Here is a 284,725-nt window from a genome sequence, read left to right as displayed (position 1 = left end):
AGTGTATCAGGATCCTGCCAGGAGTGTATGGGGTTTTCACAGTGTATCAGTGTCCTGCCAGGTATGTATGGGGTTTTCACAGTGTATCAGGATCCTGCCAGGTGAGTATGGGGTTTCACAGTGTATCAGGGACCTGCCAGGTGTGTATGGGGTTTTCACAGTGTATCAGGAACCTGCCAGGTGTGTATGGTGTTTTCACAGTGTATCAGGATCCTGCCAGGTGTGTATGGGGTTTCACAGTGTATCAAAATCCTGCCAGGTGTGTATGGGGGTTTGACAGTGGATCAGGATCCTGCCAGGTGCATATGGGGTTTTCAGTGTATCAGGGTCCTGCGAGGTGTGTATGGGGTTTTCACAGTGCATCAGGATCCTGCCTGATGAGTCTGGGGTTTCACAGTGTATCAGGATCCTGCCAGGTGTGTATGGGGTATCACAGTGTATCAGGATCCTGCCAGGAGGGTATGGGGTTTTCACAGTGTATCAGGGTACTGCCAGGTGTCCATGGGGTTTTCACAGTTTATCAGCGTACTGCCTGGTGTGCATGGCTTTTCACAGTGTATCAGGATCCAGCCAGGTGTGCATGGGGTTTCACAGTGGATCAGGATCCTGCCAGTTGTGTATGGGGTTTTCACAGTGTATCAGGATCCTGCCAGGTGTGTATGGGGATTCACAGTGGATCAGGATCCTGCCAGGTGTGTATGGGGTTTCACAGTGTATCAGGATCCTGCCAGGTGTGTATGGGGTTTCACAGTGTATCAGGATCCTGCCAGGTGTGTATGGGGATTCACAGTGTATCAGGTTCCTGCCAGGTGTGTATGGGGATTCACAGTGTATCAGGATCCTGCCAGGTGCGTATGGGGTTTCACAGTGTATCAGGATCCTGCCAGGAGTGTATGGGGTTTCACAGTGTATCAGGATCCTGCCAGGTGTGTATGGGGTTTCACAGTGTATCAGGATCCTGCCAGATGTGAATGGGGTTTCACTGTGCATCAGGATCCTGCCAGATGTGAATGGGGTTCCACTGTGCATCAGTAACCTGCCAGGTGTGTACGGGGATTTCACAGTGTATCAGGCTCCTGCCGGGTGTGTATGGGGGTTTCACAGTGTATCAGGATCCTGCCAGGTGTGTATGGGGTTTGACAGTGTATCAGGATCATACCAGGTGTGAATGAGGGTTTCACAGTGCATCAGGAACCTGCCAGGTGTGTACGGGGATTTCACTGTGTATCAGGGTCCTGCCAGCTGTGTATGGGTTTTTCACACTGTAACAGGATCCTGCCAGGTGTGAATGGGGTTTTCACAGTGTATCAGGGTCCTGCCAGGTGTGCATGGGGTTTTCGCAGTGTATCAGGATCCTGCCAGGTGTGTATGGGGTTTTCACAGTGTATCAGGGTCCTGCCAGGTGTGTATGGTGTTTTCACAGTGTATCGGGATCCTTCCTGGTGTGTATGCGGTTTCACAGTGTATCAGGGTCCTTACAGGTTTGTATGGGGTTTTCACAGTGTATCAGGATCATGCCAGGTGTGTACGGGGATTCACAGTGTATCAGCGTCCTGCCAGGTGTGCATGGGGTTTTCACAGTGTATCAGGATCCTGCCAGGTGAGTATGGGGTTTCACAGTGTCTCAGGGACCTGCCAGGTGTGTATGGGGTTTTCACAGTGTATCAGGAACCTGCCAGGTGTGTTCGGGGATTCACAGTGTATCAGAGTCCTGCCAGGTGTGTATGGTGTTTTCACAGTGTATCAGGATCCTGCCAGGTGTCTATGGGGTTTCACAGTGTATCAAGATCCTGCCAGGTGTGTATGGGGGTTTGACTGTGGATCAGGATACTGCCAGGTGCATATGGGGTTTTCACAGTGTATCAGGGTCCTGCCAGGTGTGTATGGGGTTTTCACAGTGCATCAGGATCCTGCCTGATGTGTCTGGGGTTTCACAGTGTATCAGGATCCTGCCAGGTGTGTATGGGGTATCACAGTGTATCAGGATCCTGCCAGGAGGGTATGGGTCTTTCACAGTTTATCAGGGTACTGCCAGGTGTGTATGGGGTTTTCACAGTTTATCAGCGTACTGCCAGGTGTGCATGGCGTTTTCACATTGGATCAGGATCCTGCCAGGTGTGCATTGGGGTTTCACAGTGTATCAGGATCCTGCCAGTTCTGTATGGGGTTTCACAATGTATCAGGATCCTGCCAGGTGTGTATGGGGTTTCACAGTGTATCAGGATCCAGCCAGGTGTGTATGGGTTTTCACAGTGTATCAGGATCCTGCCAGATGTGAATGGGGTTTCACTGTGCATCAGGATCCTGCCAGATGTGAATGGGGTTCCACTGTGCATCAGGAACCTGCCAGGTGTGTACGGGGTTTTCACAGTGTATCAGGCTCCTGCCGGGTGTGTATGGGGGTTTCACAGTGAATCAGGATCCTGCCTGGTGTGTATGGGATTTCACAGTATATCAGGATCCTGCCAGATGTGTATGGGGTTTTCAGAGTTTTTCAGGATCCTGCCAGGTGTGTATGGGGGTTTCACAGTTTATCAGCATCTTGCCAGGTGTGTATGGGGTTTTCACAGTGGATCAGGATCCTGCCAGGTGTGTATGGGGTGTTCACTTTGTATCAGGATCCTGTCAAGTGTTTATGCGGTTTTCACAGTGGATCAGGATCCTGCCAGGTGTGTATGGGGTTTTCACAGTGGATCAGGATCCTGCCAGGTGTGTATGGGGTTTTCACAGTGTATCAGGATGCTGCCACGTGTGCATGGGTTTTCACAGTTTATCAGGATCCTGCCTGGTGTGCATGGGGTTTCACAGTGTATCAGGATCCTGCCAGGTGTTTATGGGGTTTCACAGTGGATCAGGTTCTTGCCAGTTGTGTATGGGGTTTTCACAGTGTATCAGGATCCTGCCAGGTGTGTATGGGGATTCACAGTGGATCAGGATACTGCCAGGTTTGTATGGGGTTTCACAGTGTATCAGGATCCTGCCAGGAGTGTATGGGGTTTTCACAGTGTATCAGTGTCCTGCCAGGTATGTATGGGGTTTTCACAGTGTATCAGGTTCCTGCCAGGAGGGTATGGGGATTACACAGTGTATCAGGGTCCTGTCAGGTGTGTATGGGGTTTTCACAGTTTATCAGCGTCCTGCCAGGTGTGTATGGCGTTTTCACAGTGGATCAGGATCCTGCCAGGTGTGCATGGGGGTTTCACAGTGTATCAGGATCCTGCCAGGTGTGTGTGGTGTTTCACAGTGTATCAGGATCCTGCCAGGTGTGTATGGGGTTTCACAGTGTATCAGGAACCTGCCAGGTGTGTATGGGGTTTCACAGTGTATCAGGATCCTGCCAGATGTGAATGGGGTTTCACTGTGCATCAGGATCCTGCCAGATGTGAATGGGGTCCCACTGTGCATCAGGAACCTGCCAGGTGTGTACGGGGATTTCAGTGTATCAGGCTCCTGCCGGTTGTGTATGGGGGTTTCACAGTGTATCAGGATCCTGCCAGGTGTGTATGGGGTTTCACAGTGTATCAGGATCATACCAGGTGTGTATGAGGGTTTCACAGTGCATCAGGAACCTGCCAGGTGTGTACGGGGATTTCACTGTGTATCAGGGTCCTGCCAGCTGTGTATGGGTTTTTCACACTGTAACAGGATCCTGCCAGGTGTGAATGGGGTTTTCACAGTGTATCAGGGTCCTGCCAGGTGCGCATGGGGTTTTCGCAGTGTATCAGGATCCTGCCAGGTGTGCATGGGGTTTTCACAGTGTATCAGGGTCCTGCCAGGTGTGTATGGTGTTTTCACAGTGTATCGGGATCCTGCGTGGTGTGTATGCGGTTTCACAGTGTATCAGGGTCCTTCCAGGTTTGTATGGGGTTTTCACAGTGTATCAGGATCATGCCAGGTGTGTACGGGGATTCACAGTGTATCAGGGTCCTGCCAGGAGTGCATGGGGTTTTCACAGTGTATCAGGATCCTGCCAGGTGAGTATGGGGTTTCACAGTGTATCAGGGACCTGCCAGGTGTGTATGGGGTTTTCACAGTGTATCAGGAACCTGCCAGGTGTGTATGGTGTTTTCACAGTGTATCAGGATCCTGCCAGGTGTGTATGGGGTTTTCACAGTGCATCAGGATCCTGCCTGATGTGTCTGAGGTTTCACAGTGTATCAGGATCCTGCCAGGTGTGTATGGGGTATCACAGTGTATCAGGATCCTGCCAGGAGGGTATGGGGGTTTCACAGTGTATCAGGATCCTGCCAGGTGTGTATGGGGTTTCACAGTGTATCAGGATCCTGCCAGGTGTGTATGGGGTTTCACAGTGTATCAGGATCCTGCCAGGTGTGTATGGGGTTTCACAGTGTATCAGGATCCTGCCAGATGTGAATGGGGTTTCACTGTGCATCAGGATCCTGCCAGATGTGAATGGGGTTCCACTGTGCATCAGGAACCTGCCAGGTGTGTACGGGGTTTTCACAGTGTATCAGGCTCCTGCCGGGTGTGTATGGGGGTTTCACAGTGAATCAGGATCCTGCCTGGTGTGTAAGGGATTTCACAGTATATCAGGATCCTGCCAGATTTGTTTGGGGTTTTCAGAGTTTTTCAGGATCCTGCCAGGTGTGTATGGGGGTTTCACAGTTTATCAGCATCTTGCCAGGTGTGTATGGGGTTTTCACAGTGGATCAGGATCCTGCCAGGTGTGTATGGGGTTTTCACAGTGTATCAGGATCCTGCCAAGTGTGCATGGGGATTTCACTGTGTATCAGGATCCTGTCAAGTGTGTATGGGGTTTTTACAGTGGATCAGGATCCTGCCAGGTGTGTATGGGGTTTTCAAAGTGGATCAGGATCCTGCCAGGTGTGTATGGGGTTTTCACAGTGTATCAGGATGCTGCCACGTGTGTATGGGTTTTCACAGTGTATCAGAATCCTGCCAGGTGTGCATGGGGGTTTCACAGTGTATCAGAATCCTGCCAGGTGTGTATGGGGGTTTCACAGTGTGTCAGGATCCTGACAGGTGTGAATTGGGTTTTCACTGTTTGTCAGGGTCCTGCCAGGTGTGTATGGGGGTTTCACAGTGTATCAGGATCCTGCCAGGAGTGAGTGGGGTTTCACAGTGTATCAAAATCCTGCCAGGTGTGTATTGGGTGTTCACAGTGGATCAGGATCCTGCCAGGTGTGAAGGCGGTTTCACTGTGTATCAGGATCCTGCCATGTGTATATGGGGGTTTCACAGTGTATCAGGATCCTGCCAGGTGTGTATGGGGTGTTGACAGTGGATCTGGATCCTACCAGGTTTGAGGGGGGTTTCACTGTGTATCAAGATCCTGCCAGGTGTGAGGGGGGTTTCACTGTGTATCAGGATCCTGCCAGATGTGAGGGGGGTTTCACTGTGTATCAGGATCCTGCCAGGTGTGAGGGGGGTTTCACTGTGTATCAGGCTCCTGCCAGGTGTGTATGGGTGTTTCACAGTGGATCAGGTTCCTGCCAGGTGTGAATTGGGTTTTCACAGTTTATCAGCATCTTGCCAGGTGTTTATGGGGGTTTCACAGTGTATCAGGATCCTGCCAGGTGTGAGTGGGGTTTCACAGTGTATCAGGATCCTTCCAGATGTGTATGGGGTGTTCACAGTGGATCAGGATCCTGCCAGGTGTGAGGGGGGTTTCACTGTGTATCAGGATCCTGCCAGGTGTATATGGGGGTTTCACAGTGTATCAGGATCCTGCCAGGTGTGTATGGGGTGTTCACAGTGGATCTGGATCCTGCCAGGTTTGAGGGGGGTTTCACTGTGTATCAAGATCCTGCCAGGTGTGAGGGGGGTTTCACTGTGTATCAGGATCCTGCCAGATGTGAGGGGGGTTTCACTGTGTATCAGGATCCTGCCAGGTGTGAGGGGGGTTTCACTGTGTATCAGGTTCCTGCCAGGTGTGTATGGGGGTTTCACAGTGTATCAGGATCCTGCCAGGTGTGAGGGGGGTTTCACTGTGTATCAGGATCCTGCCAGGGGTGTATGCGGGTTTCACAGTGTATGGAGTGTTGCCTTTGGTTTGGAGTGTTGCCTTTGGGTTTGGAGTGTTGCCTTTGTGTTTGGAGTGTTGCCTTTGGCTCTGGAGTGTTGCCTTTGGGTTTGTAGTGTTGCCTTTGGCTCTGGAGTGTTGCCTTTGGGTTTGTAGTGTTTCCTTTGGGTTTGGAGTGTTGCCTTTGGGTTTGGAGTGTTGCCTTTGGGTTTGGAGTGTTGCCTTTGGGTTTGGAGTGTTGCCTTTGGGTTTGGAGTTTTGCCTTTGGGTTTGGAGTGTTGCCTTTGGCAACCTGACCTTGTAACTAAAATCCCTCATCACTGGAACCATTCTGGTAAATCTCCTCTGCACCCTCTCAAGGACCCTCACCTCCTTCCTAAAGTGTGGTGACCAGAACTGGACATAATCCTCCAGTTAGGGCCTAACCAGAGTTGTATAAAGGTTCAGCATAATTTCCCTGCTTTTGCACTCAATGCCTCTAATTATGAAACCCAAGATCCCAATCCCACCTGTTTTACTAACCACTCTCTCAATATGTCCTGCCACCTTCAATAATCGATGCACATGTACCTCCAGGTCCTTGTGTTCCTGCGCACTCTTTAGTACAGAGCCATTAGATTGAAGCATAAAATTACGATGAGATATTTGTAGATGAAGTGAATGGAGAAAACTGTGGCAAATGGGAGATCTGCTACTTTGCACATAAAAAGGATCGAACAGGGAAGTTCACAAACAGTGCAAAGAGATTTCTCTCTCTCCGTGTCTCTCTCTCTCTCTGTCTCTCCTCCTCCTTCTCTCTAACGAAAACAACCTCAATTCCCTCAGCCTTTCCTCGTTAGACCCTCCCTCCATACCAGGAAACATCCTAGTAAATCTCCTCTGCACCCTTTCCAAAGCTTCCACATCCTTCCTATAATGCGGTGACCAGAACTGCACGCAATACTCCAGGGTCGGTCTCACCAGAGGTTTGGACAGCTGCAGCATGACCTCGTGGCTCCGAAACTCGATCCCCAAACCAATAAAATCTAACACACCGTATGCCTTCTTAACAGCCCTATTAACCTGGGTAGCAACCTTCAGGGATTTAAGCACCTGGACACCAAGATCTCTCTGTTCGTCTACACTACCAAGAATCTTCCCATTTGCCCAGTACTCTGCATTCCTGTTACTCCTTCCAAAGTGAATCACCTCGCACTTTTCCGCATTTAGCTCCATTTGCCATTTCTCAGCCCAGCTCTGCAGCCTATCTATGTCTCTCTGTACCCTACAACACCCTTCGGCACTATCCACAACTCCACCGACTTTAGTGTCATCCGCAAATTTACTAACCCACCCTTCTACACCCTCTTCCAGGTCATTTCTAAAAATGACAAACAGCAGTGGCCCCAAAACAGATCCTTGAGGTACACCACTAGTAACTAAACTCCAGGATGAACATTTGCCATCAACCACCACCCTCTGTCTTCTTTCAGCTGGCCAATTTCTGATCCAAAGCTCTAAATCACCTTCAACCCCATACTTCCGTATTTTCTGCAATAGCCTACCGTGGGGAACCTTATCAAACGCCTTACTGAAATCCATATACACCACATCCACTGCTTTACCCTCATCCACCTGTTTGGTCACCTTCTCGAAAAACTCAATAAGGTTTGTGAGGCACGACCTACCCGTCACAAAACCGTGCTGACTATCGTTAATGAACTTATTCTTTTCAAGATGATTACAAATCCTGTCTCTTATAACCTTTTCCAACAATTTACCCACAACCGAAGTAAGGCTCACAGGTCTATAATTACCAGGGCTGTCTCTGCTCCCCTTCTTGAACAAGGGGACAACATTTGCTATCCTCCAGTCTTCCGGCACTATTCCTGTCGACAATGACGACATAAAGATAGAGGACAAAGGCTCTGCAATCTCCTCCCTGGCTTCGCAGAGAATCCGAGGATAAGTCCCATCTGGCCCAGGGGACTTATCTATTTTCACACTTTCCAAAATTGATAACACCTCCTCCTTGTGAACCTCAATCCCATCTAGCCTAGTAGCCTGAATTTCAGTATTCTCCTCGACAACATTTCCTTTCTCTACTGTAAATACTGAAGCAAAATATTCATTTAACGCTTCCCCTACCTCCTCTGATTCCACACACAACTTCCCACGACTATCCTTGATTGGCCCTAATCTAACTCCAGTCATTCTTTTATTCCTGATGTACCTATAGAAAGCCTTAGGGTTTTCCCTGATCCTATCCGCCAATGACCTTTCGTGTCCTCTCCTTGCTCTTCTTAGCTCTCCCTTTAGATCCTTCCTGGCTGGCTTGTAACTCTCAAGCGCCCGAACTGAGCCTTCACGTTTCATCCTGACATAAGCCTTCTTCTTCTTGACAAGCGCTTCAACTTCTTTAGTAAACCATGGCTCCCTCGCTCGACAACTACCTCCCTGCCTCACATTTACATACTTATCAAGGACACGCAGTCGCTGCTCCTTGAATATGCTCCACATTTCGATTGTTCCCATCCCCTGCAGTTTCCTTCCCCATCCTACGCATCCTAAATCTTGCCTGATCGCATCATAATTTCCTTTCCCCCAGTTATAATTTTTGCCCTGCGGTATATACCTGTCGCTGCCCATCGCTAAGGTAAACCTAACCGAATTGTAATCACGATCACCAAAGTGCTCACCAACATCTAAATCTAACACCTGGCCGGGTTCATTACCCAGTACCAAATCCAATGTGGCATCGCCCCTGGTTGGCCTGTCTACATACTGTGTCAGAAAACCCTCCTGCACACACTGGACAAAAACTGACCCATCTAAAGTACTCGAACTATAGTATTTCCAGTCAATATTTGGAAAGTTAAAGTTCCCCATAACAACTACTCTGTTACTCTCGCCCCTGTCGAGAATCATCTTCGTTATCCTTTCCTCTACATCTCTGGAACTATTTGGAGGTCGATAAAAGACTCCCAACAGGGTGACCTCACCTCTCCTATTTCTAACCTCGGCCCATACTACCTCAGTAGACGAGTCCTCAAACGTCCTTTCTGTCGCTGTAATACTCTCCTTGATTAACAATGCCACAGCCCCCGCCCCCCCACCCCCACCCCTCTTTTACCATCTTCTCTGTTCTTACTGAAACATCTAAATCCCAGCATCCATTCCTTCCCCTGCTCTACCCATGTCTCCGAAATGGCCTCCACATCGAGATCCCAGGTACCAACCCATGCTGCAAGCTCACCCACCTTATTCCGGATGCTCCCGGCATTGAAATAGACACACTTTAAACCAGTTTCTTGCTTACCAGTGCCCTCTTGCGTCCTTGTAACCTTATCCCTGACCTCACTACTCTCAACATCCTGTACACTGGCATTACAGTTTCGGTTCCCATTCCCCTGCTGATTTAGTTTAAACCCCCCGAAGAGCACTACCAAATCTCCCCCCCAGGATATTGGTACCCCTCTGGTTCAGGTGAAGACCATCCTGTTTGTAGAGGTCCCACCAACCCCAGAAAGAGACCCAATTTTACAGGAAACCAAAACCCTCCCTCCTGCACCATCCCTGCAGCCACGTGTTCAACTCCTCTCTCTCCCTATTCCTTGCTTCGCTAGCACGTGGCACGGGCAACAACCCAGAGATAACAACTCTGTTTGTTCTCACTATAAGCTTCCACCCTAGCTCCCAGAATTTCTGTCTCAAATCCCCATCTCTCTTCCTACCAATGTCGTTGGTGCCAATGTGGACCACGTCTTGAGGCTGCTCCCCCTCCCCCCTGAGGATCCCAAAAACAAGATCCGAAACATCACGAACCCTGGCACCTGGGATGCAACATACCAACCGTGAGTCTCTCTCGTTCTCACAGAACCTCCTATCTGTTCCCCTAACTATGGAGTCCCCAATGACTAATGCTCTGCTCCTCTTCCCCCTTCCCTTCTGAGCAACAGGGACAGACTCTGTGAAAGAGACCTGTACCCCATTGCTTACTCCTGGTAAGTCGTCCCCCGCAACAGTATCCAAAACGGTATACCTGTTGTTGAGGGAAACGGCCACAGGGGATCCCTGCACTGCCTGCTGGTTCCCACTCCTTCCCCTGACGGTAACCCATCTACCTACTTCTTTTACCTGAGGTGTAACTCCCTCTTCATAACTCCTCTCAATAACCCCCTCCGCCTTCCGAATGATCCGAAGTTCATCCAGCTCCAGCTCCAGTTCCCAAAAGCGGTTCTCGAGGAGCTGGAGTTGGGTGCACTTCCCGCAGATGCAGTCAGCAGGGACACTCTTGGCGACCCTTACCTCCCACATTCTGCAGGAGGAACATACAACTGCCTTAACTTCCTGTCCCTCTATTCTAAATTCCCAACAAATCTAGTGAAAAAGCAAAAAAAAATGTCAAAACTTGTTAGGATAGCAATCCAACGGACAGAACTTCTTAAATAAAAAGCTAACCTTATCAAAACAAGAGTCCTTTTTTTTGGTTACAGGAGGAGGGAGGGTGGGAGACACCACATGTGTACTGTCTCGGGTACAGCCACCACCGAAATATATAGTTTTTACTTACCCAGCAGTCCCCTGGTCCTCCGAAAACAAAAGGGAATTAACTTTTAAACTTCCACTGAAATTGACTTCCCAGCTGCAAGCTCGCACTCGCACCTTCGCGACTGTCAAAGCTGCAGTCACCAAAACTAAAAGCCTTAAGGGTTGCCTCAGCTTGAGGGTTGCCTTAGTTTCAGGGTCTGCATTAGTTTGAGGGTCTGCATTAGTTTGAGCGTTGCCACATTTTAAGGGTTGCCTTAGATTGAGGCGTTGCCTTAGATTGAGGCGCTGCCTCAGTTTGAGGCGTTACCTCAGTTTGAGGCGTTGACTAAGTTTGAGGCGTTGCCTTAGTCTTTAGGCTGCCTTAGTTTGAGGTGTTGCATTAGTTTGAGGTGTTGCCTTAGTTTGAGGGCTTCCTTAGTTTGAGGGTTCCCTTAGTTTGAGGGTTGCCTTTGTTTGAGGGGTTGCCTTTGTTTGAGGGGTTGCCTTTGTTGAGGGTTGCCTTAGTTTGAGCGTTGCCTTAGTTTGAGCGTTGCCTTAGTTTGAGGGTTGCCTTAGTTTGAGGGTTGCGTTAGTTTGAGGGTTGCCTTAGTTTGAGGATTTGCCTTCGTTTATGGGTTGCCTTAGTTTCAGGTGTTGCATTAGTTTGAGGGTTGTCTTAAATTGAGAGTTGCCTTGTATTGACTGCTGCCTCAGTCTGAGGTTTGCCTTAGATTGAGGATTGCCTTAGTTTGAGATATTGCTTAGTTTGATGGGAGCCTCTGTTTGAGGTGTTGGCCGATTTTGAGATGTTGCCTTAGTTTGAGGTGTTGCCTTAGTTTGAGGTGTTGACTTAGTTTGAGGTATTGCATTAGTTTGAGGTATTGCATTAGTTTGAGGTATGGCATTAGCTGGAGGGTTGCCTTAGTTTGATGTGTTGCCTTAGTTTGATGAGTTGCCTTAGTTTGATGTGTTGCCTTAATTTGAGGTGTTGCCTTTATTTGACGGCTGCCTTAGTTTGAGGTGTTGCCTTAGTTTGAGGTGTTGCCTTAGTTTGAGGTGTTGCCTTTGTTTGAGGGTTGCCTTTGATTGAGGGTTTCCTTTGATTGAGGGTTTCCTTTGATTGAGGGTTGCCTTAGTTTGAGGGTTGCCTTAGTTTGAGGGTTGCCTTAGTTTGAGGTTTTGCCTTCGTTTGAGGTTTTGCCTTAGTTTGAGGTGTTGCCTTAGTTTCAGGTTTTGCCTTAGTTTGAGGTTTTGCCTTAGTTTGAGGTGTTGCATTAGTTTGAGGTGTTGCCTTAGTTTGAGGTGTTGTCTTAGTTTGAGGTGTTGCCTTCGTTTGAGGTGTTGCCTTCGTTTGAGATGTTGCCTTCGTTTGAGGTGTTGCATTTGTTTGACGGTTGCCTTAGTTTGAGGTGTTGCATTAGTTTGAGGTATTGCATTAGTTTGAGGTGTTGCATTAGTTGGAGGGTTGCCTTAGTTTGATGTGTTGCCTTAGTTTGATGTGTTGCCTTAGTTTGATTTGTTGCCTTAGTTTGATGTGTTGCCTTAATTTGAGGTGTTGCCTTTATTTGACGGCTGCCTTAGATTGAGGTGTTGCCTTAGTTTGAGGTGTTGCCTTAGTTTGAGGTGTTGCCTTAGTTTGAGGTGTTGTCTTTGTTTGAGGGTTGCCTTTGATTGAGGGGTTATTTTGATTGAGGGTTTCCTTTGATTGAGGGCTGCCTTAGTTTGAGGGTTGCCTTAGTTTGAGGTTTTGCCTTAGTTTGAGGTTTAAGGTTTTGCCTTAGTTTGAGGTGTTGCTTTAGTTTGAGGTGTTGCATTAGTTTGATGGTTCCCTTAGTTTGACTGTTGCCTTAGTTTGAGGTGTTGCCTTAGTTTGACTGTTGTCTAAGTTAGAGGTCTTTCCTTAGTTTGAGATGTTGCCTTAGTTTGAGGTGTTGCCTTAGTTTGAGGTGTTGTCTTCGTTTGAGGTGTTGCCTTAGTTTGAGGTGTTGCATTAGTTTGATGGTTCCCTTAGTTTGACTGTTGCCTTAGTTTGAGATGTTGCCTTAGTTTGAGGTGTTGCCTTAGTTTGAGGTGTTGTCTTCGTTTGAGGTGTTGCCTTAGTTTGAGGTGTTGCATTCCTTTGAGGTGTTGCAATTGTTTGAAGGCTGCCATAGTTTGAGGTGTTGCCTTAGTTTGAGTTTTTGCCTCAGTTTGAGGTGTTGCCTCAGATTGAGGGTTTCCTTCGTTTGTGGTGCTGCCTTAGTTTTAGGTGTTGCCTTCGTTTGTGGTGCTGCCTTAGTTTGAGGTGCTGCCTTCGTTTGAGGTGCTGACTTAGTTTGAGGTGCTGCCTTAGTATGAGGTGCTGCCTTGGTTTGAAGTGCTGCCTTACTTTGAGGTGCTCCCTTAGTTTGAGGGGCTGCCTTAGTTTGAGGGGCTGCCTTAGTTTGAGGGATGCCTTAGTTTGAGGCGTTGCCTTAGATTGAGGGCTCCCTCAGTTTGTGGTTTTGCCTCAGTTTGAGGTGTTGCATTTGTTTGACGGTTGCCTTCGTTAGAGGTGTTGCCTTAGTTTGAGGTGTTGCCTTAGTTTGAGGTGTTGCCTCAGTTTGAGTTGTTGCCTTAGTTTGAGGTGTTGCCTTAGTTTGTGTTGTTGCCTTCGTTTGAGTTGTTGCCTTAGTTTGAGGAATTGCCTTCGTTTATGGGTTGCCTTAGTATCAGATTTTGCATTCGTTTGAGGGTTGTCTTAAATTGAGAGTTACCTTGTATTGACTGCTGCCTCAGTCTGAGGTTTGACTTAGAATGACGATTGCCTTAGTTTGAGATATTGCTTAGTCTGATGGTAGCCTTTGTTTGAGGTGTTGCATTAGTTTTAGGTGTTGCCTTAGTTTGAGATATTGCTTAGTTTGATGGGAGCCTTTGTTTGAGGTGTTGGCCTATTTTGAGGTGTTGCCTTAGTTTGCGGTGTTGCCTTAGTTTGAGGTGTTGCCTTAGTTTGAGGTGTTGACTTAGTTTGAGGTGTTGCATTAGTTTGAGGTATTGCATTAGTTTGAGGGATGGCATTAGCTGGAGGGTTGCCTTAGTTTGATGTGTTGCCTTAGTTTGATGAGTTGCCTTAGTTTGATGTGTTGCCTTAATTTGAGGTGTTGCCTTTATTTGACGGCTGCCTTAGTTTGAGGTGTTGCCTTAGTTTGAGGTGTTGCCTTAGTTTGAGGTGTTGCCTTTGTTTGAGGGTTGCCTTTGATTGAGGGTTTCCTTTGATTGAGGGTTTCCTTTGATTGAGGGTTGCCTTAGTTTGAGGCTTGCCTTAGTTTGAGGGTTGCCTTAGTTTGAGGTTTTGCCTTCGTTTGAGGTTTTGCCTTAGTTTGAGGTGTTGCCTTAGTTTCAGGTTTTGCATTAGTTTGAGGTTTTGCCTTAGTTTGAGGTGTTGCATTAGTTTGAGGTGTTGCCTTAGTTTGAGGTGTTGTCATAGTTTGAGGTGTTCCCTTCGTTTGAGGTGTTGCCTTCGTTTGAGGTGTTGCATTTGTTTGACGGTTGCCTTAGTTTGAGGTGTTGCCTTAGTTTGACTGCAGCCTAAGTTTGAGGTGTTGCATTAGCTTGAGGTATTGCATTAGTTTGAGGTGTTGCATTAGTTGGAGGGTTGCCTTAGTTTGATGTGTTGCCTTAGTTTGATGTGTTGCCTTAGTTTGATTTGTTGCCTTAGTTTGATGTGTTGCCTTAATTTGAGGTGTTGCCTTTATTTGACGGCTGCCTTAGATTGAGGTGTTGCCTTAGTTTGAGGTGTTGCCTTAGTTTGAGGTGTTGTCTTTGTTTGAGGGTTGCCTTTGATTGAGGGGTTATTTTGATTGAGGGTTTCCTTTGATTGAGGGTTGCCTTAGTTTGAGGGTTGCCTTAGTTTGAGGTTTTGCCTTAGTTTGAGGTTTAGCCTTAGTTTGAGGTTTTGCCTTAGTTTGAGGTTTAAGGTTTTGCCTTAGTTTGAGGTGTTGCTTTAGTTTGAGGTGTTGCATTAGTTTGATGGTTCCCTTAGTTTGACTGTTGCCTTAGTTTGAGGTGTTGCCTTAGTTTGACTGTTGTCTAAGTTTGAGGTCTTTCCTTAGTTTGAGATGTTGCCTTAGTTTGAGGTGTTGCCTTAGTTTGAGGTGTTGTCTTCGTTTGAGGTGTTGCCTTAGTTTGAGGTGTTGCATTCCTTTGAGGTGTTGCAATTGTTTGAAGGCTGCCTTAGTTTGAGGTGCTGCCTTAGTTTGAGTTTTTGCCACAGTTTGAGGTGTTGCCTCAGATTGAGGGTTCCCTTCGTTTGTGGTGCTGCCTTAGTTTTAGGTGTTGCCTTCGTTTGTGGTGCTGCCTTAGTTTGTGGTGCTGCCTTCGTTTGAGGTGCTGACTTAGTTTGAGGTGCTGCCTTAGTATGAGATGCTGCCTTGGTTTGAAGTGCTGCCTTACTTTGAGGTGCTGCCTTAGTTTGAGGGGCTGCCTTAGTTTGAGGTGCTGCCTTAGTTTGAGGGGCTGCCTTAGTTTGAGGGATGCCTTAGTTTGAGGCGTTGCCTTACATTGAGGGCTCCCTCAGTTCGTGGTTTTGCCTCAGCTTGAGGTGTTGCATTTGTTTGACGGTTGCCTTAGTTAGAGGTGTTGCCTTAGTTTGAGGCGTTGCCTTAGTTTGAGGTGTTGCCTCAGTTTGAGTTGTTGCCTTAGTTTGAGTTGTTGCCTTAGTTTGTGTTGTTGCCTTCGTTTGAGTTGTTGCCTTAGTTTGAGTTGTTGCCTTAGTTTGAGGTGCTGCCTTAGTTTGAGGCGCTGCCTTAGTTTGAGGGTTGCCTTAGTTTGAGGGTTGCCTTAGTTTGAGGGTTGTCTTAGTTTGAGGTGTTGCCTTCGTTTGACGGGCTGCCTTAGTTTGAAGGTTGACATAGTTTGAGGTGTTGCTTTAGTTTGAGTTGCAGCCTTCGTTAGTGGGTTCCCGCAGTTTGTGGGTTCACTTAGTTTGAGGGTTCACTTATTTTGAGAAGTTGCCTTAGTTTGAGGTGTTGCGTTAGTTTAAGGGGTTGCATCTGTTTGAGGGGTTGCCTTAGTTTCAGGTGTTGCATTAGTTTGAGTCTTGCCTTAGATTGAGGATTGCCTTCGTTTGAGGTGTTGCGTTGGTTTAAGGGGCTGCATATGTTTGAGGGGCTGCATATGTTTGAGGGGTTGCCTCAGTTTGAAGGGTTGCCTTAGTTTGAGGGGTTGCCTTAGTTTGAGGTGTTGCATTAGTTTGAGGGTTCCCTTAGTTTGAGGTGTTGCCTCAGTTTGAGGTGTTGCCTTAGTTTGAGGTGTTGCCTGAGTTTGACGTGATGCCATAGTTTGAGGTGTTGCCTGAGTTTGAGTTTTTGCCTCAGTTTGAGGTGTTGCCTCAGATTGAGGGTTCCCTTCGTTTGTGGTGCTGCCTTAGTTTGAGGTGTTGCCTTCGTTTGAGGTGCTGCCTCAGTTTGAGGTGCTGCCTTCGTTTGAGGTGCTGACTTAGTTTGAGGTGCTGCCTCAGTATGAGGTGCTGCCTTAGTTTGAAGTGCTGCCTTACTTTGAGGTGCTGCCTTAGTTTGAGGGTCTGCCTTAGTTTGAGGGGCTGCCTTAGTTTGAGGGGTAGCCTTAGTTTGAGGTGTTGCATTAGTTTGATGGTTCCCTTAGTTTGACTGTTGCCTTAGTTTGAGATGTTGCCTTAGTTTGAGGTGTTGCCTTAGTTTGAGGTGTTGTCTTCGTTTGAGGTGTTGCCTTAGTTTGAGGTGTTGCATTCCTTTGAGGTGTTGCAATTGTTTGAAGGCTGCCATAGTTTGAGGTGTTGCCTTAGTTTGAGTTTTTGCCTCAGTTTGAGGTGTTGCCTCAGATTGAGGGTTTCCTTCGTTTGTGGTGCTGCCTTAGTTTTAGGTGTTGCCTTCGTTTGTGGTGCTGCCTTAGTTTGAGGTGCTGCCTTCGTTTGAGGTGCTGACTTAGTTTGAGGTGCTGCCTTAGTATGAGGTGCTGCCTTGGTTTGAAGTGCTGCCTTACTTTGAGGTGCTCCCTTAGTTTGAGGGGCTGCCTTAGTTTGAGGGGCTGCCTTAGTTTGAGGGATGCCTTAGTTTGAGGCGTTGCCTTAGATTGAGGGCTCCCTCAGTTTGTGGTTTTGCCTCAGTTTGAGGTGTTGCATTTGTTTGACGGTTGCCTTCGTTAGAGGTGTTGCCTTAGTTTGAGGTGTTGCCTTAGTTTGAGGTGTTGCCTCAGTTTGAGTTGTTGCCTTAGTTTGAGGTGTTGCCTTAGTTTGTGTTGTTGCCTTCGTTTGAGTTGTTGCCTTAGTTTGAGGAATTGCCTTCGTTTATGGGTTGCCTTAGTATCAGATTTTGCATTCGTTTGAGGGTTGTCTTAAATTGAGAGTTACCTTGTATTGACTGCTGCCTCAGTCTGAGGTTTGACTTAGAATGACGATTGCCTTAGTTTGAGATATTGCTTAGTCTGATGGTAGCCTTTGTTTGAGGTGTTGCATTAGTTTTAGGTGTTGCCTTAGTTTGAGATATTGCTTAGTTTGATGGGAGCCTTTGTTTGAGGTGTTGGCCTATTTTGAGGTGTTGCCTTAGTTTGCGGTGTTGCCTTAGTTTGAGGTGTTGCCTTAGTTTGAGGTGTTGACTTAGTTTGAGGTGTTGCATTAGTTTGAGGTATTGCATTAGTTTGAGGGATGGCATTAGCTGGAGGGTTGCCTTAGTTTGATGTGTTGCCTTAGTTTGATGAGTTGCCTTAGTTTGATGTGTTGCCTTAATTTGAGGTGTTGCCTTTATTTGACGGCTGCCTTAGTTTGAGGTGTTGCCTTAGTTTGAGGTGTTGCCTTAGTTTGAGGTGTTGCCTTTGTTTGAGGGTTGCCTTTGATTGAGGGTTTCCTTTGATTGAGGGTTTCCTTTGATTGAGGGTTGCCTTAGTTTGAGGCTTGCCTTAGTTTGAGGGTTGCCTTAGTTTGAGGTTTTGCCTTCGTTTGAGGTTTTGCCTTAGTTTGAGGTGTTGCCTTAGTTTCAGGTTTTGCATTAGTTTGAGGTTTTGCCTTAGTTTGAGGTGTTGCATTAGTTTGAGGTGTTGCCTTAGTTTGAGGTGTTGTCATAGTTTGAGGTGTTCCCTTCGTTTGAGGTGTTGCCTTCGTTTGAGGTGTTGCATTTGTTTGACGGTTGCCTTAGTTTGAGGTGTTGCCTTAGTTTGACTGCAGCCTAAGTTTGAGGTGTTGCATTAGCTTGAGGTATTGCATTAGTTTGAGGTGTTGCATTAGTTGGAGGGTTGCCTTAGTTTGATGTGTTGCCTTAGTTTGATGTGTTGCCTTAGTTTGATTTGTTGCCTTAGTTTGATGTGTTGCCTTAATTTGAGGTGTTGCCTTTATTTGACGGCTGCCTTAGATTGAGGTGTTGCCTTAGTTTGAGGTGTTGCCTTAGTTTGAGGTGTTGTCTTTGTTTGAGGGTTGCCTTTGATTGAGGGGTTATTTTGATTGAGGGTTTCCTTTGATTGAGGGTTGCCTTAGTTTGAGGTGTTGCCTTAGTTTCAGGTTTTGCATTAGTTTGAGGTTTTGCCTTAGTTTGAGGTGTTGCATTAGTTTGAGGTGTTGCCTTAGTTTGAGGTGTTGTCATAGTTTGAGGTGTTCCCTTCGTTTGAGGTGTTGCCTTCGTTTGAGGTGTTGCATTTGTTTGACGGTTGCCTTAGTTTGAGGTGTTGCCTTAGTTTGACTGCAGCCTAAGTTTGAGGTGTTGCATTAGCTTGAGGTATTGCATTAGTTTGAGGTGTTGCATTAGTTGGAGGGTTGCCTTAGTTTGATGTGTTGCCTTAGTTTGATGTGTTGCCTTAGTTTGATTTGTTGCCTTAGTTTGATGTGTTGCCTTAATTTGAGGTGTTGCCTTTATTTGACGGCTGCCTTAGATTGAGGTGTTGCCTTAGTTTGAGGTGTTGCCTTAGTTTGAGGTGTTGTCTTTGTTTGAGGGTTGCCTTTGATTGAGGGGTTATTTTGATTGAGGGTTTCCTTTGATTGAGGGTTGCCTTAGTTTGAGGGTTGCCTTAGTTTGAGGTTTTGCCTTAGTTTGAGGTTTAGCCTTAGTTTGAGGTTTTGCCTTAGTTTGAGGTTTAAGGTTTTGCCTTAGTTTGAGGTGTTGCTTTAGTTTGAGGTGTTGCATTAGTTTGATGGTTCCCTTAGTTTGACTGTTGCCTTAGTTTGAGGTGTTGCCTTAGTTTGACTGTTGTCTAAGTTTGAGGTCTTTCCTTAGTTTGAGATGTTGCCTTAGTTTGAGGTGTTGCCTTAGTTTGAGGTGTTGTCTTCGTTTGAGGTGTTGCCTTAGTTTGAGGTGTTGCATTCCTTTGAGGTGTTGCAATTGTTTGAAGGCTGCCTTAGTTTGAGGTGCTGCCTTAGTTTGAGTTTTTGCCACAGTTTGAGGTGTTGCCTCAGATTGAGGGTTCCCTTCGTTTGTGGTGCTGCCTTAGTTTTAGGTGTTGCCTTCGTTTGTGGTGCTGCCTTAGTTTGTGGTGCTGCCTTCGTTTGAGGTGCTGACTTAGTTTGAGGTGCTGCCTTAGTATGAGATGCTGCCTTGGTTTGAAGTGCTGCCTTACTTTGAGGTGCTGCCTTAGTTTGAGGGGCTGCCTTAGTTTGAGGTGCTGCCTTAGTTTGAGGGGCTGCCTTAGTTTGAGGGATGCCTTAGTTTGAGGCGTTGCCTTACATTGAGGGCTCCCTCAGTTCGTGGTTTTGCCTCAGCTTGAGGTGTTGCATTTGTTTGACGGTTGCCTTAGTTAGAGGTGTTGCCTTAGTTTGAGGCGTTGCCTTAGTTTGAGGTGTTGCCTCAGTTTGAGTTGTTGCCTTAGTTTGAGTTGTTGCCTTAGTTTGTGTTGTTGCCTTCGTTTGAGTTGTTGCCTTAGTTTGAGTTGTTGCCTTAGTTTGAGGTGCTGCCTTAGTTTGAGGCGCTGCCTTAGTTTGAGGGTTGCCTTAGTTTGAGGGTTGCCTTAGTTTGAGGGTTGTCTTAGTTTGAGGTGTTGCCTTCGTTTGACGGGCTGCCTTAGTTTGAAGGTTGACATAGTTTGAGGTGTTGCTTTAGTTTGAGTTGCAGCCTTCGTTAGTGGGTTCCCGCAGTTTGTGGGTTCACTTAGTTTGAGGGTTCACTTATTTTGAGAAGTTGCCTTAGTTTGAGGTGTTGCGTTAGTTTAAGGGGTTGCATCTGTTTGAGGGGTTGCCTTAGTTTCAGGTGTTGCATTAGTTTGAGTCTTGCCTTAGATTGAGGATTGCCTTCGTTTGAGGTGTTGCGTTGGTTTAAGGGGCTGCATATGTTTGAGGGGCTGCATATGTTTGAGGGGTTGCCTCAGTTTGAAGGGTTGCCTTAGTTTGAGGGGTTGCCTTAGTTTGAGGTGTTGCATTAGTTTGAGGGTTCCCTTAGTTTGAGGTGTTGCCTCAGTTTGAGGTGTTGCCTTAGTTTGAGGTGTTGCCTGAGTTTGACGTGATGCCATAGTTTGAGGTGTTGCCTGAGTTTGAGTTTTTGCCTCAGTTTGAGGTGTTGCCTCAGATTGAGGGTTCCCTTCGTTTGTGGTGCTGCCTTAGTTTGAGGTGTTGCCTTCGTTTGAGGTGCTGCCTCAGTTTGAGGTGCTGCCTTCGTTTGAGGTGCTGACTTAGTTTGAGGTGCTGCCTCAGTATGAGGTGCTGCCTTAGTTTGAAGTGCTGCCTTACTTTGAGGTGCTGCCTTAGTTTGAGGGTCTGCCTTAGTTTGAGGGGCTGCCTTAGTTTGAGGGGTAGCCTTAGTTTGAGGGGCTGCCTTAGTTTGAGGGGCTGCCTTAGTTTGAGGGGCTGCCTTAGTTTGAGGGATGCCTTAGTTTGAGGCGTTGCCTTCGATTGAGGGATCCCTTAGTTTGTGGTTTTGCCTCAGTTTGAGGTGTTGCATTTGTTTGACGGTTGCCTTAGTTTGAGGTGTTGCCTTAGTTTGAGGTGTTGCCTGAGTTTGACGTGATGCCTTAGTTTGAGGTGTTGCCTTAGTTTGAGTTTTTGCCTCAGTTTGAGGTGTTGCCTCAGATTGAGGGTTCCCTTCGTTTGTGGTGCTGCCTTAGTTTGAGGTGTTGCCTTCGTTTGAGGTGCTGCCTCAGTTTGAGGTGCTGCCTTCGTTTGAGGTGCTGACTTAGTTTGAGGTGCTGCCTCAGTATGAGGTGCTGCCTTGGTTTGAAGTGCTGCCTTACTTTGAGGTGCTGCCTTAGTTTGAGGGTCTGCCTTAGTTTGAGGGGCTGCCTTAGTTTGAGGGGTAGCCTTAGTTTGAGGGGCTGCCTTAGTTTGAGGGGCTGCCTTAGTTTGAGGGGCTGCCGTAGTTTGAGGGATGCCTTAGTTTGAGGCGTTGCCTTCGATTGAGGGCTCCCTTAGTTTGTGGTTTTGCCTCAGTTTGAGGTGTTGCATTTGTTTGACGGTTGCCTTAGTTTGAGGTGTTGCCTTAGTTTGAGGTGTTGCCTTGGTTTGAGGTGTTGCCTCAGTTTGAGTTGTTGCCTTAGTTTGAGTTGTTGCCTTAGTTTGTGTTGTTGCCTTCGTTTGAGTTGTTGCCTTAGTTTGAGTTGTTGCCTTAGTTTGAGGAGCTGCCTTAGTTTGAGTTGTTGCCTTAGTTTGAGGTGCTGCCTTAGTTTGAGGTGTTGCCTTAGTTTGAGGTGTTGCCTTAGTTTGAGTTGTTGCATTAGTTTGAGGTGTTGCATTAGTTTGAGGTGTTGCATTAGTTTGAGGTGTTGCCTTAGTGTGAGAGTTGCCTTAGTTTGAGAGTTGCCTTTGTTTGAGGTGTTGCCTTAGTTTGAGGTGTTGCCTTAGTTTGAGGGTTGCATTAGTTTGACGGCTGCCTCAGCTTGAGGTGTTGCCTTATTTTGAGGTGTTGCCTTAGTTTGAGGTGTTGCATTATTTTGATGTGTTGCATTATTTTGATGTGTAGCCTTAGTTTGAGGGGCTGCCTTAGTTTGAGGGGCTGCCTTAGTTTGAGGGGCTGCCTTAGTTTGAGGGGCGCCTTAGTTTGAGGGGCCGCCTTAGTTTGAGGGGCCGCCTTAGTTTGAGGTGTTGCCTGAATATGAGGTGCTGCCTTTGATTGACGGTTTCCTTAGTTTGAGGTGTTTCATTAGTTTGAGGTGTTGCATTCGTTTGAGGTGTTGCATTATTTGAGGTGTTGCATTAGTTTGAGGTGTTGCATTGGTTTGATGGGTTGCATTAGTTTGAGGTGTTGCATGAGTTTGAGATGTTGCATTAGTTTGAGGTGTTGCATTAGATTGAGGTGCTGCATTAGTTTGAGGTGTTGCAGTAGTTTGAGGTGTTGCATTAGTTTGAGGTGTTGCATTAGTTTGAGGTGTTGCATTAGTTTGAGTTGCAGCCTTCGTTAGTGGGTTGCCTTTGTTTGAGGTTTCCCTCAGTTTGAGGGTTCCCTGAGTTTGAGGTGTTGCCTTAGTTTGAGGTGTTGCCTGAGTTTAAGGAGCTGCATCTGTTTGAGGGGCTGCCTTAGTTTCAGGTGTTACATTAGTTTGAGGTGTTGCCTTAGTTTGAGGTGTTGCATTGGTTTGAGGTGTTGCCTTCGTTTGAGGTGTTGCCTTAGTTTGAGGGGCCGCCTTAGTTTGAGGGGCCGCCTTAGTTTGAGGTGTTGCCTGAGTATGAGGTGTTGCCTTTGATTGACGGTTTCCTTAGTTTGAGGTGTTGCATTAGTTTGAGGTGTTGCAGTAGTTTGAGGTGTTGCATTAGTTTGAGGTGTTGCATTAGTTTGAGGTGTTGCTTTAGTTTGAGTTGCAGCCTTCGTTAGTGGGTTGCCTTTGTTTGAGGGTTCCCTTTGTTTGAGGGTTCCCTTAGTTTGAGGGTTCCCTTAGTTTGAGATGTTGCATTAGTTTGAGGTGTTGCCTTAGTTTAAGGGGCTGCATCTGTTTGAGGGGTTGCCGGAGTTTCAGGTGTTGCCTTAGTTTGAGGTGTTGCCTTAGTTTGAGGTGTTGCCTTAGTTTGAGGGTTCCATTAGTTTGACGGTTGCCTCAGTTTGAGGTGTTGCCTTACTTTGAGGTGTTGCCTCAGTTTGAGGTGTTGCCTTAGTTTAATGTGTTGCCTTAGTTTGAGGTGTTCCATTATTTTGATGTGTTGCATTATTTTGATGTGTTGCCTTAGTTTGAGGGGCTGCCTTAGTTTGAGGGGCTGCCTTAGTTTGAGGGGCTGCCTTAGTTTGAGGAGCCGCCTTCGTTTGTGGGGCCGCCTTAGTTTGAGGTGTTGCCTGAGTATGAGGTGTAGCCTTTGATTGACGGTTTCCTTAGTTTGAGATGTTTCATTAGTTTGAGGTGTTGCATTAGTTTGAGGTGTTGCATTAGTTTGAGGTGTTGCATGAGTTTGAGGTGTTGCATTAGTTTGAGGTGTTGCATTAGTTTGAGGGGTTGTTTAGTTTGAGTTGCAGCCTTCGTTCGTGGGTTACCTTTGTTTGAGGGTTCCCTTAGTTTGAGGGTTCCCTTAGAGAGAGGTGTTGCCTGAGTTTGAGGTGTTGCCTTAGTTTAAGGGGCTGCATCTGTATGAGGGGTTGCCTTAGTTTCAGGTGTTGCCTTATTTTGAGGTGTTGCCATAGTTTGAGGTGTTGCCTTAGTTTGAGGTGTTGCCTTAGTTTGAGGGGCCGCCTGAGTTTGTGGGGCCGCCTTAGTTTGAGGTGTTGCCTGAGTATGAGGTGCTGCCTTTGATTGACGGTTTCCTTAGTTTGAGGTGTTTCATCAGTTTGAGGTGTTGCATTAGTTTGAGGTGTTGCACTAGTTTGAGGTGTTGCATTAGTTTGAGGTGTTGCCTTTGATTGACGGTTTCCTTAGTTTGAGGTGTTTCATTAGTTTGAGGTGTTGCATTAGTTTGAGGTGTTGCATTAGTTTGAGGTGTTGCATTAGTTTGAGGTGTTGCATTGGTTTGATGTGTTGCATTAGTTTGAGGTGTTGCATGAGTTTGAGATGTTGCATTAGTTTGAGGTGTTGCATTAGATTGAGGTGTTGCATTAGTTTGAGGTGTTGCAGTAGTTTGAGGTGTTGCATTAGTTTGAGGTGTTACATTAGTTTGAGGTGTTGCATTAGTTTGAGGTGTTGCATTAGTTTGAGTTGCAGCCTTCGTTAGTGGGTTGCCTTTGTTTGAGGTTTCCCTCAGTTTGAGGGTTCCCTTAGTTTGACGTGTTGCATGAGTTTGAGATGTTGCATTAGTTTGAGGTGTTGCATTAGATTGAGGTGTTGCATTAGATTGAGGTGTTGCATTAGTTTGAGGTGTTGCAGTAGTTTGAGGTGTTTCATTAGTTTGAGGTGTTGCATTCGTTTGAGGTGTTGCATTAGTTTGAGGTGTTGCATTAGTTTGAGGTGTTGCCTTTGATTGACGGTTTCCTTAGTTTGAGGTGTTTCATTAGTTTGAGGTGTTGCATTAGTTTGAGGTGTTGCATTAGTTTAAGGTGTTGCATTAGTTTGAGGTTTTGCATTGGTTTGATGGGTTGCATTAGTTTGAGGTGTTGCATGAGTTTGAGATGTTGCATTAGTTTGAGATGTTGCATTAGATTGAGGTGCTGCATTAGTTTGAGGTGTTGCAGTAGTTTGAGGTGTTGCATTAGTTTGAGGTGTTGCATTAGTTTGAGGTGTTGCATGAGTTTGAGGTATTGCATTAGTTTGAGTTGCAGCCTTCGTTAGTGGGTTGCCTTTGTTTGAGGTTTCCCTCAGTTTGAGGGTTCCCTGAGTTTGAGGTATTGCCTTAGTTTGAGGTGTTGCCTTAGTTTAAGGGGCTGCATCTGTTTGAGGGGCTGCCTTAGTTTCAGGTGTTACATTAGTTTGAGGTGTTGCCTTAGTTTGAGGTGTTGCATTGGTTTGAGGTGTTGCCTTCGTTTAAGGGGCTGCATCTGTTTGAGGGGTTGCCGGAGTTTCAGGTGTTGCCTTAGTTTGAGGTGTTGCCTTAATTTGAGGTGTTGCCTGAGTTTGAGGGTTCCATTAGTTTGACGGTTGCCTCAGTTTGAGGTGTTGCCTTACTTTGAGGTGTTGCCTTAGTTTGAGGTGTTGCCTTAGTTTAAGGTGTTGCATTAGTTTGAGGTGTTGCATTATTTTGATGTGTTGCATTATTTTGATGTGTTGCCTTAGTTTGAGGGGCTGCCTTAGTTTGAGGGGCTGCCTTAGTTTGAGGGGCTGCCTTAGTTTGAGGGGCCGCCTTCGTTTGAGGGGCCGCCTTAGTTTGAGGTGTTGCCTGAGTCTGAGCTGTAGCCTTTGATTGACGGTTTCCTTAGTTTGAGGTGTTTCATTAGTTTGAGGTGTTGCATTAGTTTGAGGTGTTGCATTAGTTTGAGGTGTTGCATTAGTTTGAGGTGTTGCATTAGTTTGAGGTCTTGCATTAGTTTGAGGTGTTGCATGAGTTTGAGGTGTTGCATTAGTTTGAGGTGTTGCATTAGTTTGAGGGGTTGTTTAGTTTGAGTTGCTAACTTCGTTCGTGGGTTACCTTTGTTTGAGGGTTCCCTTAGTTTGAGGGTTCCCTTAGAGAGTGGTGTTGCCTGAGTTTGAGGTGTTGCCTTAGTTTAATGGGCTGCATCTGTTTGAGGGGTTGCCTTAGTTTCAGGTGTTGCCTTAGTTTGAGGTGTTGCCTTAGTTTGAGGTGTTGCATTGGTTTGAGGTGTTGCCTTAGTTTGAGGTGTTGCCTTAGTTTGAGGGGCAGCCTTAGTTTGAGGGGCCGCCTTAGTTTGAGGTGTTGCCTGAGTATGAGGTGTTGCCTTTGATTGACGGTTTCCTTAGTTTGAGGTGTTGCATTAGTTTGAGGAGTTGCATTAGTTTGAGGTGTTGCATTAGTTTGAAGTGTTGCTTTAGTTTGAGTTGCAGCCTTCGTTAGTGGGTTTCCTTTGTTTGAGGGTTCCCTTAGTTTGAGGGTTCCCTTAGTTTGAGGGTTCCCTTAGTTTGAGGTGTTGCATTAGTTTGAGGTGTTACCTTAGTTTAAGGGGCTGCATCCGTTTGAGGGGTTGCCTTAGTTTCAGGTGTTGCCTTATTTTGAGGTGTTGCCATAGTTTGAGGTGTTGCCTTAGTTTGAGGTGTTGCCTTAGTTTGAGGTGTTGCCTTAGTTTGAGGGGCCGCCTTAGTTTGTGGGTTCGCCTTAGTTTGAGGTGTTGCCTGAGTATGAGGTGCTGCCTTTGATTGACGGTTTCCTTAGTTTGAGGTGTTTCATTAGTTTGAGGTGTTGCATTAGTTTGAGGTGTAGCACTAGTTTGAGGTGTTGCATTAGTTTGAGGTGTTGCCTTTGATTGACGGTTTCCTTAGTTTGAGGTGTTTCATTAGTTTGAGGTGTTGCATTAGTTTGAGGTGTTGCATTAGTTTGAGGTGTTGCATTGGTTTGATGTGTTGCATTAGTTTGAGGTGTTGCATGAGTTTGAGATGTTGCATTAGTTTGAGGTGTTGCATTAGATTGAGGTGTTGCATCAGTTTGAGGTGTTGCAGTAGTTTGAGGTTTTGCAGTAGTTTGAGGTGTTGCATTAGTTTGAGGTGTTGCATTAGTTTGAAGTGTTGCTTTAGTTTGAGTTGCAGCCTTCGTTAGTGGGTTTCCTTTGTTTGAGGGTTCCCTTAGTTTGAGGGTTCCCTTAGTTTGAGGGTTCCCTTAGTTTGAGGTGTTGCATTAGTTTGAGGTGTTGCCTTAGTTTAAGGGGCTGCATCAGTTTGAGGGGTTGCCTTAGTTTCAGGTGTTGCCTTATTTTGAGGTGTTGCCATAGTTTGAGGTGTTGCCTTAGTGTAAGGTGTTGCCTTAGTTTGAGGGGCCGCCTTAGTTTGTGGGGCCGCCTTAGTTTGAGCTGTTGCCTGAGTATGATGTGCTGCCTTTGATTGACGGTTTCCTTAGTTTGAGGTGTTTCATTAGTTTGAGTTGTTGCATTAGTTTGAGGTGTTGCACCAGTTTGAGGTGTTGCATTAGTTTGAGGTGTTGCCTTTGATTGACGGTTTCCTTAGTTTGAGGTGTTTCATTAGTTTGAGGTGTTGCATTAGTTTGAGGTGTTGCATTAGTTTGAGGTGTTGCATTAGTTTGAGGTGTTGCATTGGTTTGATGTGTTGCATTAGTTTGAGGTGTTGCATGAGTTTGAGATGTTGCATTAGTTTGAGGTGTTGCATTAGATTGAGGTGTTGCATTAGTTTGAGGTGTTGCATTAGTTTGAGGTGTTACATTAGTTTGAGGTGTTGCATTAGTTTGAGGTGTTGCATTCGTTTGAGTTGCAGCCTTCGTTAGTGGGTTGCCTTTGTTTGAGGTTTCCCTCAGTTTGAGGGTTCCCTTACTTTGAGGTGTTGCCTTAGTTTGAGGTGTTGCCTTAGTTTAAGGGGCTGCATCTGTTTGAGGGGCTGCCTTAGTTTCAGGTGTTACATTAGTTTGAGGTGTTGCCTTAGTTTGAGGTGTTGCATTGGTTTGAGGTGTTGCCTTAGTTTGAGGTGTTGCCTTAGTTTGAGGGGCCGCCTTAGTTTGAGGGGCCGCCTTAGTTTGAGGTGTTGCCTGAGTATGAGGTGTTGCCTTTGATTGACGGTTTCCTTAGTTTGAGGTGTTGCATTAGTTTGAGGTGTTGCATTAGTTTGAGGTGTTGCATTAGTTCGAGGTGTTGCATTAGTTTGAGGTGCTGCTTTAGTTTGAGTTGCAGCCTTCGTTAGTGGGTTGCCTTTGTTTGAGGGTTCCCTTAGTTTGAGGTTTCCCTTAGTTTGAGGGTTCCCTTAGTTTGAGGTGTTGCATTAGTTTGAGGTGTTGCCTTAGTTTAAGGGGCTGCATCTGTATGAGGGGTTGCCGTAGTTTCAGGTGTTGCCTTAGTTTGAGGTGTTGCCTTAGTTTGAGGTGTTGCCTTAGTTTGAGGGTTCCATTAGTTTGACGGTTGCCTCAGTTTGAGGTGTTGCCTTACTTTGAGGTGTTGCCTCAGTTTGAGGTGTTGCCTTAGTTTAATGTGTTGCCTTAGTTTGAGGTGTTGCATTATTTTGATGTGTTGCATTATTTTGATGTGTTGCCTTAGTTTGAGGGGCTGCCTTAGTTTGAGGGGCTGCCTTAGTTTGAGGGTTCCCTTAGTTTGAGGGTTCCCTTAGTTTGAGGTGTTGCATGAGTTTGAGGTGTTGCCTTAGTTTAAGGGGCTGCATCAGTTTGAGGGGTTGCCTTAGTTTCAGGTGTTGCCTTATTTTGAGGTGTTGCCATAGTTTGAGGTGTTGCCTTAGCTTAAGGTGTTGCCTTAGTTTGAGGGGCCGCCTTAGTTTGTGGGGCCGCCTTAGTTTGAGGTGTTGCCTGAGTATGATGTGCTGCCTTTGATTGACGGTTTCCTTAGTTTGAGGTGTTTCATTAGTTTGAGTTGTTGCATTAGTTTGAGGTGTTGCACCAGTTTGAGGTGTTGCATTAGTTTGAGGTGTTGCCTTTGATTGACGGTTTCCTTAGTTTGAGGTGTTTCTTTAGTTTGAGGTGTTGCATTAGTTTGAGGTGTTGCATTAGTTTGAGGTGTTGCATTAGTTTGAGGTGTTGCATTGGTTTGATGTGTTGCATTAGTTTGAGGTGTTGCATGAGTTTGAGATGTTGCATTAGTTTGAGGTGTTGCATTAGATTGAGGTGTTGCATTAGTTTGAGGTGTTGCAGTAGTTTGAGGTGTTGCATTAGTTTGAGGTGTTACATTAGTTTGAGGTGCTGCTTTAGTTTGAGTTGCAGCCTTCGTTAGTGGGTAGCCTTTGTTTGAGGGTTCCCTTAGTTTGAGGTTTCCCTTAGTTTGAGGGTTCCCTTAGTTTGAGGTGTTGCATTAGTTTGAGGTGTTGCCTTAGTTTAAGGGGCTGCATCTGTATGAGGGGTTGCCGTAGTTTCAGGTGTTGCCTTAGTTTGAGGTGTTGCCTTAGTTTGAGGTGTTGCCTTAGTTTGAGGGTTCCATTAGTTTGACGGTTGCCTCAGTTTGAGGTGTTGCCTTACTTTGAGGTGTTGCCTTAGTTTGAGGTGTTGCCTTAGTTTAAGGTGTTGCCTTAGTTTGAGGTGTTGCATTATTTTGATGTGTTGCATTAGTTTGAGGTGCAGCATGAGTTTGAGGTGTTGCATTAGATTGAGGTGCTGCATTAGTTTGAGGTGTTGCATTAGATTGAGGTGCTGCATTAGTTTGAGGAGCCGCCTTCGTTTGAGGGGCCGCCTTAGTTTGAGGTGTTGCCTTTGATTGACGGTTTCCTTAGTTTGAGGTGTTTCATTAGTTTGAGGTGTTGCATTAGTTTGAGGTGTTGCATTAGTTTGCGGTGTTGCATTAGTTTGAGGTGCAGCATGAGTTTGAGGTGTTGCATTAGATTGAGGTGCTGCATTAGTTTGAGGTGTTGCAGTAGTTTGAGGTGTTGCATTAGATTGAGGTGTTGCATTAGTTTGAGTTGCAGCCTTCGTTAGTGGGTTGCCTTTGTTTGAGGTTTCCCTCAGTTTGAGGGTTCCCTGAGTTTGAGGTGTTGCCTTAGTTTGAGGGGCTGCCTTAGTTTCAGGTGCTACATTAGTTTGAGGTGTTGCCTTAGTTTGAGGTGTTGCCTTCGTTTGAGGTGTTGCCTTAGTTTGAGGGGCCGCCTTAGTTTGAGGGGCCGCCTTAGTTTGAGGTGTTGCCTGAGTATGAGGTGTTGCCTTTGATTGACGGTTTCCTTAGTTTGAGGTGTTGCATTAGTTTGAGGTGTTGCAGTAGTTTGAGGTGTTGCATTAGTTTGAGGTGTTGCATTAGTTTGAGGTGTTGCTTTAGTTTGAGTTGCAGCCTTCGTTAGTGGGTTGCCTTTGTTTGAGGGTTCCCTTTGTTTGAGGGTTCCCTTAGTTTGAGGGTTCCCTTAGTTTGAGGTATTGCATTAGTTTGAGGTGTTGCCTTAGTTTAAGGGGCTGCATCTGTTTGAGGGGTTGCCGGAGTTTCAGGTGTTGCCTTAGTTTGAGGTGTTGCCTTAATTTGAGGTGTTGCCTGAGTTTGAGGGTTCCATTAGTTTGACGGTTGCCTCAGTTTGAGGTGTTGCCTTACTTTGAGGTGTTGCCTTAGTTTGAGGTGTTGCCTTAGTTTAAGGTGTTGCATTAGTTTGAGGTGTTGCATTATTTTGATGTGTTGCATTATTTTGATGTGTTGCCTTAGTTTGAGGGGCTGCCTTAGTTTGAGGGGCTGCCTTAGTTTGAGGGGCTGCCTTAGTTTGAGGGGCCGCCTTCGTCTGAGGGGCCGCCTTAGTTTGAGGTGTTGCCTGAGTATGAGCTGTAGCCTTTGATTGACGGTTTCCTTAGTTTGAGGTGTTTCATCAGTTTGAGGTGTTGCATTAGTTTGAGGTGTTGCATTAGTTTGAGGTGTTGCATTAGTTTGAGGTGTTGCATTAGTTTGAGGTCTTGCATTAGTTTGAGGTGTTGCATGAGTTTGAGGTGTTGCATTAGTTTGAGGTGTTGCATTAGTTTGAGGGGTTGTTTAGTTTGAGTTGCAGCCTTCGTTAGTGGGTTACCTTTGTTTGAGGGTTCCCTTAGTTTGAGGGTTCCCTTAGAGAGAGGTGTTGCCTGAGTTTGAGGTGTTGCCTCAGTTTATGGGGCTGCATCTGTTTGAGGGGTTGCCTTAGCTTCAGGTGTTGCCTTAGTTTGAGGTGTTGCCTTAGTTTGAGGTGTTGCATTGGTTTGAGGTGTTGCCTTAGTTTGAGGTGTTGCCTTAGTTTGAGGGGCCGCCTTAGTTTGAGGGGCCGCCTTAGTTTGAGGTGTTGCAAGAGTATGAGGTGTTGCCTTTGATTGACGGTTTCCTTAGTTTGAGGTGTTGCATTAGTTTGAGGTGTTGCATTAGTTTGAGGAGTTGCATTAGTTTGAGGTGTTGCATTAGTTTGAAGTGTTGCTTTAGTTTGAGTTGCTGCCTTCGTTAGTGGGTTTCCTTTGTTTGAGGGTTCCCTTAGTTTGAGGGTTCCCTTAGTTTGAGGGTTCAATTAGTTTGAGGTGTTGCATTAGTTTGAGGTGTTGCCTTAGTTTAAGGGGCTGCATCTGTTTGAGGGGTTGCCTTAGTTTCAGGTGTCGCCTTATTTTGAGGTGTTGCCATAGTTTGAGGTGTTGCCTTAGTTTGAGGTGTTGCCTTAGTTTGAGGGGCTGCCTTAGTTTGTGGAGCCGCTTTAGTTTGAGGTGTTGCATGAGCATGAGGTGCTGCCTTTCATTGACGGTTTCCTTAGTTTGAGGTGTTTCATTAGTTTGAGGTGTTGCATTAGTTTGAGGTGTTGCATTAGTTTGAGGTGTTGCCTTTGATTGACGGTTTCCTTAGTTTGAGGTGTTTCATTAGTTTGAGGTGTTGCATTAGTTTGAGGTGTTGCATTAGTTTGAGGTGTTGCATTGGTTTGGTGTGTTGCATTAGTTTGAGGTGTTGCATGAGTTTGAGATGTTGCATTAGTTTGAGGTGTTGCATTAGATTGAGGTGTTGCATTAGTTTGAGGTTTTGCAGTAGTTTGAGGTGTTGCAGTAGTTTGAGGTGTTGCATTAGTTTGAGGTGTTGCATTAGTTTGAGAAGTTGCATTAGTTTGAGGTGTTGCATTAGTTTGAAGTGTTGCTTTAGTTTGAGTTGCAGCCTTCGTTAGTGGGTTTCCTTTGTTTGAGGGTTCCCTTAGTTTGAGGGTTCCCTTAGTTTGAGGTGTTGCATTAGTTTGAGGTGTTGCCTTAGTTTAAGGGGCTGCATCTGTATGAGGGGTTGCCGTAGTTTCAGGTGTTGCCTTCGTTTGAGGTGTTGCCTTAGTTTGAGGTGTTGCCTTAGTTTGAGGGTTCCATTAGTTTGACGGTTGCCTCAGTTTGAGGTGTTGCCTTACTTTGAGGTGTTGCCTTAGTTTGAGGTGTTGCCTTAGTTTAAGGTGTTGCCTTAGTTTGAGGTGTTGCATTATTTTGATGTGTTGCATTATTTTTATGTGTTGCCTTAGTTTGAGGGGCTGCTTTAGTTTGAGGGGCTGCCTTAGTTTGAGGGGCTGCCTTAGTTTGAGGGGCCGCCTTCGTTTGAGGGGCCGCCTTAGTTTGAGGTGTTGCCTGAGTATGAGCTGTAGCCTTTGATTGACAGTTTCCTTAGTTTGAGGTGTTTCATTAGTTTGAGGTGTTGCATTAGTTTGAGGTGTTGCATTAGTTTGAGGTGTTGCATTAGTTTGAGGTGTTGCATTAGTTTGAGGTGTTGCATTAGTTTGAGGTGTTGCAGTAGTTTGAGGTGTTGCATTAGTTTGAGGTGTTACATTAGTTTGAGGTGTTGCATTAGTTTGAGGTGTGCATTAGTTTGAGTTGCAGCCTTCGTTCGTGGGTTGCCTTTGTTTGAGGTTTCCCTCAGTTTGAGGTTTCCCTTAGTTTGATGTGTTGCCTTAGTTTGAGGTGTTGCCTCAGTTTAAGGGGCTGCATCTGTTTGAGGGGCTGCCTTTGTTTCAGGTGTTACATTAGTTTGAGGTGTTGCCTTAGTTTGAGGTGTTGCATTGGTTTGAGGTGTTGCCTTTGATTGACGGTTTCCTTAGTTTGAGGTGTTGCATTAGTTTGAGGTGTTGCATTAGTTTGAGGTGCTGCTTTAGTTTGAGTTTCAGCCTTCGTTAGTGGGTTGCCTTAGTTTGAGGGTTCCCTCAGTTTGAGGGTTCCCTTAGTTTGAGGGTTCCCTTAGTTTGAGGTGTTGCATTAGTTTGAGGTGTTGCCTTAGTTTAAGGGGCTGCATCTGTTTGAGGGGTTGCCTTAGTTTCAGGTGTTGCCTTATTTTGAGGTGTTGCCATAGTTTGAGGTGTTGCCTTAGTTTGAGGTGTTGCCTTATTTTGAAGTGTTGCTTTAGTTTGAGTTGCAGCCTTCGTTAGTGGGTTTCCTTTGTTTGAGGGTTCCCTTAGTTTGAGGGTTCCCTTAGTTTGAGGTGTTGCATTAGTTTGAGGTGTTGCCTTAGTTTAAGGGGCTGCATCTGTATGAGGGGTTGCCGTAGTTTCAGGTGTTGCCTTCGTTTGAGGTGTTGCCTTAGTTTGAGGTGTTGCCTTAGTTTGAGGGTTCCATTAGTTTGACGGTTGCCTCAGTTTGAGGTGTTGCCTTACTTTGAGGTGTTGCCTTAGTTTGAGGTGTTGCCTTAGTTTAAGGTGTTGCCTTAGTTTGAGGTGTTGCATTATTTTGATGTGTTGCATTATTTTTATGTGTTGCCTTAGTTTGAGGGGCTGCTTTAGTTTGAGGGGCTGCCTTAGTTTGAGGGGCTGCCTTAGTTTGAGGGGCCGCCTTCGTTTGAGGGGCCGCCTTAGTTTGAGGTGTTGCCTGAGTATGAGCTGTAGCCTTTGATTGACAGTTTCCTTAGTTTGAGGTGTTTCATTAGTTTGAGGTGTTGCATTAGTTTGAGGTGTTGCATTAGTTTGAGGTGTTGCATTAGTTTGAGGTGTTGCATTAGTTTGAGGTGTTGCATTAGTTTGAGGTGTTGCAGTAGTTTGAGGTGTTGCATTAGTTTGAGGTGTTACATTAGTTTGAGGTGTTGCATTAGTTTGAGGTGTTGCATTAGTTTGAGTTGCAGCCTTCGTTCGTGGGTTGCCTTTGTTTGAGGTTTCCCTCAGTTTGAGGTTTCCCTTAGTTTGATGTGTTGCCTTAGTTTGAGGTGTTGCCTTAGTTTAAGGGGCTGCATCTGTTTGAGGGGCTGCCTTTGTTTCAGGTGTTACATTAGTTTGAGGTGTTGACTTAGTTTGAGGTGTTGCATTGGTTTGAGGTGTTGCCTTTGATTGACGGTTTCCTTAGTTTGAGGTGTTGCATTAGTTTGAGGTGTTGCATTAGTTTGAGGTGCGGCTTTAGTTTGAGTTTCAGCCTTCGTTAGTGGGTTGCCTTAGTTTGAGGGTTCCCTCAGTTTGAGGGTTCCCTTAGTTTGAGGGTTCCCTTAGTTTGAGGTGTTGCATTAGTTTGAGGTGTTGCCTTAGTTTAAGGGGCTGCATCTGTTTGAGGGGTTGCCTTAGTTTCAGGTGTTGCCTTATTTTGAGGTGTTGCCATAGTTTGAGGTGTTGCCTTAGTTTGAGGTGTTGCCTTATTTTGAGGGGCCGCCTTAGTTTGTGGGGCCGCCTTAGTTTGAGGTGTTGCCTGAGTATGAGGTGCTGCCTTTGATTGACGGTTTCCTTAGTTTGAGGTGTTTCATTAGTTTGAGGTGTTGCATTAGTTTGTTTATTGCATTAGTTTGAGGTGTTGCATTAGTTTGAGGTGTTGCCTTAGTTTAAGGGGCTGCATCTGTTTGAGGGGTTGCCTTTGTTTGAGGGTTCCTTTAGTTTGATGATTCCTTTAGTTTGAGGTGCTGCCTTAGTTTGAGGTGTTTCCTTAGTTTGATGTGTTGCATTATCTTGAGGTGTTGCCTTCGTTTGAGGTGTTGCATTAGTTTGAGGTGTTGCATTAGTTTGAGGTGTTGCATTAGTTTGAGGTGTTGCATTGGTTTGATGTGTTGCATTAGTTTGAGGTGTTGCATGAGTTTGAGATGTTGCATTAGTTTGAGGTGTTGCATTAGATTGAGGTGTTGCATTAGTTTGAGGTGTTGCAGTAGTTTGAGGTGTTGCAGTAGTTTGAGGTGTTGCATTAGTTTGAGGTGTTGCATTAGTTTGAGGAGTTGCTTTAGTTTGAGTTGCAGCCTTCGTTAGTGGGTTTCCTTTGTTTGAGGGTTCCCTTAGTTTGAGGGTTCCCTTAGTTTGAGGGTTCCCTGAGTTTGAGGTGTTGCATTAGTTTGAGGTGTTGCCTTAGTTTAAGGGGCTGCATCTGTTTGAGGGGTTGCCTTAGTTTCAGGTGTTGCCTTATTTTGAGGTGTTGCCATAGTTTGAGGTGTTGCCTTAGTTTGAGGTGTTGCCTTAGTTTGAGGGGCCGCCTTAGTTTGTGGGGCCGCCTTAGTTTGAGGTGTTGCCTGAGTATGAGGTGCTGCCTTTGATTGACGGTTTCCTTAGTTTGAGGTGTTTCATTAGTTTGAGGTGTTGCATTAGTTTGAGGTGTTGCACTAGTTTGAGGTGTTGCAGTAGTTTGAGGTGTTGCCTTTGATTGACGGTTTCCTTAGTTTGAGGTGTTTCATTAGTTTGAGGTGTTGCATTAGTTTGAGGTGTTGCATTAGTTTGAGGTGTTGCATTAGTTTGAGGTGTTGCATTGGTTTGATGTGTTGCATTAGTTTGAGGTGTTGCATGAGTTTGAGATGTTGCATTAGTTTGAGGTGTTGCATTAGATTGAGGTGTTGCATTAGTTTGAGGTGTTGCAGTAGTTTGAGGTGTTGCATTAGTTTGAGGTGTTACATTAGTTTGAGGTGTTGCATTAGTTTGAGGTGTTGCATTAGTTTGAGTTGCAGCCTTCGTTAGTGGGTTGCCTTTGTTTGAGGTTTCCCTCAGTTTGAGGGTTCCCTTAGTTTGAGGTGTTGCCTTAGTTTGAGGTGTTGCCTTAGTTTAAGGGGCTGCATCTGTTTGAGGGGCTGCCTTAGTTTCAGGTGTTACATTAGTTTGAGGTGTTGCCTTAGTTTGAGGTGTTGCATTGGTTTGAGGTGTTGCCTTTGATTGACGGTTTCCTTAGTTTGAGGTGTTGCATTAGTTTGAGGTGTTGCATTAGTTTGAGGTGTTGCATTAGTTTGAGGTGTTGCATTAGTTTGAGGTGCTGCTTTAGTTTGAGTTGCAGCCTTCGTTAGTGGGTTGCCTTTGTTTGAGGGTTCCCTCAGTTTGAGGGTTCCCTTAGTTTGAGGTGTTGCATTAGTTTGAAGTGTTGCCTTAGTTTAAGGGGCTGCATCTGTATGAGGGGTTGCCGTAGTTTCAGGTGTTGCCTTAGTTTGAGGGTTCCATTAGTTTGACGGTTGCCTCAGTTTGAGGTGTTGCCTTACTTTGAGGTGTTGCCTTAGTTTGAGGTGTTGCCTTAGTTTAAGGTGTTGCCTTAGTTTGAGGTGTTGCATTATTTTGATGTGTTGCATTATTTTGATGTGTTGCCTTAGTTTGAGGGGCTGCTTTAGTTTGAGGGGCTGCCTTAGTTTGAGGGACTGCCTTAGTTTGAGGGGCCGCCTTCGTTTGAGGGGCCGCCTTAGTTTGAGGTGTTGCCTGAGTATGAGGTGTAGCCTTTGATTGACGGTTTCCTTAGTTTGAGGTGTTGCATTAGTTTGAGGTGTTGCATTAGTTTGAGGTGTTGCATTCGTTTGAGGTGTTGCATTAGTTTGAGGTGTTGCATGAGTTTGAGGTGTTGCATTACTTTGAGGTGTTGCATTAGGTTGAGGTGTTGCATTAGTTTGAGGTGTTGCATGAGTTTGAGGTGTTGCATTAGTTTGAGGTGTTGCATTAGTTTGAGGGGTTGTTTAGTTTGAGTTGCAGCCTTCGTTCGTGGGTTGCCTTTGTTTGAGGGTTCCGTTACTTTGAGGGTTCCCTTAGTTAGAGGTGTTGCCTGAGTTTGAGGTGTTGCCTTAGTTTAAGGGGCTGCATCTTTTTGAGGGGTTGCCTTTGTTTCAAAGTGTTGCCTTAGTTTGAGGTGTTGCCTTAGTTTGAGGTGTTGCATTGGTTTGAGGTGTTGCCTTAGTTTGAGGTGTTGCCTTAGTTTGAGGGGCCGCCTTAGTATGAGGGCCTCCTTAGTTTGAGGTGTTGCCTGAGTATGAGGTGTTGCCTTTGATTGACGGTTTCCTTAGTTTGAGGTGTTGCATTAGTTTGAAGTGTTGCATTAGTTTGAGGTGTTGCATTAGTTTGAGGTGTTGCATTAGTTTGAGGTGTTGCATTAGTTTGAGGTGTTGCATTAGTTTGAGGTGTTGCAGTAGTTTGAGGTGTTGCATTAGTTTGAGGTGTTACATTAATTTGAGGTGTTGCATTAGTTTGAGGTGTTGCATTAGTTTGAGTTGCAGCCTTCGTTCGTGGGTTGCCTTTGTTTGAGGTTTCCCTCAGTTTGAGGTTTCCCTTAGTTTGATGTGTTGCCTTAGTTTGAGGTGTTGCCTTAGTTTAAGGGGCTGCATCTGTTTGAGGGGCTGCCTTTGTTTCAGGTGTTACATTAGTTTGAGGTGTTGCCTTAGTTTGAGGTGTTGCATTGGTTTGAGGTGTTGCCTTTGATTGAGGGTTTCCTTAGTTTGAGGTGTTGCATTAGTTTGAGGTGTTGCATTAGTTTGAGGTGCTGCTTTAGTTTGAGTTTCAGCCTTCGTTAGTGGGTTGCCTTAGTTTGAGGGTTCCCTCAGTTTGAGGGTTCCCTTAGTTTGAGGGTTCCCTTAGTTTGAGGTGTTGCATTAGTTTGAGGTGTTGCCTTAGTTTAAGGGGCTGCATCTGTTTGAGGGGTTGCCTTAGTTTCAGGTGTTGCCTTATTTTGAGGTGTTGCCATAGTTTGAGGTGTTGCCTTAGTTTGAGGTGTTGCCTTATTTTGAAGTGTTGCTTTAGTTTGAGTTGCAGCCTTCGTTAGTGGGTTTCCTTTGTTTGAGGGTTCCCTTAGTTTGAGGGTTCCCTTAGTTTGAGGTGTTGCATTAGTTTGAGGTGTTGCCTTAGTTTAAGGGGCTGCATCTGTATGAGGGGTTGCCGTAGTTTCAGGTGTTGCCTTCGTTTGAGGTGTTGCCTTAGTTTGAGGTGTTGCCTTAGTTTGAGGGTTCCATTAGTTTGACGGTTGCCTCAGTTTGAGGTGTTGCCTTACTTTGAGGTGTTGCCTTAGTTTGAGGTGTTGCCTTAGTTTAAGGTGTTGCCTTAGTTTGAGGTGTTGCATTATTTTGATGTGTTGCATTATTTTTATGTGTTGCCTTAGTTTGAGGGGCTGCTTTAGTTTGAGGGGCTGCCTTAGTTTGAGGGGCTGCCTTAGTTTGAGGGGCCGCCTTCGTTTGAGGGGCCGCCTTAGTTTGAGGTGTTGCCTGAGTATGAGCTGTAGCCTTTGATTGACAGTTTCCTTAGTTTGAGGTGTTTCATTAGTTTGAGGTGTTGCATTAGTTTGAGGTGTTGCATTAGTTTGAGGTGTTGCATTAGTTTGAGGTGTTGCATTAGTTTGAGGTGTTGCATTAGTTTGAGGTGTTGCAGTAGTTTGAGGTGTTGCATTAGTTTGAGGTGTTACATTAGTTTGAGGTGTTGCATTAGTTTGAGGTGTTGCATTAGTTTGAGTTGCAGCCTTCGTTCGTGGGTTGCCTTTGTTTGAGGTTTCCCTCAGTTTGAGGTTTCCCTTAGTTTGATGTGTTGCCTTAGTTTGAGGTGTTGCCTTAGTTTAAGGGGCTGCATCTGTTTGAGGGGCTGCCTTTGTTTCAGGTGTTACATTAGTTTGAGGTGTTGCCTTAGTTTGAGGTGTTGCATTGGTTTGAGGTGTTGCCTTTGATTGACGGTTTCCTTAGTTTGAGGTGTTGCATTAGTTTGAGGTGTTGCATTAGTTTGAGGTGCTGCTTTAGTTTGAGTTTCAGCCTTCGTTAGTGGGTTGCCTTAGTTTGAGGGTTCCCTCAGTTTGAGGGTTCCCTTAGTTTGAGGGTTCCCTTAGTTTGAGGTGTTGCATTAGTTTGAGGTGTTGCCTTAGTTTAAGGGGCTGCATCTGTTTGAGGGGTTGCCTTAGTTTCAGGTGTTGCCTTATTTTGAGGTGTTGCCATAGTTTGAGGTGTTGCCTTAGTTTGAGGTGTTGCCTTATTTTGAGGGGCCGCCTTAGTTTGTGGGGCCGCCTTAGTTTGAGGTGTTGCCTGAGTATGAGGTGCTGCCTTTGATTGACGGTTTCCTTAGTTTGAGGTGTTTCATTAGTTTGAGGTGTTGCATTAGTTTGTTTATTGCATTAGTTTGAGGTGTTGCATTAGTTTGAGGTGTTGCCTTAGTTTAAGGGGCTGCATCTGTTTGAGGGGTTGCCTTTGTTTGAGGGTTCCCTTAGTTTGATGATTCCTTTAGTTTGAGGTGCTGCCTTAGTTTGAGGTGTTTCCTTAGTTTGATATGTTGCATTATCTTGAGGTGTTGCCTTCGTTTGAGGTGTTGCATTAGTTTGAGGTGTTGCATTAGTTTGAGGTGTTGCATTAGTTTGAGGTGTTGCATTGGTTTGATGTGTTGCATTAGTTTGAGGTGTTGCATGAGTTTGAGATGTTGCATTAGTTTGAGGTGTTGCATTAGATTGAGGTGTTGCATTAGTTTGAGGTGTTGCAGTAGTTTGATGTGTTGCAGTAGTTTGAGGTGTTGCATTAGTTTGAGGTGTTGCATTAGTTTGAGGAGTTGCTTTAGTTTGAGTTGCAGCCTTCGTTAGTGGGTTTCCTTTGTTTGAGGGTTCCCTTAGTTTGAGGGTTCCCTTAGTTTGAGGGTTCCCTTAGTTTGAGGTGTTGCATTAGTTTGAGGTGTTGCCTTAGTTTAAGCGGCTGCATCTGTTTGAGGGGTTGCCTTAGTTTCAGGTGTTGCCTTATTTTGAGGTGTTGCCATAGTTTGAGGTGTTGCCTTAGTTTGAGGTGTTGCCTTAGTTTGAGGGGCCGCCTTAGTTTGTGGGGCGCCTTAGTTTGAGGTGTTGCCTGAGTATGAGGTGCTGCCTTTGATTGACGGTTTCCTTAGTTTGAGGTGTTTCATTAGTTTGAGGTGTTGCATTAGTTTGAGGTGTTGCACTAGTTTGAGGTGTTGCAGTAGTTTGAGGTGTTGCCTTTGATTGACGGTTTCCTTAGTTTGAGGTGTTTCATTAGTTTGAGGTGTTGCATTAGTTTGAGGTGTTGCATTAGTTTGAGGTGTTGCATTAGTTTGAGGTGTTGCATTGGTTTGATGTGTTGCATTAGTTTGAGGTGTTGCATGAGTTTGAGATGTTGCATTAGTTTGAGGTGTTGCATTAGATTGAGGTGTTGCATTAGTTTGAGGTGTTGCAGTAGTTTGAGGTGTTGCATTAGTTTGAGGTGTTACATTAGTTTGAGGTGTTGCATTAGTTTGAGGTGTTGCATTAGTTTGAGTTGCAGCCTTCGTTAGTGGGTTGCCTTTGTTTGAGGTTTCCCTCAGTTTGAGGGTTCCCTTAGTTTGAGGTGTTGCCTTAGTTTGAGGTGTTGCCTTAGTTTAAGGGGCTGCATCTGTTTGAGGGGCTGCCTTAGTTTCAGGTGTTACATTAGTTTGAGGTGTTGCCTTAGTTTGAGGTGTTGCATTGGTTTGAGGTGTTGCCTTTGATTGACGGTTTCCTTAGTTTGAGGTGTTGCATTAGTTTGAGGTGTTGCATTAGTTTGAGGTGTTGCATTAGTTTGAGGTGTTGCATTAGTTTGAGGTGCTGCTTTAGTTTGAGTTGCAGCCTTCGTTAGTGGGTTGCCTTTGTTTGAGGGTTCCCTCAGTTTGAGGGTTCCCTTAGTTTGAGGTGTTGCATTAGTTTGAAGTGTTGCCTTAGTTTAAGGGGCTGCATCTGTATGAGGGGTTGCCGTAGTTTCAGGTGTTGCCTTAGTTTGAGGGTTCCATTAGTTTGACGGTTGCCTCAGTTTGAGGTGTTGCCTTACTTTGAGGTGTTGCCTTAGTTTGAGGTGTTGCCTTAGTTTAAGGTGTTGCCTTAGTTTGAGGTGTTGCATTATTTTGATGTGTTGCATTATTTTGATGTGTTGCCTTAGTTTGAGGGGCTGCTTTAGTTTGAGGGGCTGCCTTAGTTTGAGGGGCTGCCTTAGTTTGAGGGGCCGCCTTCGTTTGAGGGGCCGCCTTAGTTTGAGGTGTTGCCTGAGTATGAGGTGTAGCCTTTGATTGACGGTTTCCTTAGTTTGAGGTGTTGCATTAGTTTGAGGTGTTGCATTAGTTTGAGGTGTTGCATTAGTTTGAGGTGTTGCATTAGTTTGAGGTGTTGCATGAGTTTGAGGTGTTGCATTACTTTGAGGTGTTGCATTAGGTTGAGGTGTTGCATTAGTTTGAGGTGTTGCATGAGTTTGAGGTGTTGCATTAGTTTGAGGTGTTGCATTAGTTTGAGGGGTTGTTTAGTTTGAGTTGCAGCCTTCGTTCGTGGGTTGCCTTTGTTTGAGGGTTCCGTTACTTTGAGGGTTCCCTTAGTTAGAGGTGTTGCCTGAGTTTGAGGTGTTGCCTTAGTTTAAGGGGCTGCATCTTTTTGAGGGGTTGCCTTTGTTTCAAAGTGTTGCCTTAGTTTGAGGTGTTGCCTTAGTTTGAGGTGTTGCATTGGTTTGAGGTGTTGCCTTAGTTTGAGGTGTTGCCTTAGTTTGAGGGGCCGCCTTAGTATGAGGGCCGCCTTAGTTTGAGGTGTTGCCTGAGTATGAGGTGTTGCCTTTGATTGACGGTTTCCTTAGTTTGAGGTGTTGCATTAGTTTGAAGTGTTGCATTAGTTTGAGGAGTTGCATTAGTTTGAGGTGTTGCATTAGTTTGAGGTGTTGCTTTAGTTTGAGTTGCAGCCTTCGTTAGTGGATTGCCTTTGTTTGAGGGTTCCCTTAGTTTGAGGGTTCCCTTAGTTTGAGGGTTCCCTTAGTTTGAGGTGTTGCATTAGTTTGAGGGTTCCCTTAGTTAGAGGGTTCCCTTAGTTTGAGGTGTTGCATTAGTTTGAGGTGTTGCCTTAGTTTAAGGTGTTCCCTTAGTTTGAGGTGTTGCATTATTTTGATGTGTTGCATTATTTTTATGTGTTGCCTTAGTTTGAGGGGCTGCTTTAGTTTGAGGGGCTGCCTTAGTTTGAGGGGCTGCCTTAGTTTGAGGGGCCGCCTTCGTTTGAGGGGCCGCCTTAGTTTGAGGTGTTGCCTGAGTATGAGCTGTAGCCTTTGATTGACAGTTTCCTTAGTTTGAGGTGTTTCATTAGTTTGAGGTGTTGCATTAGTTTGAGGTGTTGCATTAGTTTGAGGTGTTGCATTAGTTTGAGGTGTTGCAGTAGTTTGAGGTGTTGCATTAGTTTGAGGTGTTACATTAGTTTGAGGTGTTGCATTAGTTTGAGGTGTTGCATTAGTTTGAGTTGCAGCCTTCGTTAGTGGGTTGCCTTTGTTTGAGGTTTCCCTCAGTTTGAGGTTTCCCTTAGTTTGATGTGTTGCCTTAGTTTGAGGTGTTGCCTTAGTTTTAGGGGCTGCATCTGTTTGAGGGGCTGCCTTTGTTTCAGGTGTTACATTAGTTTGAGGTGTTGCCTTAGTTTGAGGTGTTGCATTGGTTTGAGGTGTTGCCTTTGATTGACGGTTTCCTTAGTTTGAGGTGTTGCATTAGTTTGAGGTGTTGCATTAGTTTGAGGTGTTGCATTAGTTTGAGGTGTTGCATTAGTTTGAGGTGCTGCTTTAGTTTGAGTTTCACCCTTCGTTAGTGGGTTGCCTTAGTTTGAGGGTTCCCTCAGTTTGAGGGTTCCCTTAGTTTGAGTGTTCCCTTAGTTTGAGGTGTTGCATTAGTTTGAGGTGTTGCCTTAGTTTAAGGGGCTGCATCTGTTTGAGGGGTTGCCTTAGTTTCAGGTGTTGCCTTATTTTGAGGTGTTGCCATAGTTTGAGGTGTTGCCTTAGTTTGAGGTGTTGCCTTATTTTGAGGGGCCGCCTTAGTTTGATGGGCCGCCTTAGTTTGAGGTGTTGCCTGAGTATGAGGTGCTGCCTTTGATTGACGGTTTCCTTAGTTTGAGGTGTTTCATTAGTTTGAGGTGTTGCATTAGTTTGTTTATTGCATTAGTTTGAGGTGTTGCATTAGTTTGAGGTGTTGCCTTAGTTTAAGGGGCTGCATCTGTTTGAGGGGTTGCCTTTGTTTGAGGGTTCCCTTAGTTTGATGATTCCTTTAGTTTGAGGTGCTGCCTTAGTTTGAGGTGTTGCCTTAGTTTGATGTGTTGCATTATCTTGAGGTGTTGCCTTCGTTTGAGGTGTTGCATTAGTTTGAGGTGTTGCATTAGTTTGAGGTGTTGCATTAGTTTGAGGTGTTGCATTGGTTTGATGTGTTGCATTAGTTTGAGGTGTTGCATGAGTTTGAGATGTTGCATTAGTTTGAGGTGTTGCATTAGATTGAGGTGTTGCATTAGTTTGAGGTGTTGCAGTAGTTTGAGGTGTTGCAGTAGTTTGAGGTGTTGCATTAGTTTGAGGTGTTGCATTAGTTTGAGGTGTTGCTTTAGTTTGAGTTGGAGCCTTCGTTAGTGGGTTTCCTTTGTTTGAGGGTTCCCTTAGTTTGAGGTTTCCCTCAGTTTGAGGGTTCCCTTAGTTTGAGGTGTTGCATTAGTTTGAGGTGTTGCCTTAGTTTAAGGGGCTGCATCTGTTTGAGGGGTTGCCTTAGTTTCAGGTGTTGCCTTATTTTGAGGTGTTGCCATAGTTTGAGGTGTTGCCTTAGTTTGAGGTGTTGCCTTAGCTTGAGGGGCCGCCTTAGTTTTTGGGGCCGCCTTAGTTTGAGGTGTTGCCTGAGTATTTGGTGCTGCCTTTGATTGACGGTTTCCTTAGTTTGAGGTGTTTCATTAGTTTGAGGTGTTGCATTAGTTTGAGGTGTTGCACTAGTTTGAGGTGTTGCAGTAGTTTGAGGTGTTGCCTTTGATTGACGGTTTCCTTAGTTTGAGGTGTTTCATTAGTTTGAGGTGTTGCATTAGTTTGAGGTGTTGCATTAGTTTGAGGTGTTGCATTAGTTTGAGGTGTTGCATTGGTTTGATGTGTTGCATTAGTTTGAGGTGTTGCATGAGTTTGAGATGTTGCATTAGTTTGAGGTGTTGCATTAGATTGAGGTGTTGCATTAGTTTGAGGTGTTGCAGTAGTTTGAGGTGTTGCATTAGTTTGAGGTGTTACATTAGTTTGAGGTGTTGCATTAGTTTGAGGTGTTGCATTAGTTTGAGTTGCAGCCTTCGTTAGTGGGTTGCCTTTGTTTGAGGTTTCCCTCAGTTTGAGGGTTCCCTTAGTTTGAGGTGTTGCCTTAGTTTGAGGTGTTGCCTTAGTTTAAGGGGCTGCATCTGTTTGAGGGGCTGCCTTAGTTTCAGGTGTTACATTAGTTTGAGGTGTTGCCTTAGTTTGAGGTGTTGCATTGGTTTGAGGTGTTGCCTTTGATTGACGGTTTCCTTAGTTTGAGGTGTTGCATTAGTTTGAGGTGTTGCATTAGTTTGAGGTGTTGCATTAGTTTGAGGTGTTGCATTAGTTTGAGGTGCTGCTTTAGTTTGAGTTGCAGCCTTCTTTAGTGGGTTGCCTTTGTTTGAGGGTTCCCTCAGTTTGAGGGTTCCCTTAGTTTGAGGTGTTGCATTAGTTTGAGGTGTTGCCTTAGTTTAAGGGGCTGCATCTGTATGAGGGGTTGCCGTAGTTTTAGGTGTTGCCTTAGTTTGAGGTGTTGCCTTAGTTTGAGGTGTTGCCTTAGTTTGAGGGTTCCATTAGTTTGACGGTTGCCTCAGTTTGAGGTGTTGCCTTACTTTGAGGTGTTGCCTTAGTTTGAGGTGTTGCCTTAGTTTAAGGTGTTGCCTTAGTTTGAGGTGTTGCATTATTTTGATGTGTTGCATTATTTTGATGTGTTGCCTTAGTTTGAGGGGCTGCTTTAGTTTGAGGTGCTGCCTTAGTTTGAGGGGCTGCCTTAGTTTGAGGGGCCGCCTTCGTTTGAGGGGCCGCCTTAGTTCGAGGTGTTGCCTGAGTATGAGGTGTAGCCTTTGATTGACGGTTTCCTTAGTTTGAGGTGTTTCATTAGTTTGAGGTGTTGCATTAGTTTGAGGTGTTGCATTAGTTTGAGGTGTTGCATTAGTTTGAGGTGTTGCATTAGTTTGAGGTGTTGCATGAGTTTGAGGTGTTGCGTTACTTTGAGGTGTTGCATTAGGTTGAGGTGTTGCATTAGTTTGAGGTGTTGCATGAGTTTGAGGTGTTGCATTAGTTTGAGGTGTTGCATTAGTTTGAGGGGTTGTTTAGTTTGAGTTGCAGCCTTCGTTCGTGGGTTGCCTTTGTTTGAGGGTTCCGTTACTTTGAGGGTTCCCTTAGTTAGAGGTGTTGCCTGAGTTTGAGGTGTTGCCTTAGTTTAAGGGGCTGCATCTTTTTGAGGGGTTGCCTTTGTTTCAAAGTGTTGCCTTAGTTTGAGGTGTTGCCTTAGTTTGAGGTGTTGCATTGGTTTGAGGTGTTGCCTTAGTTTGAGGTGTTGCCTTAGTTTGAGGGGCCGCCTTAGTATGAGGGCCGCCTTAGTTTGAGGTGTTGCCTGAGTATGAGGTGTTGCCTTTGATTGACGGTTTCCTTAGTTTGAGGTGTTGCATTAGTTTGAAGTGTTGCATTAGTTTGAGGAGTTGCATTAGTTTGAGGTGTTGCATTAGTTTGAGGTGTTGCTTTAGTTTGAGTTGCAGCCTTCGTTAGTGGGTTGCCTTTGTTTGAGGGTTCCCTTAGTTTGAGGGTTCCCTTAGTTTGAGGGTTCCCTTAGTTTGAGGTGTTGCATTAGTTTGAGAGTTCCCTTAGTTTGAGGGTTCCCTTAGTTTGAGGTGTTGCATTAGTTTGAGGTGTTGCCTTAGTTTAAGGGGCTGCATCTGTTTGAGGGGTTGCCTTAGTTTCAGGTGTTGCCTTCATTTGAGGTGTTGCCATAGTTTGAGGTGTTGACTTAGTTTGATGTGTTGCCTTAGTTTGAGGGGCCGCCTTAGTTTGATGGGCCGCCTTAGTTTGAGGTGTTGCCTGAGTATGAGCTGCTGCCTTTGATTGACGGTTTCCTTAGTTTGAGGAGTTGCATTAGTTTGAGGTGTTGCATTAGTTTGAGGTGTTGCCTTAGTTTAAGGGGCTGCATCTGTTTGAGGGGTTGCCTTTGTTTGAGGGTTCAATTAGTTTGATGATTCCTTTAGTTTGAGGTGCTGCCTTAGTTTGAGGTGTTGCCTCAGTTTGATGTGTTGCATTATCTTGAGGTGTTGCCTTCGTTTGAGGTGTTGCATTAGTTTGAGGTGTTGCATTAGTTTGAGGTGTTGCATTAGTTTGAGGGGTTGCATTGGTTTGAGGTGTTGCCTTAGTTTGAGGTGTTGCCTCAGTTTGAGGTTTTACCTTAGTTTGAGGTTTTGCCTTAGTTTGAGGTTTTGCAATAGTTCGAGGGTCGCCTTTGTTTGTGGTTCTGCCTTTGTTTCACGTGCTGCTTTTGTTTGAGGTGTTGCCTGAGTATGAGGTGTTGCCTTTGATTGAAGGTTTCCTTAGTTTGAGGTGTTGCATTAGTTTGAGGTGTTGCATTAGTTTGAGGTGTTGCATTAGTTTGAGGTGTTGCATTAGTTTGAGGTGTTGCATGAGTTTGAGGTGTTGCATTAGTTTGAGGTGTTGCATTAGTTTGAAGTGTTGCATTAGTTTGAGGTGTTGCATTAGTTTGAGGTGTTGCCTTAGTTTGAGGTGTTGCCTTCGTATGAGGTGATGCATTAGTTTGAGGTGTTGCATTAGTTTGAGTTGTTGAATTAGTTTGATGTTTAGCATAAGTTTGAGGTGTTGCCTTAGTTTGAGGTGTTGCCTCATTTTGAGGTGTTGCCTTAGTTTAAGGGTTGCCTTAGTTTGAGTGTTGCCTTAGTTTGAGGTGTTGCCTTCGACTGAGGTGTTGCTTTAGTTTGAGGTGTTGCATTAGTTTGTGGGTTCCATTAGATTGAGGGTTCCATTAGTTTGACGGTTGCCTTACTTTGAAATGTTGCCTTAGTTTGAGGTGTTGCCTCAGTTTGAGGTGTTGCCTTAGTTTGATGTGATGCATTATTTTGAGGTGTTGCCTTAGTTTGAGGATTTGCCTTAGTTTGAGGTGTTGCATTAGTTTGAGGTGTTGCATTAGTTTGAGTTGTTGCATTAGTTTGAGCTGTTGCCTTAGTTTGAGGTGTTGCCTTAGTTTGAGGTGTTGCCTTAGTTTGAGGTTTTGCCTTAGTTTGAGAATTTGCCTTAGTTTGAGGTTTTGCATTAGTTTTAGGGTTGCCTTTGTTTGAGGTGCTGCCTTTGTTTGAGATGCTGCCTTTGTTTGAGGTGCTGCGTTTGTTTGAGGTGTTGCCTGAGTATGAGGTGTTGCATTAGTTTGGGGTGTTGCATTAGTTTGAGGTGTTGCATTAGTTTGAGATGTTGCATGAGTTTGAGGTGTTGCATTAGTTAGAGGTGTTGCATTAGTTTGAGGTGCTGCATTAGCTTGAGGTGTTGCTTTAGTTTGAGTTGCAGCCTTCGTTAGTGGTTTGCCTTTGTTTGAGGGTTCCCTTAGTTTGAGGTGCTGCCTTAGTTTGAGGTGTTGCCTTAGTTTGAGGTGTTGCATTAGTTTGAGGTGTTTCCTTAGTTTGAGGTGTTGCCTTAGTTTGAGGTGTTGCCTTCGTTTGAGGTGTTGCCTTAGTTTGAGGGTCCGCCTTAGATTGAGGGGCCGCCTTAGTTTGAGGTGTTGCCTGAGTATGAGGTGTTGCGTTTGATTGACGGTTTCCTTAGTTTGAGGTGTTGCATTAGTTTGAGGTGTTGCATTAGTTTGAGTTGCAGCCTTCGTTAGTGGGTTGACTTTGTTTGAGGGTTCCCTTAGTTTGAGGGTTCCCTTAGTTAGAGGTGTTGCCTTAGTTTGAGGTGTTGCCTGAATTTAAGGGGCTGCATCTGTATGAGGGGTTGCCATAGTTTCAGGTGTTGCATTAGTTTGAGGTGTTGCCTTAGTTTGAGATGTTGCCTTAGTTTGAGGTGTTGCCTTAGTTTGAGGGGACGCCTTAGTTTGAGGGGCCGCCTTAGTTTGAGGTGTTGCCTGAGTATGAGATGTTGCCTTTGATTTACGGTTTCCTTAGTTTGAGGTGTTGCATTAGTTTGAGGTTTTGCATTAGTTTGAGGTGTTGCTTTAGTTTGAGTTGCAGCCTTCGTTAGTGGGTTGCCTTTGTTTGAGGGTTCCCTTAGCTTGAGGGTTCCCTGAGTTTGAGGGTTCCCTTAGTTTGAGGTGTTGCATTAGTTTGAGGTATTGCCTTAGTTTAAGGGGCTGCATCTGTTTGAGGGGTTGCCTTAGTTTTAGGTGTTGCATTAGTTTGAGGTGTTGCCTTAGTTTGAGGTGTTGCCTTAGTTTGAGGTGTAGCCTTAGTTTGAGGGGCCGCCTTAGTTTGAGGGGCCACCTTAGTTTGAGGTGTTGCCTGAGTATGAGGTGTTGCCTTTGATTGACGGTTTCCTTAGTTTGAGGAGTTGCATTAGTTTGAGGTGTTGCATTAGTTTGAGGTGTTGCTTTAGTTTGAGTTGCAGCCTTCGTTATTGGGTTGCCTTTGGTTGAGGGTTCCCTTAGTTTGAGGGTTCCCTTAATTTGAGGGTTCCCTTAGTTTGAGGTGTTGCCTTAGTTTGAGGTGTTGCCTTAGTTTAAGGGGCTGCATCTGTTTGAGGGGTTGCCTTAGTTTCAGGTGTTGAATTAGTTTGAGGTGTTGCCTGAGTTTGAGGTGTTGCCTTAGTTTGACGTGTTGCCTTAGTTTGAGGTTTGCCTTAGTTTTAGACATTGCTTAGTTTGATGGGAGCATTTATTTGAGGTTTTGCATTAGTTTGAGGTGTTGCATTAGTTTGAGGTGTTGCATTAGTTTGAGGTTTTGCATTAGTTCTAGGGTCGCCTTTGTTTGAGGTTCGCCTTTGTTTGAGATGCTGCCTTTGTTTGACGTGCTGCTTTTGTTTGAGGTGTTGCCTGACTATGAGGTGTTGCCTTTGATTGAAGGTTTCCTTAGTTTAAGGTGTTGCATTAGTTTGAGGTGTTGCATTAGTTTGAGGTGTTGCATTAGTTTGAGGTGTTGCATTAGTTTGAGGAGTTGCATGAGTTTGAGGTGTTGCAGTAGTTTGAGGTGTTGCATTAGTTTGAAGTGTTGCATTAGTTTGAGGTGTTGCATTAGTTTGAGGTGTTGCATTAGTTTGAGGTGTTGCATTAGTTTGATGTGTTGCCTTAGTTTGAGGTGTTGCCTTAGTATGAGGTGTTGCATTAGTTTGAGGTGTTGCATTAGTTTGAGTTGTTGAATTAGTTTGATGTGTAGCATAAGTTTGAGGTGTTGCCTTAGTTTGAGGTGTTGCCTCAGTTTGAGGTGTTGCCTTAGTTTAAGGGTTGCCTTAGTTTGAGGTGTTGCCTTAGTTTGAGGTGTTGCCTTAGTCTGAAGTGTTGCTTTAGTTTGAGGTGTTGCTTTAGTTTGAGGTGTTCCATTAGATTGAGGGTTCCATTAGTTTGACGGTTGCCTTAGTTTGAAATGTTGCCTTAGTTTGAGGTGTTGCCTCAGTTTGAGGTGTTGCCTTAGTTTGATGTGTTGCATTATTTTGAGGTGTTGCCATAGTTTGAGGTGTTGCATTAGTTTGAGGTGTTGCATTAGTTTGAGTTGTTGCATTAGTTTGAGCTGTTGCCTTAGTTTGAGGTTTTGCCTTAGTTTGAGGATTTGCCTTTGTTTGAGGTTTTGCATTAGTTTTAGGGTTGCCTTTGTTTGAGGTGCTGCCTTTGTTTGAGATGCTGCCTTTGTTTGAGGTGCTGCCTTTGTTTGAGGTGTTGCCTGAGTATGAGGTGTTGCCTTTGATTGACGGTTTCCTTAGTTTAAGGTGTTGCATTAGTTTGAGGTGTTGCATTAGTTTGAGATGTTGCATGAGTTTGAGGTGTTGCATTAGTTTGAGGTGTTGCATTAGTTTGAGGTGCTGCATTAGCTTGAGGTGTTGCTTTAGTTTGAGTTGCAGCCTTCGTTAGTGGTTTGCCTTTGTTTGAGGGTTCGCTTAGTTTGAGGGTTCCCTTAGTTTGAGGTGCTGCCTTAGTTTGAGGTGTTGCCTTAGTTTCAGGTGTTGCATTAGTTTGAGGTGTTTCCTTAGTTTGAGGTGTTGCCTTAGTTTGAGGTGTTGCCTTCGTTTGAGGTGTTGCCTTAGTTTGAGGGGCCGCCTTAGATTGAGGGGCCGCCTTAGTTTGAGGTGTTGCCTTTGATTGACGGTTTCCTTAGTTTGAGGTGTTGCATTAGTTTGAGGTGTTGCATTAGTTTGAGTTGCAGCCTTCGTTAGTGGGTTGCCTTTGTTTGAGGGTTTCCTTAGTTTGAGGGTTCCCTTAGTTTGAGGGTTCCCTCAGTTTGAGGTGTTGCCTTAGTTTGAGGTGTTGCCTTAATGTAAGGGGCTGCATCTGTTTGAGGGGTTGCCATAGTTTCAGGTGTTGCATTAGTTTGAGGTGTTGCCTTAGTTTGAGGTGTTGCCTTAGTTTGAGGTGTTGGCTTAGTTTGAGGGGCCGCCTTAGTATGAGGGGCCGCCTTAGTTTGAGGTGTTGCCTGAGTATGAGATGTTGCCTTTGATTTACTGTTTCCTTAGTTTGAGGTGTTGCATTAGTTTGAGGTTTTGCATTAGTTTGAGGTGTTGCTTTAGTTTGAGTTGCAGCCTTCGTTAGTGGGTTGCCTTTGTTTGAGGGTTCCCTTAGCTTGAGGGTTCCCTGAGTTTGAGGGTTCCCTTAGTTTGAGGTGTTGCATTAGTTTGAGGTATTGCCTTAGTTTAAGGGGCTGCATCTGTTTGAGGGGTTGCCTTAGTTTTAGGTGTTGCATTAGTTTGAGGTGTTGCCTTAGTTTGAGGTGTTGCCTTAGTTTGAGGTGTAGCCTTAGTTTGAGGGGCCGCCTTAGTTTGAGGGGCCACCTTAGTTTGAGGTGTTGCCTGAGTCTGAGGTGTTGCCTTTGATTGACGGTTTCCTTAGTTTGAGGAGTTGCATTAGTTTGAGGTGTTGCATTAGTTTGAGGAGATGCATTAGTTTGAGGTGTTGCATTAGTATGAGGTGTTGCTTTAGTTTGAGTTGCAGCCTTCGTTAGTGGGTTGCCTTTGGTTGAGGGTTCCCTTAGTTTGAGGGTTCCCTTAATTTGAGGGTTCCCTTAGTTTGAGGTGTTGCCTTAGTTTGAGGTGTTGCCTTAGTTTAAGGGGCTGCATCTGTTTGAGGGGTTGCCTTAGTTTCAGGTGTTGAATTAGTTTGAGGTGTTGCCTTAGTTTGAGGTGTTGCCTTAGTTTTAGATATTGCTTAGTTTGATGGGAGCATTTATTTGAGGTTTTGCATTAGTTTGAGGTGTTGCATTAGTTTGAGGTGTTGCATTAGTTTGAGGTGTTGCATTAGTTTGAGGTGTTGCATTAGTTTGATGTGTTGCCTTAGTTTGAGGTGTTGCCTTAGTTTGAGGTGTTGCATTAGTTTGAGGTGTTGCATTAGTTTGAGTTGTTGATTCAGTTTGAGGTGTTGCATAAGTTTGAAGTGTTGCCTTAGTTTGAGGTGTTGCCTTAGTTTGAGGTGTTGCCTTAGTTTGAGGTTTTGCCTTAGTTTGAGGATTTGCCCTAGTTTGAGGTATTGCATTAGTTTTAGGGTTGCCTTTGTTTGAGGTGCTGCCTTTGTTTGAGATGCTGCCTTTGTTTGAGGTGTTGCCTTTCATTGATGGTTTCCTTAGTTTAAGGTGTTGCATTAGTTTGAGGTGTTGCATTCGTTTGATGTGTTGCATTAGTTTGAGGTGTTGCATTAGTTTGAGGTGTTGCATTAGTTTGAGGTGTTGCATGAGTTTGAGGTGTTGCTTTAGTTTGAGTTGCAGCCTTCATTAGTGGGTTGCCTTTGTTTGAGGGTTCCCTTAGTTTGAGGGTTCCCTTCGTTTGAGGTGCTGCCTTAGTTTGAGGTGTTGCCTTAGATTAAGGGGCTGCATCTGTTTGAGGGGTTGCCTTAGTTTCAGGTGTTGCATTAGTTTGAGGTGTTGCCTTTGTTTGAGGTGTTGCCTTAGTTTGAGGTGTTGCCTTAGTTTGAGAGGCCGCCTTAGTCTGAGGGGCCGCCTTTGTTTGAGGTGTTGCCTGAGTATGAGGTGTTGCCTTTGATTGACGGTTTCCTTAGTTTGAGGTGTTGCATTAGTTTGAGGTGTTGCATTCGTTTGAGTTGCAGCCTTCGTTAGTGGGTTGCCTTTGTTTGAGGGTTCCCTTAGTTTGAGGGTTCCCTTCGTTTGATGTTTCCCTTAGTTTGAGGTGTTGCCTTCGTTTGATGTTTTGCCTAAGTTTAAGGGGCTGCATCTATTTGAGGGGTTGCCTTCGTTTCAGGTGTTGCCTTAGTTTGAGGTGTTGCCTTAGTTTGAGGGGTCGCCTTAGTTTGAGGGGCTGCCTTAGTTTGAGGTGTTGCCTGAGGATGAGGTGTTGCCTTTGATTGACGGTTTCCTGAGTTTGAGGAGTTGCATTAGTTTGAGGTGTTCCCTTAGTTTGAGGTGTTGCCTTAGTTTGAGGTGTTGCCTTAGTTTGAGGTGTTGCCTTCGTTTGAGGTGTTGCCTTAGTTTGAGGTGTTGCCTTGGTTTGAGGTTTGCCATAGTTTGAGATATTGCTTAGTTTGAGGTGTTGCATTGGTTTGAGGTGTTGCCTTAATTTGAGGTGTTGCCTTTGTTTGAGGTTTGCCTTAGTTTTAGATATTGCTTAGTTTGATGGGAGCCTTTATTTGAGGTTTTGCAGTAGTTTGAGGTGTTGCATTAGTTTGAGGTGTTGCATTAGTTTGAGGTGTTGCATGAGTTTGAGGTGTTGCATTAGTTTGAGCTGTTGCATTAGTTTGAGGTGCTGCATTAGCTTGAGGTGTTGCTTTAGTTTGAGTTGCAGCATTCGTTAGTGGGTTGCCTTTGTTTGAGGGTTCCCTTAGTTTGAGGGTTCCCTTAGTTTGTTGTATCCCTTACTTTGAGGTGTTGCCTTAGTTTGATGTGTTGCCTTAGTTTAAGGGTCTGCATCTGTTTGAGGGGTTGCCTTCGTTTCAGGTGTTGCATTAGTTTGAGGTGTTGCCTTAGTTTGAGCTGTTGCCTTAGTTTGAGGTGTTGCCTTAGTTTGAGGGGCCGCCTTAGTTTGAGGTGTTGCCTGAGTATGAGGTGTTGCCTTTGATTGACGGTTTCCTTAGTTTGAGGTGTTGCATTAGTTTGACGTGTTGCCTTAGTTTGAGGTGTTGCCTTAGTTTGAGGTGTTGCCTTAGTTTGAGGTTTGCCTTAGTTTGAGATATTGCTTAGTTTGATGGGAGCCTTTATTTGAGGTTTTGCCTTAATTTGAGGTGTTGCATTGGTTTGGTGGTTGCTTAGTTTGAGATATTGCTTAGTTTGATGGGAGCCTTTGTTTGTGGTTTTGCCTTAGTTTGAGGTGTTGCCTTAGTTTGAGGTGTTGCCTTAGTTTGAGGTGTTGCATTAGTTTGAGGTGTTGCCTTCGTTTGAGGTGAGGCCTCAGTTTGAGGTGTTGCCTTAGTTTGACGTGGTGCCTTAGTTTGATGAGTTGCCTTAGTTTGAGGTGTTGCCTTAGTTTGAGTTGTTGCCTTCGTTTGAGGTGTTGCATTAGTTTGAGGTGTTGCATTAGTTTGAGGTGTTGCCTTAGTTTGAGGTGTTGCCTTTGTTTGAGGTGTTGCCTTAGTTTGAGGTGTTGCCTTAGTTTGAGGTGTTGCCTTAGTTTGAGGTGTTGCATTAGTTTGAGGGTTCCATTAGTTTGAGGGTTCCATTAGTTTGACGGTTGCCTTCGTTTGAAATGTTGCCATAGTTTGAGGTGTTGCCTTAGTTAGAGGTGTTGCTTTAGTTTGATGTGTTGCATTATTTTGATGTGTTGCCTTAGTTTGAGGTGTTGCATTAGTTTGAGGTGTTGCATTAGTTTAAGGTGTTGCATTAGTTTGAGGTGTTGCCTTAGTTTGAGGTGTTGCCTTAGTTTGAGGTGTTGCCTTTGTTTGAGGTGTTGCCTTCGTTTGAGGTTTTGCCTTAGTTTGAGGATTTGCCTAAGTTTGAGGATTTGCCTTAGTTTGAGGTTTTGCAATAGTTTTCGGGTTGCCTTTGTTTGAGGTGCTGCCTTTGTTTGAGATGCTGCCTTTGTTTGAGGTGCTGTCTTTGTTTGAGGTGTTGCCTTTATTTGAGGTGTTGCCTTAGTTTGAGGTGTTGCCTTAGTTTGAGGTGTTGCCTTAGTTTGAGGGTTGCCTTATATTGAGGTGTTGCCTTAGTTTGATGCGTTGCCTCAGTTTGATGTGTTGCCTTAGTTTGATGTGTTGCCTTAGTCTGAGGAGCTGCCTTAGTTTGAGGAGCTGCCTTAGTTTGAGGGGCTGCCTCAGTTTGAGGGGCTGCCTTAGTTTGAGGGGCTGCCTTAGTTTGAGGGGCGGCCTTCGTTTGAGCTGCTGCCTGAGTTTGAGGTGTTGCCTTTGATCGACGGTTTCCTTAGTTTGAGGTGTTGCATTAGTTTGAGGAGTTGCATTAGTGTGAGGACTTGCATTAGTTTGAGGAGTTGGATTAGTTTGAGGAGTTGCTTTAGTTTGAGGAGTTGCTTTAGTTTGAGCAGTTGCTTTAGTTTGAGCAGTTGCTTTAGTTTGAGGAGTTGCTTTAGTTTGAGGTGTTGCTTTAGTTTGAGGTGTTGCATTAGTTTGAGGTGTTGCTTTAGTTTGTTTGAGGGTTGCCTTACTTTGAGGGTTGCTTCGTTTGAGGGTTGCCTTAGTTTGAGGGTTCACTTCGTTTCTGGTGGTGCCTTATTTTGAGGGTTTACATAAGTTGAGGTGTTGCCTTAGTTTTCGTGGGCTGTCTTAGTTTGAGGTGTTGCCTTAGTTTGAGGTGTTGCCTCAGTTTGAGGTGTTGCCTTAGTTTGAGGTGTTGCCTTAGATTGAGGTGTTGCCTTAGTTTGAGGTGTTGCCTTAGTTTGAGGTGTTGCCTTAGTTTGAGGTGTTGCCTTAGTTTGAGTTGTTGCCTTTGATTGAGGGTTGCCTTAGTTTGAGGTGTTGCCTTCGTTTGAGGTGTTGCCTTAGTTTGAGGTTTTGCCTTTGATTGAGGGTTGCCTTAGTTTGAGATGTTGCCTTCGTTTGAGGTGTTGCCTTAGTTTGAGGTGTTGCCTTTGATTGAGGGTTGCCTTAGTTTGAGATGTTGCCTTAGTTTGAGGTGTTGCCTTAGTTTGAGCTGTTGCATTAGTTTGAGGTGTTGCCTTAGTTTGAGGTGTTGCCTTAGTTTGAGGTGTTGCCTCAGTTTGAGGTGTTGCCTTAGTTTGAGGTGTTGCCTTAGTTTGAGGTTTTCATTAGTTTGAGGTTTAGCCTTATTTTGAGGTGTTGCCTTAGTTTGAGGTGTTGCCTTAGTTTGAGGGTTGCATTAGTTTGTGGGTTGCATTAGTTTGAGGGTTGCATTAGTTTGAGTGTAGCAAAAGTTTGAGGGTTGTATTCGTTTGACGGTTGCCTTAGTTTGAGGTGTTGCCTTAGTTAGAGGGTTTCATTAGTTTGAGGTTTAGCCTTAGTTTGAGGTGTTGCCTTAGTTTGAGGGTTTTCTTAATTTGAGGTCTTGCCTTATTTTAAGTGGGCTGTCTCAGTTTGAGGTGTTGCCTTAGTTTGAGCCGTTGCCTCAGTTTGAGGTGTTCTATTAGTTTGAGGTGTTGCCTTAGTTTGAGGGTTTTCTTAATTTGAGGTGTTGCCTTATTTTAAGTGGGCTGTCTTAGTTTGAGGTGTTGCCTTAGTTTGAGGTGTTGCCTTAGTTTGAGGTGTTGCATTAGTTTGAGGTGTTGCATTAGTTTGAGGTGCTGCTTTAGTTTGAGTTGCAGCCTTCGTTAGTGGGTTGCCTTTGTTTGAGGGTTCCCTTAGTTTGAGGGTTCCCTTAGTTTGAGGGTTCCCTTAGTTTGAGGTGTTGCCTTCGTTTGAGGTGTTGCCTTAGTTTAAGGGGCTGCATCTGTTTGAGGGGTTGCCTTAGTTTGAGGTGTTGCCTTAGTTTGAGGTGTTGCCTCAGTTTGAGGTGTTGCCTCCGTTTGAGGTGTTGCCTTAGTTTGAGGTTTGCCTCAGTTTGAGATATTGCTTAGTTTGATGGGAGCCTTTATTTGAGGTTTTGCCTTAATTTGAGGTGTTGCATTAGTTTGGGGGTTGCTTAGTTTGAGACTTTGCTTAGTTTGATGGGAGCCTTTGTTTGTGGGTTTGCCTTAGTTTGAGGTGTGGCCTTAGTTTGAGGTGTTGCCTTAGTTTGAGGTGTTGCATTAGTTTGAGGTGTTGCCTTAGTTTGAGGTGTTGCCTTAGTTTGAGGTGTTGTTTTAGTTTGAGGTGTTGCATTAGTTTGAGGGTTCCATTAGATTGACGGTTCCATTAGTTTGACGGTTGCCTTAGTTTGAAATGTTGCCATAGTTTGAGGTGTTGCCTTAGTTAGTGGTGTTGCCTTAGTTTGATGTGTTGCATTATTTTGATGTGTTGCCTTAGTTAGATGTGTTGCATTAGTTTGAGGTGTTGCATTAGTTTGAGGTGTTGCATTAGTTTGAGGTGTTGCCTTAGTTTGAGGTGTTGCCTTAGTTTGAGGTGTTGCCTTTGTTTGAGGTGTTGCCTTAGTTTGAGGTTTTGCCTTAGTTTGAGGATTTGCCTAAGTTTGAGGATTTGCCTTAGTTTGAGGTATTGCATTAGTTTTAGGGTTGCCTTTGTTTGAGGTGCTGCCTTTGTTTGATATGCTGCCTTTGTTTGAAGTGCTTTCTTTGTTTGAGGTTTTGCCTTTATTTGAGGTGTTGCCTTAGTTTGAGGTGTTGCCTTAGTTTGAGGTGTTGCCTTAGTTTGAGGGTTGCCTCATATTGAGGTGTTGCCTTAGTTTGATGTGTTGCTTCAGTTTGATGTGTTGCCTTAGTTTGATGTGTTGCCTTAGTTTGAGGAGCTGCCTTAGTTTGAGGAGCTGCCTTAGTTTGAGATGTTGCCTTAGTGAGAGGGTTTCATTAGTTTGAGGTTTAGCCTTAGTTTGATGTGTTGCCTTAGTTTGAGGGTTTTCTTAATTTGAGGTCTTGCCTTATTTTAAGTGGGCTGTCTCAGTTTGAGGTGTTGCCTTAGTTTGAGGTGTTGCCTCAGTTTGAGGTGTTGCATTAGTTTGAGGTGTTGCCTTAGTTTGAGGGTTTTCTTAATTTGAGGTGTTGCCTTATTTTAAGTGGGCTGTCTTAGTTTGAGGTGTTGCCTTAGTTTGAGGTGTTGCCTTAGTTTGAGGTGTTGCATTAGTTTGAGGTGTTGCATTAGTTTGAGGTGCTGCTTTAGTTTGAGTTGCAGCCTTCGTTAGTGGGTTGCCTTTGTTTGAGGGTTCCCTTAGTTTGAGGGTTCCCTTAGTTTGAGGTGTTGCCTTAGTTTGAGGTGTTGCCTTAGTTTAAGGGGCTGCATCTGTTTGAGGGGTTGCCTTAGTTTGAGGTGTTGCCTTAGTTTGAGGTGTTGCCTTAGTTTGAGGTGTTGCCTTCGTTTGAGGTGTTGCCTTAGTTTGAGGTTTGCCTCAGTTTGAGATATTGCTTAGTTTGATGGGAGCCTTTATTTGAGGTTTTGCCTTAATTTGAGGTGTTGCATTAGTTTGGGGGTTGCTTAGTTTGAGACATTGCTTAGTTTGATGGGAGCCTTTGTTTGTGCTTTTGCCTTAGTTTGAGGTGTGGCCTTAGTTTGAGGTGTTGCCTTAGTTTGAGGTGTTGCATTAGTTTGAGGTGTTGCCTTCGTTTGAGGTGAGGCCTCAGTTTGAGGTGTTGCCTTAGTTTGAGGTGATGCCTTAGTTTGATGTGTTGCCTTAGTTTGAGGTGTTGCCTTAGTTTGAGTTGTTGCCTTAGTTTGAAGTGTTGCATTAGTTTGAGGTGTTGCATTTGTTTGAGTTGTTGAATCAGTTTGAGGTGTTGCATAAGTTTGAGGTGTTGCCTTAGTTTGTGGTGTTGCCTTTGTTTGAGGTGCTGCCTTAGTTTGAGGGTTGCCTTAGTTTGAGGTGTTGCCTTAGTTTGAGGTGTTGCCTTAGTTTGAGGTGTTGCCTTAGTTTGAGGTGTTGCTTTAGTTTGAGGTGTTGCATTAGTTTGAGGGTTCCATTAGTTTGAGGGTTCCATTAGTTTGACGGTTGCCTTAGTTTGAAATGTTGCCATAGTTTGAGGTGTTGCCTTAGTTAGAGGTGTTGCCTTAGTTTGATGTGTTGCATTATTTTGATGTGTTGCCTTAGTTTGATGTGTTGCATTAGTTTGAGGTGTTGCATTAGTTTGAGGTGTTGCATTAGTTTGAGGTGTTGCCTTAGTTTGAGGTGTTGCCTTTGTTTGAGGTGTTGCCTTAGTTTGAGGTTTTGCCTTAGTTTGAGGATTTGCCTAAGTTTGAGGATTTGCCTTTGTTTGAGGTTTTGCATTAGTTTTAGGTTTGCCTTTGTTTGAGGTGCTGCCTTTGTTTGAGATGCTGCCTTTGTTTGAGGTGCTGTCTTTGTTTGAGGTGTTGCCTTTATTTGAGGTGTTGCCTTAGTTTGAGGTGTTGCCTTAGTTTGAGGTGTTGCCTCAGTTTGAGGGTTGCCTTATATTGAGGTGTTGCCTTAGTTTGATGTGTTGCCTCAGTTTGATGTGTTGCCTTAGTTTGATGTGTTGCCTTAGTTTGAGGAGCTGCCTTAGTTTGAGGAGCTGCCTTAGTTTGAGGGGCTGCCTTAGTTTGAGATGCTGCCTTTGTTTGATGTGCTGTCTTTGTTTGAGGTGTTGCCTTTATTTGAGGTGTTGCCTTAGTTTGAGGTGTTGCCTTAGTTTGAGGTGTTGCCTCAGTTTGAGGTGTTGCCTTAGTTTGAGGTGTTGCCTTTGTTTGAGGTGTTGCCTTAGTTTGAGGTTTTGCTTTAGTTTGAGGATTTGCCTAAGTTTGAGGATTTGCCTTAGTTTGAGGTGTTGCATTAGTTTTAGGGTTGCCTTTGTTTGAGCTGCTGCCTTTGTTTGATATGCTGCCTTTGTTTGAGGTGCTGTCTTTGTTTGAGGTGTTGCCTTTATTTGAGGTGTTGCCTTAGTTTGAGGTGTTGCCCTAGTTTGAGGTGTTGCCTTAGTTTGAGGGTTGCCTCATATTGAGGTGTTGCCTTAGTTTGATGTGTTGCCTCAGTTTGATGTGTTGCCTTAGTTTGATGTGTTGCCTTAGTTTGAGGAGCTGCCTTAGTTTGAGGAGCTGCCTTAGTTTGAGATGTTGCCTTAGTTAGAGGGTTTCATTAGTTTGAGGTTTAGCCTTAGTTTGATGTGTTGCCTTAGTTTGAGGGTTTTCTTAATTTGAGGTCTTGCCTTATTTTAAGTGGGCTGTCTCAGTTTGAGGTGTTGCCTTAGTTTGAGGTGTTGCCTCAGTTTGAGGTGTTGCATTAGTTTTAGGTGTTGCCTTAGTTTGAGGGTTTTCTTAATTTGAGGTGTTGCCTTATTTTAAGTGGGCTGTCTTAGTTTGAGGTGTTGCCTTACTTTGAGGTGTTGCCTTAGTTTGAGGTGTTGCATTAGTTTGAGGTGTTGCATTAGTTTGAGGTGCTGCTTTAGTTTGAGTTGCAGCCTTCGTTAGTGGGTTGCCTTTGTTTGAGGGTTCCCTTAGTTTGAGGGTTCCCTTAGTTTGAGGTGTTGCCTTAGTTTGAGGTGTTGCCTTAGTTTAAGGGGCTGCATCTGTTTGAGGGGTTGCCTTAGTTTGAGGTGTTACCTTAGTTTGAGGTGTTGCCTTAGTTTGAGGTGTTGCCTTCGTTTGAGGTGTTGCCTTAGTTTGAGGTTTGCCTCAGTTTGAGATATTGCTTAGTTTGATGGGAGCCTTTATTTGAGGTTTTGCCTTAATTTGAGGTGTTGCATTAGTTTGGGGGTTGCTTAGTTTGAGACATTGCTTAGTTTGATGGGAGCCTTTGTTTGTGCTTTTGCCTTAGTTTGAGGTGTGGCCTTAGTTTGAGGTGTTGCCTTAGTTTGAGGTGTTGCATTAGTTTGAGGTGTTGCCTTCGTTTGAGGTGAGGCCTCAGTTTGAGGTGTTGCCTTAGTTTGAGGTGATGCCTTAGTTTGATGTGTTGCCTTAGTTTGAGGTGTTGCCTTAGTTTGAGTTGTTGCCTTAGTTTGAGGTGTTGCATTAGTTTGAGGTGTTGCATTTGTTTGAGTTGTTGAATCAGTTTGAGATGTTGCATAAGTTTGAGGTGTTGCCTTAGTTTGTGGTGTTGCCTTTATTTGTGGTGCTGCCTTAGTTTGAGGGTTGCCTTAGTTTGAGGTGTTGCCTTAGTTTGAGGTGTTGCCTTAGTTTGAGGTGTTGCTTTAGTTTGAGGTGTTGCATTAGTTTGAGGGTTCCATTAGTTTGAGGGTTCCATTAGTTTGACGGTTGCCTTAGTTTGAAATGTTGCCATAGTTTGAGGTGTTGCCTTAGTTAGAGGTGTTGCCTTAGTTTGATGTGTTGCATTATTTTGATGTGTTGCCTTAGTTTGATGTGTTGCATTAGTTTGAGGTGTTGCATTAGTTTGAGGTGTTGCATTAGTTTGAGGTGTTGCCTTAGTTTGAGGTGTTGCCTTTGTTTGAGGTGTTGCCTTAGTTTGAGGTTTTGCCTTAGTTTGAGGATTTGCCTAAGTTTGAGGATTTGCCTTTGTTTGAGGTTTTGCATTAGTTTTAGGGTTGCCTTTGTTTGAGGTGCTGCCTTTGTTTGAGATGCTGCCTTTGTTTGAGGTGCTGTCTTTGTTTGAGGTGTTGCCTTTATTTGAGGTGTTGCCTTAGTTTGAGGTGTTGCCTTAGTTTGAGGTGTTGCCTCAGTTTGAGGGTTGCCTTATATTGAGGTGTTGCCTTAGTTTGATGTGTTGCCTCAGTTTGATGTGTTGCCTTAGTTTGATGTGTTGCCTTAGTTTGAGGAGCTGCCTTAGTTTGAGGAGCTGCCTTAGTTTGAGGGGCTGCCTTAGTTTGAGATGCTGCCTTTGTTTGAGGTGCTGTCTTTGTTTGAGGTGTTGCCTTTATTTGAGGTGTTGCCTTAGTTTGAGGTGTTGCCTTAGTTTGAGGTGTTGCCTCAGTTTGAGGGTTGCCTTATATTGAGGTGTTGCCTTAGTTTGATGTGTTGCCTCAGTTTGATGTGTTGCCTTAGTTTGATGTTTTGCCTTAGTTTGAGGGGCTGCCTTAGTTTGAGGAGCTGCCTTAGTTTGAGGAGCTGCCTTAGTTTGAGGGGCTGCCTTAGTTTGAGGAGCTGCCTTAGTTTGAGGAGCTGCCTTAGTTTGAGGGGCTGCCTTAGTTTGAGGGGCGGCCTTCGTTTGAGGTGCTGCCTGAGTTTGAGGTGTTGTCTTTGATTGACGGTTTCCTTTGTTTGAGGTGTTGCATTAGTTTGAGGAGTTGCATTAGTTTGAGGAGTTGCATTGGTTTGAGGAGTTGCATTAGTTTGAGAAGTTGCTTTAGTTTGAGGAGTTGCTTTCGTTTGAGCAGTTGCTTTAGTTTGAGCAGTTGCTTTAGTTTGAGGAGTTGCTTTCGTTTGAGGTGTTGCTTGAGTTTGAGGTGTTGCTTTAGTCTGAGGTGTTGCATTAGTTTGAGGTGTTGCATTAGTTTGAGGTGTTGCCTTAGTTTGTTTGAGGGTTGCCTTAGTTTGAGGGTTGCTTAGTTTGATGGTTGCCTTAGTTTGAGGGTTCCCTTCGTTTGTGGTGGTGCCTTATTTTGAGGGTTTACATAATTTGAGGTGTTGCCTTAGTTTTCGTGGGCTGTCTTAGTTTGAGGTGTTGCCTTAGTTTGAGGTGTTGCCTCAGTTTGAGGTGTTGCCTTAGTTTGAGGTGTTGCCTTAGATTGAGGTGTTGCCTTAGTTTGAGGTGTTGCCTTAGTTTGAGGTGTTGCCTTAGTTTGAGTTGTTGCCTTAGTTTGAGTTGTTACCTTTGATTGAGGGTTGCCTTAGTTTGAGGTGTTGCCTTAGTTTGAGGGTTTCATTAGTTTGAGGTTTAGCCTTAGTTTGAGGGTTTTCTTAATTTGAGGTCTTGCCTTATTTTAAGTGGGCTGTCTCAGTTTGAGGTGTTGCATTAGTTTGAGGTGTTGCCTTAGTTTGAGGATTTTCTTAATTTGAGGCGATGCCTGATTTTAAGTGGGCTGTCTTAGTTTGAGGTGTTGCCTTAGTTTGAGGTGTTGCTTTAGTTTGAGGTGTTGCATTAGTTTGAGGTGATGCCTTAGTTTGAGGTGTTGCCTTAGTTTGAGGTGTTGCCTTAGTTTGAGGTGTTGCCTTAGTTTTAGTTGTTGCCTTTGTTTGAGGGTTTCATTAGTTTGAGGTGTAGCCTTAGTTTGAGGTGTAGCCTTAGTTTGAGGTGTTGCCTTAGTTTGAGGTGTTGCATTAGTTTGAGGGGCGACCTTAGTTTGAGGGGCTATCTTAATTTGAGGTGCTGCCTTAGTTTGAGGGGCTGCCTTAGTTTGATGAACTGCTTTATTTTGAGATGTTGCCTTATTTTGAGGGGTTGTCTTAGTTAGAGGGTTTACTTCGTTTGAGATGTTGCAATAGTTTGAGGTGTTGCCTTAGTTTGAGGTGTTGCCTTAGTTTGAGGTGTTGCCTTAGTTTGTGGGCTGCCTTAGTGTGAGGGGCTGCCTTCGTGTGAGGGGCTGCCTGAGTGTGAGGGGCTGCCTGAGTTTGCGGGGCTGCCTTAGTTTGCGGGGCTGCCTTATTTTGCGGGGCTGCATTAGTTTGAGGGGCTGCCTTAGTTTGAGGGTTGCATTAGTTTGAGCGGCTGCCTCAGTTGGAGGGGTTGCCTTCGTTTGAGGGGTTGCCTTCGTTTGAGGGGTTGCCTTAGTTTGAAGTGATGCCTTTATATGAGGGGCTGCCTTAGTATGAGGGTCAGCCTTAGTTTGTGGTGCTGCATTAATTTAAGGGCCTGCTTGAGTTTCAGGGCCTGCTTTAGTTTCAGGGCGTGCTTGAGTTTCAGGGCCTGCTTGAGTGTCAGAGGCTGCCTTCGTGAAAGGGGCTGCCTTAGTGAGAGGAGCTGTCTTAGTGAGAGGGGCTGCCTTAGTTTGAGGCGCTGCCTTAGTTAGAAGCGCTGCATTAGTTTGAGAATTGCCTTAGTTTGAGGGCCTGCCTTAGTTTGAGGGGCTGCTTTAGTTTGAGGGTTGCCTCACTTTGAGGGTTGCCTCACTTTGAGCGGCTGCCTTATTTTCAGGGTTGCCCCAGTTTGAGGGCCTGCCTTAGTTTGAGAATTGCCTTAGTTTGAGGTCTGCCTTAGTTTGAGGTCTGCCTTAGTTTGAGGGTTGACTAGTTTGAGGGGCTGCCTTTGTTTGAGCAGCTGCCTTAGTTTGAGGGGCTGCCTTAGTTTGAGGGGCTGCCTTCGTTTGAGGTGTTGCCTTAGTTTGTGGGGTTGCCTTAGTTTGAGGGGCTGGCTTCGTAGAGGGGTTGCCTTGGTTTGAGGTGTTGCCTTAGTTTGACGGAATTGCTTAGTTTGTGGGGAAGCCTTCGTTTGAGGGGCTGAATTAGTTTGAGGGGTTGCCTTAGTTTGAGGGGATGCCTTAGTTTGTGGGGCAGCCTTAGTTTGAGGGGCTGCAGTAGTATGAGGGGCTGCATTAGTATGAGGGGCTGCATTAGTAGGAGGGGCTGTCTTACTTTGAGGGGCTGTCTTTCTGTGAGGGGCTGTCTTACTTTGAGGGGCTGTCTTAGTTTGAGGGGCTGCATTAGATTGAGGGTTGCCTTAGATTGATGTGCTACATTAATTTGGGGTGTTGCCTTTGTTTGAGGGGCTGCCTTAGTTTGAGGGGCTGCCTTAGTTTGAGGGGCTGCCTTAGTTTGAGCGGCTGCCTTAGTTTGAGGGGCAGCCTTAGTTTGAGGGGCAGCCTTAGTTTGAGGTGTTGCCTTAGTTTGAGGGGCTGCCTTAGTTTGAGGGGTTGCCTTAGTTTGACGGAATGGCTTAGTTTGTGGGGAAGCCTTAGTTTGAGGGGCTGCATTCGTCTGAGGGGCTGCAGTCGTCTGAGGGGCTGCAGTCGACGGAGGGGCTGCAGTCGTCTGAGGGGCTACCTTAGTCTGAGGGGCAGCCTTAGTCTGAGGGGCTGCATTCGTCTGATGAGCTGCATTAGTCTGAGGGGCTGCATTAGTCTGAGGGGCTGCATTAGTATGAGGGTCTGCATTACTTTGAGGGGCTGCATTAGTTTGAGTGTTTGTTTAGTTTGAGGGTTTGTTTAGTTTGAGGGATCCCTTAGTTTGAGGGATGCCTTATGTAGAGGGATGCCTTAGTTTGAGTGTTGCCTTAGTTTGAGTGTTGCCTTAGTTTGAGGCGTTGCATTATTTTGAGGCGTTGCATTAGTTTGAGGCGTTGCCTTAGTTTGAGGGGCTGCCTTAGTTTGAGGGGCTGCCTGAGTTTGAGGGAGCGCCTGAGTTGGAGGGAGTGCCTTAGTTTGAGGGGCTGCCTTAGTTTTAGGGTTGCCCTAGTGTGAGGGTTGCCCTAGTTTGAGGGTCTGCCCCAGTTTGAGGGGCTGCCTTAGTTTGAGGTTTTGCCTTAGTTTGAGGTTTTGCCTTAGTTTGAGGTTTTACCTTAGTTTGAGGGGTTGCCTTAGTTTGAGGGGTTGCCTCAGTTTGAGGCGTTTCATCAGTTTGAGGCGTTGCATCAGTTTGAGGGGCTGCCTTAGTTTGAGGGGCTGCCTGAGTTTGTGGGGCTGCCTGAGTTTTAGGGGCTGCCTAAGTTTGAGGGAGTGCATCAGTTTGAGGGAGTGCATCAGTTTGAGAGAATGCATCAGTTTGAGGGGCTGCCTTAGTTTGAGGGGCTGCCTTAGTTTGAGGGTTGCCCGAGTATGAGGGTTGCCCGAGTATGAGGGACTGCCTTAGTTTGAGGGGTTGCCTTAGTTTGAGGGGTTGCCTTTTTTTGAAGGGTTGCCTTAGTTTGAGGATAGCCTCAGTTTGAGGGCGGCCTTAGTTTGAGATGTTGCCTTAGTTTGAGGCGTTGCATTAGTTTGAGGCGTTGCATTAGTTTGAGGCGTTGCATTTGTTTGAGGCGTTGCATTTGTTCTCGGGGCTGCATGAGTTTGAGGTTTTGCCCGAATTTGAGTATTGCCCTCGTTTGAGGGTGCCTTCGTTGAGGGGCTGCATTAGTTTGAGGGGCTGTCTTAGTTTGAGGTGCTGCATTAGATTGAGGGTTGACTAGGATTGATGTGCTGCATTAGTTTGGGGTGTTGCCTTTGTTTGAGGGGCTGCCTTAGTTTGAGGGGCTGCCTTAGTTTGAGGGGCAGCCTTAGTTTGAGGGGCAGCCTTAGTTTGAGGGGCTGCCTGAGTTTGAGGTGTTGCCTGAGTTTGAGGTGTTGCCTTCGTTTGATGGGCTGCCTTCGTTAGAGGGGCTGCCTTCGTTTGAGGGGCTGACCTTCGTTTGAGGGGATGCCTTAGTTTGTGGGGATGCCTTATTTTGAGGAGCTGCCTTAGTTTGAGGTGATGCCTTAGTAGAGGGGTGCCTTAGGAGAGGGGTTGCCTTAGTTTGAGGGGTTGCATTAGTTTGAGGGGTTGCCTTTGTTTGACAGAATGGCTTAGTTTGTGAGGAAGCCTTAGTTTGAGGTGCTGCATTCGTCTGAGGGGCTGCATTCTTCTGAGGGGATGCATTCGTCTGAGGGGATGCATTCGTCTGAGGGGCAGCCTTAGTCTGAGGGGCTGCATTCGTCTGAGGGGCTGCGTTGGTCTGAGGGGCTGCATTCGTCTGAGGGGCTGCATTACTTTGAGGGGCTGCATTACTTTGAGGGGCTGCCTCAGTTTGAGGGGCTGCCTCCGTTTGAGGGGCTGCCTTCGTTTGAGGGGCTGCCTTAGTTTGAGGTGTTGCATCAGTTTGAGGTTTGACTTAGTTTGAGGTTTGCCTTAGTTTGAGGGGCTGCCTTAGTTTTAGGGGATGCCTTAGTTTGAGGGCTGCCTTAGTTTGAGTGGATGCCTTATTTTGAGGAGTTGCCTTAGTTTGAGGGTTGCCTCAGTTTGAGTGCCTGCCTCAGTTTAAGGAGTTGCCTTAGTTTGATGGTTGCCTGAGTTTGATGGTTGCATTAGTTTGAGGGCCTGCCTTAGCTTGAGGTGTTGCATTAGTTTGAGGCACTGCCTGAGTTTGAGGGTTACCTTAGTTTGAGGGGTTGCCTTCGTTTGAGTGTTGACTTAGTTTGTGAGCCTGCCTTCGTTTGCGGGGTTGCATTAGTTTGAGGATTGCATTAGTTTGAGTGGTTGCCTTAGTTTGAGCGTTGCCTTAGTTTGACTGTTGCCTTAGTTTGAGTGTGGCCTTAGTTTGAGGCGTTGCATTAGTTTGAGGCGTTGCATTAGTTTGAGGCATTGCCTTAGTCTGAGGGGCTGCCTGAGTTTGCGGGAGTGCCTTAGTTTGAGGGAGTGCCTTAGTTTGAGGGAGTGCCTTAGTTTGAGGGGCTGCCTTAGTTTGAGGGGCTGCCTTAGTTTGAGGGGCAGCCTTAGTTTGAGGGTTGCCCTAGTTTGAGGGTGGCCCTAGTTTGATGGTTACCCTAGTTTGAGGGTTGCCCTAGTTTGAGGATTGCCTTCGTGTGAGGGTGGCCCTAATTTGAGGGTTGCCTTAGTTTGAGGTGTAGCCTTAGTTTGAGGTGCTGCCTTAGTTTGAGGCACTGCCTTAGATTGAGGGTTGCCTTAGTGTGAGGGATTGCCTTAGTATGAGGGATTGCCTGAGTATGAGGGATTGCCTGAGACTGAGGGATTGCCTTAGATTGAGCGGATACCTTATTTTGAGGGGCTGCCTTAGTTTGAGGGGCTGCCTTAGTTTGAGTGGATGCCTTATTTTGAGGAGTTGCCTTAGTTTGAGGGTTGCCTAAGTTTGTGGGCCTGCCTTAGTTTAAGGAGTTGCCTGAGTTTGAGGGGCTGCCTTAATTTGAGTGGATGCCTTAGTTTCAGGGGTTGCCATAGTTTGAGGGGTTGCCTCAGTTTGAGGGCCTGCCTCAGTTTAAGGAGTTGCCTTAGTTTGAGGGTTGCCTTAGTTTGAGGGGGTGCCTTCGTTTGATGGTTGCCTGAGTTTGATGGTTGCATTAGTTTGAGGGCCTGCCTTAGCTTGAGGTGTTGCATTAGTTTGAGGCACTGCCTGTGTTTGAGGGTTACCTTAGTTTGAGGGGTTGCCTTCGTTTGAGTGTTGACTTAGTTTGTGAGCCTGCCTTCGTTTGCGGGGTTGCATTAGTTTGAGGATTGCATTAGTTTGAGTGGTTGCCTTAGTTTGAGCGTTGCCTTAGTTTGAGTGTGGCCTTAGTTTGAGGCGTTGCATTAGTTTGAGGCGTTGCATTAGTCTGAGGCGTTGCCTTAGTTTGAGGGGCTGCCTGAGTATGAGGGAGTGCCTTAGTTTGAGGGAGTGCCTTAGTTTGAGGGAGTGCCTTAATTTGAGGGGCTGCCTTAGTTTGAGGAGCATCCTGAGTTTGAGGGAGTGCATTAGTTTGAGGGAGTGCATTAGTTTGAGGGAGTGCATTAGTTTGAGGGGCTGCCTTAGTTTGAGGGGCTGCCTTAGTATGAGGGGCCGCCTTAGTTTGAGGGTTGCCCTAGTTTGATGGTTGCCCTAGTTTGAGGGTTGCCCTAGTTTGAGGGTTGCCTTCGTGTGAGTGTTGCCCTAATTTGCGGGTTGCCTTAGATTGAGGGTTGCCTTAGTATGAGGGATTGCCTGAGACTGAGGGATTGCCTTAGATTGAGGGGATACCTTATCTTGAGGGGATACCTTATTTTGAGGGGATGCCTTATTTTGAGGGGATGCCATATTTTGAGGGTTGCCTTCGTTTGGGGGCCTGCCTTAGTTTGGGGGGTTGCCTTAGTTTTGGGGGGGTTGCCTTAGTTTGGGGGGTTGCCTTAGTTTGGGGGGTTGCCTTTGTTTGGGGGGTTGCCTTAGTTTGGGGGATGCCTTAGTTTGAGGTGTTGCCTTATTTTGAGGTGTTGCCTTTTTTGAGGCGTTGCCTTAGTTTGAGGGGCTGCCTGAGTTTGAGGGAGTGCCTTAGTTTGAGGGAGTGCCTTAGTTTGAGGGAGTGCCTTAGTTTGAGGGGCTGCCTTAGTTTGAGGTGCTTCCTGAGTTTGAGGGAGTGCATTAGTTTGAGGGAGTGCATTAGTTTGAGGGGCTGCCTTAGTTTGAGGGGCTGCCTTAGTTTGAGGGGCCGCCTTAGTTTGAGGGTTGCCCGAGTTTGATGGTTGCCCTAGTTTGAGGGTTGCCCTAGTTTGAGGGTTGCCTTCGTGTGAGTGTTGCCCTAATTTGAGGGTTGCCTTAGATTGAGGGTTGCCTCAGTATGAGGGATTGCCTGAGACTGAGGGATTGCCTTAGATTGAGGGGATACCTTATTTTGAGGGGATACCTTATTTTGAGGTGTTGCCTTAGTTTGAGGTGTTGCATTAGTTTGAGGTGTTGCCTTAGTTTGAGGCGTTGCCTTAGTTTGAGGCACTGCCTTAGTTGAGGCACTGCCTTTGTTTGAGTGTTGCCTTAGTATGAGGGACTGCCTTAGTTTGAGGTTTGCATTAGTTTGAGGGGCTGCCTTAGTTTGTGGGCCTGCCTTAGTTTAAGGAGTTGCCTGAGTTTGAGGGGCTGCCTTAATTTGAGTGGATGCCTTAGTTTGAGGTGTTGCCTTAGTTTGAGGGGTTGCCTCAGTTTGAGGGCCTGCCTCAGTTTAAGGAGTTGCCTTAGTTTGAGGGTTGCCTTAGTTTAAGGGGGTGCCTTAGTTTGATGGTTGCCTGAGTTTGATGGTTGCGTTAGTTTGAGGGCCTGCCTTAGCTTGAGGTGTTGCATTAGTTTGAGGCACTGCCTGAGTTTGAGGGTTACCTTAGTTTGAGGGGTTGCCTTCGTTTGAGTGTTGACTTCGTTTGTGAGCCTGCCTTAGTTTGTGGGGTTGCATTAGTTTGAGGATTGCATTAGTTGGAGTGGTTGCCTTAGTTTGAGCGTTGCCTTAGTTTGAGGGTTGCCTCAGTTTAAGGGGTTGCCTTCGTTTGAGGGTTGCCTTAGTTTGGGGGGTTGCTTTCATTTTGGGGGGGTTGCCTTAGTTTTGGGGGGGTTGTCTTAGTTTTGGGAGGGTTGCCTTAGTTTTGGGAGGGTTGCCTCAAACTAAGGCAGAGTCTCAAACTGAGGCAACCCCTCAAACTAAGGCAACCCTTCAAACTAAGGCAGAAGCTCAAAGTAAGGCACCCCCTCTAACTGAGGCAACCCCTTAAACTAAGGCACCCCCTCAAACGAAGGCAATCGCTCAAACTGAGGCAACCCCTCAAACAAAGGCAGACTCTCCAACTAAGGCAACCCCTCAAACAAAGGCAGACTCTCCAACTAAGGCAACCCCTCAAAATAGGGCAGAAGCTTAAACTAAGGCAGCGCTCAATCTGAGGCAAACCCTCAAACTAAGGCAGCAGCTCAAACTGAGGCAACCCCTCAAACTAAGGCAGCAGCTCAAACTAAGTCAACCCCTCGATCGAAGGCCACCCCTCGATCTCAGGCAACCCCTCAAACTAAGGCATCCCTGAAACTAATGCAGACCCTCAAACTAAGGCATCCACTCAAACTAAGGCAGACCCTCAAACTAATGCAACACCTCAAACTAAGGCAACACCTCAAAATAAGGCAACACCTCAAAATAAGGCAACACCTCAAACTAAGGCATCCCCCAAACTAAGGCAACCCCCCAAACAAAGGCAACCCCCCAAACAAAGGCAACCCCCCAAACTAAGGCAACCCCCCAAAACTAAGGCAACCCCCCAAACTAAGGCAGGTCCCCAAACGAAGGCAACCCTCAAAATATGGCATCCCCTCAAAATAAGGCATCCCCTCAAAATAAGGTATCCCCTCAAAATAAGGTATCCCCTCAATCTGAGGCAATCCCTCAATCTAAGGCAGTCCCTCATACTAAGGCAATCCCTCATACTGAGGCAACCCTCAATCTAAGGCAGTGCCTCAAACTAAGGCAGGCCCTCAAACTAAGACAACCCTCAAACTAAGGGGACCACCAAACTAAGGCAACCCCTCAAACTAAGGCAATCCATTAAAATAATGCCGGCCCTCAAACTAAGGCACGGGCTCAAACTAATGCAGCAGCTCAAATTAAGGCAACCCTTCAAACTAAGGCAACTCTCAAACTAAGGCAATCCCTCAAACTAAGGCAATCCCTCAAACTAAGGCAATCACTCAAGCTAAGGCAATCCCTCAAACTAAGGCCATCCCTCAAACTAAGGCCATCCCTCAAACTAAGGCCTTCCCTCAAACTAAGGCAACCCATCAAACTAAGGCAGACTCTCAAACTAAGGCAACCCCTCAAACTAAGGCAACCCCTCAAACTAAGGCAGAAGATCAAACTAAGGCAATCCCTCAAACTAAGGCAACCCCTCAGACTAAGGCAATCCCTCAGACTTAGGCAGTAGCTCAAACTAAGGCAGAAGCTCAAACTAAGTCAACCCCTCCAACTAAGGCAGCGCTCCCTCAGTACTGAATCAACAATAATGCAACAATGCCTCAGTACTGACCTTCTGACAGTGCAGCACTCCCTCATTACTGACTCAACAACAGTGCAGCACTCCCTCAGTACTGACCGTCTCAGAGTGCTGCATTCCCTCAGTACTGATCTTCAGACAGGGCAGCGCTCGTTCAGTACTGACCCTCCATCAGTCTGGCACTCCACCAGTACTGACCATCCGACAGTATGTCACTCCCTCAGTACTGACCCTCTGACAGTATAGCACTCCCTCAATACGAACCATCAATTAGGTTTTCGGTGACTGCAGCTTTGATAGCAACGGAAGTGCGGGAGCGGGCTGACTGCTGCGAAGTCAATTTCAGTGGAAGTTTAAAAGTAAATTCCCTTTTGTTTTCGGAGGACCAGGGGACTGCTGGGTAAGTAAAAACTATATATTTGGGTGGTTTAAAATCTCTTTCTTTTAGTTTCGATGACTGCAGCTTTGATAGTAACGGAGGTGCGGGAGCGGGCTTTCGGCTGCGAAGTCAATTTCAGTGTAAGTTTAAAAGTTAATTCCCTTTTGTTTTCGGAAGACCAGGGTACTGCGGGGTAAGTAAAAACTATATATTTGGGTTGTGGCTGTACCCGAGACACTACATGTGTCGTGTCTCCCACCCACCCTCCTCCTCTAACCAAAAAAAAGGACTCTTGTGTGTTGATAAGGTAAGCGTTTTATTTAAGAAGTTCTGTCCGTTGGATTGCTAACCTAACAAGTTTTGCCTTTTTTTTTTGGTTTTTCAGTAGATATGTTGGGAATTTAGAATAGTGGGAATGGAGGTTAAGGCAGTTGTATGTTCCTCCTGCAGAATGTGGGAGGTAAGTGTCGACAAGAGTGTCCCTGCTGACTGCATCTGCGGGAAGTGCACCCAACTCCAGCTCCTCGAGAACCGCGTTTGGGAACTGGAGCTGGAGCTGGATGAACTTCGGATCATTCGGGAGATGGAGGTGGCTATTGAGAGGAGTTATGGGGAGGTAGTCTCACCTCAGGTAAAAGAAGTAGGTAGATGGGTTACCGTCAGGGGAAGGAGAGGGAACCAGCAGGCAGTGCAGGGATCCCCTGTGGCCGTTTCCCTCAACAACAGGTATACCGTTTTGATACTGTTGCGGGGGACGACTTACCAGGGGTAAGCAATGGGGTACAGATATCTGGCACAGAGTCTGTCCCTGTTGCTCAGAAGGGAAGGGGGAAGAGGAGCAGAGCATTAGTCATTGGGGACTCCATAGTTAGGGGAACAGATAGGAGGTTCTGTGGGAACGAGAGAGACTCACGGTTGGTATGTTGCCTCCCAGGTGCCAGGGTTCGTGATGTCTCGGATCGTGTTTTTGGGATCCTTAAGGGGAAGGGGGAGCAGCCCCAAGTCCTGGTCCACATAGGCACCAACGACATGGGTAGGAGGAGAGAAGGGGATTTAAGACAGAAATTCAGGGAGTTAGGGTGGAAGCTTAGAGCGAGAACAAACAGAGTTGTTATCTCTGGGTTGTTGCCCGTGCCACGTGATAGCGAAGCGATAGCGAGGGAGAGAGAGAAGTTGAACACGTGGCTGCATGGATGCTGCAGGAGGGAGGGTTTTGGTTTCCTGGATAATTGGGGCTCTTTCTGGGGTAAGTGGGACCTCTACAAACAGGATGGTCTTCCCCTGAACCAGAGGGGTACCAATATCCTGGGGGGGGGGGGGGAGATTTGCGAGTGCTCTTCGGGGGGGTTTAAAGTAATTCAGCAGGGGAATGGGAACCGAAATTGTAGTGCCAGTGTACAGGATGTTGAGAGTAGTGAGGTCAGGGATATGGTTAAAAGGACGCAAGTGGGCACTGGCAAGCAAGAACCTGGTTTAAAGTGTGTCTGCTTCAACACCAGGAGCATCCGGAATAAGGTGGGTGAGCTTGCAGCATGGGTTGGTACCTGGGATCTCGATGTTGTGGCTATTTCGGAGACATGGGTAGAGCAGGGGCAGGAATGGATGTTGCAGGTTCCGGGATTTAGATGTTTCAGTAAGAACAGAGAAGATGGTAAAAGAGGGGGAGGTGTGGCCTTGTTAATCAACGAGAGTATTACAGCGACAGAAAGGACGTTTGAGGACTCGTCTACTAGGGTAGTATGGGCCGAGGTTAGAAACAGGAGAGGTGAGGTTACCCTGTTGGGAGTCTTTAATAGACCTCCAAACTGTTCCAGAAGATGGAGAGGAAAGGATAGCGATGATGATTCTCGACAGGGGCGAGAGTAACAGGGTAGTTGTTATGGGGGACTTTAACTTTCCAAATATTGACTTGAAATACTATAGTTCGAGTACTTTAGATGGGTCAGTTTTTGTCCAGTGTGTGCAGGAGGGTTTTCTGACACAGTATGTAGACAGGCCATCCAGGGGCGATGCCACGTTGGATTTGGTACTGGGTAATGAACCCGGCCAGATGTTAGATTTAGATGTAGGTGAGCACTTTGGTGATCATGATCACAATTCGGTTAGGTTTACCTTAGCGATGGGCAGGGATACCGCAGGGCAAGAATTATAGCTGGGGGAAAGGAAATTATGAAGCGATCAGGCAAGATTTAGGATGCGTAGGATGGGGAATGAAACTGCAGGGGATGGGAACAATCGAAATGTGGAGGTTATTCAAGGAGCCGCCACTGCGTGTCCTCGATAAGTATGTACCTGTGAGGCAGGGAGGAAGTTGTCGAGCGAGGGAGCCGTGGTTTACTAAGGAAGTTGAAGCGCTTGTCAAGAGGAAGAAGAAGGCTTATGTTCGGATGAGACGTGAAGGCTCAGCTAGGCCGCTTTCGAGCTACAAACTTGCCAGGAAGGATCTAAAGGGAGAGATAAGAAGAGCAAGGGGAGGACACGAGAAGTCATTGGCGGATAGGATCAGGGAAAACCCTAAAGCTTTCTATAGGTATATCAGGAATAAAAGAATGACTGGAGTTAGATTAGGGCCAATCAAAAACAGGAGTGGGAAGTTGTGTGTGGAATCAGAGGAGATAGGGGAAGTGTTAAATGAATATTTTGCGTCAGTATTTACAGTAGAGAAAGAAAATGTTGTTGAGGAGAATACTGAGATTCAGGCTACTAGGCTACATGGGATTGAGGTTCACAAGGAGGAGGTGTTAGCAATTTTGGAAAGTGTGAAAATAGATAAGTCCCCTGGGCCAGATGGGATTTATCCTCGGATTCTCTGGGAAGCTGGGGAGGAGATTGCAGAGCCTTTGTCCTTGAGTTTTATGACGTCATTGTCGACAGGAAAAGTGCCGGAAGACTGGAGGATAGCAAATGTTGTCCCCTTGTTCAAGAAGAGGAGTAGAGACAGTCCTGGTAATTATAGACTTGTGAGCCTTACTTCGGTTGTGGGTAAAATGTTGGAAAAGGTTATAAGAGACAGGATTTATAATCATCTTGAAAAGAATAATTTCATTAGCGATAGTCAGCACGGTTTTGTGAAGGGTAGGTCGTGCCTCCCAAACCTTATTGAGTTTTTCGAGAAGGTGACCAAACAGGTGGATGAGGGTAAAGCAGTGGATGTGGTGCATATGGATTTCAGTAAGGCGTTTGATCAGGTTCCCCACGGTAGGCTATTGCAGAAAATACGGAAGTATGGGGTTGAAAGTGATTTAGAGCTTTGGATCAGAAATTGGCGAGCTGAAAGAAGACAGAGGGTGGTGGTTGATGGCAAATGTTCATCCTGGAGTTTAGTTACTAGTGGTGTACCGCAAGGATCTGTTTTGGGGCCACTGCTGTTTGTGATTTTTATAAATGACCTGGAAGAGGGTGTAGAAGGGTGGGTTAGTTAATTTGCAGGTGACACTAATGTCGGTGGAGTTGTGGATAGTGTCGAAGGATGTTGTCGGGTACAGAGGGACATAGATAGGCTGCAGAGCTGGGCTGAGAGATAGCAAATGGAGTTTAATGCGGAAAAGTGCGAGGTGATTGACTTTGGAAGGAGTAACAGGAATGCAGAGTACTGGGCTAATGGGAAGATTCTCGGTAGTGTAGATGAACAGAGAGATCTTGGTGTCCAGGTACATAAATCCCGGAAGGTTGCTACCTAGGTTAATAGGGCTGTTAAGAAGGCATATGGTGTGTTTGCTTTTATTCGTAAGTGGATCGAGTTTCGGAGCCACGAGGTCATGCTGCAGCTGCACAAATCTATGGTGAGACCGCACCTGGAGTATTGCGTGCAGTTCTGGTCACCGCATTATAGGAAGGATGTGGAAGCTATGGAAAGGGTGCAGAGGAGATTTACTAGGATGTTGCCTGGTTTGGAGGGAAGGTCTAACGAGGAAAGGCTGAGGGACTTGAGGTTGTTTTCGTTGGAGAGAAGGAGGAGGAGAGGTGACTTAATAGAGACATATAAGATAATCAGAGGGTTAGATAGGGTGGACAGTGAGCGTCTTTTTCCTCGGATGGTGATGGAAAACACGAGGGGACATAGCTTCAAGTTGAGGGGTGATAGATATAGGACAGATGTGAGAGGTAGTTTCTTTACTCAGAGAGTAGTAAGGGCGTGGAATGCCCTGCCTGCAGCATGAGTAGATTCGACAACTTTAAGGGCATTTAAGTGGTCATTGGATAGACATATGGATGAAAATGGAATAGTGTAGGTCAGATGGTTTCACAGGTCGGCACAACATCGAGTGCCGAAGGGCCTGTACTGCGCTGTAAGGTTCTAATTCTAATTCTAACCTCTCAGTACTGAAACTGAGAGTGCAGCTCTCCATCAGTTTTGACTCAACAACAATGCAGCGATCCTTCAGATCTGACCATCCGACAGTGCAGCACTCACTCAGTACAGACCATCTGAGATTGCAGCTTTCCCTCAGTACTGACTCAACAACAATTAGCCATTCCCTCAGTACTTGCCATCTTGCAGTGCAGCGCTCCCACAGAACTGAAACTCTGAGAGTGCAGCGTTCCCTCAGTATTGACTCAACAACAATGCAGCACTCCGTCAGTACTGACATTCTGAGAGTGCAGCATTCCCTCAGTACTGACCAGCTGAAGTGCAGCATTTCCTCAGTACTGACCATCTGACACCGCAGCATTCACACAGTACTGGCACTCTGACAGTGCAGCTCTCCCTCACTACTGATCCTCAGAAAGTGCAGCACTCCCTCAGTACGGATCCTCTGACAGTGCAGCACACCCTCAGTACTGACCCTCCACAAATATGGCACACCCTCAGTACTGACCCGCCAATAGTATGATATTCCCTCAGCACTGAACATCTAACAGTGCAGCACTCCCTCAGTAATGATCCTCCGACTTTGCAGCAATCCCTCAGTACTGACCCTCCACCAGTATGGCACTCCCTCAGTATTGACCCTCCAACAGCATGGAACACCCTCAGTACTGACCCTTCAACAGTGCAGCTCTCCCTCAGTACTGACCACCCAAATATCGCACTGCCTCAGAACGGACCCTCCGACAATACAGCACCACCTCAGTACTGACCATCCGACCGAATGGCACTCCCTCAGTACTGACCCTCCGACAGAATGTCTGCCCCTCAGTACTAACCCTCCGACAGTGCGTCACACCCTCACGACTGACACTCGAACAGGGTAGCACTCCCTCAGTACTGACTCTCCAAATACGCAGCACTCCCACAATACGTATCCTCCGACAGTGCAGCACTGCCTCAGACCTGAACCTCCGACAGTGCGGCACACCCTCAGTACTGTTCCTGCCACTGTCCAGCAGTCCCTCAGTGTTGACCCTCCACCTGTATGGCCAACCAATAGTACTGACCCTCCAACAGTATGGCACTCCCTCAGTGCTGACCCTCCGATGGTATGGCACTCCCTCAGTGCTGACTGTCTGACGGTGCAGCATCCATCAATACTGAGTGCAGCGCTCCCTCAGTACTGACTCCACAACAATGCAGCGCTCCCTCAGTACTGATCCTCTGATGGAAGGCAATCCCGCATCACCAAGTTTCTGACAGTGCAGCGCTCCCTCAGTACTGACCCTCCAAAAGTGCAGCACTCCCTCAGTAATGACACGACAGCAGAATGGCACTCCCTCAGTGCTTACAGTCCACTAGTATGATACTGCCTCAGTAATGACCCTCCATCAGTATGACACTACCACAGTAACTGACTCTCTGACAGTATGGCACTCCCTCAGTACTGAACCTCCGACTGTGCAGCACTCCCTCAGTGCTGACCTTTCATCATTGTGGCACTTCCTCTAACTTTTCTATCGACAGTATGGCACTCCCTCAGTACAGACTCTCCGAAAGTATGGCACTCCCTCAGTACTGTTCCTTCACTGGACAGCAGTCCCTCAGTACTGACCCTCCACCGGCATGGCCAACCAATTTTACGGAGCCTCCATCAGTCTCGCACTCCCTCAGTACTGACAATCCAACAGCATGGCACTCCCCATGTACTGACCAACCAACAGTGCAGCTCTCCCTCACTACGGACTCTCCAACAGTATGGCACTCCCTCAGTACTGGCCCTCCGACAGTGTGGCACTCCCTCAGTGCTGACCATCTGACAGTGCAGCATTCGTCCATACTGACACTCTGAGAGTGCAGCGCACCCTCATGACTGACTCAACAACAATGCAGCGCCCCCTCAGTACTATTCCTCCGACGGTAGGCAATCCCTCATCACCAAGTTTCTGACAGTGCAGCACTCCCTCTTTACTGTTCCTCTGACAGCGCAGCACTCCCTCAGCACTGACTCAACAACAATGCATCGCTCCTTCAGAACTGACCATCCGAGAGTGCAGCACTCCCTCTCTGAACTGACCCCCTGACAGTGCAGCACTCTCTCTGTACTCTAACAGTGTGGCACTCCCTTACTAACTCTCCAAGAGTGCAGCACTCCCTCAGTACTGCGCCTCCGACAGTATTGCACTCCCTCAGTACTGACCCTCTGACATTGTAGCAGTCACTCAGTACTGACCCTCCAACAGTGCGTCACTCCTTCAGTTCTGACCTTTTGACAGTGCGGCACTCCTTCAGTAAAGACCCGCCAAAAGAGCAGCACTCCCTCAGTTCTGACCCTCCGACAGTATGGCATTCCCTCAGTACTGATCCTCCGGCAGTGCGGCACTCCCTCATTACCAACTTTCTGACAGTGCAGCACTCCCTCAGTACTGACCCTCCAACAGTATGGCTCCACAGTACTGACCCGCCGACAGTGCGGCACTCCCTCTTCTTCAACTTCATGACAGTGCAGCACTCCATCAGTACTGACTTTCTAACAGTGTGGCACTCTCTCAGCACTGACCCCCTGACTACAGCACACTCTCTGGACTGTCCTTCTAACAGTGTGGCACTCCCTTCGTACTAACGCACCAAGAGTGAAGCACTCCCTCAGTACGGTGCCTCTGACTGTATGGCTCCTGCAGTACTGACTCTCCGACAGTGCGCAACTCCCTCAGTTTTTACCCTTCTGCATTTTGGCACTCTCTCAGTACTGATCCTCCGACAGTTTTGTCCTTCCACTGCACTGAACCTCCGACAGTGAGGCACTGCCTCAGTAATGATCCTCCAACTGCATGGCACTGCCTCAGTACAGAGCCTCTGTCAGTGTGGCACAGCCTCAGTACTGATCCTCCAACAGTGCGGCTGTCCCTCAGTACCGACCCTCCGGTAGTGCAGCACTCCCTTAGTACCGACTTTCAAACAGTTCAACACTCCCTCAGTACTGACCCTCCAAAATAGCAGCAGCTTATTCGGGAACAGAGAGTGTGAGCGAGTGAGCAGCTGGGAAGGTCAGTTTCAGCTTAAACTTAATTCCCTTTTGTTTGCGGCGGACCAAGAGGTTGCGTGTTAAGTAAAACCCTGTATATTTGGGCCGTTTTAAATAACTTACCTTTCATTGCTTCAGCTTATTCGGGAGCAGAGAGTACAACCGAGTGAGCCGCTGGGAAGGTCAGTTTCAGCTGAAACTTAATTTTCTTTTGTTTTCGGCGGACCAAGGAGCTGCTAGGTAAGTAAAACGCTATAGATTTGGGCCGTTTAAAGTAACTTACCTTTCATTGCAGCAGCTTATTCGGGAGCAGAGTGTGCGAGCGAGTGAGCAGCTGGGAAGATCAGTTTCAGCTTAAACTTAATTCCATTTTGCTTTCGGCGGACCAAGGGGCTGCTGGGTAAGTAAAACCCTATATATTTGGGCCTTTTCTGAACCCGAGAAACTGCGCGGCTAGTGTCTCCCACCCGCCCTCCTCCTCAAACCAAAAAAAAAGGACTCGGTGGTGTGTAGATAAGGTAAGGCCTTTTCTACTTTTGTTTTATCGTGCGATTGGTAAAAACTTTTCGTTCTGTTTTAATTTTTTCTAAGTTTCAGACTAAGTTAAGCTTAAGATTAAAAATGGCAGGAGATCTCAGACCCGTGTTATGCTCCTCTTGCTCAATGTGGGAGCTCAGGGACACGGCTGATGTCCCTGACTCCTTCACGTTCAGGAAGTGTGTCCAGCTGCAGCTCTTGTTAGACCGCATGACGGCTCTGGAGCTGCGGATCGACTCACTTTGGAGCATCCGCGATGGTGAGGAGGTCGTGGATAGCACGTTTAGCGAATTGGTCACACCGCAGATTAGGATTGCTGTGGGAGAAAGGGAATGGGTGATCAAAAGTCAAAGAAAGAGCAGGAAGGCAGCGCAGGCGTCCCCTGTGGTCATCTCCCTCCACAACAGGTATACCGTTTTGGATATTGTTGAGGGAGATGGCTCACCAGAGGAAGCAGCAGTAGCCAGGTTCCTGGCACCGTGGCTGGCTCTGCTGTTCAGAAGGGCGGCAAAAATAGTGGAAGGGCTATCGTCATAGGGGATTCGATTGTAAGGTGAGTAGATAGGCGGTTCTGTGGTCGAAAACGACACTCCCGAATGGGATGTTGCCTCCCAGGTGCACGGGTCAGGGATGTTTCAGATCGGCTGCAGAACATTCTGAAGGGGGAGGGTGAACAGCCAGTTGTTGTTGTGCACATAGGCGACAATGATATAGGTAAAAAACGGAATGAGGTCCTACAAGCAGAATTTCGGGAGTCAGGAGCCAAGTTAAAAGTAGGACCTCAGAGGTAGTAATCTCAGGATTGCTACCAGTGCCACGTGATAGTCAGAGTGGAAATGAAAGAATAGTCAGGATGAATGCATGGCTTGAGAGATGGTGCAGGAGGGAGGGGTTCAGATTTTTGGGACATTGGGACCTGTTCTGTGGGAGGTGGGACGATTACAAATTGGACGGTCTACACCTGGGCCGGACTGGAACCAATGTCCTTGGGGGTGCATTTGCTAACGCTGTTGGGGAGGGTTTAAACTAATGTGGCAGGGGGTTGAGAACCAAATGAGGAGGTCAGTGGACAGTAAGGAGGTAGTAACTAAAGCCTGTAAGGAACTAGATAATGAAGTCAGCGTGACTAAGGTAAAGAGTAGGCAGGGAGCAGATGATGAAAGCAAAGGGACTGGTGGTCTGAGGTGCATTTGTTTTAATGCAAGAAGTGTAGTAGGTTAGGCGGATGAACTTAGGGCTTGGATTAGTACCTGGGAGTATGATGTTATTGCTATTACTGAGAATTGGTTAAGGGAAGGGATGATTGGCAACTCAATATTCCAGGATATCGATGCTTCAGGCGGGATAGAGAGGGAGGTAAAAGGGATGGAGGAGTTGCATTACTGGTCAAAGAGGATATCACAGCAGTGCTGCAGAAAGGCACTATGGAGGATCCGAGCTGTGAGGCAATATGGGCAGAACTCAGAAATAGGAGGGGTGCGGGAACAATGTTGGGGCTGTACGACAGGCCTCCCGACAGCGAGCGTGAGATAGAGGTGCAAATATGTAAACAGATTATGGAAAGATGTAGGAGCAACAGGGTGGTGGTGATAGGAGATTTTAATTTTCCCAACATTGACTGGGATTGACTGAGTGTTAGAGGTCTAGATGGAGCAGAATTTGTAAGGAGCATCCAGGAGGGTTTTCTAGGGCAGTATGTAAATAGTCCAACTCGGGAAGGGGCCATACTGGACCTGGTGTTGGGGAATGAGCCCGGCCAGGTGGTTGAAGTTTCAGTAGGGGACTACTTTGGGAATAGTGATCACAATTTCGTAAGTTTTAGAATACTCATGGACAAAGACAAGAGTGGTCCTAAAGGAAGAGTGCTAAATTGGGGCAAGGCCAACTATACCAAAATTCGGCAGGAGCTGGGGAATGCAGATCGGGAGCAGCTGTTTGAAGGTAAATCCACATTTGATATGTGGGAGGCTTTCAAAGAGAGGTTGATCAGCGTGCAGGAGAGACATGTTCCTGTGTAAATGAGGGATAGAAATGGCAAGATTAGGGAACCATGGATGACAGGTGAAATTGTGAGACTCGCTCAGAGGGAAAAGGAAACATACATAAGGTCTAGGTGGCTAAAGAAAGACGAAGCTGTGGAAGTATATCGGGAATGTTGGACCAATCTGAAACGAGGTATTAAGAGGGCTAAAAGTGGTCATGAAATATCTTGAGCAAACAGGGTTAAGGAAAACCCCAAAGCCTTTTATTCATATAAGGAGCAAGAAGGTAACTAGAGAAAGGATTGGCCCACTCAAGGACAAAGGAATAAAGTTATGCGTGGAGTCAGAGAAAATGGGTGAGATTCTAAACGAGTACTTTGCATTGGTATTCATCGAGGAGAGGGACATGACGGATGTTGAGGTTAGGGACAGATGTTTGATTACTCTAGGTCAAGTCGGCATAAGGAGGGAGCAAGCTTTGGGTATTCTAAAAGGAATTAAGGTGGACAAGTCCCCAGGTCCGGATGGGATCTATCCCAGGTTACTGAGAGAACGAGAGAGGAAATAGCTGGGGCCTTAACAGATATCTTTGCAGCATCCTTAAACACGGGTGAGGTCCCGGAGGACAGGAGAATTGTTAATGTTGTCCCCTTGTTTAAGAAGGGTAGCAGGGATAATCCAGGTAATTATAGACCGGTGAGCCGGACGTCAGTGGTAGGGAAGCTGCTGGAGAAGATACTGAGGGATAGGATCTATTCCCATTTGGAAGAAAATGGGCTTATCAGTGATAGGCAACATGGTTTTGTGCAGGGAAGGTCATGTCTTACTAACTTAATAGAATTCTTTGAGGAAGTGACAAAGTTGATTGATGAGGGAAGTGCTGTAGATGTCATATACGTGGACTTCAGTAAGGCGTTTGATAAGGGTCCCCATGGTAGGCTGATGGAGAAAGTGAAGTCGCATGGGATCCAGGGTGTCCTGGCTAGATGGATAAAGAACTGGCTGGGCAACAGGAGACAGAGAGTAGCAGTGGAAGGGAGTTTCTCAAAATGGAGACGTGTGACCAGTGGTGTTCCACAGGGATCTGTGCTGGGACCACTGTTGTTTTTGATATACATAAATGATTTGGGGGAAAGTATAGGTGGTCTGATCAGCAAGTTTGCAGGCGACACTATGATTGGTGATGTAGCAGATAGTGAAGGGGACTGTCAGAGAATACAGCAGAATATAGATAGATTGGAGAGTTGGGCAGAGAAATGGCAGATTGAGTTCAATCAGGGTAAATGCGAGGTGATGCATTTTGGAAGATCCAATTCAAGAGTGAACTGTACAGTAAATGGAAAAGTCCTGGGGAAAATTGATGTCCAGAGAGATTTGGGTGTTCAGGTCCATTGTTCCCTGAAGGTGGCAACGCAGGTCAATAGAGTGGTCAAGAAGGCAAACGGCATGCTTTCCTTCATCTAACGGGATATTGAGTACAAGATTTGGCAGGTAATGTTACAGTTGTATAGGACTTTGGTTCGGCCACATTTGGAATACTGCGTGCAGTTCTGGTCGCCACATTACCAAAAGGATGTGGATGCTTTAGAGAGGGTGCAGAGGAGATTCACCAGGATGTTGCCTGGTATGGCGGGCGCTCGCTATGAAGAGAGGTTGAGTACATTAGGATTATTTTCATTGGAAAGGCGGAGGTTGCGGGGGGACCTAATTGCGTGCAGTTCTGGTCACCGCATTATCGGAAGGATGTCGAAGCTTTGGAAAGGGTGCAGAGGAGATTTACTAGGATGTTGCCTGGTATGGAAGGAAGGTCTTACGAGGAAAGGCTGAGGGACTTGGGGTTGTTTTCGTTAGAGAGAAGGAGGAGGAGAGGTGACTTAATAGAGACATACAAGATAATCAGAGGGTTAGATAGGGTGGATAGTGAGAGTCTTTTTCCTCGGATGAGGATGGCAAACACGAGGGGACATAGCTTTAAGTTCAGGGGTGAAAGATATAGGACAGATGTCAGAGGTAGTTTCTTTACGCAGAGAGTAGTAGGGGCGTGGAACGCCCTACCTGCAACAGTAGTAGACTCGCCAACTTTAAGGGCATTTAAGTGGTCATTGGATAGACATATGGATTTAAATGGAATAGTGTAGGTCAGATGATCGGCGCAACATCGAGGGCCGAAGGGCCTGTACTGCGCTGTAATGTTCTAATTCTAATTCTAATTCTAATTCTGAGGTGTGCAAAATCATGAGGTGTAGACAGGGTGGATAGCAAGAAGCTTTCTCCCAGTGTGGGGGATTCAAATACACGGGGTCACGAGTTCAAAGTGAAAGGGGTAAAATTTAGGGGGGATATGCGTGGAAAGTTCTTTACACAGAGGGTGGTGGGTGCATGGAACGCTTTGCCAGCAGAGGTGGTAGATGCGAACACGATAGCGTCTTTTAAGATGTATCTAGACAGAGACATGAATGGGCAGGAAGAAAAGAGAGACAGACGCTCAGAAAATAAGCGACATGTTTAGGTCGAGGATCTGGATCGGCGCAGGCTTGGAGGGCCGAAGGGCCTGTTCCTGTGCTGTAATTTTCTTTGTTCTTTGTTTTTTTTTCTAAAACGGCAGCACTTTCTCAGTACAGACCCTCCACATGTACGGCACTCCCTCAGTACTGACCATCAAACAGTGTGGCACTCCCTCAGTACTGAGCCTCCGACAGCATGGCATTCCCTCTTTACAGACCCTCCGACAGTTTGGCACTCCCTGAGTGCAGAGCCTCTGTAAGTGCGGCACAGCCTCAGTACTGATCCTCCAACAGTGCGGCTGTCCCTCAGTACCTACCCTCCGACAGTGCGGCACTCCCTCAGTACTGACCCTCCGACAGTATTGCACTCCCTCAGTTCTGAAACGCCGAGAGTATGGCACTCCGTCAGTACTGATCCTCTGGCAGTGCAGCATTACATCAGTACTGACACTCTGAGAGTGCAGCCCATCACAGTACTGACCCTCTGACATTGCAGCCCTCCCTCATTATTGACTCAACAACAATGCAGCAGTCCCTCAGTACCTACCATCTGACAGAACAGCATCCCTCAATACTGACAATCTGAGAGTGCAGCGCTCCCTCAGTACTGACTCAGCAACAATGCAGCGCTTTTTCAGAACTGACCATCTGAAAGTGCAGCGCTCCTTCAGTGCTGACTCGACAACAATTCAGCACTCCCTCAATACTGATCCTGTGACAGTGCATCACACCCTCAGTCCTGACTCAACAACAATTCAGCAGTCCCTCAGTACCTGCCATCTGACAGAGAAGCATGCCTCAATACTGACAATCTGAGAGTGCAGCGCTCCCTCAGTAGTGACTCAGGAACACTGCAGCGCTTTTTCAGAACTGATCAACAGAAGGTACAGCGCTCCCTCAGTTCTGACTCGACAACAATGCAGCACTCCCTCAGTACTGACACACTGACAGTGCAGCACTCCCTCAGCACTGACATTCTGAGGCTGCAGCACTCCCTCATTTCTGACCCTGTGACAGTGCAGCACTCACTCAGTGCTGAGAATGCAGCGCTCCCTCAGTACTGACTCAACAACAATGCAGCACTCCCTCATTACCGACGCTTTGACAGTGCTGCATTCCCTCAGTGCAGACTCAACAACAATGCAGCTCTCCCTCAGTACTGACCTTCTGAAAGTTCAGAACTCCCTCAGTACTGACGATCCAAAAATGCAGCACTCCCTCAGATCCAGCCCTCCGACAGTCCAGCACTTCCTCAGTATTGACCCTCTGACAGTGCAGCACTCCCGCAGAGCTGACCCTCCGACAGTATGGCACTCCCTCAGTTATGACCCTGTGACAGTATGGACCTCCCTCGGTACTGACCCTTGGACTCTGAGAATGCCGCAATCCCTCAGTACTGACTCAATAACAATGCAGCGGCTACTCAGCACTGACCCTCTGAACTTATGGCACTCCCTCAACACCGAGAATCTGACAGTGCAGCAATTCCTCAGTCCTGACCCTCCGACAGTATGGCATTCCCTCTTTACTGACCCTCCGACAGTTTTGCACTCCCTGAGAACAGAGCCTCTGGAAGTGCAGCACAGCCTCAGTACTGATCCTCCAACAGTGCGGCTGTCTCTCAGTACCTACCCTACGACAGTATGGCACTCACTCAGTACTGACATTCCGACATTGCGGCACTCCCTCAGTACTGACCCTCCGACAGTATTGCACTCCCTCAGTTCTAACAGTCCAAGAGTATGGCACTCCCTCAGTACTGATCCTCTGGCAGTGCAGCATTCCATCAGTACTGACACTCTGAGAGTGCAGCCCATCTCAGTACTGACACTCTGACAATATGGAACTCCCTCGGGACTGACCCTTGGACTCTGAGAATGCCGCAATCCCTCAGTACCGACTCAACAACAATGCAGCGGCTCCTCAGTACTGAGCCTCCACAGTCTGGCATTCAGTCAGAACTGACCCTCCAACAGCACGGCACTCCCTCAGTACGGACCCTGCGACAGTATGGTACTACCTCTGTACTGACCCTCCGACATTCAGGCACTCCCTCTGTACTAAACCCCCAACAGTGCAGCACTCCCCAGTACTGTGCCTCCGACAGCATTGCACCCCTCAGTACCGACCCTCTGACAGTATGGCACTCTCTCAGTACTGACCCTCCGACACAACAGCACTCCCTCAGTAGTTACCATTCAACAGTGCAGTAGTCCCTCAGTACTGGTCCTCTGACAGTGCCGCGCTCCCACAGTACTGATGCTCTGGCAGGGCAGCATTCCCTCAGTACTGACACTCTGGTAGTGCAGCACTCCTTCAGTATTGACCCTCTGACAGTGCAGCGCTCCATCAGTACTGACTCAGAAACAATGCTGCAGTCCTTCAGCACTTACGCTCTGACAGAGCAGCATCCCTCAATACTGGCACTACGAGAGTGCAGCGCGCCCTCGGTACTGACTCAGCAACAAGACAACGCTCCTTCAGAACTGACCATCTGACAGTGCAGCACTCCCTCAGAACTGAGCCTCCGACAGTATGGCACTCCCTCAGTACTGACCCTCCGACAGTGCGGCACTCCCTTCGTACTGACTCTCCGACAGTGCAACACTCAATCAGTACCGACCTTCTGACAGTGCAACACTCGCTCAGTACTGACCCTCTAACAGTGCAGCAGTCACTCACTAATGATCCTCCGACAGTGCAGCACTCTCTCAGTCGTGACAATCTGAGGGTGCAGCATTATCTCAGGACAGAATTAACAACAATGTGGCACTCCCGGAGTACAGACCCTCCGACTGTGCAGCACTTCCTCGGAACTGACCGTCCTACAGTATGGCACTCCATCAGTGCAGACCGTCCGACAGTGTGGCACTCCCTCAATACAGAACTTCCAACAGTATGGCTCTCCCTCAGTACTGACCAACTGAGAGTGCAGCACTCCCTCAGTACTGAACATTTAACAGTGCAGCACTCGCTCAGTACTGACCCTCCGACATTGCGGCACTCCCTCAGGAGTGACGGTCCGGCATGATGGCACTCCCTCAGTACTGACCCTCCAACAGTGCGGCACTCTCTCAGTACTGACACAAGAACAATGCAGCAATCTCTCAGGACTGACCATCTGACAGTGCAGCAGTCCCTCAGTACTGGCGCTCCAAAAGTGCAGCACTCCCTCAGTACTGACCCTCCGACAGTATGGCACACCCTCAGGAGTGACGGTCCGACATGATGGCACTCCCTCAGTACTGACCCTCCAACAGTGCGGCACTCTCTCAGTACTGACACAACAACAATGCAGCACTCTCTCAGGACTGACCATCTGACAGTGCAGCAGTCCCTCAGTACTGGCGCTCCAAACGTGCAACACTCCCTCAGTACCTGCCCTCCGACAGTATGGCCCTCCTGCCGTACGTACCCTCCGCCAGTATGGCAGTTCCTCAGTCCTGATCCTCCGAAACTGTGGCACTCCCTCACCACCACCGTTCTGACAGTTTGACACTGCCTCAGTACTGACCATCCGACATTGCAGCACGCCCTCAGTAGTGACCCTTCAAAAGTGGAGCACTCCCTCAGTACTGATCCTCTGGCAGTGCAGCATTCCCTCAGTGCTGACACTCTGAGAGTGCAGCAGCCCCTCAGTATTGACCCTCTGACAATGCAGCGCTCCCTCTGTACTAACTCAACAACAATGCAGCGCTCCCTCCAAACCGACCCTTTGACAGTGCAGCATACCACAATACTGACACTCTGAAAGTGAAGCGCTCCCTCAGTAATGACTCAACTACAATGCAGTGCTCCTTCAGAACTGACCCTATGACAGTGCTGCACTCCCTCAGTACTGACTCTCTGAGAGTGCAGCGCTCCCTCAGTGCTGACTCAACAACAATGCAGCACTCACTCTGTACTGACCATCTGACAGTGCAGCAGTCCCTCAGTACGAGCGCACCAAAAGTGCAGCACTCCCTCTGTACTTACCCTCCGACACTAAGGCATACCCTCAATACTGACCCTCCGACAGCACAGCCCTCCCTCAGTATTGATCGTCCGACAGTGGAGCTCTCCCTCAGTACTGACCCTCCGACAGGGCAGCACTCCCTCAGTACTGATCCTCCGACAGTGCAGCTCTACCTCCGCACTGACACTCCACCAGTATGGTACTCACTCAGTACTGACCCTCCAACAGTATGGCATTCCTTCAGTATCGAGCCTCCGCCAGCATGGCACTCCCTCAGTACTGTCCCTCAAACAGTGCAGCTCTCACTCAGTACTGATCCTGCGACATTGCAGGACTCCCTCAGTACTGACCTTCCACCAGTATAGCCCTCCCTCAGTACCGAAACGCAAATAGTTCGGCACTCCCTCAGTACTGAGCCTCCAATAGTATGGCAATCAATCATTACTGATCCTCCAACAGTATGGCACTCCCTCAGTACTCAACCCCCAACACTGCAGCACTCCCTCATTACTGACTCTCCAACAGTATGGCACTCCCTAAGTACTGAACTGCCATTAGTGCAACACTCCCTCAGTACTGCCCATCCGACAATATTGCACTCCCTCAGCACTGACCTTCTGACAGTATGGCACTCCCTCAGTACTGACCCTCCGACAGTCTGGCACTTCCTCAGTACTGACACTCCAACAGTATGACACTCCCTCTGTCCAGACCTTCCGACTGTGCGGCACTGTCTCAGTACTGACGCACTGACTGTGTAGCATTCCCTCAGTACTGACAATCTGAGAGTGCAGCTCTCCCTCTGTACTGATACCACAACATTGCAGCGCTCCCTCAGCATTGACCCTCAGACAGTGCAACTTACCTCAATACTTACACTCTGAGAGCGAAGCGCTCCCTCAGTAATGACTCAACAACAATGCAGTGCTCCTTCAGAACTGACCCACTGTCAGTGCAGCACTCCCTCAGTATTGACGCTCTGACAGTGCAGCACTCACACAGTACAAACTCTCTGAGGGTGCAGCACTCCCTCAGTACTGAAACTCTGAGAGTGCAGTACTCCCTCAGTCCTGACTCAACAACAATGCAGCATTCTCTCAGTACTGATCATCTGACAGTGCAGCAGTCCCTCAGTACTGGTGCGCCAGAAATTCAGTACTCCCTCAGTACTGACCCTCCGACAGGATGGTACTCCCTCAGCACTGACCATCCGACATTGCAGCCTTCAGGAGTGACCTTTCAAAAGTGAAACACTCCATCAGTACTGATCATCTGACAGATGAGCACTCGCACAGTACTTATCCTCTGGTAGTGCAGCACTCCCTCAGTACAGACCCTCGGACAGTGCAGCGCTCCCTCTGTACTGACTCAACATCAATGCAGCGCTCCCTCAGTACTGATCCTCTGAGTGCCGCATAACTCAATACTGACACTCTGAGAGTGAAGCGCTCGCTCAGTAATGGCTCAACAACAATGCAGTGCTCATTCAGAAGTGAACCACTGACAGTGCAGCACTCCCTCAGTACTGACTCTCTGTGAGTGCAGCACTCCCTCAATACAGACACTCTGAGGGTGCAACATTCCCTCAGTACTGACTCAAGAACAGTGCAGCACTCCCTCTGTACTGAATATCTGACAGTGCAGCGCTCCCTCAGTACTGACACTCTGGGAGTGCAGAGCTCCCTCAGTACTGACCCTCTGACCGCGGAGCACTCCCTCACTAATGGACGTCTGACAGTGCACCACAGGGCGGCACAGTGGCGCAGTGGTTAGCACCGCAGCCTCATATCTCCTGCGACCAGGGTTCAATTCTGTGCACTACCCGTGTGGAGGATGAAAAATCTCCCTGTGTCTGCGTGGGTTTCCTCCGGGTGCTCCAGTTTCCTCCCACATGCCAAAGTCTTGCAGTTTGATAGGTAAATTGGCCATTAGCAATTGCCCCTAGTATAGGTAGGTGGTAGGGGAAGATAGGGACAGGTGGGGATGTGTTTGAAATATGGAATTAGAGTAGGATTAGTATAAATGGGTGGTTGTTGGTCCGCACCGACTTGGTGCCAAAAGGCCTGTTTCAGTGCTGTAACTCGAATCTAATATAATCTAATTCCCTCAGTACTAACAATCTGAGAGTGCAGCATTTTCTCAGTACTGGCAAAACAACAACGCAGCGCCCCCTCAGTTCTGACCATCTGACAGTGCAGCGCTCCCTCAGTACTGACTCAACAACAATATATTGCCCCCTCAGTACTGACCCTCCGACAGTATGGTACTCCCGCAGTACTGACCCTCCGACAGTCTGGCACTCTCTCAGTACTGACTATCAGACACTGCAGCACGCCTTCAGCAGTGAACCTTCAAAAGTGAAGCACTCCATCAGTACTGATCCTCGGACAGTGCAGCGCTCCCTCTGTACTGACTCAACAACAATGCAGCGCTTCCTTAGTACTGACCAACCGACGGTATGACACTCCCTCAGTACTGACCCTCCGACAGTATGGCACTTCCTCTGTACTGACCATCCGACAGTCCAGCACTCCCTCTGTACCACCTTTCTGACCGTGCAACACTCCCTCAGTACTCAACCTCTGACAGTGCAGCAGTCCCTCAGGACTGACCCTCCGAAAGTATGTCATTCCCTCATTACTGACTCTCCGACAGTATGGCACTCACTCAGTACTGACCCTCCGACAGTGCGGCACACCCTCAGTACTGACACTCTGACAGTATGGCAATCCCTCAATACTGACCCTGCGACAGTATGGCTCTCCCTCATTACTGATGCTCTAACAGTGCGGCACTCCCTCAGTACTGACCGCCCGACAGTATGACACACCCTCAGTACTAATACTGTTACAGTATGGCAATCTCTCAGCACTGAACCTCCTACACTGCGGCACTCCCTCAGTACTGAATCTCCGTCATTGGGGCACTGCCTCAGTACTGAACCTCTGACAGTGCAGCACTCCCTCAGTGCTGGCACTCTGAGAGGGCAACGCTCCCTCGGTACTGACTGAACAAAAATGAGGCGCTCCCTCAGTACTGAACATCTGACAGTGCAGCCCTCCATCAGTAGTAACGCTCCAAAGTTGCAGCATTTCCTCAGTGCGGAACCTCTGACTGTGCGTTACTCCCTCATCACCAACTTTCTGACAGTTCAGCACTCCCACAGTACTGGCCCTCTGACAGTATGGCACTCCATCAGTAATGACCCTCCGACAGTGCGGTACACCCTCAGTACTGACACTCCGACAGTATGGCAGTCTCTCATTACCTACCCTCCAATATTTTGGCACTCTCTCACCACTGGCCTTCCGACATTTTGAGACTCACTCTGTACCGGCCAACCGAAAGTGCTGCTCTCCCTCAGTCCTAACCCTCTGCCACTATGACACTAACTCAGTACTTACCCTCCAACAGTACGGCACTCCCTCAGTACTGATCCTCCGACAGTACAGCACTCTCTCAGTACTTATCTTCCGACGGAGCGCCACTCCCTCAGTACTTACCCTCCGACAGTATGGCATTGCCTCCGTAACGACCCTCCGAAAGTATGGCACTCCCTCATTTCTCAGCCACTGACAGTGCGGCACTCCCTCACTACTGACCCTCCGACAGTATGGCACTCCCTCAGTATTGGCGCTCCGACATTATGGCACTCCTTCAGTATTGAACCTCCGACAGCGCTTCACTCACTCAGTTCTGACCCTCCGACAGCTTGGCACTCACTCAGTAATGACCATCCAACAGTATGGCACACGTTAGGGTTAGGGTTAGGGTTAGGGTTAGGGGTTTTCACAGTGGATCAGGATCCTGCCAGGTGTGAAGGGGTTTTCTCAGTGTATCACGATCCTGCCAGGTGTGTATGGGGGTTTCACAGTATATCAGGATTCTGCCAGGTGTGTATGGGGTTTCACAGATTTTCAGGATGCTGCCAGGTGTGTATGGGGGTTTCACAGTTTATCAGGATGCTGCCAGGTGTGTATGGGGTTTTCACAGTGTATCAGGATCCTGCCAGGTGTGTATGGGGTTTTCACAGTTTAACAGGATCCGGCCAAGTGTGTATGGGTGTTTCATAGTTTATCAGGATCCTGCCAGGTGTGTATGGGGGTTTCATAGTTCATCAGGATCCTGCCAGGTGTGTATGGGGTTTTCACTGTGTATCAGGATCCTGCCAGGTGTGTATGGGGTTTTCACAGTGGATCAGGATCCTGCCAGGTGTGGATGGGGTTTTCAAATATTGTCAGGATCCTGCCAGGTGTGTATGGGGTTTTCACAGTGGATCAGGATCCTGCCAGGTGTTTATGGGGTTTCACAGTGTATCAGGATCCTGCCAGGTTAGCATGGGGTTTTCACAGTGGAAGAGGATCCTGCCAGGTGTGTCTGGGGTTTTCACATTTTATCAGGATCCTGCCAGGTGTGTATGGGGGTCTCACAGTATATCTGGAACATGCCAGGTGTGTATGGGGTTTCACAGTGTATCAGGATCCTGCCAGGCGTGTATTTGGGTTTTCACAGTGGATCAGGATCCTGCCAGGTGTGTCTGGGGTTTTCACAGTTTATCAGGATCCTGCCAGGTGTGTATGGGGTTTTCACAGTTTATCAGGATTCTGCCAGGTGTGTATGGGGGTTTCATCGTTTTTGAGGATCCTGCCAGGTGTGTTTGGGGTTTTCGCAGCTTATCAGGATCCTGCCAGGTGTGTATGTGGTTTTCACAGTGTATCAGGATCCTGCCAGGTATGTATGGGGGTTTCACAGTGTATCAGGATCCTGCCAGGTGCGTATGGGGTTTTCACAGTGTGTCAGGATCCTGCCAGGTGTGCATGGGGGTTCCACAGTGTATCAGGATCCTGCCAGGTGTGTATTTGGGTTTCACAGTGTATCAGTATCCTGCCAGGTGTCTATGGGGTTTTCACAGTGGATCAGGATCCTGCCAGCAGTGCATGGGGGTTTCACAGTTGATCAGGATCCTGCCAGGTGTGTATGGGGTTTTCAAAGTGTATCAGTATCCTGCCAGGTGTGTTTGGGGGTTTCACAGTGGATCAATGTCCTGCCAGGTGTGTATGGGGTTTTCACAGTGTATCAGGATCCTGCCAGGTGTGCATACGGGTTTCATAATTTATCAGGATCCTGCCAGGTGTGTATGGGGTTTTCACAGTGTATCAGGATCCTGCCAGGTGTGTATGGGGGTTTCATAGTTTATCAGGATACTGCCAGGTGTGTTTGGGGGTTTCACAGTTTATCAGGAAAGTGCCAGGTTAGTATGGGTTTTTCACAGTGTATCAGGATCCTGCCAGGTGTGTATGGGGTTTCCACAGTGGATCAGGATCCTGTCAGGTGTGTATGGGGTTTTCACAGTGTATCAGTATCCTGCCAGGTGTGTACGGGGTTTTCACGGTAGATCAGGATCCTGCCAGGTGTGTATGGGGTTTTCACAGTTTAGCAGGATCCTGCCAGGTGTGTATGGGGTTTTCACAGTTTATCAGGATCCTGCCAGGTGTGTATGGGGGTTTCATCGTTTTTGAGGATCCTGCCAGGTGTGTTTGGGGTTTTCGCAGCTTATCAGGATCCTGCCAGGTGTGTATTTGGTTTTCACAGTGTATCAGGTTCCTGCCAGGTATGTATGGGGGTTTCACAGTGTATCAGGATCCTGCCAGGTGCGTATGGGGTTTTCACAGTGTGTCAGGATCCTGCCAGGTGTGTATGGGGGTTCCACAGTGTATCAGGATCCTGCCAGGTGTGTATTTGGGTTTCACAGTGTATCAGTATCCTGCCAGGTGTCTATGGGGTTTTCACAGTGGATCAGGATCCTGCCAGGTGTGCATGGGGGTTTCACAGTTGATCAGGATCCTGCCAGGTGTGTCTGAGGGTTTCACAGTGTATCAGGATACTGCCAGGTGTGTTTGGGGGTTTCACAGTGGATCAATGTCCTGCCAGGTGTGTATGGGGTTTTCACAGTGTATCAGGATCCTGCCAGGTGTGTATACGGGTTTCATAGTTTATCAGGATCCTGCGAGGTGTGTACGGGGTTTTCACAGTGTATCAGGATCCTGCCAGGTGTGTATGGGGGTTTCATAGTTTATCAGGATCCTGCCAGGTGTGTTTGGGGGTTTCATAGTTTATCAGGAAAGTGCCAGGTTAGTATGGGTTTTTCACAGTGTATCAGGATCCTGCCAGGTGTGTATGGGGTTTTCACAGTGGATCAGGATCCTGCCAGGTGTGTATGGGGTTTTCACAGTGTATCAGGATCCTGCCAGGTGTGTACGGGGTTTTCACGGTGGATCAGGATCTTGCCAGGTGTGTATGGGGTTTTCAGAGTTTAGCAGGATCCTGCCAGGTGTGTATGGGGGTTTCACAGTATATCAGGATCCTGCCAGTTGTGTATGGGGGTTTCACAGTGTATCAGGGTCCTGCCAGGTGAGTATGGTGGTTTCACAGTTTCTCAGGTTCCTGCCAGGTGTGGATGGGGTTTTCACAGTTTATCAGGATCCTGCCAGGTTTGTATGGGGATTTCACTGTTTATCAGGATCCTGCTAGGTGTGCATGGGTTTTCACAGTTTATCAGGATCCTGCCAGGTGTGCATGGGGGTTTCACAGTTTATCAGGATCCTGCCAGGTGTGTATGGGGTTCTCACAGTTTATCAGGATCCTGCCAGGTGTGTCTGGGGTTTTCACAGTGTATCAGGATCCTGTCAGGTGTGTTTGGGGGTTTCATAGTTTATCAGGATCCTGCCAGGTGTGTATGGGGTTTTCACAGTGTATCAGGATCCTGCCAGGTGTGTATACGGGTTTCATAGTTTATCAGGATCCCGCCAGGTGTGTATGGGGTTTTCACAGTGTATCAGGATCCTGCCAGGTGTGTATGGGGGTTTCATAGTTTATCAGGATCCTGCCAGGTGTGCTTAGGGGTTTCATAGTTTATCAGGAAAGTGCCAGGTTAGTATGGGTTTTTCACAGTGTATCAAGATCCTGCCAGGTGTGTATGGGGTTTTCACAGTGGATCAGGATCCTGCCAGGTGTGTATGGGGTTTTCACAGTGTATCAGGATACTGCCAGGTGTGTACGGGGTTTTCACGGTGGATCAGGATCCTGCCAGGTGTGTATGGGGTTTTCACAGTTTAGCATGATCCTGCCAGGTGTGTATGGGGGTTTCACAGTTTATCAGGATCGTGCCAGTTGTGTATGGGGGTTTCACAGTGTATCAGGGTCCTGCCAGGTGAGTATGGGGGTTTCACAGTTTATCAGGATCCTGCCAGGTGTGGATGGGGTTTTCACAGTTTATCAGGATAGTGCCAGGTTTGTATGGGGATATCATATTTTATCAGGAAACTGCCAGGTGTGTATGAAGGTTTCATAGTTTATCAGGATCCTGCCAGGTGTGTATGGGGGTATCATATTTTATCAGGAAACTGCCAGGTGTGTATGAAGGTTTCATAGTTTATCAGGATCCTGCCAGGTGTGTATGGGGTTTTCACAGTGTATCAGGATCCTGCCAGGTGTGTATGGGGGTTTCATAGTTTATCAGAATTCTGCCAGGTGTGTCTGGGGGTTTCATAGTTTATCAGGATCCTGCCAGGTGTGTATGGGGTTTTCGCAGTCTATCAGGATCCTGCCAGGTGTGTATGGGGTTTTCACAGTGGATCAGGATCCTGCCAGGTGTGTATGGGTTTTTCACAGTTTCGCAGGATCCTGCCAGGTGTGTATGGGGGTTTCACAGTTTATCAGGATCCTGCCAGGTGTGCATGGGGTTTTCACAGTGTATCAGGGTCCTGCCCGGTGTGTATACGGGTTTCATAGTTTATCAGGATCCTGCCAGGTGTGTATGGGGTTTTCACAGTGTATCAGGATCCTGCCAGTTATGTATGGGGTTTTCATAGTTTATCAGGATCCTGCCAGGTGTGTATGGGGGTTTCATAGTGTATCAGGATCCTGCCAGGTGTGTATGGGGTTTTCACAGTGTATCAGGATCCTGCCAGGTGTGTATGGGGTTTTCACAGTGGATCAGGGTCCTGCCAGGTGTGTATGGGGTTTTCACAGTGTATCATGATCATGCCAGGTGTGTATGGGGTTATCACAGTGGATCAGGATCCTGCCAGGTGTGTATGGGATTTTCACAGTTTAGCAGGATCCTGCCAGGTGTGTATGGGTTTTTCACAGTTTATCAGTATCCTGCCAGGTGTGTATGGGGGTTTCACAGTTTATCAGGATCCTGCCAGGTGTGTATGGGGTCTCACAGTGTATCAGGATCCTGCCAGGTGTGTATTTGGGTTTTCACAGTGGATCAGGATCCTGCCAGGTGTGTCTGGGGTTTTCACTGTTTATCAGGATCCTGCCAGGTCTGTATGGGGTTTTCACAGTTTATCAGGATACTGCCAGGTGTGTATGGGGGTTTCATCGTTTTTGAGGATCCTGCCAGGTGTGTTTGGGCTTTTCGCAGCTTATCAGGATCCTGCCAGGTGTGTATGTGGTTTTCACAGTGTATCAGGATCCTGCCAGGTATGTATGGGGGTTTCACAGTGTATCAGGATCCTGCCAGGTGCGTATGGGGTTTTCACAGTGTGCCAGGATCCTGCCAGGTGTGTATGGGGGTTCCACTGTGTATCAGGATCCTGCCAGGTGTGTATTTGCGTTTCACAGTGTATCAGTATCCTGCCAGGTGTCTATGGGGTTTTCACAGTGGATCAGGATCCTGCCAGGTGTGCATGGAGGTTTCACAGTTGATCAGGATCCTGCCAGGTGTGTCTGAGGGTTTCACAGTGTATCAGGATACTGCCAGGTGTGTTTGGGGGTTTCACAGTGGATCAATGTCCTGCCAGGTGTGTATGGGGATTTCACAGTTTATCAGGATTCTGCCAGGTGTGTATGGGGGTTTCATCGTTTTTGAGCATCCTGCCAGGTGTGTTTGGGGCTTTCGCAGCTTATCAGGATCCTGCCAGGTGTGTATGTGGTTTTCACAGTGTATCAGGATCCTGCCAGGTATGTATGGGGGTTTCACAGTGTATCAGGATCCTGCCAGGTGCGTATGGGGTTTTCACAGTGTGTCAGGATCCTGCCAGGTGTGTATGGGGGTTCCACAGTGTATCAGGATCCTGCCAGGTGTGTATTTGGGTTTCACAGTGTATCAGTATCCTGCCAGGTGTCTATGGGGTTTTCACAGTGGATCAGGATCCTGCCAGGTGTGCATGGGGGTTTCACAGTTGATCAGGATCCTGCCAGGTGTGTATGGGGTTTTCACAGTGTATCAGGATCCTGCCAGGTGTGTTTGGGGGTTTCACAGTGGATCAATGTCCTGCCAGGTGTGTATGGGGTTTTCACAGTGTATCAGGATCCTGCCAGGTGTGTATACGGGTTTCATAGTTTATCAGGATCCTGCCAGGTGTGTATGGGGTTTTCACAGTGTATCAGGATCCTGCCAGGTGTGTATGGGGGTTTCATAGATTATCAGGAAAGTGCCAGGTTAGTATGGGTTTTTCACAGTGTATCAGGATCCTGCCAGGTGTGTATGGGGTTTCCACAGTGGATCAGGATCCTGCCAGGTGTGTATGGGGTTTTCACAGTGTATCAGTATCCTGCCAGGTGTGTACGGGGTTTTCACGGTGGATCATATCCTGCCAGGTGTGTATGGGGTTTTCACAGTTTAGCAGGATCCTGCCAGGTGTGTATGGGGTTTTCACAGCTTATCAGGATCCTGCCAGGTGTGTATTTGGTTTTCACAGTGTATCAGGATCCTGCCAGGTATGTATGGGGGTTTCACAGTGTATCAGGATCCTGCCAGGTGCGTATGGGGTTTTCACAGTGTGTCAGGATCCTGCCAGTTGTGTATGGGGGTTCCACAGTGTATCAGGATCCTGCCAGGTGTGTATTTGGGTTTCACAGTGTATCAGTATCCTGCCAGGTGTCTATGGGGTTTTCACAGTGGATCAGGATCCTGCCAGGTGTGCATGGGGGTTTCACAGTTGATCAGGATCCTGCCAGGTGTATATGGGGGTTTCACAGTGTATCAGGATCCTGCCAGGTGTGTTTGGGGGTTTCACAGTGGATCAATGTCCTGCCTGGTGTGTATGGGGTTTTCACAGTGATTCAGGATCCTGCCAGGTGTGTATGGGGGTTTCATAGTTTATCAGGATTCTGCCATGTGTGTATGGGTGTTTCATAGTTTATCAGGATCCTGCCAGGTGTGTATGGGGTTTTCGCAGTCTATCAGGATCCTGCCAGGTGTGTCTGGGGTTTTCACATTGGATCAGGATCCTGCCAGGTGTGTATGGGTTTTTCACAGTTTCGCAGGATCCTGCCAGGTGTGTATGGGGGTTTCACAGTTTATCAGGATTCTGCCAGGTGTGCATGGGGTTTTCACAGTGTATCAGGGTCCTGCCCGGTGTGTATACGGGTTTCATAGTTTATCAGGATCCTGCCAGGTGTGTATGGGGTTTTCACAGTGTATCAGGATCCTGCCAGTTATGTATGGGGGTTTCATAGTTTATCAGGATCCTGCCAGGTGTGTATGGGCGTTTCATAGTGTATCAGGATCCTGCCAGGTGTATATGGGGTTTTCACAGTGTATCAGGATCCTGCCAGGTGTGTATGGGGTTTTCACAGTGGATCAGGGTCCTGCCAGGTGTGTATGGGGTTTTCACAGTGTATCAGGATCATGCCAGGTGTGCATGGGGTTTTCACAGTGGATGAGGATCCTGCCAGGTGTGTATGGGATTTTCACAGTTTAGCAGGATCCTGCCAGGTGTGTATGGGGGTTTCACAGTTTAACAGTATCCTGCCAGGTGTGTTTGGGGTTTTCACAGTGCATCAGGGTCCTGCCAGGTGTGTATGGGTGTTTCACAGTGTATCAGGGTCCTGCCAGGTGAGTATGGGGTTTTCACAGTGTATCAGGTTCATGCCTGTTGAGTATGGGGTTTTCACAGATTATCAGGATCCTGCAAGGTCTGTATGGGGGTTTCACAGTTTATCAGGATCCTGCCAGGTGTGTATGGGGTTTTCACAGTTTATCTGGATCCTGCCATGTGTGTATGGGTATTTCACAGTTTATCAGGATCCTGCCAGGTGTCTATGGGTTTTCACATTTTATCAGGATCCTGCCAGGTGAGTATGGGGTTTTCACAGTTTATCAGGATCCTGTCAGGTGTGTATGGGGGTTTCACAGTTTATCAGGATCCTGCCAAGTGTGTATGGGGTTTTCACAGTGTATCAGGGTCCTGCCAGGTGTGTACACGGGTTTCTTATTTTATCAGGATCCTGCCAGGTGTGTATGGGGTTTTCATAGCGTATCAGGATCCTGCAAGGTGTATATGGGGTTTTCACAGTGGATCAGGATCCTGCCAGTTGTGTATGGGGTTTTCACAGTGTATCAGGATCCTGCCAGGTTTGTATGGGTTTTTCACAGTGGATCAGGATCCTGCCAGGTGTTTATGGGGTTTTCACAGTTTAGCAGGATCCGGCCAGGTGTGTATGGGGGTTTCACAGTTTATCAAGATCCTGCCATTTGTGTATGGGGTTTTCACTGTGGATCAGGATCCTGCCAGGTGTGTATGGGGTTTACACAGTTTATCAGGATCCTGCCAGGTCTGTATGGGGGTATCATAGTTTATCAGGAAACTGCCAGGTGTGTATGAAGGTTTCATAGTTTATCAGGATCCTGCCAGGTGTGTATGGGGTTTTCACAGTGTATCAGGATCCTTCCAGTTGTGTATGGGGGTTTCATAGTTTATCAGGATCCTGCCAGGTGTGTATGGGGTTTTCACAGTGTATCAGGAACCTGCCAGGTGTGTATGGGGTTTTCACAGTGGATCAGGATCCTGCCAGGTGTGTATGGGGTTTTCACAGTGTATCAGGATCCTGCCAGGTGTGTATGGGGTTTTCACAGTGGATCAGGATCCTGCCAGGTGTTTATGGGTTTTTCACAGTTTAGTAGGATCCTGCCAGGTGTGTCTGGGGGGTTCACAGTTTATCAGGATCCTGCCAGGTGTGCATGGGGTTTTCACAGTGTATCAGGGTCCTGCCCGGTGTGTATACGGGTTTCATAGTTATCAGGATCCTGCCAGGTGTGTATGGGGTTTTCACAGTGTATCAGGTTCCTGCCAGGTATGTATGGGGGTTTCATAGTTTATCAGGATCCTGCCAGGTGTGTGGGGGTTTCATAGTGTATCAGGATCCTGCCAGGTGTGTATGGGGTTTTCACAGTGTATCAGGATCCTGCCAGGTGTGTATGGGGTTTTCACAGTGGATCAGGATCCTGCCAGGTGTGTATGGGGTTTTCACAGTGTATCAGGATCATGCCAGGTGTGTATGGGGTTTTCACAGTGGATCAGGATCCTGCCAGGTGTGTATGGGATTTTCACAGTTTAGCAGGATCCTGCCAGGTGTGTATGGGGGTTTCACAGTTTATCAGGATCCTGCCAGGTGTGTTTGGGGTTTTCACAGTGCATCAGGGTCCTGCCAGGTGTGTATGGGTGTTTCACAGTGTATCAGGGTCCTGCCAGGTGAGTATGGGGTTTTCACAGTGTATCAGGTTCCTGCCTGTTGAGTATGGGGTTTTCACAGATTATCAGGATCCTGCAAGGTCTGTATGGGGGTTTCACAGTGTATCAGGATACTGCCAGGTGTGTTTGGGGGTTTCACAGTGGATCAATGTCCTGCCAGGTGTGTATGGGGTTTTCACAGTTTATCAGGATTCTGCCAGGTGTGTTTGGGGGTTTCATCGTTTTTGAGGATCCTGCCAGGAGTGTTTGGGGTTTTCGCAGCTTATCAGGATCCTGCCAGGTGTGTATGTGGTTTTCGCAGTGTATCAGGATCCTGCCAGGTATGTATGGGGGTTTCACAGTGTATCAGGATCCTGCCAGGTGTGTATGGGGTTTTCACAGTGTGTCAGGATCCTGCCAGGTGTGTATGGGGGTTCCACAGTGTATCAGGATCCTGCCAGGTGTGTATTTGGGTTTCACAGTGTATCAGTATCATGCCTGGTGTCTATGGGGTTTTCACAGTGGATCAGGATCCTGCCAGGTGTGCATGGGGGTTTCACAGTTGATCAGGATCCTGCCAGGTGTGTATGGGGTTTTCACAGTGTATCAGGATTCTGCCAGGTGTGTTTGGGGGTTTCACAGTGGATCAATGTCCTGCCAGGTGTGTATGGGGTTTTCACAGTGTATCGGGATCCTGCCAGGTGTGTATACTGGTTTCATAGTTTATCAGGATCCTGCCAGGTGTGTATGGGGTTTTCACAGTGTATCAGGATCCTGCCAGGTGTGTATGGGGGTTTCTTAGTTTATCAGGAAAGTGCCAGGTTAGTATGGGTTTTTCACAGTGTATCAGGATCCTGCCAGGTTTGTATGGGGTTTCCACAGTGGATCAGGATCCTGCCAGGTGTGTATGGGGTTTTCACAGTGTATCAGTATCCTGCCAGGTGTGTACGGGGTTTTCACGGTGGATCAGTATCATGCCAGGTGTGTATGGGGTTTTCACAGTTTAGCAGGATCCTGCCAGGTGTGTATGGGGTTTTCGCAGCTTATCAGGATCCTGCCAGGTGTGTATTTGGTTTTCGCAGTGTATCAGGATCCTGCCATGTATGTATGGGGGTTTCACAGTGTATCAGGATCCTGCCAGGTGCGTATGGGGTTTTCACAGTGTGTCAGGATCCTGCCAGTTGTGTATGGGTGTTCCACAGTGTATCAGGATCCTGCCAGGTGTGTATTTGGGTTTCACAGTGTATCAGTATCCTGCCAGGTGTCTATGGGGTTTTCACAGTGGATCAGGATCCTGCCAGGTGTGCATGGGGGTTTCACAGTTGATCAGGATCCTGCCAGGTGTGTATGGGGGTTTCACAGTGTATCAGGATCCTGCCAGGTGTGTTTGGGGGTTTCACAGTGGATCAATGTCCTGCCTGGTGTGTATGGGGTTTTCACAGTGTATCAGGATCCTGCCAGGTGTGTATACGGGTTTCATAGTTTATCAGGATCCTGCCAGGTGTGTATGGGGTTTTCACAGTGATTCAGGATCCTGCCAGGTGTGTATGGGGGTTTCATAGTTTATCAGGATTCTGCCAGGTGTGTATGGCGGTTTCATAGTTTATCAGGATCCTGCCAGCTGTGTATGGGGTTTTCGCAGTCTATCAGGATCCTGCCAGGTGTGTATGGGGTTTTCACATTGGATCAGGTTCCTGCCAGGTGTGTATGGGTTTTTCACAGTTTCGCAGGATCCTGCCAGGTGTGTATGGGGGTTTCACAGTTTATCAGGATTCTGCCAGGTGTGCATGGGGTTTTCACAGTGTATCAGGGTCCTGCCCGGTGTGTATACGGGTTTCATAGTTTATCAGGATCCTGCCAGGTGTGTATGGGGTTTTCACAGTGTATCAGGATCCTGCCAGTTATGTATGGGGGTTTCATAGTTTATCAGGATCCTGCCAGGTGTGTATGGGCGTTTCATAGTGTATCAGGATCCTGCCAGGTGTATATGGGGTTTTCACAGTGTATCAGGATCCTGCCAGGTGTGTATGGGGTTTTCACAGTGGATCAGGGTCCTGCCAGGTGTGTATGGGGTTTTCACAGTGTATCAGGATCATGCCAGGTGTGTATGGTGTTTTCACAGTGGATCAGGATCCTGCCAGGTGTGTATGGGATTTTTACAGTTTAGCAGGATCCTGCCAGGTGTGTATGGTGGTTTCACAGTTTATCAGGATCCTGCCAGGTGTGTTTGGGGTTTTCACAGTGCATCAGGGTCCTGCCAGGTGTGTATGGGTGTTTCACAGTGTATCAGGGTCCTGCCAGGTGAGTATGGGGTTTTCACAGTGTATCAGGTTCCTGCCTGTTGAGTATGGGGTTTTCACAGATTATCAGGATCCTGCAAGGTCTGTATGGGGGTTTCACAGTTTATCAGGATCCTGCCAGGTGTGTATGGGGTTTTCACAGTTTATCTGGATCCTGCCATGTGTGTATGGGTATTTCACAGTTTATCAGGATCCTGCCAGTTGTCTATGGGTTTTCACAGTTTATCAGGATCCTGCCAGGTGAGTATGGGGTTTTCACAGTTTATCAGGATCCTGTCAGGTGTGTATGGGGGTTTCACAGTTTATCAGGATCCTGCCAAGTGTGTATGGGGTTTTCACAGTGTATCAGGGTCCTGCCAGGTGTGTACACGGGTTTCTTATTTTATCAGGATCCTGCCAGGTGTGTATGGGGTTTTCATAGCGTATCAGGATCCTGCAAGGTGTATATGGGGTTTTCACAGTGGATCAGGATCCTGCCAGTTGTGTATGGGGTTTTCACAGTGTATCAGGATCCTGTCAGGTTTGTATGGGTTTTTCACAGTGGATCAGGATCCTGCCAGGTGTTTATGGGGTTTTCACAGTTTAACAGGATCCGGCCAGGTGTGTATGGGGGTTTCACAGTTTATCAAGATCCTGCCAGGTGTGTATGGGGTTTTCACTGTGGATCAGGATCCTGCCAGGTGTGTATGGGGTTTACACAGTTTATCAGGATCCTGCCAGGTCTGTATGGGGGTATCATAGTTTATCAGGAAACTGCCAGGTGTGTATGAAGGTTTCATAGTTTATCAGGATCCTGCCAGGTGTGTATGGGGTTTTCACAGTGTATCAGGATCCTTCCAGGTGTGTATGGGGGTTTCATAGTTTATCAGGATTCTGCCAGGTGTGTAAGGGGGTTTCATAGTTTATCAGGATCCTGCCAGGTGTGTATGGGGTTTTCACAGTGTATCAGGAACCTGCCAGGTGTGTATGGGGTTTTCACAGTGGATCAGGATCCTGCCAGGTGTGTATGGGGTTTTCACAGTGTATCAGGTTCCTGCCAGGTGTGTATGGGGTTTTCACAGTGGATCAGGATCATGCCAGGTGTGTATGGGTTTTTCACAGTTTAGTAGGATCCTGCCAGGTGTGTATGGGGGTTTCACAGTTTATCAGGATCCTGCCAGGTGTGCATGGGGTTTTCACAGTGTATCAGGGTCCTGCCCGGTGTGTATACGGGTTTCATAGTTTATCAGGATCCTGCCAGGTGTGTATGGGGTTTTGACAGTGTATCAGGTTCCTGCCAGGTATGTATGGGGGTTTCATAGTTTATCAGGATCCTGCCAGGTGTGTATGGGGGTTTCATAGTGTATCAGGATCCTGCCAGGTGTGTATGGGGTTTTCACAGTGTATCAGGATCCTGCCAGGTGTGTATGGGGTTTTCACAGTGGATCAGGGACCTGCCAGGTGTGTATGGGGTTTTCACAGTGTATCAGGATCATGCCAGGTGTGTATGGGGTTTTCACAGTGGATCAGTATCCTGCCAGGTGTGTATGGGATTTTCACAGTTTAGCAGGATCCTGCCAGGTGTGTATGGGGTTTTCACAGTGCATCAGGGTCCTGCCAGGTGAGTATGGGGTTTTCACAGTGTATCAGGTTCCTGCCTGTTGAGTATGGGGTTTTCACAGATTATCAGGATCCTGCAAGGTCTGTATGTTGGTTTCACAGTTTATCAGGATCCTGCCAGGTGTGTATGGGGTTTTCACAGTTTATCTGGATCCTGCCATGTGTGTATGGGTATTTCACAGTTTATCAGGATCCTGCCAGGTATCTATGGGTTTTCACAGTTTATCAGGATCCTGCCAAGTGTGTATGGGGTTTTCACAGTGTATCAGGGTCCTGCCAGGTGTGTACACGGGTTTCTTATTTTATCAGGATCCTGCCAGGTGTGTATGGGGTTTTCATAGCGTATCAGGATCCTGCAAGGTGTATATGGGGTTTTCACAGTGGATCAGGATCCTGCCAGTTGTGTATGGGGTTTTCACAGTGTATCAGGATCCTGTTAGGTTTGTATGGGTTTTTCACAGTGGATCAGGATCCTGCCAGGTGTTTATGGGGTTTTCACAGTTTAGCAGGATCCGGCCAGGTGTGTATGGGGGTTTCACAGTTTATCAAGATCCTGCCAGGTGTGTATGGGGTTTTCACTGTGGATCAGGATCCTGCCAGGTGTGTAATGGGTTTACACAGTTTATCAGGATCCTGCCAGGTCTGTATGGGGGTATCATGGTTTATCAGGAAACTGCCAGGTGTGTATGAAGGTTTCATAGTTTATCAGGATCCTGCCAGGTGTTTATGGGGTTTTCACAGTGTATCAGGATCCTTCCAGGTGTGTATGGGGGTTTCATAGTTTATCAGGATTCTGCCAGGTGTGTAAGGGGGTTTCATAGTTTATCAGGATCCTGCCAGTTGTGTATGGGGTTTTCACAGTGTATCAGGAACCTGCCAGGTGTGTATGGGGTTTTCACAGTGGATCAGGATCCTGCCAGGTGTGTATGGGGTTTTCACAGTGTATCAGGATCCTGCCAGATGTGTATGGGGTTTTCACAGTGGATCAGGATCTTGCCAGGTGTGTATGGGGTTTTCACAGTGTATCAGGATCATGCCAGGTGTGTATGGGGTTTTCACAGTGGATCAGTATCCTGCCAGGTGTGTATGGGATTTTCACAGTTTAGCAGGATCCTGCCAGGTGTGTATGGGGTTTTCACAGTGCATCAGGGTCCTGCCAGGTGAGTATGGGGTTTTCACAGTGTATCAGGTTCCTGCCTGTTGAGTATGGGGTTTTCACAGATTATCAGGATCCTGCAAGGTCTGTATGTTGGTTTCACAGTTTATCAGGATCCTGCCAGGTGTGTATGGGGTTTTCACAGTTTATCTGGATCCTGCCATGTGTGTATGGGTATTTCACAGTTTATCAGGATCCTGCCAGGTATCTATGGGTTTTCACAGTTTATCAGGATCCTGCCAAGTGTGTATGGGGTTTTCACAGTGTATCAGGGTCCTGCCAGGTGTGTACACGGGTTTCTTATTTTATCAGGATCCTGCCAGGTGTGTATGGGGTTTTCATAGCGTATCAGGATCCTGCAAGGTGTATATGGGGTTTTCACAGTGGATCAGGATCCTGCCAGTTGTGTATGGGGTTTTCACAGTGTATCAGGATCCTGTTAGGTTTGTATGGGTTTTTCACAGTGGATCAGGATCCTGCCAGGTGTTTATGGGGTTTTCACAGTTTAGCAGGATCCGGCCAGGTGTGTATGGGGGTTTCACAGTTTATCAAGATCCTGCCAGGTGTGTATGGGGTTTTCACTGTGGATCAGGATCCTGCCAGGTGTGTAATGGGTTTACACAGTTTATCAGGATCCTGCCAGGTCTGTATGGGGGTATCATGGTTTATCAGGAAACTGCCAGGTGTGTATGAAGGTTTCATAGTTTATCAGGATCCTGCCAGGTGTTTATGGGGTTTTCACAGTGTATCAGGATCCTTCCAGGTGTGTATGGGGGTTTCATAGTTTATCAGGATTCTGCCAGGTGTGTAAGGGGGTTTCATAGTTTATCAGGATCCTGCCAGTTGTGTATGGGGTTTTCACAGTGTATCAGGAACCTGCCAGGTGTGTATGGGGTTTTCACAGTGGATCAGGATCCTGCCAGGTGTGTATGGGGTTTTCACAGTGTATCAGGATCCTGCCAGATGTGTATGGGGTTTTCACAGTGGATCAGGATCTTGCCAGGTGTGTAAGGGGGTTTCACAGTTTATCAGGATCCTGCCAGGTGTGCATGGGGTTTTCACAGTGTATCAGGGTCCTGCCCGGTGTGTATACGGGTTTCATTGTTTATCAGGATCCTGCCAGGTGTTTATGGGGTTTTCACAGTGGATCAGGATCCTGCCAGGTGTGTATGGGGTTTTCACAGAGTATCAGCATCATGCCAGGTGTGTATGGGGTTTTCACAGTGGATCAGGATCCTGCCAGGTGTGTATGGGGTTTTCACAGTTTCGCAGGATCCTGCCAGGTGTGTATGGGGGTTTCACAGTTTATCAGGATCCTGCCAGGTGTGTATGGGGTTTTCTCAGTGTATCAGGGTCCTGCCAGGTGTGTATGGGTGTTTCACAGTGTATCAGGGTCCTGCCTGGTGAGTATGGGGTTTTCACAGTGTGTCAGAGTCCTGCCTGTTGAGTATGGGGTTTTCACAGTTTATCAGGATCCTGAAAGCTCTGTATGGGGGTTTCGCAGTTTATCAGGATCCTGCCAGGTGTGTATGGGGTTTTCACAGTTTATCAGGATCCTGCCAGGAGTCTATGGGTTTTCACAGTTTGTCAGGATCCTGCCAGGTGTGTATTTGGTTTTCACAGTGTATCAGGATCCTGCCATGTATGTATGGGGGTTTCACAGTGTATCAGGATCCTGCCAGGTGCGTATGGGGTTTTCACAGTGTGTCAGGATCCTGCCAGTTGTGTATGGGGGTTCCACAGTGTATCAGGATCCTGCCAGGTGTGTATTTGGGTTTCACAGTGTATCAGTATCCTGCCAGGTGTCTATGGGGTTTTCACAGTGGATCAGGATCCTGCCAGGTGTGCATGGGGGTTTCACAGTTGATCAGGATCCTGCCAGGTGTGTATGGGGGTTTCACAGTGTATCAGGATCCTGCCAGGTGTGTTTGGGGGTTTCACAGTGGATCAATGTCCTGCCTGGTGTGTATGGGGTTTTCACAGTGTATCAGGATCCTGCCAGGTGTGTATACGGGTTTCATAGTTTATCAGGATCCTGCCAGGTGTGTATGGGGTTTTCACAGTGATTCAGTATCCTGCCAGGTGTGTATGGGGGTTTCATAGTTTATCAGGATTCTGCCAGGTGTGTATGGCGGTTTCATAGTTTATCAGGATCCTGCCAGCTGTGTATGGGGTTTTCGCAGTCTATCAGGATCCTGCCAGGTGTGTATGGGGTTTTCACATTGGATCAGGATCCTGCCAGGTGTGTATGGGTTTTTCACAGTTTCGCAGGATCCTGCCAGGTGTGTATGGGGGTTTCACAGTTTATCAGGATTCTGCCAGGTGTGCATGGGGTTTTCACAGTGTATCAGGGTCCTGCCCGGTGTGTATACGGGTTTCATAGTTTATCAGGATCCTGCCAGGTGTGTATGGGGTTTTCACAGTGTATCAGGATCCTGCCAGTTATGTATGGGGGTTTCATAGTTTATCAGGATTCTGCCAGGTGTGCATGGGGTTTTCACAGTGTATCAGGGTCCTGCCCGGTGTGTATACGGGTTTCACAGTGTATCAGGATCCTGCCAGGTGTATATGGGGTTTTCACAGTGTATCAGGATCCTGCCAGGTGTGTATGGGGTTTTCACAGTGGATCAGGAACCTGCCAGGTGTGTATGGGGTTTTCACAGTGGATCAGGATCCTGCCAGGTGTGTATGGGGTTTTCACAGTGTATCAGGATCCTGCCAGGTGTGTATGGGGTTTTCACAGTGGATCAGGATCTTGCCAGGTGTGTAAGGGGGTTTCACAGTTTATCAGGATCCTGCCAGGTGTGCATGGGGTTTTCACAGTGTATCAGGGTCCTGCCCGGTGTGTATACGGGTTTCATTGTTTATCAGGATCCTGCCAGGTGTTTATGGGGTTTTCACAGTGGATCAGGATCCTGCCAGGTGTGTATGGGGTTTTCACAGAGTATCAGCATCATGCCAGGTGTGTATGGGGTTTTCACAGTGGATCAGGATCCTGCCAGGTGTGTATGGGGTTTTCACAGTTTCGCAGGATCCTGCCAGGTGTGTATGGGGGTTTCACAGTTTATCAGGATCCTGCCAGGTGTGTATGGGGTTTTCTCAGTGTATCAGGGTCCTGCCAGGTGTGTATGGGTGTTTCACAGTGTATCAGGGTCCTGCCTGGTGAGTATGGGGTTTTCACAGTGTGTCAGAGTCCTGCCTGTTGAGTATGGGGTTTTCACAGTTTATCAGGATCCTGAAAGCTCTGTATGGGGGTTTCGCAGTTTATCAGGATCCTGCCAGGTGTGTATGGGGTTTTCACAGTTTATCAGGATCCTGCCAGGAGTCTATGGGTTTTCACAGTTTGTCAGGATCCTGCCAGGTGTGTATTTGGTTTTCACAGTGTATCAGGATCCTGCCATGTATGTATGGGGGTTTCACAGTGTATCAGGATCCTGCCAGGTGCGTATGGGGTTTTCACAGTGTGTCAGGATCCTGCCAGTTGTGTATGGGGGTTCCACAGTGTATCAGGATCCTGCCAGGTGTGTATTTGGGTTTCACAGTGTATCAGTATCCTGCCAGGTGTCTATGGGGTTTTCACAGTGGATCAGGATCCTGCCAGGTGTGCATGGGGGTTTCACAGTTGATCAGGATCCTGCCAGGTGTGTATGGGGGTTTCACAGTGTATCAGGATCCTGCCAGGTGTGTTTGGGGGTTTCACAGTGGATCAATGTCCTGCCTGGTGTGTATGGGGTTTTCACAGTGTATCAGGATCCTGCCAGGTGTGTATACGGGTTTCATAGTTTATCAGGATCCTGCCAGGTGTGTATGGGGTTTTCACAGTGATTCAGTATCCTGCCAGGTGTGTATGGGGGTTTCATAGTTTATCAGGATTCTGCCAGGTGTGTATGGCGGTTTCATAGTTTATCAGGATCCTGCCAGCTGTGTATGGGGTTTTCGCAGTCTATCAGGATCCTGCCAGGTGTGTATGGGGTTTTCACATTGGATCAGGATCCTGCCAGGTGTGTATGGGTTTTTCACAGTTTCGCAGGATCCTGCCAGGTGTGTATGGGGGTTTCACAGTTTATCAGGATTCTGCCAGGTGTGCATGGGGTTTTCACAGTGTATCAGGGTCCTGCCCGGTGTGTATATGGGTTTCATAGTTTATCAGGATCCTGCCAGGTGTGTATGGGGTTTTCACAGTGTATCAGGATCCTGCCAGTTATGTATGGGGGTTTCATAGTTTATCAGGATTCTGCCAGGTGTGCATGGGGTTTTCACAGTGTATCAGGGTCCTGCCCGGTGTGTATACGGGTTTCACAGTGTATCAGGATCCTGCCAGGTGTATATGGGGTTTTCACAGTGTATCAGGATCCTGCCAGGTGTGTATGGGGTTTTCACAGTGGATCAGGGTCCTGCCAGGTGTGTATGGGGTTTTCACAGTGTATCAGGATCATGCCAGGTGTGTATGGTGTTTTCACAGTGGATCAGGATCCTGCCAGGTGTGTATGGGATTTTTACAGTTTAGCAGGATCCTGCCAGGTGTGTATGGGGGTTTCACAGTTTATCAGGATCCTGCCAGGTGTGTTTGGGGTTTTCACAGTGCATCAGGGTCCTGCCAGGTGTGTATGGGTGTTTCACAGTGTATCAGGGTCCTGCCAGGTGAGTATGGGGTTTTCACAGTGTATCAGGTTCCTGCCTGTTGAGTATGTGGTTTTCACAGATTATCAGGATCCTGCAAGGTCTGTATGGGGGTTTCACAGTTTATCAGGATCCTGCCAGGTGTGTATGGGGTTTTCACAGTTTATCTGGATCCTGCCATGTGTGTATGGGTATTTCACAGTTTATCAGGATCCTGCCAGTTGTCTATGGGTTTTCACAGTTTATCAGGATCCTGCCAGGTGAGTATGGGGTTTTCACAGTTTATCAGGATCCTGTCAGGTGTGTATGGGGGTTTCACAGTTTATCAGGATCCTGCCAAGTGTGTATGGGGTTTTCACAGTGTATCAGGGTCCTGCCAGGTGTGTACACGGGTTTCTTATTTTATCAGGATCCTGCCAGGTGTGTATGGGGTTTTCATAGCGTATCAGGATCCTGCAAGGTGTATATGGGGTTTTCACAGTGGATCAGGATCCTGCCAGTTGTGTATGGGGTTTTCACAGTGTATCAGGATCCTGTCAGGTTTGTATGGGTTTTTCACAGTGGATCAGGATCCTGCCAGGTGTTTATGGGGTTTTCACAGTTTAACAGGATCCGGCCAGGTGTGTATGGGGGTTTCACAGTTTATCAAGATCCTGCCAGGTGTGTATGGGGTTTTCACTGTGGATCAGGATCCTGCCAGGTGTGTATGGGGTTTACACAGCTTATCAGGATCCTGCCAGGTCTGTATGGGGGTATCATAGTTTATCAGGAAACTGCCAGGTGTGTATGAAGGTTTCATAGTTTATCAGGATCCTGCCAGGTGTGTATGGGGTTTTCACAGTGTATCAGGATCCTTCCAGGTGTGTATGGGGGTTTCATAGTTTATCAGGATTCTGCCAGGTGTGTAAGGGGGTTTCATAGTTTATCAGGATCCTGCCAGGTGTGTATGGGGTTTTCACAGTGTATCAGGAACCTGCCAGGTGTGTATGGGGTTTTCACAGTGGATCAGGATCCTGCCAGGTGTGTATGGGGTTTTCACAGTGTATCAGGATCCTGCCAGGTGTGTATGGGGTTTTCACAGTGGATCAGGATCATGCCAGGTGTGTATGGGTTTTTCACAGTTTAGTAGGATCCTGCCAGGTGTGTATGGGGGTTTCACAGTTTATCAGGATCCTGCCAGGTGTGCATGGGGTTTTCACAGTGTATCAGGGTCCTGCCCGGTGTGTATACGGGTTTCATAGTTTATCAGGATCCTGCCAGGTGTGTATGGGGTTTTCACAGTGTATCAGGTTCCTGCCAGGTATGTATGGGGGTTTCATAGTTTATCAGGATCCTGCCAGGTGTGTATGGGGGTTTCATAGTGTATCAGGATCCTGCCAGGTGTGTATGGGGTTTTCACAGTGTATCAGGATCCTGCCAGGTGTGTATGGGGTTTTCACAGTGGATCAGGGACCTGCCAGGTGTGTATGGGGTTTTCACAGTGTATCAGGATCATGCCAGGTGTGTATGGGGTTTTCACAGTGGATCAGTATCCTGCCAGGTGTGTATGGGATTTTCACAGTTTAGCAGGATCCTGCCAGGTGTGTATGGGGTTTTCACAGTGCATCAGGGTCCTGCCAGGTGAGTATGGGGTTTTCACAGTGTATCAGGTTCCTGCCTGTTGAGTATGGGGTTTTCACAGATTATCAGGATCCTGCAAGGTCTGTATGGGGGTTTCACAGTTTATCAGGATCCTGCCAGGTGTGTATGGGGTTTTCAGTTTATCTGGATCCTGCCATGTGTGTATGGGTATTTCACAGTTTATCAAGATCCTGCCAGGTATCTATGGGTTTTCACAGTTTATCAGGATCCTGCCAGGTGAGTATGGGGTTTTCACAGTTTATCAGGATCCTGTCAGGTGTGTATGGGGGTTTCGCAGTTTATCAGGATCCTGCCAAGTGTGTATGGGGTTTTCACAGTGTATCAGGGTCCTGCCAGGTGTGTACACGGGTTTCTTATTTTATCAGGATCCTGCCAGGTGTGTATGGGGTTTTCATAGCGTATCAGGATCCTGCAAGGTGTATATGGGGTTTTCACAGTGGATCAGGATCCTGCCAGTTGTGTATGGGGTTTTCACAGTGTATCAGGATCCTGTTAGGTTTGTATGGGTTTTTCACAGTGGATCAGGATCCTGCCAGGTGTTTATGGGGTTTTCACAGTTTAGCAGGATCCGACCAGGTGTGTATGGGGGTTTCACAGTTTATCAAGATCCTGCCAGGTGTGTATGGGGTTTTCACTGTGGATCAGGATCCTGCCAGGTGTGTAATGGGTTTACACAGTTTATCAGGATCCTGCCAGGTCTGTATGGGGGTATCATAGTTTATCAGGAAACTGCCAGGTGTGTATGAAGGTTTCATAGTTTATCAGGATCCTGCCAGGTGTTTATGGGGTTTTCACAGTGTATCAGGATCCTTCCAGGTGTGTATGGGGGTTTCATAGTTTATCAGGATTCTGCCAGGTGTGTAAGGGGGTTTCATAGTTTATCAGGATCCTGCCAGGTGTGTATGGGGTTTTCACAGTGTATCAGGAACCTGCCAGGTGTGTATGGGGTTTTCACAGTGGATCAGGATCCTGCCAGGTGTGTATGGGGTTTTCACAGTGTATCAGGATCCTGCCAGATGTGTATGGGGTTTTCACAGTGGATCAGGATCTTGCCAGGTGTGTAAGGGGGTTTCACAGTTTATCAGGATCCTGCCAGGTGTGCATGGGGTTTTCACAGTGTATCAGGGTCCTGCCCGGTGTGTATACGGGTTTCATAGTTTATCAGGATCCTGCCAGGTGTTTATGGGGTTTTCACAGTGGATCAGGATCCTGCCAGGTGTGTATGGGGTTTTCACAGTGTATCAGCATCATGCCAGGTGTGTATGGGGTTTTCACAGTGGATCAGGATCCTGCCAGGTGTGTATGGGGTTTTCACAGTTTCGCAGGATCCTGCCAGGTGTGTATGGGGGTTTCACAGTTTATCAGGATCCTGCCAGGTGTGTATGGGGTTTTCTCAGTGTATCAGGGTCCTGCCAGGTGTGTATGGGTGTTTCACAGTGTATCAGGGTCCTGCCTGGTGATTATGGGGTTTTCACAGTGTGTCAGAGTCCTGCCTGTTGAGTATGGGGTTTTCACAGTTTATCAGGATCCTGAAAGCTCTGTATGGGGGTTTCGCAGTTTATCAGGATCCTGCCAGGTGTGTATGGGGTTTTCACAGTTTATCAGGATCCTGCCAAGAGTCTATGGGTTTTCACAGTTTGTCAGGATCCTGCCAGGTGTGCATGGGGGTTTCACAGTTTATCAGGATCCTGCCAGGTGAGTATGGGGTTTTCACAGTTTAACAGGATCCTGCCAGGTGTGTATGGGGGTTTCACAGTTTATCAGGATCCTGCCAAGTGTGTATGGGGTTTTCACAGTGTATCAGGGTCCTGCCAGGTGTGTACACGGGTTTCATATTTTATCAGGATCCTGCCAGGTGTGTATGGGGTTTTCATAGTGTCTCAGGATCCTGCAAGGTGTGTATGGGGTTTTCACAGTGGATCAGGATCCTTCCAGGTGTGCATGGGGTTTTCACAGTGTATCAGGTTCCTGCCAGGTTTGTATGGGTTTTTCACAGTGGATCAGGATCCTGCCAGGTGTGTATGGGGTTTCCACAGTTTAGCAGGATCCGGACAGGTGTGTATGGGGGTTTCACAGTTTATCAGGATCCTGCCAGGTGTGTATGGGGTTTTCACAGTGTATCAGGTTCCTGCCAGGTGTGTATGGGTGTTTCACAGTGTATCAGGGTCCTGCCAGGTGTGTATGGGGTTTTCACAGTTTATCAGGATCCTGCCAGGTGCGTATGGGTATTTCACAGTTTATCAGGATCCTGTAAGGTGTGTATGGGTTTTCACAGTTTATCAGGATCCTGCCAGGTGTGCATGGGGTTTCACAGTGTATCAAGATCCTGCCAGGAGTGTATGGGGTTTTCACAGATTATCAGGATCCTGCCAGGTGTGTCTGGGAATTTCACAGTTTATCAGGATCCTGCCGGGTGTGTATGGGGCTTTCATAGTTTATCAGGATCCTGCCAGGTGTGTATGGGGTTTTCACAGTTTATCAGGATCCTGCCAGGTGTGTATGGGGTTTTACCAGTGGATCAGGATCCTGCCAGGTGTGTATGGGGTTTTCAGAGTTTATCAGGATCCTGCCAGGTGTGCATGGGGGTTTTACAGTTTAGCAGGATCCTGCCAGGTGTGTATGGGGTTCTCACAGTTTATCAGGATCCTGCCAGGTGTGTCTGTGGTTTTCACAGTTTATCAGTATCCTGCCAGTTGTGTATGGGTTTTTCACAGTTTAGTAGGATCCTGCCAGGTGTGTATGGGGGTTTCACAGTTTATCAGGATCCTGCCAGGTGTGCATGGGGTTTTCACAGTGTATCAGGGTCCTGCCCGGTGTGTATACGGGTTTCATAGTTTATCAGGATCCTGCCAGGTGTGTATGGGGTTTTCACAGTGTATCAGGAACCTGCCAGGTGTGTATGGGGTTTTCACAGTGGATCAGGAACCTGCCAGTTGTGTATGGGGTTTTCACAGTGGATCAGGATCCTGCCAGGTGTGTATGGGGTTTTCACAGTGTATCAGGATCCTGCCAGGTGTGTATGGGGTTTTCACAGTGGATCAGGATCATGCCAGGTGTGTATGGGTTTTTCACAGTTTAGTAGGATCCTGCCAGGTGTGTATGGGGGTTTCACAGTTTATCAGGATCCTGCCAGGTGTGCATGGGGTTTTCACAGTGTATCAGGGTCCTGCCCGGTGTGTATACGGGTTTCATAGTTTATCAGGATCCTGCCAGGTGTGTATGGGGTTTTCACAGTGTATCAGGTTCCTGCCAGGTATGTATGGGGGTTTCATAGTTTATCAGGATCCTGCCAGGTGTGTATGGGGGTTTCATAGTGTATCAGGATCCTGCCAGGTGTGTATGGGGTTTTCACAGTGTATCAGGATCCTGCCAGGTGTGTATGGGGTTTTCACAGTGGATCAGGGACCTGCCAGGTGTGTATGGGGTTTTCACAGTGTATCAGGATCATGCCAGGTGTGTATGGGGTTTTCACAGTGGATCAGTATCCTGCCAGGTGTGTATGGGATTTTCACAGTTTAGCAGGATCCTGCCAGGTGTGTATGGGGTTTTCACAGTGCATCAGGGTCCTGCCAGGTGAGTATGGGGTTTTCACAGTGTATCAGGTTCCTGCCTGTTGAGTATGGGGTTTTCACATATTATCCGGATCCTGCAAGGTCTGTATGGGGGTTTCACAGTTTATCAGGATCCTGCCAGGTGTGTATGGGGTTTTCACAGTTTATCTGGATCCTGCCATGTGTGTATGGGTATTTCACAGTTTATCAGGATCCTGCCAGGTATCTATGGGTTTTCACAGTTTATCAGGATCCTGCCAGGTGAGTATGGGGTTTTCACAGTTTATCAGGATCCTGTCAGGTGTGTATGGGGGTTTCGCAGTTTATCAGGATCCTGCCAAGTGTGTATGGGGTTTTCACAGTGTATCAGGGTCCTGCCAGGTGTGTACACGGGTTTCTTATTTTATCAGGATCCTGCCAGGTGTGTATGGGGTTTTCATAGCGTATCAGGATCCTGCAAGGTGTATATGGGGTTTTCACAGTGGATCAGGATCCTGCCAGTTGTGTATGGGGTTTTCACAGTGTATCAGGATCCTGTTAGGTTTGTATGGGTTTTTCACAGTGGATCAGGATCCTGCCAGGTGTTTATGGGGTTTTCACAGTTTAGCAGGATCCGGCCAGGTGTGTATGGGGGTTTCACAGTTTATCAAGATCCTGCCAGGTGTGTATGGGGTTTTCACTGTGGATCAGGATCCTGCCAGGTGTGTAATGGGTTTACACAGTTTATCAGGATCCTGCCAGGTCTGTATGGGGGTATCATAGTTTATCAGGAAACTGCCAGGTGTGTATGAAGGTTTCATAGTTTATCAGGATCCTGCCAGGTGTTTATGGGGTTTTCACAGAGTATCAGGATCCTTCCAGGTGTGTATGGGGGTTTCATAGTTTATCAGGATTCTGCCAGGTGTGTAAGGGGGTTTCATAGTTTATCAGGATCCTGCCAGGTGTGTATGGGGTTTTCACAGTGTATCAGGAACCTGCCAGGTGTGTATGGGGTTTTCACAGTGGATCAGGATCCTGCCAGGTGTGTATGGGGTTTTCACAGTGTATCAGGATCCTGCCAGGTGTGTATGGGGTTTTCACAGTGGATCAGGATCTTGCCAGGTGTGTAAGGGGGTTTCACAGTTTATCAGGATCCTGCCAGGTGTGCATGGGGTTTTCACAGTGTATCAGGGTCCTGCCCGGTGTGTATACGGGTTTCATAGTTTATCAGGATCCTGCCAGGTGTTTATGGGGTTTTCACAGTGGATCAGGATCCTGCCAGGTGTGTATGGGGTTTTCACAGTGTATCAGCATCATGCCAGGTGTGTATGGGGTTTTCACAGTGGATCAGGATCCTGCCAGGTGTGTATGGGGTTTTCACAGTTTCGCAGGATCCTGCCAGGTGTGTATGGGGGTTTCACAGTTTATCAGGATCCTGCCAGGTGTGTATGGGGTTTTCTCAGTGTATCAGGGTCCTGCCAGGTGTGTATGGGTGTTTCACAGTGTATCAGGGTCCTGCCTGGTGAGTATGGGGTTTTCACAGTGTGTCAGAGTCCTGCCTGTTGAGTATGGGGTTTTCACAGTTTATCAGGATCCTGAAAGCTCTGTATGGGGGTTTCGCAGTTTATCAGGATCCTGCCAGGTGTGTATGGGGTTTTCACAGTTTATCAGGATCCTGCCAGGAGTCTATGGGTTTTCACAGTTTGTCAGGATCCTGCCAGGTGTGCATGGGGGTTTCACAGTTTATCAGGATCCTGCCAGGTGAGTATGGGGTTTTCACAGTTTAACAGGATCCTGCCAGGTGTGTATGGGGGTTTCACAGTTTATCAGGATCCTGCCAAGTGTGTATGGGGTTTTCACAGTGTATCAGGGTCCTGCCAGGTGTGTACACGGGTTTCATATTTTATCAGGATCCTGCCAGGTGTGTATGGGGTTTTCATAGTGTCTCAGGATCCTGCAAGGTGTGTATGGGGTTTTCACAGTGGATCAGGATCGTTCCAGGTGTGCATGGGGTTTTCACAGTGTATCAGGTTCCTGCCAGGTTTGTATGGGTTTTTCACAGTGGATCAGGATCCTGCCAGGTGTGTATGGGGTTTCCACAGTTTAGCAGGATCCGGACAGGTGTGTATGGGGGTTTCACAGTTTATCAGGATCCTGCCAGGTGTGTATGGGGTTTTCACAGTGTATCAGGTTCCTGCCAGGTGTGTATGGGTGTTTCACAGTGTATCAGGGTCCTGCCAGGTGTGTATGGGGTTTTCACAGTTTATCAGGATCCTGCCAGGTGCGTATGGGTATTTCACAGTTTATCAGGATCCTGCCAGGTGTGTATGGGGTTTTACCAGTGGATCAGGATCCTGCCAGGTGTGTATGGGGTTTTCAGAGTTTATCAGGATCCTGCCAGGTGTGCATGGGGGTTTTACAGTTTAGCAGGATCCTGCCAGGTGTGTATGGGGTTCTCACAGTTTATCAGGATCCTGCCAGGTGTGTCTGTGGTTTTCACAGTTTATCAGTATCCTGCCAGTTGTGTATGGGTTTTTCATAGTTTATCAGGATCCTGCCAGGTGTGTATGGGGTTTTCACAGTGTATAAGAAGCCTGCTAGGTGTGTATGGGGTTTTCACAGTGGATCAGGATCCTGCCAGGTGTCTTTGGTGTTTTCACAGTTTATCAGGATCCTGCCAGATGTGTATGGGGGTATCATAGTTTATCAGCAAACTGCCAGTTGTGTATGAAGGTTTCATAGTTTATCAGGATCCTGCCAGGTGTGTATGGGGTTTTCACAGTGTATCAGGATCCTGCCAGGTGTCTGTGGGGGTTTCGTAGTTTATCAGGATTCTGCCAGGTGTGTATGGGGGTTTCATAGATTATCAGGATCCTGCCAGGTGTGTATGGGGTTCTCACAGTGTATCAGGATCCTGCCAGGTGTGTATGGGGTTTTCACAGTGGATCAGTATCCTGCCAGATGTGTATGGGATTTTAACAGTGTATCAGGATCCTGCCAGGTGCGTACGGGTTTTTCACGGTGGATCAGGATCCTGCCAGGTGTGGATGGGGTTTTCACAGTTTATCAGGATCCTGCCAGTTGTGTATGGGGATTTCACAGTTTATCAGTATCCTGCCAGGTGTGTATGGGTTTTCACAGTTTATCAGGATCCTGCCAGGTGTGCATGGGGGTTTCACAGTTTATCAGGATTCTACCAGGTGTGTATGGCTGTTTCATAGTTTATCAGGATCCTGCCAGGTGTGTCTGGGGTTTACACAGTTTATCAGGATCCTGCCTGGTGTGTATGGGGGTTTCATAGTTTATCAGGATCCTGCCAGATGTGTATGGGGATTTCACTGTGTATAAGGATCCTGCCAGGTGTGTATGGGGTTTTCACAGTGGATCAGGATCCTGTCAGGTGTGTATGGGGTTTTCACAGTTTATCAGGATCCTGCCAGGTGTGTATGGGGGTATCATAGTTTATCAGGAAACTGTCAGGTGTGTATGCAGGTTTCATAGTTTATCAGCATCCTGCCAGGTGTGTATGGGTTTTTCACAGTGTTTCAGGATCCTGCCAGGTGTGTATGGGGGTTTCATAGTTTATCAGGATTCTGCCAGATGTGTTTGGGGGTTTCATAGTTTATCAGGATCCTGCCAGGTGTGTATGGGGTTTTCACAGTGGATCAGGATCCTGCCAGGTGTGTATGGGGTTTTCACAGTGTATCAGGATCCTGCCAGGTGTGTATGGGGTTTTCACAGTTGATCAGGATCCTGCCAGTTGTGTATGGTGTTTTCACAGTTTAGCAGGATCCTGCCAGGTTTTTATGGGGGTTTCACAGTTTATCAGGATCCTGCCAGGTGTGCATGGGGTTTTCACAGTGTATCAGGGTCCTGCCAGGTGTGTATACGGGTTTCATATTTTATCAGGATCCTGCCAGGTGTGTATGGGGTTTTCACAGTGTATCAGGATCCTGCCAGGTATGTATGGGGGCTTCATAGTTTATCAGGATCCTGCCAGGTGTGTATGGGGGTATCATAGTTTATCAGCAAACTGCCAGTTGTGTATGAAGGTTTCATAGTTTATCAGGATCCTGCCAGGTGTGTATGGGGTTTTCACAGTGTATCAGGATCCTGCCAGGTGTCTGTGGGGGTTTCGTAGTTTATCAGGATTCTGCCAGGTGTGTATGGGGGTTTCATAGATTATCAGGATCCTGCCAGGTGTGTATGGGGTTCTCACAGTGTATCAGGATCCTGCCAGGTGTGTATGGGGTTTTCACAGTGGATCAGTATCCTGCCAGATGTGTATGGGATTTTAACAGTGTATCAGGATCCTGCCAGGTGCGTACGGGTTTTTCACGGTGGATCAGGATCCTGCCAGGTGTGGATGGGGTTTTCACAGTTTATCAGGATCCTGCCAGTTGTGTATGGGGATTTCACAGTTTATCAGTATCCTGCCAGGTGTGTATGGGTTTTCACAGTTTATCAGGATCCTGCCAGGTGTGCATGGGGGTTTCACAGTTTATCAGGATTCTACCAGGTGTGTATGGCTGTTTCATAGTTTATCAGGATCCTGCCAGGTGTGTCTGGGGTTTACACAGTTTATCAGGATCCTGCCTGGTGTGTATGGGGGTTTCATAGTTTATCAGGATCCTGCCAGATGTGTATGGGGATTTCACTGTGTATAAGGATCCTGCCAGGTGTGTATGGGGTTTTCACAGTGGATCAGGATCCTGTCAGGTGTGTATGGGGTTTTCACAGTTTATCAGGATCCTGCCAGGTGTGTATGGGGGTATCATAGTTTATCAGGAAACTGTCAGGTGTGTATGCAGGTTTCATAGTTTATCAGCATCCTGCCAGGTGTGTATGGGTTTTTCACAGTGTTTCAGGATCCTGCCAGGTGTGTATGGGGGTTTCATAGTTTATCAGGATTCTGCCAGATGTGTTTGGGGGTTTCATAGTTTATCAGGATCCTGCCAGGTGTGTATGGGGTTTTCACAGTGGATCAGGATCCTGCCAGGTGTGTATGGGGTTTTCACAGTGTATCAGGATCCTGCCAGGTGTGTATGGGGTTTTCACAGTTGATCAGGATCCTGCCAGTTGTGTATGGTGTTTTCACAGTTTAGCAGGATCCTGCCAGGTTTTTATGGGGGTTTCACAGTTTATCAGGATCCTGCCAGGTGTGCATGGGGTTTTCACAGTGTATCAGGGTCCTGCCAGGTGTGTATACGGGTTTCATATTTTATCAGGATCCTGCCAGGTGTGTATGGGGTTTTCACAGTGTATCAGGATCCTGCCAGGTATGTATGGGGGCTTCATAGTTTATCAGGATCCTGCCAGGTGTGTTAGGGGGTTTCATAGTATATCAGGTTCCTGCCAGGTGTGTATGGGGCTTTCACAGTGTATCAGGATCCTGCCAGGTGTGTATGGGGTTTTCACAGTGGATCAGGATCCTGCCAGGTGTGTATGGGGTTTTCACAGTGTATCAGGGTCCTGCCAGGTGTGTATGGGTGTTTCACAGTGTATCAGGGTCCTGCCAGGTGAGTATGGGGTTTTCACAGTGTATCAGGGTCCTGCCAGTTGAGTATGGGGTTTTCACAGTTTATCAGGATCCTGCCAGGTCTGGATGGGGGTTTCACAGTTTATCAGGATTCTGCCAGGTGTGCATGGGGGTTTCACAGTTTATCAGGATCCTGCCAGGTGTGTATGGGGTTTTCACAGTTTAGCAGGATCCTGCCAGGCGTGTATGGGGGTTTCACAGTTTATCAGGATCCTGCCAAGTGTGTATGGGGTTTTCACAGTGCATCAGGGTCCTGCCAGGTGTGTACACGGGTTTCATATTTTATCAGGATCCTGCCCGGTGTGTATGGGGTTTTCACAGTGTATCAGGATCCTGCCAGGTGTGTATGGGGGTTTCATAGTTTATCAGGATCCTGCCAGGTGTGTATGGGGTTTTCATAGTGTATCAGGATCCTGCCAGGTGTGTATGGGGTTTTCACAGTGGATCAGGATCCTGCCAGGTGTGTATGGGGTTTTCACAGTGGATCAGGATCCTGCCAGGTGTGTATGGGGTTTTCACAGTTTAGCAGGATCCTGCCAGGTGTGTATGGGGGTTTCATAGTTTATCAGAATCCTGCCAGGTGTGTATGGGGTTTTCACAGTGTATAAGGATCGGGCCAGGTGTGTATGGGGTTTTCACAGTGGATCAGGATCCTGCCAGGTGTGTTTGGGGTTTTCACAGTTTATCAGGATCCTGCCAGGTGTGCATGGGGGTTTCACAGTTTATCAGGTTCCTGCCAGGTGTGTATGGGTTTCTCACAGTTTATCAGGATCCCGCCAAGTGTGTCTGGGGTTTTCACATTTTATCAGGATCCTGCCAGGTGTGTATGGGGGTTTCATAGTTTATCAGGATCCTGCCAGCTGTGTGTGGGGTTTCCACAGTGTATAAGGATCCTGCCAGGTGTGTATTGGGTTTTCACAGTGGATCAGGATCCTGCCAGGTGTGTATGGGGTTTTCACAGTTGATCAGGATCCTGCCAGGTGTGTATGGGTGTATCATAGTTAATCAGTAAACTGCCAGGTGTGTATGAAGGTTTCATAATTTATCAGGATCCTGCCAGGTGTGTATGGGGTGTTCACAGTGTATCAGGGTCCTGACAGGTGTGGATGGGGGTTTCATAGTTTATCAGAATTCTGCCAGGTGTTTATGGGGGTTTCATAGTTTATCAGGATCCTGCCAGGTGTGTATGGGGTTGTCACAGTGTATCAGGATCCTGCCAGGTGTGTATGGGGTTTTCACAGTGGATCAGGTTCCTGACAGGTGTGTATGGGGTTTTCACAGTGTATCAGGATCCTGCCAGGTGTGTACGGGGTTTTCACGGTGGATCAGGATCCTGCCAGGTGTGCATGGGGTTTTCACAGTGTATCAGGGTCCTGCCAGGTGTATATACGGGTTTCATAGTTTATCAGGATCCTGCCAGGTGTGTATGGGGTTTTCACAGTGTATCAGGATACTGCCAGGTATGTACGGGGGTTTCATAGTTTATCAGGATCCTGCCAGGTGTGTATGGGGGTTTCATAGTGTATCAGGATCCTGCCAGGTGTGTATGGGGTTTTCACAGTGTATCAGGATCCTGCCAGGTGTGCATGGGGTTTTCACAGTGGATCAGGATCCTGCCAGGTGTGAATGGGGTTTTCACAGTGTATCAGGATCATGCCAGGTGTGTATGGGGTTTTCACAGTGGATCAGGATCCGGCCAGGTGTGTATGGGGTTTTCACAGTTTAGCGGGATCCTGCCAGGTGTATATGGGGGTTGCACAGTTTATCAGGATCCTGCCAGGTGTGTATGGGGGTTTCACAGTGTATCAGTGTCCTGCCAGGTGTGTATGGGTGTTTCACAGTGTATCAGGGACCTGCCTGGTGAGCATGGGGTTTTCACAGTGTATCAGGATCCTGCCAGGTGTGTATGGGGTTTTCATAGTTTATCAGGATCCTGCCAGGTGTGTATGGGTATTTCACAGTTTATCAGGATCCTGCCAGGTGTCTATGGGTTTTCACAGTTTGTCAGGATCCTGCCAGGTGTGCATGGCTTTTTCACAGTTTATCAGGATCCTGCCAGGTGTGTATGGGGTTTTCACAGTTTAGCAGTATCCTGCCAGTTGTGTATGGGGGTTTCACAGTTTAGCAGGATCCTGCCAAGTGTGTATGGGGTTTTCACAGTGTATCAGGGTCCTGCCAGGTGTGCACACGGGTTTCATATTTTATCAGGATCCTGCCAGGTGTGTATGGGGTTTTCACAGTATATCAGTATCCAGCCAGGTGTGTATGGGGGTTTCATAGTTTATCAGGATCCTGCCAGGTGTGTATGGGGTTTTCATAGTGTATCAGGATCCTGCCAGGTGTGTATGGGGTTTTCACAGTGGATCAGTATCCTGCCAGGTGTGTATGGGGTTTTCACAGTGTATCAGCATCATGCCAGGTGTGTATGGGGTTTTCACAGTGGATCAGGATCCTGCCAGGTGTGTATGGGGTTTCAACAGTTTCGCAGGATCCTGCCAGGTGTGTATGGGGGTTTCACAGTTTATCAGGATCCTGCCAGGTGTGTATGGGGTTTTCACAGTGTATCAGGGTCCTGCCAGGTGTGTATGGGTGTTTCACAGTGTATCAGGGTCCTGCCAGGTGTGTATGGGGTTTTCACAGTTTATTAGGATCCTGCCAGGTGCGTATGGGTATTTCACAGTTTATCAGGATCCTGCCAGGTGTGTATGGGTTTTCACAGTTTATCAAGATCCTGCCGCGTGTGCATGGGGGTTTCGCAGTTTATCAGGATCCTGCCAGGTGTGTATGGGGTTTTCACAGTGTATCAAGATCCTGCCAGGAGTGCATGGGGTTTTCACAGTCTATCAGGATCCTGCCAGGTGTGTCTGGGGATTTCACAGTTTATCAGGATCCTGCCATGTGTGTATGAGGGTTTCATAGTTTATCAGGATCCTCCCAGGTGTGTATGGGGTTTTCACAGTGTATAAGGATCCTGCCAGGTGTGTATGGGGTTTTCACAGTGTATCAGGATCCTGCCAGGTGTGTTTTGGGTTTTGACAGTTTATCAGGATCCTGCCAGGTGTGCATGGGGGTTTCACAGTTTATCAGAATCCTGCCAGGTGTGTATGGGTTTCTCACAGTTTATCAGGATCCTGCCAAGTGTGTCTGGGGTTTTCACATTTTATCAGGATCATGCCAGGTGTGTATGGGGGTTTCATAGTTTATCAGGATCCTGCCAGCTGTGTATGGGGTTTCCACAGTGTATAAGGATCCTGACAGGTGTGTATGGGGTTTTCACAGTGGATCAGTATCCTGCCAGGTGTGTATGGGGTTTTCATAGATGATCAGGATCATGCCAGGTGTGTATGGGGGTATCATAGTTAATCAGTAAACTGCCAGGTGTGTATGAAGGTTTCATAATTTATCAGGATCCTGCCAGGTGTGTAGGGGTATTTCTCAGTTTATCAGTATCCTGCCAGGTGTCTATGGGTTTTCACAGTTTGTCAGGATCCTGCCAGGTGTGCATGGGTGTTTCACAGTTTATCAGGATCCTGCCAGGTGTGTATGGGGTTTTCACAGTGTATCAGGGTCCTGACAGGTGTGTATGGGGGTTTCATAGTTTATCAGAATTCTGCCAGGTGTGTATGGGGGTTTCATAGTTTATCAGGATCCTGCCAGGTGTGTATGGGGTTGTCACAGTGTATCAGGATCCTGCCAGGTGTGTATTGGGTTTTCACAGTGGATCAGGATCCTGACAGGTGTGTATGGGGTTTTCACGGTGGATCAGGATCCTGCCAGGTGTGTATGGGGTTTTTACAGTTTAGCAGGATCCTGCCAGGTGTGTATGGGGGTTTCACAGTTTTTCAGGATCCTGCCAGGTGTGCATGGGGTTTTCACAGTGTATCAGGGTCCTGCCAGGTGTGTATACGGGTTTCATAGATTATCAGGATCCTGCCAGGTGTGTATGGGGTTTTCACAGTGTATCAGGATACTGCCAGGTATGTATGGGGGTTTCATAGTTTATCAGGATCCTGCCAGGTGTGTATGGGGGTTTCATAGTGTATCAGGATCCTGCCAGGTGTGTATGGGGTTTTCACAGTGTATCAGGATACTGCCAGGTGTGCATGGGGTTTTCACAGTGGATCAGGATGCTGCCAGGTGTGTATGGGGTTTTCACAGTTTAGCGGGATCCTGCCAGGTGTGTATGGGGGTTTCACAGTTTATCAGGATCCTGCCAGGTGTGTATGGGGGTTTCACAGTGTATCAGGGTCCTGCCAGGTGTGTATGGGTGTTTCACTGTGTGTCAGGGTCCTGCCAGGTGAGTATGGGGTTTTCACAGTGTATCAGGGTCCTGCCTGTTGAGTATGGGGTTTTCACAGTTTATCAGGATCCTACCAGGTCTGTATGGGGGTTTCACACTTTATCAGGATCCTGCCAGGTGTGTATGGGGTTTTCATAGTTTATCAGGATCCTGCCAGGTGTGTATGGGTATTTCACAGTTTATCAGGATCCTGCCAGGTGTCTATGGGTTTTCACATTTTTCAGGATCCTGCAGGTGTGTATGGGGTTTTCACAGTTTAGCAGTATCCTGCCAGTTGTGTATGGGGTTTTCACAGTGTATCAGTGTCCTGCCAGGTGTGTACACGGGTTTCCTATTTTATCAGGATCCTGCCAGGTGTGTATGGGGTTTTCACAGTGTATCAGGATCCAACCAGGTGTGTATGGGGGTTTCATAGTTTATCAGGATCCTGCCAGGTGTGTATGGGGGTTTCATAGTTTATCAGGATCCTGCCAGGTGTGTATGGGGTTTTCATAGTGTATCAGGATCCTGCCAGGTGTGTATGGGGTTTTCACAGTGGATCAGGATTCTGCCAGGTGTGTATGGGGTTTTCACGGTGTATCAGGATCCTGCCAGGTGTGTATGGGGTTTTCACAGTGGATCAGGATCCTGCCAGGTGTGTATGGGGTTTTCACAGTTTAGCAGGATCGTGCCAGGTGTGTATGGGGGTTTCACAGTTTATCAGGATCCTGCCAGGTGTGTATGGGGTTTTCACAGTGTATCAGGGTCCTGCCAGGTGTGTATGGGTGTTTCACAGTGTATCAGTGTCCTGCCAGGTGTGTATGGGGGTTTCCTATTTTATCAGGATCCTGCCAGGTTTGTTTGGGGTTTTCACAGTGTATCAGGATCCAGCCAGGTGTGTATGGGGGTTTCATAGTTTAACAGGATCCTGCCAGGTGTGTATGGGGGTTTCCTAGTTTATCAGGATCCTGCCAGGTGTGTATGGGGTTTTCATAGTGTATCAGGATCCTGCCAGGTGTGTATGGGGTTTTCACAGTGGATCAGGATTCTGCCAGGTGTGTATGGGGTTTTCAAGGTGTATCAGGATCCTGCCAGGTGCGTATGGGTATTTCACAGTTTATCAGGAACCTGCCAGGTGTGTATGGGTTTTCACAGTTTATCAAGATCCTGCCACGTGTGCATGGGGGTTTCACAGTTTATCAGGATCCTGCCAGGTGTGTATGGGGTTTTCACAGTGTATCAAGATCCTGCCAGGAGTGTATGGGGTTTTCACAGTTTATCAGGATCCTGCCAGGTGTGTCTGGGGATTTCACAGTTTATCAGGATCCTGCCAGGTGTGTATGGGGGTTTCATAGTTTATCAGGATCCTCCCAGGTGTGTATGGGGTTTTCACAGTGTATAAGGATCCTGCCATGTGTGTATGGGGTTTTCACATTGGATCAGCATCCTGCCAGTTGTGTATGGGGTTTTCACAGTTTATCAGGATCCTGCCAGGTGTGTATGGGGGTTTCATAGTTTATCAGGAAACTGCCAGGTTTGTGTGAAGGTTTCATAGTTTATCAGGATCCGGCTAGGTGTGTGTGGGATTTTCACAGTGTATCAGGATCCTGCCAGGTGTGTATGGGGTTTACACAGTGGATCAGGAACCTGCCAGGTGTGTATGGGGGTTTCATAGTTTATCAGGATTATGCCAGGTGTGTATGGGGGTTTCACAGTGGATCGGGATCCTGCCAGGTGTGTGTGGGTTTTTCACAGTGGATCAGGATCCTGCCCGGTGTGCATAGGGTTTTCACAGTGTATCAGGATCCTGCCAGGTGTGTATGGGGTTTTCACAGTATATCAGGTTCTGCCAGGTGTGTAGGGGGGTTGTCACAGAGTATCAGGATCCTGCCAGGTGTGCATGTGAATTGGACTGTTTTTCAGGATCCTGCCAGGTGCGTATGGGGTTTTTTGCACAGTGGATCAGGATGCTGCCAGGTATGTATGGGGTTTTTCGCAGGGTATCAAGATCCTGCCAGGTGTGTATCGGGGTTTCACAGTGTATCAGGATCCTGCCAGGTGTGTATGGGGGTTTCACAGTATATCAGGATCGTGCCAGGTGTGTATGGGGTTTCACAGTTTATCAGGATGCTGCCAGGTGTGTATGGGGGTTTCACAGTTTATCAGGATCATGTCAGGTGTGTATGGTGGTTTCACAATTTATCAGGACCCTGCCAGGTGTGTATGGGGTTTTCACAGTGTATCAAGATCCTGCCAGGTGTTTATGGGGATTTCACATTTTATCAGTATCCTGCCAGGTGTCTATGGGTGTTTCACAGTTTATCAGGATCCTGCCAGGTGTGTATGGTGTTTCACAGTTTATCAGGATCCTGCCAGGTGTGTCTGGGGTTTTCACAGTGGATCAGGATACTGCCAGGTGTGTATGGGGTTTTCACAGTTTATCAGTATCCTGCCAGGTGTGTATGGGGTTTCACAGTGGATCAGGATCCTGCCAGGTGTGTATGGGGTTTTCACAGTTTAGCAGGATCGTGCCAGGTGTGTATGGGGGTTTCACAGTTTATCAGGATCCTGCCAGGTGTGTATGGGGTTTTCACAGTGTATCAGGGTCCTGCCAGGTGTGTATGGGTGTTTCACAGTGTATCAGTGTCCTGCCAGGTGTGTATGGGGGTTTCCTATTTTATCAGGATCCTGCCAGGTTTGTTTGGGGTTTTCACAGTGTATCAGGATCCAGCCAGGTGTGTATGGGGGTTTCATAGTTTAACAGGATCCTGCCAGGTGTGTATGGGGGTTTCCTAGTTTATCAGGATCCTGCCAGGTGTGTATGGGGTTTTCATAGTGTATCAGGATCCTGCCAGGTGTGTATGGGGTTTTCACAGTGGATCAGGATTCTGCCAGGTGTGTATGGGGTTTTCAAGGTGTATCAGGATCCTGCCAGGTGCGTATGGGTATTTCACAGTTTATCAGGAACCTGCCAGGTGTGTATGGGTTTTCACAGTTTATCAAGATCCTGCCACGTGTGCATGGGGGTTTCACAGTTTATCAGGATCCTGCCAGGTGTGTATGGGGTTTTCACAGTGTATCAAGATCCTGCCAGGAGTGTATGGGGTTTTCACAGTTTATCAGGATCCTGCCAGGTGTGTCTGGGGATTTCACAGTTTATCAGGATCCTGCCAGGTGTGTATGGGGGTTTCATAGTTTATCAGGATCCTCCCAGGTGTGTATGGGGTTTTCACAGTGTATAAGGATCCTGCCATGTGTGTATGGGGTTTTCACATTGGATCAGCATCCTGCCAGTTGTGTATGGGGTTTTCACAGTTTATCAGGATCCTGCCAGGTGTGTATGGGGGTTTCATAGTTTATCAGGAAACTGCCAGGTTTGTGTGAAGGTTTCATAGTTTATCAGGATCCGGCTAGGTGTGTGTGGGATTTTCACAGTGTATCAGGATCCTGCCAGGTGTGTATGGGGTTTACACAGTGGATCAGGAACCTGCCAGGTGTGTATGGGGGTTTCATAGTTTATCAGGATTATGCCAGGTGTGTATGGGGGTTTCACAGTGGATCGGGATCCTGCCAGGTGTGTGTGGGTTTTTCACAGTGGATCAGGATCCTGCCCGGTGTGCATAGGGTTTTCACAGTGTATCAGGATCCTGCCAGGTGTGTATGGGGTTTTCACAGTATATCAGGTTCTGCCAGGTGTGTAGGGGGGTTGTCACAGAGTATCAGGATCCTGCCAGGTGTGCATGTGAATTGGACTGTTTTTCAGGATCCTGCCAGGTGCGTATGGGGTTTTTTGCACAGTGGATCAGGATGCTGCCAGGTATGTATGGGGTTTTTCGCAGGGTATCAAGATCCTGCCAGGTGTGTATCGGGGTTTCACAGTGTATCAGGATCCTGCCAGGTGTGTATGGGGGTTTCACAGTATATCAGGATCGTGCCAGGTGTGTATGGGGTTTCACAGTTTATCAGGATGCTGCCAGGTGTGTATGGGGGTTTCACAGTTTATCAGGATCATGTCAGGTGTGTATGGTGGTTTCACAATTTATCAGGACCCTGCCAGGTGTGTATGGGGTTTTCACAGTGTATCAAGATCCTGCCAGGTGTTTATGGGGATTTCACATTTTATCAGTATCCTGCCAGGTGTCTATGGGTGTTTCACAGTTTATCAGGATCCTGCCAGGTGTGTATGGTGTTTCACAGTTTATCAGGATCCTGCCAGGTGTGTCTGGGGTTTTCACAGTGGATCAGGATACTGCCAGGTGTGTATGGGGTTTTCACAGTTTATCAGTATCCTGCCAGGTGTGTATGGGGTTTCACAGTTTATCAGGATCCTGCCAGGTGAGTATGGGGTTTTCACAGTGTATCAGGGTCCTGCCAGGTGAGGATGGGGTTTTCACAGTTTATCAGGATTCTGCCAGGTGTTTATGGTGGTTTTGCAGTTTATCAGGTTCCTGCCAGGTGTGCCTGGGGTTTTCGCAGTTTATCAGGATCGGGCCAGGTGTGTATGGGGGTTTCACAGTTTATCAGGATCCTGCCAGGTATGTATGGGGGTTTCATATTTTATCAGGATCCTGCCAGTTGTGTTTGGGGTTTTCACAGCTTATCAGGATACTGCCAGGTGTGTATGGGGTTTTCACAGTGGATCAGGATCCTGCCAGGTGTGTATGGGGGTATCACAGTGTATCCGGATCCTACCAGGTGTGTATGGGGGTTTCACAGTGTATCAGGATCCTGCCAGGTGTGTTTCTGGGATTCACAGTGTATCTGGATCCTGCCAGGTGTGCATGGGGTTTTCACAGTGGATCAGGAACCTGCCAGGTGTGTATAGGGTTTTCACAGTGGATCAGTATATGCCAGGTGTGTTTGGGATTTTCACAGTGATTCAGGATCCTGCCAGGTGTGTATACAGGTTTCATTGTTTATCAGGATCCTGCCAGGTGTGTATGGGGGTTTCAGAGTTTATCAGGATCCTGCCAGGTGTGTATGGGGTTTTCACAGTGTATCAGGATCCTGCCAGGTGTGCATGGGATTTTCGCAGTGGATCAGGATCCTGCCAGGTGTGAAGGGGTATTCTCAGTGGATCAGGATCCTGCCAGGTGTGTATGGGGTTTTCACAGTTTATCAGTATCCTGCCAGGTGTGCATGGGGTTTCATAGTTTATCAGGATGCTGCCAGGTGTGTATGGGTTTTTCACAGTGTATCATGATCCTGCCAGGTGTGTATGGTGTTTTCACAGTGTATCAGGATCCTGCCAGGTGTGTATGGGGTTTTCACTGTGTATCAGGATCCTGCGAGGTGTGGATGGGGTTTTCACAGTTTATCAGGATCCTGCCAGGTGTGTATGGGGGTTTCACAGTATATCAGGTTCCTGACAGGTGTGTATGGGCTTTTCACAGTGGATCAGGATCCTGCCAGGTGTGTATGGAGTTTTCACAGTTTATCATTATCCTTCCAGATGTGTATGGGTGTTTCACAATTTATCAGGATCCTGCCAGGTGTGTACGGGGTTTTCACAGTTTATCATGTCCTGCCAGGTGTGTATGGGTGTTTCACAGTTTATTAGGATCCTGCCAGGTGTGTATGGGGTTTTCACAGTATTTCAAGATCCTGCCAGGTGTGTATGGGGTTTTCACAGTGTATCATGATCCTGCCAGTTGTGTATGGGGGTATCACAGTTTATCAGAATCCTGCCAGGTGAGTATGGGGTATTCACACTGTATCAGGATCCTGCCAGGTGTGTTTTGGGGTTTCACAGTGTATCAAGATCCTACCAGGTGTGTATGGGGTTTTCACAGTTTATCAGGATCCTGCCAGGTGTGTATGGGGGTTTCATAGTTTATCAGGATCCTGCCAGGTGTGTATGGGGTTTTCACAGTGTATCAATATCCTGCCAGGTGTGTTTGGGGTTTTCACAGTTTATCAGGATCCTGCCAGGTGTGTATGGGGTTTTCACAGTTTATCTGGATCCTGCCAGGTGTGCATGGGGGTTTCATAGTTTATCAGGATCCTACCAGGTGTGTATGGGGTTTTCACAGTCTATCAGGATCCTGCAAGATGTGTATGGGGTTTTCACAGTGGATCAGGATCCTGCCAGTTGTGTACGGGGTTTTCACAGTTTCTCAGGATCCTGCCAGGTTTGTGTGGTGTTTTCATATTTTCTCAGTATCCTGCCAGGTGTGTATGAAGGTTTCATTGTTTATCAGGAACCTGCCAGGTGTGTCTGGCCTTTTCACAGTGAATCAGTATCCTGCCGGGTGTGTACGTGATTTTCACAGTGGATCAGGAAATGCCAGGTGTGTATCTGGTTTTCATAGTGTATCAAGATCCTGCCAGGTGTGTATGGGGGTTTCATAGTGTATCAGGATCCTGCCAGGTGTGTTTGGGGTTTTCACAGTTAATCAGGATCCTGCTAGATGAGCATGGGGGTTTCACAGTTTATCAGGATTCTGGCAGGTGTGAATGGGGGTTTCACAGTGTATCAGGATCCTGACAGGTGTATATGGGCTTTTCACAGTGGATCAGGATCCTGCCAGCTGTGTATGGGGTTTTCACAGTTTATCATTATCCTTCCAGATGTGTATGGGTGTTTTACAGTTTATCAGGATCCTGCCAGGTGTGTTTGGGGGGTTTCATAGTTTATCAGGATCCTTACAGTTGTGTTTGGGGTTTTCACAGCTTATCAGGATCCTGCCAGGTGTGTTTGGGGTTTTCACAGTAGATCAGGATCCTGCCAGGTGTGTATGGGGGTTTCACAGTGTATCAGGATCCTGCCAGGTGTGTATGGGGGTTTCACAGTGTATCAGGATCCTACCAGGTGTGTTTCTGGGTTTCACAGTGTATCAGGATCCTGCCAGGTTTGCCTGGAGTTTTCACAGTGGACCAGGATCCTGCCCGGTGTGTGTAGGGTTTTCACAGTGGATCAATATATGCCAGGTGTGTTTGGGGTTTTCACAGTGATTCAGGATCCTGCCAGGTGTGTATACAGGTTTCATTGTTTATCAGGATCCTGCCAGGTGTGTATGGGGGTTTCAGAGTTTATCAGGATCCTGCCAGGTGTGTATGGGGTTTTCACAGTGTATCAGGATCCTGCCAGGTGTGCATGGGATTTTCGCAGTGGATCAGGATCCTGCCAGGTGTGAAGGGGTATTCTCAGTGGATCAGGATCCTGCCAGGTGTGTATGGGGTTTTCACAGTTTATCAGTATCCTGCCAGGTGTGCATGGGGTTTCATAGTTTATCAGGATGCTGCCAGGTGTGTATGGGTTTTTCACAGTGTATCAGGATTCTGCCAGGTGTGTATGGGGTTTTCACAGTGTATCAGGATCCTGCCAGGTGTGTATGGGGTTTTCACTGTGTATCAGGATCCTGCGAGGTGTGGATGGGGTTTTCACAGTTTATCAGGATCCTGCCAGGTGTGTATGGGGGTTTCACAGTGTATCAGGTTCCTGACAGGTGTGTATGGGCTTTTCACAGTGGATCAGGATCTTGCCAGGTGTGTATGGAGTTTTCACAGTTTATCATTATCCTTCCAGATGTGTATGGGTGTTTCACAATTTATCAGGATCCTGACAGGTGTGTACGGGGTTTTCACAGTTTATCAGGTCCTGCCAGGTGTGTATGGAGTTTTCACAGTTTATCATTATCCTTCCAGATGTGTATGAGTGTTTCACAATTTATCAGGATCCTGCCAGGTGTGTACGGGGTTTTCACAGTTTATCATGTCCTGCCAGGTGTGTATGGGTGTTTCACAGTTTATTAGGATCCTGCCAGGTGTGTATGGGGTTTTCACAGTATTTCAAGATCCTGCCAGGTGTGTATGGGGTTTTCACAGTGTATCATGATCCTGCCAGTTGTGTATGGGGGTATCACAGTTTATCAGAATCCTGCCAGGTGAGTATGGGGTATTCACACTGTATCAGGATCCTGCCAGGTGTGTTTTGGGGTTTCACAGTGTATCAAGATCCTACCAGGTGTGTATGGGGTTTTCACAGTATTTCAAGATCCTGCCAGGTGTGTATGGGGTTTTCACAGTGTATCATGATCCTGCCAGTTGTGTATGGGGGTATCACAGTTTATCATTATCCTTCCAGATGTGTATGAGTGTTTCACAATTTATCAGGATCCTGCCAGGTGTGTACGGGGTTTTCACAGTTTATCATGTCCTGCCAGGTGTGTATGGGTGTTTCACAGTTTATTAGGATCCTGCCAGGTGTGTATGGGGGTTTCATAGTTTATCAGGATCCTGCCAGGTGTGTATGGGGTTTTCACAGTGTATCAATATCCTGCCAGGTGTGTTTGGGGTTTTCACAGTTTATCAGGATCCTGCCAGGTGTGTATGGGGTTTTCACAGTTTATCTGGATCCTGCCAGGTGTGTATGGGGGTTTCATAGTTTATCAGGATCCTACCAGGTGTGTATGGGGTTTTCACAGTCTATCAGGATCCTGCAAGATGTGTATGGGGTTTTCACAGTGGATCAGGATCCTGCCAGTTGTGTACGGGGTTTTCACAGTTTCTCAGGATCCTGCCAGGTTTGTGTGGTGTTTTCATATTTTCTCAGTATCCTGCCAGGTGTGTATGAAGGTTTCATAGTTTATCAGGAACCTGCCAGGTGTGTCTGGCCTTTTCACAGTGAATCAGTATCCTGCCGGGTGTGTACGTGATTTTCACAGTGGATCAGGAAATGCCAGGTGTGTATCTGGTTTTCATAGTGTATCAAGATCCTGCCAGGTGTGTATGGGGGTTTCATAGTGTATCAGGATCCTGCCAGGTGTGTTTGGGGTTTTCACAGTTAATCAGGATCCTGCTAGATGAGCATGGGGGTTTCACAGTTTATCAGGATTCTGGCAGGTGTGAATGGGGGTTTCACAGTGTATCAGGATCCTGACAGGTGTATATGGGCTTTTCACAGTGGATCAGGATCCTGCCAGCTGTGTATGGGGTTTTCACAGTTTATCATTATCCTTCCAGATGTGTATGGGTGTTTTACAGTTTATCAGGATCCTGCCAGGTGTGTTTGGGGGGTTTCATAGTTTATCAGGATCCTTACAGTTGTGTTTGGGGTTTTCACAGCTTATCAGGATCCTGCCAGGTGTGTTTGGGGTTTTCACAGTAGATCAGGATCCTGCCAGGTGTGTATGGGGGTTTCACAGTGTATCAGGATCCTGCCAGGTGTGTATGGGGGTTTCACAGTGTATCAGGATCCTACCAGGTGTGTTTCTGGGTTTCACAGTGTATCAGGATCTTGCCAGGTTTGCCTGGAGTTTTCACAGTGGACCAGGATCCTGCCCGGTGTGTGTAGGGTTTTCACAGTGGATCAATATATGCCAGGTGTGTTTGGGGTTTTCACAGTGATTCAGGATCCTGCCAGGTGTGTATACAGGTTTCATTGTTTATCAGGATCCTGCCAGGTGTGTATGGGGGTTTCAGAGTTTATCAGGATCCTGCCAGGTGTGTATGGGGTTTTCACAGTGTATCAGGATCCTGCCAGGTGTGCATGGGATTTTCGCAGTGGATCAGGATCCTGCCAGGTGTGAAGGGGTATTCTCAGTGGATCAGGATCCTGCCAGGTGTGTATGGGGTTTTCACAGTTTATCAGTATCCTGCCAGGTGTGCATGGGGTTTCATAGTTTATCAGGATGCTGCCAGGTGTGTATGGGTTTTTCACAGTGTATCAGGATCCTGCCAGGTGTGTATGGGGTTTTCACAGTGTATCAGGATCCTGCCAGGTGTGTATGGGGTTTTCACTGTGTATCAGGATCCTGCGAGGTGTGGATGGGGTTTTCACAGTTTATCAGGATCCTGCCAGGTGTGTATGGGGGTTTCACAGTGTATCAGGTTCCTGACAGGTGTGTATGGGCTTTTCACAGTGGATCAGGATCTTGCCAGGTGTGTATGGAGTTTTCACAGTTTATCATTATCCTTCCAGATGTGTATGGGTGTTTCACAATTTATCAGGATCCTGCCAGGTGTGTACGGGGTTTTCACAGTTTATCAGGTCCTGCCAGGTGTGTATGGGGGTTTCACAGTTCATTAGGATCCTGCCAGGTGTGTATGGGTGTTTCACAATTTATCAGGATCCTTACAGTTGTGTTTGGGGTTTTCACAGCTTATCAGGATCCTGCCAGGTGTGTTTGGGGTTTTCACAGTAGATCAGGATCCTGCCAGGTGTGTATGGGGGTTTCACAGTGTATCAGGATCCTGCCAGGTGTGTATGGGGGTTTCACAGTGTATCAGGATCCTACCAGGTGTGTTTCTGGGTTTCACAGTGTATCAGGATCCTGCCAGGTGTGCCTGGAGTTTTCACAGTGCTTCTGGATCCTGCCCGGTGTGTATAGGGTTTTCACAGTGGATCAATATATGCCAGGTGTGTTTGGGGTTTTCACAGTGATTCAGGATTCTGCCAGGTGTGTATACAGGTTTCATAGTTTATCAGGATCATGCCAGATGTGTATGGGGGTTTCAGAGTTTATCAGGATCCTGCCAGGTGTGTATGGGGTTTTCACAGTGTATCAGGATCCTGCCAGGTGTGCATGGGGTTTTCACAGTGGATCAGGATCCTGCCAGGTGTGAAGGGGTTTTCTCAGTGGATCGGGATCCTGCCAGGTGTGTATGGGGTTTTCACAGTTTATCAGTATCCTTTCAGGTGTATATTGGTTTTCATATTTTATCAGGATGCTGCTAGGTGTGTATGGGTTTTTCACAGTGTATCAGGATCCTGCCAGGTGTGTATGGGGTTTTCACAGTGTATCAGGATCCTGCCAAGTGTGTATGGGGTTTTCACTGTGTATCTAGGATCCTGCCAGGTGTGTATGGGGTTTTCACAGTGTATCAGGATCCTGCCAGGTGTGTATGGGGGTTTCACAGTGTATCAGGATCCTAACAGGTGTGTATGGGCTTTTCACAGTGGATCAGGATCCTGCCAGGTGTGTATGGGGTTTTCACAGTTTATCATTATCCTTCCAGATGTGTATGGGTGTTTCACAATTTATCAGGATCCTGCCATGTGTGCGGGGTTTTCACTGTTTATCAGGGTCCTGCCAGGTCTGTATGGGGGTTTCACAGTTTCTTAGGAATCTGCCAGGAGTGTATGGGGTTTTCACAGTATATCAAGTTCCTGCCAGGTGTGTATGGGGTTTTCACAGTGTATCATGATCCTGCCAGGTGTGTATGGGGGGATCACAGTTTATCAGGATCCTGCCAGGTGAGTATGGGGTATTCAGATTGTATCAGGATCCTGCCAGGTGTGTATGGGGGTTTCACAGTGTATCAAGATCCTACCAGGTGTGTATGGGGTTTTCACAGTTTATCAGGATCCTGCCAGGTGTGTATGGGGGTTTCATAGTTTATCAGGATCCTGCCAGGTGTGTATGGGATTTTCACAGTGGATCAATGTCCTGCCAGGTGTGTTTGGGTTTTTCACAGTTTATCAGGATCCTGCCAGGTGTGTATGGGATTTTCACAGTTTATCTGGATCCTGCCAGGTGTGCATGGGGATTTCATAGTTTATCAGGATCCTCCCAGGTGTGTATGGGGTTTTCACAGTGTATAAGGATCCTGCCAGGTGTGTATGGGGGTTTTCACAGTGGATCAGGATCCTGCCAGTTGTGTTTGGGCTTTTCACAGTTTCTCAGGATCCTGCCAGGTGTGTGTGGGGTTTTCATATTTTATCAGGAACCTGCCAGGTGTGTATGAAGGTTTTATAGTTTATCAGGAACCTGCCAGGTGTGTTTGGGGTTTTCACAGTGAATCAGTATCCTGCCAGGTGTGTACGTGATTTTCACAGTGGATCAGGAAATGCCAGGTGTGTATGGGGTTTTCACAGTGCATCAAGATCCTGCCAGGTGTGTATGGGGGTTTCACAGTGTATCAGGATCCTGCCAGGTGTGTATGGGCGTTTCACAGTATATCAGAATCCTGCCAGGTGTGTTTGGGGGTTTCACAGTTTATCATGATCCTGCCAGGTTTGTATGGGGGTTTCACAGTTTATCAGGATCCTGCCAGGTGTGTATGGGGTTTTCACAGTGTATCAAGTTCCTGCCAGATGTGTTTGGGGTTTTCACAGTTAATCAGGATCCTGCCAGATGTGCATGGGGGTTTCACAGTTTATCATGATTCTGGCATGTGTGTATGGGGTTTCACAGATTATCAGGATCCTGCCAGGTGTGTTCGGGGTTTTCACAGTTTATCAGGGTCCTGCCAGGTGTGTATGGGGGATTCACAGTTTATCAGGTTCCTGCCAGGTGCGTCTGGGGTTTTCACAGTGTATCAAGATCCTGCCAGGTGTGTATGGGGTTTTCACAGTGTATCAAATCCTGCCAGGTGTGTATGTGGGTTTCACAGTTTATCAGGATCCTGCCAATTGAGTATGGGGTTTTCACAGTGTATCAGGATCCTGCCAGGTGTGTATGGGTGTTTCACAGTTTATCAGGAACCTGCCAGGTGTGTATGGGTTTTTCACAGTGTATCAGGATCCTGCGAGGTGTGTATGGGGTTTTCACAGTTTATCAGGATCCTGCCAGGTGTGTATGGGGTTTTCACAGTTTATCAGGGTCCGGCCAGGTGTGTATGGGGGTTTCATAGTTTATCAGGATCCTGCCAGGTGAGTATGGGGTTTTCACAGTGTATCAAATTCCTGCCAGGTGTGTTTGGGGTTTTCACAGTTAATCAGGATCCTGCCAGATGTGCATGGGAGTTTCACAGTTTATCAGGATTCTGACAGGTGCGTATGGGGGTTTCACAGTGTATCAGGATCCTGACAGGTGCATATGGGCTTTTCACAGTGGATCAGAATCCTGCCAGGTGTGTATGGGGTTTTCCCAGTTTATCAGGATCCTTCCAGATGTGTATGGGTGTTTCACAGTTTATCAAGATCCTGCCAGGTGTGTACGGGGTTTTCACAGTTTATCAGGGTCCTGCCAGGTGTGTATGGGGGTTTCACAGTTTATTAGGATCCTGCCAGGTGTGTATGGGGTTTTCACAGTATATCAAGATCCTGCCAGGTGTGTATGGGGTTTTCACAGTGTATCATGATCCTGCCAGGTGTGTATGGGGGTATCGCAGTTTATCAGGATCCTGCCAGGTGAGTATGGGGTATACACAGTGTATGAGGACCCTGCCAGGTGTGTATGGGGGTTTCACAGTGTATCAAGGTCCTACCAGGTGTGTATGGGGTTTTCACAGTTTATTAGGATCCTGCAAGTTGTGTATGGGGTGTTCACAGTTTATCAGGATCCTGCCAGGTGTGTATGGGGGTTTCATAGTTTATCAGGATCCTGCCAGATGTGTATGGGGTTTTCACAGTGGATCAATATCCTGCCAGGTGTGTTTGGGGTTTTCACAGTTTATCAGGATCCTGCCAGGTGTGTATGGGGTTTTCACAGTTTACCTGGATCCTGCCAGGTGTGCATGGGGGTTTCATAGTTTTTATCAGGATCCTACCAGGTGTGTATGGGGTTTTCACAGTGTATCAGGATCCTGCCAGGTGTGTATGGGGTTTTCACAGTGGATCAGGATCCTGCCAGTTGTTTCTGGGGTTTTCACAGTTTCTCAGGATCCTGCCAGGTGTGTGTGGGGTTTTCATAGTTTATCAGGATCCTGCCAGGTGTGTATGAAGGTTTCATAGTTTATCAGGAACCTGCCAGGTGTGTATGGCATTTTCACAGTGTATCAGTATCCTGCCAGGTGTGTATCTAATTTTCACAGTGGATCAGGAAATGCCAGGTGTGTATGGGGTTTTCACAGTGTATCAAGATCCTGCCAGGTGTGTATGGGGGTTTCACAGTGTATCAGGATCCTGCCAGGTGGGTATGGGGGTTTCACAGTATATCAGAATCCTTCCAGGTGTGTATGGGATTTCACAGTTTATCAGAATGCTGCCAGGTGTGTTTGGGAGTTTCACAGTTGATCAGGATCCTGCCAGGTGTGTATGGGGGTATCACAGTTTATCAGGATCCTGCCAGGTGTGTATGGGGTTTTCACAGTGTATCAATATACTGCCAGGTGTGTTTGGGGTTTTCACAGTTAATCAGGATCCTGCCAGATGTGCATGGGGGTTTCACAGTTTATCAGGATTCTGGCAGGTGTTTCTGGGGTTTCACAGTTTATCAGGATCCTGCCAGGTGTGTACTGGGTTTTCACAGTTTATCAGGGTCCTGCCAGGTGTGTATGGGGATTTCACAGTTTATCAGGATCCTGCCAGGTGCGTCTGGGGTTTTCACAGTGTATCTAGATCCTGCCAGGTGTGTATGATGTTTTCACAGTGTATCAAATCCTGCCAGGTGTGTATGGGGGTTTCACAGCTTATCAGGATCCTGCCAGGTGAGTATGGGGTTTTCACAGTGTATCAGTATCCTGCCAGGTGTGTATGGGTGTTTCACAGTTTATCAGGAACCTGCCAGGTGTGTATGGGGTTTTCACAGTGTATCAAGATCCTGCCAGGTGTGTATGGCATTTTCACAGTGTATCAGTATCCTGCCAGGTGTGTATCTAATTTTCACAGTGGATCAGGAAATGCCAGGTGTGTATGGGGTTTTCACAGTGTATCAAGATCCTGCCAGGTGTGTATGGGGGTTTCACAGTGTATCAGGATCCTGCCAGGTGGGTATGGGGGTTTCACAGTATATCAGAATCCTTCCAGGTGTGTATGGGATTTCACAGTTTATCAGGATGCTGCCAGGTGTGTTTGGGAGTTTCACAGTTGATCAGGATCCTGCCAGGTGTGTATGGGGGTATCACAGTTTATCAGGATCCTGCCAGGTGTGTATGGTGTTTTCACAGTGTATCAATATACTGCCAGGTGTGTTTGGGGTTTTCACAGTTAATCAGGATCCTGCCAGATGTGCATGGGGGTTTCACAGTTTATCAGGATTCTGGCAGGTGTATATGGGGTTTCACAGTTTATCAGGATCCTGCCAGGTGTGTACTGGGTTTTCACAGTTTATCAGGGTCCTGCCAGGTGTGTATGGGGATTTCACAGTTTATCAGGATCCTGCCAGGTGCGTCTGGGGTTTTCACAGTGTATCTAGATCCTGCCAGGTGTGTATGATGTTTTCACAGTGTATCAAATCCTGCCAGGTGTGTATGGGGGTTTCACAGCTTATCAGGATCCTGCCAGGTGAGTATGGGGTTTTCACAGTGTATCAGTATCCTGCCAGGTGTGTATGGGTGTTTCACAGTTTATCAGGAACCTGCCAGGTGTGTATGGGGTTTTCACAGTGTATCAAGATCCTGCCAGGTGTGTATGGGGTTTTCACAGTTTATCAGGATCCTGCCAGGTGTGTAAGGGGTTTTCACAGTTTATCAGGTTCCTGCCAGGTGTGTATGGGGGTTTCATAGTTTATCAAGATCCTGCCAGGTGTGTATGGGGATTTCACAGTTTATCAGTATCCTGCAAGGTGTGGATGGGATTCTCACAGTTTAGCAGGATCCTGCCAGGTGTGTATGGGGGTTTCATAGCTTATCAGAATCCTACCAGGTGTGTATGGCGTTTTCACAGTGTATCAGGATCCTGCCAGGTGTGTATGGGATTTTCACAGTGGATCAGGATCCTGCCAGGTGTGTATGGGGGTTTCATAGTTTATCAGGATCCTGCCAGATGTGCATGGGGGTTTCACAGTTTATCATGATTCTGGCATGTGTGTATGGGGTTTCACAGATTATCAGGATCCTGCCAGGTGTGTTCGGGGTTTTCACAGTTTATCAGGGTCCTGCCAGGTGTGTATGGGGGATTCACAGTTTATCAGGTTCCTGCCAGGTGCGTCTGGGGTTTTCACAGTGTATCAAGATCCTGCCAGGTGTGTATGGGGTTTTCACAGTGTATCAAATCCTGCCAGGTGTGTATGTGGGTTTCACAGTTTATCAGGATCCTGCCAATTGAGTATGGGGTTTTCACAGTGTATCAGGATCCTGCCAGGTGTGTATGGGTGTTTCACAGTTTATCAGGAACCTGCCAGGTGTGTATGGGTTTTTCACAGTGTATCAGGATCCTGCGAGGTGTGTATGGGGTTTTCACAGTTTATCAGGATCCTGCCAGGTGTGTATGGGGTTTTCACAGTTTATCAGGGTCCGGCCAGGTGTGTATGGGGGTTTCATAGTTTATCAGGATCCTGCCAGGTGAGTATGGGGTTTTCACAGTGTATCAAATTCCTGCCAGGTGTGTTTGGGGTTTTCACAGTTAATCAGGATCCTGCCAGATGTGCATGGGAGTTTCACAGTTTATCAGGATTCTGACAGGTGCGTATGGGGGTTTCACAGTGTATCAGGATCCTGACAGGTGCATATGGGCTTTTCACAGTGGATCAGAATCCTGCCAGGTGTGTATGGGGTTTTCCCAGTTTATCAGGATCCTTCCAGATGTGTATGGGTGTTTCACAGTTTATCAAGATCCTGCCAGGTGTGTACGGGGTTTTCACAGTTTATCAGGGTCCTGCCAGGTGTGTATGGGGGTTTCACAGTTTATTAGGATCCTGCCAGGTGTGTATGGGGTTTTCACAGTATATCAAGATCCTGCCAGGTGTGTATGGGGTTTTCACAGTGTATCATGATCCTGCCAGGTGTGTATGGGGGTATCGCAGTTTATCAGGATCCTGCCAGGTGAGTATGGGGTATACACAGTGTATGAGGACCCTGCCAGGTGTGTATGGGGGTTTCACAGTGTATCAAGGTCCTACCAGGTGTGTATGGGGTTTTCACAGTTTATTAGGATCCTGCAAGTTGTGTATGGGGTGTTCACAGTTTATCAGGATCCTGCCAGGTGTGTATGGGGGTTTCATAGTTTATCAGGATCCTGCCAGATGTGTATGGGGTTTTCACAGTGGATCAATATCCTGCCAGGTGTGTTTGGGGTTTTCACAGTTTATCAGGATCCTGCCAGGTGTGTATGGGGTTTTCACAGTTTACCTGGATCCTGCCAGGTGTGCATGGGGGTTTCATAGTTTTTATCAGGATCCTACCAGGTGTGTATGGGGTTTTCACAGTGTATCAGGATCCTGCCAGGTGTGTATGGGGTTTTCACAGTGGATCAGGATCCTGCCAGTTGTTTCTGGGGTTTTCACAGTTTCTCAGGATCCTGCCAGGTGTGTGTGGGGTTTTCATAGTTTATCAGGATCCTGCCAGGTGTGTATGAAGGTTTCATAGTTTATCAGTAACCTGCCAGGTGTGTATGGCATTTTCACAGTGTATCAGTATCCTGCCAGGTGTGTATCTAATTTTCACAGTGGATCAGGAAATGCCAGGTGTGTATGGGGTTTTCACAGTGTATCAAGATCCTGCCAGGTGTGTATGGGGGTTTCACAGTGTATCAGGATCCTGCCAGGTGGGTATGGGGGTTTCACAGTATATCAGAATCCTTCCAGGTGTGTATGGGATTTCACAGTTTATCAGAATGCTGCCAGGTGTGTTTGGGAGTTTCACAGTTGATCAGGATCCTGCCAGGTGTGTATGGGGGTATCACAGTTTATCAGGATCCTGCCAGGTGTGTATGGGGTTTTCACAGTGTATCAATATACTGCCAGGTGTGTTTGGGGTTTTCACAGTTAATCAGGATCCTGCCAGATGTGCATGGGGGTTTCACAGTTTATCAGGATTCTGGCAGGTTTTTCTGGGGTTTCACAGTTTATCAGGATCCTGCCAGGTGTGTACTGGGTTTTCACAGTTTATCAGGGTCCTGCCAGGTGTGTATGGGGATTTCACAGTTTATCAGGATCCTGCCAGGTGCGTCTGGGGTTTTCACAGTGTATCTAGATCCTGCCAGGTGTGTATGATGTTTTCACAGTGTATCAAATCCTGCCAGGTGTGTATGGGGGTTTCACAGCTTATCAGGATCCTGCCAGGTGAGTATGGGGTTTTCACAGTGTATCAGTATCCTGCCAGGTGTGTATGGGTGTTTCACAGTTTATCAGGAACCTGCCAGGTGTGTATGGGGTTTTCACAGTGTATCAAGATCCTGCCAGGTGTGTATGGCATTTTCACAGTGTATCAGTATCCTGCCAGGTGTGTATCTAATTTTCACAGTGGATCAGGAAATGCCAGGTGTGTATGGGGTTTTCACAGTGTATCAAGATCCTGCCAGGTGTGTATGGGGGTTTCACAGTGTATCAGGATCCTGCCAGGTGGGTATGGGGGTTTCACAGTATATCAGAATCCTTCCAGGTGTGTATGGGATTTCACAGTTTATCAGGATGCTGCCAGGTGTGTTTGGGAGTTTCACAGTTGATCAGGATCCTGCCAGGTGTGTATGGGGGTATCACAGTTTATCAGGATCCTGCCAGGTGTGTATGGGGTTTTCACAGTGTATCAATATACTGCCAGGTGTGTTTGGGGTTTTCACAGTTAATCAGGATCCTGCCAGATGTGCATGGGGGTTTCACAGTTTATCAGGATTCTGGCAGGTGTATATGGGGTTTCACAGTTTATCAGGATCCTGCCAGGTGTGTACTGGGTTTTCACAGTTTATCAGGGTCCTGCCAGGTGTGTATGGGGATTTCACAGTTTATCAGGATCCTGCCAGGTGCGTCTGGGGTTTTCACAGTGTATCTAGATCCTGCCAGGTGTGTATGATGTTTTCACAGTGTATCAAATCCTGCCAGGTGTGTATGGGGGTTTCACAGCTTATCAGGATCCTGCCAGGTGAGTATGGGGTTTTCACAGTGTATCAGTATCCTGCCAGGTGTGTATGGGTGTTTTACAGTTTATCAGGAACCTGCCAGGTGTGTATGGGGTTTTCACAGTGTATCAAGATCCTGCCAGGTGTGTATGGGGTTTTCACAGTTTATCAGGATCCTGCCAGGTGTGTAAGGGGTTTTCACAGTTTATCAGGTTCCTGCCAGGTGTGTATGGGGGTTTCATAGTTTATCAGGATCCTGCCAGGTGTGTATGGGGTTTTCACAGTGTATCAAGATCCTGCCAGGTGTGTATGGGGATTTCACAGTTTATCAGTATCCTGCAAGGTGTGGATGGGGTTCTCACAGTTTAGCAGGATCCTGCCAGGTGTGTATGGGGGTTTCATAGCTTATCAGAATCCTACCAGGTGTGTATGGCGTTTTCACAGTGTATCAGGATCCTGCCAGGTGTGTATGGGATTTTCACAGTGGATCAGGATCCTGCCAGGTGTGTATGGGGGTTTCATAGTTTATCAGGATCCTGCCAGGTGTGTATGAAGGTTTCATAGTTTATCAGGATCCTGCCAGGTGTGTATGGGATTTTCACAGTGTATCAGGATCCTGCCAGGTGTGTATGGGGTTTCACAGTGGATCAGAATGCTGACAGTTGTGTATGGGGTTTTCAAAGTGGATTAAGATCCTGCCAGGTGTGTATGGGGGGTTTCACAGTGTATCAGGATCCTTCCAGGTGTGTATGGGGGTTTCACAGTATATCAGGTTCCTGCCAGGTGTGTTTGGGGTTTCACAATTTATCATTATGCTGCCAGGTGTGTATGGCGGTTTCACAGTTTATCAGGATCCTGCCAGGTGTGTATGGGGGTTTCACAGTTTATCAGGATCCTGCCAGGTGTGTATGGAGTTTTCACGGTGTATCAAGACCCTGCCAGTTGTGCATGTGGTTTTCACAGTTCATCAGGATCCTGAAAGATGCGTATGGGTGTTTCACAGTTTGTCAGGATCCTGCCACGTGTGTATGGGATTTCACAGTTTATCAGGATCCTGCCAGGTGTGTATGGGGGTTTCACAGTTTATCTGGATCCTGCCAGGTGTGTCTGGGGTTTTCAAAGTGTATCAAGATCCTGCCAGGTGTGTATGGGGGTTTCACAGTTTATCAGGATCCTGCCAGGTGTGTATGGGGTTTTCACAGTGTATCAGGTTCCTGCCAGGTGTGTATGGGGTTTTCACGGTGGATCAGGATCCTGCCAGGTGTGTATGGGGTTTTCACATTTTATCAGGATCCTGCCAAGTGTGTATGTGTGTTTCATAGTTTATCAGAATCCTGCTAGGTGTGTATGGGGGTTTCATAGTTTATCAGGATCCTGCCAGGTTTGTACGGGGTTTTCAATGTGTATCAGGTTCCTGCCAGGTGTGTATGGGGTTTTCACAGTGGATCAGGATCCTGCCAGGTGTGTATGGGGTTTTCAAAGTTTGTCAGGATCCTGCCAGGTATGTATGGGGTTTTCACAGTGGATCAGGTTCCTGCCAGATGTGTATGGGGTTTCACAGTGGATCAGGATCCTGCCCGGTGCGTCTGGGGTTTCCACAGTTTTTCAGGATCCTGCCAGGTGTGTATGGGGGTCTCACAGAGAATCAGGAACATGCCAGGTGTGTATGGGGTTTCACAGTGTATCAGGATCCTTCCAGGTGTGTATGGGGGTTTTCACAGTGGATCAGGATCCTGCCAGGTGTGTCTGGGGTTTTCACAGTTTATCAGGATCCTGCCAGGTGTGTATGGGGGTTTCACAGTTTATCAGGACCCTTTCGGGTGTGTATGGGGGTTTCATCGTTTATCAGGATTCTGCCAGTTGTGTTTGGGGTTTTCACAGCTTATCAGGATCCTGACAGGTGTGTATGGGGTTTTCACAGTGTATCAGGATCCTGCCAGGTGTGTATGGGGGTTTCACAGTGTATCCGGATCCTGCCAGGTGTGTATGGGATTTTCACAGTGTGTCAGGATACTGCCAGGTGTGTCTGGGGGTTTCACAGTGTATCAGGATCCTGCCAGGTGTGCATCTGGGTTTCACAGTGTATCAGTATCCTGCCAGGTGTCTATGGGGTTTTCACAGTGGATCAGGATCCTGCCAGGTGTGTATGGGGGTTTCACAGTGTATCAAGATCCTACCAGGTGTGTATGGGGTTTTCACAGTGGATCAGGATCCTGCCAGGTGTGTATGGGGGTTTCACAGTGTATCAAGATCCTACCAGGTGTGTATGGGGTTTTCACAGTTTATCAGGATCCTGCCAGGTGTGTATGGTGGTTTCATCGTTTATCAGGATCCTGCCAGGTGAGTATGGGGTATTCACAGTGGATCAGGATCCTGCCAGGTGTGTATGGGGGTTTCACAGTGTATCAAGATCCTACCAGGTGTGTATGGGGTTTTCACAGTTTATCAGGATCCTGCCAGGTGTGTATGGTGGTTTCATCGTTTATCAGGATCCTGCCAGGTGTGTATGGGGTTTTCACAGTGTATCAGGATCCTGCCAGGTGTGTATGGGTGTTTCACAGTGTATCCGGATCCTGCCAGGTGAGTATGGGGTATTCACAGTGTATCAGGATCCTGCCAGGTGTATGTGGGGGTTTCACAGTGTATCAAGATCCTACCAGGTGTGTATGGGGTTTTCACAGTTTATCAGGATCCTGCCAGGTGTGTATGGGGGTTTCGTAGTTTATCAGGATCCTGCCAGGTGTGTATGGGATTTTCACAGTGGATCAATGTCCTGCCAGGTGTGTTTGGGGTTTTCACAGTTTATCAGGATCCTGCCAGGTGTGTATGGGATTTTCACAGTTTATCTGGATCCTGCCAGGTGTGCATGGGGATTTCATAGTTTATCAGGATCCTACCACGTGTGTATGGGGTTTTCACAGTGTCTCAGGATCCTGCCAGGTGTGTATGGGGTTTTCACAGTGGATCAGGATCCTGCCAGTTGTGTCTGGGGTTTTCACAGTTTCTCAGGATCCTGCCAGGTGTGTGTGGGGTTTTCATATTTTATCAGGATCCTGCCAGGTGTGTATGAAGGTTTCATAGTTTATCAAGAACCTGCCAGGTGTGTATGGGGTTTTCACAGTGAATCAGTATCCTGCCAGGTGTGTACGTGATTTTCACAGTGGATGAGGAAATGCCAGGTGTGTATGGGGTTTTCACAGTGCATCAAGATCCTGCCAGGTGTGTATGGGGGTTTCACAGTGTATCAGGATCCTGCCATGTGTGTATGGGGGTTTCACAGTATATCAGAATCCTGCCAGGTGTGTTTGGGGGTTTCACAGTTCATCATGATCCTGCCAGGTTTGTATGGGGGTTTCACAGTTTAGCAGGATCCTGCCAGGTGTGTATGGGGTTTTCACAGTGTATCAAGTTCCTGCCAGGTGTGTTTGGGGTTTTCACAGTTAATCAGGATCCTGCCAGATGTGCATGGGGGTTTCACAGTTTATCAGGATTCTGGCAGGTGTGTATGGGGTTTCACAGTTTATCAGGATCCTGCCAGGTGTGTACGGGGTTTTCACAGTTTATCAGGGTCCTGCCAGGTGTGTATGGGGGATTCACAGTTTATCAGGATCCTGCCAGTTGCGTCTGGGGTTTTCACAGTGTCTCAAGATCCTGCCAGGTGTGTATGGGGTTTTCACAGTGTATCAAATCCTGCCAGGTGTGTATGTGGGTTTCACAGTTTATCAGGATCCTGCCAGGTGTGTATGGGGGTTTCACATTGTATCAAGATCCTACAAGGTGTGTATGGGATTTTGACAGTATATCAGGATCCTGCCAGGTGTGTATGGGGGTTTCATCGTTTATCAGGATTCTGCCAGTTGTGTTTGGGGTTTTCACAGCTTATCAGGATCCTTCCAGGTGTGTATGGGGTTTTCACAGTGTATCAGGATCCTGCCAGGTGTGTATGGGTGTTTCACAGTGTATCCAGATCCTGCCAGGTGAGTATGGGGTATTCACAGTGTATCAGGATCCTGCCAGGTGTGTATGGGGGTTGCACAGTGTATCAACATCCTACCAGGTGTGTATGGGGTTTTCACAGTTTATCAGGATCCTGCCAGGTGTGTATGGGGGTTTCATAGTTTATCAGGATCCTGCCAGGTGTGTATGGGATTTTCACAGTGGATCAATGTCCTGCCAGGTGTGTTTGGGTTTTTCACAGTTTATCAGGATCCTGCCAGGTGTGTATGGGATTTTCACAGTTTACCTGGATCCTGCCAGGTGTGCATGGGGATTTCATAGTTTATCAGGATCCTACCACGTGTGTATGGGGTTTTCACAATGTCTCAGGATCCTGCCAGGTGAGTATGGGGTTTTCACAGTGGATCAGGATCCTGCCAGTTGTGTCTGGGGTTTTCACAGTTTCTCAGGATCCTGCCAGGTGTGTGTGGGGTTTTCATATTTTATCAGGATCCTGCCAGGTGTGTATGAAGGTTTCATAGTTTATCAGGAACCTGCCAGGTGTGTATGGGGTTTTCACAGTGAATCAGTATCCTGCCAGGTGTGTACGTGATTTTCACAGTGGATGAGGAAATGCCAGGTGTGTATGGGGTTTTCACAGTGCATCAAGATCCTGCCAGGTGTGTATGGGGGTTTCACAGTGTATCAGGATACTGCCAGGTGTGTATGGGGGTTTCACAGTCTATCAGAATCCTGCCAGGTGTGTTTGGGGGTTTCACAGTTCATCATCATCCTGCCAGGTTTGTATGGGGGTTTCACAGTTTATCAGGATCTTGCCAGGTGTGTATGGGGTTTTCACAGTGTATCAAGTTCCTGCCAGGTGTGTTTGGGGTTTTCACAGTTAATCAGGATCCTGCCAGATGTGCATGGGGGTTTCACAGTTTATCAGGATTCTGGCAGGTGTGTATGGGGTTTCACAGTTTATCAGGGTCCTGCCAGGTGTGTATGGGGGATTCACAGTTTATCAGGATCCTGCCAGGTGCGTCTGGGGTTTTCACAGTGTATCAAGATCCTGCCAGGTGTGTATGGGGCTTTCACAGTGTATCAAATCCTGCCAGGTGTGTATGTGGGTTTCACAGTTTATCAGGATCCTGCCAATTGAGTATGGGGTTTTCACAGTGTATCAGGATCCTGCCAGGTGTGTATGGGTGTTTCACAGTTAATCAGGAACCTGCCAGGTGTGTAAGGGGTTTTCACAGTGTATCAAGAACCTGCCAGGTGTGTATGGGGTTTTCACAGTTTATCAGGATCCTGCCAGGTGTGTATGGGGTTTTCACAGTTTATCAGGGTCCGGCCAGGTGTGTATGGGGGTTTCATAGTTTATCAGGATCCTGCCAGGTGAGTATGGGGTTTTCACAGTGTATCAAGATCCTGCCAGGTGTGTTTGGGGTTTTCACAGTTAATCATGATCCTGCCAGATGTGCATGGGGGTTTCACAGTTTATCAGGATTCTGGCAGGTGTGTATGGGGGTTTCACAGTGTATCAGGATCCTGACAGGTGCATATGGGCTTTTCGCAGTGGATCAGGATCCTGCCAGGTGTGTATGGGGTTTTCACTGTTTATCATTATCCTTCCAGATGTGTATGGGTGTTTCACAGTTTATCAAGATCCTGCCAGGTGTGTGCGGGGTTTTCACAGTTTATCAGGGTCCTGCCTGGTGTGTATGGGAGTTTCACAGTTTATTAGGATCCTGCCAGGTGTGTATGGGGTTTTCACAGTATATCAAGATCCTGCCAGGTGTGTATGGGGTTTTCACAGTGCATCATGACCCTGCCAGGTGTGTATGGGGGTATCACAGTTTATCAGGATCCTGCCAGGTGAGTATGGGGTATTCACAGTGTATGAGGACGCTGCCAGGTGTGTATGGGGGTTTCACAGTGTATCAAGATCCTACCAGGTGTGTATGGGGTTTTCACAGTATATCAAGATCCTGCCAGGTGTGTATGGGGTTTTCACAGTGTATCAGGTTCCTGCCAGGTGTGTATGGGGTTTTCACGGTGGATCAGGATCCTGCCAGGTGTGTATGGGGTTTTCACAGTTTATCAGGATTCTGCCAAGTGTGTATGTGTGTTTCATAGTTTATCAGAATCCTGCCAGGTGTGTATGGCGGTTTCATAGTTTATCAGGATCCTGCCAGGTGTGTATGGGGTTTTCAATGTGTATCAGGTTCCTGCCAGGTGTGTATGGGGTTTTCACAGTGGATCAGAATCCTGCCAGGTGTGTATGGGGTTTTCAAAGTTTGTCAGTATCCTGCCAGGTGTGTATGGGGTCTTCACAGTGGATCAGGTTCCTGCCAGATGTGTATGGGGTTTCACAGTGTATCAGGATCCTGCCAGGTGTGTATGGGGTTTTCACAGTGGATCAGGATCCTGCCCGGTGCGTCTGGGGTTTCCACAGTTTATCAGGATCCTGCCAGGAGTGTATGGGGGTCTCACAGAGAATCAGGAACATGCCAGGTGTGTATGGGGTTTCACAGTGTATCAGGATCCTGCCAGGTGTGTATGGGGTTTTCACAGTGGATCAGGATCCTGTCAGGTGTGTCTGGGGTTTTCACAGTTTATCAGGATCCTGCCAGGTGTGTATGGGAGTTTCACAGTTTATCAGGACCCTGCCAGGTGTGTATGGTGGTTTCATCGCTAATCAGGATTCTGCCAGTTGTGTTTGGGGGTTTCACAGCTTATCAGGATCCTGCCAGGTGTGTATGGGGGTTTCACAGTGTATCCGGATCCTGCCAGGTGTGTATGGGGTTTTCACAGTGTGTCAGGATACTGCCAGGTATGTCTGGGGGTTTCACAGTGTATCAGGATCCTGCCAGGTGTGCATCTGGGTTTCGCAGTGTATCAGTATCCTGCCAGGTGTCTATGGGGTTTTCACAGTGGATCAGGATCCTGCCAGGTGTGTATGGGGGTTTCACAGTGTATCAAGATCCTACAGGTGTGTATGGGGTTTTCACAGTTTATCAGGATCCCGCCAGGTGTGTATGGGGGTTTCATCGTTTATCAGGATTCTGCCAGTTGTGTTTGGGGTTTTCACAGCTTATCAGGATCCTGCCAGGTGTGTATGGGGTTTTCACAGCGTATCAGTATCCTGCCAGGTGTGTATGGGTGTTTCACAGTGTATCCGGATCCTGCCAGATGAGTACGGGGTATTCACAGTGTATCAGGATTCTGGCAGGTGTGTATGGGGTTTCACAGTTTATCAGGATCCTGCCAGGTGTGTACGGTGTTTTCACAGTTTATCAGGGTCCTGCCAGGTGTGTATGGGGGATTCACAGTTTATCAGGATCCTGCCTGGTGCGTCTGGGGTTTTCACATTGTATCAAGATCCTGCCAGGTGTGTATGGGGTTTTCACAGTGTATCAAATCCTGCCAGGTGTGCATGTGGGTTTCACAGTTTATCAGGATCCTGCCAATTGAGTATGGGGTTTTCACAGTGTATCAGGATCCTGCCAGGTGTGTATGGGTGTTTCACAGTTAATCAGGAACCTGCCAGGTGTGTATGGGGTTTTCACAGTGAATCAAGATCCTGCCAGGTGTGTATGGGGTTTTCACAGTTTATCAGGATCCTGCCAGGTGTGTATAGGGTTTTCACAGTTTATCAGGGTGCGGCCAGGTGTGTATGGGGGTATCATAGTTTATCAGGATCCTGCCAGGTGAGTATGGGGTTTTCACAGTGTATCAAGATCCTGCCAGGTGTGTTTCGGGTTTTCACAGTTAATCAGGATCCTGCCAGATGTGTATGGGGGTTTCACAGTTTATCAGGTTTCTGGCAGGTGTGTATGGGGGTTTCACAGTGTATCAGGATCCTGACAGGTGCATATGGGCTTTTCACAGTGGATCAGGATCCTGCCAGGTGTGTATGGGGTTTTCACAGTTTATCATTATCCTTCCAGATGTGTATGGGTGTTTCACAGTTTATCAAGATCCTGCCAGGTGTGTACGGGGTTTTCACAGTTTATCAGGGTCCTGCCAGGTGTGTATGGGGGTTTCACAGTTTATTAGTATCCTGCCAGGTGTGTATGGGGTTTTCACAGTATATCAAGATCCTGCCAGGTGTGTATGGGGTTTTCACAGTGTATCATGATCCTGCCAGGTGTGTATGGGGGTATCACAGTTTATCAGGATCCTGCCAGGTGAGTATGGGGTATTCACAGTGTATGAGGACCTTGCCAGGTGTGCATGGGGGTTTCACAGTGTATCAAGATCCTACCAGGTGTGTATGGGGTTTTCACAGTATATCAAGATCCTGCCAGGTGTGTATGGGGTTTTCACAGTGTATCAGGTTCCTGCCTGGTGTGTATGGGGTTTTCACGGTGGATCAGGATCCTGCCAGGTGTGTATGGGGTTTTCACATTTTATGCGGATCCTGCCAAGTGTGTATGTGTGTTTCATAGTTTATCAGAATCCTGCCAGGTGTGTATGGGGGTTTCATAGTTTATCAGGATCCTGCCAGGTGTGTATGTGGTTTCCAATGTGTATCAGGTTCCTGCCAGGTGTGTATGGGGTTTTCACAGTGGATCAGGATCCTGCCAGGTGTGTATGGGGTTTTCAAAGTTTGTCAGGATCATGCCAGGTGTGTATGGGGTCTTCACAGTGGATCAGGTTCCTGCCAGATGTGTATGGGGTTTCACAGTGTATCAGGATCCTGCCAGGTGTGTATGGGGTTTTCACAGTTGATCAGGATCCTGCCCGGTGCGTCTGGGGTTTCCACAGTTTATCAGGATCCTGCCAGGTGTGTATGGGGGTCTCACAGAGAATCAGGAACATGCCAGGTGTGTATGGGGTTTCACAGTGTATCAGGATCCTTCCAGGTGTGTACGGGGGTTTCACAGTTTATCAGGACCCTGCCAGGTGTGTATGGGGGTTTCATCGTTTATCAGGATTCTGCCAGTTGTGTTTGAGGTTTTCACAGCTTATCAGGATCCTGCCAGGTGTGTATGGGGTTTTCACAGTGTATCCGCATCCTGCAAGGTGTGTATGGGGTTTTCACAGTGTGTCAGGATACTGCCAGGTGTGTCTGGGGGTTTCACAGTGTATCAGGATCCTGCCAGGTGTGTATGGGTGTTTCACAGTGTATCCGGATCCTGCCAGATGAGTACGGGGTTTTCTCAGTGTATCAGGATTCTGGCAGGTGTCTATGGGGTTTCACAGTTTATCAGGATCCTGCCAGGTGTGTACGGGGTTTTCACAGTTTATCAGGGTCCTGCCAGGTGTGTATGGGGGATTCACAGTTTATCAGGATCCTGCCAGGTGCGTCTGGGGTTTTCACAGTGTATCAAGATCCTGCCAGGTGTGTATGGGGTTTTCACAGTGTATCAAATCCTGCCAGGTGTGTATGTGGGTTTCACAGTTTATCAGGATCCTGCCAATTGAGTATGGGGTTTTCACAGTGTATCAGGATCCTGCCAGGTGTGTATGGGTGTTTCACAGTTAATCAGGAACCTGCCAGGTGTGTATCGGGTTTTCACAGTGTATCAAGATCCTGCCAGGTGTGTATGGGGTTTTCACAGTTGATCAGGATCCTGCCAGGTGTGTATGGGGTTTTCACAGTTTATCAGGGTCCGGCCAGGTGTGTATGGGGGTTTCATAGTTTATCAGGATCCTGCCAGGTGAGTATGGGGGTTTCACAGTGTATGAGGACCCTTCCAGGTGTGCATGGGGGTTTCACAGTGTATCAAGGTCCTACCAGGTGTGTATGGGGTTTTCACAGTATATCAAGATCCTGCCAGGTGTGTATGGGGTTTTCACAGTGTATCAGGTTCCTGCCTGGTGTGTATGGGGTTTTCACGGTGGATCAGGATCCTGCCAGGTGTGTATGGGGTTTTCACATTTTATGAGGATACTGCCAAGTGTGTATGTGTGTTTCATAGTTTATCAGAATCCTGCCAGGTGTGTATGGGGGTTTCATAGTTTATCAGGATCCTGCCAGGTGTGTATGTGGTTTCCAATGTGTATCAGGATCCTGCCAGGTGTGTTTGGGGTTTTCACAGTGGATCAGGATCCTGCCAGGTGTGTATGGGGCTTTCAAAGTTTGTCAGGATCCTGCCAGGTGTGTATGGGGTCTTCACAGTGGATCAGGTTCCTGCCAGATGTGTATGGGGTTTCACAGTGTATCAGGATCCTGCCAGGTGTGTATGGGGTTTTCACAGTGGATCAGGATCCTGCCCGGTGCGTCTGGGGTTTCCACAGTTTATCAGGATCCTGCCAGGTGTGTATGGGGGTCTCACAGAGAGTCAGGAACATGCCAGGTGTGTATGGGGTTTCACAGTGTATCAGCATCCTGCCAGGTGTGTATGGGGGTTTCACAGTATATCAGGACCCTGCCAGGTGTGTATGGGGGTTTCATCGTTTATCAGGATTCTGCCAGTTGTGTTTGGGGTTTTCACAGCTTATCAGGATCCTGCCAGGTGTGTATGGGGTTTTCACAGTGTATCAGGATCCTGCCAGGTGTGTATGGGGGTTTCACAGTGTATCCGGATCCTGCCAGGTGTGTATGGGGTTTTCACAGTGTGTCAGGATACTGCCAGGTGTGTCTGGGGGTTTCACAGTGTATCAGGATACTGCCAGGTGTGCATCTGGGTTTCACAGTTTATCAGTATCCTGCCAGGTGTCTATGGGGTTTTCACAGTGGATCAGGATCCTGCCAGGTGTGTATGGGGGTTTCACAGTGTATCAAGATCCTACCAGGTGTGTATGGGGTTTTCACAGTTTATCAGGATCCCGCCAGGTGTGTATGGGGGTTTCATCGTTTATCAGGATTCTGCCAGTTGTGTTTGGGGTTTTCACAGCTTATCAGGATCATGCCAGGTGTGTATGGGGTTTTCACAGTGTATCAGGATCCTGCCAGGTGTGTATGGGTGTTTCACAGTGTATCCGGATCCTGCCAGATGAGTACGGGGTTTTCACAGTGTATCAGGATTCTGGCAGGTGTGTATGGGGTTTCACAGTTTATCAGGATCCTGCCAGGTGTGTACGGGGTTTTCATAGTTTATCAGGGTCCTGCCAGGTGTGTATGGGGGATTCACAGTTTATCAGGATCCTGCCAGGTGCGTCTGGGGTTTTCACAGTGTATCAAGATCCTGCCAGGTGTGTATGGGGTTTTCACAGTGTATCAAATCCTGCCAGGTGTGTATGTGGGTTTGACAGTTTATCAGGATCCTGCCAATTGAGTATGGGGTTTTCACAGTGTATCAGGATCCTGCCAGGTGTGTATGGGTGTTTCACAGTTAATCAGGAACCTGCCAGGTGTGTATGGGGTTTTCACAGTATGTCAGGTTCTGCCAGGTGTGTATGGGGGTTTTCACAGAGTATCAGGATCCTGCCATGTGTGTATGGGGTTTCACAGTTTATCAGGATGCTGCCAGGTGTGTATGGGGGTTTCACAGTTTATCAGGATCCTGCCAGGTGTGTATGGGGGTTTCACAGTTTATCAGGATCCTGCCAGGTGTGTATGGGGTATTCACAGTGTATCAAGATCCTGCCAGGTGTGTATGGGGATTTCACATTTTATCAGGATCCTGCCAGGTGTGTATGGGTGTTTCACAGTTTATCAGGATCCTGCCAGGTGTGTATGGTGTATCACTGTTTTTCAGGATCCTGCCAGGAGCGTATGGGGTTTTCACAGAGGATCAGGATCCTGCCAGGTGTGTATGGGGTTTTCACAGTTTATCAGGATCCTGCCAGGTGTGTATGGGGGTTTCACAGATTATCAGGATCCTGCCAGGTGTGTATGGGTTTTTCACAGTGTATCAGGGTCCTGCCAGGTGTGTATGGGGGTTTCACAGTGTATCAGGGTCCTGCCAGGTGAGTATGGTGTTTTCACAGTGTATCAGGATCCTGCCAGGTGAGTATGGGGTTTTAACAGTTTATCAGAATTCTACCAGGTGTTTATGGGGGTTTCGCAGTTTATCAGGATCCTGCCAGGTGTGTATGAGGGTTTCACAGTTAACAGGAGATTGCCAGGTGTGTATGGGGTTTTCACAGTTTAACAGGATCCTGCCAAATGTTTATGGGGTTTTCACAGTTTATCAGGACCCTGCCAGATGTGTATGGGTTTTAACAGTTTATCAGGATCCTGCCAGGTGTGTATGGTGGTTTCACAGTTTATCAGTATCCTGCCAGGTGTGTATGGGGTTTTCACACTGTATCAAGATCCTGCCAGGTGTGTATGGGGTTTTCACAGTTTATCAGGATCCTGCCAGGTGTGTATGGGGTTTTCACAGTTTATCAGGATCCTGCCAGGTGTGTATGGGGGTTTCATAGTTTATCAGTATCCTGCCAGGTGTGTATGGGGGTTTCATAGTGTATCAGGATCCTGCCAGGTGTGTATGGGGTTTTCACAGTGGATCAGGATACTGCCAGCTGTGTATGGGGTTTTCACAGTGTATCAGGATACTACCAGGTGTGTATGGGGTTTTCACAGTGGATCAGGATCCTGCCAGGTGTGTTTGGGTTTTTCACAGTTTATCAGGATACTGCCAGGTGTGTCTGGGGGTTTCATAGTTTATCAGAATCCTGCCAGCTGTGTATAGGTGTTTCATAGTTTATCAGGATCCTGCCGGGTGTTTATGGGGTTTTCACAGTGCATCAAGATCCTGCCAGGTGTGTATGGGGTTTTCACAGTTTATCAGGTTCCTGCCAGGTGTGTATGGGGGTTTCACAGTTTATCAGGATCCTGCCAGGTGTGTATGGGGTTTTCACAGTGTATCAGGATCCTGCCAGGTGTGTATGGGGGTTTCACAGTTTATCAGGATCCTGCCAGGTGTGTATGGGGTTTTAACAGTGTATCAGGATCCTGCCAGGTGTGTATGCGGTTTTCACAGTTTATCAGGATCCTGCGAGGTGTGGTTGTGGTTTTCACAGTTTATCAGAATCCTGCCAGGTGTGTATGGGGGTCTCATAGTTTATCAGGAACCTGCCAGGTGTGTATGGGGTTTTCACAGTCTATCAGGATCCTGCCAGGTGTGTATGGGGATTTCACAGTGGATCAGGGTCCTGCCCGGTGTGTATAGGGTTTTCACAGTGTATCAGGATCCTGCCCGGTGTGTATGGCGTTTTCACAGTATGTCAGGATCCTGCCAGGTGTGTATGGGGGTTTCACAGTTTATCAGGATGCTGCCAGGTGTGTATGGGGGTTTCACAGTTTATCAGGATCCTGCCAGGTGTGTATGGGGGTTCCACAGTTTATCAGGACCCTGCCAGGTGTGTATGGGATTTTCACAGTGTATCAAGATCCTGCCAGGTGTGTATGGGGCTTTCACATTTTATCAGGATCCTGCCAGGTGTGTATGGGTGTTTCACAGTTTATCAGGATCCTGCCAGGTGTGTATGGTGTATCACTGTTTTTCAGGATCCTGCCAGGTGTGTATGGGGTTTTCACAGTGGATCAGGATCCTGCCAGGTGTGTATGGGGTTTTCACAGTTTATCAGGATCCTGCCAGGTGTGTATGGGGGTTTCACAGATTATCAGGATCCTGCCAGGTGTGTATGGGTTTTTCACAGTGCATCAGGGTCCTGCCAGGTGTGTATGGGGGTTTCACAGTGTATCAGGGTCCTGCCAGGTGAGTATGGTGTTTTAACAGTGTATCAGGATCCTGCCAGGTGAGTATGGGGTTTTAACATTTTATCAGAATTCTACCAGGTGTTTAAGGGGGTTTCGCAGTTTATCAGGATCCTGCCAGGTGTGCATGAGTGTTTCACAGTTTATCAGGAGATTGCCAGGTGTGTATGGGGTTTTCACAGTTTAACAGGAAACTGCCAAATGTTTATGGGGTTTTCACAGTTTATCAGGACCCTGCCAGATGTGTATGGGTTTTAACAGTTTATCAGGATCCTTCCAGGTGTGTGTGGGGGTTTCACAGTTGATCAGTATCCTGCCAGGTGTGTATGGGGTTTTCACACTGTATCAAGATCCTGCCAGGTGTGTATGGGGTTTTCACAGTTTATCAGGATCCTGCCAGGTGTGTATGGGGTTTTCACAGTTTATCAGGATCCTGCCAGGTGTGTATGGGGGTTTCATAGTTTATCAGTATCCGGCCAGGTGTGAATGGGGTTTTCACAGCGTATCAGGATCCTCCCAGGTGTGCATGGGATTTTCACAGTGGATCAGGATACTGCCAGGTGTGTCTGGGGTTTTCACAGTTTATCAGGATTCTGCCAGGTGTGTATGGGATTTTCATAGTTTATCAGGATCCTGCCAGGTGTGCATGAAGGTTTCATAGTTTATCAGGATCCTGCCAGGTGTGCATGGGATTTTCACAGTGCATCAGGATCCTGCCAGGTGTGTATGGGCTTTTCACAGTGGATCAGGAAGCTGCCCGGTGTGTATGGGGGTTTCATAGATAATCAGGATCCTGCCAGGTGTGTCTGGCATTTTCACAGTGTATCAGGATCCTGCCAGGTGTGTATGGGAGTTTCACAGTGTATCAGGATCCTGCCAGGTGTGTATGGGGGTTTCACAGCGGATCAGTATCCTGCCAGGTGTGTATGGGTTTTTCACAGTGGATCAGGATCCTGTCCGGTGTGTATGGGGTTTTCACAGTATATCAGGATCTGCCAGGTGTGTATGGGGGTTTTCACAGAGTATCATGATACTGCCAGGTGTGCATGGGGATTTCACAGATTTTCAGCATCCTGCCACGTGTGTATGGGGTTTTCGCAGTTTATCAGGATCCTGCCAGGTGTGTATGGGGGTTTCACAGTTTATCAGGATCCTGCCAGGTGTGTATGGGGGTTTCACAGTTTATCAGGATCCTGCCAGGTGTGTATGGGGGTTTCACAGTTTATCAGGATCCTGCCAGGTCTGTATGGGGTTTTCACAGTGTATCAAGATCCTGCCAGGTGTGTATGGGGATTTTACATTTTATCAGGATCCTGCCAGGTTTGTATGGGTGTTTCACAGTTTATCAGGATCCTGCCTGGTATGTATGGGGTTTCACAGTTTATCAGACTCCTGCCAGGTGTGTATGGGTGTTTCACAGTTTCTCAGGATCCTGCCAGGTGTGTCTGGGGTTTTCACAGTGTATCAAGATCCTGCCAGGTGTGCATGGGGTTTTCACAGTTTATCAGGATCCTGCCAGGTGTATATGGGGGTTTCACAGTTTATCAGGATCCTGCCAGGTGTGTATGGGGTTTTCACAGTTTATCAGGATCCTGCCAGTTGTGTATGGGGGTTTCACAGTTTATCAGGATCCTGCCAGCTGTGTATGTGGTTTTCACAGTGTATCAGGATACTACCAGGTGTGTATGGGGTTTTCACAGTGGATCAGGATCCTGCCAGATGTGTTTGGGGTTTTCACAGTTTATCAGGATACTGCCAGTTGCGTCTGGGGGTTTCATAGTTTATCAGAATCCTGCCAGCTGTGTATGGGGGGTTTCATAGTTTATCAGGATCCTGCCGGGTGTGTATGGGGTTTTCACAGTGTATCAAGATCCTGCCAGGTGTGTATGGGGTTTTCACAGTTTATCAGGATCCTGCCAGGTGTGTATGGGGGTTTCACAGTTTATCAGGATCCTGCCAGGTGTGTATGGAGTTTTCACAGTGTATCAGGATCCTGCCAGGTGTGTATGCGGTTTTCACAGTTTATCAGGATCCTGCCAGGTGTGGATGTGGTTTTCACAGTTTATCAGGATCCTGCCAGGTGTGTATGGGGGTTTCATAGTTTATCAGGATCCTGCCAGGTGTGTATGGGGTTTTCACAGTGTATCAGGATCCTGCCAGGTGTGTATGGAGTTTTCACAGTGGATCAGGATCCTGCCAGGTGTGTATGGGGTTTTCACAGTTTATCAGGATCTTGCCAGGTGTGTATGGGGTTTCATAGTTTATCAGGACCCTGCCAGGTGTGTATGAAGATTTCATAGTCTATCAGGATCCTGCCAGGTGTGTATGGGATTTTCACAGTGTATCAGGATCCTGCCAGGTGTGTATGGGGTTTCAACATTGGATCAGGATCCTGCCAGGAGTGTATGGGGGATTCATATTTTATCAGGATCCTGCCAGGTGTGTCTGCGGTTTTCACAGTTTATCAGGATCCTGCCAGGTCTGTATGGGAGTTTTCACAGTGTATCAGGATCCTGCCAGGTGTGTATGGGGTTTTCACAGTGTATCAGGATCCTGCCAGGTGTGTATGGGGTTTTCACAGCGCCTCAGGATCCTGCCAGGTTTGTATGGGGTTTCCACAGCGGATCAGGATCCTGCCAGGTGTGTATAGGGTTTTCACAGTGTATCTGGATCCTGCCAGGTGTGTATGGGGTTTTCACAGAGTATGATGATCCTGACAGGTGTGCATGGGGTTTTCACAGTTTTTCAGGATCCTGCCAGGTGTGTATGGAGGTTTCAGAGTGGATCAGGATGCTGCCAGGTGAGTATGGGGTTTTCACAGTGTATCAAGATCCTGCCAGGTGTGTATGGGGGTTTCATAGTGTATCAGGATCCTGCCAGGTGTGTATGGGGGTTTCACAGTATATCAGGATACTGCCAGGTGTGTATGGGATTTCACTGTTTATCAGGATGCTCCCAGGTGTGTATGGGGGTTTCACAGTTTATCAGGATCCTGCCAGGTGTGTTTGGGGGTTTCACAGTTTATCAGGATCCTGCCAGGTGTGTATGGGGTTTTCACAGTGTATCAAGATCCTGCCAGGTGTGTATGGGGATTTCACATTTTATCAGGATCCTACCAGGTGTGTATGGGGGTTTCACCGTTTATCCGGATCCTGCCAGGTGTGTATGGGGTTTTCACAGTGTATCAGGTTCCTGCCAGGTGTAGATGGGGTTTTCATAGTGGATCAGGATCCTGCCAGGTGTGTATGGGGTTTTCACAGTTTATCAGGATCCTGCCAAGTGTGTATGTGTGTTTCATAGTTTATCAGGATCCTGCCAGGTGTGTATGGGAGTTTCATAGCTAATCAGGATCCTGCCACGTGTGTATGGGGTTTTCACTGTGTATCAGGATCCTGCCAGGTGTGTATGGGGTTTTTCACAGTGGATCAGGATCCTGCCAGGTGTGTATGGGGTTTTCAACGTTTGTCAGGATCCTGCCAGATGTGTATGGGGTTTCACAGTGTATCAGGATCCTGCCATGTGTGTATGGGGTTCTCACAGTGGATCAGGATCCTGCCAGGTGTGTCTGCGGTTTTCACAGTGTATCAGGAACCTGGCAGGTGTGTATGGGTGTCTCACAGTGTATCAGGAACATGCCAGGTGTGTATGGGGTTTCACAGTGTATCAGGATCCTGCCAGGTGTGCATGGGGTTTTCACAGTGTATCAGGATACTGCCAGGTGTGTCTGGGGTTTGCACAGTTTATCAGGAAAATGCCAGGTGTGTATGGGGGTTTCACAGCTTATCAGGATCCTGCCAGGTGTGTATGGGGGTTTCATCGTTTATCAGGATTCTGCCAGATGTGTTTGGGGGTTTCACAGTGTATCAGGATTCTGCCAGGTGTGTATGGGGTTTTCGCATTGTGTCAGGATCCTGCCAGGTGTGTATGGGGGTTTCACAGTGTATCAGGATCCTGCCAGTTGTGTATCTGGGTTTCGCAGTGTATCAGTATCCTGCCAGGTGTCCATGTGGTCTTCACAGTGGATCAGGATCCTGCCAGGTGTGCATGGGGGTTGCACAGTTGGTCCGGATCCTGCCAGGTGTGTATGGGGTTTTCACAGTGTATCAGGATCCTGCCAGGTGTGCATGGGGGTTTGACAGTGAATCAATGTCCTGCCAGGTGCTTATGGGATTTTCACAGTGGATCAGGATATGCCAAGTTTGTATGGGGTTTTCACATTGTATCAGGATCCTGCCAGGTGTGTATGGGGGTTTCACAGTGAATCAATGTCCTGCCAGGTGCTTATGGGATTTTCACAGTGGATCAGGATATGCCAGGTTTGTATGGGTTTTTCACAGTGTATCAGGATCCTGCCAGGTGTGTATGGGGGTTTCACAGTTTATCAGGATCCTGCCAGGTGTGTATGGGATTTTCACAGTGTATCAAGATACTGCCAGGTGTGCATGGGGTTCTCACAGTGTATCAGGATCCTGCCAGGTGTGTATCTGTGTTTCGCAGTGTATCAGTATCCTGCCAGGTGTAGATGGGGTTTTCACAGTGTATCAGGATCATTCCAGATTTGTCTGGGGTTTCACAGTGGATCAGGATCCTGCCAGATGTGAATGGGGTTTCACTGTGCATCAGGATCCTGCCAGGTGTGTATGGGGTTACACAGTGGATCAGGATCCTGCCAGATGTGATAGGGGTTTCACTGTGCATCAGGATCCTGCCAGGTGTGTACGGGGTTTTCACAGTCTATCAGGATCCTGCCAGGTGTGTATGGGGTTACACAGTGTATCAGGATCCTGCCAGGTGTGTACGGGCTTTTCACAGTGTATCAGGATCCTGCCAGGTGTGTATGGGGTTTTGACAGTGTATTAGGATCCTGCCAGGTGTGTATGGGGTTTCACAGTGTATGAGGATATTACAAGGTGTGAATGGGGTTTCACAGTGCATCAGGATCCAGCCCGGTGTATCTGGGGGTTTCACATTTTGTGAGGATCCTGCCAGGTGTGTCCGAGGGTCACAGTGCATCAGGATCCAGCCAGGTGTGTATGGGGTTTCACAGTGCATCAGGATCCAGCCAGGTGTGTCTGGGGGTTTCACATTTTGCGAGGATCCAGCCAGGTGTGTATGGGGGATTCACAGTTTATCAGGATCCTTCCAGGTGTGTATGGGGTTTCACTGTGTATCAGGATTCTTCCAGGTGTGTATGGGGTTTCACAGTGTCTCAGGACCCTGCCAGTTGTTTGTGGGGTTTCACAGTGTATCAGGATACTGCCAGATGTTAATGGGGTTTCACAGTTTATCAGGATCCTTCCAGGTGTGTATGGGGTTTCACTGTGTATCAGGATCCTTGCAGGTGTGTATGGGTTGTCACAGTTTATCAGGATCCTTCCAGGTGTGTATGGGGTTTCACAGTTTATCATGTTCCTTCCAGGTGTGTATGGGGGTTTCACAGTGCTTCAGCATCCTGCCAGGTGTGTTTGGGGTTTCTCTGTGTATCAGGATCATTCCAGGTGTGTATCGGGTTTCACAGTGTATCAGGATCCTGCCAGGTGTGTATGGGATTTCACAGTGGATCAGGACCCTGCCAGGTGTGTGTGGGGTTTTCACAATATATCAGGATCCTGCCAGGTGTGTATGGGGTTTTCACAGTGCATCAGGATCCTGACAGACGTATGTGGGGTTTCACAGTGTATCAGGATCCTGCCAGGTGTGTATGGGGTTTTCACTGTGTATATATATCCTGCCAGGGGTGTATGGGGTTTTCACAGTGTTTCAGGATCCTGCCAGGTGTGTAAGGGTTTTTCACAGTGTATCAGGATCCTGCCAGGTGTGTACGGGGTTTCACAGTGCATCAGGATCCAGCCAGGTGTGTCTGGGGGTTTCACATTTTCTGAGGACCTGCCAGGTGTGTCTCGGGGTTTCACAGTTTATCAGGATCCTTCCATGTGTATATGGGGTTTCACTGTGTATCAGGATCCTTCCAGGTGTGTATGGGGTTTCACATTGTCTCAGGATCCTGCTTTGTGTTTATGGGGTTTCACAGTGTATCACGGTACTGCCAGATGTGAATAGGGTTTCACAGTTTATCAAGATCCTTCCAGGTGTGTATGGGGTTTCACTGTGTATCAGGATCCTGCCAGGTGTGTATGGGGTTTTCACAGTGTATCAGGATCCTGCCAGGTCTGCATGGGTTTTCACAGTATATCAGGATCCTGCCAGATGTGTAAGGGGATTCACAGTGGATCAGGATACTGCCAGGTGTGTATGGGATTTCACTGTTTATCAGGATGCTCCCAGGTGTGTATGGGGGTTTCACAGTTTATCAGGATCCTGCCAGGTGTGTTTGGGGGTTTCACAGTTTATCAGGATCCTGCCAGGTGTGTATGGGGTTTTCACAGTGTATCAAGATCCTACCAGGTGTGTATGGGGATTTCACATTTTATCAGGATCCTACCAGGTGTGTCTGGGGGTTTCACCGTTTATCAGGATCCTGCCAGGTGTGTATGGGGTTTTCACAGTGTATCAGGTTCCTGCCAGGTGTATATGGGGTTTTCACAGTGGATCAGGATCCTGCCAGGTGTGTATGGGGTTTTCACAGTTTATCAGGATCCTGCCAAGTGTGTATGTGTGTTTCATAGTTTATCAGGATCCTGCCAGGTGTGTATGGGGGTTTCATAGCTAATCAGGATCCTGCCACGTGTGTATGGGGTTTTCACTGTGTATCAGGATCCTGCCAGGTGTGTATGGGGTTTTTCACAGTGGATCAGGATCCTGCCAGGTGTGTATGGGGTTTTCAACGTTTGTCAGGATCCTGCCAGATGTGTATGGGGTTTCACAGTGTATCAGGATCCTGCCATGTGTGTATGGGGTTCTCACAGTGGATCAGGATCCTGCCAGGTGTGTCTGCGGTTTTCACAGTGTATCAGGATCCTGGCAGGTGTGTATGGGTGTCTCACAGTGTATCAGGAACATGCCAGGTGTGTATGGGGTTTCACAGTGTATCAGGATCCTGCCAGGTGTGCATGGGGTTTTCACAGTGTATCAGGATACTGCCAGGTGTGTCTGGGGTTTGCACAGTTTATCAGGAAAATGCCAGGTGTGTATGGGGGTTTCACAGCTTATCAGGATCCTGCCAGGTGTGTATGGGGGTTTCATCGTTTATCAGGATTCTGCCAGATGTGTTTGGGGGTTTCACAGTGTATCAGGATTCTGCCAGGTGTGTATGGGGTTTTCGCATTGTGTCAGGATCCTGCCAGGTGTGTATGGGGGTTTCACAGTGTATCAGGATCCTGCCAGTTGTGTATCTGGGTTTCGCAGTGTATCAGTATCCTGCCAGGTGTCCATGTGGTCTTCACAGTGGATCAGGATCCTGCCAGGTGTGCATGGGGGTTGCACAGTTGGTCCGGATCCTGCCAGGTGTGTATGGGGTTTTCACAGTGTATCAGGATCCTGCCAGGTGTGTATGGGGGTTTGACAGTGAATCAATGTCCTGCCAGGTGCTTATGGGATTTTCACAGTGGATCAGGATATGCCAAGTTTGTATGGGGTTTTCACAGTGTATCAGGATCCTGCCAGGTGTGTATGGGGGTTTCACAGTGAATCAATGTCCTGCCAGGTGCTTATGGGATTTTCACAGTGGATCATGATATGCCAGGTTTGTATGGGTTTTTCACAGTGTATCAGGATCCTGCCAGGTGTGTATGGGGGTTTCACAGTTTATCAGGATCCTGCCAGGTGTGTATGGGATTTTCACAGTGTATCAAGATACTGCCAGGTGTGCATGGGGTTTTCACAGTGTATCAGGATCCTGCCTGGTGTGTATCTGGGTTTCGCAGTGTATCAGTATCCTGCCAGGTGTAGATGGGGTTTTCACAGTGTATCAGGATCCTGCCAGATGTGAATGGGGTTTCACTGTGCATCAGGATCCTGCCAGGTGTGTATGGGGTTACACAGTGGATCAGGATCCTGCCAGATGTGATAGGGGTTTCACTGTGCATCAGGATCCTGCCAGGTGTGTACGGGGTTTTCACAGTCTATCAGGATCCTGCCAGGTGTGTATGGGGTTACACAGTGGATCAGGATCCTGCCAGGTGTGTACGGGCTTTTCACAGTGTATCAGGATCCTGCCAGGTGTGTATGGGGTTTTCACAGTGTATTAGGATCCTGCCAGGTGTGTATGGGGTTTCACAGTGTATGAGGATATTGCAAGGTGTGAATGGGGTTTCACAGTGCATCAGGATCCAGCCCGGTGTATCTGGGGGTTTCACATTTTGTGAGGATCCTGCCAGGTGTGTCCGAGGGTCACAGTGCATCAGGATCCAGCCAGGTGTGTATGGGGTTTCACAGTGCATCAGGATCCAGCCAGGTGTGTCTGGGGGTTTCACATTTTGCGAGGATCCAGCCAGGTGTGTGTGGGGGATTCACAGTTTATCAGGATCCTTCCAGGTGTGTATGGGGTTTCACTGTGTATCAGGATTCTTCCAGGTGTGTATGGGGTTTCACAGTGTCTCAGGACCCTGCCAGTTGTTTGTGGGGTTTCACAGTGTATCAGGATACTGCCAGATGTTAATGGGGTTTCACAGTTTATCAGGATCCTTCCAGGTGTGTATGGGGTTTCACTGTGTATCAGGATCCTTGCAGGTGTGTATGGGTTGTCACAGTTTATCAGGATCCTTCCAGGTGTGTATGGGGTTTCACAGTTTATCATGTTCCTTCCAGGTGTGTATGGGGGTTTCACAGTGCTTCAGTATCCTGCCAGGTGTGTTTGGGGTTTCTCTGTGTATCAGGATCATTCCAGGTGTGTATCGGGTTTCACAGTGTATCAGGATCCTGCCAGGTGTGTATGGGATTTCACAGTGGATCAGGACCCTGCCAGGTGTGTGTGGGGTTTTCACAATGTATCAGGATCCTGCCAGGTGTGTATGGGGTTTTCACAGTGCATCAGGATCCTGACAGACGTATGTGGGGTTTCACAGTGTATCAGGATCCTGCCAGGTGTGTATGGGGTTTTCACTGTGTATATATATCCTGCCAGGGGTGTATGGGGTTTTCACAGTGTTTCAGGATCCTGCCAGGTGTGTAAGGGTTTTTCACAGTGTATCAGGATCCTGCCAGGTGTGTATGGGGTTTCACAGTGCATCAGGATCCAGCCAGGTGTGTCTGGGGGTTTCACATTTTCTGAGGACCTGCCAGGTGTGTCTCGGGGTTTCACAGTTTATCAGGATCCTTCCATGTGTATATGGGGTTTCACTGTGTATCAGGATCCTTCCAGGTGTGTATGGGGTTTCACATTGTCTCAGGATCCTGCTTTGTGTTTATGGGGTTTCACAGTGTATCACGGTACTGCCAGATGTGAATAGGGTTTCACAGTTTATCAAGATCCTTCCAGGTGTGTATGGGGTTTCACTGTGTATCAGGATCCTGCCAGGTGTGTATGGGGTTTTCACAGTGTATCAGGATCCTGCCAGGTCTGCATGGGTTTTCACAGTATATCAGGATCCTGCCAGATGTGTAAGGGGATTCACAGTGGATCAGGATCCTGCCAGATGTGTATGGGGTTTTCACAGTGTATGAGGATCCTCCCAGGTTTGCATGGGGTTTTCACAGTGGATCAGGATCCTGCCAGGTGTGGAAGGGGTTTTCACAATGTATCAGGATCCTGCCAGTTGTGTATGGGTTTTCACAGTGTATCAGGATCCTGCCAGGTGTGTAAGCGGTTTTCACAGTGTATCAGGATCCTGCCAGGAGTGTAAGGGGTTTTGACAGTGTATCAGGATCCTGCCAGTTGTGTATGGGGTTCTCACAGTGCATCAGCATCTTGCCAGATGTGTCTGGGGTTTCACAGTTTATCAGGATCCTGCCTGGTGTGTATGGGGGTTTCACAGTGTATCAGGATCCTGCCAGGTGTGCATGGGGTTTTCACAGCGTATCAGGATCCTGCCTGGTGTGTATGGGCGTTTCACAGTGTATCAGGATCCTGACAGCTGTGTATGCAGTTTTTACAGTGTATCAGGATCCTGCCCGGTGTGAATGGGGGTTTCACAGTGGATCAGGATCCTGCCTGGTGTGTAAGGGGTTCCACAGTGGAAAAGGATCCCGCCACGTGTGTATGGGGTTTCAGATTGTATCAGGATCCTGCCAGGAGTGTATGGGCTTTTCACAGTGTATCAGGATCCTGCCATGTGTGTATGAGTTTTCACAGTGTATCAGGATCCTGCCAGGTGTGTATGGGCTTTTCACAGTTGATCAGGATCCTGCCAGATGTGTCTGGGGTTTCACAGTGTATCAAGATCCTGCCAGGTGCGTATGAGGTTTCAAAGTGTATCAGGATCCTGCCTGGTGTGTATGGGGTTTTCACAGTGTATCAGGATCCTGCCAGGTGTGTAAGGGGTTTTCTCAGTGTATCAGGATCCTGCCTGGTGTGTATGGGGGTTTCACAGTGGATCATGATCCTGCCAGTTGGGTATGGGGGTTTCACAGTGGATCAGGATCCTGCCAGGTGATATGGGGTTTTCACAGTGGATCCGGATCCTGCCAGGTGTGTAAGGGGTTTCACAGTTTATCAGGATCCAGCCTGGTGTGTATGGGGGTTTCACAGTGGATCAGGATCCTGCCAGGTGTGTAACGGGTATTCACACTGTATCAGGATCCTTCCAGATGTGTATGGGGGTTTCACGGTGTATCAGGATCCTGCCAGGTGTTTATGTGGGTTTCACAGTTTATCAGAATCCTGACAGCTGTTTATGCAGTTTTCACAGTGTATCAGGATCCTGCCAGATGTGTATGGGGTTTCACAGATTATCAGGATCCTGCCTGATGTGTAAGGGGTTTCACAGTGGATCAGGATCCCGCCACGTCTGCATGGAGTTTTCACAGTGCATCAGGATCCTTCCAGATTTATATGGTGGTTTCACAGTGTATCAGGATCCTGCCAGGTGTGCATGGGGTTTCAGATTGTATCAGGATCCTGCCAGGTGTGTACGGGGTTTCACAATGTATCAGGATCCTGCCAGGTCTGTATGGGGTTTTCACAGTGTATCAGGATCATGCCAGATGTTTCAGGGGTTTTACAGTGTATCATGCTCCTGCCAGGTGTGTATGAGGTTACATAGTCTATCAGGATCCTGCCAGGTGTGTATGGGGTTTTCACAGTGGATCAGGATCCTGCCAGGTGTGTATGGGCTTTCCACAGTGGATCAGGATCCTGCCAGATGTGTCTGGGGTTTCACAGTGTATAAAGATCCTGCCAGGTGTTTTTGGGGTTTCACAGTGTATCAGGATCCTGCCATGTGTGTATGGGGGTTTCACAGTGGATCAGGATCTCGCCAGATGTGAATGGGGTTTCACTGTGCATCAGGATCCTGTCAGGTGTGTATGGGGGTTTCACAGTGTATCACGATCCTGCCAGATGTGTCTGGTGTTTCACAGTGTCTCAAGATCCTGCCAGGTGTGTATGGGGTTTCACAGTGGATCAGGATCCTGCCAGATGAGACTGGGGTTTCACAGTGGATCAGGATCCTGCCAGGTGTGCATGGGGTTTTCGCAGTGTATCAGGATCCTGCCTGAAGGGAATGGGGTTTCACTGTGCATCAGGAACCTGCCAGGTGTGTACGGGGTTTTCACAGTGCATCAGGATCCTGCCAGGTGAGTATGGGTGTTTCACAGTTTATCAGTATCCTGCCAGGTGTGTATGGGGTCTTCACAGTGTATCAGGATCCTGCCAGGTATGTATGGGGTTTCACAGTGTATCAGGATCCTCCCAGGTTTGTATGGGGTTTTCACAGTGGATCTGGACCCTGCCAGGTGTGTAAGGGGTTTTCACAGTGTCTCAGGATTCTGCCAGGAGTGTAAGGGGTTTTGACAGTGTATCAGGATCCTGCCAGGTGTGTGTGGGGTTTTCACAGTGCATCAGCATCCTGCCTGGTGTGTCTGGGGGTTTCGCAGTGTATCAGGATCCTGCCAGGTGTTTATGGGTGTTTCACAGTTTATCAGTATCCTGACAGCTGTGTATGCAGTTTTTACAGTGTATCAGGATCCTGCCCGGTGTGAATGGGGGTTTCACAGTTTATCAGGATCCTGCCTGGTGTGTAAGGGGTTCCACAGTGGATAAGGATCCCGCCACGTGTGTATGGTGTTTCAGGGTGTATCAGGATCCTGCCAGGAGTGTATGGGATTTTCACAGTGTATCAGGATCCTGCCAGGTGTGTATGAGGTTTCACAGTGCATCAGGATCCTGCCAGGTGAGTATGAGTTTTCACAGTGTATCAGGAACCTGCCAGGTGTGTTTGGGCTTTTCACAGTGTCTCAGGATTCTGCCAGATGTGTCTGGGGTTTCACAGTCTATCAAGATCCTGCCAGGTGTGTATGAGGTTTCACAGTGTATCAGGATCCTGCCTGGTGTGTATGGGGTTTTCACAGTGTATCAGGATCCTGCCTTGTCTGTATGGGGTTTCCTCAGTGTATCAGGATCCTGCCTGGTGCGTATGTGGGTTTCACAGTGGATCAAGATCCTGCCAGTTGGGTATGGGGGTTTCACAGTGGATCAGGATCCTGCCAGGTGTGTATGGGGTTTTCACAGTGTATCAGGCTCCTGCCAGGTGTGTATGTGGGTTTCACAGTTTATCAGGATCCAGCCTGGTGTGTATGGGGGTTTCACAGTGGATCAGGATCCTGCCAGGTGTGTAACGGGTATTCACACTGTATCAGGATCCTTCCAGATGTGTATGGGGGTTTCACGGTGTATCAGGATCCTGCCAGGTGTTTATGTGGGTTTCACAGTTTATCAGAATCCTGACAGCTGTTTATGCAGTTTTCACAGTGTATCAGGATCCTGCCAGATGTGTATGGGGTTTCACAGATTATCAGGATCCTGCCTGATGTGTAAGGGGTTTCACAGTGGATCAGGATCCCGCCACGTCTGCATGGAGTTTTCACAGTGCATCAGGATCCATCCAGATGTATATGGTGGTTTCACAGCGTATCAGGATCCTGCCAGGTGTGCAAGGGGTTTCAGATTGTATCAGGATCCTGCCAGGTCTGTATGGGGTTTTCACAGTGTATCAGGATCATGCCAGATGTTTCAGGGGTTTTACAGTGTATCAAGCTCCTGCCAGGTGTGTATGAGGTTACATAGTCTATCAGGATCCTGCCAGGTGTGTATGGGGTTTTCACAGTGGATCAGGATCCTGCCAGGTGTGTATGGGCTTTTCACAGTGGAATAGGATCCTGCCAGATGTGTCTGGGGTTTCACAGTGTATCAAGATCCTGCCAGGTGTTTTTGGGGTTTCACAGTGTATCAGGATCCTGCCATGTGTGTTTGGGTGGTTCACAGTTTATCAGAATCCTGCCATGTGTGTATGGGGGTTTCACAGTGGATCAGGATCTCGCCAGATGTGAATGGGGTTTCACTGTGCATCAGGATCCTGTCAGGTGTGTATGGGGGTTTCACAGTGTATCACGATCCTGCCAGATGTGTCTGGTGTTTCACAGTGTCTCAAGATCCTGCCAGGTGTGTATGGGGTTTCACAGTGGATCAGGATCCTGCCAGATGAGAATGGGATTTCACAATGGATCAGGATCCTGCCAGGTGTGTATGGGTTTTTCACAGTGTATCAGGATCCTGCCTGAAGGGAATGGGGTTTCACTGTGCATCAGGAACCTGCCAGGTGTGTACGGGGTTATCGCAGTGTATCAGGATCCTGCCAGGTGAGTATGGGTGTTTCACAGTGTATCAAGATCCTGCCAGGTGAGTATGGGTGTTTCACAGTGTATCAAGATCCTGCCAGGTGTGTATGAGGTTTCACAGTGTATCAGGATCCTGCCAGGTGTGTATGTGGTTTTCACAGTGGATCAGGATCCTGCCAGGTGTGTATGGGCTTTTCACAGTGGATCAGGATCCTGCCAGATGAGAATGGGGTTTCACAGTGGATCAGGATCCTGCCAGGTGTGCATGGGGTTTTCGCAGTGTATCAGGATCCTGCCTGAAGGGAATGGGGTTTCACTGTGCATCAGGAACCTGCCAGGTGTGTACGGGGTTTTCACAGTGCATCAGGATCTTGCCAGGTGAGTATGGGTGTTTCACAGTTTATCAGTATCCTGCCAGGTGTGTATGGGGTCTTCACAGTGTATCAGGATCCTGCCCGGTATGTATGGGGTTTCACAGTGTATCAGGATCCTCCCAGGTGTGTATGGGGTTTTCACAGTGGATCAGGACCCTGCCAGGTGCGTAAGGGGTTTTCACAAAGTATCAGGATCCTGCCAGTTGTGTAAGGGGTTTTCACAGTGTATCAGGATCCTGCCAGGTGTGTGTGGGGTTTTCACAGTGCATCAGCATCCTGCCTGGTGTGTTTGGGGGTTTCGCAGTGTATCAGGATCCTTCCAGGTGTTTATGGGTGTTTCACAGTTTATCAGTATCCTGACAGCTGTGTATGCAGTTTTTACTGTGTATCAGGATCCTGCCCGGTGTGAATGGCGGTTTCACAGTTTATCAGGATCCTGCCTGGTGTGTAAGGGGTTCCACAGTGGATAAGGATCCCGCCACGTGTGTATGGGGTTTCAGTGTGTATCAGGATCCTGCCAGGAGTGTATGGGATTTTCACAGTGTATCAGGATCCTGCCAGGTGTGTATGAGGTTTCACAGTGCATCAGGATCCTGCCAGGTGTGTATGAGTTTTCACAGTGTATCAGGAACCTGCCAGGTGTGTATGGGCTTTTCACAGTGTATCAGGATTCTGCCAGATGTGTCTGGGGTTTCACAGTCTATCAAGATCCTGCCAGGTGTGTATGAGGTTTCACAGTGTATCAGGATCCTGCCTGGTGTGTATGGGGTTTTCACAGTGTATCAGGATCCTGCCTTGTCTGTATGGGGTTTTCTCAGTGTATCAGGATCCTGCCTGGTGCGTATGTGGGTTTCACAGTGGATCAAGATCCTGCCAGTTGGGTATTCGGGTTTCACAGTGGATCAGGATCCTGCCAGGTGTGTATGGGGTTTTCACAGTGGATCAGGATCCTGCCAGGTGTGTAAGGGGTTTCACAGTTTATCAGGATCCTGCCTGGTGTGTATGGGGGTTTCACAGTGGATCAGGATCCTGCCAGGTGTGTATGGGGTATTCACAATGTATCAGGATCCTTCCAGATGTGTATGGGGGTTTCGCAGTGTATCAGGATCCTGCCAGGTGTTTATGTGTGTTTCACAGTTTATCAGGATCCTGACAGCTGTTTATGCAGTTTTCACAGTGTATCAGGATCCTGACACGTGTGTATGGAGTTTTCACAGTGCATCAGGATCCTGCCTGATGTTTATAGGGTTTTCACAGTGCATCAGGATCCTTCCAGATGTGTATGGTGGTTTCACAGTGTATCAGGATCCTGCCAAGTGTGCATGGGGTTTCAGATTGTATCAGGATCATGCCAGATGTTTCAGGGGTTTCACAGTGTATCAAGATCCTGCCAGGTGTGTATGAGGTTTCACAGTGTATCAGGATCCTGCCAGGTGTGTATGGGCTTTTCACAGTGGATCAGGATCCTGCCAGGTGTGTATGGGGTTTTCACAGCGTATCAGGATCCTGCCAGATGTGTCTGGGGTTTCACAGTGTATCAAGATCCTGCCAGGTGTTTTGGGGGTTTCACAGTGCATCAGGATCCTGCCATGTGTGTTTGGGGGTTTCACAGTGTATCAGAATCCTGCCATGTGTGTCTGGGGGTTTCACAGTGGATCAGGATCCTGCCAGATGTGAATGGGGTTTCACTGTGCATCAGGATCCTGTCAGGTGTGTATGGGGGTTTCACAATGTATCAGGATCCTGCCAGATGTGTCTGGTGTTTCACAGTGTATCAAGATGCTGCCAGGTGTGTATGGGGTTTCACAGTGGATCAGGATCCAGCCAGATGAGAATGGGGTTTTCACAGTGTATCAGGATCCTGCCTGAAGGGAATAGGGTTTCACTGTGCATCAGGAACCTGACAGGTGTGTCCGGGGTTATCACAGTGTCTCAGGATCCTGCCAGGTGAGTATGGGTGTTTCACAGTGTAACAAGATCCTGCCAGGTGTGTATGGGGTTTCACAGAGTATCAGGATCCTGCCAGGTGAGTATGGGTCTTTCACAGTGTATCAAGATCCTGCCAGGTGTGTATGAGGTTTCACAGTGTATCAAGATCCTGCCAGGTGTGTATGGGGTTTTCACAGTGGATCAGGATCCTGCCAGGTGTGTTTGGGCTTTTCACGGTGTATCAGGTCCCTGCCAGATGTGAATGGGGTTTTACGGTGTACCAGGATACTGCCAGATGTGACGGGGGTTTCACAGTGTATCAGGATCCTGCCAGATGTGTCTGGTGTTTCACAGTGTATCAAGATCCTGCCAGGTGTGTATGGGGTTTCACAGTGGATCAGGATCCTGCCAGATGAGAATGGGGTTTCACACTGGATCAGGATCCTGCCAGGTGTGTATGGGGTTTTCACAGTGTATCAGGATCCTGCCTGAAGGGTATGGGGTTTCACTGTGCATCAGGAACCTGCCAGGTGTGTACGGGGTTTTCACAGTGCATCAGGATCCTGCCAGGTGAGTATGGGTGTTTCACAGTTTATCAGTTTCCTGCCAGGTGTGTATGGGGTTTTCACAGTGCATCAGGATCCTGCCAGGTATGTATGGGGTTTCACAGTGTATCAGGATCCAGCCAGGTGTGTATGGGGGTTTCAGAGTTTATCAGGATCCTGCAAGGTGTGTATGGGATTTTCACGGTGCATCAGGATCCTGCCAGTTGTGTATGGGGTTTTCACACTGTATCAGGATCCTTCCAGATGTGTATGGGGGTTTCACAGTGTATCAGGATCCTGCCAGGTGCTTATGGGGGTTTCACAGTTGATCAGGATCCTGACAGCTGTGTATGCAGTTTTCACAGTGTATCAGGATCCTTCCAGATGTGTATGGGGGTTTCACAGTGTATCGGGATCCTGTGAGGTGTGTATGAGGTTTCACAGTGTCTCAGGATCCTGCCAGTTGTGTATGAGGTTTCACAGTGTGTCAGGATCCTGCCAGGTGTGTGTGGGGTTTTCAAAGTGGATCAGGATCCTGCCAGATGTGTCTGGGGTTTCATAGTGTATCAAGATCCTGCCAGGTGTGTATGAGGTTTCACAGTGTATCAGGATCCTGCCTGCTGTGTATGGGGTTTTCACAGTGTATCAGGATCCTGCCAGGTCTGTATGGGTTTTTTTACAGTGTATCAGGATCCGGCCAGGTGTGTCAGGGGTTTTCACAGTTTCTCAGGATCCTGCCAGGTGTGTCTGGGGTTTCACAGTATATCAGCATCCTGCCAGGTGTGTAAGGGGTTTTCACAGTGTATCAGGATCCGACCAGGTGTGTATGGGGTTTTCACAGTGGATCAGGATCCTGCCAGGTGTGTGAGGATTTTTCACAATGTATCAGGATCCTGCCAGGTGTGTATGGGTTTTCACAGTGTATCTGGATCCTGCCAGGAGTGTAAGTGATTTTCACAGTGTATCAGGATCCTGCTAGGTGTGTAAGGGGTTTTGACAGTGTATCAGGATCCTGCCAGGTGTGTATGGGGTTTTCACAGTGCATCAGGATCCTGCCAGATGTGTCTGGGGTTTCACAGTTTATCAGGATCCTGCCAGGTGTGTTTGGGGGTTTCACAGTGTATCAGGATCCTGCCAGGTGTGTATGGGGTTTTCACAGTGTATCAGGAACCTGCCTGATGTGTATGGGGGTTTCACAGTTTATCAGGATCCTGCCAGGTGTTTATGGGGGTTTCACAGTTTATCAGGATCCTGACAGCTGTGTATGCAGTTGTCACAGTGTATCAGGATCCTGCCCGGTGTGAATGGGGGTTTCACAGTTTATCAGGATCCTGCCTGGTGTGTTTGGGGTTTTCACAGTTTATCAGTATCCTGCCAGGTGTGTATGGGGTTTTCACAGTTGATCAGGTTCCTGCCAGATGTGTCTGGGGTTTCACAGTGGATCAGGATCCTGCCTGGTGTGTATGGGGGTTTCACAGTGGATCAGGATCCTGCCGTGTGTGTGGGGGTACACAATGGATCAGGATCCTGCCAGGTGTGTATGGGGTTTCACAGTGGATCAGGATCCTGCCAGATGAGAATGGGGTTTCACACTGGATCAGGATCCTGCCAGGTCTGTATGGGGTTTTCACAGTGTATCAGGATCCTGCCAGGTCTGTATGGGGTTTTCACAGTGTATTAGGATCCGGCCAGGTGTGTCAGGGGTTTTCACAGTTTCTCAGGATCCTGCCAGGTGTGTCTGGGGTTTCACAGTATATCAGCATCCTGCCAGGTGTGTAAGGGGTTTTCACAGTGTATCAGGATCCGACCAGGTGTGTATGGGGTTTTCACAGTGGATCAGGATCCTGCCAGTTGTGTGAGGATTTTTCACAATGTATCAGGATCCTGCCAGGTGTGTATGGGTTTTCACAGTGTATCTGGATCCTGCCAGGAGTGTAAGTGTTTTTCACAGTGTATCAGGATCCTGCGAGGTGTGAAAGGGGTTTTGACAGTGTATCAGGATCCTGCCAGGTGTGTATGGGGTTTTCACAGTGCTTCAGGATCCTGCCAGATGTGTCTGGGGTTTCACAGTTTATCAGGATCCTGCCTGGTGTGTTTGGGGGTTTCACAGTGTATCAGGATCCTGCCAGGTGTGCTTGGGGTTTTCACAGTGTATCAGGATCCTGCCTGATGTGGATGGGGGTTTCACAGTGGATCAGGATCCTGCCAGGTGTGTATGGGGTTTTCACAGTGTATCACGATCCTGCCTGATGTGTATGGGGGTTTCACAGTTTATCAGGATCCTGCCAGGTGTTTATGGGGGTTTCACAGTTTATCAGGATCCTGACAGCTGTGTATGCAGTTGTCACAGTGTATCAGGATCCTGCCCGGTGTGAATGGGGGTTTCACAGTTTATCAGGATCCTGCCTGGTGTGTTTGGGGTTTTCACAGTTTATCAGTATACTGCCAGGTGTGTATGGGGTTTTCACAGTTGATCAGGTTCCTGCCAGATGTGTCTGGGGTTTCACAGTGTATCAAGATCCTGCCAGGTGTGTATGAGGTTTCACAGTGTATCAGGATCCTGCCAGGTGTGTATGGGGTTTTCACAGTGTATCAGGATCCTGCCTGAAGGGTATGGGGTTTCACTGTGCATCAGGAACCTGCCAGGTGTGTACGGGGTTTTCACAGTGCATCAGGATCCTGCCAGGTGAGTATGGGTGTTTCACAGTTTATCAGTTACCTGCCAGTTGTGTATGGGGTTTTCACAGTGTATCAGGATCCTGCCAGGTGTGTATGGGGTTTCACAGTGTATCAGGATCCAGCCAGGTGTGTATGAGGTTTCACAGTGTGTCAGGAACCTGCCAGGTGTGTGTGGGGTTTTCAAAGTGGATCAGGATCCTGCCAGATGTGTCTGGGGTTTCATAGTGTATCAAGATCCTGCCAGGTGTGTATGAGGTTTCACAGTGTATCAGGATCCTGCCTGCTGTGTATGGGGTTTTCACAGTGTATCAGGATCCTGCCAGGTCTGTATGGGTTTTTTTTACAGTGTATCAGGATCCGGCCAGGTGTGTCAGGGGTTTTCACAGTTTCTCAGGATCCTGCCAGGTGTGTCTGGGGTTTCACAGTATATCAGCATCCTGCCAGGTGTGTAAGGGGTTTTCACAGTGTATCAGGATCCGACCAGGTGTGTATGGGGTTTTCACAGTGGATCAGGATCCTGCCAGGTGTGTGAGGATTTTTCACAATGTATCAGGATCCTGCCAGGTGTGTATGGGTTTTCACAGTGTATCTGGATCCTGCCAGGAGTGTAAGTGATTTTCACAGTGTATCAGGATCCTGCTAGGTGTGTAAGGGGTTTTGACAGTGTATCAGGATCCTGCCAGGTGTGTATGGGGTTTTCGCAGTGCATCAGGATCCTGCCAGATGTGTCTGGGGTTTCACAGTTTATCAGGATCCTGCCAGGTGTGTTTGGGGGTTTCACAGTGTATCAGGATCCTGCCAGGTGTGTATGGGGTTTTCACAGTGTATCAGGAACCTGCCTGATGTGTATGGGGGTTTCACAGTTTATCAGGATCCTGCCAGGTGTTTATGGGGGTTTCACAGTTTATCAGGATCCTGACAGCTGTGTATGCAGTTGTCACAGTGTATCAGGATCCTGCCCGGTGTGAATGGGGGTTTCACAGTTTATCAGGATCCTGCCTGGTGTGTTTGGGGTTTTCACAGTTTATCAGTATCCTGCCAGGTGTGTATGGGGTTTTCACAGTTGATCAGGTTCCTGCCAGATGTGTCTGGGGTTTCACAGTGGATCAGGATCCTGCCTGGTGTGTATGGGGGTTTCACAGTGGATCAGGATCCTGCCGTGTGTGTGGGGGTACACAATGGATCAGGATCCTGCCAGGTGTGTATGGGGTTTCACAGTGGATCAGGATCCTGCCAGATGAGAATGGGGTTTCACACTGGATCAGGATCCTGCCAGGTCTGTATGGGGTTTTCACAGTGTATCAGGATCCTGCCAGGTCTGTATGGGGTTTTCACAGTGTATCAGGATCCGGCCAGGTGTGTCAGGGGTTTTCACAGTTTCTCAGGATCCTGCCAGGTGTGTCTGGGGTTTCACAGTATATCAGCATCCTGCCAGGTGTGTAAGGGGTTTTCACAGTGTATCAGGATCCGACCAGGTGTGTATGGGGTTTTCACAGTGGATCAGGATCCTGCCAGGTGTGTGAGGATTTTTCACAATGTATCAGGATCCTGCCAGGTGTGTATGGGTTTTCACAGTGTATCTGGATCCTGCCAGGAGTGTAAGTGTTTTTCACAGTGTATCAGGATCCTGCGAGGTGTGAAAGGGGTTTTGACAGTGTATCAGGATCCTGCCAGGTGTGTATGGGGTTTTCACAGTGCTTCAGGATCCTGCCAGATGTGTCTGGGGTTTCACAGTTTATCAGGATCCTGCCTGGTGTGTTTGGGGGTTTCACAGTGTATCAGGATCCTGCCAGGTGTGCTTGGGGTTTTCACAGTGTATCAGGATCCTGCCTGATGTGGATGGGGGTTTCACAGTGGATCAGGATCCTGCCAGGTGTGTATGGGGTTTTCACAGTGTATCACGATCCTGCCTGATGTGTATGGGGGTTTCACAGTTTATCAGGATCCTGCCAGGTGTTTATGGGGGTTTCACAGTTTATCAGGATCCTGACAGCTGTGTATGCAGTTGTCACAGTGTATCAGAATCCTGCCCGGTGTGAATGGGGGTTTCACAGTTTATCAGGATCCTGCCTGGTGTGTTTGGGGTTTTCACAGTTTATCAGTATCCTGCCAGGTGTGTATGGGGTTTTCACAGTTGATCAGGTTCCTGCCAGATGTGTCTGGGGTTTCACAGTGTATCAAGATCCTGCCAGGTGTGTATGAGGTTTCACAGTGTATCAGGATCCTGCCAGGTGTGTATGGGGTTTTCACAGTTTATCAGGATCCTGCCTGGTGTGTTTGGGGTTTTCACAGTTTATCAGTATCCTGCCAGGTGTGTATGGGGTTTTCACAGTTGATCAGGTTCCTGCCAGATGTGTCTGGGGTTTCACAGTGGATCAGGATCCTGCCTGGTGTGTATGGGGGTTTCACAGTGGATCAGGATCCTGCCGTGTGTGTGGGGGTACACAATGGATCAGGATCCTGCCAGGTGTGTATGGGGTTTCACAGTGGATCAGGATCCTGCCAGATGAGAATGGGGTTTCACACTGGATCAGGATCCTGCCAGGTCTGTATGGGGTTTTCACAGTGTATCAGGATCCTGCCAGGTCTGTATGGGGTTTTCACAGTGTATCAGGATCCGGCCAGGTGTGTCAGGGGTTTTCACAGTTTCTCAGGATCCTGCCAGGTGTGTCTGGGGTTTCACAGTATATCAGCATCCTGCCAGGTGTGTAAGGGGTTTTCACAGTGTATCAGGATCCGACCAGGTGTGTATGGGGTTTTCACAGTGGATCAGGATCCTGCCAGGTGTGTGAGGATTTTTCACAATGTATCAGGATCCTGCCAGGTGTGTATGGGTTTTCACAGTGTATCTGGATCCTGCCAGGAGTGTAAGTGTTTTTCACAGTGTATCAGGATCCTGCTAGGTGTGAAAGGGGTTTTGACAGTGTATCAGGATCCTGCCAGGTGTGTATGGGGTTTTCACAGTGCTTCAGGATCCTGCCAGATGTGTCTGGGGTTTCACAGTTTATCAGGATCCTGCCTGGTGTGTTTGGGGGTTTCACAGTGTATCAGGATCCTGCCAGGTGTGCTTGGGGTTTTCACAGTGTATCAGGATCCTGCCTGATGTGGATGGGGGTTTCACAGTGGATCAGGATCCTGCCAGGTGTATATGGGGTTTTCACAGTGTATCACGATCCTGCCTGATGTGTATGGGGGTTTCACAGTTTATCAGGATCCTGCCAGGTGTTTATGGGGGTTTCACAGTTTATCAGGATCCTGACAGCTGTGTATGCAGTTGTCACAGTGTATCAGGATCCTGCCCGGTGTGAATGGGGGTTTCACAGTTTATCAGGATCCTGCCTGGTGTGTTTGGGGTTTTCACAGTTTATCAGTATCCTGCCAGGTGTGTATGGGGTTTTCACAGTTGATCAGGTTCCTGCCAGATGTGTCTGGGGTTTCACAGTGTATCAAGATCCTGCCAGGTGTGTATGAGGTTTCACAGTGTATCAGGATCCTGCCAGGTGTGTATGGGGTTTTCACAGTGTATCAGGATCCTGCCTGAAGGGTATGGGGTTTCACTGTGCATCAGGAACCTGCCAGGTGTGTACGGGGTTTTCACAGTGCATCAGGATCCTGCCAGGTGAGTATGGGTGTTTCACAGTTTATCAGTTACCTGCCAGTTGTGTATGGGGTTTTCACAGTGTATCAGGATCCTGCCAGGTGGGTATGGGGATTCACAGTGTATCAGGATCCAGCCAGGTGTGTATGGGGGTTTCAGAGTTTATCAGGATCCTGCAAGGTGTGTATGGGATTTTCACGGTGTATCAGTATCCTGCCAGTTGTGTATGGGGTTTTCACACTGTATCAGGATCCTTCCAGATGTGTATGGGGGTTTCACAGTGTATCAGGATCCTGCCAGGTGCTTATGGGGGTTTCACAGTTTATCAGGATCCTGACAGCTGTGTATGCAGTTTTCACAGTGTATCAGGATCCTTCCAGATGTGTATGGGGGTTTCACAGTGCATCGGGATCCTGCGAGGTGTGTATGAGGTTTCACAGTGTCTCAGGATCCCGCCAGTTGTGTATGAGGTTTCACAGTGTGTCAGGATCCTGCCAGGTGTGTATGGGGTTTTCAAAGTGGATCAGGATCCTGCCAGATGTGTCTGGGGTTTCATAGTGTATCAAGATCCTGCCAGGTGTGTATGAGGTTTCACAGTGTATCAGGATCCTGCCTGCTGTGTATGGGGTTTTCACAGTGTATCAGGATCCTGCCAGGTCTGTATGGGGTTTTCACAGTGTATCAGGATCCGGCCAGGTGTGTCAGGGGTTTTCACAGTTTATCAGGATCCTGCCAGGTGTGTCTGGGGTTTCTCAGTAGATCAGCATCCTGCCAGGTGTGTAAGGGGTTTCACAGTGGATCAGGATCCTGTCAGGTTTGTTTGGGGTTTTCACAGTGTATCAGGATCCGACCAGGTGTGAATGGGGTTTTCACAGTGGATCAGGATCCTGCCAGGTGTGTGAGGATTTTTCACAATGTATCAGGATCCTGCCAGGTGTGTATGGGTTTTCGCAGTGTATCTGGATCCTGCCAGGAGTGTAAGTGTTTTTCACAGTGTATCAGGATCCTGCTAGGTGTGTAAGGGGTTTGACAGTGTATCAGGATCCTGCCAGGTGTGTATGGGGTTTTCACATGCATCAGAATCCTGCCAAATGTGTCTGGGGTTTCACAGTTTATCAGGATCCTGCCTGGTGTGTTTGGGGGTTTCACAGTGTATCAGGATCCTACCAGGTGTGTATGGGGTTTTCACAGTGTATCAGGATCCTGCCTGATGTGGATGGGGGTTTCACAGTGGATCAGGATCCTACCAGGTGTGTATGGGGTTTTCACAGTGTATCAGGATCCTGCCTGATGTGTATGGGGGTTTCACAGTTTATCAGGATCCTGCCAGGTGTTTATGGGGGTTTCACAGTTTATCAGGATCCTGACAGCTCTGTATGCAGTTTTCACAGTGTATCAGGATCCTGCCCGGTGTGAATGGGGGTTTCACAGTTTATCAGGATCCTGCCTGGTGTGTTTGGGGTTTTCACAGTTTATCAGTATCCTGCCAGGTGTGTATGGGGTTTCACAGTTGATCAGGTTCCTGCCAGATGTGTCTGGGGTTTCACAGTGTATCAAGATCCTGCCAGGTGTGGATGAGGTTTCACAGTGTATCAGGATACTGCCTGGTGTGTATGGGGTTTCACAGTGTATCAGGATCCTGCCAGGTCAGTATGGGGTTTTCACAGTGTATCAGGATCCTGCCAGGTGTGTAAGGGGTTTTCGCAGTGTGTCAGGATCCTGCCTGGTGTGTATGGGTGTTTCGCAGTGGATCAAGATCCTGCCAGTTGTGTATGGGGGTTTCACAGTGGATCAGGATCCTGCCAGGTGTGTATGGGGTTTTCACAATGGATCATGATCCTGCCAGGTGTGTAAGGATTTTCACAGTTTATTCAGGATCCTGCCTGGTGTGTATGGGGCTTTCACAGTGGATCAGGATCCTGCCAGGTGTGTATGGGGTTTTCACACTGTATCAGGATCCTTCCAGATGTGTATAGGGGTTTCACATTGTATCAGGATCCTGCCAGGTGTTTATGGGGGTTTCACAGTTTATCAGGATCCTGACAGCTGTGTATGCAGTTTTCACAGTATCAGGATACACTGTATCAGGATTCTTCCAGATGTGTAAAAGGGTTTCACAGTGTAGAAGGATCCTTCCAGGTGTGGATGGGTGTTTCACAGTTTATCGGGATCCTGCCTGGTGTGTAATGGGTTTCACAGTGGATCAGGATCCCGCCATGTGTATATGGGGTTTTGACAGTACATCAGGCTTCTCCAGATGTGTATGGGGGTTTCACAGTGTATCAGGATCCTGCCAGATGTGTGTGGGGCTTCAGACTGTATCAGGATCCTGCCAGCTGTGTATGGGGTTTCACAATGTATCAGGATCCTGCCAGGTCTGTATGGGGTTTCAGACTGTATCAGGATCCTGCCAGGTGTGTATGGGGTTTCACAATGTATCAGGATCCTGCCAGGTCTGTATGGGCTTTTCACAGTGTATCTGGATCCAGCCAGATGTGTCTGGGGTTTCACAGTGTATCAAGATCCTGCCAGGTGTGTATGAGGTTTCACAGTGTATCAGGATCCTGCCAGGTGTGTATGGGGTTTTCACAGTGCATCAGGATCCTTCCAGATGTGTGGGGGTTTCACAGTGTATCAGGATCCTGCCAGGTGTGTATGGGGTTTCACAGTGTATCAAGATCCTGCCAGGTGTGCATGAGATTTCACAGTGTATCAGGATCCTGCCAGGTGTATATGGTGTATTCACTGTGGATCAGGATCCTGCCCGGTGTCGATGGGGTTTCACAGCGGATCAGGATCCTGCCAGGTGTGTATGGGGAATTCACAGATTATCAGGATCCTGCCAGATGTGTCTGGGGTTTTACAGTGTATCAAGATCCTGCCAGGTCTGTTTGTGTTTTCACAGTGTCTCAGCATATTGCCATGTGTGTTTGGGGGTTTCGCAGTGTATCAGCATCCTGTCATGTGTGTCTGGGAGTTTCACAGTGGATAAGGATCCTGCCAGTTGTGAATGGGATTTCACTGTGCATCAGGATCCTGCCAGATGTGTCGGGGGTTTCACATTGTATCAGGATCCTGCCAGATGTGTCTGGGGTTTCACAGTGCATCCAGATCCTGCCAGGTGTGTATGGGGTTTCACAGTGGGTCACGATCCTGCCAGATGAGAATGGGGTTTCACAGTGGATCAGGATCCTGCCAGGTGTGTATGGGGTTTTCACAGTGTAACAGGATCCTGCCAGATGGGAATGGGGTTTCACTGTACATCAGGAACCTGCCAGGTGTGTACGGGGATTTCACAGTGTTTCAGGATCCTGCCAGGTGTGTATGGGTGTTTCACAGTTTATCAGGAACCTGCCAGGTGTGTATGGGGTTTTCACAGTGTATCAGGATCCTGCCAGGTGTGTATGGGATTTCACAGTTTATCAGGATCCTGCCAGGTGTGTATGTGGGTTTCACAGTTTATCAGGATCCTGCCAGGTGTGTATGGGGTTTTCACAGTGTATCAGGATCCTGCCAGTTGTGCTTGGGGTTTTCACGCTGTATCAGGATCCTTCCAGATGTGTATGGGGGTTTCACTGTGTATCAGGATCCTGCCAGGTGCTTTTGGGGTTTTCACAGTGTAACAGGATCCTGCCAGATGGGAATGGGGTTTCACTGTACATCAGGAACCTGCCAGGTGTGTACGGGGATTTCACAGTGTTTCAGGATCCTGCCAGGTGTGTATGGGTGTTTCACAGTTTATCAGGAACCTGCCAGGTGTGTATGGGGTTTTCACAGTGTATCAGGATCCTGCCAGCTGTGTATGGGATTTCACAGTTTATCAGGATCCTGCCAGGTGTGTATGTGGGTTTCACAGTTTATCAGGATCCTGTCAGGTGTGTATGGGGTTTTCACAGTGTATCAGGATCCTGCCAGTTGTGCTTGGGGTTTTCACGCTGTATCAGGATCCTTCCAGATGTGTATGGGGGTTTCACTGTGTATCAGGATCCTGCCCGGTGTGTATGGGGGTTTCAAAGTTTGTCAGGACGCTGCCCGGTGTGCAAGGGGTTCCACAGTGGATCAGGATCCCGCCACATGTGTATGGGGTTTTCAGAGTGTATCAGGATCCTGCCAGGTGTGTATGGGGTTTTCACAGTGCATTAGGATCCTGCCAGGTGTGTATGAGGTTTCACAGTGGATCAGGAGCCTGCCAGATGTGTCTGGGGTTTCACAGTGTATCAAGATCCTGCCAGGTGTGTGTGAGGTTTCCCAATGGATCAGGATAGTGCCTGGTGTGTATGGGGTTCTCACAGTGTATCAGGGTCCTGCCAGGTCTGTATGGGTTTTTCACAGTGTATCAGGATCCGGCCAGGTGTGTATGTGTTTTAACAGTGCATCAGGATCCTGCCTGGTGTGTTTGGGGGCTTCACAGTGGTTCAGGAACCTGCCAGGTGTGTATTGGGGTTTCACAGTGGATCAGGATCCTGCCAGGTGTGTATGGGGGTTACACAGTGGATCAGGATCCTGCCAGGTGTGTATGGGGTTTTCACACTATATCAGGATCCTTCCAGATGTGTATGGGGGTATCACTGTGTTTCAGGATCCTGCCAGGTGTTTACGGGGGTTTGACAGTTTATCAGGATCCTGACAGCTGTTTCTGTAGTTTTCACAGTGCATCAGGTTCCTGCCAGGTATGTATGGGGGTTTCACAGTTTATCAGGATCCTGCCAGGTGACTATGGGGTTTCAGATTGTATCAGGATCCTGCCTGGTGTGTAAAGGTTTTCACAGTGGATCAAGATCCCGCCACGTGTGTATGGGGTTTTCACAGTGCATCAGGATCCTGCCAGAGGTGTATGGGGTTTTCACAGTGCATCAGTATCCTTCCAGATGTGTATGGGGGTTTCACAGTTTATCAGGATCCTGCCAGGTGACTATGGGGTTTCAGATTGTATCAGGATCCTGCCAGGTGTGTATGGGGTTTCACAATGTATCAGGATCCTGCCAGGTCTGTATGGGGTTTTCACAGTGCATCAGGATCCTGCCAGATGTGTCTGGGGCTTCACAGTGTATCAGGTTCCTGCCAGGTTTGTATGAAGATTCACAGTGTATCAGGATCCTGCCAGGTGTGTATGGGGTTTTCACAGTGGATCAGGATCCTGCCAGGTGTGTATGAGGTTTTCACAGTGGATCAGGATCCTGCCAGATGTGTCGGGGGTTTCACAGTGTATCAAGAACCTGCCAGGTGTGTATGGGGTTTCACAGTGTATCAGGATCCTGCCAGATGTGTCTGGGGATTCACAGTGTATCAAGACCCTGCCAGGTGTGTATGGGGTTTCACAGTGGATCAGGAGCCTGCCAGACGTGAATGGTGTTTCACAGTCGATCAGTATCCTCCCAGTTGTGTATGGGGCTTTCACAGTGTATCAGGATCCTGCCAGGTGTGTATGGGTGTTTCACAGTTTATCAGGATCCTGCCAGGTGTGTATGGGGGTTACACAGTGGATCAGGATCCTGCCAGGTGTGTATGGGGTTTTCACACTATATCAGGATCCTTCCAGATGTGTATGGGGGTATCACTGTGTTTCAGGATCCTGCCAGGTGTTTACGGGGGTTTGACAGTTTATCAGGATCCTGACAGCTGTTTCTGTAGTTTTCACAGTGCATCAGGTTCCTGCCAGGTATGTATGGGGGTTTCACAGTTTATCAGGATCCTGCCAGGTGACTATGGGGTTTCAGATTGTATCAGGATCCTGCCTGGTGTGTAAAGGGTTTCACAGTGGATCAAGATCCCGCCACGTGTGTATGGGGTTTTCACAGTGCATCAGGATCCTGCCAGATGTGTATGGGGTTTTCACAGTGCATCAGTATCCTTCCAGATGTGTATGGGGGTTTCACAGTTTATCAGGATCCTGCCAGGTGACTATGGGGTTTCAGATTGTATCAGGATCCTGCCAGGTGTGTATGGGGTTTCACAATGTATCAGGATCCTGCCAGGTCTGTATGGGGTTTTCACAGTGCATCAGGATCCTGCCAGATGTGTCTGGGGCTTCACAGTGTATCAAGTTCCTGCCAGGTTTGTATGAAGTTTCACAGTGTATCAGGATCCTGCCAGGTGTGTATGGGGTTTTCACAGTGGATCAGGATCCTGCCAGGTGTGTATGGGGTTTCACAGTGTATCAGGATCCTGCCAGATGTGTCTGGGGATTCACATTGTATCAAGACCCTGCCAGGTGTGTATGGGGTTTCACAGTGGATCAGGAGCCTGCCAGACGTGAATGGTGTTTCACAGTCGATCAGTATCCTGCCAGTTGTGTATGGGGCTTTCACAGTGTATCAGGATCCTGCCAGGTGTGTATGGGTGTTTCACAGTTTATCAGGATCCTGCCAGGTGTGTATGGGGTTTTCACAGTGTATGCGGATCTTGCCAGGTGTGCATGGGGTTTCGCAGTGTATCCGGATCCTGCCAGGTGTGTATGGGGGTTTCACAGTTTATCAGGAACCTGCCAGGTGTGTATGGGGTTTTCACAGTGTATCAGGATAATGCCAGGTGTGTCTATGGTTTTCAAAGTGTATGAGGATGTTGCAAGGTGTGAATGGGGTTTCACAGAGGATCAGGATCCTGCCAGGTGTGTAAGGGGTTTTCACACTATATCAGGATCCTTCCAGGTGTGTGTGGGGTTTCACTGTATATCAGGATCCTTCCAGGTGTGTATGGGATTTCACAGTGTATCAGGATGCTGCCAGATGTGAATGGGGTTTCACTGTGCATCAGGATCCTGACAGTTGCGCATGGGGTTTCACAGTGGATCAGGATCGTGCCAGATGTGAATGCGGTTTCACAGTGGGTCAGGTTCCTGCCAGTTGTGTTTGGGGTGTTCACAGTGTATCAGGATCCTGCCAGATGTGAATGGGGTTTCAATGTGCATCAGGAACCTGCCAGGTGTGTACGGGGTTTTCACAGTCTATAAGGCTCCTGCCAGGTGTGTATGGGTGTTTCACAGTTTATCAGGATCCTGACAGGTGTGTATGGGGTTACACAGTGCATCAGGATCCAGCCAGGTGAGTCTCGGTGGTTCACATTTTGTGGGGTTACTGCAATGTGTGATTGGGGTTTCACAGAGGATCAGGATCCTGCCAGGTGTGTACGGGGTTTTCACAGTTTATCAGGATCCTGCCTATTGTGTAAGGGGTTTCACAGTGGATCAGGATCCTGCCACGTGTGTATGGGGTTTTACTGTGTATCAGGATCCTGCCCGGTGTGTATGGGGTTTCACAGTGTATCAGGATCCTGCCAGGTGTGTCTGGGGGTTTCACAGTTTATGAGGATCTTGCAAGGTGTGACTGGGGTTTCACAGTGCATCAGCATACAGGCAGGTGTGTATGGGGTTTCACAGTGCATCAGGAACCAGCCAGGTGTGTCTGGGGGTTTCACATTTAGTGAGGATCCTGCCCGGTGTGTCTGGGGGTTTCACAGTTTATCAGGATACTGCCAGATGTGAATGAGGTTTCACAGTTTATCTGGATCCATCCTGGTGTGTATGGGGGTTTCACATTGCATCAGGATCCTGCCAGGTGTGTCTGGGGTTTCACTGTGTATCAGGATCCTTCCAGGTGTGTATGGGGTTTCACAGTGTATCAGTATACTGCCAGGTGTGTATGGGGTATTACAGTGGACCAGGATCCTGCCTGGTGTGTATGGGATTTTCACAGTGTATCAGGATCTTGCCAGGTGTGTCCGGGGTTTTCACAGTGCATCAGGATCTTGCCAGATGTATATGGGGTTTCACAGTGTATCAGGATCCTGCCAGGTGTGTATGGGGTTTTCACAGCGTATCAGGATCCTGCCAGGTTTGTATGGCGTTTTCACAGTGTATCAGCATCCTGCCAGTTGTGTAAGGGGTTTTCACAGTTTATCAGGATCCTGCCAGGTGTGTATGTGGTTTCACTGTATATCAAGATCCTGCCAGGTGTGTGAGGGGTTTCACAGTGGATCACGATCCTGCCAGGTCTGTATGGGGTTTTCACAGTGTATCAGGATCCTGCCAGATGTGTTTGGGGTTTCACAGTGTACCAGGATCCTGCCAGGTGTGTATGGGGTTTTGACGGAGGATCAGGATCCTGCCAGGTGTGTATGGGGTTTTCACAGTGTATCAGGATCCTGCCAGGTGTGTATGGGGTTTTCACAGTGTATCAGGATCCTGCCAGGTGTGTATGGGGTTTTCACAGTGTATCAGGATCCTGCCAGGTGTGTATGGGGTTTTCGCAGTGTATCAGGATCCTTCCAGGTGTGTAAGGGGTTTTCACAGTGTATCAGGATCCTGCCAGGTGTGTATGGGGTTTCACAGTATATCAGGATCCTGCCAGGTGTGTAAGGGGTTTCACAGTGGATCAGGATCCTGCCAGGGGTGTATGGGAATTTCACAGTGTATCAGGATCCTGCCAGGTGTGTATGTGATTTTCACAGTGGATCAGGATCCTGCCAGGTGTGTAAGGGGTTTTCACAATCTATCAGGATACTGCCAGGTGTTTATGGGTTTTCACAGTGTATCCGGATCCTGCCAGGTGTGTAAGGGGTTTTGACAGTGTATCAGGACCCTGCCAGGTGTGTACGGGTTTTTCACAGTGCATCAGGATCCTGACAGATGTGTCTGGGGTTTCACAGTTTATCAGGATCCTGCCTGGTGTGTGTGGGGGTTTCACAGAATATCAGGATCCTGCCAGGTGTGTATGGGGTTTTCACAGAGTATCAGGATCCTGCCAGGTGTGTAAGGGGTTTTTCACATTTTATCAGGATCCAGCCAGGTGTGTATGGGGGCTTCACAGTGGATCAGGATCCTGCCTGGTGTGTATGGGGGTTTCACAGTGGATCAGGATCCTGCCGTGTGTGTGGGGGTACACATTGGATCAGGATCCTGCCAGGTGTGTATGGGGTTTCACAGTGGATCAGGATCCTGCCTGGTGTGTATGGGGGTTTCACAGTGGTTCAGGATCCTGCCAGGTGCGTATGGGGTTTCCACAGTGTATCAGGATCCTGCCAGGTGTGCATGGTGTTTTCGCAGTGTATCAGGATCCTGCCAGGTGTGTATGGGGTCTCACAGTGTATCAGAGACCTGCCAGGTATGTAGAGGTTTTCACAGTTTATCAGGATCCTGCCAGGTGTGTCTGGCGTTTTCACAGTGTATCAGGGTCCGGCCAGGTGTGTATGGGGTTTCACAGTGTATCACGATCCTGCAAGGTGTGCATGGGGTGCTCACAGTGTATCAGGATCCTGCCTGGTGTGCATGGGATTTTCACAGTGCATCAGGATCTTGCCAGGTGTGGATGGGGTATTCACAGTTTATCAGGATCCTGCCAGGTGTGTCTGTGGTTTTCACAGTGTATCAGGGTCCTGCCAGGTGTGTATGGGGTTTCACAGTGTATCACGATCCTGCAAGGTGTGCATGGGGTGCTCACAGTGTATCAGGATCCTGCCTGGTGTGCATGGGATGTTCACAGTGCATCAGGATCTTGCCAGGTGTGTATGGGTTATTCACAGTGTATCAGGATCCTGCCAGGTGTGTCTGGGGTTTTTACAGTGTATCAGGATCCTGACAGGTGTGTATGGGGTTTTCACAGTGCATAGGATCCTGCCAGATGTGACTGGGGTTTCGCAGTGTATCAGGATCCTGCCAGATGTGTTTGGGGTTTTTACAGTGTATCAGGATCCTTCCAGGTGTGTACGGGGGTTTCACAGTGTATCAGGATCCTGCCAGGTGTGTAAGGGGTTTTGACAGAGGATCAGGATCCTGCGAGGTGTGTGTGGGGTTTTCACAGTGTATCAGGATCCTGCCAGATGTGTCTGGGTTTTTCACAGTGGATCAGGATCCTGCCTGGTGTGAATGGGGGTCTCACAGCGGATCAGTATCCTGCCAGGTGTGTGTGGGGATTTCACACTGTATCAGGATCCTTCCAGATGTGTGGGGGTTTCACGGTGTATCAGGATCCTGCCAGGTATTTCTGGGGGTTTCACAGTTTATCAGGATCCTGACAGCTGTGTGTGCAGTTTTCACAGTGTATCAGGATCCTGCCCGGTGTGTATGGGGGTTTCACAGTTTATCAGGATCCTGCCCGGTGTGTATGGCGGTTTCACAGTTTATCAGGATCCTGCCTGGTGTGTAAGTAGTTTCACAGTGGATCAGGATCCCGCCAGGAGTGTATGGGGTTTTCACAGTGGATCAGGATCCTGCCAGGTGTGTATGAGGTTTCACAGTGTATCAGCATCCTTCCAGGTGTATGTGGGGTATTCACAGTGTATCAGGATCCTCCCAGGTCTGTATGGGTTTTTCACAATGTATCAGGATCCTGCCAGTTGTGTAAGGGGTTTTCACAGTGTATCAGGATCCTGCCTGGTGTGTTTGGGGGTTTCCACAGTGGATCAGGATCCTGCCAGGTGTGTATGGGGGTTTCACAGTATATCAGGATACTGCCAGGTGATATGGGAATTCACAGTGGATGAGGATCCTGCCAGGTGTGTAAGGGGGTTCACAGTTATTCAGCATCCTGTCAGGTGTGTATGGGTCTTTCACAGTGGATCAGGATCCTGCCAGGTGTGTATGGGGTTTTCACACTGTGTCAGGATCCTTCCAGATGTGTATGGGGGTTTCACAGTGTATTAGGACCCTGCCAGTTGTTTATGGGGGTTTCACAGTTTATCAGGATCCTGACAGCTGTGTGTGCAGTTTTCACAGTGAATCAGGATACTGCCAGGTGTGTATGGGGGTTTCACAGTTTATCAGGATCGTGCCTGGTGTGTATGGGGTCTTCACTGTGCATAAGGATCATTCCAGATGTGTATTGGGGTTTCACAGTGTATCAGGATCCTCCCAGTTGTGTATGGGGTTTCAGATTGTATCAGGATCCTGCCAGGTCTGTATGGGGTTTCACAATGTATCAGGATCCTGCCTGGTCTGTATGGGGTTTTCACAGTATATCAGGATCCTGACAGATGTGTCTGGGGTTTCACAGTGCATCAAGATCCTGCCAGGTGTGCATGAGGTTTCACAGTGTATCAGTCTCCTGCCAGGTGTGTATGGGGTTTTCACAGTGGATCAGGATCCTGCCAGGTGTGTGTGGGGTTTTCACAGTGGATCAGTATCCTGACAGGTGTGTTTGGGGTTTTCACAGTGTATCAGGATCCTACCAGATGTGTCTGGGGTTTCACAGTGAATCAATATCCTGCCAGGTGTGTTTGGGGTTTCACAGTACGTCAGGATCCTGCCATGTGTGTTTGGGGGTTTCACAGTGTATCAGCCTCCTGCCATGTGTGTATGGGGGTTTCACAGTGGGTCAGGATACTGCCAGATCTGAATGGGGTTTCACAGTGCATCAGGATCCTGCCATGTGTGTGTGCTGGTTTCACAGTGTATCAGGATCCTGCCAGATGTGAATGGGGTTTCACAGTGTATCAGGATCCTGCCAGGTATGTCGGGGGTTTCACAGTGTCTCAAGATCCTGCCAGGTGTGTATGGGGTTTTCACAGTGATTCAGGATCCTGCCAGGTGTGTATGAGGTTTTCACATTGGATCAGGATCCTGCCAGGTGTGTATGGGGTTTTCACAGTTTATCAGGATCCTGCCATTTGTGTTTGGGGGTTTCACAGTGTATCAGCATCCTGCCATGTGTGTATGGGAGTTTCACAGTGGATCAGAATCCTGCCAGATGTGAATGCGGTTTCACTGTGCATCAGGATACTGCCAGGTGTGCATTGGGGTTTCACCGTGTATCAGGATCCTGCCAGATGTGTCGGGGGTTTCACAGTGTATCAAGAACCTGCCAGGTGTGTATGGGGTTTCACAGTGTATCAGGATCCTGCCAGATGTGTCTGGGGATTCACAGTGTATCAAGACCCTGCCAGGTGTGTATGGGGTTTCACAGTGGATCAGGAGCCTGCCAGACGTGAATGGTGTTTCACAGTCGATCAGTATCCTGCCAGTTGTGTATGGGGCTTTCACAGTGTATCAGGATCCTGCCAGGTGTGTATGTGTGTTTCACAGTTTATCAGGATCCTGCCAGGTGTGTATGGGGTTTTCACAGTGTATGAGGATCCTGCCAGTTGTGCATGGGGTTTCGCAGTGTATCCGGATCCTGCCAGGTGTGTATGGGGGTTTCACAGTTTATCAGGAACCTGCCAGGTGTGTATGGGGTTTTCACAGTGTATGAGGATGTTGCAAGGTGTGAATGGGGTTTCACAGAGGATCAGGATCCTGCCAGGTGTGTAAGGGGTTTTCACACTATATCAGGATGCTTCCAGGTGTGTATGGGGTTTCACTGTATATCAGGATCCTTCCAGGTGTGTATGGGATTTCACAGTGTATCAGGATGCTGCCAGATGTGAATGGGGTTTCACTGTGCATCAGGATCCTGACAGTTGTGCATGGGGTTTCACAGTGGATCAGGATCGTGCCAGATGTGAATGCGGTTTCACAGTGGGTCAGGTTCCTGCCAGTTGTGTTTGGGGTGTTCACAGTGTATCAGGATCCTGCCAGATGTGAATGGGGTTTCAATGTGCATCAGGAACCTGCCAGGTGTGTACGGGGTTTTCACAGTCTATAAGGCTCCTGCCAGGTGTGTAGGGTGTTTCACAGTTTATCAGGATCCTGACAGGTGTGTATGGGGTTACACAGTGCATCAGGATCCAGCCAGGTGTGTCTCGGTGGTTCACATTTTGTGGGGTTACTGCAATGTGTGATTGGGGTTTCACAGAGGATCAGGATCCTGCCAGGTGTGTACGGGGTTTTCACAGTTTATCAGGATCCTGCCTATTGTGTAAGGGGTTTCACAGTGGATCAGGATCCTGCCACGTGTGTATGGGGTTTTACTGTGTATCAGGATCCTGCCAGGTGTGTATGGGGTTTCACAGTGTATCAGGATCCTGCCAGGTGTGTCAGGGGGTTTCACAGTTTATGAGGATCTTGCAAGGTGTGAATGGGGTTTCACAGTGCATCAGCATACAGCCAGGCGTGTATGGGGTTTCACAGTGCATCAGGAACCAGCCAGGTGTGTCTGGGGGTTTCACATTTAGTGAGGATCCTGCCCGGTGTGTCTGGGGGTTTCACAGTTTATCAGGATACTGCCAGATGTGAATGGGGTTTCACAGTTTATCTGGATCCATCCAGGTGTGTATGGGGGTTTCACATTGCATCAGGATCCTGCCAGGTGTGTCTGGGGTTTCACTGTGTATCAGGATCCTTCCAGGTGTGTATGGGGTTTCACAGTGTATCAGGATCCTGCCAGGTATGTCGGGGGTTTCACAGTGTCTCAAGATCCTGCCAGGTGTGTATGGGGTTTTCACAGTGATTCAGGATCCTGCCAGGTGTGTATGAGGTTTTCACATTGGATCAGGATCCTGCCAGGTGTGTATGGGGTTTTCACAGTTTATCAGGATCCTGCCATTTGTGTTTGGGGGTTTCACAGTGTATCAGCATCCTGCCATGTGTGTATGGGAGTTTCACAGTGGATCAGAATCCTGCCAGATGTGAATGCGGTTTCACTGTGCATCAGGATACTGCCAGGTGTGCATTGGGGTTTCACCGTGTATCAGGATCCTGCCAGATGTGTCGGGGGTTTCACAGTGTATCAAGAACCTGCCAGGTGTGTATGGGGTTTCACAGTGTATCAGGATCCTGCCAGATGTGTCTGGGGATTCACAGTGTATCAAGACCCTGCCAGGTGTGTATGGGGTTTCACAGTGGATCAGGAGCCTGCCAGACGTGAATGGTGTTTCACAGTCGATCAGTATCCTGCCAGTTGTGTATGGGGCTTTCACAGTGTATCAGGATCCTGCCAGGTGTGTATGTGTGTTTCACAGTTTATCAGGATCCTGCCAGGTGTGTATGGGGTTTTCACAGTGTATGAGGATCCTGCCAGTTGTGCATGGGGTTTCGCAGTGTATCCGGATCCTGCCAGGTGTGTATGGGGGTTTCACAGTTTATCAGGAACCTGCCAGGTGTGTATGGGGTTTTCACAGTGTATGAGGATGTTGCAAGGTGTGAATGGGGTTTCACAGAGGATCAGGATCCTGCCAGGTGTGTAAGGGGTTTTCACACTATATCAGGATGCTTCCAGGTGTGTATGGGGTTTCACTGTATATCAGGATCCTTCCAGGTGTGTATGGGATTTCACAGTGTATCAGGATGCTGCCAGATGTGAATGGGGTTTCACTGTGCATCAGGATCCTGACAGTTGTGCATGGGGTTTCACAGTGGATCAGGATCGTGCCAGATGTGAATGCGGTTTCACAGTGGGTCAGGTTCCTGCCAGTTGTGTTTGGGGTGTTCACAGTGTATCAGGATCCTGCCAGATGTGAATGGGGTTTCAATGTGCATCAGGAACCTGCCAGGTGTGTACGGGGTTTTCACAGTCTATAAGGCTCCTGCCAGGTGTGTATGGGTGTTTCACAGTTTATCAGGATCCTGACAGGTGTGTATGGGGTTACACAGTGCATCAGGATCCAGCCAGGTGTGTCTCGGTGGTTCACATTTTGTGGGGTTACTGCAATGTGTGATTGGGGTTTCACAGAGGATCAGGATCCTGCCAGGTGTGTACGGGGTTTTCACAGTTTATCAGGATCCTGCCTATTGTGTAAGGGGTTTCACAGTGGATCAGGATCCTGCCACGTGTGTATGGGGTTTTACTGTGTATCAGGATCCTGCCAGGTGTGTATGGGGTTTCACAGTGTATCAGGATCCTGCCAGGTGTGTCAGGGGGTTTCACAGTTTATGAGGATCTTGCAAGGTGTGAATGGGGTTTCACAGTGCATCAGCATACAGCCAGGCGTGTATGGGGTTTCACAGTGCATCAGGAACCAGCCAGGTGTGTCTGGGGGTTTCACATTAGTGAGGATCCTGCCCGGTGTGTCTGGGGGTTTCACAGTTTATCAGGATACTGCCAGATGTGAATGGGGTTTCACAGTTTATCTGGATCCATCCAGGTGTGTATGGGGGTTTCACATTGCATCAGGATCCTGCCAGGTGTGTCTGGGGTTTCACTGTGTATCAGGATCCTTCCAGGTGTGTATGGGGTTTCACAGTGTATCAGGATACTGCCAGGTGTGTATGGGGTTTCACAGTGGACCAGGATCCTGCCTGGTGTGTATGGGGTTTTCACAGTGGATCAGGATCTTGCCAGGTGTTTACGGGGTTTTCACAGTGCATCAGGATCTTGCCAGATGTATATGGGGTTTCACAGTGTATCAGGATCCTGCCAGGTGTGTATGGGGTTTTCACAGCGTATCAGGATCCTGCCAGGTGTGTATGGCGTTTTCACAGTGTATCAGCATCCTGCCAGTTGTGTAAGGGGTTTTCACAGTTTATCAGGATCCTGCCAGATGTGTATGTGGTTTCACTGTATATCAAGATCCTGCCAGGTGTGTAAGGGGTTTCACAGTGGATCAGGATCCTGCCAGGTCTGTATGGGGTTTTCACAGTGTATCAGGATCCTGCCAGATGTGTTTGGGGTTTCACAGTGTACCAGGATCCTGCCCGGTGTGTATGGGGTTTTCACAGTGTATCAGGATCCTGCCAGGTGTGTATGGGGTTTCACAGTGTATCAGGATCCTGCCAGGTGTGTATGGGGTTTTCACAGTGTATCAGGATCCTGCCAGGTGTGTATGGGTTTTTCGCAGTGTATCAGGATCCTTCCAGGTGTGTAAGGGGTTTTCACAGTGTATCAGGATCCTGCCAGGTGTGTATGGGGTTTCACAGTATATCAGGATCCTGCCAGGTGTGTAAGGGGTTTCACAGTGGATCAGGATCCTGCCAGGGGTGTATGGGAATTTCACAGTGTATCAGGATCCTGCCAGGTGTGTATGTGATTTTCACAGTGGATCAGGATCCTGCCAGGTGTGTAAGGGGTTTTCACAATCTATCAGGATACTGCCAGGTGTTTATGGGTTTTCACAGTGTATCCGGATCCTGCCAGGTGTGTAAGGGGTTTTCACAGTGTATCAGGAACCTGCCAGGTGTGTATGGGGTTTTGACAGTGTATCAGGACCCTGCCAGGTGTGTACGGGTTTTTCACAGTGCATCAGGATCCTGACAGATGTGTCTGGGGTTTCACAGTTTATCAGGATCCTGCCTGGTGTGTGTGGGGGTTTCACAGTGTATCAGGATCCTGCCAGGTGTGTATGGGGTTTTCACAGAGTATCAGGATCCTGCCAGGTGTGTAAGCGGTTTTTCACATTTTATCAGGATCCTGCCAGGTGTGTTTGGGGGCTTCACAGTGGATCAGGATCCTGCCTGGTGTGTATGGGGGTTTCACAGTGGATCAGGATCCTGCCGTGTGTGTGGGAGTACACATTGGATCAGGATCCTGCCAGGTGTGTATGGGGTTTCACAGTGGATCAGGATCCTGCCTGGTGTGTATGGGGGTTTCACAGTGGTTCAGGATCCTGCCAGGTGCGTATGGGGTTTCCACAGTGTATCAGGATCCTGCCAGGTGTGCATGGTGTTTTCGCAGTGTATCAGGATCCTGCCAGGTGTGTATGGGATTTCACAGTGTATCAGAGTCCTGCCAGGTATGTAGAGGTTTTCACAGTTTCTCAGGATCCTGCCAGGTGTGTCTGGCGTTTTCACAGTGTATCAGGGTCCGGCCAGGTGTGTATGGGGTTTCACAGTGTATCACGATCCTGCAAGGTGTGCATGGGGTGCTCACAGTGTATCAGGATCCTGCCTGGTGTGCATGGGATTTTCACAGTGCATCAGGATCTTGCCAGGTGTGGATGGGGTATTCACAGTGTATCAGGATCCTGCCAGGTGTGTCTGTGGTTTTCACAGTGTATCAGGGTCCTGCCAGGTGTGTATGGGGTTTCACAGTGTATCACGATCCTGCAAGGTGTGCATGGGGTGCTCACAGTGTATCAGGATCCTGCCTGGTGTGCATGGGATTTTCACAGTGCATCAGGATCTTGCCAGGTGTGTATGGGTTATTCACAGTGTATCAGGATCCTGCCAGGTGTGTATGGGTTTTTTACAGTGTATCAGGATCCTGACAGGTGTGTATGGGGTTTTCACAGTGCATAGGATCCTGCCAGATGTGACTGGGGTTTCGCAGTGTATCAGGATCCTGCCAGATGTGTTTGGGGTTTTTACAGTGTATCAGGATCCTTCCAGGTGTGTACGGGGGTTTCACAGTGTATCAGGATCCTGCCAGGTGTGTAAGGGGTTTTGACAGTGTATCAGGATCCTGCGAGGTGTGTGTGGGGTTTTCACAGTGTATCAGGATCCTGCCAGATGTGTCTGGGTTTTTCACAGTGGATCAGGATCCTGCCTGGTGTGAATGGGGGTTTCACAGCGGATCAGGATCCTGACAGCTGTGTGTGCAGTTTTCACAGTGTATCAGGATCCTGCCCGGTGTGTATGGGGGTTTCACAGTTTATCAGGATCCTGCCCGGTGTGTATGGCGGTTTCACAGTTTATCAGGATCCTGCCTGGTGTGTAAGTAGTTTCACAGTGGATCAGGATCCCGCCAGGAGTGTATGGGGTTTTCACAGTGGATCAGGATCCTGCCAGGTGTGTATGAGGTTTCACAGTGTATCAGCATCCTACCAGGTGTATGTGGGGTATTCACAGTGTATCAGGATCCTCCCAGGTCTGTATGGGTTTTTCACAATGTATCAGGATCCTGCCAGTTGTGTAAGGGGTTTTCACAGTGTATCAGGATCCTGCCTGGTGTGGTTGGGGGTTTCCACAGTGGATCAGGATCCTGCCAGGTGTGTATGGGGGTTTCACAGTATATCAGGATACTGCCAGGTGATATGGGAATTCACAGTGGATGAGTATCCTGCCAGGTGTGTAAGGGCGTTCACAGTTATTCAGCATCCTGCCTGGTGTGTATGGGTCTTTCACTGTGGATCAGGATCCTGCCAGGTGTGTATGGGGTTTTCACACTGTGTCAGGATCCTTCCAGATGGGTATGGGGGTTTCACAGTGTATTAGGACCCTGCCAGTTGTTTATGGGGGTTTCACAGTTTATCAGGATCGTGCCTGGTTTGTATGGGGTCTTCACTGTGCAGAAGGATCCTTCCAGATGTGTATTGGGGTTTCAGATTGTATCAGGATCCTGCCAGGTCTGTATGGGGTTTCACAATGTATCAGGATCCTGCCTGGTCTGTATGGGGTTTTCACAGTATATCAGGATCCTGCCAGATGTGTCTGGGGTTTCACAGTGCATCAAGATCCTGCCAGGTGTGTATGAGGTTTCACAGTGTATCAGTCTCCTGCCAGGTGTGTATGGGGTTTTCACAGTGGATCAGGATCCTGCCAGGTGTGTGTGGGATTTTCACAGTAGATCAGTATCCTGACAGGTGTTTTTGGGGTTTTCACAGTGTATCAGGATCCTACCAGATGTGTCTGGGGTATCACAGTGAATCAATATCCTGCCAGGTGTGTTTGGGGTTTCACAGTGCGTCAGGATCCTGCCATGTGTGTTTGGGGGTTTCACAGTGTATCAGCCTCCTGCCATGTGTGTATGGGGGTTTCACGGTGGGTCAGGATCCTGCCAGATCTGAATGGGGTTTCACAGTGCATCAGGATCCTGCCAGGTGTGTGTGCTGGTTTCACAGTGTATCAGGATCCTGCCAGATGTGAATGGGGTTTCACAGTGTATCAGGATCCTGCCAGGTATGTCGGGGGTTTCACAGTGTCTCAAGATCCTGCCAGGTGTGTCTGGGTTTTCACAGTGTTTCAGGATCCTGCCAGATGTGTCTGGGGTTTCACAGTTTATCAAGATCCTGCCAGGTGTTTATGGGGTTTCACAGTGGATCAGGATCCTGCCAGATGTGAATGGGGTTTCACAGTGAATCAGGATCCTGCCAGTTGCGTATGGAGTTTCACAGTGTATCAGGATCCTGCCAGATGTGAATGGGGTTTCACTGTGCATCAGGAACCTGCCAGTTGTGTACGGGGTTTTCACAGTGTATCAGGATCCTGCCAGGTCTGTATGGGTGTTTCACAGTTTATCAGGATCCTGCCGGGTGTGAATGGGGTTTTCACAGTGTATCAGGATCCTGCCAGGTGTGTGTGAGGTTTCACAGTATATCAGGATCCTGCCAGGTGTGTATGGGGGTTTCACAGTTTATCAAGATCCTGCCAGGTGTGTATGGGGGTTTCATATTTTGTGAGGATCTTGCAAGGTGTGAATGGGATTTCACAGTGCATCAGGATCCAGCTCGGTGTGTCTGGGGGTTTCATATTTTGTGAGGATCCTGCAAGGTGTGAATGGGGTTTCACAGTGCATCAGGATCCTTCCAAATGTGTATGGGGGTTTCACAGTGTATCAGGATCCTGCCAGGTGTGTATGGGGTTTCAGATTGTTTTTTGGATCCTGCCAGGTGTGTATGGGGCTTCACAATGCATCAGGATCCTGCCAGGTCTGCATGGGGTTCTCACAGTGTATCAGGATCCTGTCAGATGTGTCTGGGGGATCACAGTGTACAGGATCCTGCCAGGTGTGTATGGGTTTTTCACAGTGGATCAGGATCCTGCCAGTTGTGTATGGGGTTTCAGATTGTATCAGGATCCTGCCAGGTCTGTATGGGGTTTCACAATGTATCAGGATCCTGCCAGGTCTGTATGGGGTTTTCACAGTATATCAGCATCCTGCCAGATGTGTCTGGGGTTTTACAGTGTATCAAGATCCTGCCAGGTGTGCATGAGGTTTCACAGTGTATCAGGATCCTGCCAGGTGTGTATGGGGTTTTCACAGTGGATCAGTATCCTGACAGGTGTGTATGGGGTTTTCACAGTGTATCAGGATCCTACCAGATGTGAATGGGGTTTCACTGTGCATCAGGATCCTGCCAGGTGTGTATGCTGGTTTCACAGTGTATCAGGATCCTGCCAGATGTGAATGGGGTTTCACAGTGTATCAGGATCCTGCCAGGTATGTCGGGGGTTTCACAGTGTATCAGGATCCTGCCAGATGTGTCTGGGGTTTCACAGTTTATCAAGATCCTGCCAGATTTGAATGGGGTTTCACAGTGGATCAGGATCCTGCCAGTTGTGTATGGGGTTTCACAGTGTATCAGGATCCTGCCAGATTTGAATGAGGTTTCACAGCGCATCAGGAACCTGCCAGTTGTGTATGGGGTTTTCACAGTGTATCAGGATCCTGCCATGTGTGTTTGGGTGTCTCACAGTTTATCAGGATCCTGCCAGGTGTGAATGGGGTTTTCACAGTGTATCAGGATCCTGCCAGGTGTGTGTGGGGTTTCACAGTATATCAGGATCCTGCCAGGTGTGTATGGGGTTTTCACAGTGTATCAGGATCCTGCAAGGTGTGAAAGGGGTTTCACAGTGCATCAGGATCCAGCCCGGTGTGTATGGGGGTTTCACATTGTATGAGGATCTTGCAAGGTGTGAATGGGATTTCACAGTGCATCAGGATCCAGCTCGGTGTGTCTGGGGGTTTCATATTTTCTGAGGATCCTGCAAGGTGTGAATGGGTTTTCACAGTGCATCAGGATCCTTCCAAATGTGTATGGGGGTTTCACAGTGTATCAGGATCCTGCCAGGTGTGTATGGGGTTTCAGATTGTATCAGGATCCTGCCAGGAGTGTGTGGGGTTTTCACAGTGTATCAGGATCCTGCCAGATGTTACTGGGTTTTTCACAGTGTATCAGGATCCTGCCTGGTGTGTTTGGGGGTTTCACAGTGGATCAGTATCCTGCCAGGTGTGTGTGGGGTTTTCACACTGTATCAGGTTCCTTCCAGATGTGTGGGGGTTTCACGGTGTATCAGGATCCTGCCAGGTATTTCTGGGAGTTTCACAGTTTATCAGGATCCTGACAGCTGTGTGTGCAGTTTTCACAGTGTATCAGGATCCTGCCCGGTGTGTATGGGGGTTTCACAGTTTATTTGGATCCTGCCTGGTGTGTATGTGGTTTCACAGTGGATCAGGATCCCGCCACGTGTGTATGGGGTTTCAGAGCATATCAGGATCCTGCCAGGTGTGTATGAGGTTTCACAGTGTATCAGGATCCTTCCAGGTTTGAATGAGGTTTCACAGTGTATCAGGATCCTGCCAGGTCTGTATGGGGTTTTCACAATGTATCAGGATCCTGCCAGTTGTGTAAGGGGTTTTCACAGTGTATCAGGATCCTGCCTGGTGTGTCTGGGTGTTTCACAGCGGATCAGGATCCTGCCAGGTGTGTCTGGGGGTTTCACAGTGGATCAGGATCCTGCCAGGTGTGCAAGGGAATTCACAGTGGATGAGGATCCTGCCAGGTGCGTAAGGGCGTTCACACTTCATCAGCATCCTGCCTGGTGCGTATGGGGGTTTCACAGTGGATCAGGATCCTGCCAGGTGTGTATGGGGGTTTCACACTGTATCAGGATCTTTCCAGATGTGTATGGGGGTTTCACAGTGTATCAGGATCCTGCCAGGTGTTTGTGGGGGTTTCACAGTTTATCAGAATCCTGACAGCTGTGTATGCAGTTTTCACAGTGGATCAGGATCCTGCCAGGTGTGTATGGGGGTTTCACAGTTTATCAGGATCCTGCCTGGTGTGTAAGGGGTTTCACAGTGGATCAGGATCCCGCCACGTGTGTATGGGGTTTTCATAGTGCATCAGGACCCTGCCAGATGTGTATGGGGTTTCACAGTGTATCAAGATCCTGCCAGGTCTGTATGGGGTTTCACAATGTATCAGGATCCTGCCAGGTCTGTATGGGGTTTTCACAGTATATCAGGATCCTGCCAGATGTGTCTGGGGTTTCACAGTGTATCAAGATCCTGCCAGGTGTGTATGAGGTTTCACAGTGTATCAGGATCCTGCCAGGTGTGTATGGGGTTTTCACAGTGGATCAGGATCCTGCCAAATGTGTATGGGGTTTTCACAGTGGATCAGTATCCTGACAGGTGTGTATGGGGTTTTCACAGTGTATCAGGACCCTGCCGGGTGTGTATGGGGGTTTCATCGTTTATCAGGATTCTGCCAGTTGTGTTTGGGGTTTTCACTGCTTATCAGGATCCTGCCAGGTGTGTATGGGGTTTCACAGTGTATCAGGATCCTGCCATGTGTGTATGGGGGATTCACAGTGGGTCAGGATCCTGCCAGATGTGAATGGGGTTTCACAGTGTATCAGGATCCTGCCAGGTATGTCGGGGGTTTCACAGTGTCTCAAGATCCTGCCAGGTGTGTCTGGGATTTCACTGTGTATCAGGATCCTGCCAGATGTGTCTGGGGTTTCACAGTTTATCAAGATCCTGCCAGGTGTTTATGGGGTTTCACGGTGGATCAGGATCCTGCTAGATGTGAATGGGGTTTCACAGTGGATCAGGATCCTGCCAGTTGTGTATGGGGTTTCACAGTGTATCAGGATCCTGCCAGATGTGAATGAGGTTTCACAGTGCATCAGGAACCTGCCAGTTGTGTACGGGGTTTTCACAGTGTATCAGGATCCTGCCAGGTGTGTTTGGGTGTCTCACAGTTTATCAGGATCCTGCCAGGTGTGAATGGGGTTTTCATAGTGTATCAGGATCCTGCCAGGTGTGTGTGGGGTTTCACAGTATATCAGGATCCTGCCAGGTGTGTATGGGGGTTTCACAGTTTATCAAGATCCTGCCAGGTGTGTATGGGGTTTTCACAGTGCATCAGGATCCTGCAAGGTGTGAATGGGGTTTCACAGTGCATCAGGATCCAGCCCGGTGTGTATGGTGGTTTCACAGTGTATGAGGATCTTGCAAGGTGTGAATGGGATTTCACAGTGCATCAGGATCCAGCTCGGTGTGTCTGGGGGTTTCATATTTTCTGAGGATCCTGCAAGGTGTGAATGGGTTTTCACAGTGCATCAGGATCCTTCCAAATGTGTATCGGGGTTTCACAGTGTATCAGGATCCTGCCAGGTGTGTATGGGGTTTCAGATTGTATCAGGATCCTGCCAGGAGTGTGTGGGGTTTTCACAGTGTATCAGGATCCTGCCAGATGTTTCTGGGTTTTTCACAGTGTATCAGGATCCTGCCTGGTGTGTTTGGTGGTTTCACAGTGGATCAGTATCCTGCCAGGTGTGTGTGGGGTTTTCACACTGTATCAGGATCCTTCCAGATGTGTGGGGGTTTCACGGTGTATCAGGATCCTGCCAGGTATTTCTGGGGGTTTCACAGTTTATCAGGATCCTGACAGCTGTGTGTGCAGTTTTCACAGTGTATCAGGATCCTGCCCGGTGTGTATGGGGGTTTCACAGTTTATTAGGATCCTGCCTGGTGTGTAAGTGGTTTCACAGTGGATCAGGATCCTGCCAGGTGTGTATGGGGTTTCACAGTGGATCAGGATCCTGCCATGTGTGTATGGGGTTTTCACAGTGGATCAGGGTCCTGCCAGGTGTGTATGGGGTTTTCACAGTGTATCAGGATCCTGCCAGATGTGTCTGGGATTTCACAGTGAGTCAAGTTCCTGCCAGGTTTGTTTGGGGTTTCACAGTGTATCAGGATCCTGCCATGTGTGTTTGGGGGTTTCACAGTGTATCAGCATCCTGCCATGTGTGTATGGGGTTTGCACAGTGGTTCAGGATCCTGCCAGATGTGAATGGGGTTTCACTGTGCATCAGCATCCTGCCAGGTGTGTATGGGGGTTTCACAGTGTATCAGGATCCTGCCAGGTCTGTATGGGGTTTCACAATGTATCAGGATCCTGCCAGGTCTGTGTGGGGTTTTCACAGTATATCAGCATCCTGCCAGATGTGTCTGGGGTTTCACAGTGTATCAAGATCCTGCCAGGTGTGCATGAGGTTTCACAGTGTATCAGGATCCTGCCAGGTGTGTATGGGTTTTTCACAGTGGATCAGGATCCTGCCAGGTGTGTATGGGGTTTTCACAGTGGATCAGTATCCTGACAGGTGTGTATGGGGTTTTCACAGTGTATCAGGATCCTGCCAGATGTGAATGGGGTTTCACTGTTCATCAGGATCCTGCCAGGTGTGTATGCTGGTTTCACAGTGTATCAGGATCCTGCCAGATGTGAATGGGGTTTCACAGTGTATCAGGATCCTGCCAGGTATGTCGGGGGTTTCACAGTGTCTCAAGATCCTGCCAGGTGTGTCTGGGGTTTCACAGTTTATCAAGATCCTGCCAGGTGTTTATGGGGTTTCACGGTGGATCAGGATCCTGCCAGATGTGAATGGGGTTTCACAGTGGATCAGGATCCTGCCAGTTGTGTATGGTGTTTCACAGTGTATCAGGATCCTGCCAGATGTGAATGAGGTTTCACTGTGCATCAGGAACCTGCCAGTTGTGTACGGGGTTTTCACAGTGTATCAGGATCCTGCCAGGTTTGTATGGGTGTTTCACAGTTTATCAGGATCCTGCCAGGTGTGAATGGGGTTTTCACAGTGTATCAGGATCCTGCCAGGTGTGTGTGGGGTTTCACAGTATATCAGGATCCTGCCAGGTGTGTATGGGGGTTTCACAGTTTATCAAGATCCTGCCAGGTGTGTATGGGATTTTCACAGTGTATCAGGATCCTGCAAGGTGTGAATGGGGTTTCACAGTGCATCAGGATCCAGCCCGGTGTGTATGGGGGTTTCACAGTGTATGAGGATCTTGCAAGGTGTGAATGGGATTTCACAGTGCATCAGGATCCAGCTCGGTGTGTCTGGGGGCTTCATATTTTCTGAGGATCCTGCAAGGTGTGAATGGGTTTTCACAGTGCATCAGGATCCTTCCAAATGTGTATGGGGGTTTCACAGTGTATCAGGATCCTGCCAGGTGTGTATGGGGTTTCAGATTGTATCAGGATCCTGCCATGTCTGTATGGGGCTTCACAATGTATCAGGATCCTGCCAGGTCTGTATGGGGTTCTCACAGTGTATCAGGATCCTGTCAGATGTGTCTGGGGGTTCACAGTGTATCAAGATCCTGCCAGGTGTGCATGAGGTTTCACAGTGTACAGGATCCTGCCAGGTGTGTATGGGGTTTCACAGTGGATCAGGATCCTGCCATGTGTGTATGGGGTTTTCACAGTGGATCAGGGTCCTGCCAGGTGTGTATGGGGTTTTCACAGTGTATCAGGATCCTGCCAGATGTGTCTGGGATTTCACAGTGAGTCAAGTTCCTGCCAGGTTTGTTTGGGGTTTCACAGTGTATCAGGATCCTGCCATGTGTGTTTGGGGGTTTCACAGTGTATCAGCATCCTGCCATGAGTGTATGGGGTTTGCACAGTGGTTCAGGATCCTGCCAGATGTGAATGGGGTTTCACTGTGCATCAGCATCCTGCCAGGTGTGTATGGGGGTTTCACAGTGTATCAGGATCCTGCCAGGTCTGTATGGGGTTTCACAATGTATCAGGATCCTGCCAGGTCTGTATGGGGTTTTCACAGTATATCAGCATCCTGCCAGATGTGTCTGGGGTTTCACAGTGTATCAAGATCCTGCCAGGTGTGCATGAGGTTTCACAGTGTATCAGGATCCTGCCAGGTGTGTATGGGTTTTTCACAGTGGATCAGGATCCTGCCAGGTGTGTATGGTGTTTTCACAGTGGATCAGTATCCTGACAGGTGTGTATGGAGTTTTCACAGTGTATCAGGATCCTACCAGATGTGAATGGGGTTTCACTGTTCATCAGGATCCTGCCATGTGTGTATGCTGGTTTCACAGTGTATCTGGATCCTGCCAGATGTGAATGGGGTTTCACAGTGTATCAGGATCCTGCCAGGTATGTCGGGGGTTTCACAGTGTCTCAAGATCCTGCCAGTTGTGTCTGGGATTTCACAGTGTATCAGGATCCTGCCAGATGTGTCTGGGGTTTCACAGTTTATCAAGATCCTGCCAGGTGTTTATGGGGTTTCACGGTGGATCAGGATCCTGCCAGATGTGAATGGGGTTTCACAGTGGATCAGGATCCTGTCAGTTGTGTATGGGGTTTCACAGTGTATCAGGATCCTGCCAGATGTGAATGAGGTTTCACAGTGCATCAGGAACCTGACAGTTGTGTACGGGGTTTTCACAGTGTATCAGGATCCTGCCAGGTGTCTTTGGGTGTCTCACAGTTTATCAGGATCCTGCCAGGTGTGAATGGGGTTTTCACAGTGTATCAGGATCCTGCCAGGTGTGTGTGGGGTTTCACAGTATATCAGGATCCTGCCAGGTGTGTATGGGGGTTTCACAGTTTATCCAGATCCTGACAGGTGTGTATGGGGTTTTCACAGTGCATCAGGATCCTGCAAGGTGTGAATGGGGTTTCACAGTGCATCAGGATCCAGCCCGGTGTGTATGGTGGTTTCACAGTGTATGAGGATCTTGCAAGGTGTGAATGGGATTTCACAGTGCATCAGGATCCAGCACGGTGTGTCTGGGGGTTTCACATTTTCTGAGGATCCTGCAAGGTGTGAATGGGTTTTCACAGTGCATCAGGATCCTTCCAAATGTGTATCGGGGTTTCACAGTGTATCAGGATCCTGCCAGGTGTGTATGGGGTTTCAGATTGTATCAGGATCCTGCCAGGAGTGTGTGGGGTTTTCACAGTGTATCAGGATCCAGCCAGATGTGTCTGGGTTTTTCACAGTGTATCAGGATCCTGCCTGGTGTGTTTGGTGGTTTCACAGTGGATCAGTATCCTGCCAGGTGTGTGTGGGGTTTTCACACTGTATCAGGATCCTTCCAGATGTGTGGGGGTTTCACGGTGTATCAGGATCCTGCCAGGTATTTCTGGGGGTTTCACAGTTTATCAGGATCCTGACAGCTGTGTGTGCAGTTTTCACAGTGTATCAGGATCCTGCCCGGTGTGTATGGGGGTTTCACAGTTTATTAGGATCCTGCCTGGTGTGTAAGTGGTTTCACAGTGGATCAGGATCCCGCCACGTGTGTATGGGGTTTCAGAGTATATCAGGATCCTGCCAGGTGTGTATGAGGTTTCACAGTGTATCAGGATCCTTCCAGGTTTGAATGAGGTTTCACAGTGTATCAGGATCCTGCCAGGTGTGTTTGGGGTTTTCGCAGTGGATCAGGATCCTGCCAGATGTGTCTGGGGTTTCACAGTGTATCAATCTCCTGCCAGGTGTGTATGAGGTTTCACAGTGTATCAGAATCCTGCCAGGTGTATATGGGGTATTCACAGTGTATCAGGATCCTGTCAGGTCTGTATGGGGTTTTCACAATGTATCAGGATCCTGCCAGTTGTGTAAGGGGTTTTCACAGTGTATCAGGATCCTGCCTGGTGTGTATGGGTGTTTCACAGCGGATCAGGATCCTGCCAGGTGTGTATGGGGGTTTCACAGTGGATCAGGATCCTGCCAGGTGTGCAAGGGAATTCACAGTGGATGAGGATCCTGCCAGGTGCGGAAGGGGGTTCACACTTCATCAGCATCCTGCCTGGTGCGTATGGGGGTTTCACAGTGGATCAGGATCCTGCCAGGTGTGTATGGGGTTTTCACACAGTATCAGGATCCTTGCAGATGTGTATTGGGGTTTCACAGTGTATAAGGATCCTGCCAGGTGTTTATGGGGGTTTCACAGTTTATCAGAATCCTGACAGCTGTGCATGCAGTTTTCACAGTGGATCAGGATCCTGCCAGGTGTGTATGGGGGTTTCACAGTTTATCAGGATCCTGCCTGGTGTGTAAGGGGTTTCACAGTGGATCAGGATCCCGCCACGTGTGTATGGGGTTTTCATAGTGCATCAGGACCCTGCCAGATGTGTATGGGGTTTTCACAGTGCATCAGGATCCTTCCAGATGTGTATGGGGGTTTCACAGTTTATCAGGATCCTGCCAGTTGTGTATGGAGTTTCAGATTGCATCAAGATCCTGCCAGGTCTGTATGGGGTTTCACAATGTATCAGGATCCTGCCAGTTCTGTATGGGGTTTTCACAGTATATCAGGATCCTGCCAGATGTGTCTGGGGTTTCACAGTGTATCAAGATCCTGCCAGGTGTGTATGAGGTTTCACAGTGTATCAGGATCCTGCCAGGTGTGTATGGGGTTTTCACAGTGGATCAGGATCCTGCCAAATGTGTATGGGGTTTTCACAGTGGATCAGTATCATGACAGGTGTGTATGGGGTTTTCACAGTGTATCAGGATCCTACCAGATGTGTCTGGGGTTTCACAGTGAATCAAGATCCTGCCAGGTGTGTTTGGGGTTTCACAGTGTATCAGGATCCTGCCATGTGTGTATGGGGGATTCACAGTGGGTCAGGATCCTGCCAGATGTGAATGGGGTTTCACTGTGCATCAGGATCCTGCCAGGTGTGTCTGCTGGTTTCACAGTGCATCAGGATCCTGCCAGATGTGAATGGGGTTTCACAGTGTATCAGGATCCTGCCAGGTATGTCGGGGGTTTCACAGTGTCTCAAGATCCAGCCAGCTGTGCCTGGGTTTTCACAGAGTATCAGGATCCTGCCAGATGTGTCTGGGATTTCACAGTGTATCAGGACCCTGCCAGATGTGTCTGGGGTTTCACAGTTTATCAAGATCCTGTCAGGTGTTTATGGGGTTTCACGGTGGATCAGGATCCTGCCAGATGAGAATGGGGTTTCACAGTGGATCAGGATCCTGCCAGTTGTGTATGGGGTTTCACAGTGTATCAGGATCCTGCCAGATGTGAATGAGGTTTCACAGTGCATCAGGAACCTGCCAGTTGTGTACGGGGTTTTCACAGTGTATCAGGATCCTGCCAGGTGTGTTTGGGTGTCTCACAGTTTATCAGGATCCTGCCAGGTGTGAATGGGGTTTTCACAGTGTTTCAGGATCCTGCCAGGTGTGTGTGGGGTTTCACAGTATATCAGGATCCTGCCAGGTGTGTATGGGGGTTTCACAGTTTATCAAGTTCCTGCCAGGTGTGTATGGGGTTTTCACAGTCCATCAGGATCCTGCAAGGTGTGAATGGGGTTTCACAGTGCATCAGGATCCAGCCCGATGTGTATGGGGGTTTCACAGTGTATGAGGATCTTGCAAGGTGTGAATGGGATTTCACAGTGCATCAGGATCCAGCTCGGTGTGTCTGGGGGTTTCATATTTTCTGAGGATCCTGCAAGGTGTGAATGGGATTTCACAGTGCATCAGGATCCTTCCAAATGTGTATGGGGGTTTCACAGTGTATCAGGATCCTGCCAGGTGTGTATGGGGTTTCAGATTGTATCAGGATCCTGCCAGGAGTGTGTGGGGTTTTCACAGTGTATCAGGATCCTGCCAGATGTGTCTGGGTTTTTCACAGTGTATCAGGATCCTGCCTGGTGTGTTTGGGGGTTTCACAGTGGATCAGTATCCTGCCAGGTGTGTGTGGGGTTTTCACACTTTATCAGGATCCTTCCAGATGTGTGGGGGTTTCACGGTGTATCAGGATCCTGCCAGGTATTTCTGGGGGTTTCACTGTTTATCAGGATCCTGACAGCTGTGTGTGCAGTTTTCACAGTGTATCAGGATCCTGCCCGGTGTGTATGGGGGTTTCACAGTTTATTAGGATCCTGCCTGGTGTGTAAGTGGTTTCACAGTGGATCAGGATCCCGCCACGTGTGTATGGGGTTTCAGAGTATATCAGGATCCTGCCAGGTGTGTATGAGGTTTCACAGTGTATCAGGATCCTTCCAGGTTTGAATGAGGTTTCACAGTGTATCAGGATCCTGCCAGGTGTGTTTGGGGTTTTCACAGTGGATCAGGATCCTGCCAGATGTGTCTGGGGTTTCACAGTGTATCAATCTCCTGCCAGGTGTGTATGAGGTTTCACAGTGTATCAGAATCCTGCCAGGTGTATATGGGGTATTCACAGTGTATCAGGATCCTGCCAGGTCTGTATGGGGTTTTCACAATGTATCAGGATCCTGCCAGTTGTGTAAGGGGTTTTCACAGTGTATCAGGATCCTGCCTGGTGTGTATGGGTGTTTCACAGCGGATCAGGATCCTGCCAGGTGTGTATGGGGGTTTCACAGTGGATCAGGATCCTGCCAGGTGTGCAAGGGAATTCACAGTGGATGAGGATCCTGCCAGGTGCGGAAGGGGGTTCACACTTCATCAGCATCCTGCCTGGTGCGTATGGGGGTTTCACAGTGGATCAGGATCCTGCCAGGCGTGTATGGGGTTTTCACACTGTATCAGGATCCTTGCAGATGTGTATTGGGGTTTCACAGTGTATAAGGATCCTGCCAGGTGTTTATGGGTGTTTCACAGTTTATCAGAATCCTGACAGCTGTGCATGCAGTTTTCACAGTGGATCAGGATCCTGCCAGGTGTGTATGGGGGTTTCACAGTTTATCAGGATCCTGCCTGGTGTGTAAGGGGTTTCACAGTGGATCAGGATCCCGCCACGTGTGTATGGGGTTTTCATAGTGCATCAGGACCCTGCCAGATGTGTATGGGGTTTTCACAGTGCATCAGGATCCTTCAAGATGTGTATGGGGGTTTCACAGTTTATCAGGATCCTGCCAGTTGTGTATGGAGTTTCAGATTGTATCAAGATCCTGCCAGGTCTGTATGGGGTTTCACAATGTATCAGGATCCTGCCAAATCTGTATGGGGTTTTCACAGTATATCAGGATCCTGCCAGATGTGTCTGGGGTTTCACAGTGTATCAAGATCCTGCCAGGTGTGTATGAGGTTTCACAGTGTATCAGGATCCTGCCAGGTGTGTATGGGGTTTTCACAGTGGATCAGTATCCTGACAGGTGTGTATGGGGGATTCACAGTGGGTCAGGATCCTGCCAGATGTAAATGGGGTTTCACTGTGCATCAGGATCCTGCCAGGTGTGTCTGCTGGTTTCACAGTGCATCAGGATCCTGCCAGATGTGAATGGGGTTTCACAGTGTATGAGGATCCTGCCAGGTATGTCGGGGGTTTCACAGTGTCTCAAGATCCAGCGAGGTGTGTCTGGGTTTTCACAGTGTATCAGGATCCTGCCAGATGTGTCTGGGGTTTCACAGTTTATCAAGATCCTGCCAGGTGTTTATGGGTTTTCACAGTGGATCAGGATCCTGCCAGATGTGAATGGGGTTTCACAGTGGATCAGGATCCTGCCAGTTGTGTATGGGGTTTCACAGTGTATCAGGATCCTGCCAGATGTGAATGAGGTTTCACTGTGCATCAGGTACCTGCCAGTTGTGTACGGGGTTTTCACAGTGTATCAGGATCCTGCCAGGTGTGTATGGGTGTTTCACAGTTTATCAGGATCCTGCGAGGTGTGAATGGGGTTTTCACAGTGTATCAGGATCCTGCCAGGTGTGTGTGGGGTTTCACAGTATATCAGGATCCTGCCAGGTGTGTATGGGGGTTTCACAGTTTATCAAGATCCTGCCAGGTGTGTATGGGGGTTTCATATTTTGTGAGGATCTTGCAAGGTGTGAATGGGATTTCACAGTGCATCAGGATCAAGCTCGGTGTTTCTGGGGGTTTCATATTTTGTGAGGATCCTGCAAGGTGTGTATGGGGGTTTCACAGTTTATCAAGATCCTTCCAAATGTGTATGGGGGTTTCACAGTGTATCAGGATCCTACCAGGTGTGTATGGGGTTTCAGATTGTTTCAGGATCCTGCCAGGTTTGTATGGGGGTTTCATATTTTGTGAGGATCTTGCAAGGTGTGAATGGGATTTCACAGTGCATCAGGATCAAGCTCGGTGTTTCTGGGGGTTTCATATTTTGTGAGGATCCTGCAAGGTGTGTATGGGGGTTTCACAGTTTATCAAGATCCTTCCAAATGTGTATGGGGGTTTCACAGTGTATCAGGATCCTACCAGGTGTGTATGGGGTTTCAGATTGTTTCAGGATCCTGCCAGGTTTGTATGGGGCTTCACAATGCATCAGGATCCTGCCAGGTCTGTATGGGGTTCTCACAGTGTATCAGGATCCTGTCAGATGTGTCTGGGGGTTCACAGTGTACAGGATCCTGCCAGGTGTGTATGGGTTTTTCACAGTGGATCAGGATCCTGCCAGTTGTGTATGGGGTTTCAGATTGTATCAGGATCCTGCCAGGTCTGTATGTGGTTTCACAATGTATCAGGATCCTGCCAGGTCTGTATGGGGTTTTCACAGTATATCAGCATCCTGCCAGATGTGTCTGGGGTTTCACAGTGTATCAAGATCCTGCCAGGTGTGCATGAGGTTTCACAGTGTATCAGGATCCTGCCAGGTGTGTATGGGCTTTTCACAGTGGATCAGGATCCTGCCAGGTGTGTATGGGGTTTTCACAGTGGATCAGTATCCTGACAGGTGTGTATGGGGTTTTCACAGTGTATCAGGATCCTACCAGATGTGAATGGGGTTTCACAATGTATCAGGATCCTGCCAGATGTGTATGGGGTTCCACAATGTATCAGGATCCTGCCAGGTGTCTATGGGGTTTTCACAGTTTATCAGGATCCTGCCAGGTGTGCGTGGGGTTTTGGCTGTGTATCAGGGTCCTGCCAGGTGTGTATGGAGGTTTCACAGTGTATCAGGATCCTGCCAGGAATGTATGGGGTTTTCACAGTGTATCAGGATCCTGCCAGGAGTGTATGGGGATTTCACAGTGTATCAGTGTCCTGCCAGGTGTGTATGGGGTTTTCACAGTGTATCAGGATCCTGCCAGATGTGTCTGGGATTTCACAGTGAGTCAAGTTCCTGCCAGGTTTGTTTGGGGTTTCACAGTGTCTCAGGATCCGGCCATGTGTGTTTGGGGGTTTCACAGTGTCTCAGCATCCTGCCATGTGTGTATGGGGGTTGCACAGTGGTTCAGGATCCTGCCAGATGTGAATGGGGTTTCACTGTGCATCAGGATCCTGCCAGGTGTGTATGGGGGTTTCACAGTGTATCAGGATCCTGCCAGTTGTGAATGGGGTTTCACAATGTATCTGGATCCTGCCAGGTGTGTCGGGGGTTTCACAGTGTCTCAAGATGCTGCCAGATGTGTATGGGGTTTCACAGTGTATCAGGATCCTGCCAGATGTGTCTGGGGTTTCACAGTTTATCAAGATACTGCCTGGTGTTTATGGTGTTTCACAGTGTATCAGCATCCTGCCATGTGTGTATGGGGTTTGCACAGTGGTTCAGGATCCTGCCAGATGTGAATGGGGTTTCACTGTGCATCAGCATCCTGCCAGGTGTGTATGGGGGTTTCACAGTGTATCAGGATCCTGCCAGGTCTGTATGGGGTTTCACAATGTATCAGGATCCTGCCAGGTCTGTGTGGGGTTTTCACAGTATATCAGCATCCTGCCAGATGTGTCTGGGGTTTCACAGTGTATCAAGATCCTGCCAGGTGTGCATGAGGTTTCACAGTGTATCAGGATCCTGCCAGGTGTGTATGGGTTTTTCACAGTGGATCAGGATCCTGCCAGGTGTGTATGGGGTTTTCACAGTGGATCAGTATCCTGACAGGTGTGTATGGAGTTTTCACAGTGTATCAGGATCCTACCAGATGTGAATGGGGTTTCACTGTTCATCAGGATCCTGCCAGGTGTGTATGCTGGTTTCACAGTGTATCAGGATCCTGCCAGATGTGAATGGGGTTTCACAGTGTATCAGGATCCTGCCAGGTATGTCGGGGGTTTCACAGTGTCTCAAGATCCTGCCAGGTGTGTCTGGGGTTTCACAGTTTATCAAGATCCTGCCAGGTGTTTATGGGGTTTCACGGTGGATCAGGATCCTGCCAGATGTGAATGGGGTTTCACAGTGGATCAGGATCCTGCCAGTTGTGTATGGTGTTTCACAGTGTATCAGGATCCTGCCAGATGTGAATGAGGTTTCACTGTGCATCAGGAACCTGACAGTTGTGTACGGGGTTTTCACAGTGTATCAGGATCCTGCCAGGTTTGTATGGGCGTTTCACAGTTTATCAGGATCCTGCCAGGTGTGAATGGGGTTTTCACAGTGTATCAGGATCCTGCCAGGTGTGTGTGGGGTTTCACAGTATATCAGGATCCTGCCAGGTGTGTATGGGGGTTTCACAGTTTATCAAGATCCTGCCAGGTGTGTATGGGGTTTTCACAGTGTATCAGGATCCTGCAAGGTGTGAATGGGGTTTCACAGTGCATCAGGATCCAGCCCGGTGTGTATGGGGGTTTCACAGTGTATGAGGATCTTGCAAGGTGTGAATGGGATTTCACAGTGCATCAGGATCCAGCTCGGTGTGTCTGGGGGCTTCATATTTTCTGAGGATCCTGCAAGGTGTGAATGGGTTTTCACAGTGCATCAGGATCCTTCCAAATGTGTATGGGGGTTTCACAGTGTATCAGGATCCTGCCAGGTGTGTATGGGGTTTCAGATTGTATCAGGATCCTGCCATGTCTGTATGGGGCTTCACAATGTATCAGGATCCTGCCAGGTCTGTATGGGGTTCTCACAGTGTATCAGGATCCTGTCAGATGTGTCTGGGGGTTCACAGTGTATCAAGATCCTGCCAGGTGTGCATGAGGTTTCACAGTGTACAGGATCCTGCCAGGTGTGTATGGGGTTTCACAGTGGATCAGGATCCTGCCATGTGTGTATGGGGTTTTCACAGTGGATCAGGGTCCTGCCAGGTGTGTATGTGGTTTTCACAGTGTATCAGGATCCTGCCAGATGTGTCTGGGATTTCACAGTGAGTCAAGTTCCTGCCAGGTTTGTATGGGGTTTCACAGTGTATCAGGATCCTGCCATGTGATTTTGGGGGTTTCACAGTGTATCAGCATCCTGCCATGTGTGTATGGGGTTTGCACAGTGGTTCAGGATCCTGCCAGATGTGAATGGGGTTTCACTGTGCATCAGCATCCTGCCAGGTGTGTATGGGGGTTTCACAGTGTATCAGGATCCTGCCAGGTCTGTATGGGGTTTCACAATGTATCAGGATCCTGCCATGTCTGTATGGGGTTTTCACAGTATATCAGCATCCTGCCAGATGTGTCTGGGGTTTCACAGTGTATCAAGATCCTGCCAGGTGTGCATGAGGTTTCACAGTGTATCAGGATCCTGCCAGGTGTGTATGGGTTTTTCACAGTGGATCAGGATCCTGCCAGGTGTGTATGGGGTTTTCACAGTGGATCAGTATCCTGACAGGTGTGTATGGGGTTTTCACAGTGTATCAGGATCCTACCAGATGTGAATGGGGTTTCACTGTTCATCAGGATCCTGCCATGTGTGTATGCTGGTTTCACAGTGTATCAGGATCCTGCCAGATGTGAATGGGGTTTCACAGTGTATCAGGATCCTGCCAGGTATGTCGGGGGTTTCACAGTGTCTCAAGATCCTGCCAGGTGTGTCTGGGATTTCACAGTGTATCAGGATCCTGCCAGATGTGTCTGGGGTTTCACAGTTTATCAAGATCCTGCCAGGTGTTTATGGGGTTTCACGGTGGATCAGGATCCTGCCAGATGTGAATGGGGTTTCACAGTGGATCAGGATCCTGCCAGTTGTGTATGGGGTTTCACAGTGTATCAGGATCCTGCCAGATGTGAATGAGGTTTCACAGTGCATCAGGAACCTGACAGTTGTGTACGGGGTTTTCACAGTGTATCAGGATCCTGCCAGGTGTGTTTGGGTGTCTCACAGTTTATCAGGATCCTGCCAGGTGTGAATGGGGTTTTCACAGTGTATCAGGATCTTGCCAGGTGTGTGTGGGGTTTCACAGTATATCAGGATCCTGCCAGGTGTGTATGGGGGTTTCACAGTTTATCAAGATCCTGCCAGGTGTGTATGGGGTTTTCACAGTGCATCAGGATCCTGCAAGGTGTGAATGGGGTTTCACAGTGCATCAGGATCCAGCCCGGTGTGTATGGTGGTTTCACAGTGTATGAGGATCTTGCAAGGTGTGAATGGGATTTCACAGTGCATCAGGATCCAGCTCGGTGTGTCTGGGGGTTTCACATTTTCTGAGGATCCTGCAAGGTGTGAATGGGTTTTCACAGTGCATCAGGATCCTTCCAAATGTGTATCGGGGTTTCACAGTGTATCAGGATCCTGCCAGGTGTGTATGGGGTTTCAGATTGTATCAGGATCCTGCCAGGAGTGTGTGGGGTTTTCTCAGTGTATCAGGATCCAGCCAGATGTGTCTGGGTTTTTCACAGTGTATCAGGATCCTGCCTGGTGTGTTTGGTGGTTTCACAGTGGATCAGTATCCTGCCAGGTGTGTGTGGGGTTTTCACACTGTATCAGGATCCTTCCAGATGTGTGGGGGTTTCACGGTGTATCAGGATCCTGCCAGGTATTTCTGGGGGTTTCACAGTTTATCAGGATCCTGACAGCTGTGTGTGCAGTTTTCACAGTGTATCAGGATCCTGCCCGGTGTGTATGGGGGTTTCACAGTTTATTAGGATCCTGCCTGGTGTGTAAGTGGTTTCACAGTGGATCAGGATCCCGCCACGTGTGTATGGGGTTTCAGAGTATATCAGGATCCTGCCAGGTGTGTATGAGGTTTCACAGTGTATCAGGATCCTTCCAGGTTTGAATGAGGTTTCACAGTGTATCAGGATCCTGCCAGGTGTGTTTGGGGTTTTCGCAGTGGATCAGGATCCTGCCAGATGTGTCTGGGGTTTCACAGTGTATCAATCTCCTGCCAGGTGTGTATGAGGTTTCACAGTGTATCAGAATCCTGCCAGGTGTATATGGGGTATTCACAGTGTATCAGGATCCTGTCAGGTCTGTATGGGGTTTTCACAATGTATCAGGATCCTGCCAGTTGTGTAAGGGGTTTTCACAGTGTATCAGGATCCTGCCTGGTGTGTATGGGTGTTTCACAGCGGATCAGGATCCTGCCAGGTGTGTATGGGGGTTTCACAGTGGATCAGGATCCTGCCAGGTGTGCAAGGGAATTCACAGTGGATGAGGATCCTGCCAGGTGCGGAAGGGGGTTCACACTTCATCAGCATCCTGCCTGGTGCGTATGGGGGTTTCACAGTGGATCAGGATCCTGCCAGGTGTGTATGGGGTTTTCACACTGTATCAGGATCCTTCCAGATGTGTATTGGGGTTTCACAGTGTATAAGGATCCTGCCAGGTGTTTATGGGGGTTTCACAGTTTATCAGATTCCTGACAGCTGTGCATGCAGTTTTCACAGTGGATCAGGATCCTGCCAGGTGTGTATGGGGGTTTCACAGTTTATCAGGATCCTGCCTGGTGTGTAAGGGGTTTCACAGTGGATCAGGATCCCGCCACGTGTGTATGGGGTTTTCATAGTGCATCAGGACCCTGCCAGATGTGTATGGGGTTTTCACAGTGCATCAGGATCCTTCCAGATGTGTATGGGGGTTTCACAGTTTATCAGAATCCTGCCAGTTGTGTATGGAGTTTCAGATTGCATCAAGATCCTGCCAGGTCTGTATGGGGTTTCACAATGTATCAGGATCCTGCCAGGTCTGTATGGGGTTTTCACAGTATATCAGGATCCTGCCAGATGTGTCTGGGGTTTCACAGTGTATCAAGATCCTGCCAGGTGTGTATGAGGTTTCACAGTGTATCAGGATCCTGCCAGGTGTGTATGGGGTTTTCACAGTGGATCAGGATCCTGCCAAATGTGTATGGGGTTTTCACAGTGGATCAGTATCATGACAGGTGTGTATGGGGTTTTCACAGTGTATCAGGATCCTACCAGATGTGTCTGGGGTTTCACAGTGAATCAAGATCCTGCCAGGTGTGTTTGGGGTTTCACAGTGTATCAGGATCCTGCCATGTGTGTATGGGGGATTCACAGTGGGTCAGGATCCTGCCAGATGTGAATGGGGTTTCACTGTGCATCAGGATCCTGCCAGGTGTGTCTGCTGGTTTCACAGTGCATCAGGATCCTGCCAGATGTGAATGGGGTTTCACAGTGTATAAGGATCCTGCCAGGTATGTCGGGGGTTTCACAGTGTCTCAAGATCAAGCCAGCTGTGCCTGGGTTTTCACAGAGTATCAGGATCCTGCCAGATGTGTCTGGGATTTCACAGTGTATCAGGACCCTGCCAGATGTGTCTGGGGTTTCACAGTTTATCAAGATCCTGTCAGGTGTTTATGGGGTTTCACGGTGGATCAGGATCCTGCCAGATGTGAATGGGGTTTCACAGTGGATCAGGATCCTGCCAGTTGTGTATGGGGTTTCACAGTGTATCAGGATCCTGCCAGATGTGAATGAGGTTTCACAGTGCATCAGGAACCTGCCAGTTGTGTACGGGGTATTCACAGTGTATCAGGATCCTGCCAGGTGTGTTTGGGTGTCTCACAGTTTATCAGGATCCTGCCAGGTGTGAATGGGGTTTTCACAGTGTTTCAGGATCCTGCCAGGTGTGTGTGGGGTTTCACAGTATATCAGGATCCTGCCAGGTGTGTATGGGGGTTTCACAGTTTATCAAGATCCTGCCAGGTGTGTATGGGGTTTTCACAGTCCATCAGGATCCTGCAAGGTGTGAATGGGGTTTCACAGTGCATCAGGATCCAGCCCGATGTGTATGGGGGTTTCACAGTGTATGAGGATCTTGCAAGGTGTGAATGGGATTTCACAGTGCATCAGGATCCAGCTCGGTGTGTCTGGGGGTTTCATATTTTCTGAGGATCCTGCAAGGTGTGAATGGGATTTCACAGTGCATCAGGATCCTTCCAAATGTGTATGGGGGTTTCACAGTGTATCAGGATCCTGCCAGGTGTGTATGGGGTTTCAGATTGTATCAGGATCCTGCCAGGAGTGTGTGGGGTTTTCACAGTGTATCAGGATCCTGCCAGATGTGTCTGGGTTTTTCACAGTGTATCAGGATCCTGCCTGGTGTGTTTGGGGGTTTCACAGTGGATCAGTATCCTGCCAGGTGTGTGTGGGGTTTTCACACTTTATCAGGATCCTTCCAGATGTGTGGGGGTTTCACGGTGTATCAGGATCCTGCCAGGTATTTCTGGGGGTTTCACAGTTTATCAGGATCCTGACAGCTGTGTGTGCAGTTTTCACAGTGTATCAGGATCCTGCCCGGTGTGTAAGGGGGTTTCACAGTTTATTAGGATCCTGGCTGGTGTGTAAGTGGTTTCACAGTGGATCAGGATCCCGCCACGTGTGTATGGGGTTTCAGAGTATATCAGGATCCTGCCAGGTGTGTATGAGGTTTCACAGTGTATCAGGATCCTTCCAGGTTTGAATGAGGTTTCACAGTGTATCAGGATCCTGCCAGGTGTGTTTGGGGTTTTCACAGTGGATCAGGATCCTGCCAGATGTGTCTGGGGTTTCACAGTGTATCAATCTCCTGCCAGGTGTGTATGAGGTTTCACAGTGTATCAGAATCCTGCCAGGTGTATATGGGGTATTCACAGTGTATCAGGATCCTGCCAGCTCTGTATGGGGTTTTCACAATGTATCAGGATCCTGCCAGTTGTGTAAGGGGTTTCACAGTGTATCAGGATCCTGCCTGGTGTGTATGGGTGTTTCACAGCGGATCAGGATCCTGCCAGGTGTGTATGGGGGTTTCACAGTGGATCAGGATCCTGCCAGGTGTGCAAGGGAATTCACAGTGGATGAGGATCCTGCCAGGTGCGGAAGGGGGTTCACACTTCATCAGCATCCTGCCTGGTGCGTATGGGGGTTTCACAGTGGATCAGGATCCTGCCAGGTGTGTATGGGGTTTTCACACTGTATCAGGATCCTTCCAGATGTTTATTGGGGTTTCACAGTGTATAAGGATCCTGCCAGGTGTTTATGGGTGTTTCACAGTTTATCAGAATCCTGACAGCTGTGCATGCAGTTTTCACAGTGGATCAGGATCCTGCCAGGTGTGTATGGGGGTTTCACAGTTTATCAGGATCCTGCCTGGTGTGTAAGGGGTTTCACAGTGGATCAGGATCCCGCCACGTGTGTATGGGGTTTTCATAGTGCATCAGGACCCTGCCAGATGTGTATGGGGTTTTCACAGTGCATCAGGATCCTTCCAGATGTGTATGGGGGTTTCACAGTTTATCAGGATCCTGCCAGTTGTGTATGGAGTTTCAGATTGTATCAAGATCCTGCCAGGTCTGTATGGGGTTTCACAATGTATCAGGATCCTGCCAAATCTGTATGGGGTTTTCACAGTATATCAGGATCCTGCCAGATGTGTCTGGGGTTTCACAGTGTATCAAGATCCTGCCAGGTGTGTATGAGGTTTCACAGTGTATCAGGATCCTGCCAGGTGTGTATGGGGTTTTCACAGTGGATCAGTATCCTGACAGGTGTGTATGGGGGATTCACAGTGGGTCAGGATCCTGCCAGATGTAAATGGGGTTTCACTGTGCATCAGGATCCTGCCAGGTGTGTCTGCTGGTTTCACAGTGCATCAGGATCCTGCCAGATGTGAATGGGGTTTCACAGTGTATGAGGATCCTGCCAGGTATGTCGGGGGTTTCACAGTGTCTCAAGATCCAGCGAGGTGTGTCTGGGTTTTCACAGTGTATCAGGATCCTGCCAGATGTGTCTGGGGTTTCACAGTTTATCAAGATCCTGCCAGGTGTTTATGGGGTTTCACAGTGGATCAGGATCCTGCCAGATGTGAATGGGGTTTCACAGTGGATCAGGATCCTGCCAGTTGTGTATGGGGTTTCACAGTGTATCAGGATCCTGCCAGATGTGAATGAGGTTTCACTGTGCATCAGGTACCTGCCAGTTGTGTACGGGGTTTTCACAGTGTATCAGGATCCTGCCAGGTGTGTATGGGTGTTTCACAGTTTATCAGGATCCTGCGAGGTGTGAATGGGGTTTTCACAGTGTATCAGGATCCTGCCAGGTGTGTGTGGGGTTTCACAGTATATCAGGATCCTGCCAGGTGTGTATGGGGGTTTCACAGTTTATCAAGATCCTGCCAGGTGTGTATGGTGGTTTCATATTTTGTGAGGATCTTGCAAGGTGTGAATGGGATTTCACAGTGCATCAGGATCAAGCTCGGTGTTTCTGGGGGTTTCATATTTTGTGAGGATCCTGCAAGGTGTGTATGGGGGTTTCACAGTTTATCAAGATCCTTCCAAATGTGTATGGGGGTTTCACAGTGTATCAGGATCCTACCAGGTGTGTATGGGGTTTCAGATTGTTTCAGGATCCTGCCAGGTTTGTATGGGGCTTCACAATGCATCAGGATCCTGCCAGGTCTGTATGGGGTTCTCACAGTGTATCAGGATCCTGTCAGATGTGTCTGGGGGTTCACAGTGTACAGGATCCTGCCAGGTGTGTATGGGTTTTTCACAGTGGATCAGGATCCTGCCAGTTGTGTATGGGGTTTCAGATTGTATCAGGATCCTGCCAGGTCTGTATGTGGTTTCACAATGTATCAGGATCCTGCCAGGTCTGTATGGGGTTTTCACAGTATATCAGCATCCTGCCAGATGTGTCTGGGGTTTCACAGTGTATCAAGATCCTGCCAGGTGTGCATGAGGTTTCACAGTGTATCAGGATCCTGCCAGGTGTGTATGGGCTTTTCACAGTGGATCAGGATCCTGCCAGGTGTGTATGGGGTTTTCACAGTGGATCAGTATCCTGACAGGTGTGTATGGGGTTTTCACAGTGTATCAGGATCCTACCAGATGTGAATGGGGTTTCACAATGTATCAGGATCCTGCCAGATGTGTATGGGGTTCCACAATGTATCAGGATCCTGCCAGGTGTCTATGGGGTTTTCACAGTGTATCAGGATCCTGCCAGGTGTGCGTGGGGTTTTGGCTGTGTATCAGGGTCCTGCCAGGTGTGTATGGAAGTTTCACAGTGTATCAGGATCCTGCCAGGAATGTATGGGGTTTTCACAGTGTATCAGGATCCTGCCAGGAGTGTATGGGGATTTCACAGTGTATCAGTGTCCTGCCAGGTGTGTATGGGGTTTTCACAGTGTATCAGGATCCTGCCAGATGTGTCTGGGATTTCACAGTGAGTCAAGTTCCTGCCAGGTTTGTTTGGGGTTTCACAGTGTCTCAGGATCCGGCCATGTGTGTTTGGGGGTTTCACAGTGTCTCAGCATCCTGCCATGTGTGTATGGGGGTTGCACAGTGGTTCAGGATCCTGCCAGATGTGAATGGGGTTTCACTGTGCATCAGGATCCTGCCAGGTGTGTATGGGGGTTTCACAGTGTATCAGGATCCTGCCAGTTGTGAATGGGGTTTCACAATGTATCTGGATCCTGCCAGGTATGTCGGGGGTTTCACAGTGTCTCAAGATCCTGCCAGGTGTGTATGGGGTTTCACAGTGTATCAGGATCCTGCCAGATGTGTCTGGGGTTTCACAGTTTATCAAGATACTGCCTGGTGTTTATGGTGTTTCACAGTGGATCAGGGTCCTGCCAGATGTGAATGGGGTTTCACTGTACATCAGGATCCTGCCAGTTGTGTGCGGGGTTTTCACAGTGTATCAGATTCCTGTCAGGTGTGTATGGGTGTTTCACAGTTTATCAGGATTCTGCCAGGTGTGTCTGGGGTTTTCACAGTGTATCAGGATCCTGCCAGGTGTGTATGGGGTTTTCACAGTGTATGAGGATCTTGCAAGGTGTGAATGGGGTTTCACAGTGCATCAGGATCCTGCCAGCTGTGTATGGGGTTTCACAATGTATCAGGATCCTGCCAGGTCTGTATGGGGTTTTCACAATGTATCAGCATCCTGCCAGATGTGTCTGGGGTTTCACAGTGTATCAAGATCCTGCCAGGTGTGTATGGGGTTTTCACAGTGTATCAGGATCCTGCCATGTGTGTTTGGAGGTTGCACAGTGTATCAGCATCCTGCCATGTGTGTATGGGGGTTTCACTGTGCATCAGGATCCTGCCAGGTGTGTATGGGGGTTTCACAGTGTATCAGGATCCTGCCTGGTTTGAAAGGGGTTTCACAGTGGATCAGGATCCCGCCACGTGTGTATCTGGTTTTCACAATGCATCATGATCCTGCCAGATGTGTATGGGGTTTTCAGAGTGCGTCAGGATCCTGCCAGGTGTGTATGGGGGTTTCACAGTCTATCAGGATACTGCCAGTTGTGAATGGGGTTTCACAGTGTCTCAAGATCCTGCCAGGTGTGTATGGGGTTTCACAGTGTCTCAGGATCCTGCCAGATGTGTCTGGGTTTTCACAGTTTATCAAGATCCTGCCTGGTGTTTATGGTGTTTCACAGTGGATCAGGATACTGCCAGTTGTGAATGGGGTTTCACAGTGTCTCAAGATCCTGCCAGGTGTGTATGGGGCTTCACAGTGTATCAGGATCCTGCCAGATGTGTCTGGGTTTTCACAGTTTATCAAGATCCTGCCTGGTGTTTATGGGGTTTCACAGTGGATCAGGATCCTGCCAAGTGTGGAAGGGGTTTCACAGTTTATTAGGATCGTGCCTGGTGTGTATGGGGGATTCACAGTGGATCAGGATCCTGCCAGGTGTGTATGGGGTTTTCAAACTGTATCAGGATCCTTCCAGATGTGTATGGGGGTTTCACAGTGTATCAGGAGGCTGCCAGGTTGTTATGGGGTTTCACAGTTTTTCAGGATCCTGACAGCTGTGTGTGCAGTTTTCACAGTGTATCAGGATACTGACAGGTGTGTATGGGGTTTTCACAGTGTATCAGGATCCTGCCCGCTGTGTATGGGGGTTTCACAGTGTATGAGGATCTTGCAAGGTGTGAATGGGGTTTCACAGTGCATCAGGATCCTGCCAGGTGTGTATGGGGTTTCACAATGTATCAGGATCCTGCCAGGTCTGTATGGGGTTTTCACAATGTATCAGGATCCTGCCAGATGTGTCTGGGGTTTCACAGTGTATCAAGATCCTGCCAGGTGTGCATGAGGTTTCACAGTGTATCAGGATCCTGCCAGGTGTGTATGGGGTTTTCTCAGTGGATCAGGATCCTGCCAGGTGTGTATGGTGTTTTCACTGTGGATCAGGATCCTGCCAGGTGTGTATGGGGTTTTCACAGTGTATCAGCATCCTGCCAGATATGTCTGGGATTTCACAGTGAATCAGGTTCCTGCCTGGTGTGTTTGGGGTTTCACAGTGTATCAGGATCCTGCCATGTGTGCTTGGGGGTTGCACAGTGTATCAGCATCCTGCCATGTGTGTATGGCGGTTTCACAGTGTATCAGGATCCTGCCAGATGTGAATGGGGTTTCACTGTGCATTAGGATCCTGCCAGGTGCCTATGGGGGTTTCACAGTGTATCAGGATCCTGCCAGATGTGAATGGGGTTTCACAGTGTATCAGGATCCTGCCAGGTGTGTCGGGGGTTACACAGTTTATCAAGATCCTGCCAGGTGTGTATGGGGTTTCACAGTGTATCAGGATCCTGCCAGATGTGTCTGGGGTTTCACAGTTTATCAAGATCCTGCCAGGTGTGTATGGGGTTTCACAGTGGATCAGGATCCTGCCAGATGTGAATGGGGTTTCACAGTGGATCAGGATCCTGCCAGTTGTGTGTGGGGATTTCACAGTGTATCAGCATCCTGCCAGATGTGAATGGGGTTTCACTGCGCATCTGGAACCTGCCAGTTGTGTGCGGGGTTGTCACAGTTTATCAGGATCCTGCCAGGTGTGTATGGGGTATTCACACTGTATCAGGAACCTGCCAGGTGTGTATGGGGTTTCACAGTGTATCAGGATCCTGCCAGGTGTGTATGGGGGTTTCACATTTTATCAGGATCCTGCCAGGTGTGTATGGGGTTTTCACAGTGTATCAGGATCCTGCAAAGTGTGAATGGGGTATCACAGTGCATCAGGATCCTTCCAGATGTTTATGGGGGTTTCACAGTGTATCAGGTTCGTGCCAGGTGTGTATGGGGTTTCACAGAGGATCAGGATCCTGCCAGGTGTGTAAGGGGTTTTCACAGTGCATCAGGATCCTGCCAGGTGTGTATGGCGTTTCACAGTATATCAGGATCCTGCCATGTGTGTAAGGGGTTTTCACAGTGTATCACGATACTGCCAGGTGTGTATGGGGTTTCACAGTATATCAGGATCCTGCCAGGTGTGCAAGGAGTTTCACAGCGGATCAGGATCCTGCCAGGTGTGGATGGTGTTTTCACAGTGTATCAGGATCCTGCCAGGCGTATAAGAGGTTTTCACAGAGGATCAGGATCCTGCGAGGTGTGTTTGGGGTTTTCACAGTGTATCCGGATCCTGCCAGATGTGTCTGGGGTTTCACAGTTTATCAGGATCCTGCCTGGTGTGCATGGGGGTTTCACAGTGTATCAGGATCCTGCCAGGTGTGTTTGGGGTTTTCACACTGTATCAGGATCCTTCCAGATGTGTATGGGGGTTTCACAGTCTATCATGATCCTGCCAGGTGTTTATTGGGGTTTCACAGTTTATCAGGATCCTGCCAGCTTTGTATGCAGTTTTCACAGTGTATCAGGATCCTGCCCCGTGTGCATGACGTCTCACAGTTTATCAGGATCCTGCCTGGTGTGTAAGGGGTTTCACAGAAGATCAGGATCCCGCCACGTTTGTGTGGCGTTTCAGATTGTATCAGGATACTGCCAGGTGTGAATGGGGTTTTCAGAATGGATCAGGATCCTGCCAGGTGTGTATGAGTTTTCACAGTGTATCAAGTTCCTGCCAGGTGTGAATGAGGTTTCACAGTGCATCAGGATCCTGCCAGGTGTGTATGGGGTTTTCACAGTGTCTCAGGATCCTGCCAGGTCTGTATGGGTTTTTGACAGTGTATCAGGATCCTGCCAGGTCTGTATGGGGTTTTCACAGAGGATCAGGTTCCTGCCAGGTGTGTCAGGGGTTTCACAGTTTATCAGGATCGTGCCTGGTGTGTATGGGGGTTTCACAGTGGATCAGGATCATGCCAGGTGTGTGTGGGTTTTACACACTGTAGCAGGATCCTTCCAGATGTGTTTGGGGGTTTCACAGTGTATCAGGATCCTGCCAGGTGTTTATGGGGCTTTCACAGTTTATTAGGATCCTGCCAGCTGTGTATGCTGTTTTCACAGTGTATCAGGATCCTGCCAGGTGTGCATGGGGGTTTCACATTTTATCAGGATCCTGCCTGGTTTGAAAGGGGTTTCACAATGCATCAGGATCCTGCCAGATGTGTGTGGGGTTTTCAGAGTGCATCCGGATCCTTCCAGATGTGTATGGTGGTTTCACAGTGTGTCGGGATCCTGCCAAGTTTGTATGGGGTTTCAGATTGCATCAGGATCCTGCCAGGTGTGTCTGGGGTTTCACAATGTATCAGGATCCTGCCAGGTCTGTCTGGGGTTTTCACAGTGTATTAGGATCCTGTCAGATGTGTATGGGGTTTTCACAGTGGATCAGGATCCTGCCAGGTGTTTATGGGGTTTTCAGAGTGTATCAAGATCCTGCCAGATGTGCCTGGGCTTTCACCGTGAATCAAGATCCTGCCAGGTGTGTTTGGGGGTTTCACAGTGTATCAGCATCCTGCCATGTGTGTATGTGGGTTTCACAGTGGATCAGGATCCTGCCAGATGTGTCTGGGGTTTCACAGTGTATCAAGATCCTGCCAGGTGTGTTTGAGGTTTCACAGTGTATCAGGATCCTGCTAGGTGTGCATGAGGTTTTCACAGTGTATCAGGATCCTGCCAGGTCTGTATGGGGATTTCACAGTGCATCAGGATCCTGCCAGGAGTGCAAGGGGATTTCACAGCGTATCAGGATCCTGCCTGGTGTGTATGGGGGTTTCACAGTGGATCAGGATCCTGCCAGGTGTGTATGGGGGTTTCACAGTGGATCAGGATCCTGCCAGGTGTGTATGGGGTTTTCACAGTGGATCCGGATCCTGCCAAGTGTGTAAGGGGTTTCACAGTTTATTAGGATCGTGCCTGATGTGTATGGGGGATTCACAGTGGATCAGGATCCTGCCAGGTGTGTATGGGGTTTTCAAACTGTATCAGGATCCTTCCAGATGTGTATGGGGGTTTCACAGTGTATCAGGAGCCTGCCAGGTGTGTATGGGGTTTTCACAGTGTATCAGGATCCTGCCAGGTGTGTATGGGGGTTTCACAGTGTATGAGGATCTTGCAAGGTGTGAATGGGGTATCACAGTGCATCAGGATCCTGCCAGGTGTGTATGGGGTTTCACAATGTATCAGGATCCTGCCAGGTCTGTATGGGGTTTTCACAATGTATCAGGATCCTGCCAGATGTGTCTGGGGTTTCACAGTGTATCAAGATCCTGCCAGGTGTGCATGAGGTTTCACAGTGTATCAGGATACTGCCAGGTGTGTATGGGGTTTTCACAGTGGATCAGGATCCTGCCAGGTGTGTATGGTGTTTTCACAGTGGATCAGGATCCTGCCAGGTGTGTATGGGGTTTTCACAGTGGATCAGCATCCTGCCAGCTATGTCTGGGATTTCACAGTGAATCCGGTTCCTGCCTGGTGTGTTTGGGGTTTCACAGTGTATCAGGATCCTGCCATGTGTGTTTGGGGGTTGCACAGTGTATCAGCATCCTGCCATGTGTGTATGGGGGTTTCACAGTGTATCAGGATCCTGCCAGATGTGAATGGGGTTTCACTGTGCATTAGGATCCTGCCAGGTGTCTATGGGGGTTTCACAGTGTATCAGGATCCTGCCAGATGTGAATGGGGTTTCACAGTGTATCAGGATCCTGCCAGGTGTGTCGGGGGTTTCACAGTTTATCAAGATCCTGCCAGGTGTGTATGGGGTTTCACAGTGTATCAGGATCCTGCCAGATGTGAATGGGGTTTCACAGTGTATCAGGATCCTGCCAGATGTGTCTGGGGTTCAACAGTTTATCAAGATCCTGCCAGGTGTGTATGGGGTTTCACAGTGGATCAGGATCCTGCCAGATGTGAATGGGGTTTCACAGTGGATCAGGATCCTGCCAGTTGTGTGTGGGGATTTCACAGTGTATCAGCATCCTGCCAGATGTGAATGGGGTTTCACTGCGCATCAGGAACCTGCCAGTTGTGTGCGGGGTTGTCACAGTTTATCAGGATCCTGCCAGGTGTGCATGGGGTTTTCACACTGTATCAGGAACCTGCCAGGTGTGTATGGGGTTTCACAGTGTATCAGGATCCTGCCAGGTGTGTATGGGGTTTCACATTTTATCAGGATCCTGCCAGGTGTGTATGGGGTTTTCACAGTGCATCAGGATCCTGCAAAGGGTGAATGGGGTATCACAGTGCATCAGGATCCTTCCAGATGTTTATGGGGGTTCACAGTTTAACAGGATCCTGCCTGGTGTGCATGGGGGTTTCACAGTGTATCAGGATCCTGCCAAGTGTGTTTTGGGTTTTCACACTGTATCAGGATCCTTCCATATGTATATGGGGGTTTCACAGTGCATCATGATTCTGCCAGGTGTTTATTGGGGTTTCACAGTTTATCAGGATCCTGCCAGCTTTGTATGCCTTTTTCACAGTGTATCAGGATCCTGCCCGGTGTGCATGACGGCTCACAGTTTATCAGGATCCTGCCTGGTGTGTAAGGGGTTTCACAGAAAATCAGGATCCCGCCACGTGTGTGTGGCGTTTCAGATTGTATCAGGATACTGCCAGGTGTGAATGGGGTTTTCACAATGGATCAGGATCCTGCCAGGTGTGTATGAGTTTTCACAGTTTATCAGGATCCTGCCAGGTGTGAATGAGGTTTCACAGTGTATCAGGATCCTGCCAGGTGTGTATGGCGTTTTAACAGTGGATCAGAATCCTGCCAGATGTGTCTGGGGTTTCACAGTGTATGAAGATCCCGCCGGGTGTGTGTGAGGTTTCACAGTGTATCAGGATCCTGCCAGGTGTGTATGGGGTTTTCACAGTGTATCAGGATCCTGCCAGGTCTGTATGGGTTTTTGACAGTGTATCAGGATCCTGCCAGGTCTGTATGGGGTTTTCACAGTGGATCAGGATCCTGCCAGGTGTGTAAGGGGTTTCACAGTTTATCAGGATCGTGCCTGGTGTGTATGGGGTTTTCACAGTGGATCAGGATCCTGCCAGGTGTGTGTGGGTTTTACACACTGTCGCAGGATCCTTCCAGATGTGTATGGGGGTTTCACAGTGTATCAGGATCCTGCCAGGTGTTTATGGGGCTTTCACAGTTTATTAGGATCCTGCCACGTGTGTATGCTGTTTTCACAGTGTATCAGGATCCTGCCAGGTGTGCATGGGGGTTTCACATTTTATCAGGATCCTGCCTGGTTTGAAAGGGGTTTCACAATGCATCAGGATCCTGCTAGATGTGTATGGGGTTTTCAGAGTGCATCCGGATCCTTCCAGATGTGTATGGTGGTTTCACAGTGTGTCGGGATCCTGCCAAGTTTGTATGGGGTTTCAGATTGTTTCAGGATCCTGCCAGATGTGTCTGGGGTTTCACAGTGTAACAAGATCCTGCCAGGTGTGTATGAGGTTTCACAGTGTATCAGGATTCTGCCAGGTGTGTATGGGGCTTTCACAGTGGATCAGGATCCTGCCAGGTGTGTATGGGGTTTTCACAGTGGATCAGGATCCTGCCAGGTGTTTATGGGGTTTTCACAGTGTATCAGGATATTGCCAGATGTGCCTGGGCTTTCACAGTGAATCAAGATCCTGCCAGGTGTGTTTGGGGGTTTCACAGTGGATCAGGATCCTGCCAGATGTGTCTGGGGTTTCACAGTGTATCAAGATCCTGCCAGGTGTGTTTGAGGTTTCACATTGCATCAGGATCCTGCTAGATGTGGATGAGATTTTCACAGTGTATCAGGATCCTGCCAGGTCTGTATGGGGTTTTCACAGTGTATCAGGATCCTGCCTGGTGTGCAAGGGGATTTCACAGCGCATCAGTATCCTGCCTGGTGTGTATGGTGGTTTCACAGTGGATCAGGATCCTGCCAGGTGTGTATGGGGGTTTCACAGTGGATCAGGATCCTGCCAGGTGTGTATGGGGTTTTCACACTGTATCAGGATCCTGCCAGGTGTGTAAGGGGTTTTCACAGTAGATCAGGATCCTGCGAGGTGTGTATGGGGTTTTCATAGTGTATCCGGATCCTGCCAGATGTGTCTGGGGTTTCACAGTTTATCAGGATCCTGCCTGGTGTGCATGGGGGTTTCACAGTGTATCAGGATCCTGCCAGGTGTGTTTGGGGTTTTCACACTGTATCAGGATCCTTCCGGATGTGTATGGGGGTTTCACAGTGTATCAGGATTCTGCCAGGTGTTTATGGGGGTTTCACAGTTTATCAGGATCCTGCCAGCTGTGTCTGCAGTTTTCACAGTGCATCAGGATCCTGCCCGGTGTGCATGACGGCTCACAGTTTATCAGGATCCTGCCTGGTGTGCAAGGGGTTTCACAGAAGATCAGGATCCCGCCACGTGTGAATGGCGTTTCAGATTGTATCAGGATCCTGCCAGGTGTGAATGAGGTTTCACAGTGTATCAGGATCCTGCCAGGTGTGTATGGCGTTTTTACAGTGGATCAGGATCCTGCCAGATGTGTCTGAGGTTTCACAGTGCATCAAGATCCCGCCAGGTGTGTGTGAGGTTTTCACAGTGTATCAGGATCCTGCCAGGTGTGTATGGGGTTTTCACAGTGTATCAGGATCCTGCCCGGTGTGTATGGAGTTTTCACAGTGGAACAGGATCCTGCCAGTTGTGTATGGGGGTTTCACAGTGGATCAGGACCCTGCCAGGTGTGTATGGGGTTTTCACTGTGGATCAGGATCCTGCCAGGTGTGTAAGGGGTTTCACAGTTTATCAGGATCCTGCCTGGTGTGTATGGGGTTTCACAGTGGATCAGGATCCTGCCAGGTGTGAATGAGGTTTCACAGTGTATCAGGATCCTGCCAGGTGTGTATGGCGTTTTAACAGTGGATCAGGATCCTGCCAGATGTGTCTGGGGTTTCACAGTGTATCAAGATCCCGCCGGGTGTGTGTGAGGTTTCACAGTGTATCAGGATCCTGCCAGGTGTGTATGGGGTTTTCACAGTGTATCAGGATCCTGCCAGGTCTGTATGGGTTTTTGACAGTGTATCAGGATCCTGCCAGGTCTGTATGGGGTTTTCACAGTGCATCAGGACCCTGCCAGGTGTGTATGTGGTTTTCACTGTGGATCAGGATCCTGCCAGGTGTGTAAGGGGTTTCACAGTTTATCAGGATCCTGCCTGGTGTGTATGGGGTTTCACAGTGGATCAGGATCCTGCCAGGTGTGTATGGGGTTTTCACACTGTATCAGGATCCTTCCAGATGTGTAAGGGGGGTTTCACATTTTATCAGGATCCTGCCTGGTTTGAAAGGGGTTTCACAGTGGATCAGGATCCCGCCACGTGTGTATCTGGTTTTCACAATGCATCAGGATCCTGCCAGATGTGTATGGGGTTTTCAGAGTGCATCCGTATCCTTCCAGATGTGTATGGTGGTTTCACAGTGTGCCGGGATCCTGCCAAGTTTGTATGGGGATTCAGATTGTATCAGGATCCTGCCAGGTGTGTCTGGGGTTTCACAATGTATCAGGATCCTGCCAGGTCTGTATGGGGTTTTCGCAGTGTATCAGGATCCTGCCAGATGTGTCTGGGGTTTCACAGTGTAACAAGATCCTGCCAGGTGTGTATGAGGTTTCACAGTGTATCAGGATCCTGCCACGTGTGTATGGGGTTTTCACAGTGGATCAGTATCCTGCCAGGTGTGTATGGGGTTTTCACAGTGGATCAGGATCCTGCCAGGTGTTTCTGGGGTTTTCACAGTGTATCAGGATATTGCCAGATGTGCCTGGGCTTTCACAGTGAATCAAGATCCTGCCAGGTGTGTTTGGGGGTTTCACAGTGTATCAGCATCCTGCCATGTGTGTATGGGGGTTTCACAGTGGATCAGGATCCTGCCAGATGTGTCTGGGGTTTCACAGTGTATCAAGATCCTGCCAGGTGTGTTTGAGGTTTCACAGTGCATCAGGATCCTGCTAGATGTGTATGAGGTTTTCACAGTGTATCAGGATCCTGCCAGGTCTGTATGGGGTTTTCACAGTGTATCAGGATCCTGGCAGGTGTGCAAGGGGATTTCACAGCGTATCAGGATCCTGCCTGGTGTGTATGGGGTTTTCACAGTGTATCAGGAGCCTGACAGATTTTTATGGGGTTTCACAGTTTTTCAGGTTTCTGACAGCTGTGTATGCTGTTTTCACAGTGTATCAGGATCCTGCCAGGTGTGTATGGGGGTTTCACAGATTATCAGGATCCTGCCTGGTGTGGAAGGTGTTTCGCAGTGGATCGGGATCTCGCCACGTGTGTATGGGGTTTTCACAGTGCATCAGGATCCTGCCAGATGTGTATGGGGTTTTCACAGTGCATCAGGATCCTTCCAGATGTGTATGGGGGTTTCACAGTGTATCGGGATCCCGCCAGGTGTGTATGGATTTTCAGATTGTATCAGGATCCTGCCAGGTGTGTTTGGGGTTTCACAATGTATCAGGATCCTGCCAGGTCTGTTTGGGGTTTTCACAGTGTTTCAGGATCCTGCCAGATGTGTCTGGGGTTTCACCGTGTATCAAGATCCTGCCAGGTGTGTATGAGGTTTCACAGTGTATCAGGATCCTGCCATGTGTGCAAGGGGATTTCACAGCGTATCAGGATCCTGCCTGGTGTGTATGGGAGTTTCACTGTGGATCAGGATCCTGCCAAGTGTGTATGGGGTTTTCACAGTGGATCAGGATCCTGCCATGTGTGCAAGGGGATTTCACAGCGTATCAGGATCCTGCCTGGTGTGTATGGGGGTTTCACTGTGGATCAGGATCCTGCCAGGTGTGCATGGGGGTTTCACAGTGTATCAGGATCCTGCCAGGTGTGTTTGGGGTTTTCACACTGTATCAGGATCCTTCCAGATGTGTATGGGTGTTTCACAGTGTATCAGGATCCTGCCAGGTGTTTATGGGGGTTTCACAGTTTATCAGGATCCTGCCAGCTGTGTATGCAGTTTTCACAGTGTATCAGGATCCTGCCCGGTGTGCATGACGGCTCACAGTTTATCAGGATTCTGCCTGGTGTGTAAGGGGTTTCACAGAAAATCAGGATCCCGCCACGTGTGTATGGCGTTTCAGATTGTATCAAGATCCTCCCAGGTGCGAATGGGGTTTTCACAATGTATCAGGATCCTGCCAGGTGTGTATGAGTGTTCACAGTGTGTCAGGATCCTGCCAGGTGTGAATGAGGTTTCACAGTGTATCAGGATCCTGCCAGGTGTGTATGGCGTTTTAACAGTGGATCAGGATCCTGCCAGATGTGTCTGGGGTTTCACAGTGCATCAAGATCCCGCCAGGTGTGTGTGAGGTTTCACAGTGTAGCAGGATCCTGCCAGGTGTGCATGGGGTTTTCATAGTGTATCGGGATCCTGCCAGGTCTGTATGAGGACTTGACAGCGTATCAGGATCCTGCCAGGTCTGTATGGGGTTTTCACAGCGTATCAGGATCCTGCCCGGTGTGTATGGGGTTTCAGATTGTTTCAGGATCCTGCCAGTTCTGTATGGGGGTTTCACAGTGGATCAGCATCCTGCCAGTTGTGTATGGGGGTTTCACAGTGGATCAGGACCCTGCCAGGTGTGCCTGGGGTTTTCACTGTGGATCAGGATCCTGCCAGGTGTGTATGGGGTTTTCACACTGTATCAGGATCCTTCCAGATGTGTATGGGGGTTTCACAGTGTATCAGTATCCTGCCAGGTGTTTATGGGGCTTTCACAGTTTATTAGGATCCTGACAGCTGTGTATGCTGTTTTCTCAGTGTATCAGAATCCTGCCAGGTGTGTATGGGTGTTTCACAGTGGATCAGGATCCCGCCACGTGTGTATCTGGTTTTCACAATGCATCAGGATCCTGCCAGATGTGTATGGGTTCTTCAGAGTGCATCCGGATCCTTCCAGATGTTTATGGTGGTTTCACAGTGTGTCGGGATCCTGCCAAGTGTGTATGGGGTTTCAGATTATATCAGGATCCTGCCAGGTGTGTCTGGGGTTTCACAATGTATCAGGATCCTGCCAGGTCTGTATGGGGTTTTCGCAGTGTATCAGGATCCTGCCAGATGTGTCTGGGGTTTCACAGTGAAACAAGATCCTGCCAGGTGTGTATGAGGTTTCACAGTGTATCAGGATCCTTCCAGGTGTGTTTGGGGTTTTCACACTGTATCAGGATCCTTCCAGATGTGTATGGGGGTTTCACAGTGTATCAGGATCCTGCCAGGTGTTTATGGGGGTTTCACAGTTTATCAGGATCCTGCCAGCTGTGTATGCAGTTTTCACAGTGTATCAGGATCCTGCCCGGTGTGCATGACGGCTCACAGTTTATCAGGATCCTGCCTGGTGTGTAAGGGGTTTCACAGAAGATCAGGATCCCGCCACGTGTGTATGGCGTTTCATATTGTATCAGGATCCTGCCAGGTGTGAATGGGGTTTTCACAATGTATCAGGATCCTGCCAGGTGTGTATAAGTTTTCACAGTGTATCAGGATCCTGCCAGGTGTGAATGAGGTTTCACAGTGTATCAGGATCCTGCCAGGTGTGTATGGCGTTTTAACAGTGGATCAGGATCCTGCCAGATGTGTCTGGTTTCACAGTGCATCAAGATCCCGCCAGGTGTGTGTGAGGTTTCACAGTGTATCAGGATCCTGCCAGGTCTGTATGGGGTTTTGACAGCGTATCAGGATCCTGCCAGGTCTGTATGGGGTTTTCACAGCGTATCAGGATGCTGCCCGGCGTGTATGGGGGTTTCACAGTGGAACAGGATCCTGCCAGTTGTGCTTGGGGGTTTCACAGTGGATCAGCATCCTGCCAGTTGTGTATGGGGGTTTCACAGTGGATCAGGACCCTGCCAGGTGTGCATGGGGTTTTCACTGTGGATCAGGATCCTGCCAGGTGTGTAAGGGGTTTCACAGTTTATCAGGATCGTGCCTGGTGTGTATGGGGGTTTCACAGTGGATCAGGATCCTGCCAGGTGTGTATGGGGTTTTCACACTGTATCAGGATCCTTCCAGATGTGTATGGGGGTTTCACAGTGTATCAGGATCCTGCCAGGTGTTTATGGGGCTTTCACAGTTTATTAGGATCCTGACAGCTGTGCATGCTGTTTTCTCAGTGTATCAGAATCCTGCCAGGTGTGTATGGGGGTTTCACAGTGGATCAGGATCCCGCCACGTGTGTATCTGGTTTTCACAATGCATCAGGATCCTGCCAGATGTTTATGGGGTTTTCAGAGTGCATCCGGATCCTTACAGATGTGTATGGTGGTTTCACAGTGTGTCGGGATCCTGCCAAGAGTGTATGGGGTTTCAGATTGTATCAGGATCCTGCCAGGTGTGTATGGGGTTTCACAATGTATCAGGATCCTGCCAGGTCTGTATGGGGTTTTCGCAGTGTATCAGGATCCTGCCAGATGTGTCTGGGGTTTCACAGTGAAACAAGATCCTGCCAGGTGTGTATGAGGTTTCACAGTGTATCAGGATCCTGCCAGGTGTGTCTGGGGTTTTCACAGTGGATCAGGATCCTGTCAGGTGTGTATGGGGTTTTCACAGTGGATCAGGATCCTGCCAGGTGTTTATGGGGTTTTCACAGTGTATCAGGATATTGCCAGATGTGCCTGGGCTTTCACAGTGAATCAAGATCCTGCCAGGTGTGTTTGGGGGTTTCACAGTGTATCAGCATCCTGCCATGTGTGTATGGGGGTTTCACAGTGGATCAGGATCCTGCCAGATGTGTCTGGGGTTTCACAGTGTATCAAGATTCTGCCAGGTGTGTTTGAGGTTTCACAGTGCATCAGGATCCTGCTAGATGTGTATTAGGTTTTCACAGTGTATCAGGATCCTGCCAGGTCTGTATGGGGTTTTCACAGTGTATCAGGATCCTGCCAGGTGTGCAAGGGGATTTCACAGCGTATCAGGATCCTGCCTGGTGTGTATGGGGTTTTCACAGTGGATCAGGATCCTGCCAGGTGTGTATGGGGGTTTCACAGTGGATCAGGATCCTGCCAGGTGTGTATGGGGTTTTCACAGTGGATCAGGATCCTGCCAGGTGTGTCTGGGGTTTCACAGTGTATCAGGAGCCTGACAGGTTTTTATGGGGTTTCACAGTTTTTCAGGATCCTGACAGCTGTGCATGCAGTTTTCACAGTGTTTCAGAATCCTGCCAGGTGTGTACGGGGGTTTCACAGTTTATCAGGATCCTGCCTGGTGTGTTAGGTGTTTCACAGTGGATCGGGATCTCGCCACGTGTGTATGGGGTTTTGACAATGCATCAGGATCCTGCCAGATGTGTATGGGGTTTTCACAGTGCATCAGGATCCTTCCAGATGTGTATGGGGGTTTCACAGTGCATCGGGATCCTGCCAGGTGTGTATGGAGTTTCAGATTGTATCAGGATCCTGCCAGGTGTGTTTGGGGTTTCACAATGTATCAGGATCCTGCCAGGTCTGTTTGGGGTTTTCACAGTGTATCAGGATCCTGCCAGATGTGTCTGGGGTTTCACAGTGTATCAGGATCCTGCCAGGTGTGTATGAGGTTTCACAGTGTATCAGAATCCTGCCATGTGTGCAAGGGGATTTCACAGCGTATCAGGATCCTGCCAGGTGTATATGGGGTTTTCACAGTGGATCAGGATCCTGCCAAGTGTGTAAGGGGTTTCACAGTTTATTAGGATCGTGCCTGGTGTGCATGGGGGTTTCACAGTGGATCAGGATCCTGCCAGGTGTGTATGGGGTTTTCACTCTGTATCAGGATCCTGCCAGGTGTGTAAGGGGTTTTCACAGTGGATCAGGATCCTGCGAGGTGTGTATGGGGTTTTCACAGTGTATCCGGATCCTGCCAGATGTGTCTGGGGTTTCACAGTGTATCAGGATCCTGCCAGATGTGTCTGGGGTTTTCACACTGTATCAGGATCCTTCCAGATGTGTATGGGGGTTTCACAGTGTATCAGGATCCTGCCAGGTGTTTATGGGGGTTTCACAGTTTATCAGGATCCTGCCAGCTGTGTATGCAGTTTTCACAGTGTATCAGGATATTGCCCGGTGTGCATGACGGCTCAGAGTTTATCAGGATCCTGCCTGGTGTGTAAGGGGTTTCACAGAAGATCAGGATCCCGCCACGTGTGTATGGCGTTTCAGATTGTATCAGGATCCTGCCAGGTGTGAATGGGGTTTTCACAATGTATCCGGATCCTGCCAGGTGTGTATGAGTTTTCACAGTGTATCAGGATCCTGCCAGGTGTGAATGAGGTTTCACAGTGTATCAGGATCCTGCCAGGTGTGTATGGCGTTTTAACAGTGGATCAGGATCCTGCCAGATGTGTCTGGGGTTTCACAGTGCATCAAGATCCCGCCAGGTGTGTGTGAGGTTTCGCAGTGTATCAGTATCCTGCCAGGTGTGTGTGGGGTTTTCACAGTGTATCAGGATCCTGCCAGGTCTGTATGGGGTTTTGACAGCGTATCAGGATACTGCCAGGTCTGTATGGGGTTTTTACAGTGTATCAGGATCCTGCCCGGTGTGCATGGGGGTTTCACAGTGGAACAGGATCCTGCCAGTTGTGTATGGGGGTTTCACAGTGGATCAGGATACTGCCAAGTGTGTATGGGGTTTTCACTGTGGATCAGGATCCTGCCAGGTGTGTAAGGGGTTTCACAGTTTATCAGGATCGTGCCTGGTGTGTATGGGGGTTTCACAGTGGATCAGGATCCTGCCAGGTGTGTATGGGGTTTTCACACTGTATCAGGATCCTTCCAGATATGTATGGGGGTTTCACAGTGTATCAGGATCCTGCCAGGTGTTTATGGGGCTTTCACAGTTTTTTAGGATCCTGCCAGCTGTGTATGCTGTTTTCACAGGATATCAGAATCCTGCCAGGTGTGTATGGGGGTTTCACATTTTATCAGGATCCTGCCTGGTTTGAAAGGGGTTTCACAGTGGATCAGGATCCCGCCACGTGTGTATCTGGTTTTCACAATGCATCTGGATCCTTCCAGATGTGTATGGGGTTTTCAGAGTGCATCCGGATCCTGCCAGATGTGTATGGTGGTTTCACAGTGTGTCGGGATCCTGCCAAGTGTGTATGGGGTTTCAGATTGTATCAGGATCCTGCCAGGTGTGTATGGGGTTTCACAATGTATCAGGATCCTGCCAGGTCTGTATGGGGTTTTCGCAGTGTATTAGGATCCTGCCAGATGTGTCTGGGGTTTCACAGTGTAACAAGATCCTGCCAGGTGTGTATGAGGTTTCACAGTGTATCAGGATCCTGCCAGGTGTGCATGGGGCTTGCACAGTGGATCAGGATCCTGCCAGGTGTGTATGGGGTTTTCACAGTGGATCAGGATCCTGCCAGGTGTTTATGGGGTTTTCACAGTGTATCAGGATATTGCCAGATGTGCCTGGGCTTTCACAGTGAATCGAGATCCTCTCAGGTGTGTTTGGGGGTTTCACAGTGTATCAGCATCCTGCCATGTGTGTATGGGGGTTTCACAATGGATCAGGATCCTGCCAGATGTGTCTGGGGTTTCACAGTGTATCAAGATCCTGCCAGGTCTGTATGGGGTTTTCACAGTGCATCAGGATCCTGCCAGGTGTGCAAGGGGATTTCACAGCGTATCAGGATCCTGCCTGGTGTGTATGGGGTTTTCACAGTGGATCAGGATCCTGCCAGGTGTGTATGGGGGTTTCACAGTTGATCAGGATCCTGCCAGGTGTGTATGGGGTTTTCACAGTGGATCAGGATCCTGCCAAGTGTGTAAGGGGTTTCACAGTTTATTTGGATCGTGCCTGGTGTGCATTGGGGTTTCACAGTGGATCAGGATCCTGCCATGTGTGTATGGGGTTTTCACACTGTATCAGGATCCTTCCAGATGTGTATGGGGGTTTCACAGTGTATCAGGAGCCTGACAGGTTTTTATGGGGTTTCACAGTTTTTCAGGATCCTGACAGCTGTGCATGCAGTTTTCACAGTGTATCAGGATCCTGCCAGGTGTGTATGGGGGTTTCACAGTTTATCAGGATCCTGCCTGGTGTGTCAGGTGTTTCACAGTGGATCGGGATCTCGCCACGTGTGTATGGGGTTTTCACAGTGCATCAGGATTCTGCCAGATGTGTATGGGGTTTTCACAGTGCATCAGGATCCTTCCAGATGTGTATGGGGGTTTCACAGTGTATCGGGATCCTGCCAGGTGTGTATGGAGTTTCAGATTGTATCAGGATCCTGCCAGGTGTGTTTGGGGTTTCACAATGTATCAGGATCCTGCCAGGTCTGTTTGGGTTTTTCACAGTGTATCAGGATCCTGCCAGATGTGTCTGGGGTTTCACAGTGTATCAAGATCCTGCCAGGTCTGTATGAGGTTTCACAGTGTATCAGGATCCTGCCAGGTGTGTATGGGGGTTTCACAGTGGATCAGGATCCTGCCAGGTGTGTATGGGGTTTTCACAGTGGATCAGGATCCTGCCAAGTGTGTAAGGGGTTTCACAGTTTATGAGGATCGTGCCTGGTGTGCATGGGGGTTTCACAGTGGATCAGGATCCTGCCAAGTGTGTAAGGGGTTTCACAGTTTATTAGGATCGTGCCTGGTGTGCATGGGGGTTTCACAGTGGATCAGGATCCTGCCAGGTGTGTATGGGGTTTTCACACTGTATCAGGATCCTGCCAGGTGTGTAAGGGGTTTTCACAGTGGATCAGGATCCTGCGAGGTGTGTATGGGGTTTTCACAGTGTATCTGGATCCTGCCAGATGTGTCTGGGGTTTCACAGTTTATCAGGATCCTGCCTGGTGTGCATGGGGGTTTCACTGTGTATCAGGATCCTGCCAGGTGTGTTTGGGGTTTTCACACTGTATCAGGATCCTTCCAGATGTGTATGGGGGTTTCACAGTGTATCAGGATCCTGCCAGGTGTTTATGGGGGTTTCACAGTTTATCAGGATCCTGCCAGCTATGTATGCAGTTTTCACAGTGTATCAGGATATTGCCCGGTGTGCATGACGGCTCACAGTTTATCAGGATCCTGCCTGGTGTGTAAGGGGTTTCACAGAAGATCAGGATCCCGCCACGTGTGTATGGCGTTTCAGATTGTATCAGGATCCTGCCAGGTGTGAATGGGGTTTTCACAATGTATCCGGATCCTGCCAGGTGTGTATGAGTTTTCACAGTGTATCAGGATCCTGCCAGGTGTGAATGAGGTTTCACAGTGTATCAGGATCCTGCCAAGTGTGTATGGCGTTTTAACAGTGGATCAGGATCCTGCCAGATGTGTCTGGGGTTTCACAGTGCATCAAGATCCCGCCAGGTGTGTGTGAGGTTTCGCAGTGTATCAGGATCCTGCAAGGTGTGTATGGGGTTTTCACAGTGTATCAGGATCCTGCCAGGTCTGTATGGGGTTTTGACAGCGTATCAGGATACTGCCAGGTCTGTATGGGGTTTTCACAGTGTATCAGGATCCTGCCCGGTGTGCATGGGGGTTTCACAGTGGAACAGGATCCTGCCAGTTGTGTATGGGGTTTTCACTGTGGATCAGGATCCTGCCAGGTGTGTAAGGGGTTTCACAGTTTATCAGGATCGTGCCTGGTGTGTATGGGGGTTTCACAGTGGATCAGGATCCTGCCAGGTGTGTATGGGGTTTTCACACTGTATCAGGATCCTTCCAGATATGTATGGGGGTTTCACAGTGTATCAGGATCCTGCCAGGTGTTTATGGGGCTTTCACAGTTTTTTAGGATCCTGCCAGCTGTGTATGCTGTTTTCACAGGATATCAGAATCCTGCCAGGTGTGTATGGGGGTTTCACATTTTATCAGGATCCTGCCTGGTTTGAAAGGGGTTTCACAGTGGATCAGGATCCCGCCACGTGTGTATCTGGTTTTCACAATGCATCAGGATCCTGCCAGATGTGTATGGGGTTTTCAGAGTGCATCCGGATCCTTCCAGATGTGTATGGTGGTTTCACAGTGTGTCGGGATCCTGCCAAGTGAGTATGGGGTTTCAGATTGTATCAGGATCCTGCCAGGTGTGTATGGGGTTTCACAATGTATCAGGATCCTGCCAGGTCTGTATGGGGTTTTCGCAGTGTAATAGGATCCTGCCAGATGTGTCTGGGGTTTCACAGTGTAACAAGATCCTGCCAGGTGTGTATGAGGTTTCACAGTGTATCAGGATCCTGCCAGGTGTGCATGGGGTTTGCACAGTGGATCAGGATCCTGCCAGGTGTGTATGGGGTTTTCACAGTGGATCAGGATCCTGCCAGGTGTTTATGGGGTTTTCACAGTGTATCAGGATATTGCCAGATGTGCCTGGGCTTTCACAGTGAATCGAGATCCTCTCAGGTGTGTTTGGGGGTTTCACAGTGTATCAGCATCCTGCCATGTGTGTATGGGGGTTTCACAATGGATCAGGATCCTGCCAGATGTGTCTGGGGTTTCACAGTGTATCAAGATCCTGCCAGGTCTGTATGGGGTTTTCACAGTGCATCAGGATCCTGCCAGGTGTGCAAGGGGATTTCACAGCGTATCAGGATCCTGCCTGGTGTGTATGGGGTTTTCACAGTGGATCAGGATCCTGCCAGGTGTGTATGGGGGTTTCACAGTTGATCAGGATCCTGCCAGGTGTGTATGGGGTTTTCACAGTGGATCAGGATCCTGCCAAGTGTGTAAGGGGTTTCACAGTTTATTTGGATCGTGCCTGGTGTGCATTGGGGTTTCACAGTGGATCAGGATCCTGCCATGTGTGTATGGGGTTTTCACACTGTATCAGGATCCTTCCAGATGTGTATGGGGGTTTCACAGTGTATCAGGAGCCTGACAGGTTTTTATGGGGTTTCACAGTTTTTCAGGATCCTGACAGCTGTGCATGCAGTTTTCACAGTGTATCAGGATCCTGCCAGGTGTGTATGGGGGTTTCACAGTTTATCAGGATCCTGCCTGGTGTGTCAGGTGTTTCACAGTGGATCGGGATCTCGCCACGTGTGTATGGGGTTTTCACAGTGCATCAGGATTCTGCCAGATGTGTATGGGGTTTTCACAGTGCATCAGGATCCTTCCAGATGTGTATGGGGGTTTCACAGCGTATCGGGATCCTGCCAGGTGTGTATGGAGTTTCAGATTGTATCAGGATCCTGCCAGGTGTGTTTGGGGTTTCACAATGTATCAGGATCCTGCCAGGTCTGTTTGGGGTTTTCACAGTGTATCAGGATCCTGCCAGATGTGTCTGGGGTTTCACAGTGTATCAAGATCCTGCCAGGTCTGTATGAGGTTTCACAGTGTATCAGGATCCTGCCAGGTGTGTATGGGGGTTTCACAGTGGATCAGGATCCTGCCAGGTGTGTATGGGGTTTTCACAGTGGATCAGGATCCTGCCAAGTGTGTAAGGGGTTTCACAGTTTATGAGGATCGTGCCTGGTGTGCATGGGGGTTTCACAGTGGATCAGGATCCTGCCAGGTGTGTAAGGGGTTTCACAGTTTATTAGGATCGTGCCTGGTGTGCATGGGGGTTTCACAGTGGATCAGGATCCTGCCAGGTGTGTATGGGGTTTTCACACTGTATCAGGATCCTGCCAGGTGTGTAAGGGGTTTTCACAGTGGATCAGGATCCTGCGAGGTGTGTATGGGATTTTCACAGTGTATCCGGATCCTGCCAGATGTGTCTGGGGTTTCACAGTTTATCAGGATACTTCCTGGTGTGCATGGGGGTTTCACAGTGTATCAGGTACATGACAGGTGTGTTTGGGGTTTTCACACTGTATCAGGATCCTTCCAGATGTGTATGGGGGTTTCACAGTGTGTCAGGATCCTGCCAGGTGTTTATGGGGGTTTCACAGTATATCAGGATCCTGCCAGCTGTGTATGCAGTTTTCACAGTGTATCAGGATCCTGCCCGGTGTGTATGACGGCTCACAGTTTATCAGGATCCTGCCTGGTGTGTAAGGGGTTTCACAGAAGTTCAGGATCCCGCCACGTGTGTATGGCGTTTCAGATTGTATCAGGATCCTGCCAGGTGTGAATGGGGTTTTCACAATATATCAGGATCCTGCCAGGTGTGTATGAGTTTTCACAGTGTATCCGGATCCTGCCAGGTGTGAATGAGGTTTCACAGTGTATCAGGATCCTGCCAGGTGTGTATGGCGTTTTAACAGTGGATCAGGATCCTGCCGGATGTGTCTGGGGTTTCACAGTGCATCAAGATCCCGCCAGGTATGTGTGAGGTTTCACAGTGTGTCAGGATCCTGCCAGGTGTGTATAGGGTTTTCACAGTGTATCAGGATCCTGCCAGGTCTGTATGGGGTTTTGACAGCGTATCAGGATCCTGCCAGGTCTGTATGGGGTTTTCACAGTGTATCAGGATCCTGCCCGGTGTGTATGGGGGTTTAACAGTGGAACAGGATCCTTCCAGTTGTGTATGGGGGTTTCACAGTGGATCATGACCCTACCAGGTGTGTATGGGGTTTTCACTGTGGATCAGGATCCTGCCAGGTGTGCAAGGGGTTTCACAGTTTATCAGGATCGTGCCTGGTGTGTATGGGGGTTTCACAGTGGATCAGGATCCTGCCAGGTGTGTATGGGGTTTTCACACTGTATCAGGATCCTTCCAGATGTGTCTGGGGGTTTCACAGTGTATCAGGATCCTGCCAGGTGTTTATGGGGCTTTCACAGTTTATTAGTTCCTGCCAGCTGTGTATGCTGTTTTCACAGTGTATCAGAATCCTGCCAGGTGTGTATGGGGGTTTCACATTTTATCAGGATCCTGCCTGGTTTGAAAGTGGTTTCACAGTGGATCAGGATCCCGCCACGTGTGTATCTGGTTTTCACAATGCATCAGGATCCTGCCAGATGTGTATGGGGTTTTCAGAGTGCATCCGGATCCTTCCAGATGTGTATGGTGGTTTCACAGTGTGTCGGGATCCTGCCAAGTGTGTATGGGGTTTCAGATTGTATCAGGATCCTGCCAGGTGTGTCTGGGGTTTCACAATGTATCAGGATCCTGCCAGGTCTGTATGGGGTTTTCACAGTGTATCAGGATCCTGCCAGATGTGTCTGGGGTTTCACAGTGTAACAAGATCCTGCCAGGTGTGTATGAGGTTTCACAGTGTATCAGGATCCTGCCAGGTGTGTATGGGGTTTTCACAGTGGATCAGGATCCAGCCAGATGTGTATGGGGTTTTCACAGTGGATCAGGATCCTGCCAGGTGTTTATGGGGTTTTCACAGTGTATCAGGATATTGCCAGATGTGCCTGGGCTTTCACAGTGAATCAAGATCCTGCCAGGTGTGTTTGGGGGTTTCACAGTGTATCAGCATCCTGCCATGTGTGTATGGGGGTTTCACAGTGGATCAGGATCCTGCCAGATGTGTCTGGGGTTTCACAGTGCATCAGGATCCTGCTAGATGTGTATGAGGTTTTCACAGTGTATCAGGATCCTGCCAGGTCTGTATGTGGTTTTCACAGTGTATCAGGATCCTGCCAGGTGTGCAATGGGATTTCACAGCGTATCAGGGTCCTGCCTGGTGTGTATGGGGGTTTCACAGTGGATCAGGATTCTGCCAGGTGTGTATGGGGTTTTCATAGTGGATCAGGATCCTGCCAAGTGTGTAAGGGGTTTCACAGTTTATTAGGATCGTGCATGGTTTGCATGGGGGTTTCACAGTGGATCAGGATCCTGCCAGGTGTGTATGGGGTTTTCACACTGTATCAGGATCCTTCCAGATGTGTATGGGGGTTTCACAGTGTATCAGGAGCCTGACAGGTTTTTATGGGGTTTCAGAGTTTCTCATGATCCTGACAGCTGTGTATGCCGTTTTCACAGTGTATCAGGATCCTGCCAGGTGTGCATGGGGGTTTCACAGTTTATCAGGATCCTGCCTGGTGTGTAAGGTGTTTCACAGTGGATCAGGATCCCGCCACGTGTGTATGGGGTTTTCACAGTGCATCAGGATCCTGCCAGATGTGTATGGGGTTTTCACAGTGCATCAGGATCCTTCCAGATGTGTATGGGGGTTTCACAGTGTATCGGGATCCTGCCAGGTGTGTATGGAGTTTCAGATTGTATCAGATTCCTGCCAGGTGTGTTTGGGGTTTCACAATGTATCAGGATCCTGCCAGGTCTGTTTGGGGTTTTCACAGTGTATCAGGATCCTGCCAGATGAGTCTGCGGTTTCACAGTGTATCAAGATCCTGCCAGGTGTGTATGAGGTTTCACAGTGTATCAGGATCCTGCCATGTGTGTGGGGTTTTCACAGAGGATCAGGATCCTGCCAGGTGTGTATGGAGTTTTCACAGTGGATCAGGATCCTGCCAGATGTGTATGGGTTTTTTAACAGTGTATCAGGATCCTGCCAGATGTGTCTGGGGTTTCACAGTGAATCAAGATCCTGCCAGGTGTGTTTGGGGTTTCACAGTGTATCAGGATCCTGCCATGTGTGTTTGGGGGTTTCACAGTGTATCAGCATCCTGCCATGTGTGTATGGGGCTTTCACAGTGGATCAGAATCCTGCCAGATGTGAATGGGTTTCACTGTGCATCAGGGTCTTGCCAGGTGTGTTTGGGGGTTTCACAGTGTATCAGGATCCTGCCAGATGTAAATGGGGTTTCACTGTGCATCAGGATACTGCCTGGCTTTTGTGGGGTTTACAGTTTTTCAGGATCCTGACAGCTGTGTATGCAGTTTTCACAGTGTATCAGGATCCTACCAGGTGTGTATGGGGGTTTCACAGTTTATCAGGATCCTGCCTGGTGTGTAAGGTGTTTCACAGTGTATCGGGATCCTGCCAGGTGTGTATGGAGTTTCAGATTGTATCAGGATCCTGCCAGATGTGTCTGGGGTTTCACAGTGTATCAAGATCCTGCCAGGTGTGTATGAGGTTTCACAGTGTATCAGGATCCTGCCGGGTGTGTATGGGGTTTTCACAGAGGATCAGGATTCTGCCAGGTGTGTATGGGGTTTTCACAGTGGGTCAGGATCCTGCCAGGTGTGTATTGGGTTTTCACAGTGGATCAGGATCCTGCCAGATGTGTCTGGGGTTTCACAGTGAATGAAGATCCTGCCAGGTGTGTTTGGGGTTTCACAGTGTATCAGGATCCTGCCATGTGTGTTTGGGGGTTTCACAGCGTATCAGCATCCTGCCATGTGAGTATGGGGGTTTCACAGTTTATCAGAATCCTGCCAGATGTGAATGGGGTTTCACTATGCATCAGGATCCTGCCAGGTGTGTTTGGGGGTTTCACAGTGTATCAGGATCCTGCCAGATGTAAATGGGGTTTCACTGTGCATCAGGATACTGCCAGGTGTGTTTGGGGGTTCCACAGTTTATCAGGATCCTGCCAGATGTGAATGGGGATTCACATGGTAACAGCATCCTGCCAGATGTGCCGGGGTTTTCACAGTGTCTCAAGATTCTGCCAGGTGTGTATGGGGTTTCACAGTGTCTCAGCATCCTGCCAGATGTGAATGGGGTTTCATAGTGGATCAGGATCCTGCCAGGTGTGTATGGTGTTTTCACAGTGTATCAGGATCCTGCCAGATGTGAATGGGGTTTCACGGAGCATCAGGAACCTGCCAGTTGTGTACGGGGCTTTCACAGTGTATCAGGAACCTGCCAGGTGTTTATGGGTGTTTTCACAGTTTATCAGGATCCTGCCAGGTGTGTATGGGGTTTCACAGTGCATCAGGATCCTGCCAGGTGAGTATAGGGGTTTCACAGTTTATCAGGATCCTGCCAAGTGTGTATGGGGTTTTCACAGTGTATCAGGATCCTGCAAGGTGTGAATGGGGTTTCACAGTGTATGAGGATCTTGCAAGGTGTGAATCGGGTTTCACAGTGCATCAGGATCCAGCCCAGTGTGTCTGGGGGTTTCACATTTTGTGAGGATCCTGCAAGGTGTGAATGGGGTTTCACAGAGGATCAGGATCCTGCCAGGTGTGTACTGGGTTTTCACAGTTTATCGGGATCGTGCCTGGTGGGTAAGGGGATTCACAGTGGATCATGATCCTGCCACGTGTGTATGGGGTTTCACAGTGTATCAGGATCCTGCCAGGTGTGAAAGGGGTTTCACAGTGTATCAGGATCCAGCCAGGTGTGTCTGGGGGTTTCACTGTTTATGAGGATCTTGCAAGGTGTGAATGGGGTTTCACAGTGCATCAGGATCCAGCAAGGTATGTCTGGGGGTTTCACATTTTGTGAGGATCCTGCAAGGTGTGAATGGGGTTTCACAGAGGATCAGGATTCTGCCAGGTGTGTACGGGGTTTTGACAGTTTATCAGGATCATGCCTGGTGTGTTTGGTGTTTTCACCGTGCATCAGAATTCTGCCAGATGTGTATTGGGTTTTCACAGTGCATCGGGTTCCTTCCAGATGTTTATGAGTGTTTCACAGTGTATCAGGATCGTGCCAGGTGTGTATCGGGTTTTCACAGTGTATCAGGATCTTGCCAGGTGTGTATGGGGTTTTCACAGTGTATCAGGATCCTGCCAGGTGTGTATGGGGTTTTCACAGTGCATCTGGATCCTACCAGGTGTGGACGGGGATCCTGCCAGATGTGAATGGGGTTTCACAGTGGATCAGGGTCCTCCCATGTGTGTGTGGGGTTTTCACAGTGGATCAGGATCCTGCAAGGTGTGTATGGGGTTTTCACAGTGTTTCAGGATTCTGCCAGGTGTGAATAGGGTTTCACAGTGGATCAGGATCCTGCCAGGTTTGTGTGGGGTTTCACAGTGTATCAGGATCCTGCCGGATGTGTATGGGGTTTCACTGCACATCAGGATCCTGCCAGGTGTGCTTGGGGATTTCACAGTGTATCAAGTTCCTGCCAGGTGTGTATGGGGTTTCACAGTGTATCAGGATCCTGCCAGATGTTTATGGGGTTTTCACAATGTATCATGTCTGCCAGGTGTTTATGGAGTTTCACAATGTATCAGGATCTGCCAGGTGTTTACGGGGTTTTCACAATATATCAGAATCTGCCAGGAGTTTTTGGGGTTTTTACAATGAATCAGGATCCTGCCAGGTGTGTATGGGGTTTTCGCAAAGTATCAGGATCTGCCAGGTGTTTATGGAGCTTTCACAGTGTATCAGGATCCTGCCAGGTGTGTATGGGGTTTTCACAATGTATCAGGATCTGCCAGGTGTTTATGGAGTTTTCACAGAGGATCAGGATCCTGCCAGGTGTTTATGGAGTTTTCAAAATTTATCGGGATCTGACCGGAGTTTATGGGGTTTTCACAATGGATCAGGTTCCTGCCAGATGTGTCTGGGGTTTCACAGTGGATCAGGATCCTTCCTGATGTGTATGGGGGTTTCACAGTGTCTCAGGGTCCTGCCAGGTGTGTATGGGGTTTTAGAGTATATCTGGATCCTGCCAGATGTGTCTTGGGTTTCACAGTGGATCAGTATCCTTCCAGATGTGTATGGGCGTTTCACAGTTTACCAGGATCCTGCCAGGTGTGTTTGGGGTTTCAGAGTGTATCAGGATCCTGCCAGGTGTGCATGGGGTTTTCACAGTGCATCAGGATCCTGCCAGGTGCGTATGGTGTTTCACAGTGCATCAGGATCCTGCCAGATGCGTATGGGGTTTCACAGTGGATCAGCATCCTGCCAGATGTGTCTGGGGTTTCACAGTGAATCAAGATCCTGCCAGGTGTGTTTGGGGTTTCACAGTGTATCAGGATCCTGCCATGTGTGTTTGGGGGTTTCACAGTGTATCAGCATCCTGCCATGTGTGTTTGGGGGTTTCACAGTGGATCAGAATCCTGCCAGATGTGAATGGGGTTTCACTGTGCATCAGGATCCTGCCAGGTGTGCTTGGGGGTTTCATAGTGTATCAGGATCCTGCCAGATGTAAATGGGGTTTCACTGTGCATCAGGATACTGCCAGGTTTTTATGGGGTTTCATAGTTTTTCAGGATCCTGACAGCTCTGTATGCAGTTTTCACAGTGTATCAGGATCCTGCCAGGTGTGTATGGGGGTTTCACAGTTTATCCGGATCCTGCCTGGTGTGTAAGGTGTTTCACAGTGGATCGGGATCCCGCCACGTGTGTCTGGGGTATTCACAGTGCATCAGGATCCTGCCAGATGTTTATGGGGTTTTCACAGTGCATCAGGCTCCTTCCAGATGTGTATGGGGGTTTCACAGTGTATCGGGATCCTGCCAGGTGTGTATGGAATTTCAGATTCTATCAGGATTCTGCCAGGTGTGTATGGGGTTTCACAATATATCAGGATCCTGCCAGGTCTGCTTGGGGTTTTCACAGTGCATCAGGATCCTGCCAGATGTGTCTGGGGTTTCACAGTGTATCAAGATCCTGCCAGGTGTGTATGAGGTTTCACAGTGTATCAGGATCCTGCCTGGTGTGTATGGGGTTTTCAATGAGGATCAGGATCTGCCAGGTGTTTATGGGGTTTTCACAATGGATCAGGTTCCTGCCAGATGTGTCTGGGGTTTCACAGTGGATCAGGATCCTTCCTGATGTGTATGGGGGTTTCACAGTGCATCAGGGTCCTGCCAGGTGTGTATGGGGTTTCAGAGTATATCTGGATCCTGCCAGATTTGTCTTGGGTTTCACAGTGGATCAGGATCCTTCCAGATGTGTATGGGGGTTTCACAGTTTATCAGGATCCTGCCAGGTGTGTTTGGGGTTTCAGAGTGTATCAGGATCCTGCCAGGTGTGTATGGGGTTTTCACAGTGCATCAGGATACTGCCAGGTGCGTATGGGGTTTCACAGTGCATCAGGATCCTGCCAGATGTCTATGGGGTTTTGCAGTGCATCAGTATCCTGCCAGATGTGTCTGGGGTTTCACAGTGAATCAAGATCCTGCCAGGTGTGTTTGGGGTTTCACAGTGTATCAGGATCCTGCAAGGTGTGAATGGGGTTTCACAGTGTATGAGGATCTTGCAAGGTGTGAATCGGGTTTCACAGTGCATCAGGATCCAGCCCGGTGTGTCTTGGGGTTTCGCATTTTGTGAGGATCCTGCAAGGTGTGAATGGGGTTTCACAGAGGATCAGGTTCCTGCCAGGTGTGTACTGGGTTTTCACAGTTTATCGGGATCGTGCCTGGTGTGTAAGGGGATTCACAGTGGATCATGATCCTGCCACGTGTGTATGGGGTTTCACAGTGTATCAGGATCCTGCCAGGTGTGAAAGGGGTTTCACAGTGTATCAGGATCCAGCCAGGTGTGTCTGGGGGTTTCACTGTTTATGAGGATCTTGCAAGGTGTGAATGGGGTTTCACAGTGCATCAGGATCCAGCAAGGTATGTCTGGGGGTTTCACATTTTGTGAGGATCCTGCAAGGTGTGAATGGGGTTTCACAGAGGATCAGGATTCTGCCAGGTGTGTACGGGGTTTTGACAGTTTATCAGGATCATGCCTGGTGTGTTTGGTGTTTTCACCGTGCATCAGAATTCTGCCAGATGTGTATTGGGTTTTCACAGTGCATCGGGTTCCTTCCAGATGTTTATGAGTGTTTCACAGTGTATCAGGATCGTGCCAGGTGTGTATCGGGTTTTCACAGTGTATCAGGATCTTGCCAGGTGTGTATGGGGTTTTCACAGTGTATCAGGATCCTGCCAGGTGTGTATGGGGTTTTCACAGTGCATCTGGATCCTACCAGGTGTGGACGGGGATCCTGCCAGATGTGAATGGGGTTTCACAGTGGATCAGGGTCCTCCCATGTGTGTGTGGGGTTTTCACAGTGGATCAGGATCCTGCAAGGTGTGTATGGGGTTTTCACAGTGTTTCAGGATTCTGCCAGGTGTGAATAGGGTTTCACAGTGGATCAGGATCCTGCCAGGTTTGTGTGGGGTTTCACAGTGTATCAGGATCCTGCCGGATGTGTATGGGGTTTCACTGCACATCAGGATCCTGCCAGGTGTGCTTGGGGATTTCACAGTGTATCAAGTTCCTGCCAGGTGTGTATGGGGTTTCACAGTGTATCAGGATCCTGCCAGATGTTTATGGGGTTTTCACAATGTATCATGTCTGCCAGGTGTTTATGGAGTTTCACAATGTATCAGGATCTGCCAGGTGTTTACGGGGTTTTCACAATATATCAGAATCTGCCAGGAGTTTTTGGGGTTTTTACAATGAATCAGGATCCTGCCAGGTGTGTATGGGGTTTTCGCAATGTATCAGGATCTGCCAGGTGTTTATGGAGCTTTCACAGTGTATCAGGATCCTGCCAGGTGTGTATGGGGTTTTCACAATGTATCAGGATCTGCCAGGTGTTTATGGAGTTTTCACAGAGGATCAGGATCCTGCCAGGTGTTTATGGAGTTTTCAAAATTTATCGGGATCTGACCGGAGTTTATGGGGTTTTCACAATGGATCAGGTTCCTGCCAGATGTGTCTGGGGTTTCACAGTGGATCAGGATCCTTCCTGATGTGTATGGGGGTTTCCCAGTGTCTCAGGGTCCTGCCAGGTGTGTGTGGGGTTTTAGAGTATATCTGGATCCTGCCAGATGTGTCTTGGGTTTCACAGTGGATCAGTATCCTTCCAGATGTGTATGGGCGTTTCACAGTTTACCAGGATCCTGCCAGGTGTGTTTGGGGTTTCAGAGTGTATCAGGATCCTGCCAGGTGTGCATGGGGTTTTCACAGTGCATCAGGATCCTGCCAGGTGCGTATGGTGTTTCACAGTGCATCAGGATCCTGCCAGATGCGTATGGGGTTTCACAGTGGATCAGCATCCTGCCAGATGTGTCTGGGGTTTCACAGTGAATCAAGATCCTGCCAGGTGTGTTTGGGGTTTCACAGTGTATCAGGATCCTGCCATGTGTGTTTGGGGGTTTCACAGTGTATCAGCATCCTGCCATGTGTGTTTGGGGGTTTCACAGTGGATCAGAATCCTGCCAGATGTGAATGGGGTTTCACTGTGCATCAGGATCCTGCCAGGTGTGCTTGGGGGTTTCATAGTGTATCAGGATCCTGCCAGATGTAAATGGGGTTTCACTGTGCATCAGGATACTGCCAGGTTTTTATGGGGTTTCACAGTTTTTCAGGATCCTGACAGCTCTGTATGCAGTTTTCACAGTGTATCAGGATCCTGCCAGGTGTGTATGGGGGTTTCACAGTTTATCCGGATCCTGCCTGGTGTGTAAGGTGTTTCACAGTGGATCGGGATCCCGCCACGTGTGTCTGGGGTATTCACAGTGCATCAGGATCCTGCCAGATGTTTATGGGGTTTTCACAGTGCATCAGGCTCCTTCCAGATGTGTATGGGGGTTTCACAGTGTATCGGGATCCTGCCAGGTGTGTATGGAATTTCAGATTCTATCAGGATTCTGCCAGGTGTGTATGGGGTTTCACAATATATCAGGATCCTGCCAGGTCTGCTTGGGGTTTTCACAGTGCATCAGGATCCTGCCAGATGTGTCTGGGGTTTCACAGTGTATCAAGATCCTGCCAGGTGTGTATGAGGTTTCACAGTGTATCAGGATCCTGCCTGGTGTGTATGGGGTTTTCAATGAGGATCAGGATCTGCCAGGTGTTTATGGGGTTTTCACAATGGATCAGGTTCCTGCCAGATGTGTCTGGGGTTTCACAGTGGATCAGGATCCTTCCTGATGTGTATGGGGGTTTCACAGTGCATCAGGGTCCTGCCAGGTGTGTATGGGGTTTCAGAGTATATCTGGATCCTGCCAGATTTGTCTTGGGTTTCACAGTGGATCAGGATCCTTCCAGATGTGAATGGGGGTTTCACAGTTTATCTGGATCCTGCCAGGTGTGTTTGGGGTTTCAGAGTGTATCAGGATCCTGCCAGGTGTGCATGGGGTTTTCACAGTGCATCAGGATACTGCCAGGTGCGTATGGGGTTTCACAGTGCATCAGGATCCTGCCAGATGTCTATGGGGTTTCACAGTGCATCAGTATCCTGCCAGATGTGTCTGGGGTTTCACAGTGAATCAAGATCCTGCCAGGTGTGTTTGGGGTTTCACAGTGTATCAGGATCCTGCCATGTGTGTTTGGGGGTTTCACAGTGTATCAGCATCCTGCCATGTGTGTATGGGGGTTTCACAGTGGATCAGAATCCTGCCAGATGTGAATGGGGTTTCACTGTGCATCAGGATCCTGCCAGGTGTGTTTGGGGGTTTCACTGTGTATCAGGATCCTGCCAGATGTAAATGGGGTTTCACTGTGCATCAGGATACTGCCAGGTTTTCATGGGGTTTCACAGTTTTTCAGGATCCTGACAGCTCTGTATGCAGTTTTCACAGTGTATCAGGATCCTGCCAGGTGTGTATGGGGGTTTCAATGTTTATCAGGATCCTGCCTGGTGTGTAAGGTGTTTCACAGTGGATCGGGATCCCGCCACGTGTGTCTGGGGTTTTCACAGTGCATCAGGATCCTGCCAGATGTTTATGGGGTTTTCACAGTGCATCAGGATCCTTCCAGATGTGTATGGGGGTTTCACAGTGTATCGGGATCCTGCCAGGTGTGTATGGAGTTTCAGATTGTATCAGGATCCTGCAAGGTGTGTATGGGGTTTCACAATGTATCAGGATCCTGCCAGGTCTGTTTGGGGTTTTCACAGTGTATCAGGATCCTGACAGATGTGTCTGGGGTTTCACAGTGTATCAAGATCCTGCCAGGTGTGTATGAGGTTTCACAGTGTATCAGGATCCTGCCGGGTGTGTATGGGGTTTTCACAGAGGATCGGGATCCTGCCAGGTGTGTATGGAGTTTTCACAGTGGGTCAGGATCCTGCCAGGTGTGTATGGGGATTTCACAGTGTATCAGGATCCTGCCAGATGTGTCTGGGGTTTCACAGTGAATCAAGATCCTACCAGGTGTGCTTGGGGTTTCACAGTGTATCAGGATCCTGCCATGTGTGTTTGGGGGTTTCACAGTGTATCAGCATCCTGCCATGTGTGTATGGGGGTTTCACAGTGGAACAGAATGGTGCCAGATGTGAATGGGGATTCACTTTGCATCAAAATACTGCCAGGTGTGTTTGGGGGTTTCACAGTGTATCAGGATCCTGCCAGATGTGAATGGGGTTTCACATGGTATCAGCATCCTGCCAGATGTGTCGGGGGTTTCACAGTGTCTCAAGATTCTGCCAGGTGTGTATGGGGTTTCACAGTGGATCAGGATCGTGCCAGATGTGAATGGGGTTTCACAGTGGATCAGGATTCTGCCAGGTGTGTATGGGGTTCTCACAGTGTATCAGGATCCTGACAGATGTGAATGGGGTTTCACTGTGCATCAGGAACCTGCCAGTTGTGTACGGTGCTTTCACAGTGTATCAGGAACCTGCCAGGTGTGTATGGGTGTTTTCACAGTTTATCAGGATACTGCCAGGTGTGTGTGGTGTTTTCACAGTGTATCAGGATCCTGCCAGGTGTGTATGGGGTTTCACAGTGTATCAGCATCCTGCCAGGTGTGTATGGGGTTTTAAACAGTTTATCATGATCCTGCCAAGTGTGTATGGGGTTTGCACAGTGTATCAGGATCCTGCAAGGTGTGAATGGGGTTTCACAGTGCATGAGGATCTTGCAAGGTGTGAATGGGGTTTCACAGTGCATCAGGATCCAGCCCGGTGTGTCTGGATGTTTCACATTTTGTGAGGATCCTGAAAGGTGTTAATGGGGTTTCACAGAGGATCAGGATACTGCCAGGTGTGTACGGGGTTTTCACAGTTTATCAGGATCCTGCCAGGTGTGTAAGGGGATTCACAGTGTATCAGGATCCTGCCACGTGTGTATGGGGTTTCACAGTGTATCAGGATGATGCCAGGTGTGAAAGGGGTTTCACAGTGTATCAGGATCCAGCCAGGTGTGTCTGGGGGTTTCACATTTTGTGAGGATCCTGCAATGTGTGAATGGGGTTTCACAGAGGATCAGGATTCTGCCAGGTGTGTACGGGGTTTTCACAGTTTATCAGGATCATGCCTGGTGTGTATGGGGTTTTCACAGTGCATCAGTATTCTGCCAGATGTGTACTGGGTTTTCACAGTGCATCGGGATCCTTCCAGATGTTTATGGGTGTTTAACAGTGTATCAGGATCGTGCCAGGTGTGTATCGGGTTTTCACAGTGTATCAGGATCCTGCCAGGTGTGTATGGGGTTTTCACAGTTTATCAGGATTCTGCCAGGTGTGTATGGGGTTTTCAAAGTGCATCTGGATCCTACCAGTTGTGGACGGGGATCCTGCCAGATGTGAATGGGGTTTCACAGTGGATCAGGATCCTCCCATGTGTGTTTGGGGTTTTCACAGTGGATCAGGATCCTGCCAGGTGTGTATCTGTTTTTCACAGTGTATCAGGATCCTGCCAGGTGTGAATGGGTTTTCACAGTGGCTCAGGATCCTGCCAGGTTTGTATGGGGTTTCACTGCACATCAGGATCCTGCCAGGAGTGTGTGGGGGTTTCACAGTTTATCAGGATACTGCCAGGTGTGTATGGGTGTTTTACAGTGGTTCAGGACCCTGCCAGGTGTGTATGGTGTTTCACAGTGTATCAGGATACTGCCAGATGTGAATGCGATTTTCACTGTGTATCAGGTTCCTGCCAGGTGTGTATGGGTTTTCACAGTGTATCAGGATACTGCCAGATGTGTATGGGGATTTCACAGTGCATCAGGATCCTTCCAGATGTGTATGGGGTTTCACAGTGTATCTGGATCCTGCCAGATGTGTATGGGGTTTCACATTGTATCAGGATCCTGCCAGATGTGAATGCGGTTTTCACCGTGTATCAGGATCCTGCCAGGTGTGTATGGGGTTTCACAGTGTATCAGGATCCTGCCAGATGTGTATGGGGTTTTTACAGTGCATCAGGATCCTTGCAGATGTGTATGGGGGTTTCACTGTGTATCAGGATCCTGCCAGTTGATTATGGTGTTTCAGAGTCTATCAGGATCCTGCCAAGTGTGCATGGGGTTTTCACAGTGCATCAGGATCCTTCCAGGTGTGCAAGGGGTTTTCACAGTGCATCAGGATACTGCCAGTTGTGTCTGGGGTTTCACAGTGGATCAGGATCCTGCCAGGTGTGCATGGGGTTTTCACAGTGCATCAGGATCCTTCCAGGTGTGCATGGGGTTTTCACAGTGTATCAGGATACTGCCAGGTGTGTATGGGGTTTCACAGTGTATCAGGATCCTGCCAGATGTGTGTGGGGTTTTCACAATGTATCAGGCTCTGCCAGGTGTTTATGGGGTTTTCACAATATATCAGGATACTGCCAGGAGTTTATGGGGTATTCACAATGTATCAGGATCCTGCCAGGTGTGTATGGGGTTTTCACAATGTATCAGGATCCTGCCAGGTGTGTATGGGGTTTTCACAATGTATCAGGATCTGCCAGGTGTTTATGAAGTTTTCACAGAGGATCAGGATCCTGCCAGGTGTTTATGGAGTTTTCAAAATGTATCAGGATCTGACAGGAAGTTATGGGGTTTTCACAGTGGATCAGGTTCCTGCCAGATGTGTCTGGGGTTTCACAGTGGATCAGGATTCTTCCTGATGCGTGTGGGGGTTTCACAGTGTATCAAGATCCTGCCAGGTGTGTATGGGGTTTCAGAGTGTTTCAGGATCCTGCCAGATGTGTCTGGGGTTTCACAGTGGATCAGGATACTTCCAGATGTGTATGGGAGTTTCACAGTGTATCAGGATCCTGCCAGGTGTGTATGGGGTTACAGAGTGCATCAGCATCGTGCCAGGTGTGCATGGGGTTTTCACAGTGCATCAGGATCCGGCCAGGTGTATCTGGGGTTTCACAGTGCATCAGGATCCTGCCAGATGTGTATGGGGTTTCACAGTGCATCAGGATCCTGCCAGATGTGCCTGGGTGTTTCACAGTGTCTGAGGATCTTGCAAGGTGTGAATGGGGTTTCACAGTGCACCAGGAACCAGACCGGTGTGTCTGGGGGTTTCACATTTTGTGAGAATCCTGCAAGGTGTGAATGGGGTTTCAAAGCGGATCAGGATCCTGCCAGGTGTGTACGGTGTTTTCACAGTTTATCAGGATCCTGCCTTGTGTGTAAGGGGTTTCACAGCGGATCAGGATCTTGCCACGTGTGTATGGGGTTTCACAGCGTTTCAGGATCCTGCCAGGTGTGTATGAGGTTTCACAGTGTATCAGGATCCTGCCAGGTGTGTCTGGGGGCTTTCAAATTTTGTGAGGATCCTGCAAGGTGTGCATGGGGTTTCACAGAGGATCAGGAACCTGCCAGGTGTGTACGGGGTTTTCACAGTTTATCAGGATACTGCCAGGTGTGTCTGGGGTTTCACAGTGAATCAGGATCCTGCCAGGTGTGCATGGGGTTTTCACAGTGCATCAGGAAGTTTTCAGGTGTGCATGGGGTTTTCACAGTGTATCAGGATACTGCCAGGTGTGTATGGGGTTTCACAGTGTATCAGGATCCTGCCAGATGTGTGTGGGGTTTTCACAATGTATCAGGATCTGCCAGGTGTTTATGGGGTTTTCACAATATATCAGGATCTGCCAGGAGTTTATGGGGTTTTCACAATGTATCACGATCCTGCCAGGTGTGTATGGGGTTTTCACAATGTATCAGGATCTGCCAGGTGTTAATGGAGTTTTTGCAGTGTATCAGGATCCTGCCAGGTGTGTATGGGGTTTTCACAATGTATCAGGATCTGCCAGGTGTTTTTGGAGGTTTCACAGAGGATCAGGATCCTGCCAGGTGTTTATGGAGTTTTCAAAATGTATCAGGATCTGACAGGAATTTATGTGGTTTTCACAGTGGATCATGTTCCTGCCAGATGTGTCTGGGGTTTCACAGTGGATCAGGATTCTTCCTGATGTGTGTGGGGTTTTCACAATGTATCAGGATCTGCCAGGTGTTTTTGGAGGTTTCACAGAGGATCAGGATCCTGCCAGGTGTGTAAGGGGATTCACAGTGGATCAGGATCCTGCCACGTGTGTATGGGGTTTCACAGTGTATCAGGATGATGCCAGGTGTGAAAGGGGTTTCACAGTGTATCAGGATCCAGACAGATGTGTCTGGGGGTTTCACATTTTGTGAGGATCCTGCAATGTGTGAATGGGGTTTCACAGAGGATCAGGATTCTGCCAGGTGTGTACGGGGTTTTCACAGTTTATCAGGATCATGCCTGGTGTGTATGGGGTTTTCACAGTGCATCAGGATTCTGCCAGATGTGTACTGGGTTTTCACAGTGCATCGGGATCCTTCCAGATGTTTATGGGTGTTTAACAGTGTATCAGGATCGTGCCAGGTGTGTATCGGGTTTTCACAGTGTATCAGGATCCTGCCAGGTGTGTATGGGGTTTTCACAGTGTATCAGGATTCTGCCAGGTGTGTATGGGGTTTTCAAAGTGCATCTGGATCCTACCAGTTGTGGACGGGGATCCTGCCAGATGTGAATGGGGTTTCACAGTGGATCAGGATCCTCCCATGTGTGTTTGGGGTTTTCACAGTGGATCAGGATCCTGCCAGGTGTGTATCTGTTTTTCACAGTGTATCAGGATCCTGCCAGGTGTGAATGGGTTTTCACAGTGGCTCAGGATCCTGCCAGGTTTGTATGGGGTTTCACTGCACATCACGATCCTGCCAGGAGTGTGTGGGGGTTTCACAGTTTATCAGGATACTGCCAGGTGTGTATGGGTGTTTCACAGTGTATCAGGATACTGCCAGATGTGAATGCGATTTTCACTGTGTATCAGGTTCCTGCCAGGTGTGTATGGGTTTTCACAGTGTATCAGGATACTGCCAGATGTGTATGGGGATTTCGCAGTGCAACAGGATCCTTCCAGATGTGTATGGGGGTTTCACAGTGTATCTGGATCCTGCCAGATGTGTATGGGGTTTCACATTGTATCAGGATCCTGCCAGATGTGAATGCGGTTTTCACCGTGTATCAGGATCCTGCCAGGTGTGTATGGGGTTTCACAGTGTATCAGGATCCTGCCAGATGTGTATGGGGGTTTCACAGTGTATCAGGATCCTGCCAGTTGTATATGGTGTTTCAGAGTGTATCAGGATCCTGCCAGGTGTGCATGGGGTTTTCACAGTGCATCAGGATCCTTCCAGGTGTGCAAGGGGTTTTCACAGTGCATCAGGATACTGCCAGTTGTGTCTGGGGTTTCACAGGGGATCAGGATCCTGCCAGGTGTGCATGGGGTTTTCACAGTGCATCAGGATCCTTCCAGGTGAGCATGGGGTTTTCACAGTGTGTCAGGATACTGCCAGGTGTGTATGGGGTTTCACAGTGTATCAGGATCCTGCCAGATGTGTGTGGGGTTTTCACAGTGCATCAGGATCCGGCCAGGTGTATCTGGGGTTTCACAGTGCATCAGGATCCTGCCAGATGTGTATGGGGTTTCACAGTGCATCAGGATCCTGCCAGATGTGCCTGGGTGTTTCACAGTGTCTGAGGATCTTGCAAGGTGTGAATGGGGTTTCACAGTGCACCAGGAACCAGACCGGTGTGTCTGGGGGTTTCACATTTTGTGAGAATCCTGCAAGGTGTAAATGGGGTTTCAAAGCGGATCAGGATCCTGCCAGGTGTGTACGGTGTTTTCACAGTTTATCAGGATCCTGCCTTGTGTGTAAGGGGTTTCACAGCGGATCAGGATCTTGCCACGTGTGTATGGGGTTTCACAGCGTTTCAGGATCCTGCCAGGTGTGTATGAGGTTTCACAGTGTATCAGGATCCTGCCAGGTGTGTCTGGGGGCTTTCAAATTTTGTGAGGATCCTGCAAGGTGTGCATGGGGTTTCACAGAGGATCAGGAACCTGCCAGGTGTGTACGGGGTTTTCACAGTTTATCAGGATACTGCCAGGTGTGTCTGGGGTTTCACAGTGAATCAGGATCCTGCCAGGTGTGCATGGGGTTTTCACAGTGCATCAGGAAGTTTTCAGGTGTGCATGGGGTTTTCACAGTGTATCAGGATACTGCCAGGTGTGTATGGGGTTTCACAGTGTATCAGGATCCTGCCAGATGTGTGTGGGGTTTTCACAATGTATCAGGATCTGCCAGGTGTTTATGGGGTTTTCACAATATATCAGGATCTGCCAGGAGTTTATGGGGTTTTCACAATGTATCACGATCCTGCCAGGTGTGTATGGGGTTTTCACAATGTATCAGGATCTGCCAGGTGTTAATGGAGTTTTTGCAGTGTATCAGGATCCTGCCAGGTGTGTATGGGGTTTTCACAATGTATCAGGATCTGCCAGGTGTTTTTGGAGGTTTCACAGAGGATCAGGATCCTGCCAGGTGTTTATGGAGTTTTCAAAATGTATCAGGATCTGACAGGAATTTATGTGGTTTTCACAGTGGATCATGTTCCTGCCAGATGTGTCTGGGGTTTCACAGTGGATCAGGAATCTTCCTGATGTGTGTGGGGTTTTCACAATGTATCAGGATCTGCCAGGTGTTTTTGGAGGTTTCACAGAGGATCAGGATCCTGCCAGGTGTGTAAGGGGATTCACAGTGGATCAGGATCCTGCCACGTGTGTATGGGGTTTCACAGTGTATCAGGATGATGCCAGGTGTGAAAGGGGTTTCACAGTGTATCAGGATCCAGACAGATGTGTCTGGGGGTTTCACATTTTGTGAGGATCCTGCAATGTGTGAATGGGGTTTCACAGAGGATCAGGATTCTGCCAGGTGTGTACGGGGTTTTCACAGTTTATCAGGATCATGCCTGGTGTGTATGGGGTTTTCACAGTGCATCAGGATTCTGCCAGATGTGTACTGGGTTTTCACAGTGCATCGGGATCCTTCCAGATGTTTATGGGTGTTTAACAGTGTATCAGGATCGTGCCAGGTGTGTATCGGGTTTTCACAGTGTATCAGGATCCTGCCAGGTGTGTATGGGGTTTTCACAGTGTATCAGGATTCTGCCAGGTGTGTATGGGGTTTTCAAAGTGCATCTGGATCCTACCAGTTGTGGACGGGGATCCTGCCAGATGTGAATGGGGTTTCACAGTGGATCAGGATCCTCCCATGTGTGTTTGGGGTTTTCACAGTGGATCAGGATCCTGCCAGGTGTGTATCTGTTTTTCACAGTGTATCAGGATCCTGCCAGGTGTGAATGGGTTTTCACAGTGGCTCAGGATCCTGCCAGGTTTGTATGGGGTTTCACTGCACATCACGATCCTGCCAGGAGTGTGTGGGGGTTTCACAGTTTATCAGGATACTGCCAGGTGTGTATGGGTGTTTCACAGTGTATCAGGATACTGCCAGATGTGAATGCGATTTTCACTGTGTATCAGGTTCCTGCCAGGTGTGTATGGGTTTTCACAGTGTATCAGGATACTGCCAGATGTGTATGGGGATTTCGCAGTGCAACAGGATCCTTCCAGATGTGTATGGGGGTTTCACAGTGTATCTGGATCCTGCCAGATGTGTATGGGGTTTCACATTGTATCAGGATCCTGCCAGATGTGAATGCGGTTTTCACCGTGTATCAGGATCCTGCCAGGTGTGTATGGGGTTTCACAGTGTATCAGGATCCTGCCAGATGTGTATGGGGGTTTCACAGTGTATCAGGATCCTGCCAGTTGTATATGGTGTTTCAGAGTGTATCAGGATCCTGCCAGGTGTGCATGGGGTTTTCACAGTGCATCAGGATCCTTCCAGGTGTGCAAGGGGTTTTCACAGTGCATCAGGATACTGCCAGTTGTGTCTGGGGTTTCACAGTGGATCAGGATCCTGCCAGGTGTGCATGGGGTTTTCACAGTGCATCAGGATCATTCCAGGTGAGCATGGGGTTTTCACAGTGTGTCAGGATACTGCCAGGTGTGTATGGGGTTTCACAGTGTATCAGGATCCTGCCAGATGTGTGTGGGGTTTTCACAGTGCATCAGGATCCGGCCAGGTGTATCTGGGGTTTCACAGTGCATCAGGATCCTGCCAGATGTGTATGGGGTTTCACAGTGCATCAGGATCCTGCCAGATGTGCCTGGGTGTTTCACAGTGTCTGAGGATCTTGCAAGGTGTGAATGGGGTTTCACAGTGCACCAGGAACCAGACCGGTGTGTCTGGGGGTTTCACATTTTGTGAGAATCCTGCAAGGAGTGAATGGGGTTTCAAAGCGGATCAGGATCCTGCCAGGTGTGTACGGTGTTTTCACAGTTTATCAGGATCCTGCCTTGTGTGTAAGGGGTTTCACAGCGGATCAGGATCTTGCCACGTGTGTATGGGGTTTCACAGCGTTTCAGGATCCTGCCAGGTGTGTATGAGGTTTCACAGTGTATCAGGATCCTGCCAGGTGTGTCTGGGGGCTTTCAAATTTTGTGAGGATCCTGCAAGGTGTGCATGGGGTTTCACAGAGGATCAGGAACCTGCCAGGTGTGTACGGGGTTTTCACAGTTTATCAGGATACTGCCAGGTGTGTCTGGGGTTTCACAGTGAATCAGGATCCTGCCAGGTGTGCATAGGGTTTTCACAGTGCATCAGGAAGTTTTCAGGTGTGCATGGGGTTTTCACAGTGTATCAGGATACTGCCAGGTGTGTATGGGGTTTCACAGTGTATCAGGATCCTGCCAGATGTGTGTGGGGTTTTCACAATGTATCAGGATCTGCCAGGTGTTTATGGGGTTTTCACAATATATCAGGATCTGCCAGGAGTTTATGGGGTTTTCACAATGTATCACGATCCTGCCAGGTGTGTATGGGGTTTTCACAATGTATCAGGATCTGCCAGGTGTTAATGGAGTTTTTGCAGTGTATCAGGATCCTGCCAGGTGTGTATGGGGTTTTCACAATGTATCAGGATCTGCCAGGTGTTTATGGAGTTTTCAAAATGTATCAGGATCTGACAGGAATTTATGGGGTTTTCACAGTGGATCAGGTTCCTGCCAGATGTGTCTGGGGTTTCACAGTGGATCAGGATTCTTCCTGATGTGTGTTTGGTTTTCACAATGTATCAGGATCTGCCAGGTGTTTTTGGAGGTTTCACAGAGGATCAGGATCCTGCCAGGTGTGTAAGGGGATTCACAGTGGATCAGGATCCTGCCACGTGTGCATGGGGTTTCACAGTGTATCAGGATGATGCCAGGTGTGAAAGGGGTTTCACAGTGTATCAGGATCCAGACAGATGTGTCTGGGGGTTTCACATTTTGTGAGGATCCTGCAATGTGTGAATGGGGTTTCACAGAGGATCAGGATTCTGCCAGGTGTGTACGGGGTTTTCACAGTTTATCAGGATCATGCCTGGTGTGTATGGGGTTTTCACAGTGCATCAGGATACTGCCAGATGTGTACTGGGTTTTCACAGTGCATCGGGATCCTTCCAGATGTTTATGGGTGTTTAACAGTGTATCAGGATCGTGCCAGGTGTGTATCTGGTTTTCACAGTGTATCAGGATCCTGCCAGGTGTGTATGGGGTTTTCACAGTGTATCAGGATTCTGCCAGGTGTGTATGGGGTTTTCAAAGTGCATCTGGATCCTACCAGTTGTGGACGGGGATCCTGCCAGATGTGAATGGGGTTTCACAGTGGATCAGGATCCTCCCATGTGTGTTTGGGGTTTTCACAGTGGATCAGGATCCTGCCAGGTGTGTATCTGTTTTTCACAGTGTATCAGGATCCTGCCAGGTGTGAATGGGTTTTCACAGTGGCTCAGGATCCTGCCAGGTTTGTATGGGGTTTCACTGCACATTAGGATCCTGCCAGGAGTGTGTGGGGGTTTCACAGTTTATCAGGATACTGCCAGGTGTGTATGGGTGTCTTACAGTGGTTCAGGACCCTGCCAGGTGTGTATGGTGTTTCACAGTGTATCAGGATACTGCCAGATGTGAATGCGATTTTCACTGTGTATCAGGTTCCTGCCAGGTGTGTATGGGTTTTCACAGTGTATCAGGATACTGCCAGATGTGTATGGGGATTTCGCAGTGCAACAAGATCCTTCCAGATGTGTATGGGGGTTTCACAGTGTATCTGGATCCTGCCAGATGTGTATGGGGTTTCACATTGTATCAGGATCCTGCCAGATGTGAATGCGGTTTTCACCGTGCATCAGGATCCTGCCAGGTGTGTATGGTGTTTCACAGTGTATCAGGATCCTGCCAGATGTGTATGGGGGTTTCACAGTGTATCAGGATCCTGCCTGTTGTATATGGTGTTTCAGAGTGTATCAGGATCCTGCCAGGTGTGCATGGGGTTTTCACAGTGCATCAGGATCCTTCCAGGTGTGCAAGGGGTTTTCACAGTGCATCAGGATACTGCCAGTTGTGTCTGGGGTTTCACAGTGGATCAGGATCCTTCCAGGTGTGCATGGGGTTTTCACAGTGCATCAGGATCCTTCCAGCTGTGCATGGGGTTTTCACAGTGTGTCAGGATACTGCCAGGTGTGTATGGGGTTTCACAGTGTATCAGGATCCTGCCAGATGTGTGTGGGGTTTTCACAATGTATCAGGATCTGCCAGGTGTTTATGGGGTTTTCACAATATATCAGGATCTGCCAGGAGTTTATGGGGTTTTCACAATGTATCAGGATCCTGCCAGGTGTGTATGGGGTTTACACAATGTATCAGGATCTGCCAGGTGTTAATGGAGTTTTCACAGTGTATCAGGATCCTGCCAGGTGTGTATGGGGTTTTCACAATGTATCAGGATCTGCCAGGTGTTTATGAAGTTTTCACAGAGGATCAGGATCCTGCCAGGTGTTTATGGAGTTTTCAAAATGTATCAGGATCTGACAGGAATTTATGGGGTTTTCACAGTGGATCAGGTTCCTGCCAGATGTGTCTGGGCTTTCACAGTGGATCAGGATTCTTCCTGATGCGTGTGGGGGTTTCACAGTGTATCAGGATCCTGCCAGGTGTGTATGGGGTTTCAGAGTGTATCAGGATCCTGCCAGATGTGTCTGGGGTTTCACAGTGGATCAGGATACTTCCAGATGTGTATGGGAGTTTCACAGTGTATCAGGATCCTGCCAGGTGTGTATGGGGTTACAGAGTGCATCAGCATCCTGCCAGGTGTGCATGGTGTTTTCACAGTGCATCAGGATCCGGCCAGGTGTATCTGGGGTTTCACAGTGCATCAGGATCCTGCCAGATGTGTATGGGGTTTCACAGTGCATCAGGATCCTGCCAGATGTGTCTGGGTGTTTCACAGTGTCTGAGGATCTTGCAAGGTGTGAATGGGGTTTCACAGTGCACCAGGAACCAGACCGGTGTGTCTGGGGGTTTCACATTTTGTGAGAATCCTGCAAGGTGTGAATGGGGTTTCAAAGCGGATCAGGATCCTGCCAGGTGTGTACGGTGTTTTCACAGTTTATCAGGATCCTGCCTTGTGTGTAAGGGGTTTCACAGTGGATCAGGATCTTGCCACGTGTGTATGGGGTTTCACAGCGTTTCAGGATCCTGCCAGGTGTGTATGAGGTTTCACAGTGTATCAGGATCCTGCCAGGTGTGTCTGGTTGCTTTCAAATTTTGTGAGGATCCTGCAAGGTGTGAATGGGGTTTCACAGAGGATCAGGAACCTGCCAGGTGTGTACGGGGTTTTCACAGTTTATCAGGATACTGCCAGGTGTGTCTGGGGTTTCACAGTGAATCAGGATCCTGCCAGGTGTGCATGGGGTTTTCACAGTGCATCATGATCCTTTCAGGTGTGCATGGGGTTTTCAGAGTGTATCAGGATACTGCCAGGTGTGTATGGGGTTTCACAGTGTATCAGGATCCTGCCAGATGTGTGTGGGGTTTTCACAATGTATCAGGATCTGCCAGGTGTTTATGGGGTTTTCACAATATATCAGGATCTGCCAGGAGTTTATGGGGTTTTCACAATGTATCACGATCCTGCCAGGTGTGTATGGGGTTTTCACAATGTATCAGGATCTGCCAGGTGTTAATGGAGTTTTTACAGTGTATCAGGATCCTGCCAGGTGTGTATGGGGTTTTCACAATGTATCAGGATCTGCCAGGTGTTTTTGGAGGTTTCACAGAGGATCAGGATCCTGCCAGGTGTTTATGGAGTTTTCAAAATGTATCAGGATCTGACAGGAATTTATGTGGTTTTCACAGTGGATCATGTTCCTGCCAGATGTGTCTGGGGTTTCACAGTGGATCAGGATTCTTCCTGATGTGTGTGGGGGCTTCACAGTGTATCAGGATCCTGCCAGGTGTCTATGGGGTTTCAGAGTGCATCAGGATCCTGCCAGATGTGTCTGGGGTTTCACAGTGGATCAGGATACTTCCAGATGTGTATGGGAATTTCACAGTGTATCAGGATTCTGCCAGGTGTGTATGGGGTTTCAGAGTGTATCAGCATCCTGCCAGGTGTGCATGGGGTTTTCACAGTGCATCAGGATCCGGCCAGGTGTGTCTGGGGTTTCACAGTGCATCAGGATCCTGCCAGATGTGTATGGGGTTTCACAATGCATCAGGATCCTGCCTGATGTGTCTGGGTATTTCACAGCGTCTGAGGATCTTGCAAGGTGTGAATGGGGTTTCACAGTGCTCCAGGAACCAGACCGGTGTGTCTGGGGGTTTCACATTTTGTGAGAATCCTGCAAGGTGTGAATGGGGTTTCAAAGCGGATCAGGATCCTGCCAGGTGTGTACGGTGTTTTCACAGTTTATCAGGATCCTGCCTTGTGTGTAAGGGGTTTCACAGTGGATCAGGATCTTGCCACGTGTGTATGGGGGTTTCACAGTGTATCAGGATCGTGCCAGGTATGTTTGGTGATTCAGAGTGTACCAGGACCCTGCCAGGAGTGTATGGGGTTTTCACAGTGTATCAGGATCCTGCCAGGTGTGTCTGGGGATTTCACAGTGCATCAGGATCCTGCCAAGTCTTTGTGGGGTTTTCAGAGAGTTTCAGGATCCTGCCAGGTGTGTATGGTGTTTTCACATTGTATCACGATCCTGCCAGGTGTGTATGGGGTTTTCACAGTGCATCAGGTTCCTGCCAGGTGTTTATGGGGTTTCACAGGGTATCAGGATCCTGCCAGATGTGAATGGGGTTTCACTGTGCATCCGGATCCTGCCAGGTGTGGACGGGGTTCCTGCCAGATGTGAATGGGGTTTCACAGTGGATCAGGATCCTGCCATGTGTGTAGGAGTATTCACAGTGGATCAGGATCCTGCCAGGTGTGTATGGGGTTTTCAATGTTCATCAGAATCCTGCCAGGTGTGAATGATGTTTCACAGTGGATCAGGATCCTGCCAGGTTTGTGTGGTTTTTCACAGTGTATCAGGTTCCTGCCGGACGTGAATGGGGTTTCACTGCACATCAGGATCCTGCCAGATGTGAATGGGGTTTCACAGCACATCAGGATCCTGTCAGGTGTGCATGGGGGTTTCACAGTTTATCAGGATCCTGCCAGGTGTGTATGGGGGTTTCACAGTGGTTGAGGATCCAGCCAGGTGTGTATGGAGTTTCACAGTGTATCAGGATCCTGACAGATGTGAATGCGATTTTCACAGTGTATCAGGTTCCTGCCAGGTGTGCATGGGGTTTCACAGTGTATCAGGATACTGCCAGATGTTTATGGTGTTATCACAGTGCATCAGGATCCTTCCAGATGTGTATGGGTGTTTCACAGTGTATCAGGATCCTGCCAGGAGTGTATGGGGTTTCAGAGTGTGTCAGGACCCTGCCAGGTATGCATGGGGTATTCACAGTGCATCAGGATCCTGCCAGGTGTGCATGGGTTTTTCTCAGTGTATCAGGATCCTGCCAGGTGTGTATGGGGTTTTCACAGTGCATCAGAATCCTGCCAGATGTGTCTTGGTTTTCACAGTGTGTCAGGATCCTGCCAGAAGTGTCTGGGGTTTTCACATTTTGTGAGGATCCTGCAAGGTGTGAATGGGGTTTCACAGAGGATCAGGATCCTGCCAGATGTGTACGGGGTTTTCACAGTTTATCAGGATCCTGCCTGGTGTGTATGGGGTTTGCACAGTGCATCAGTATCCTGCCAGATGTGTATGGGGTTTTCACAGTGCATAGGGATCCTTCCAGATGTTTACGGGGGGTTTCACAGTGTATCAGGATCGTGCCAGGGGTGTATGGGGTTTGAGAGTGTATCAGGATCCTGCCAGTTGTGTATGGAGGTTTCACAGTGCATCAGGATCATGCCAGGTTTTTATGGGGTTTTCACAGGGTATCAGAATCCTGCCAGGGGTGTATGGGGTTTTCACAGTGTATCATGATCCTGCCAGTTGTGTATGAGGTTTTCACAGAGTATCAGCATCCTGCCAGAGGTGAATGGGGTTTCACAGTGGATCAGGAGCCTGCCAGGTGTTTATGGGGTTTCACAGAGTATCAGGATCCTGTCAGAGGTGAATGGGGTTTCACAGTGGATCAGGATCCTGCCATGTGTGTGGGGGGTTTTCACCGTGGATCAGGATCCTGCCTGGTGTGTATGGGGTTTTCACAGTGTATCAGGATCCTGCCAGGTGTGAATGGGTTTTCACAGTGGATCAGGTTCCTGCCAGGTTTGTATGGTGTTTCAAAGTGTAGCAGGATCCTGCCATTTGTGAATGGGGTTTCACTGCACATCAGGATCCTGCCAGATGTGTATGGGGGTTTCACAGTGTATCGGGATCCTGCCAGGTGTGTATGTGGTTTCAGAGTGTATCAGGATTCTGCCAGGTGTGCATGGGGTTTTCACAGTGCATCAGGATCCTGCCAGGTGTGCATGGTGTTTTCACTGTGTATCAGGGTCCTGCCAGGAGTGTGTGGGGTTTCACAGTGGATCAGGATCCTACCAGGTGTGTTTGGGGTTTTCAGTGTATCAGAATCCTGCCAGGTGTGACTGGGATTTCACAGTGTATCAGGATCCTGCCAGATGTGAATGGGGTTTCACAGTGGATCAGGAACCTGCCAGGTGAGAATGGGCTTTTCACAGTGTATCAGGAACGTGGCCGGTGTGTATGGCGGTTTAACGGTGGTTGAGGATCCTGCCAAGTGTGTATGGGATTTTCACTGTGGATCAGGATCCTGCCAGGTGTGCATGGGGTTTTACAGTGGATCAGGATCCTGCCAGATGTGAATGGGGATTCACTGTGTATCAGGTTCCTGCCAGGTGTGATTGGGGTTTCACTGTGCATCAGGATCCTGCCAGTTGTGAATGGGGTTTTTACAGTGTATTAGTATCCTGCCAGGTGTGCTTGGGGTTTTCACAGTGGATCAGTGTCCTGCCAGATGTGAACGGGGGTACACAGTGCATCAGGATCCTGCCATACGTGAATGGGATTTCACAGTGGATCAGGATCCTGCCAGATGTGTGTGGGGTTTTCACAGTGTATCAGGATACTGCCAGATGTGAATGGGGTTTCAATGTGCATCAGGAACGTGCCAGGTGTGTGCGGGGTTTTCACAGTGTATCAGGCTCCTGCCAGGTGTGAACGGGGGTTTCACAGATTATCAGGATCCTGCCTGGTGTGTATGGGGGTTTCTCAGTTCATCAGGATCCTGCCAGGTGTGTATGGCGTTTTCACAGTGGATCAGGATCCTGCCAGTTGTGTACGGGGTTTCACAGAGGAACAGGATCCTGCCAGGTGTGTACGGGGTTTGCACAATATGTCAGGTTCCTGCCAGGTGTGTACGGGGTTTTCACAATAAATCAGGATCCTGCCAGGTGTGCATGGGGGTTTCACAGTTTATCAGGATCCTGCCAGGTGTGCATGGGTGTTTCACAGTTTATCAGGATCCTGCCAGGTGTGGATGGGGTTTTCACAGTGGTTCAGAATCCTGCCAGGTGTGTATGGGGTTTTCGCAGTTTATCAGTATCCTGCCAGGTGAGTATGGGGTTTTCGCAGTGGATCAGGATCCTGCCAGGTGTGCATGGGTATTTCACAGTGGATCAGGATCCTGCCAGGTGTATATGGGAGTTTCACCATTTATCAGTATCTTGCCAGGTGTGTTTGTGGGTTTCACAGTTTATCAGGATCCTGCCAGGTGTGTATGGGGGTTTCACTGGTTATCCGGATCCTACCAGGTGTGTATGGGGTTTTCACAGTGGATCAGGATCCTGCCAGGTGTGTATAGGGTTTTCACAGTTCATCAGGATCCTGCCAGGTGTGTATGGGGTTTTCACAGTGTATCAGGATCTGCAATGTGTGTATTGGGTTTGACAGTGCACCAGTATCCCGCCAGATGTGTCTGGGGTTTCACAGAGTATCACGATCCTTCCAGGTGTGCATGGGGTTTCACTGTGTATCAGGATCCTGCTGGATGTGAATGGGGTTTTCACAGTGTATCAGGATCCTGCCAGGTGTGTCTGGGGTTTCACAGTGCATCGGGATCCTGCCAGGTGTGTATGGGGTTTCACAATGTATCAGGATCCTGCCAGATGCGAATGGGTTTTCACTGTGCATCAGGAACCTGCCAGGTGTGTAAGGAGTTTTCACAGTGTATCAGGCTCCTGCCAGGTGTGTACGGGGGTTTCACAGATTATCAGGATCCTGCCAGGTGTGTATAGTGGTTTCACAGTTCAGCAGGATCCTGCCAGGTGTGTATGGGGTTTCACAGAGGATCATGATCCTGCCAGGTGTGACCGGGGTTTTCACAATATATCAGGATCCTGCCAGGTGTGTACGGGGTTTCACAGAGGATCAGGATACTGCAAGGTGTGTACGTGGCTTTCACAATATATCAGGATCCTGCCAGGTGTGCATGGGAATTTCACCGTTTATCAGGATCCTGCCAGGTGTGTATGCGGGTTTCACAGTCTATCAGGATCCTGCCAGGTGTGTATGGGTGTTTCATAGTTTATCAGGATCCTGCCAGGTGTGTATGGGGTTTTCACAGTGGATCAGGATCCTGCCAGGTGTGTATGGGTTTTTGACAGTTTATCAGGATCCTGACAGGTGTGTATGGGGGTTTCACAGTGGATCAGGATCCTGCCATGTGTGTATGGGGTTTAACAGTGTATCAGGATCCTGCCAGATGTGAATGGGGTTTCACTGTCCATCAGGAACCTGCCAGGTGTGTACGGGGGTCTCGCAGATTATCAGGCTCCTGCCAGTTGTGTATGGGGGTTTCACAGTTCATCGGGATCCTGCCAGGTGTGTATGGGGTTTTCACAGTGAATCAGGATCCTGCCAGGAATGAACGGGGTTTCACAGAGGATCAGCACCCTGCCCGGTGTGTACGGGGTTTTCACAATATATCAGGATCGTGCCAGTTGTGTACGGGGTTTCACAGAGGATCAGGATCCTGCCAGGTGTTTTTGGGGTATTCGCAATATATCAGGATCCTGCCAGGTGTGTATTGGGGTTTCTCCGTTTAACAGGATGCTGCCAGGTATGTATGGGGGTTTCACAGTTTATCAGGATACTGCCAGGTGTGTATAGGGGTTTCACGGTTTATCAGGTTCCTGCCGTGTGTGTGGGGTTTTCACAGTGGATCAGGATCCTGCCAGGTGTGTATGGGGTTTTCACAGTGTATCAGGATCTGCAAGGTGTGTATTGGGTTTTGACAGTGCACCAGGATCCTGCCAGATGTGTCTGGGGTTTCACAGTGTATCAGGATCCTGCCAGGTGTGTATGGGGTTTCACAGTGTATCGGGATCCTGCCAGGTGTGTCTGGGGTTTTCACAGTGGATCAGGATCCTGCCAGGTGTGTATGGGGGTTTCACAGTGTATCAGGATCCTTCCAGGTGTGCATTGGGTGATCACAGTGTATCAGGCACCTGCCAGGTGTGTATGGGGGTTTCACAGTGGATCAGCATCCTGCCAGGTGTGTATGGGGTTTCACAAGAGTATCAGGATCCTTCCAGGTGTGCATGGGGTTATCACAGTGTATCAGGATCCAGCCAGGTGTTTATGGGGTTTCACAGTGCATCAGGATCCTGCCAGGTGTGTATGGGGTTTTCACAGTTTATCAGGATCCTGGCAGGTGTGTATGGGGTTTTCACAGTTTTTAGTTTCCTGCCCGGTGTGTATGGGGTTTTCATAGTGTATCAGGATCCTGCCAGGTGTGCATGGGGTTATCACGGTGTATCAGGATCCTGCCAGGTGTGTCTGGGGTTTTGACAGTTTATCAGGATCCAGCCAGGTGTGTATGTGGTTTTCACAGTGTATCAGAGTCCTGCCAGGTGTGTATGGGGTTTTCACAGTGAATCAGGATCCTGCCAGGTGTGAATGGGGTTTCACAGAGGATCAGCACCCTGCCCGGTGTGTACGGGGTTTTCACAATATATCAGATCGTGCCAGGTTTGTACGGGGTTTCACAGAGGATCAGGATCCTGCCAGGTGTTTATGGGGTTTTCACAATATATCAGGATCCTGCCAGGTGTGTCTTGGGGTTTCTCCGTTTAACGGAATGCTGCCAGGTGTGCATGGGGGTTTCACAGTTTATCAGGATCCTGCCAGGTGTGTATGGGGGTTTCACAGTTTATCAGGTTCCTGCCAGGTGTGTATGGGGTTTTCACAGTGGATCAGGATCCTGCCAGGTGTGTATGGGGTTTTCACAGTGTATCAGGATCTGCAAGGTGTGTATTGGGTTTTGACAGTGCACCAGGATCCTGCCAGATGTGTCTGGCGTTTCACAGTGTATCAGGATCATTCCAGGTGTGTATGGGGGTTTCACAGTGTATCAGGATCCTGCCAGGTGTGTATGGGGTTTCACAGTGTATCAGGAACCTGCTGGATGTGAATGGGGTTTTCACAGTGTATCAGGATCCTGTCAGGTGTGTATGGGGTTTCACAGTTTATCGGGATCCTGCCAGGTGTGTATGGGGTTTTCACAGTGGATCAGGATCCTGCCAGGTGTGTTTGGGGGTTTCACAGTGTATCAGGATCCTTCCAGGTGTGTATGGGGTGATCACAGTGTATCAGGCACCTGCCAGGTGTGTATGGGGGTTTCACAGTGGATCAGGATCCTGCCAGGTGTGTATGGGGTTTCACAGAGTATCAGGATACTTCCAGGTGTGCATGGGGTTATCACAGTGTAGCAGGATCCAGCCAGGTGTTTATGGGGTTTCACAGTGCATCAGGATCCTGCCAGGTGTGTATGGGGTTTTCACAGTTTATCAGGATCCTGGCAGGTGTGTATGGGGTTTTCACAGTTTATCAGTTACCTGCCCGGTGTGTATGGGGTTTTCACAGTGTATCAGGATCCTGCCAGGTGTGTATGGGGTTATCACGGTGTATCAGGATCCTGCCAGGTGTGTATGGGGTTTTGACAGTTTATCAGGATCCAGCCAGGTGTGTATGTGGTTTTCACAGTGCATCAGAGTCCTGCCAGGTGTGTATGGGGTTTTCGCAGTTTATCAGGATCCTGCCAGGTGAGTATGGGGTTTTCGCAGTGGATCAGGATCCTGCCAGGTGTGCATGGGGATTTCACAGTGGATCAGGATCCTGCCAGGTGTATATGGGAGTTTCACCATTTATCAGGATCTTGCCAGGTGTGTATGTGGGTTTCACAGTTTATCAGGATCCTGCCAGCTGTGTATGGGGGTTTCACTGGTTATCCGGATCCTGCCAGGTGTGTATGGGGTTTTCACAGTGGATCAGGATCCTGCCAGGTGTGTATAGGGTTTTCACAGTTCATCAGGATCCTGCCAGGTGTGTATTGGGGTTTCTCCGTTTAACAGGATACTGCCAGGTGTGTATGGGGGTTTCACTGATTATCAGGATCCTGCCAGGTGTGTATGGTGGTTTCACAATTTATCAAGTTCCTGCCAGGTGTGTATGGGGTTTTCACAGTGGATCAGGATCCTGCCAGGTGTGTATGGGGTTTTCACAGTGCATCAGGATCTGCAATGTGTGTGTTGGTTTTGACAGTGCACCAGTATCCCGCCAGATGTATCTGGGGTTTCACAGAGTATCACGATCCTTCCAGGTGTGTATGGGGGCTTCACAGTGTATCAGGATATTGCCAGGTGTGCATGGGGTTTCACTGTGTATCAGGATCCTGCTGGATGTGAATGGGGTTTTCACAGTGTATCAGGATCCTGCCAGGTGTGTATGGGGTTTCACAGTGTAGCGGGATCCTGCCAGGTGTGTATGGGGTTTCACCGTGTATCAGGATCCTGCCAGATGCGAATGGGGTTTCACTGTGCATCAGGAACCTGCCAGGTGTGTACGGAGTTTTCACAGTGTATCAGGCTCCTGCCAGGTGTGTACGGGGGTTTCACAGATTATCAGGATCCTGCCAGGTGTGTATAGTGGTTTCACAGTTCATCAGGATCCTGCCAGGTGTGTATGGGGTTTCACAGAGGATCATGATCCTGCCAGGTGTGACCGGGGTTTTCACAATATATCAGGATCCTGCCAGGTGTGTACGGGGTTTCACAGAGGATCAGGATACTGCAAGGTGTGTTCGTGGCTTTCACAATATATCAGGATCCTGCCAGGTGTGCATGGGAGTTTCACCGTTTATCAGGATCCTGCCAGGTGTGTATGCGGGTTTCACAGTCTATCAGGATCCTGCCAGGTTTGTATGGGTGTTTCATAGTTTATCAGTATCCTGCCAGGTGTGTATGGGGTTTTCACAGTGGATCAGGATCCTGCCAGGTGTGTATGGGTTTTTCACAGTTTATCAGGATCCTGACAGGTGTGTATGGGGGTTTCACAGTGGATCAGGATCCTGCCATGTGTGTATGGGGTTTCACAGTGTATCAGGATCCTGCCAGATGTGAATGGGGTTTCACTGTCCATCAGGAACCTGCCAGGTGTGTACGGGAGTTTCGCAGATTATCAGGCTCCTGCCAGTTGTGTATGGGGGTTTCACAGTTCATCGGGATCCTGCCAGGTGTGCATGGGGTTTTCACAGTGAATCAGGATCCTGCCAGGAGTGAACGGGGTTTCACAGAGGATCAGCACCCTGCCCGGTGTGTACGGGGTTTTCACAATATATCAGGATCGTGCCAGTTGTGTACGGGGTTTCACAGAGGATCAGGATCCTGCCAGGTGTTTTTGGGGTTTTCACAATATATCAGGATCCTGCCAGGTGTGTATTGGGGTTTCTCCGTTTAACAGGATGCTGCCAGGTATGTATGGGGGTTTCACAGTTTATCAGGCTACTGCCAGGTGTGTATGGGGGTTTCACAGTTTATCAGGTTCCTGCCGTGTGTGTGGGGTTTTCACAGTGGATCAGGATCCTGCCAGGTGTGTATGGGGTTTTCACAGTGTATCAGGATCTGCAAGGTGTGTATTGGGTTTTGACAGTGCACCAGGATCCTGCCAGATGTGTCTGGGGTTTCACAGTGTATCAGGATCCTGCCAGGTGTGTATGGGGTTTCACAGTGTATCGGGATCCTGCCAGGTGTGTATGGGGTTTTCACAGTGGATCAGGATCCTGCCAGGTGTGTATGGGGGTTTCACAGTGTATCAGGATCCTTCCAGGTGTGTATGGGGTGATCACAGTGTATCAGGCACCTGCCAGGTGTGTATGGGGGTTTCACAGTGGATCAGCATCCTGCCAGGTGTGTATGGGGTTTCACAGAGTATCAGGATCCTTCCAGGTGTGCATGGGGTTATCACAGTGTATCAGGATCCAGCCAGGTGTTTATGGGGTTTCACAGTGCATCAGGACCCTGCCAGGTGTTTATGGGGTTTTCACAGTTTATCAGGATCCTGGCAGGTGTGTATGGGGTTTTCACAGTTTATCAGTTTCCTGCCCGGTGTGTATGGGGTTTTCACAGTGCATCAGGATCCTGCCAGGTGTGCATGGGGTTATCACGGTGTATCAGGATCCTGCCAGGTGTGTCTGGGGTTTTGACAGTTTATCAGGATCCAGCCAGGTCTGTATGTGGTTTTCACAGTGTATCAGAGTCCTGCCAGGTGTGTATGGGGTTTTCACAGTGAATCAGGATCCTGCCAGGAGTGAACGGGGTTTCACAGAGGATCAGCACCCTGCCCGGTGTGTACGGGGTTTTCACAATATATCAGGATCGTGCCAGGTGTGTACGGGGTTTCACAGAGGATCAGGATCCTGCCAGGTGTTTATGGGGTTTTCACAATATATCAGGATCCTGCCAGGTGCGTATTGGGGTTTCTCCGTTTAACAGAATGCTGCCAGGTGTGCATGGGGGTTTCACAGTTTATCAGGATCCTGCCAGGTGTGTATGGGGGTTTCACAGTTTATCAGGTTCCTGCCAGGTGTGTATGGGGTTTTCACAGTGGATCAGGATCCTGCCAGGTGTGTATGGGGTTCTCACAGTGTATCAGGATCTGCAAGGTGTGTATTGGGTTTTGACAGTGCACCAGGATCCTGCCAGATGTGTCTGGCGTTTCACAGTGTATCAGGATCCTTCCAGGTGTGTATGGGGGTTTCACAGTGTATCAGGATACTGCCAGGTGTGTATGGGGTTTCACAGTGTATCAGGAACCTGCTGGATGTGAATGGGGTTTTCACAGTGTATCAGGATCCTGCCAGGTGTGTATGGGGTTTCACAGTTTAACGGGATCCTGCCAGGTGTGTATGGGGTTTTCACAGTGGATCAGGATCCTGCCAGGTGTGTTTGGGGGTTTCACAGTGTATCAGGATCCTTCCAGGTGTGTATGGGGTGATCACAGTGTATCAGGCACCTGCCAGGTGTGTATGGGGGTTTCACAGTGGATCAGGATCCTGCCAGGTGTGTATGGGGTTTCACAGAGTATCAGGATCCTTCCAGGTGTGCATGGGGTTATCACAGTGTAGCAGGATCCAGCCAGGTGTTTATGGGGTTTCACAGTGCATCAGGATCCTGCCAGGTGTGTATGGGGTTATCACGGTGTATCAGGATCCTGCCAGGTGTGTATGGGGTTTTGACAGTTTATCAGGATCCAGCCAGGTGTGTATGTGGTTTTCACAGTGCATCAGAGTCCTGCCAGGTGTGTATGGGGTTTTCGCAGTTTATCAGGATTCTGCCAGGTGAGTATGGGGTTTTCGCAGTGGATCAGGATCCTGCCAGGTGTGCATGGGGATTTCACAGTGGATCAGGATCCTGGCAGGTGTATATGGGAGTTTCACCATTTATCAGGATCTTGCCAGGTGTCTATGTGGGTTTCACAGTTTATCAGGATCCTGCCAGGTGTGTATGGGGGTTTCACTGGTTATCCGGATCCTGCCAGGTGTGTATGGGGTTTTCACAGTGGATCAGGATCCTGCCAGGTGTGTATAGGGTTTTCACAGTTCATCAGGATCCTGCCAGGTGTGTATTGGGGTTTCTCCGTTTAACAGGATACTGCCAGGTGTGTATGGGGGTTTCACTGATTATCAGGATCCTGCCAGGTGTGTATGGGGGTTTCACAATTTATCAAGTTCCTGCCAGGTGTGTATGGGGTTTTCACAGTGGATCAGGATCCTGCCAGGTGTGTATGGGGTTTTCACAGTGTATCAGGATCTGCAATGTGTGTGTTGGGTTTGACAGTGCACCAGTATCCCGCCAGGTGTCTGGGGTTTCACAGAGTATCACGATCCTTCCAGGTGTGTATGGGGGCTTCACAGTGTATCAGGATATTGCCAGGTGTGCATGGTGTTTCACTGTGTATCAGGATCCTGCTGGATGTGAATGGGGTTTTCACAGTGTATCAGGATCCTGCCAGGTGTGTATGGGGTTTCACAGTGTATCGAGATCCTGCCAGGTGTGTATGGGGTTTCACAGTGTATCAGGATCCTGCCAGATGCGAATGGGGTTTCACTGTGCATCAGGAACCTGCCAGGTGTGTACGGAGTTTTCACAGTGTATCAGGCTCCTGTCAGGTGTGTACGGGGGTTTCACAGATTATCAGGATCCTGCCAGGTGTGTATAGTGGTTTCACAGTTCATCAGGATCCTGCCAGGTGTGTATGGGGTTTCACAGAGGATCATGATCCTGCCAGGTGTGACCGGGGTTTTCACAATATATCAGGATCCTGCCAGGTGTGTACGGGGTTTCACAGAGGATCAGGATACTGCAAGGTGTGTACGTGGCTTTCACAATATATCAGGATCCTGCCAGGTGTGCATGGGAGTTTCACCGTTTATCAGGATCCTGCCAGGTGTGTATGCGGGTTTCACAGTCTATCAGGATCCTGCCAGGTGTGTATGGGTGTTTCATATTTTATCAGGATCCTGCCAGGTGTGTATGGGGTTTTCACAGTGGATCAGGATCCTGCCAGGTGTGTATGGGTTTTTCACAGTTTATCAGGATCCTGACAGGTGTGTATGGGGGTTTCACAGTGGATCAGGATCCTGCCATGTGTGTATGGGGTTTCACAGTGTATCAGGATCCTGCCAGATGTGAATGGGGTTTCACTGTCCATCAGGAACCTGCCAGGTGTGTATGGGGTTTTCACAGTGAATCAGGATCTTGCCAGGAGTGAACGGGGTTTTACAGAGGATCAGCACCCTGCCCGGTGTGTACGGGGTTTTCACAATATATCAGGATCGTGCCAGTTGTGTACGGCGTTTCACAGAGGATCAGGATCCTGCCAGGTGTTTTTGGGGTTTTCACAATATATCAGGATCCTGCCAGGTGTGTATTGGGGTTTCTCCGTTTAACAGGATGCTGCCAGGTATGTATGGGGGTTTCACAGTTTATCAGGATACTGCCAGGTGTGTTTGGGGGTTTCACAGTTTATCAGGTTCCTGCCGTGTGTGTGGGGTTTTCACAGTGGATCAGGATCCTGCCAGGTGTGTATGGGGTTTTCACAGTGTATCAGGATCTGCAAGGTGTGTATTGGGTTTTGACAGTGCACCAGGATCCTGCCAGATGTGTCTGGGGTTTCACAGTGTATCAGGATCCTGCCAGGTGTGTATGGGGTTTCACAGTGTATCGGGATCCTGCCAGGTGTGTATGGGGTTTGCACAGTGGATCAGGATCCTGCCAGGTGTGTATGGGGGTTTCACAGTGTATCAGGATCCTTCCAGGTGTGTATGGGGTGATCACAGTGTATCAGGCACCTGCCAGGTGTGTATGGAGGTTTCACAGTGGATCAGCATCCTGCCAGATGTGTATGGGGTTTCACAGAGTATCAGGATCCTTCCAGGTGTGCATGGGGTTATCACAGTGTATCAGGATCCAGCCAGGTGTTTATGGGGTTTCACAGTGCATCAGGATCCTGCCAGGTGTGTATGGGGTTTTCACAGTTTATCAGGATCCTGGCAGGTGTGTATGGGGTTTTCACAGTTTATCAGTTTCCTGCCCGGTGTGTATGGGGTTTTCACAGTGTATCAGGATCCTGCCAGGTGTGCATGGGGTTATCACAGTGTATCAGGATCCAGCCAGGTGTTTATGGGGTTTCACAGTGCATCAGGATCCTGCCAGGTGTGTATGGGGTTTTCACAGTTTATCAGGATCCTGGCAGGTGTGTATGGGGTTTTCACAGTTTATCAGTTTCCTGCCCGGTGTGTATGGGGTTTTCACAGTGTATCAGGATCCTGCCAGGTGTGCATGGGGTTATCACGGTGTATCAGGATCCTGCCAGGTGTGTCTGGGGTTTTGACAGTTTATCAGGATCCAGCCAGGTGTGTATGTGGTTTTCACAGTGTATCAGAGTCCTGCCAGGTGTGTATGGGGTTTTCACAGTGAATCAGGATCCTGCCAGGAGTGAACGGGGTTTCACAGAGGATCAGCACCCTGCCCGGTGTGTACGGGGTTTTCACAATATATCAGGATCGTGCCAGGTGTGTACGGGGTTTCACAGAGGATCAGGATCCTGCCAGGTGTTTATGGGGTTTTCACAATATATCAGGATCCTGCCAGGTGTGTATTGGGGTTTCTCCGTTTAACAGAATGCTGCCAGGTGTGCATGGGGGTTTCACAGTTTATCAGGATCCTGCCAGGTGTGTATGGGGGTTTCACAGTTTATCAGGTTCCTGCCAGATGTGCATGGGGTTTTCACAGTGGATCAGGATCCTGCCAGGTGTGCATGGGGTTTTCACAGTGTATCAGGATCTGCAAGGTGTGTATTGGGTTTTGACAGTGCACCAGGATCCTGCCAGATGTGTCTGGCGTTTCACAGTGTATCAGGATCATTCCAGGTGTGTATGGGGGTTTCACAGTGTATCAGGATCCTGCCAGGTGTGTATGGGGTTTCACAGTGTATCAGGAACCTGCTGGATGTGAATGGGCTTTTCACAGTGTATCAGGATCCTGCCAGGTGTGTATGGGGTTTCACAGTTTATCGGGATCCTGCCAGGTGTGTATGGGGTTTTCACAGTGGATCAGGATCCTGCCAGGTGTGTTTGGGGGTTTCACAGTGTATCAGGATCCTTCCAGGTGTGTATGGGGAGATCACAGTGTATCAGGCACCTGCCAGGTGTGTATGGGGGTTTCACAGTGGATCAGGATCCTGCCAGGTGTGTATGGGGTTTCACAGAGTATCAGGATCCTTCCAGGTGTGCATGGGGTTATCACAGTGTAGCAGGATCCAGCCAGGTGTTTATGGGGTTTCACAGTGCATCAGGATCCTGCCAGGTGTGTATGGGGTTTTCACAGTTTATCAGGATCCTGGCAGGTGTGTATGGGGTATTCACAGTTTATCAGTTTCCTGCCCGGTGTGTATGGGGTTTTCACAGAGTATCAGGATCCTGCCAGGTGTGTATGGGGCTATCACGGTGTATCAGAATCCTGCCAGGTGTGTATGGGGTTTTGACAGTTTACCAGGATCCTGCCAGGTGTGTCTGGGATTTTCACAGTGGATCAGGATCCTGCCAGGTGTGTATGGGTTTTTCCACATGTTTATCAGGCTCCTGCCACGTGTTGATGGTGTTGTCACATTGTATCAGGATCCTGCCAGGTGTGTATGGGGTTTTCACAGTGTATCAGTATCCTGCCAGGTGTGTATGGGGTTTTTACAGTTTATCAGGATCCTGCCAGCTGTGTATGGGGTTTCCACTGTGCATCTGTATCCTGCCTGGTCTGTATGGGGATACACTGTGTATCAGGGTCCTGCCAGGTGTGTATGGCGTTTTCATAGTGGATCAGGATCCTGCCAGTTGTGTATGGGGTTTTCACTGTGCATCAGGATCCTGCCTGGTGTGTATGGGGTTTCACTGTGTATCAGGGTCCTGCCTGGTGTGTATGGGGTTTCGCTGTGTATCAGGGTCCTGCCAGGTGTATATGGGGTTTCACTGTGTATTAGGATCCTGCCAGGTGTGTTTGGGGTTTTCACAGTGGATCAGGATCCTGCCAGTTGTGTATGGGGTTTTCACAGTGGAACAGGATCCTGCCAGGTGTGTATGGGGTTTTCACAGTGGATCAGGGTCCTGCCTGGTGTGTTTGGGGTTTCACTGAGCGTCAGTGTCCTGCCAGGTGTGTATGGGGTTTCACTGTGTATCAGGGTCCTGCCACGTGTGTTTGGGGTTTTCACAGTGTATCAGGATCCTGCCAGGTGTGTATGGGTTTTTCACAGTGGATCAGGATCCTGCCAGGTGTGGACAGGGTTTCACAGAGGATCAGGATCCTGCCAGGTGTGCATGGGGATTTCACAGTGGATCAGGATCCTGCCAGGTGTATATGGGAGATTCACCATTTATCAGGATCTTGCCAGGTGTGTATGTGGGTTTCACAGCTTATCAGGATCCTGCCAGGTGTGTATGTGGGTTTCACTGGTTATCCGGATTCTGCCAGGTGTGTATGGGGTTTTCACAGTGGATCAGGATCCTGCCAGGTGTGTTTGGGGGTTTCACAGTGTATCAGGATCCTTCCAGGTGTGTATGAGGTGATCACAGTGTATCAGGCACCTGCCAGGTGTGTATGGGGGTTTCACAGTGGATCAGGATCCTGCCAGGTGTGTATGGGGTTTCACAGAGTATCAGGATCCTTCCAGGTGTGCATGGGGTTATCACAGTGTAGCAGGATCCAGCCAGGTGTTTATGGGGTTTCACAGTGCATCAGGATCCTGCCAGGTGTGTATGGGGTTTTCACAGTTTATCAGGATCCTGGCAGGTGTGTATGGGGTTTTCACAGTTTATCAGTTTCCTGCCCGGTGTGTATGGGGTTTTCACAGTGTATCAGGATCCTGCCAGGTGTGCATGGGGTTATCACGGTGTATCAGGATCCTGCCAGGTGTGTCTGGGGTTTTGACAGTTTATCAGGATCCAGCCAGGTGTGTATGTGGTTTTCACAGTGTATCAGAGTCCTGCCAGGTGTGTATGGGGTTTTCACAGTGAATCAGGATCCTGCCAGGAGTGAACGGTGTTTCACAGAGGATCAGCACCCTGCCCGGTGTGTACGGGGTTTTCACAATATATCAGGATCGTGCCAGGTGTGTACGGGGTTTCACAGAGGATCAGGATCCTGCCAGGTGTTTATGGGGTTTTCACAATATATCAGGATCCTGCCAGGTGTGTATTGGTGTTTCTCCGTTTAACAGAAAGCTGCCAGGTGTGCATGGGGGTTTCACAGTTTATCAGGATCCTGCCAGGTGTGTATGGGGGTTTCACAGTTTATCAGGTTCCTGCCAGGTGTGTATGGGGTTTTCACAGTGGATCAGGATCCTGCCAGGTGTGTATGGGGTTTTCACAGTGTATCAGGATCTGCAAGGTGTGTATTGGGTTTTGACAGTGCACCAGGATCCTGCCAGATGTGTCTGGCGTTTCACAGTGTATCAGGATCATTCCAGGTGTGTATGGGGGTTTCACAGTGTATCAGGATCCTGCCAGGTGTGTATGGGGTTTCACAGTGTATCAGGAACCTGCTGGATGTGAATGGGGTTTTCACAGTGTATCAGGATCCTGCCAGGTGTGTATGGGGTTTCACAGTTTATCGGGATCCTGCCAGGTGTGTATGGGGTTTTCACAGTGGATCAGGATCCTGCCAGGTGTGTTTGGGGGTTTCACAGTGTATCAGGATCCTTCCAGGTGTGTATGGGGTGATCACAGTGTATCAGGCACCTGCCAGGTGTGTATGGGGGTTTCACAGTGGATCAGGATCCTGCCAGGTGTGTATGGGGTTTCACAGAGTATCAGGATCCTTCCAGGTGTGCATGGGGTTATCACAGTGTAGCAGGATCCAGCCAGGTGTTTATGGGGTTTCACAGTGCATCAGGATCCTGCCAGGTGTGTATGGGGTTTTCACAGTTTATCAAGATCCTGGCAGGTGTGTATGGGGTTTACACAGTTTATCAGTTTCCTGCCCGGTGTGTATGGGGTTTTCACAGAGTATCAGGATCCTGCCAGGTGTGTATGGGGCTATCACGGTGTATCAGAATCCTGCCAGGTGTGTATGGGGTTTTGACAGTTTACCAGGATCCAGCCAGGTGTGTATGTGGTTTTCACAGTGCATCAGAGTCCTGCCAGGTGTGTATGGGGTTTTCACATTGTATCAGGATCCTGCCAGGTGTGTCTGGGATTTTCACAGTGGATCAGGATCCTGCCAGGTGTGTATGGGTTTTTCCACATGTTTATCAGGCTCCTGCCACGTGTTGATGGTGTTGTCACATTGTATCAGGATCCTGCCAGGTGTGTATGGGGTTTTCACAGTGTATCAGTATCCTGCCAGGTGTGTATGGGGTTTTTACAGTTTATCAGGATCCTGCCAGCTGTGTATGGGGTTTCCACTGTGCATCAGTATCCTGCCTGGTGAGTATGGGGATACACTGTGTATCAGGGTCCTGCCAGGTGTGTATGGCGTTTTCATAGTGGATCAGGATCCTGCCAGTTGTGTCTGGGGTTTTCACTGTGCATCAGGATCCTGCCTGGTGTGTATGGGGTTTCACTGTGTATCAGGGTCCTGCCTGGTGTGTATGGGGTTTCGCTGTGTATCAGGGTCCTGCCAGGTGTATATGGGGTTTCACTGATTATCAGGATCCTGCCAGGTGTGTATGGTGGTTTCACAATTTATCAAGTTCCTGCCAGGTGTGTATGGGGTTTTCACAGTGGATCAGGGTCCTGCCTGGTGTGTTTGGGGTTTCACTGAGCGTCAGTGTCCTGCCAGGTGTGTATGGGGTTTCACTGTGTATCAGGGTCCTGCCACGTGTGTTTGGGGTTTTCACAGTGTATCAGGATCCTGCCAGGTGTGTATGGGTTTTTCACAGTGGATCAGGATCCTGCCAGGTGTGGACAGGGTTTCACAGAGGATCAGGATCCTGCCAGGTGTGCATGGGGATTTCACAGTGGATCAGGATCCTGCCAGGTGTATATGGGAGTTTCACCATTTATCAGGATCTTGCCAGGTGTGTATGTGGGTTTCACAGCTTATCAGGATCCTGCCAGGTGTGTATGGGGGTTTCACTGGTTATCCGGATTCTGCCAGGTGTGTATGGGGTTTTCACAGTGGATCAGGATCCTGCCAGGTGTGTTTGGGGGTTTCACAGTGTATCAGGATACTTCCAGGTGTGTATGGGGTGATCACAGTGTATCAGGCACCTGCCAGGTGTGTATGGGGGTTTCACAGTGGATCAGGATCCTGCCAGGTGTGTATGGGGTTTCACAGAGTATCAGGATACTTCCAGGTGTGCATGGGGTTATCACAGTGTAGCAGGATCCAGCCAGGTGTTTATGGGGTTTCACAGTGCATCAGGATCCTGCCAGGTGTGTATGGGGTTTTCACAGTTTATCAGGATCCTGGCAGGTGTGTATGGGGTTTTCACAGTTTATCAGTTTCCTGCCCGGTGTGTATGGGGTTTTCACAGAGTATCAGGATCCTGCCAGGTGTGTATGGGGCTATCACGGTGTATCAGAATCCTGCCAGGTGTATATGGGAGTTTCACCATTTATCAGGATCTTGCCAGGTGTGTATGTGGGTTTCACAGCTTATCAGGATCCTGCCAGGTGTGTATGGGGGTTTCACTGGTTGTCCGGATTCTGCCAGGTGTGTATGGGGTTTTCACAGTGGATCAGGATCCTGCCAGGTGTGTATAGGGTTTTCACAGTTCATCAGGATCCTGCCAGGTGTGTATTGGGGTTTCTCCGTTTAACAGGATACTGCCAGGTGTGTATGGGGATTTCACTGATTATCAGGATCCTGCCAGGTGTGTATGGGGTTTCACAATTTATCAAGTTCCTGCCAGGTGTGTATGGGGTTTTCACAGTGGATCAGGATCCTGCCAGGTGTGTCTGGGGTTTCACAGAGTATCACGATCCTTCCAGGTGTGTGTGGGGGCTTCACAGTGTATCAGGATATTGCCAGGTGTGCATGAGGTTTCACAGTGTATCAGGATCCTGCTGGATGTGAATGGGGTTTTCACAGTGTATCAGGATCCTGCCAGGTGTGTATGGGGTTTCACAGTGTGTCGGGATCCTGCCAGGTGTGTATGGGGTTTCACAGTGTATCAGGATCCTGCCAGATGCGAATGGGGTTTCACTGTACATCAGGAACCTGCCAGGTGTGTACGGAGTTTTCACAGTGTATCAGGCTCCTGCCACGTGTGTACGGGGGTTTCACAGATTATCAGGATCCTGCCAGGTGTGTATAGTGGTTTCACAGTTCATCAGGATCCTGCCAGGTGTGTATGGGGTTTCACAGAGGATCATGATCCTGCCAGGTGTGACCGGGGTTTTCACAATATATCAGGATCCTGCCAGGTGTGTACAGGGTTTCACAGAGGATCAGGATACTGCAAGGTGTGTACGTGGCTTTCACAATATATCAGGATCCTGCCAGGTGTGTATGGGGTTTTGACAGTTTACCAGGATCCAGCCAGGTGTGTATGTGGTTTTCACAGTGCATCAGAGTCCTGCCAGGTGTGTATGGGGTTTTCACAGTGTATCAGGATCCTGCCAGGTGTGTCTGGGATTTTCACAGTGGATCAGGATCCTGCCAGGTGTGTATGGGTTTTTCCACATGTTTATCAGGCTCCTGCCACGTGTTGATGGTGTTGTCACATTGTATCAGGATCCTGCCAGGTGTGTATGGGGTTTTCACAGTGTATCAGTATCCTGCCAGGTGTGTATGGGGTTTTTACAGTTTATCAGGATCCTGCCAGCTGTGTATGGGGTTTCCACTGTGCATCAGTATCCTGCCTGGTGTGTATGGGGATACACTGTGTATCAGGGTCCTGCCAGGTGTGCATGGCGTTTTCATAGTGGATCAGGATCCTGCCAGTTGTGTATGGGGTTTTCACTGTGCATCAGGATCCTGCCTGGTGTGTATGGGGTTTCACTGTGTATCAGGGTCCTGCCTGGTGTGTATGGGGTTTCGCTGTGTATCAGGGTCCTGCCAGGTGTATATGGGGTTTCACTGTGTATTAGGATCCTGCCAGGTGTGTTTGGGGTTTTCACAGTGGATCAGGATCCTGCCAGTTGTGTATGGGGTTTTCACAGTGGATCAGGATCCTGCCAGGTGTGTATGGGGTTTTCACAGTGGATCAGGGTCCTGCCTGGTGTGTTTGGGGTTTCACTGAGCGTCAGTGTCCTGCCAGGTGTGTATGGGGTTTCACTGTGTATCAGGGTCCTGCCACGTGTGTTTGGGGTTTTCACAGTGTATCAGGATCCTGCCAGGTGTGTATGGGTTTTTCACAGTGGATCAGGATCCTGCCAGGTGTGGACAGGGTTTCACAGAGGATCAGGATCCTGCCAGGTGTGCATGGGGATTTCACAGTGGATCAGGATCCTGCCAGGTGTATATGGGAGTTTCACCATTTATCAGGATCTTGCCAGGTGTGTATGTGGGTTTCACAGCTTATCAGGATCCTGCCAGGTGTGTATGGGGGTTTCACTGGTTATCCGGATTCTGCCAGGTGTGTATGGGGTTTTCACAGTGGATCAGGATCCTGCCAGGTGTGTATAGGGTTTTCACAGTTCATCAGGATCCTGCCAGGTGTGTATTGGGGTTTCTCCGTTTAACAGGATACTGCCAGGTGTGTATGGGGGTTTCACTGATTATCAGGATCCTGCCAGGTATGTATGGGGTTTCACAATTTATCAAGTTACTGCCAGGTGTGTATGGGGTTTTCACAGTGGATCAGGATCCTGCCAGGTGTGTCTGGGGTTTCACAGAGTATCACGATCCTTCCAGGTGTGTATGGGGGCTTCACAGTGTATCAGGATATTGCCAGGTGTGCATGAGGTTTCACTGTGTATCAGGATCCTGCTGGATGTGAATGGGGTTTTCACAGTGTATCAGGATCCTGCCAGGTGTGTATGGGGTTTCACAGTGTATCGGGATCCTGCCAGGTGTGTATGGGGTTTCACAGTGTATCAGGATCCTGCCAGATGCGAATGGGGTTTCACTGTACATCAGGAACCTGCCAGGTGTGTACGGATTTTTCACAGTGTATCAGGCTCCTGCCACGTGTGTACGGGGGTTTCACAGATTATCAGGATCCTGCCAGGTGTGTATAGTTGTTTCACAGTTCATCAGGATCCTGCCAGGTGTGTATGGGGTTTCACAGAGGATCATGATCCTGCCAGGTGTGACCGGGGTTTTCACAATATATCAGGATCCTGCCAGGTGTGTACAGGTTTTCACAGAGGATCAGGATACTGCAAGGTGTGTACGTGGCTTTCACAATATATCAGGATCCTGCCAGGTGTGTATGGGGTTTTGACAGTTTACCAGGATCCAGCCAGGT

Source organism: Heterodontus francisci, unplaced genomic scaffold (assembly GCF_036365525.1).
Source record: "Heterodontus francisci isolate sHetFra1 unplaced genomic scaffold, sHetFra1.hap1 HAP1_SCAFFOLD_53, whole genome shotgun sequence".
Classification (NCBI taxonomy): Eukaryota; Metazoa; Chordata; class Chondrichthyes; order Heterodontiformes; family Heterodontidae; genus Heterodontus; species Heterodontus francisci.
Note: the sequence above shows the minus strand (reverse complement) of the source record.